This window comes from Paroedura picta, chromosome 4 (assembly GCF_049243985.1).
Source record: "Paroedura picta isolate Pp20150507F chromosome 4, Ppicta_v3.0, whole genome shotgun sequence".
In the NCBI taxonomy this organism is placed as follows: Eukaryota; Metazoa; Chordata; class Lepidosauria; order Squamata; family Gekkonidae; genus Paroedura; species Paroedura picta.
Window position 1 is genome coordinate 79686928 of NC_135372.1, and position 243793 is coordinate 79930720.

The 243793-nt window shown below is 42.6% G+C and overlaps 2 protein-coding genes and 2 long non-coding RNA genes across 6 annotated transcripts; 2 read left to right on the top strand and 2 right to left on the bottom strand.

Annotated features, from left to right (window-relative positions):
• Window positions 1-98800: 98800 nt before the first annotated feature.
• LOC143835634 (uncharacterized) lies at window positions 98801-102062 on the top strand. Its single transcript, XR_013230283.1, has 3 exons — window positions 98801-98923; window positions 101691-101812; window positions 101946-102062. It is a non-coding gene; the product is annotated as an uncharacterized LOC143835634 (long non-coding RNA).
• Window positions 99157-111164, bottom strand: LOC143835633 (uncharacterized). Its single transcript, XR_013230282.1, has 3 exons — window positions 110958-111164; window positions 102781-102852; window positions 99157-101180 (listed from the first exon to the last, which is right to left on the bottom strand). It is a non-coding gene; the product is annotated as an uncharacterized LOC143835633 (long non-coding RNA).
• Window positions 111165-111201: 37 nt separating this feature from the next.
• Window positions 111202-206945, top strand: USP24 (ubiquitin specific peptidase 24). Of its 3 annotated transcripts, none has more exons than XM_077333606.1 (67): window positions 111203-111708; window positions 129226-129391; window positions 134095-134162; window positions 135165-135308; window positions 135968-136090; window positions 137338-137373; window positions 138443-138508; window positions 138903-138968; window positions 140509-140583; window positions 141553-141711; window positions 142588-142702; window positions 143651-143754; window positions 145661-145768; window positions 146346-146441; window positions 146539-146700; window positions 147825-147932; window positions 148347-148496; window positions 148855-148986; window positions 149531-149642; window positions 149867-149943; window positions 151419-151559; window positions 151753-151806; window positions 152121-152236; window positions 153917-153983; window positions 155914-156024; window positions 156311-156409; window positions 156484-156654; window positions 157963-158048; window positions 158174-158267; window positions 160254-160409; window positions 161263-161360; window positions 162951-163046; window positions 163163-163391; window positions 169144-169303; window positions 169490-169645; window positions 169903-169973; window positions 170253-170413; window positions 171361-171422; window positions 172597-172788; window positions 175691-175808; window positions 177201-177345; window positions 177605-177724; window positions 179114-179239; window positions 179433-179531; window positions 179634-179716; window positions 182112-182253; window positions 184204-184323; window positions 184831-185051; window positions 185767-185891; window positions 187112-187253; window positions 189050-189200; window positions 191587-191682; window positions 191922-192025; window positions 192946-193059; window positions 194482-194578; window positions 195555-195671; window positions 196128-196217; window positions 197438-197540; window positions 197768-197889; window positions 198559-198672; window positions 199336-199401; window positions 200596-200662; window positions 201028-201106; window positions 202462-202537; window positions 203192-203278; window positions 204229-204339; window positions 204558-206945. In XM_077333606.1, exons 1-67 carry the CDS (start codon window positions 111379-111381, stop codon window positions 204618-204620), a joined length of 7815 nt encoding a protein of 2604 aa, XP_077189721.1. In that variant the 5' UTR covers window positions 111203-111378; the 3' UTR covers window positions 204621-206945. The 3 variants fall into 3 exon arrangements, with proteins under 3 accessions (XP_077189722.1, XP_077189721.1, XP_077189720.1); XM_077333605.1 differs by having other exon boundaries at window positions 111204-111708; window positions 196125-196217; XM_077333607.1 differs by lacking the exons at window positions 194482-194578; window positions 195555-195671; window positions 196128-196217; ... (8 more) ...; window positions 204229-204339; window positions 204558-206945 and adding an exon at window positions 193510-194430 and having other exon boundaries at window positions 111202-111708.
• An 847-nt stretch (window positions 206946-207792) lies between these two features.
• PCSK9 (proprotein convertase subtilisin/kexin type 9) lies at window positions 207793-237274 on the bottom strand. The gene is made up of 12 exons (XM_077333608.1): window positions 236913-237274; window positions 235284-235475; window positions 231509-231632; window positions 230042-230175; window positions 229226-229367; window positions 228177-228373; window positions 223893-224076; window positions 212224-212394; window positions 211563-211711; window positions 211253-211433; window positions 210200-210381; window positions 207793-209817 (listed from the first exon to the last, which is right to left on the bottom strand). The coding sequence occupies exons 1-12, from the start codon at window positions 237099-237101 to the stop codon at window positions 209617-209619; spliced, it is 2046 nt and encodes a 681-aa protein (XP_077189723.1). The 5' UTR covers window positions 237102-237274; the 3' UTR covers window positions 207793-209616.
• Window positions 237275-243793: the final 6519 nt, after the last annotated feature.

A 243793-nucleotide genomic window follows, 5' to 3' on the forward strand; every position in this document is an offset into this window, starting at 1 on the left:
AGGGACTTGCCTTGTGGAAAGCCACAGTGACCACGGAAGACATGCCATTGTTGGGCCTAGAACGTCCTTTGGAGGAAGCTTCTTCCCCCATGGCTGAGGAAACTCCCTTCGCAATCTGACAGACATTACAGAAGGCACCGATTCTTAATATTCCATTTAGGGATTCCTAGCAGATAAACCCCATAACTAAAAAATATCAGCCCAGACCAATTCTGACTGTTACTTCAGTAACAGTCAGAGAGGAGCATGCAAAAGAAGCCATCCCCAGCCAGAAAGCACATGCCTCATTCCACTTCTGAGGCTCCTTACCCCTGCTAGAGTATTTTTCAAAGAAATTATATTTCTGCAGCAACATCTAGGGCAGTGGTTCTCAACCTGGGTATCGGGACCCCTTTGGGGGTCAAACAACCCTTTCACAGGGGTTGCAGCAGGGCAAGCAGTTTGGCCGGAGGGGGCACTGCCACTCCCACTGTTGCCACTCTTCCTGCAGGTGCCCGGGCTCGGCTGCCAGCTGCTCCAGTGCAGCGCAGTCTCCCACCAGGCGCTACAGGGGGCGGCACAGCTTGCCAGGACAAGAGGCAGGACTGAACTGAGAAACCCCGGAGGGGGGGGGAACAATTTATAAACAATCATGAACAATGGATCTTCACACCATTGGTCACTTTTGGTTTAATTTCTGTGAAAAAACACTTGCATAATTTTATGGGTTTGGGGTCACCACAACATGAGAAAACTGTATTAAAGAGTTGCAACATTAGGAACCACTGATCTAGGGTTACCAACATCCAGATGGGAGTTGAAGATCTCCCAAGATTACACCTGTTCTCCAGCTGACAGATCAGTTCCCCTGGAGAACATGACTGCTTTGGAGGGTGGATTCAGGGACATTATACCCCCACTGAGGTTCTTCCCCTCTCCAAACCTTTCCATTCCCAGGTTCTATCTCCAAGAATTTCACAACCCAGAGTTGGCTACATTAAAGCTATCATATGTTGTTAAGATGAAATTAGTCCCTTAGGTAGCACATCAGTTTCAGAATTGGGTGTCATGGCATTGTGCCTGCATAAGTTAGAAACTGGTGTACATACCTATTGTCAATAGTTGATCTCTCTTTTCCTAACACAGCCCTAGAACATGTTGCCACTGCCTTCTTCTGTTGTATCAGGAGTGAGGCTACCAACCCCCAAGCGTTGCCTGGAGTTCTCCCAGCATTACAGCTGAGCTATAGACTACAGAGGTCATTTCTCCTGCAGGAAATGGAAAAGTCAGCAAGCAGCTTCTATACAAGGCTGCTGAGCTCCTTCCTTTCCCCAAACTCTGCCCTCCCCAGGAACCATCCCCAAATCTCTAGGGATTTCCCAAGCTAGAGTTGGCACCCATTAAGTATACTCTTCAAGCACTAGATCTAGACTAGCAGTTTATTTAACACCAAGGGGGGAGGGGAATCAGGATTTTTGTTATTACTTTCTGAAGAAGCTCTATAATCACTGTGGGCTCCATGCTCTAGAACACCCTTTGTTAAGCTCCAATAGGAAAGTTGGCAAAGTTGGCAGAAGGAAGATGTTTCTCTTGGACAGACAAGAGTTTCCATCCAAAGGGCAAATAGTGAGGGTTTGCCCTGAAGAGACAAAGCACACAATCAGAGTATTTATTTTAACCATGGCACAGTGCAAATCTAATCCTGTGTACCACCAATGGGTAAAATGGCCCCCTCTGTTATCATTAGAAAATGGTAATATGTATCGTTATGTTTGCAGTTAGAACAGTTTGTGAAACATCTTTGTTGCAAGAAAAATTATTCACAGCCATATTTATATTATCTTGAAGAATACAGCAAATTCATATAGCTCCCTTATTAACTATCTTGATGGGATTTTGATGTTGTGTTTTAGCGGTTTGTTCTTGCAAACAACACTGCAAGTCATTTATACAAAGTTTGCAAAGGTTTGCTCTTGGAACGAGCCTGAAGTTATACATCAAGGCATCCTAGCCATAAAACAGTTAATGCAAAGAAAAACACAGACAGCCATGCTCTTCTCAAAGGGATATTTATTTAGTTTTTAAAAACTTCTCCTTCATGCAAAGAAAATGAAAGTTGGAACCAAAAGAGAAACATCTGCCTTCTACAAAGTTATGAGAAAGTAGGTTTCACATTCCTAACCCTTCCTCTTTCCTTTTGGCTCAAAATCAACTACTTTTCAAAAAGGTAACATATACACATCTGGATAACTGGACAACCTTCATGTAAAAAAAATCCTTCACTTTGTAAAACAAAAATCTAAAGCAATCAAATGGGGGAGAAAGAGAAATAACATGTTCACTGCTTAATTGATCGAATTTAATATCCTCCCCTAGAATACTTGTCTGGATCAACACACTCCACAAAATACTTAGTGCCTGGAATTCCCGTTGGCATAGGAAATCGCAGCATTCCAGTCAGAATGCCAAACTTAATGGCCCCAATCCAGCTAAAGTTATTTATGACTAATGTTCCATTCCCTTCATGCATGTAATCAACAGCACGAAATCTCATTCTGAATGGGTTGGTCCCACACTAATGGGAGGCAGGTCCAGGTTCAGCAACAGGTGACCCAGACAGCCATGTGGGTGAGGCTGATCCTTTTGGTCTTTCCTCAGCAATCAGCAAGGAAATAGCCTTGTGCTTTGCAGTTAAACTGCTGGCTGTGAAGAACCTCTAGTCATAGCTAACTTCAGCTGCACTGGTACCTTTGTCTATAAAAACGATACTTAGCCATCTAAGTATGTTTGCTTTCAACAGAAACCCTTAAGCCAACATAGCAGCATCAAACATTTCATTGTGTCTAAAAGAGTGTTTAATCTCTGAAAAATTTGCTTGTTCTTCCTTTCTCTTTGCTTCTCTAACCATTTTATTATACCAAAATTAGGGTTACACTATGCAAGAGGTATATGTGTTTCTTTCTCCCCAAGCCCAACAGTCAATCTTTCAATAAAAAGCAACTTGGGAGGGTGAGAATGAGAGCAGAAAAGGCATTTTATCCACAGAAACCCCATGATGCTGCCTTCCCACACGTGGGGGAAAGTTTTAGGATGCTTATATCTTTCACCCCATATGCATGAAAGCAGCCTGAGCAAATGAAGCACACAAATGGGAAGAAAGGGAAAGGTTCAGCAGCTCCTTCTCCTGCCTCTTGTTGCTCTCTTGATAAACTTCTTTTTAAAAGCCATGGGAATCATAGACCGTTTACGCACTGGAGGTTTCATGCCTGGCTGCAGGCTGGAGTTTTAGTCGTGGCAGGTTGCCCCACCTCTTCCTGCACCCACACGGGGGAGCATTTGGCCTGGTGCACCTCATCCACCCCTGATTTGTGCTCCTGCATGGGAGGTGGGGCAGTGAAGTTCCCAGTGCATAACCAGCCATATTGATATTTCCCAGACTTCAGCCACCATTCCGGTTTTCTTGAGAGTCATGGCAGTCAATGATTGTGCTATCCATGCAATCAGTTCACATTTACATGTTTTCTTTTTTACATCCCCCCCCCCAAGCATAGTTTTGTCTGTTCACATGCACACTGAGGATTGATTTTCTAGGGTTTTTTGGGGGGGAGGGCGGGGTTACCTGCACACTGAAACCCTGAAGCAATCTTAGGGGACAACGCAATCCCTGTTAAAGTAGATTCCCTATCAATTACCCTATAATTTAGGGTCATTCCTGTTGTACAACCTTATTGGTTGTCTCTTTTCCTGCATTTATGTGGTCTCTATCACTCCCCCCTCCATTAAAAAAAATCCTTTACCTGACTTGCATCAGTTCCAGTGATGTACTTAGTGTAGTTGACATCTGGAGTGGAATCCCCCAGTGCATGTGGAATGCCCTTAAGAGCCCATTGTGCCACACAGCTGTGGGAGCAGGGGGCCTGCCGCTCTCCCACCATCGTGGTGTGGGAAAATGCCCCATTTGGCTCCGTGGTGCCGTAATGCTGACCCGGGCGTTTGGTGTCCCTCCATGGACATCGCAGGTTGGGAGAGGAGCCAGGCCTTTGGGCCTCTTCCCTTACACATGGGGCTGGCCTGGCAGGGCCACAGATGGCAGCTGCGGCAACACAGGGAACATGGAAGTATCCACATTCCCTTACCGCAGACCATCTTAGGTCCTGATTCAGGCCAGGGCTGGGAGGCAGCTGGGATGGTGGTAACATCATGCATAATCGGGGATTGGACCCACTGCCCTGTTGCCCCCAGCCAGACCTTTCCACTCCATGCATTATCAGTCTAAGAATTCTTTCCTGAATTCCCACATCACCTTGAATGTAAAGCTAGGATTCTCTGGTCCAAAGTGAGTCACTCTGCATTTACACTGAATATCTCCTGTCCAGTTGTCCATTGAATAAAACCACTTAATTGATAGCTTGGGGCTTTACCAGTAGCCATGGGCTGCAGACTGAACCAATATGCAATTCTGTATAATAAAACAAGCTGACATACTCAATGGGATGTGAGAGAGTCATGTGTTTGCAATGTCTTCCCACAGTTCCAGTGATGTTTCATGGTGTTTCCTAGTTATTCCATCTCTTCCTTCAATGACCTCAGGGCAACATGCATGGCTGTTCCCTCCCCCTGGTTTACTCTTCTACTTCTTCCCAGAAGAAGTCAAGGCAGAGTTTCCAACAATCTGGAGGAAAAAATGTCCTGTCCTTTCAATACAAGCTTAATATGACTACCGGTGAACAGCACTATGACTAATAGAATGTACAGCCTCACCATTCACCTGTGCTGCTCTCTTATTTGCTATGGGTCAAAGCTAGAACATTGCCTCTTTGGAGACATTGGTGATCACAGAGAAGAGCAGGCTTTTTTCTCAAGTAAGGAAATCAGGTTCAAGACTCTTTTTGAAAGAGAGGTGTCATCAGGGAGCAAAGCCATGTAGACAGGCTAGAGGGGAAAGGAGTAAGTAAGAGGGGGGACTGGCCATGGCTCAGTAGGAAAGCATGTACTTTGCACACTGAGTTTCCCAGGTTCAATCCTGAGCATCTTCAGTTAAATGGATCAGATAAAAACACGCGGTGAAAGGCTTCTACCATAGATCCTGGATAGCCACTGCAGGTCAGAGTAGACAATACTGACTGTTGACCTAAAACTTTAAGGTAGTTGCATGTGTGTTCAATATCAGTGGGGGAGGCAAAGCAATTACAACCTGCACTCCTGCCATCTCCAAAGATGCAAGAGAGACTGTGAAAAGAAAGGAGGGCAATTTGGCTTGATTTCCCCCTCCTCAGTAAAGATACTACCTTCTGTACATAGCATGGCTTCTTGTCCTGGCAAGTTCCACAACTCTCATCATTGCACTTTTGAAGCTCACAGAAGGGAAAAGGGGAGAAGGGAAACCCAGGAATAACTATCCTTTAACAGTGCTATGATCCACTAGTGCTGGATAGTATGCAACCCAGTGTATTTCAAGAGCTTTGGTTGTGGTAAATATACCTCATTGTTACCAAAGATATAGGTGCTCTTGAGAGGGGAGGAATCACATGTGGTCTGAAGATTGCAATGGATCTTCTCCCCCCTCGCCTTTATTGTAAACACGCATTCTAATCAATAACATTGCTGGGAATTTGCTAGTTTTATTTCGTTCCCTTTTCATAGGTCTCACTTCATTTCCTCTGAGCCATCTATATCACATTTTCTCTCAACCCCAGATTCACCTCACTGCTTTAGTATTTTAAGATACAGTACACTTCACTTATCATTTCTTGCTGAATCTTGGCACACAGCTTTTTCTCAAAAAGGCCAGAAAACTTTTCCATGTTCATTAACTTCATACTCTTTTTTTGCAAACAACAGAAAACCCCTCGCCCTTCTGATTGCAACAGTCTGTTGGTGCCAATACTCCATTCATCTATTGTCAGCAAGCTGTGCAGATGATTAATATCAAGCAATGCCTTTAAGCAGTCCCTTCTACCCCCTATGCTGTTTTCTCCATGTTGGGCATTAATTTTTCTAATGTACATGAATGTGTACATTATATTCATTATAGTCATTCTAACCTACCAACTCTCTGAAAGATCACAACCCAGGCAGTAATTAAATAATATCCATTTCTGCAATTACATATGAGAATAGAGAAATGAAGAGAGTACCTATATCTATGTAGAGTTAATTACAAACAGATATGTTTGGCTTGTGGTTAGGCAACTGCTAGCTATTTCCAAGGCCTGTTTCTCACACTATGGTTCCACTTCTTGAAGCATTTGCGAAGTCTGCTGATCCATAAAACGTACTCTTGAAAAAGTTTGTCTTGGCAAAGGGTTTAATTTTGTTCAGCATCGTAATGGTGTCCGTTAACACACCATTACATACACCATTAACATATTTGGCAACTGGGATTTCCTTTTAAGGAATAAGAAAAGAACGTGAGCATAAATCATAATTATTGTCTACCTCACACTATCAATCGGGACATAATACGTTTGTTTTAGTCCTTGGCCCACCCTGAAGCTGCCCCATCTCCTGTGTAAATGGAACCCCATGTGTCACTGCAATAGGAAGTCCCTAGTCAAGCTGTACATGTTGCTAATTTATGCGGTCCCAGTCAAGATTGGAGAACAGTGAAGTTCTGTGTGTACAATCCACTGCTAACAATATTTTGACACTTGCAAAGCTAAGAGTTGCCTTTGAAAAGTGATTACAGAGTCCACAGTGTTTAATTACAGGGGTAGTCAAACTGCAGCCCTCCAGATGTCCATGGACTACAATTCCCATGAGCCCCTGCCAGCATTTGCTGGCAGGGGCTCATGAGAATTGTAGTCCATGGACATCTGGAGGGCCACAGTTTGACTACCCCTGGTTTAATACAATAAAAGAAAAATGTGACTTTCAAGCAGATTCACTTTCCACATCATGTATATCCAAAAGATTTCATTTACCATGGTCTTTGTTTTCCTGAGCTGTTTCAGTCCCCATTTCCTCATTTCCAAATGACTCTTTCTTTGCTGTGAAAATCAAAATACTTCACTTATGCATCTCTCATCCATACTTTCCATTTGGTAATTTTATGCTAAACTACAAGCATGGCTAAACATAGTTTTTATGAGTTCTGTTGGTCATTATTTTTCCCTTTGTGGCAGTGTATTCCTTTCTTCCATCAAAAGTCAGGTCCTCTGAGCCCGGGTCTAGTAAGCACCTGGGCAGATCTGAAAGAAAAATTCAGCTAAGTGGTAGATAGAGGAAATGATAAAGTCAGTCTGCTGGTGCAAATGTCTTTATTCTACAAGAAGGCACTCAGACTGAGCATTGACTTGGCTCACTGGTACCACATGATTCCCAGCAGGCTCAATTTATGCTGTATTGCATTTGACACCAAGGAGTTCATGTTGACATGCTCAGGGTTTTCCCATTCATCTTCACCTCAACTCTATGAGATATGCAAAGCTGAAAGTCAAACACTTGCCCAACGCTACCCGGTGCCTTTTATTACTAAGGCCATTCTGCACTATGACCAATGTTGCTAAATGTTTGCAGTATGAAGAAACACTATGGTTCATTCCGCACGACTTAAATATAGCAGAAGTCTTACCTTTGGTAAATGCTACAAATTCAAGGTTCCGCATGACATCACACACAATCTGCAACACTCCGGCAACACTCCCGCAAAAATCACTTCGTTGTAATGCTTTACGAGAAATTGGGAAAAGTGGATTCCCCCTGAAAAAATCGCTACACTTCTGAGCACAAGCTGCAACACATCAGTGAAAGACATGTGTGTTCTCAATGTAGCAGTAGAAAGAAAGTCCCTCCCCTGAACTTCTGGAGAAGCGATCGCCATTTTTTTCCCCTTAGACTGGGGAAAGCAACGAACGAGTGAGGCTTCTCAGAGGCTTCTCTGGCTAAAGTCCCTCCAGAGAAGTGAAGCGAACGTCCGGAGAAGCGAGCGCCCGAGAGTCAGCGCTTATGCCTCAGCAGCAGAAATATCTGTGGTCAGAACAGCTCGAGCTGAGCTCATGTGGAGCGGCGGTGGCGGCAGCGGCGGCAGCAGCAGCAGCAGTGGGGAGGTCCCTGAAGACAGCAGCAGCTCCCGAGGAAGAAGACAGGTGCCCCACCCCCTTCGCAGCCCCCCCCAACTACTGGAGTGTCGATTGCCCTGCAGCAAGTCCAGAAACCTCCCCCCCTCTCTTTTCAGTATGCCAGTAGCCCACAGTTTGCAAGGGGATCTTTCCCAGTCAGTGCGCTTGTTGTCACTCTCGCCATTTTTTTCCCCTTAGACCGGAGAATGCAACGAGCAAGCGAGGCTTCTCCGGCTAAAGTCCCTCCACAGAAGTGATTAACACAGTAAAACAAAGCTCCCTACTGCAAGTGTCTTTAAAGTTCCAAAGCACAACACAGCCCCCTGTTCAGCACTGCCTGTAATTTCGGCCACAAATCGCGCCCGTGGGGGGTGGGGATTTTTTTTTCTACTTGAGGAGTGTGTAACGATTAATCGCCAGCTCCTACACCAGCAAAAAAGGTCTTTCCAAAACGATTGAACACAGATTCGTTGCAACAGGGGTGTTTGGTTTTTTAAAAAAACGTTCTTAAAGGGAAAGGGGTTTTTCAGGAGCATGAACACAACAGCCCATTGGCATTCTGTTTGATTGACGGCCAGGGGCAGGAAGAAGTGCAGAAAAAAATTGCTTCCTTTGTTGCGATTACAGCGAGACTGGAAACCTGTGGGGAATGAATGAAACGCTACTAGGAATTCTATATTCTACTAAAAATAAAGGAATGACGAAATTCCACTTTTTAATATAGCGATTCTGCATTCTGTGAACAATTGGCAACATTGGTCCTGGTGCGGAATGGCCCTATATTTAATAGTGGAACTTTGTCATTCTGCATACCTTCAATTCTAGTGGAATATTGAAGTCCCCGTAGCGGTCTATTCATTCCCCACAGGTTCCCGGTCTCACTGCAATCGCAACAGAGGAGGCAATATTTTTCTGCGCTTCTTCCCACACCTGGGCATCAATCAAACAGAACAGCCAATGAACTGTTGTGTTCATACTCCTGAATAGCCCCTTTCCCTTTAAAACCTGTTTTTTAAAAACCCCAAAACACCAGTAGCAACGAATATTTGTTCATTCATTGTCTCAGAAAGAACTTTTCTCTGGCATAGGAGCTGGCGCTTAATCATTTACATGCTCTTCAAGTAACCCCCCCCTGATGGGCATGATTTGTGGCTGAAATTACGGGCAGTGTCGAACAGGGGGCTGTATTGTGCTTGGAAACTTTAAAGACAATTGCAGAAGGGAGCTTTGTTTGACTGTTAAGCACTTCTGTGGAGGGACTTCAGCCGGAAAAGCCTCGCTTATTTGTTACTTTTGCCGGTTTAAGAGGGGGGGATGGCGATCGTGTCTTCGGAAGCTCCGGAGGTTTGGCAGGAGTTATGCAGTTTGTTTGCGACATCATGCAGAATGTTAAATTAATAGTGTTTACATAAGGTAAGACTTACATAAGGTAAGGCTACATTTAAGTCATGTGGAATGGCCCTAAGTGTTCCCAGGTCAAATCCCACACTTTATCCACTACACCATAATGGTACACCAAGCATAATCATACACCATCTTGTATGGATGCACCATGTGGTCAACAAATGTTTCCTTATGTCATTTATCCTCACAACAGATCAGCAGTACAGAGCTAAGAATGAAACACAATCGCTTTGATCTACTGCACGTGCTGGTTACCCATTCAGTCCAACTTGGGAAAGAGGTGTGAACACACAGACCAGCCTTCTCAAATAGCAGCAAAATTCTAAGCAGAACGGTACCCTTCTAAAATCACTGACTGAGTAACTCCCTTAGGATTTCACTATAAATGCCTGAGGAAGTTATTGCTGAAGAAATTTTGGAGAGCACAGAAGTTGTCTTCCTCTGAAAAAGGCATGCATTTGTTTAGGTGTTTTTTAAAGCAAACTTTTAAATAGGTTTACAATGGGCCACCTACAATGACGTAGCATCTCCAAGGTGTTATCTCCAGCATCGTTATACAGATGAAGCAAAAACAGAAACAAAAGTTATTTACTTTGTAGGATTTTACCGATTACACTGAAGCCATGATCAACTCTCTTGAAAGGGAGTGTCCATGCAAAACCTTCTCAAGCAAGGATTCAAATCCTGCCAGGGGAACAAAGCTCAGGTAATACTGACTGAAGAGCTTCTGCCAGATATAGACATGTAAGTAAGTCTAAGCAGGTTTCTCAGATAGAAGTCTCATATTATTCAATGGAGCTGATTCCTTCTGACTACAATCATAGTGAACTGAACGGGCTCAGTATAAGGCAGCCTCCTGTGTTCATATTAAATGTTCAAGCCATGCCCAAGGGATACCAGTAAGTCAATGGCCAGTCTAAGATTGAACCAGAACTTCCAAGGTACATTTCCATGACCATGCTATGCACCACTGTCCCTCCCCACAAGTGAGCTTAGCTAGGTTTAAAATAACAATATAATGATAAAAACACAGTTAAAGCTAGAACCCCTCCTCCTACAGTCTTAAATACCCTCTGACGGGCTAACCAGACTGGGATGGTCTAAAATGGGGAGGGGGGAGCCAAGGAGAAGGAGGGAGGCCTGTGTAAGTACACTGAAGCTTCAGAATGTAAAAACAAATAAAAGACCAGAGTAATCCAGTCTTTTTATGGTGTCTCTTACAGACTAGAATTTTGCAGAGGATGGCTGAGCACTAATTTTTGACCATTTCAGTACCCACTATTGAAACCAGATTTTAAAACATCATCATCATCATGTTTCTCATTTACATAGTGTTTCATTTTTCATTTCCACAAGCCCATTTCCTCCCAAATGAAAAAAGCCATTCCAACTACTAAATTTGAACCAGCTCTATTCATGTAACTATTAAAATAATAACATTGGTATTTATGAAGCAGGACTTCACTGATCCTGACAACATCCTGGAAAGGCCAGTAGGGCTGTATCTAATATTCCTATTGTTCTGACTGATTTGCTTCTCTTGGACCTCCTAATACTTAAAATACTGGATAATGAGTTTTTATGTTCCACAGAAGCTCTTCTTTGGGTATAAGAAGTTCAAAGTGATAACAAAACAATAACACTTGATGTTATACATCTTAGTGGATGCCAACCAAGAGTGTTCTTCACAACAAGGCAGCAGAAAGCTTTCAGTAGGAACTCTGGCTGCATGACTGCAACAAGTGATAACGTGCACACAGAAAAAGGTAATCAGACACCACAGGCAGAATTTGCATACCCAGAGCCAACCCAAGTTGATTTGGCATCCTTGGCAGGGATGCAACTCACTTGCTTTCAGTTCTAATGCTCCCACAGCTCCTTCCAACTTCCCCATTGTAGCTTGAATGAGCAGTGGAAGAAAACCAAGAGGGGAAAATGGGATCGTACAATGTGCAACATCACTTTCAGATGAAAACAGGAAATTACTTCACTGAGTCATGGTGATGCCTCAGGTTCAGTTTGCAATGATGTACAATACCTCTCCTCCCCCTCCCCCCTCAGTTCCCAGTAAGTCTACCGCTGGTTTCCACATTTGTTTGTTTGTTGGATTTATTACCTCTGCTCTCGATAAACATCCTGTGGCAGGTTAAAATAACAAAAAAATCTCTAATACATAAGCATTTAAAAATCCAATAATCCATATTTAAAACTCCAATAATCCCAGCTATCCTACCATTCTGCCCCACCCCCAGAAACTCAGGGGGAAGAAACTCTCCAGGGGTGTCAGTCAATCCAGCTCTAAATCTCCCATTCAATATAGAATATGGAGTTATAGAGTTATAGAGGGGCACCTTGATTTTCCATGCCCTGGCCTCAACCAAACACCCAGTGGAAGAGCTCTGTTTTACAGGCCTGTGGAACTGCAAAAGCTTCTGCAGGGCCCTTAGTTTTTCTGGGAGCTCATTCCACCAGGTTGGGGCCAGGACTGAAAAAGCCCTGGCCATGGTCAAGGCCAGGTGAAGCTCCCATGGGCCAGGAATCAAGTTAGCACCCGCAGAGCACAAGGTCCTGCGGGGGGGGGGGCATAAGGCAGTAGGCTATAGCAGGGGTAGTCAACCTGTGGTCCTCCAGATGTCCATGGACTACAAGTCCCATGGGAATTGTAGTCCATGAACATCTGGAGGACCACAGGTTGACTACCCCTGGGCTATAAAGACCGGAGATCCCACCGTTGGGGGGAGGGAGGGAGCGGGCCCCGCTGCCGCCACCGCCACCAGCGCGTCCCACCTTGCGGTCCCTTAATTCTGGTCACCTTACAAAAGGCAGTCTCTCTGATATGTGGGTCCCAGACTATGGAAGGTCTTAAAGGTTAATACCCAAAACTTGAACTGGATCCATGCAAATGCAGCTGCCTTAGCACTGGTTGGATATGGGCCCTCTAAGGTGTTCCTCTGAAGGACCCTAGCTGCTGCATTTTGTACCAGCTGCAATTTCCAGGTCAAGGACAAGGGAAGGCCTGTGTAGAGTGAGTTACAGAAATTAATCCTGGAGGTGACTGTCACATGAAACACCATGGCCAGGTATTCTGGGACAGGTAGGGCACTAGTAGCTTTGCCTGGTGAAGGTGGAAAATGCAGGTGCGCTACTCTCATGACCTGTGCCTCCATAGTAAGGGAGGTGCCTTGGATCACTCCCAAGTTCCTGGCACAGGATGCAATATTAAGTTGCGCTCCAGCCAGATCGGGCAAATGTGCTTCCTGATCAGCCCCCTTTCTTTCCAGCGACAGGACCTCCCTCTTGGGAGGGGTGAGTTTTCCTAGGCAAACTGAATTTGGCACGTCCCCCTCACTATTCAATAGAGAAAAGTGACAAACCTAGAATGGATGTTAATTATTATTTATTTGCCATTCAAAATAAACAATGCAAAAATAAATGCTATTGATTTCCATTATTCATAGCATAATTATTGAGCTGTCGTTTCTGTAAATATTTAGAACTTTGCTTTATGTGCTTTTGCTTCCACCAATTGGGCAATATGTTGAATATTTTTGAAACTATCTGCAGTGGATAAAATCTTGATTGTAGGTTTCAGAAGTTGGTGCTGGGGGGCTGCTGATGATCTTCTTGACCTGTGGGGTCCCACAAGTCAGTTGGTGCAGAATGCTACATCCAGGATATTGACTGAAGTGGGTTGCAAGGACTTCATCTAGAATTCCCAACCTCCCATTGGAATTTGCAGTCTTCCCTGCCTGATGACCGGTTAGAGGACTTACCAGCAACAAGGAGCTCTAGACTGGCATCAGTAGTGGCATACCACACACACCAAAAGGAAAAAAGGTGATATTGATATTGAACCAGGGGAAATATTTGGTAGGGAACTTTGTGTGGGTCTTATGGTTACACCTGAAGCACTACCGTACTGAGTGAACATAAACTGCCATAGATATTTTTAAAGAATATTTCCTATTCACAAAAAGGTTTTGTTTAAATAGAAATATCAGAAAGTCAAAAATTTGTACATCTGAGGGGAAATTTGGAAGCAGAAGAAGAAGAGTTGGTTCTTATATGCCACTTTTCCCTACCTGAAGGAAGCTCAAAGCGGCTTACAGTCGCCTTCCCATTCCTCTCCCCACAACAGACACCCTGTGGGGTGGGTGAGGCTGAGAGAGCCCTGCTATCACTGCCCAGTCAAAACAGTTTTATCAGTGCCGTGGCGAGCCCAAGGTCACCCAGCTGGTTGCATGTGGGGGAGCACAGAATCGAACCTGGCATGCCAGATTAAAAGTCCACACTCCTAACCAGTACACCAAACTGTCACAAAGGGCCCACCAGCCCCATCTTGGCTTCAACCTACCTTCAAGGTGGTGTTTCAGTTACAGAAATTTCAGCATGAATCCTGCCATTCCACCAAGCAAGATCTCTTGGAAGGAGAAACCTCCTCCAGAGTCAAATTGCAGTGTAGTATAATTCAAATGTCAGACCAAGACTGGGAAAACCTGAGCTGAATCTGCACTGGGCTTTTAATCCCCAGTGACCCTGAATTTTAAAAAGACATTTGATTTCCATTCCGATATTTAGCGCTTTACATTTTCCCTCTGCAACTTCTATGATTAATCCACAGTGATACTACCTCTCCCCCACGATATCCAGGGGCGGATATAACTCGCTACCTTTGAGAAATCCACTCCAAAAGCCCCAGTATTAAATGTAGATGTCTGCATTTTCTTGGATTAACTTTGTTTCCCGCACCTCCAATGCTGACATAGCAAAGCAGTCTGTCACTGATTGGTCAGGGTGTCCGTTTAAAGACTGGTTGCCATTCCCTTGCAAGACTTATTTTGCCCTCACTTTTAAAGTGACGGCTCCAAGACCACACTTCTATTTGCCTTTTGGATTATCTCCCCCCCCCTTTGTTCTCCTCCCCCTCCCCTACTCACTCAGGAAAAGAAAAATAAACAAGCAGCCTTGTCCTTCACCCCCCCCCCCCGCGCTTGTTTTGGATGTAGAGGAGATGACAGGAAATAAACCTCTCTCCAGCCTTGTGCTCCTTCAGTGCTGGCTGGAGCTTTTTGACCATCACTCCCCTCCCCACTCTTAGCTTTCCCAATCAAATGGGAAGGAGAGAGCAGCCACGCAATTAAGTGTAGAATGTGGTCTGTTTCAATTCTGGGGAAAGGAAGGCAGAAGACCTGGGTTCAGATCAATCTGAATTCAACAGGATCAACAATGGGTGGTGGGGGAGGGTAAGTGCAAAACCAGCCTAGATTAATTTGGACTCTATTAGACTAACTTGCTTTACTGAGTTGTTGCAAGGATAAATATATAAGGAAAATAATGCTTTGTTTGTGGGAAAACACGATCCTTTCCCCAGCTACAGTGCAATATTCTAACTGCTATACCACACTGTCTCTGTCACTCTCAGAGTTATGACTAACTCTGCAAAGGATCATGCTGCAAAGATAAAATCTGGATGTTTTATCATATTTTTAAGGGGGATATGCCCAAGCTGACAGCTATGGCCTAGATTAGAACAGTTTCAATGCTTTCCAACAGTCTGGAGTCGATTTTCCAGACTCATAAATCACAACTAAAAAGTGTTTCATTATTCCGTCCAAGCCAAGTGGAATATCTGAACAATATATCCTCATGGAAATTTCCTTTCCAAGCCCTTATGAAGTCAGGTAACATTTCAGGAATTCTTCTCAATTCATCTTTAAGTAAATTTTTCTACCCAAACTCTGAGCATGAGACAAGTGCAGGCAGCCTTCCCATGGGCAAGGTTCATACATGCATGCATGTTAGCCAGTGTCTTCTCACGTGGTTAGTACTTACAGCAGACAGCCTGAACTAGCTTCACTGAAAAGTGAAGTTATGCAATGTTTTGATCTCTGAGGGCAATTCCGCACAACGGGCAATTTTGCTAAGTCTGAACGCTATTGAAAAGTGCTGGAAGCAAAAGCAGCCTGTCTCGGTAACGCACACAGCCAGTTCAATTGAAAAAACGGCTCTCCCACTAGCGCTGCTCTCATAACACACAAGTTTCTGATCTTGCCAAAATCGAAACAAAGGAGGTGATATTTTTCCACGCTTCCTCCCTCCCCTGGACGTCAATCAAAGAGAGCAGCCTATTAACTGTTGTGTTCATGTTTCCCTTTAAAAACTGTTTTTTAAAAACACGAAACACCAGTAGCAATGCATATTCGTTCATTCGATGTATCAGAAGGACCTTTTTCACTGGCTTAGGAGCTGGTGCTTACTCGTTTACACGCTCTGAAAGTAAAAAAAAAAAATCCCCCCCCCCACCGTGCTATTTCTGGCTGAAATTACGGGCAGTGTCGAACAGGGGGCTGTATTGTGTTCAGAAACTTTACGGACAATTGCTTGTGGAAGGATTTAAGACAAAGAAGCATCGCATATTCTTTGCTTTGGCCGGTTTAACAGGGGGGAAATGGTGATCGTGACACCGGAAGCTCAGATGCGAAACGTTAGGGAGGGACATGCTTGCTACCGCTGTATTGAGAACGCACATGTCTTTTTTGCATGTGTTGCAGGTTGTTCCCAAGAGTCTAGAGGTTTTTTTTAGGGGGGATCCACTTTTGGTTTTTTTCCCAGGGATACATAAAAAGTCTTCTACCCACTATCTAATTCTTATATTTTATATACCTTATATTTTATATTTTAAGCCATATAATTTGGGTCTATTAGTATCAAAGGTCAATAAAGGAATCGGCCTCTCATCTCTGCCTTGCCTCCCTTGTCGTGTGTGTGCCCGCCACCCACACCTCACTCCCCCACGGCAAACATCGAGATTCTGGGGAAATGGCCCAGGATGCAGGACCAATCCTGAATTTTCGGGGCGGTCTCGCAAACCCCGGGATGTCTGGTAACCTTATGATGGGAAAGCTACTGATTAGCAATTGTCTTCTCGGTATTTTATTACTTAATTGTTTTTAAGGTTTGGTTCTTGAGAATTCTTTAAAAATAAAAAACAGACTATAATTTTTTTACATTATAAATAATATTTTAACAAGACAATGTGTCCTCTCACCCTGATAGATGAGGGAAATACATATGTTGCTGCTTCACATGTTATACTAAAAATACAAAAAGAGGCCCAAATCATCTGTATCTTCTCTGCAGATGCTTCCTAATAATTTCAAAACAGTCTCCTGTTAACACAAGCTTGTTCTTCTATAAGCGATAAGCCTGGTTAATTATTTCAGTTTGTGAACTGTGCTCCAAGCAGTTTCTTTGTACTTTTAGCTACCTTCACAGAAATGTATTACTCATTTTTTAATCTATTTAAAATTTAATTTGAGCTGCTAATTGCTAAGCTGAATTTAGAGATATCAGTAATAGTAATAAAGATGCAGTAGTAAGATGTAGTAATAAACACTAGTAAGATGTATATTCCTGAAATAACATTGATTGCCTCCAGTACCTGTCTGTGGTAGAATATTCTGTGAATACAGTATGTACATTGTAGAACCTGGAATTTTCTATGAGGCTAGAATTTGAAATCTTAACACGAGTTCATCACGAATTCAAGATATGTTCGGCCATAAAATTGAGGTAGCTGATGATGGCAGGGTGCAGTAAACAGAGTTTGAGATGCAGATCTTAATCTTAAACTGTGGGCTGTATAGTACAAGAAGTTGAACAATTTTGGACCAACTGAATTTTCCATATTTTCAAAAGCAGCCCAGTGTAGAGGACATCTAAACTGGATGTGATATTGTGGCCAAAAATTGTTTCTGAGGCATGGTCATAGCTGGCAAATAGCTGGAGCTGATAAAAGGTACTACAAACTACAGAGGAGATCTGAGCCTCCAACTGTAGGTCAGGAGACAGACAACCCCCAAGCTTTGAACATACTTCTTCAGAGAGAATGCAACCACCTTCAGGACATGCTACCTCCACAGGCCTCAAGTAGCTTCTCCATTGATCAACAGGACCTCAGTCTTGTCTGGACTGAAGTTAAGTTTGTTGGCTCTGATCCATTCCATTATGTACTCCAATCACCTCTTCAGGTCTTTCACTGACTAACCTGACGTTAGGTGTTAAAGAGAAATAGAGCTGGATGTCGTCGGCATATTGGTGACAACTCTAAATCCTTGGGTGACATCTCCCAGAAGTTTCATGTAGATGTTAAATAGCATGGGATGTAACCCTGTGGAACTACATAAAATAGGTGCCATGGGGCCAAGCAACAGACCCACAGCACCAGCCTCTCCTAAAGGATACTATGGTCAATAGTATTGTATGCTTCAAATGCTTTGCATTCCATCTTACTCTGTGGAATAAGAGAAAGCATAAATTAGTGTGTGTGTTAACAAATATCAAGAATACTTTGTAATATGAATGACATAAAATGGGAATCGTTTTTGTTCGTTTTCTGGATATGAAATATTCTAGCACAAATCATACCATAATTCCTTTTTGTCTGTGAAACCAAGTGTTTCCACTTTAATCCTAAAGCCATTCAGCAATGTTCTCAGTTCCAATATAATTATTCAATTCCAAAAAGCATGAAAAGTTCTAATTCTTTACAGAACTATCTTCCTTCCCTTAGAAAGGATTTAGCCTTTAGTAGCCCAATAGAATAGTAATATCAGACCCTTGTTGTCAGCTGTCCTCATTTCTTTAATTGACTCTCATTTTGATGAACAATACCCTCATTGAACTCAAAAGGGAGCCAGTAGTCAAAATAGCCCATTGGCAAGAAACTAAGAGTTTGCACAGTGCATAGAGCTTAACACAAAACTTCACCCTGACTTATGATCAGTTTCTTGTTTTCTTCAGTTATGTTTATCAAAATGAAAACAGTGACCTAAGATACTCCCGAGACTAACTGCATCATTTCCCTATAATTATATCTTGCAGATGGCAAAATAAATTTTGAATAAAGAGACAAAATAATGCATATGTTAGAGGAACATATTAAAGGCAAAGGCTTTTCTTCAGAGTAATTAAAGCCTCTCTCACACACTAACTTTATCGCACGAATATTCTTGGCAAAGGGCCGATTCTGAGCAAAGGATTTCCTCAGCTCTTGTTTTCTCCTATTTTCCATGAATTTTCCTATTCTGTTTGTTAATATCTTTAAGCATTTATTCACATTTTTAAATATTTCCATCCAGCAGAGTTTCCTGTTTTGATACCTGTCTGGGGCTACAAAACAGGTATTGTGCTATTGGCTATAATATCTGGTTAGCAAGTAGCATTTGGCTCGAGGGATCAATGATGTGTAGGTCTGATTTATGAATCTATACTGCACATCAAGGTAAATGCCCTTTATTGCCTGAGGGCCAACAAAGGTCTTCCTGTGGAGATGTTGCTAAGCCAGCAAACAAACAGTGCAGACCGACGAGGGCTATATTTGGCCAGACAGACCAAGAACAAGTTGGACCCTAGCAATACTGCCAGCACCTCTATGGCATCTATGCCAGCTTGCCTACCCCTGGAGCACATGCATATAGTATTAAGTATAATGGTTCTCTAGTAAAATAATCATTCTGGAATCAGGGAACAGTCTAAAGTGCATTCACACCAGCTTCCCCTCATTACTTCTATCACCCTTAGTGTTAAGAGTCAGCTTGGTGTAGTGATTAAAAGCGGTGGCCTCTAAAATGGAAAACTGGGTTTGATTCCCCACTCCTCTACGTGCAGCCAGCTCTCTCCTCTTCTCTTCTCTTGCCTCAATTCTCCTAAAGGACAAGCTCCGGAGGCCAATGTTATCATTGGTGTTAATTCACACACGTGCACACCCCCCCACACACACACACACATTAAAAGTGCTCATTTTTATCAATGTGATACTGTCCAAGCCACCTATGGGAAGAGATGTAATTTAAGGTTAAAAATATCAATAAAGGTAGCAAACATTCCCTGTACCCTCCCACTTGCATTCAAATGTGCTGGTCATGTTCCTTCTGATGCATATTCACTTGAATATGGTCACAGAACCTTCCCATGCACGTAGACTAGTCCCACAATCAGAAACATTTATTCTCAGAACCTAGAAATAAGGGAAGAGTATGAAGAGACTTTATTAAAGTAGTTTATTATTCAGGAATGCCGCTACAGTTGGTTGTCTTCTTCTATTTTGTACTTTCGAACCCACTTGCCCTTCGTTTGCTCAGTATCAGCAGCTGCAGCAGCAACAGGGAAGCTGTGCAAGGCAGTAGCTGGCTGGAAAGCACTCTCGATACCCCAAAACAAACAGATGAAATGTTGCTATAGTACCAGGTAGGGCTGGCCTGACTTGCATCTTCAAGGGCTCAGTAACAATAGCATTGCCCCTTGCATGGTATAAAGGTAAAGGTATCCCCTGTGCAAGCACCGAGTCATGTCTGACCCTTGGGGTGACGCCCTCCAGCGTTTTCATGGCAGACTCAATACGGGGTGGTTTGCCAGTGCCTTCCCCAGTCATTACCGTTTACCCCCCAGCAGCAAGCTGGGTACTCATTTTACCGACCTCGGAAGGATGGAAGGCTGAGTCAACCTTGAGCCAGCTGCTGGGATTGAACTCCCAGCCTCATGGGCAAAGCTTTCAGACAGCTGCCTTACCACTCTGCGCCACAAGAGGCTCTTATATGGTATAGATAGACAATAAAAAGACAATATAATTGTATTGCATTTGTTTCTTCCTTTGGGAAAAGTCTGAGACAAAGTATAAAGAAGAGTCTCAGGATGTTGGACCATGAATTCCTGTGCAAACTCTTGCAGCAGCTGCAGCCATCATAACAACTGCTCCTGTTCATTCCTTCCTTGGCAAAAATGCATAATGTTGGTGCCCATCCTCAGGCTTTTTCCATTGAAACCCCAATACTTTGGAACATCCTCTGTAAGAGTGTGAAGAGTCACAACTTTGTTAGTTTACACATGAGGCTATAAAACTAATAGTGCAGTCCTAAGCATAGTTCCAGCTTTCTAAATACATTGCCGCCAATGGGATTCAAAAGGTGTACCTCTGCTTAGCAAAGCACTGTAAGCTGTTTTAAAAGGAACCAGGGAGTTCTTAAGGGGAATCAGTTGCTTTCTTCCAGAGTTGAAAGAGTTGCTGTAATAGTGCTGACTCTGTTGTTTGATTTTAGATGTTTTATTGTTGATTTATAGTATTAATGTCCCATTTTTCTCCCATTCAATGGGACTCAGAGCAGCTCATAATTATTTTATTTATCTTGTTACTGAATTTGTACATATTTTGAATAATTAGCACACCATATTGCTGGCATGTCTTGCAACCCCATTCCTAACAAGTTTACTCAAAAATAAGTTTTGTTAATTTCAATAAAACTCTAATTCCTAGTCATTATGTCTGGGATTTATGTTTGTTATTAATTCAGATGGATTCTTATGTTCTTAAAACATCTTGGAAGAGAGACAACTCTGAAGTGTACAGCTGTTCTTTTTCACAAGTCCTTCCCTGCACATTTTATTTCATTGTCCTTTTACAGTGATTATAAAGAGAACTTACTTGACATCCAGATATTTTGCTGGGTAATAAAAAGCAGGAATGAATATGTGAAGAATTAATCCAGTAAAACACACTTTTAAAAAAATAGAGGATCCAAGCAAAGATAACTTTCTAAATAGAGAGAATAATGGTATGATAAAGGTCTCTGCTCACAAACATCATACAACCAAGCCAGAAGAAAAACAGCCACCATGTTGTAAAGATTCTTAGGCAGAAGGTGTTCAAAGATTCTAATGAAAAGTCATTGATGAGAAAATCTATAAATGAGAACTGCCTCATCTCTGACCCTTGCAGAAATGTAGTTTTAACTAGGAGAAAATTAGGAAAATTTCCTTTGATGATCATTTGCATAGGGCTGAACTACAACATTATATTTTTATCGCTTCCTTCTCACGTCTTGGTGAACAGATGTGCATTGTTGGTCTGGGGCTCAAAACTCAGCTTCTAGGCGGGCAGGAGCTCTCCTCCCACCTTTTAATCTGACCTGAAACATCCCCTGCTAGAGGAAACCATAATACTGATGAGCTACATGTAAATTGCTCAGATTGGGTAGATATGGGGTTGCCTGACAACCAGCTATGGGAAGGGGACATGGGACACTGTGGGTGATGTTGTGGCATTACTCCTGGGGAAAACTCAGATGTGATGTCATGTCTCTTTACAAATTTACAGAAACCCTGTGGTAAAACCATAAGGCCTCTGGTAGTTTGTAGAGATGATTGATAACTTCCAGGTTTTCGCCAAAAGTAACAGCACAGTGTCGGGTTGATGGCCACTTTTGAGAAGCAATGGAAAACAGGAGCTAGGGTGGAACAGGTAAGGAATCCCAACCCTCACTCAGGGCTTGGCAACCTTAGGTGAAAAGAACTCCCCAGAACTATTTCAGGCTGAGAAAATGTCATAGAATCATAGAATCATAGAATCGTAGAGTTGGAAGGGGCCATACAGGCCATCTAGTCCAACCCCCTGCTTAACGTAGGATCAGCCCTAAGCATCCTAAAGCATCCAAGAAAAGTGTGTATCTAGCCTTTGCTTGAAGACTACCAGTGAGGGGGAGTTCACCACCTCCTTAGGCAGCCTATTCCACTGCTGAACTACTCTGACTGTGAAAATTTTTTTCCTGATATCTAGCCTATATCGTTGTACTTGAAGTTTAAACCCATTACTGCGTGTCCTCTCCTCTGCAGCCAACAGAAACAGCATCCTGCCCTCCTCCAAGTGACAACCTTTCAAATACTTAAAGAGGGCTATCATGTCCCCTCTCAACCTCCTTTTCTCCAGGCTGAACATTCCCAAGTCCCTCAACCTATCTTCATAGGGCTTGGTCCCTTGGCCCCAGATCATCTTCGTCGCTCTCCTCTGTACCCTTTCTATTTTATCTATGTCCTTCTTGAAGTGAGGCCTCCAGAACTGTACACAGTACTCCAGGTGTGGTCTGACCAGTGCCGTATACAATGGGACTATGACATCTTGTGATTTTGATGTGATGCCCCTGTTGATACAGCCCAAAATGGCATTTGCGTTTTTTACCGCTGCATCACACTGCCTGCTCATGTTTAGTTTACAATCCACAAGTATCCCAAGGTCTCGTTCACACACAGTGTTACCTAGAAGCGTATTCCCCATTCCCCATCCCCCTAGAAGCATTTTTCATTTTTCTGACCCAGATGCAGAACTTTACACTTATCTTTATTAAACTGCATCTTGTTCTCATTTGCCCATTTTTCCATTGTGTTCAGATCTCGTTGAACTCTGTCTCTATCTTCCGGAGTATTTGCCAGTCCTCCCAATTTGGTGTCATCTGCAAACTTGATGAGTAGTCCCTCCACCCCCTCATCTAGATCATTAATAAATATGTTAAAAAGTACCGGGCCGAGCACCAAGCCCTGAGGTACCCCGCTACTCACCTCTCTCCAGTCTGATGAAACACCTTTGACAACAACTCTTTGAGTGCGGTTCTCTAACCAGTTCCCTATCCACTTAACTATCTGAAAATCCAGATTGCAGTCCTTCAACTTATCCATCAGAACATCATGGGGAACCTTGTCAAAAGGTTTACTAAAATCCAAGTAAACGACATCAACCGAATTTCCACGATCCAGCAAACCTGTTACTTGGTCAAAAAAGGAAACCAGGTTGGTCTGGCAGGACCTGTTGGAGACAAATCCATGCTGACTTTCTTGGATCACCAAATTGTCCTCCAGATGTTTGCAGATCGCTCCCTTTAATATCTGCTCCATTATCTTCCCCACAACAGAGGTCAGACTCACTGGTCTGTAGTTTCCCGGGTCATCCTTCCTCCCTTTTTTGAAGATCAGAATAATGTTTGCTCTCTTCCAGTCTTCCGGGACATCTCCAGTCCTTAAAGAGGTCCCGAAGATGATGGACAAGGGCTGTGCAAGTTCTCTGGAAAGTTCTTTGAGCACTCTTGGGTGCATTTCATCCGGCCCAGGGGATTTGAACTCATCCAGTGCAGCTAAATGACTCTCGACAACCTCTCGATCCATGTTAACCTGCCACCCAGACACTATCCTTTGGCTACTGCCATCTCTAGATGTGCCTAAACCCTTTGACCTGTGGGGAAAAACAGATGTAAAATAGGCACTAAAGCCTTTCTGCTTTCTCTGCATCTTCCGTTAGAGTTTGTCCATCCGCACCCAACAGTGGGCCTATTGCCTCCTTTACTTTACGTTTGCTCCTCACATAGCTGAAAAATCTTTTCTTGTTACAATGGGCTTCCCTGGCCAATCTTAGCTCACTCTCAGCTTTGGCCTTTCTGATGAATGATCTACAGTGCCTAGTAACCTGTAGGTACTCTTCTTTAGAGTTCTGTCCTTCCCTCCATTTCCTGAACATTTTCCTTTTCTTTCTTAGTTCCTCTTGAAGTTCTCTGTTCATCCAAATAGGCTTCTTAGAGCTCCTGCAGTGTTTTCGTCTTTCTGGGATAGTCATTGATTGAGCATGCAATAGCTCTTGTTTGAGTAGCGCCCACCCTTCACATGCTTCCTTCCCTTCCAGCATTCTCATCCATGGTATGAGACTCATCATGTTTCTGAGTTTATTAAAGTTTGCCCTACGAAAATCCAACATCCGTGTCTGGCTACAAGCTTCCTTGGCTCCCCATCTCAAAAGGAATTCTATGAGGACATGGTCACTTCCCCCTAGGGTCCCCACCTCCTTCACCTCATCCACCAACTCTTGCCTGTTGTTCAGTATGTCATGAAGGTTTAAGGTTTAAGCACCCTTTCCCTGCATACCACAATTGTAAACTAAATCAGATGCTGTGTACATGGGATTTGAGTTCTAACCACAGAATTTACAGTGCATATCTGATAACTAGAAACGGAGACACTTAAGGAAAACATAATTTGCACATGAATCCTGAAACGAATTGATTGGACTACCTACATTTATACGTTGTTTACATGTTTTATGTAAACCGCCCTAAGCCTCTGGGGAGGGCAGTATATGAATGAATGAATGAATGAATGAATGAATGAATGAATGAATGAATGAATGAATGAATGAATGAATGAATGAATGAATGAATGAATGATACTCAGTTGAAGCTGGGACCTTCACTTAATCAAAGCAACAGATTGCTGATAGGGCTGCTGACTCTGTCTTGGGAAATTCTGGAGACTGGGGAGTTTGGAGAGAAAATAGCTCAGTGAGGGTGTGCCAGAGATTCCACCCTTCAAAGATGATATTTACTCCAAGAGAACTGATCTCTGTAATCAATCCCTGTAGACCTCAATTGTAGTTCTGGAAGAAGTCCAGGCCTCACCTGGAGGCTAGCAGCCCTTGTTGCTGATTTGTTATGAACAGATGTTACTTTTTTGTAAAAAGAAGAATGGGAGAACAGGAGATTGGTATTCATGACTGAAACATGTATATGCACAGGTTTAGGAGGTTTTGGAGTTGCAGTTAGTCCTGATGCAACATTTACCAATTGAATTAGATTACAGTCCTTCACAAAGTTTTCCCAAACAGTTCCCATGGAAATGAAGGGATACAGCTCAAGAGCAACACTATTCAATTTGTCCAAGAGTGCCCAAAATTGTACGATACAGGCTTTGCTTGGCTCCCGTTGTTATCTGTGGTAAATAGATCCTCCTACTGCTTCAAGTGCTTGCAAGACCTGCTGGGCCGGTAATGACAATGGAAGAGAAGAAATGAGTGTGCACACCAGGGCTACTGTTTTTCTTGTCATTCAGACTTTCACCTGGCTAAAAAACTATTGTCCATCTCTGGCTTATAATGAAGTTGCATCCTTGGCATTCTTGTTGGTTTGTACAGTGTCATGGCATTTTATAATAGAAGCAAAAGATGACCGCTCCTTTCTACAAACAATTTACAATCCAAATTTTGACAGCACATAGAAAAAGGAAATGGGAGGGAGGAGGCTTAAAGAATCACGGAGTAGGGCAGCAAGAAATGGCTTGGCCATAGGCATTCCATGCACTTCAAGAGCAATAATGTAAAACTGCTTACCCCCAAATTGATCATTGAATGTTGCCGTATAAGTAATCAATGTATAGTTTGCATCTGAAACCTTCATATTGTTTCTATTTTTCTCTTTTTGTGAAAATGGAGAAGGAAAGGGCAACATTAGAAATCTGCCTTGCTAGTGTTTGTGCAAATGTTTGCATGAGCTAACAGGCTGGAAGGAGATTGCTAACATGCTGTCCTCAAATGACTTTGTGATTATGGATGGAAAATATCCATTTATGGCCAGATTTCCAAGGCTCTGCATTTCACATTATTTCTAGCCTAACTTTTCTCATGTACAAAACATCTTTTAGCTAAATATACAGAGCCTTAAATAAAATGGTTCAGGGTTTCTTCAACTTCTGTAGAACATGAGCACAGCATCCCCCTTAGTTTAATACTTATGTGTCTGGATGTCACAGATAAGTGAAGTCCAAAAGTTGTAATTTTCAGCTGGGGAGGTGTCATTTCCCATGATTAACACTGTGAAGCTTCAAAAATCTGGCAAGGAACAATTTAGCAACTCCCACAGTAAGTTGACAGGGCGCATTTACTAAATTGCAAAGGTACAATGAAGGCTATTTACTCATTTCATTTTCCATATGTTTTCCTTATAACAAATTGTTACCATAGAAAGTATTGCCCAGTACAATCAAGAGAATTTAAATCCTATGACTTGACACTCAGGAACAAGCTGTGAATTGTTGATTGGCATCATTGAGGGGCTTTTTGCACGGCTTCAAAATAGCACAATGGTTGCTAATTGAAAACGCTACTGATTTGGAATAATGCACGACGTCGTAGACAATCTGCAACACTCCTGAAACCGATCAGCAAAAAGCGCTTCGTTGTAGCGCTTTCAGGGGAATCCCAAAAAGTGGATTCACCCTCCGGAAAGCGCTACACTCTTGCAAACAATCTGCAACACTAGCGATAAAGACCTGTGCGTTAACATTGTTGCGGTTTCTTCAAAGTCCCTCCTCCTGAGCCTGTCCTCCAAACTTCCGGCGAAGCGATCGCCATTATTTTTTCTCCGAGCGAGCGGGGATAAACGCACCAGCGAGCCTCTTTCTGTTTAGAGGCTTCCCTGGCTTCAGTCCTTCACCTTTAGTCACTAAGCACAAACCACAGAAAAGCCCGTTTGCTGAAATAAAGTCCCTTTATTTTTTACACATTAATTCAGCCGAAAATCGGGCCCGTGAGCGGGGGGGGGGATTTTTTTTTTTATCACTCGAGGCAGCGTGGCAACGATCATACGATCAAACGACAGCTCACATTAGGCAGCTGGATGGGTCTCTCCATTGTAACGAATCTACACAGATTCGTTGCAATGGGTCTGTTTTTTTTAAAAAAAAACCTTTCTTAAAGGGAAAGGGGCTGTTTGGGAGCATGCTAACAGCTGCCCATTGGCTGCTTGATGGCCAGGGGCGGGACGAGCTTGGCAATAGCGCTTCCTTTCTAGCGATTTCTGCCGAGACCGGAAGCCTGTGGGAAACGCTAAAAAACGCAACTGATTCCACTACAAAGGCAGGTATGCATAACGACGAATTCCACTATTTTAAATGGCGATTTTTCATTCCGCAAACAATTTGCAACAAAGATCCCCGTGCGTAAAGGCCCTAAGTATTCTCCAGAGGTGGTTTGAAGGCATGTGGAGAAGCAACCTAACCTAAGCAGATCTGATTAATGCCTACATGGGAGAGCACAAGAGAGGGCTAACCTGTTGCCTTCATTGAGATACAAGCCATCTTGCTCAGACAATGGCACTGTCTCAGGGCTGAACTTTGCAATAGAAGTCTGGAGCCTGCTACAGCAGTGGGGGCAGTTTGCAGAATGGAGATCTCTCCAACTCCAAAAAACCCCAACCTCCACACAAATGCACTGTAGCCTCTGGCTGCTTGCTTTGACACAACTGCAGCAGAAGACCTGCTCCTCCCTTCCCAGAACCCCTAAGCTAAACTATGAAAGGAGGATGTCAAACCTCCCTTCTTCCCTGCTCCAACACTATAGGATGGTAGATTTTTACCCTTTCCTCTTCTGCTGTAATCGTACCTCAAACCAGCAACACTCCTCCTTTTAGTTTCTGAAGGTAAAATGGTAGCCACAGCTCAAGACTTTTTACCTCATGAAGAAGCCTAGCCCATGGGTTCATGGGAGCTGTAGTGTATTTATTGTATCTGTTTATATATGTTCCATATATATATGGAATAGACTGCTCCTCCCCTAATATCTGTGCAATTTAGTTTGGTCTTATTGAGTGGAGCTCTTGTTCAGTTTCCAGTTTTTTATGTTATCTGAAGTCATTGGTTATTTGAGTTGTCTCTTTTCAAATAAAAAGTTCATGTTTTGAGCCTGTTTCTGCTGAGAGAACCTAAGAATGGGAGACAGAGCAAGTATCCTAGATTGGGAACCCACAGCCAAAGGGGGGCATTACATGGTGTCAGAAGTTGGCCTGCATCTCTTTTGGGTCTCCAGCACTGAACAGGAGGTTTCCAGATTTCATTTCTTGTATAGCAATGGAGCATTTCAAGTCTCCATCAGACTTATATTTTGTATGAAATTAGGGGAGAACTGATAGCAGTCACGAAGGCTGAGGACCATAAAATTGTAGTCTTATTTCATTGCGTAGGAGACAAAGTCAATGAAGCTTACAATAATTTGCAAGGGGTGTTTTCAGACCCAAACAATCTGTCAGAGGTTTTGATTGCTTTGCAAATCTACTGTGAACCCCCAAAAAGATCCTGTGTTTGAGAGATACCAGTTTTGGCAATAACAATATAATGAAGCTACTTGAATTGATGATTTTGTCACTGAGCTAAGAAAAAAGCCTTCTCAGGATTAGGGATAGGCATGAAACAGCTCATGAACTAAAGTTTGTTATGAATTTTGGCCAGATCAAAGAAGAGTTGCTGCTTTTCTCTACCAGCAGTCTCAAAGGGGCATACATTCGCCTTCCCTTTGTTCTCCCCACAACAGACACCCTGTGGAGTAGGTGAGGCTGAGAGAACCCTGATATTACTGCTCGGTCAGAACAGCTCTATCAGTGCTGTGGCGATCCCAAGGTTATGCAGTTGACTGCATGTTGGGGAGTGGGGAATCCAACCTGGCTCACCAGATTAGAAGCCACGACTCTTAACCACTGCACAGCTGGCTTGGTTCGCAAAGCAATGTTCACAAACTGAAGAGCCTCCATGAACTTCCATGAATTCTGATGCATTTTGTGGCAGTTTGTGGCAATTAATGAAGAGTAGAAAGTTGGGGTTTAAATGGCTCTCAGCCATTTAACCTCTTGTTTTTTGTTCTTCATGAAAAACAGCTAAGCAGCAGGGAGCAGAAGGTAGGGGGTTAAATGGCTCTGAGTGACTGAACAGCCTGCTTTTTGCTCACCACCACTTTGGGCAGGAAGCAGAAAATGGAGGGCTAAATGGCTCCATTTAATGCCCTGCTTTCTGCTTACCGCCAATATTTGGAAGAAGACAGCTCTATATTCAGCAACAGCATTAAAAAAAATTGGTTATTGTCCCTCAAGACCAAAATTTTATTATTGTCCCTAATGACCATAACATCTAAAACGTTGATCTGCTTTTTATGTACATTTTACATCAAATTTTAAATTGATATCACTACTGTCAAGCCAGGTATGGAATGTTTGTAATTGATTTAAGGTTCCTTCTATAACAGATCAAAAAACAGAACAACTTTGTAAATGTTATGGGCTTCAGGGAAAATAACCAATTATTTACAATTTTGCATAGAAAAGCAACTGACAAAAATTTCCTCCTCCGATATGAGAGCTACCACCTACAAAATGTGAGAAATAATTTACCTTTAGTCGGTGTCTCTGAATTAGAAGAAAATGTACTAGATTACCATATATACTCGCATATAAGCCAAGTTTTCCAGCACAGTTTTTAGCACTTAAAAGACCTCCTCAGCTTATACGCAGGTAACTGATTAACAGCCTGCCCCCAGCCAGCCAATTGCAGCATTGCATTTACAACCTAAGCTCTTTGTAAGTGAGCTAGTGGCCTCCAATTAACCATTGCCTTCTGCAAAGATCTTAAAAACTAAGCTCTTTGCAAGTGAGCTAATTGCTCCCAGCTAACCATTGCCTTCTGCAAATATCTTGAAAGCTTACTCTGGCAGCTTGTATGACATCAATGGCTTGACTGAGGAATTCTGAGGGGCTTTTTGCACGCCTTCAAAATCGCACAATGGTTGCCAATTGGAAACGCTATTGATTTGCCATAACGCACGACGTCGTAGACAATCTGCCACACACCTGAAACCAATCTGCAAAAAGCGCTTCCTTGTAGCGCTTTCAGGGGAATCCCAAAAAGTGGATTCACCCTCCGGAAAGCGCTACACTCTTGCAACCAATCTGCAACACTAGCGAAAAAGACCTGTGCGTTAACATTGTTGCGGTTTCTTCAAAGTCCCTCCTCCTGAGCCTGTCCTCCAAACTTCTGGCGAAGCGATCGCCATTTTTTTTTCTCCGAGCGAGCGGGGATAAACGCACCAGCGAGCCTCTTTCTGTTTAGAGGCTTCCCTGGCTTCAGTCCTTCACCTTTAGTCACTAAGCACAAACCACAGAAAAGCCCATTTGCTGAAATAAAGTCCCTTTATTTTTTACACATTAATTCAGCCGAAAATCGGGCCCGTGAGAGGGGGGGGGATTTTTTTTTTTCACTCGAGGCAGCGTGGCAACGATCATACGATCAAACGACAGCTCACATTAGGCAGCTGGATGGGTCTCTCAGTTGCAACGAATCTACACAGATTCGTTACAATGGGTCTGTTTTTTTTAAAAAAAAAACCTTTCTTAAAGGGAAAGGGGCTGTTTGGGAGCATGCTAACAGCTGCCCATTGGCTGCTTGACGGCCAGGGGCGGGACGAGCTTGGCAATAGCGCTTCCTTTCTAGCGATTTCTGCCGAGACCGGAAGCTGTGGGAAACGCTACAAAACGCAACTGGATTCCACTACAAAGGCAGGTATGCATAACGACGAATTCCACTATTTTAAATGGCGATTTTTCATTCAGTGACCAATTTGCAACAAAGATCCCGGTGCGTAAAGCCCCTGATATTTCCCCCCCTTCTTTTCCTAATCACTTCTTCCAAACTATTCTTTTGGTTTCTGTGGGAGGGGTGGGTTTTGGGGGTGCTTTGGGATTTACTGTTTCTTCAAGTGTTTTTTCTTTTATCTGAGGGGCAGCATTGTTTGCCTTTTCTTCTTGGAGTTGTGTTTCTTTTAAAAGTTGATTTTTACAGTTCTTTCTTTCAGTTTTCAGTTTTACAGTTCTTTATTTCAGTGTTTTGTTCTGGGGGGCACTGTAGCCCCCAGTTTGCTCGCTGTTGTACTTGTTGTAGCAGGTTGCCAACTTTGGGTACTATTGTTCTGCTCTGGTTTGCTGGCCTGGGGGGCACTGATTTGTTCTCCTGCCAGAGCTGTTCTCACAGAGCAATTCTGTCAGTGCTCTCTCATAGTGTCTGGCATCAAGAGAGGAATGGAAGGCAATTGTAAGCCACTTTCAGACTCTTTTGGTAAGTGAAAAGGGGGGTTCAAAAACCAGCAGCTATTCATCCTCTTGACTTTTCTGTATTTGTTGGGAGGGAGGCTGGATGGGAAAGCCTGTGATGATGGAGCATGGATTAAGCGCTTAGGCCACCCTGTAAATTTACCAGTAGCCTGCTGCATTTCCCACCCTTGGCTTATATGCGAGTCAGTGTTTGCCCAGATTTTGTGGTAAAATTGCCTTGGCTTATATGCTGGTCGGCTTATATGCAAGTATATACGGAACATTATTTTTGAATAATATTCAAAATTGCAGAAATCAATATTGCAGAAAAAAATTGGCAGACAAAGGATACCCACAGCTGGTTCTACAAACATCTCTTACCAAGGCCAAAGATAGAAGTGAGATTATGATGCGTAAGAAAAGAGTGACCTTGGGAGGTTTGTATGCTGTCCGACTTACAATTTGAGAAAAAACTCTTACATGATATTCTGATGTTGCTTATAAAAAAGCAGCTAGCTTTGAAGGTCTCTTAGTACACAGCAACACTTGCCCACACAAATGTATGCAAGCTATTCTACTAGGATCCAGCCCTCCAGTGAGTCATTTTCCCCAGTGTGCATTGCTGTTTTTTGTAAGCATACAAAATCCATTAAATATTTCACTAATCCTGTTGACAATAAACAATATCATCTTAAAGAATTCACAATGTGTAGTAGTGCAATATCATGTGGAAAATGTCTATTGGTAAGACTAGTAGACCTTTTAAGTTAAGACTCTCTGAACACAAGAGCAATAAATCTCACAAAAGAATGGATGCTCCTCTGGTAGAATATTTCTTAGAAATCACCCACAAACTCACAGATTTCTTGTTATAGGTTATATTTAAATCTAAAGGACAGGATGAAAGAAGTCTGTTGAGAAAAAAAGCTGAATGAATTTTGAAGTTAAAAACCCTGCACCCTGATGGGTTAAATGAGAACATCCCCTAGCAGACACTTCTGTAGATAAGGGACAAGACAAATCTGGACAGCTCACTTTGTTCTAGTATATATACGGAAACAGAACTCAAAAGAATCTGAAAGGTCAGTATGATTTTTTTAATGTCCAAATTAGCAAACTATCGAAGGCAGGGTGATGTTACCGCTTTACTTTGCCCTAGTAAGACTTCACTTGGAGTACTGTGTTCAGTTTTGGGCACCACAACTGAAGAAAGATGTAGACAAATTGGAGCATGACCAGAAGAGGGCTACAAAGATGGTGAAGGGTTTGGAGACCAAATCATATGAGGAAAGGTTGAGGGAGCTTGGTCTGTTTAGCTTGGAGAGAAGGTGACTAAGTGGTGATATCGTAACCATCTTCAAGTACTTCAAGGGCAGTCATATAGAAGATGGGGCAAAGTTGTTTTCTGTTGCCCCAGAGGGTCACACCAGAACCAATGGGTTGAAATTAATTCAAAAGCATTTTCAGGTAAATATCTGGAAGAACCTCCTAACAGTTAGAGCAGTTCCTAAATGGAACAAGCTTCCTTAGGATGTGGTGGGTTCTCCTTCTTTGGAAGTTTTTAAGCAAAGGCTAGATAACCATCTGACAGAAATGTTGAATTTATGAACTTAGGCAGATTGTGAGTGGGTGGGCAGCAAGGGACGTGCCAGTGTTTGTCTCTTGTAGCCCTTCCTTGCATACTCAGGGAATTGTTGATCACCATTGTGGGATGGTAGGTGAATTACCTCAAGGTCAGGCTTGATTCTGGAGATTTTTGGTGGGGGGGAATCACTTGGGCATGAAATTGGGGTCACTGTGGGTGGGCAGGTAGTTGTGAGTTCCTGGATTGTTCAGGGGTTGGAGTAGATGACCACAGAGGTCCTTCCCAGCTCTATGATTCTATTATTCTAAATTCTTTATAAATATGTAATATATGTTAATTATGCTTTGCTAAAACAACTTATTATGAATTCCACTCTGTATATGCTCTGCGAAAGTGCCCTGTTTTATCAGTGTTTTGAATTATGTAGCAAATATGTTCTAGTTGATCATTTCATTAAATCTCCCCTAATGAAGTTTCATGCATAATGTGTAGGGGTTATATAACTCTTAGATATTCCATTTTCCTCTACACCTATTTGTTTCTTCATCTTTTTTAACATGAATGCTCACATTGAGCAATGGATTGAACTACTTTCTTCTCTTTTCTTTGCATATCAGCACTTGACCTTATGCAGAAATGCACATGAATTAAAAATGTGGCAGTAGCACATTAAAAAAAACAATGGAAGATTTTGATTGCTAGATCAAAGAACCTTCTTTGATTAAAATATATATATATTTAAAGTTGATTTTCTCTTCCTCCCTTTGCTACCCCTCCCACAAATGAGAGCCAGATTAATTTCAGATCACTTTGAGCAGTTTTTTTTCCTCTTGTTTGATTGATCTGCAAATAGTTTTGAGTTTCCTTGTCATAATGTTAATAGAGTTTGCAGCGCAGAGTCCTAAGGAAGGCAAAGGGGAAGAAGGAAGAGGAAGTAAATACCTTCCTAAAAATACAGAGCATTGATTTCCTCTCTATTGTGCTAAATGAATGTGAAGTGTACAGGGCAGACAATTAAAAAGGAATCATGAGCCGGACTTGCTAAGAGGAACAGGTCCACCTTGCTTCCCTTCCCACCCCAAACCAAAAGAGTTGACATTTTGCATTCTGTTGCAGTGTCTACCTAGCTGGTCTCTTTCCAGGAAACCAGAAGTGAGACTGTGTGCTTCCTTTAATACCTTGGCTGTATAGCTGCTGCCGTGCTGATTCCAGAGAAATGAGATCATAAATGCATACTGGGACTTGGGACTAGTGCTGCTTTGGAGCTACATGGAGCTTTTTGCCAGCCCCATGAAGAATCCTTTGCTACTTGAAAACCAAAATCAAATTGCTGTTCTGGAGCAGCAAAGATTTCAATTGTGTACAGAAGGGGAAGTGTGCAAAAGCAAGATGACATTTCAAGGACATAAGTGTGAAGGATACACTCGAAGTGTGGGTGTGTGTTTTGGGGAGGGTGAAACCTCCTATAACCTTCTAGATGTATTAGAGATAACTATGCAGTAGATCTTTAGATCTGCAGCGAAAGAAGCTGGTTCATAGGCAGTAGAAGCAGGAGTGGTTTAAGGATTCACGGGGCCTGTAGAAGTAGATGTTCTTCTGGAACTCCCTAACTTTCTCCATGATCCAGCATATGTTGGCAATTTGATCTCTAGTTCCTCTGCCTCATCGAAATCCTGCCTGTACTTCTGGAAGTTCTCAGTCCACATATTGCTGGAGCCTAGCTTGTAAAATTTTGAGCATAACTTTGCTAGCATGAGAAATGAGTGCAATGGTGCGGTAGTTTGAACATTCTTTGGCATTGCCCTTCTTTGGGATTGGAATGTAGCTGGTTTCTTTTTTCCAATCCTGTGGCCATTGTTGAGTTTTCCAAATTTGCTGGCATATTGAGTGTAGCACTTTTACTGCAGCGTCTTTTACGATTTTGAATAGTTCAACTGGAATGCTGTCACCACCACTAGCTTTATTGTTGCTCAGACTTCCTAAGGCCCATTTGACTTCACATTCCAGGATGTCTGGCTCCAGGTCAGTAACTACCCCATCGTGGTTATCAGGGATGTTATCAGGGATATCATACCCATTTTTGCATGAAACGTTCTCTTCATATCTCCAATTTTCTTGAAAAGATCTCTGGTCCTCCTCATTCTATTGTTTTGTTCTACAATTGCAGTGGGAGCAGCCAGAGTGGGGGTGGAGGGATACCTCACAGAGGAAAGGAGTGTCATTACACATGTCCTTAAAGAGGGAGAAGGGAGGGAGGGGAGAGACTACATCCCTGATCCATGGGGGGAAGGATCAGGGGCCCCTGATAGTATGGAGCCTGCAGCATGTGCTACATACGCTACATGGATAAACAGGTCCTTAGTAGAAGGGGTATGGAAAGACTGGTTTATTTAAGTTGTTTGTGAATTTTTCAGGCTATTTTCTAGTAATTGTTTGCTTTAAACACAGGTGTTGTTCAGGTGTAGACTACAATGTTCATTTCTGCTAGTATCTTTTATTGCATTGGTTGTTTTGGGAAGCTGTTCTTGTAAAGTTGTTTTCACTTTATAGTTTATTCTGCCCATGGTATCTAGATTTTACTATTTGAAACAAGATCCCAGCTCTTCTATTAGCATTATAAAGGAGGAAATATGTTTTTAAAATCACAGACACCCAAGACACTTGCAAAAAGGAGCTCTTCCGCCAGGCATTTAGTTGAGACCAGACGCAATCAACAGCGACTGAAAGGCCCCTGCTCCCCCCCTGCCCCCCCACAGAATTACACCAACATGCTCTGGACCTGTTTGTATTGTTGCATTGTTGTATTGTCTATATTATTTATACTGTTACATTGTTATATGGATACAACCATGAGTTATTATTGCAAAGTTATTTGCATGTTTATAGATTGTTTTATGTATTGTTGTTTGTTCTTATGTAAACCGCCCTGAGCCCCCGGAGAGGGCGGTATATAAATATAATAAAATAAATAAATAAATAAAAATAAAGGCACTTTAGATTTCTGCAAGGTAACTCTTGAGCACTAAAGAACTGTCAAAACATCAGATTTAAATTAGCTGTGCATGTAGCTTGGTGGTACAGTCAGAGATGCTCTGGTACTAATCACATTCTTATACTGTTGAAACATTGAGTGGAAATGTGCTTAGGAGGAATAGGAGACATTTCAGAGGGGAAAATTCTTCTGTGCTTCCAGGATCTACTGTTATGCCTGATCGTGCTATCTCATGCTATCTCAGAACAGATCTCAGCTGATGTTCTAGACCCAGCCAGAGAAGAGGATCATAGCACACCAAGTGTGCATCCAACACTTCATGACTCCCCAGCTGAAGGTGTATGAAGGAAGAGCAGGCAAGTGGTCAGGTCGCCTGCTAAAGAATGTGATGGGTTCATGATAAAAGTGAACCCCAATGGGGAGTCAAGTCCTAGCAACCTCTGACTCCACATTTTTGTAATATTTGCCTTGTATTGACCCCACCAATGTAAAAAAGGGGATGTGGTATACTTATTGTATGCATGCATGTAATGGAATGGTCTGCTCCTCCTCTAATATCTGTGTGGTGTAATTTGGTCCTGTTGGGCGGAGCTCATGTTTCAGTTTTCAGTCTTGTATGTTAGATGAAGTTGTCAGTTATTGGAGATGTTTCCTTTCAAATATAAAGGGCTGATGTTTTCAGCCAGCTTTTCTCTGCTAAGCGATTATCCTAATCTGGGAGCCCACAAAAAAAGAGCAACATTACAGGAGTGGAAGAATGAGGAAGGAATAAACATATGTATCATGGATAAACAAAAGAGAGAAAGTGTCTTGGGTGTCTGTGATTTTTAAAACATATTTCCTCCTTTAAAATGCTAATAGAAGAGCTGGGATCTTGTTTCAAATAGTAAAACTAAGTAGAAATTCCTTTCCTCATGACCCTGAGACAAAATGAGGCGACATGAACTTTCCAAATGAAACTATGATCTTTAAATGAGGAGTATAAATGAGACTAGCCTTTAGGCTTTGGATTGGACCTAACCTCTACCCTGTATGGGTTGGCAACCAGAGCAGGGAGGGAGAAGCAGCTTTAGCTTGTCTCCTTGGCTGTTTTTGCATCTTCAGACAACCCTACTACTGTCTCTTCTGTAAAATCACATTATTTACATGGCTATATATAAATTTCACAACAACAGCCAATTGTGGCTCTCTGCAGCAGTATGAAAATGAGAAAACAGCAAGGGAGAGTGGTTAAAGCCCCACCTCCCAGTCTGCTGTAGTCACAAAGACCGTTTACGCACTGGAGATTTCATACCAGGTTGCAGGCTGGAGGTTTAGTCATGGCAAGTTGCCCTACCTCTTCCTGCACACACACAGGGGAGCATTTGACCCAGTGCACCTCATCTCCCCCGATTTGTGCCCCTGCACAGGAGCTGGGGCAGTGAAGTTCCCAGTGCATAAACGGTCAAGCAGAAAACATCAAAACTCTCACCACAAAGTCCCTAACAAACATGAAGACTTTGTAAAGTATAGCTGAAGCCTTAGGTAATTTTTTGTCTATTCCAACTGGCAGCAGCTCTCTGGGTACTTCACAGAGCTCCATTGATAGAATAAGATTTTCCTGCCTGCTCCCTTTCACTGCATCCCACAGAACTGTCCAAACTTCTGGTCCTGGGTGGCAGAGAACACCACAAACAGCATGGGGCTGAGGAGAGGCCTGAAGGAGAGATGAACTGAGACACATACACACAGAGAGCCCTTCCTCCAGTGCAACACTACCTTGTTGTCCATCCTGATGTTCTCTGCTCTTAAATCAGAAAATAAATCTCTCTTTCCCCCTTGGCAAAGGTTCTCTAAAGTGGCTTACAATAACCATGTAATTGAAACAATGGGACAAGTCAAGATGTATTTACCCAGATGAACTTTTGTTTTCTACCGGTGTTTCAGATTGGATTTTAGGATAGGAAGAAAAATGCATTTTTCCCCTCCAGAACTGAGTAATTTTTACCCCCAGTGGACTGAAGTATGAAAACATTTCTAAAAATGTGAGGTTTGCATTAAATGTTTTAATCCTATCTATTGATAAAGTTAGCTAAAGCTAAATCTTTCCAGACTGCACAGGTGCATGGGAGTAGGCCTGCAATCTAAGGCTGTGCAGCTTTTGCCAAGGTTCTAAAATGAAGTGTTTAAAGTAACCATGATTAAAGAAATGGCGGTTTAATAGTGAAGCGGCTCACTATGCTTTTCTTTAATAATAGGTTTGAGTTTAGCACCTTAGAAACCAACAAGATTTTGGAGGTATGAGCTTTCAAAGCTCCCTTCCTCAGTTGTAATGGAACCCTGAATTTAGCTGCTCTACTGGCTCCACACACTAAAGGCCATTTTTGAGCATGTGTGTTATTCACTGGGCCCAGTCTATAAGCCAGGATGTGCAGGAAATTCCTGTGGCTGCCATACTGGAAAGTGGTTGGGGGTATATAAGTCTATAAATAGTATATGCTTTTAATTACCATTATCTGTTAGTAAATAATGTGAATCTTGAATTTAAAAACCAGCATACTGATTTCTGGGACCAAATACCAACTGAGGGGCTGTCTTTCCAAACATATGAAATTTACTTATTTGTTTTTCTTATTTATATGCCACCTTTCTCACTGAGACTCGAGGTAAACTACAGAGTAATCTTTCATTGAATACCGACATACATAATTTATGTAAGCAAACTCAGTAAATAATATTTATCATTACACTTGTTCCTTCCTAATTTACTGACTGAACCTCTGTAATCCCTTCCATATTTCACCTGCAGAGACTAATTACTTGAGTTGTACACAGATGGAGTCATTTTTGCCCAGTGCCAGCTGTAAAGATGGATGTAGGTGGGCCATAAGGGTGTTGATTCCCTGGCATCCACAGCCGCTGTTCTGTGTAGCTCTAGCAGTAAAGTTATTGGACTGGTTCCTTTTCAACCACCATAGGCTGCAATTTGGGGGGGGGGGGGGAGTCCTCAGGTGCCACGAAAGTAGAGGAGAAAAATATGGCTTAAAGCACACAGTGAAAAAGATTAAGGACTCTATCTGTCAACACTAATGTCCAGATGTTTTAAAGTGTAAGGGAAAACAGTAAAAGGCCATTAATTACATGCCTCTTTCTTCACTTTGAAATGTTGTTTAAAAATATGTTTTAAGTACCTTACTTTTCCTGCCATTTTCAGAATCCTTTTTCTTTTTTATCCTTTATATACATTTCAGACAAAGCTTGTCAAAACAATCTTAATGGGGGGAAAACATATCTTTTTAAAAAACATAGGTGTTTCTGGTTTAGAATGAAATTCACACTTATTAGATTAAATTGAAAACATCCCATTAACTTCAAAGTTCAGCATGAACTGGATTTTTTAAAGGTTTCTCATGAAAAGGAGTCTACCTAGGATGGACCTCAAAGGCTTCCTACCAGTAAAGAAAACAAAGTTCATTGGTCACCCTTCTGTTAGCAAGCAGAATGCACAACAGTGGTGGAAGCAGAAAGTCAAGGAACAACAAGAGTAGTGGTATCCAGGGCCCTTTCTTCTAAGGTCCTTGAATTTTTGAGTGCTGAGCTTGAAAGAAGAAGCTTGTAGCTTTCCAAGTCCTTCCTGATGAGGACATGTGAGGACATCCCTAAATGCAAAGCCACACTGGACTGGCAGTGTCTTTTAATTAATATTTTATGGCTGACTGGCACTGTCTTGACTTATAGTCCACTATGAAATAGAACACCCTGTGATCTGCTGCCAAAAAGCATCTGGGTGCCTCATGTTCTTTGGCTGAGCTTTGGTCATTTTCATTCTGTGCTCAAGAGTCTGCCTGCAATCAAAGATTGTATGACAGAAAGGAAAATATTTCTTTACACATTTGTTCTATTTATCTTTGTTTACATGGGAAATTAAGGCTGGATCAGGAACAATATAAAATTCAGTGGCAAAAAAAGCTGTATTAAGGACTTCAACCCCAAGAACCCCAACCAATATGCTTCTCATGGAATGGAGTCTTCCCAATTTCTTGCTACTTCAAAGACCAGAATTAATGTCTGCAGATTGGTGTCCCTCTGAAATTCTGTCCAATGTGGGTGTTACCCTCAGTCACCATGGCTAGTAGTCATTAGTAGATTTACCCTCTACAAATCTATCTAATCCCCCTTTAAAGCTCTTTATTCCTGTGGCTATCACAACACCCTCTGGCAGCAAACTCCACATTTTAATCATTTTCAGTATATAATAGGATCTCCATCCTGAATCTACTGTCCATCAGTGTCATTGGATGCCATCAAGTTCTAGTATTTTGGAAGAAGGAGACCATTTGCTCTTCTAAGGTGACCAGATTGTCCCACTTTTGGAGGGACATCTGGGGGTACCTGGCAAATTGTACTTATGTTGAAATTTAAAAATATATATTACAATACTATTTTTGCATTCTATGCGTCCTATAAAACTTTTTGTTGCTCCATATAGACCAAATTTTTAATCAAGAACCCCCCCCCCCCCCGGTCAATGGTGTCCCACTTTACCAATGTTAAAATCTGGTCACCTTATGCATATAAATCTCTGTCATGTCCCTCCTTAGTCCTCTGTTTTCTAAACTGAAAAATCCCAGAGTCTTTATCCTTTCCTCAAAGGGAAAGTTCTCCAACCCCCTAATCATCTTGGTTGCCCTCTTACTTTTCCTAGCTCATATGTATCTGATGAAGTGGGTATGCACACGAAAGCTAATACTGAGAATTAAACTTTGTTGAACTTAAAGATGCCAGTGGACTCAAACTTTGTTCTATTGATTCAGACCCATGTGAACATAAAAATCCTATTGATTGAAATTGAAGAAATCTAAAGCACTGTTTAATCTCATGCTAAAATCATTGGCATTTAAATCTGCTTAAATGTTCCAGGTCACACTCATCAGGAACAACATCAAGTTAAAAAGAAAGAGTCCCAGTCAGTGTTCCATACAATGATATAAAGCAATACAGATTTTGGCTCTTGCACTGTTTATTGAAGATTTACTACTTCCAGATACACAAGTCTGTCTAAATACATTGTTCCACTGGACACCAGTTCATCAAAACCCCACTGATGAAAATGCAGGCACTGGTTTGTATTCTCCCGTTCTATTAGATCAAATTAAAGGCCGTTTTCCAGTCAAAGGAGCCTTTCTCCTTGGGAAGTCTCCTTAGGCCAGAGGAAGGATTCAGACTTCACTCAGCTGTGTGATAGGTTATAAGTCACTGCAATTAGCTGTAGCTCATTGGCTGCAGAGCTAAACAGGGAGCATTGTGCCTCCCTTTCAAGTAATTTAGTAACTTCCAAAGAGATTGCTTCAGGCTAATGAGAAATTTCAGAATCTTGATTAAAATGATGTCCTTTTTATGCATGCTAACATTATCCTAAGAAAAGTTACAAAAAAAAAGAAAACCTAAGAAGAATCTTTGCTTTGACATGAAAACGATATTCAGTGCAGGATTATCCAGCTGTTAATCAAGTTTTCTAAATCAACAATATTTATTTCTTAAATCATTTTCTTCCACAGTAACTTTTATTAAATAATGACAACCAAATGGTAAGGAGATCAGGCTTAAAGCACTAAGCTAATAGGAATAGCATATTTGGACATCATGTCACAGTACAAACTGAATCACTAACCTTTAGATTCTGTAGTCCAGAACTGGTATTATATGATTCATACATATCTTTTTCAGTCATATGAAGAAAGAGTCACTATGGGGGGAGAGTATCATTCATTTCAATCTCTTCATTCACAGCAGGCAGAATTTTCACCTGAGCAGCACAAGGCAAGAATAAATAAGTCACAAACGTTTTCAAAAAGCCAATTTAATGTTAGCTGGTGCTGGAATAATAACTGGAGACGAAAAACTAGAATGTAACTCTTCACCCACTTTCTAGCATCTTCAAATGATATCCTGGCTTTACAATAGGCTCAAGGTGGTTACAACAAATTTCTAAACAATGTTGGTAGTGGAAAAAAGTGCTGTCAAGTCACACAGGTAGATTAAAATAAATCACAGTACTAACACCTTAGCCCATGAGGTACAAAAGCCTCCAAGTCTAGTCTTCAGATTCATATAGGAATGCAGAAATTCAATCCAATGCCCTTTGCAAACAGTCAGTCTGGCAGGCTCTTTGAAAGGCTAGTAGGGGAAGGCCCGTGGCTCACAGCCTCTGGAAAGTCATCCCAAAGAGAAGGATGAGCAATGATTAAAAATGAACAGTGACTGAAAAGCCCCTTTTTACACCTGTAAAGAGGTTCAATTGGAATAATATCACATGTTTGAGTTCCATTTTAACTAGTATTGTATAGAAAGAGAAATAAATGATGATAATTGCCTCAGCCAAAGATAAGATATTTATAATTCACAATCTATCTTAGAATGTTTGCTAGACCTTATAATGGATTGATAATAAAAGACAAAAAAGAACACAGACTAAGTAACCAGCATCACAGCTAATGTGAATTTACAAATGGACATTACTTTTACCTGAGATGTTCAATTCATTATTTTTAATTTTAAAACTCAGTTTTTGGTTTGCAATATACAGTGGATACATTTGTGCCTGGATGACAAAGTTTTGTAGCTTGAGGCAGAGCTCTAACGGACAGCAGTGAATTTACTAACAGTATAAGACATGTTCAGCATCTTCCTTCCTATCTCCAGGGCTGCCTTCAAAAGACTGGAATGGTGCTCCATGAGACACAGGGGGCTGCAACTACTAGGAAAAGTCAGTACCCCTCTTCCCTTGTGGAAAAGCTGAAGCTTTGCCCATTTGCAAATATGTCCTAGGAGCTTGGCCTGATGGTTTTTACAAATACAGGAAATTGGTTGGTTTTGTTCAACATATAACATGGCTCTCTTTCTCTTTCACACACACACAGACTTCTATAGGGACATGGACTATCAGCCTTTCTCAGCTTTTTTACCATTAAGAAATCACTGAAACATTCTTCAGACTTTAACAAACCTGAAAAATGGTGTGATCATGCAGAATATGGTTGGGAAGCATAACTGTGTAGTGTGTACATGCCCACCCGGGGCCCCTTCCCTTTCCATCCCCTTCAGGTCCATCATTGGCCATTTTGAGGTGGGTCAACATATCCAAATGGTCATATCACCCAATAAATATATTTAAAAAATATATTTAAAAATAAGCTCCCACACATTCAGGAAAACCATTCAGGGCCATTAAGAAACCCCAGGGTTTCACCAAACCCTGATTGAGAAAGCCTGGACTAGATGATCCATGCCATAGCTTTCCTTACAGCTTTCATTCCATAAAGCTGAAATTAAACCATGGGAAGCCAAGGCAACATTCTGCTGTCTGGTTGAAAGCCAAATTGGACAAGCTACATAGTAGTGATTGCAGTGCTGGATTACAACCACAGAAAACACATCTGTGCAACCTAGATCTGTCATATAGGTTGGAGAGGAATAATGTCTCAAATAGGGCTCCCTAACTCAATGCTGCATGTAATTTCCAGTTAGAGCTTTTCGGTTGAACCCCAACTTGCAGAACAAATAGTCTGTGCACAGCTGTAGGCTGATGGAAATTGGAGGAGATTTGTAACCAGGCCCAACTTCTTGATAACACCACATTGCTTTCAGCTGGGCAATATCCAGCTTTCACTGCATGATGAAAAATTTCCACTTGAGCTCACTCTAATGTTATCACAAAAGATATGATTAAGTAATCAAACTTTGGTGCACTGAAAATCTTTTAAAATCCTCTCCTGGAAGCAGGGAGGCCTCCACTAAAAACTGGAAATGCAGAAGCAGGGTCAAGGGAGGGGGATTAAGAACACAAGAAGACACCTGCTGGTCCATCTAGTTCAGCATGCATGCAGTGCCCAATCAGTTCCTCTGGGTGGTCAACAACATGTCATAGAGGCTAAGGCCTTTCCCTGATGTTGCCTCCTAGCTCTGGGATTAAGAGACTTAGTACCTCTGATGACCACAATGGGGTAGTTACTGACCTGGAGCCAGATATCCTGGAATGTGAAATCAAATGGGCCTTAGGAAGTCTGAGCAACAATAAAGCTAGTGGTGGTGACAGCATTCCAGTTGAACTATTCAAAATCTTAAAGGACGATGCAGTAAAAGTGCTACACTCAATATGCCAGCAAATTTGGAAAACTCAGCAATGGCCACAGGATTGGAAAAGGTCAGTTTACATTCCAATCCCAAAGAAGGGCAATGCCAAAGAATGTTCAAACTACCGCACCATTGCACTCATTTCTCATGCTAGCAAAGTTATGCTCAAAATCCTACAAGCTAGGCTCCAGCAATATGTGGACCGAGAACTTCCAGAAGTACAGGCAGGATTTCGAAGAGGCAGAGGAACTAGAGATCAAATTGCCAACATACGCTGGATCATGGAAAAAGCTAGGGAGTTCCAGAAGAACATCTACTTCTGCTTCATTATGCTAAAGCCTTTGATTATGTGGAGCACAACAAATTGTGGCAAGTTCTTAAAGAGATGGGAATACCAGAGCATCTTATTTGTCTCTTGAGAAATTTATATGCAGGTCAAGAAGCAACAGTGAGAACTGAACATGGAATCACGGATTGGTTCAAAATTGAGAAAGGAGTTCGGCAAGGCTGTATACTGTCGCCTTGCCTATTTAACTTGTATGCGGAGCACATCATGAGAAAGGCGGGATTAGAGGAGTCACAAATTGGGATCAAGATTGCAGGGAGAAATATCAACAACTTCAGATATGCAGATGATACCACTCTAATGGCAGGAAGTGAAGAGGAACTAAAGAGCCTGTTGATGCGGGTGAAGGAAGAGAGGGCAAAAGTTGGCTTGAAACTCAACATCAAGAAAACAAAGATCATGGCAGCCGGCCCTCTCAATTACTGGCAAATAGATAGAGAAGAAATGGAGATAGTGACAGATTTTATTTTCCTCAGCTCCAAGATCACTGCAGAGGGGGACTGCAGCAAAGAAATTAAAAGACGCTTGCTCCTAGGGAGGAATGCTATGGCAAATCTAGACAGCATCCTAAAAAGCAGAGACATCACCCTGCCAACAAAAGTGCGTTTAGTCAAGGCTATGGTATTCCCAGTTGCAATGTATGGCTGCGCAAGTTGGACCATAAGGAAGGCCGAGCATCAAAGAATTGAGGCTTTTGAACTCTGGTGCTGGAGAAGACTCTTGCGAGTCCCTTGGACTGCAAGGCAAACAAACCGGTCAGTCCTAGAGGAGATCAGCCCTGACTGCTCTTTAGAAGGCCAGATCCTGAAGATGAAACTCAAATACTTTGGCCACCTCATGCGAAGGAAGGATTCCCTGGAGAAGAGCCTAATGCTGGGAGTGATCGAGGGCAAAAAAAAAAGGGGACGACAGAGAATGAGGTGGATGGATGGAGTCACTGAAGCAGTAGGTGCAAACTTAAAAGGACTCCAGGGAATGGTAGAGGACAGGAAGGCCTGGAGGATCATTGTCCATGGGGTCGCGATGGGTCGGACACGACTTCGCACATAACAACAACAACCTCTGAATATGGAGGTTCCCCTCAGTCACCATGGCTAGTAGATATTGGTAGACTTATCCTCCATGAATCTAATTTCTTCTAAAGCTATTTATTCCTGTGGCCATCACTACCTCCTCTGGCAGCAAATTCCACATTTTAATCACCCTCTGTATAAAGTAGTACTTCCTTTTGTCCATCCTGAACATACTAGCCATCAGTTTCATCAGCAGCTCTTGAGTTCTAGTGTTTTGGAAGACTAAGAACATTTTCTCTTTGTCAGCTCTATCTCATGTACAATTTTATGAATCTCTATCATGTGTCCCCCCCCCCTTAACTGTCTCTTTTCTAAATGGAAAAGTTCCACTCTCTCCAACATTTCCTCATAGGGAACGTGCTCCAAACCAGTGGTCCCCAACCCCTGGTCCGGGGACTGGGACCAGTCCGTGGATCAGTTGGTACCGGGCCACGGGTTCTTCCTCGTCCTCCTCCCCAGCTGCTGCCTCGGAGGCTGCCCTGCCACTAGCTCATCTTTGCTGCTCTCTGGTGGTCACCATGGCTGGGGCTCCCCCTCAGCGTGGCACTGCGCAGCTGCTGCTGGCAGCGCCCCCCAATGGGCAGCGGGAAGTCAGGGGCACCAGTGGGAAAGTAAGTGGAGCAGGGGCTCAGGTGGAGGTGGTGTCCCTTGGCAAAAGACTTCCCCCCCCCCTGAGCCTCAGTAAAATTGTCAAGCATTGACCGGTCCCCGGTGATAAAAAGGTTGGGGACCACTGCTCCAAACCACTTATCACCTTGATTCCTCTGTACTTCTTCCACCTCTGCAATGTTCTTTTGGAGATATGGTGGCCAGAATTGTACATAGTATTCCAAATGCGATTGCACCGTAGATTTATACAGGGCACTACAGTATTACTTCCAAATGCGATTGCACCGTAGATTTATACAGGGCACTACAGTATTACCCAATTAATTCTCAATCTCTTTCCTAATCATTCCTAACACAGAGTTTGCCTTTTTTCACCACTGGGATGCCACTTTCATTGAGCTATGCACTACAACCCCATGATCTTCTTCCCCCTCAGTCTCAGCAAGTTCAGACCCCATTGTTTTATTGGTTTAGTATTGAATGCTAATGATTGTAGAAATTTTAAATTTGCTTTTCACTCCCCCAAGATGGCAAGTCCAAGAGGAAGTGGTATATAAATCAAACTATAAATAAAATTAATTAGTCTATACTTTAAGTTGGGATTTTTTTTATCCGAATGGGCATTGTTGAGAAGAAGATTGATGTGTTGCTTTGCTGCGATTCCATTGTCCAGTTAACTTCATCAGGCATTTCAAGCACAAGTTGATCTGTGTCCCCAATTAAAGAATGGAGAAAATAACTCCATGTTATTTTATATAAAGGAGAATAAGCTATTTGCAAGCAGATAACTCATCTATAGCAGACATCTGTGCTAAAAAAAGTATTACTCTAAACAGGTTTGCATGTCATTACAGAAACCAAAATAGCATGCCGTTCAGCCAGGATGCCCCCAAATAATACAGTCATTAATTAAATATTAGCAAATGTTTTAGGTAATTTCTTTTGAATCTAAAGATTTATTAGGAATCAATGACTCAAGGTGGCCTCAACAGAAATGAAAAAACTGATAGGCAAACTAAAACAAGAGGTGAAGGTTCATGGGTGACGTGATACCTTTCAATTTTGTCTCCCTCCCCAAATCGGAAGTCTCACCAACCTCAGCTTATCTCACCCAGTTTCATTCCAATCTTTCTTTTCTGAAAAGATTTTCTTTCAAAGAACCCCCAGGTAAGAGCACTGAGAGAGGGGGAAATGTATCCAGTGGGGAAACTATACATGATCTATCAGAAGTACAAGCAAGACAGCCTAAGGAAATGCTCACCTGTAAAAAGACAATTACAGGTCACTTGTCAATAAACAAAACAATGGGCATTTGCTCTTGCCTGGATGGATATGGTCAGAGTCAATAGCAGATGTTTCCAGAGGGATGAGCTCCTAAAAGCCTAAGGCAAAATGAGTTAGATGTAAGAAAAAGATATCATGCAAGGGACTTCCAAGCCACAGCATTCCTGAGTGACAGGTGCAATAATGGGAGTCTGAAAAAGGATAACAGTCATTGCCTGTGGTATAACAATGTCTTTGAGGCAGTCCTAAGCTTTGCCTACCTTTTAACTTGCATACTGGACCTCTTTCTGACAGAGCCATTTCCTGAAATTAGCCCCAAGGAACAGATAATGAAAATCTTCTGAGGAGAATGAGGTTGTCACCTTTTGGAAAAGCCAGAAAAGGACATTTCTGTGGGGAATCGAAGGAGTATCATTCAGCATGGAACCATTACCTTCCTAGTATAGCTTGTTGAACACTGATAATCACTACACAGTCAAGAACCAAAGTAGGACCTGAACATCTTGATAAAACCGTATATGTGCTCTCTCTCCCTCATATATGCCCACACAGAGAATGTTCTGTTAAATTAGAACCAGCTTAATTGCTTCATTTATTGTACATTTCCTCCTCCTAGACTACGTTTGCCAAGCAACTCAAATGTATGTCATTTTAATTCCAAGCAAAACATGACCAGTTAATGTATTCAGAAGGTGAATGGATAATATGCTTAGGTATTTCTGAGTATCCACAGTGTTCAGATGTTTGTTTCTATAAACTTGAGCAGCCATGGGGTAGAGTAATAATTGAACAGTAGGGACAAAAGTTTCTTAGCCCTAACCTGGTTAAAAATCTGGAAACATAACCAGGATAATTGCTTCTGGAACTTATCTGGAAACTATAAGGTTTCTCAATCTTTGAATCTGCAAACTATTACCTATTTAGTATCATTATCTCACCTTTTGTTTAAGAGGCTGAGGCTGGTGTACAACATTTTTCCTGCATTTTGCCCTCACAACCACTAGATTAAGCTGAGAGAAAACGGCTGATCCAAGATCACCCAGCTCCCTGACAGAGTAGGGATTTGGACACAGGGTTCAAAGTCTGATCTTGCAATCACTACACTTCATTGTCTCCATAGCTCATATTGACTCACCAAACATCCTAGTTCATCCTCAAGAAAGAAGCCTACTCTGATGGCATATCAGCCGGTCTTCTATGTGCTTGTTCACCCCCAGGCCTTGCTACCTATACCACATGCCTTCCTATAAGGCACTCATTCAGCCTAGTTTCAGGTAATATTGCTTGTTCCAGAATATTCCATTGAAAAGAGGTTGTTTGTGTTCCCTGCATTTAATCCAACTGGAACTGTCCTTTGTAAGAAAAATATTAGCAGTGTGGTCAGCTATTGTACTTCATTTTTGAGCAGATGGCATCTTGTCAAGTCTTATCTTTGAATTTCCTGGCTTGTGTCACAATCTTCATGTTATTTAAACATAGTTTTGTATCTAATTTAATTTCCTTGTTTTTGTTTAGCCTCAATAATAAAAAGGAAATCTTTTCAAAGAGGTTAAAGCTAGCCTATTATTGGACTGAAAGAGTGAATTCATGAGTTATCAGGGAGCTAACAAGAGAATAGACATTAAGGCCAAGAGCTATAAAAGAAGGGAGCATGGGAACCAAGACATAAAACCTAGCTGATAAGATTTTTTAAATATAAAGGAAGGCAAGAAGAATTAATGAGAAGCTCAAGGCAACATAACATAAGCCTATAGATAGGAATGGAAGATCAGAAGAAAGTGATGAATTAGTTCAGACGTTCACGGCACAACAAGGTACATATGTCATGTTTGAACTGGATATAGAAAAATTAAGAATTAGCTAGTAAACACAGTTGAATATCCTTACACATCGTAATTGTGGGAAGAGCCTAACAACAGATGGAAACAGCTGGTGACCATTTCAAATTGTCATGATTGTGAGATACAGTTTGGTTCACCCCAAGGTTTCTCTCCTCACCTGGCAAGAGAAGAACATTTACTTGTGTGTGGGGGGGGGGACTGGTTCTGTGAATCAAGGTTCAATTTTTTAGATTTTAAAAATGCATGAATTACTGAAGATGGAGGAATACTCTCCATTTTTCTGACTTCAAGCTTCCAAGTGTATCTGTGTATATTTATATTTATATTTATATTTATATTTATATTTATATTTATATTTATATTTATATTTATATTTATATTTATATTTATATTTATATTTATATTTATATTTATATTTATATTTATATTTATATTTATATTTATATTTATAGACACACACACAGAAGTCATGATTGTGTGGAGCACAGCAAATTGTGTCAAGTTCTTAAAGAGATGGGAATACCAGAGCATCTAATCTGTCTCCTGAGAAACCTCTGTGCAGGTCAAAAAGCAACAGTGAGAACCGGGCATGGAATCACTGATTGGTTCAAAATTGAGAAAGGAGTTCGGCAAGTCTGTATACTGTCACCTTGTCTATTTAACTTCTATGCGGAGCACATCATGAGAAAGGCGGGGTTAGATGAGTCACAAATTGGGATCAAGATGCAGGGAGAAATATCAACAACTTCAGATATGCAGATGATACCACTCTAATGATAGAAAGCGAAGAGGATCTAAAAAGCGTCTTGATGCGGGTGAAGGAGGAAAGTGCAAAAGTTGGCTTGAAACTCAACATCAAGAAAACGAAGATCATGGCATCTGGCCCTCTCAAGTCCTGGCAAATAGATGGGGACGAAATGGAGGTAGTGACAGATTTTATTTTCCTGGGCTCCAAGATTACTGCAGATGGGGACTGTAGCAAAGAAATTAAAAGATGCTTGCTCCTGGGAAGGAAAGATATGGCAAATCTAGACAGCATCCTAAAAAGCAGAGACATCACCCTGCCAACAAAAGTGCGTTTAGTCAAGGCTATGGTATTCCCAGTTGCAATGTATGACTGTGAAAGTTGGACCATAAGGAAGGCCAAGTGTCAAAGAATTGAGGCTTTTGAACTCTGGTGCTGGAGAAGACTCTTGCGAGTCCCTTGGACTGCAAGGTGAACAAACAGGTCAGTCCTAGAGGAGATCAGCCCTGACTGCTTCTTAGAAGGCCAGATCCTGAAGATGAAACTCAAATACTTTGGCCACCTCATGAGAAGGAAGGATTCCCTGGAGAAAAACCTAATACTGGGAGTAATTGTGGGCAAGAGAAGAAGCGGATGACAGGGAATGAAGTGGCTGGATGGAGTCACTAAGGAAGTTGGTGCGAACTTAAATGGACTCCAGGGAATGGCAGAGGAGAGGAAGGCTTGGAGGATCATTGTCCATGGGCCGTGATGGATCAGACATGACTAACAACAACTGGCTGCACCCTGATTGGCCCTGGAGAGGTCGGATCATTTGTCCCCCAAGGCTGTTTCACAATTATATATAGGCACCCAATGGATAAGATTAATGTTATTAAACTTATGGGATTTATTAGATTGATGGAACAGAACTACGATATCAGAAAATCACAGCATTCAACAAACATAATCTCTTTAAATATTTTATCTGGAAAGAAATGTACATGGCTCCTTTAAGCTTTTCCTCATAGGACTTCACTATCTGACCTAATGTTTTGAAAATAAATGTTCCTGTGCAAATAGAGATGGGATAGTAGGGAGGTGATTCTTCTCATTGTTGGAAAGGATCATTGCTGGGATATCACCAAAGCATGCAGGCTCATTCAGATGATCTCATCAGTGCAAACCAGCACAGCAAGTGAGCCAAAATTATTCCTGCCAAGAGTAATTCTCTGCAAAGGAACTTCCTGGCCAGATAAGGTCAAAGAAACCCATTGCATATGTTGTTATTCTAAAGGCTAACTGACAAACTAGATGGATATTGAGTAGCTGCAGGAGTCCAAAACAATGCATAAGGTACTGAGGGGAAAACTCTTTCTCTTTGGCTTTGAATACTTGAAGAGAAGGGTGGGGGTGTCTGGAAATGCAGCAAGGTAACACAGGTTGTACATATTGCAACCCAATGTGCTCTGTGAGGACATGACTTTTCACATCATGGTATATCCCTTATTTCAGAAACAAGGACTAGATGCTTGTAGACCAGTTTATGCTCTTCATGTTTACAAATGTTACCAGTATGTCAGGCTTCAACTCCTACAGGCCAGGGTCTGGGGTGGGCACATCTTCCAGCATCTTTTCTTCAACAAGCACATGGGTTGTGTATCATTTTAGGATGAGGAGGAGGGTTCATCTCCACCCTGATCCCTCCCATTGTATTTAAGTTTGCCGGTTTCCATGTGGGTATGGACAATCTCCTAGAATTTAACTGATCTCCAGATAGCAGAGTTCCCAGGAGGAAATGCGTGGGCTCTATGGCATTAGGTGACACTGCAGCCTCTCTGCTTCACAAACACTGCCCTTTTGGACTTGTCAACCCTACTTGTACAAGTTCTCTGGCTTCAATGGCATGGTGTGGCCCTTCCTCCTCAGCTCTCCCTGGGCTGGCCTAATGAAGGAGTGTCTGGGGGTGGGCTGATCCTGGACTGTCCCAGTACCCTTCCTTCCAGGGCAAGGAAAGTGAAGGAAATCAGGGCCAGCCTCACTGGGCCCTCCCATGACCTGCCCTGCCCTGCCCTCAATGTCTTCAAGCTCTGTTCTGTTAGCTAAAGCTACTGCTGGCCTTCTCCTTCAGCAGGTTCCTAGCTGGTGCCTATTGCCTAAGTTCTACCCCACTTCTGAGGTGCACACCAAGCCTGCTGAGTTCTGAGGCCAATGCTGACACATTTCCAGGTGTGGGTTCAGTCTTGTTTCTTTCTTCACAGCCCTTAGTTGGACTGCTTGACTCAGTGGTACCTGGGCAAGGATGTCTCCCACTTGAATTTCCTCCAAAGCACAGTTGCAGCTGTGCCATTGTATATGCTGTCTGTTAAAGTTTTGTTTTAAGCTTTTAAGCTGTCATCAGCCATCCTCTCCAACCCAACTCTAGTCACTGACCTATGTCCTCACAGTAAGCTAGAAACTTCTCAGTTCTCAGAAGGAAGCCAGGCTTGCACTCCAATGATAGCTGTATTGCAAGCTCAAGGTATCATATGAAGCCCGATTTCTAGCTTGGTTAGGCTTGTGGGAACAGACCTCTGTCACGCACATTTGCTTCAATGGTTCTCTGACCACTGATGCTGTTTTTTGGAGAGGTCCACCTGACAAGATGCTTGCTCAATGTCTCTCTTCCTTTGCCAGCTGTGGCTAGCATTGATTAGAGAATAGTGAATACCTCCTTTCAAAAAAGGCTGATTCTCTCCCCTTTTCCTTTTATTGTGGCATTTTTCACAGACCTTTACAGCTATATATTGTGATTTCACTATGGAAAAATGTAAATAATAATTGAATCTTCAGGACATGAATCATAGAATCATAGAATCATAGAATCATAGAGTTGGAAGGGGCCATACAGGCCATCTAGTCCAACCCCCTGCTCAACGCAGGATTAGCCCTAAGCATCCTAAAGCATGGATAATCATTAGGTAGCCCTGGCAAGACGAAAGCCTATACAGCTTTGAGGCCTTCTGGGTGGTAAAGGTAAAGGTATCCCCTGTGCAAGCACCAAGTCATGTCTGACCCTTGAGGTGACGCCCTCTAGCGTTTTCATGGCAGACTCAATACGGGGTGGTTTGCCAGTGCCTTCCCCAGTCATTACCATTTACCCCCCAGCAGCAAGCTGGGTACTCATTTTACCGACCTCGGAAGGATGGAAGGCTGAGTCAACCTTGAGCCGGCTGCTGGGATTGAACTCCCAGCCTCATGGGCAGAGCTTCAGACTGCATGTCTGCTACCTTACCACTCTGCGCCACAAGAGGCTCTTGGTAGTTCATCCATTCTGGGTGGATGAACTACCAATCTGGCATCAGAACCAATATAAGGACTGCCTTGGCTGGTCTGGTGGGCAATTTTCTCTCAGAGGGAAACAGGAAGACTATGCCCCTGTTGGTTTATCTGGATCTTTCAGCTTCTTTGGCTATCATTGACTATAGTATCTCTCTGGTCTGATTTGGTGAACTGGAGGTTTTGCTTTCTAATAGTTCCATCTCTACCTGTAAGAAAAGTCCCAAAATATGCTAAGGTTTAACAGTTCCATGACAAGAACATTTGAGTACAATTCTTTGTAGAAGTGCTTAGAATTCTTCTCTTAGCATCTCCTACAGAAATTTTTATCATTATCCTGTACAAAAAAGGAATAGCCAAATCTAGGAGCAACACTTTTGTTTTAAATAAAATCTTGGATAATTCAACACAAATTTAAAACTTCTTTAAGATTTGAAAGGATGGCTGCATTCAGCTCCTGTCTATAATTCAATTTCTGTTGAGAGGTTAAACAAAAAGCTGTTATTCCCTATTAAATTTTATAAGGGTTGGTGGTGCTCTTCAAGAAAAGGCTTGTATCAGGCAAATGTGCCCCACTGCTTTGTAAAGGCATACTTTTTCTATTAAGAAGATGTTTTCATTGCTCTTCCATCATGCTGAGCAGAAGGGAATATTACTCTTTCAGCAGCTGGAGTACAAGATCCACTGCCAGTGGGGGACTGGCCATTACCAGATATATATTAAGTAAAGTGGTGAGCAGCAACTCTTTGAAGAAGATGTGTTTACCTCATAATAGCACATACATCATTCCATTCCCAAGCCGGACATGTGCATTGTTTTGTGTGTGTGTGCATGTTTTGTAAAACAGTAGTTCTTCTGTCTTTCTATTTCCAAGCATTAAGCATGTGTATTAACTTGGATGCAGTTATTGAGCTGCAGCTTGATTTGCATGCAGCAGTGATTGTAATTCCCTGTCAAATTGATGCAGCTACTAGTTTCCCTACAGTGCTACATAAGAAAGAGCTAGTTCACGTGACCCTCTTTTCAATTGCAAACTGTACACTCAGTGAATGTCTGTATTTTTCTATCTCTGGATGTACCATGATCTCATGTAGAGGTCACCGTTGACTTGGCTTCCACACAACTGTTGGAACTGAGTTTATTAGAGGCATGATAAAAGTTAATTTTGCTATGAAACAGAGTGCCATCCTAGTGCAATTATATCCAAAATGAGAGGCAATCATTCTCATTTGCAATGAGACGCAATCATCCGATTTCACAGCATTCCTACTTCAAATTACAACCCCTCACCATTCAAGTAATTCTCTTGTGATTTACTTTGTAGGTATCAGTTCTCATATAAGAGTCTTTACTTATTGGATTTATTGTAATAATTTATTTTGGTATTGTAATAATAATTTTTATTTAATGTTCAGGACTTGTCACTGATGAAAGAATCTCACTGAAAACGGATATTACCTGGATTCCGTTTTGACAGAAGTCCTACAGAATAAACAGATAAGGAAAACTACAAAAAAGGACACTTTTCTTTCTTTTATGAATATATTTATTGTATTGCCATTGGATAGGTCTTTTTCTCTCTGTTTGGTATCAGTTCTCAGGCTAAGATACCCAAATGCTGGCTACACCCGGACTACAGGAATTGCTCTAGTATCACATATAGATAACTTCAACGGATGCATATAGAACTGAATAGCCTAAGGCAGAAAGAGGTGCACTGTTCCAAAATTTCATCTGTACAGCAATGAATAAATGTATGGTTGCCTTGTTCAGATCCTGGTGAACAGGACAGATTCAGGATAGATTCACTGTATCTGACGAAGTGTGCTTGCACATGAAAACTTATACCTTGAATAAAATTGTTTTGGTCTTAAAGGTGCCGCTGGACTCAAGTTTTGTTTTGGTGAATAGGATTGTTACTGAACATTTTATGCTGTCAGAATACAAGGTGAACTGCCCTGCCAGTCATTGGTGATTACAGCTGACTTTTCTGATTTACAGTTTCCTGATTTGCAGGTTGTTAAAATATTTGTTGCTTGGGGGAGAGCAGGGGGGGATCTTGCTGGTCTGGAAAATGTTCCTACATAATTATGCTGATGACTGAAAATCAGCCTGAAAAGGCTTTAATTCATAGCAGCTTATACAATAAGAGAGATTTAAGTGGGATTTTTATTTTCAGCCCTTATTTTTAATAAGTTTCATTCATGTTGATATCCTGTGCTGCAGGCCCCAAAGTGTACAGGTTTATGTGGCTAAACCAGTTCTAATCCTGCTCTCAGCATCTGATTCCTTTTCTGGAAACACTTCCTTAAGCAAATAAGTTCTTATATCTAGAGGCTTATGTTATGTTTATTTTCTCAATGTTGTGTTTATGTGGATAATTAAAAGGGATAGTTCCCTGCCCCATGTAACTGGCCTGAGGAAACATGGGGAGTGGGAAAGGTTAGAGATGAAGCTCAAGGGTAGGGCCCAGTTTTCATACAGCAAGTAAAGACCCTGTCTGACTTTATGTATAAGGAGACTTGTGTGTTTAAGTGCACAATTTTTGGGACTCAGGAAGTGACTCAAACACATCATAAACTATTTTGGTACAAGCCTTCTGTTTGCACTGAGGTCTCCAGTTGTAAGGCAGCTACATGTGCTATTCGCCATAGCTGTACATATTCCAAAAATTAGTCTATCAGTAGCAGTTTTTTTTTTAAGAGCCTCTTGTGGCGCAGAGTGGTAAGGCAGCAGAAATGCTCTCTGAAGCTGTCTGCCCATGAGGCTGGGAGTTCGATCCCAGCAGCCGGCTGAAGGTTGGCTCAGCCTTCCATCCTTCCGAGGTCGGTAAAATGAGTACCCAGCTTGCTGGGGGGTAAACGGTAATGACTGGGGAAGGCACTGGCAAACCACCCTGTATTGAGTCTGCCATGAAAACGCTGGAGGGCGTCACCCCAAGGGTCAGACATGACTCGGTGCTTGCACAGGGGATACCTATACCTTTACCTTTAGCAGTTTTTTGCCAATTTGATTATTAAATGGAATTGCCATTTGCACACTTGTAATGAATGTTTTCAGCGGCAAATAATCATTAAGCTCCCACTAAAGATTAGAATCAACTCCTATTTTTAGCCTATTTCTCCATCATCTATCAACCAAATATGTAAGTTATTCAGCATATAAGAGAATCTACTCCTGGTGCTGGAAACCCCTCTGCCCATGGACTGCATGCATTCCTTTTGGAAGCCTTGAGGAATGTTTCTCAACAAGAATTTGTAGGGAGGGGTCATATATACACCCACTTCTCCAAAAGCAGCACTTGGTCTATTCATGAAGAAGCAGTGTGGAGAGCGGCACCTCTGCAATGATTATAACGCTTTCAGTAAGAGCACAATTGGAACAGGGACACATTGCCCCTGATCCTTCAGTTGTTGAAGCAACTGAGTAGGGCCTTTGTAAACACCAAGCTTGCCATTCAGGTGTATACGGTTTAGTCTGGGTTGGGACAGGTAATGAGTAGAAGACTACATTTCACCCTCAATATGGAGATTTTGACTATTGAGTAATGCCTTTTGGCATGTGCAGTGCCATATTCTAACACTTCATGAACAATGTTTTCTGGTATCTGCTTAACCATTCCATCTTCATCTAACTTGATGATATATTGATTTATGCAATTCTCAGATTTCTGTCTGACACGTGGCAATTATCCTGCAGACGTTGCATTAACAGAATTTGTTTGCCAAACTGAACAAGTGAATATTTGATCTGATAGAGGTGGTCTTCTTTGAACATCACATATCACAACTCAGAATATTCTCTTGTACTTATACAAAGTAAATGTGATTTTGATGTGGCAAGCCCTTAAGAGTATGAAAGACTTCCGGTGGTTCTTGGTCTTTACAAATTAATATAACTGGTTTATCACCACCTATGCCTACTGACACATCAACAGCCTATTGACATATGAATACATGAAGTTGCCTTATGTTGAATTAAACCATTGGTCTAACAAAGTCAGGCTTGTCTACTCAGTCTGGTAGCAGATCTTCCAGTCTTCATCAGAGGTCTTTCATATCACCTACTCTCTGGTCTTTTCAGCATAGACTTTTTAAACAGATCACTTAGCTATGGCCACTCTCTCAACAGTTTATGCAGTCTTGGTGAACTTTCCAATGGACCCCTGAAGCCAAGAGGATATTTTAGATGCTGAATGCACACTTTTCCTCAGTCACTCAGTTTGTCACCCAGTTCCATACATGCCATTCATTGTTGAGACAGATGCCTCCAATCTCTTGGCACAATTTTATCCCAGCAGCAGTCTCATGAGAAGCCACAGACCACCTATTTGTATTATTCCTGGAATCTTATACTAAATGAGATCAATTACTCCATCTGGGATAAGGAGCTTTTGGCTATCAAGGCTGCTTTCAATCACTGGTGATATCACCTCAAAGAAGCTCGACACCCTGTCTAGAGCCACACTGATCATTGTAACCTGAAACACCTCCATAGTATGTGAAATCTCAACCTCTGGTCATTTTTCTTTTCAGAAGTCAGTCAGTCAGTAGTTAATTTTGAAGTCAGAGCCATAACAACCTAACAAACAGAAGTCAACTTTCAAGTGACATATATCCCAGCACTCAAAACTGCTGGACCGGTGCCTGCTCACACAAAGTGTAATATGTGCTTTTATCCCCAGCAAAGGAAACTTTGGATAGAGTCCAAAGAATTTGGGCCTAAGAATTTTGTGTGTATCTGTCAGGAACCAAACAGAGAGAAACAGACCTATCCACTGGCAATATAATAAATATATTCATAAAAGAAAGAAAACTGTCCTATTTTTGTAGTTTTCCTTGTTTCTTTATTCTGTAGGACTTCTGTCAAAACAGAATCCAGGTAATATCCGTTTTCAGTGAGATTCTTTCATCAGTGACAAGTCCTTATATATATTAACTAGGGGCAAAGCCCCTTGTATCCAAGAATACAACGGGCACTAGAGCTTGGCAGTGGGAAGAGGAAGGGGAGTAGTTGTCCAGTCTGTAAGGGCATGGGGTTGAATGTGTGTGTTGTGTGGGAGGTTGTGGTGGCATGGTGGCAAATGAGGTCATGGGTGTGGAGATATGGGTGTCAAGAACCTGTGGTGTGGAATGTTCATTGAGTGTAGGAGAAGACTGACCTTTGGGAATTGTGGCATAGTGGTTACAGATGAGCTTTCCAGAGCCATGTCTTCAGATATGTGAAGGGAAAAGCAGACTGGAGACTCTTCTTAGGGGAAGATTACATGGCAACCAATTCCTCCCAGTTATGCGTCATTTCCCTTCTTGTGTGAATTAGGCCACATTCACCGAAATGCCCCTCTGCCCTAATACACATGGGGTAGTCACAGTACACAGGTGTTCACCCTGTTCCTTCTGTCTCCCATGTTTTCACTGTTGGTAAAATGTTATGTGCCCACATGCTTCTTTCATGGTTGCTCCTTAGAAGAACGGATTTTTGTACCCTATTGCATACTACCCAAAGGAGTCTCAAAGCGGTTTACAAACACCTTTTCCATTCGTCTCTCCACAATAGTCAACCTGTGAGGTATGTGGGGTTGTGAGAGAACTGGGAATGGGTCGCAGTGACCCAGCAGGCCTCAGGTGTCTCAAAGCATTTTTAATCGTCTTCCCTTTCTCTCCCCATAGCAGAGTCCCCATGAGGGAGGTAGGGTAGCGAGCCTCACAGGGAAGCTGGCAACCCTAAGAGGAAGACTATCTGTGCACAGCAGTCTTGACCTTAGTAAGGTTTTTTATACTGTTTTTTTTATTTGCCAGGCCAAGGTTATTTGCCAAGCCAATAAGTAATTTCAGTTACTATGTGTCTCTAGACATTTACTTCTTCTCTGTTAACAGTTTCAGGCTGTAAATATTTATTTAGATATTACTGCACTTTCCAGACTCACAGGACTGATGCTGGTCTGCCTGTCTGCGCCCCAGAATACAAACAGTTGCTGGTTAGGGCTGGCCATAACCCATAGCCCAGGAGGGACACTCCTGCAGCACTCCCTACCAACTGCAGGCAAAAATGGCTCATTTGAAGGCTGGTCTCTGAGGCATTGTATGATTTTGAAGTCCCACCTCCAAACCTCCAGGAATATTTCCAACCCAGGGGTAGCCAACTTACAGGTGTGGCCTGGAGAGCTCCTGGAATTACAGCTCACCTGCAGAGTATAAAGATCAGCTCCCCAGGCAGAAAGGGCTACTTTGGACAGGGTTGTGGTAGAGAAGAAACATTTAAGGCTTCCCACACAGGTTGTTGTTGAATTGAAAGACTTGAGGCCTACTGCACAGGGTTGTTGTGCAGAAGAAACAGGAGACAAAAGAGCCAGTTTCCTCTGCAGAATAACGCTGTACAGTGGCCTCAAATCTGCAGAGAGTTGCAAAGAAGAAAGACACATGGCTTGGCTGTGTCTAACCTCTGGGCAGAGCAGTATTTTAAGTGAGAAGGGGCTTTTCTGTGGCCTCCCTGTCAGCCAACTGTTTGGCAGAAGGGGAAAGTCCCCCCCCTCAAAAGGAAGGCCCTCAGGCTCCCCTGTGTTGCTCTTGGAAAGGCCTCCTTCCCTCAGTCAGGGCCAGTCAGAGGTTCCTTCACAGCAGGCCTGGAGGGGGGGAGGGGGAACACTCTGCAGCCTCCTGCCAGCAATTTACAGTTGGACTTGACAGTTAGGGCAGCCTTGGCGCGAAAAGGGCTGGCGCAGCCTGTCCAAGCCTCTGTTCTCATTCCCCTTGGCAGCCCTACTGACCTCCTCTCCCTTTGGTGGTCAGGAGCAGACTGGCAGCCAGACTGGGCTGAGTGAATGGAATTTTGGTCTGTCCTGGTGAGGGGTCAATAGGAAAGTGCTTTGCGCGCCTCCCCATTAGCTGCTTGGCCCTGGATGGACACTCGGAGCTTCGCGGCTCCTGATTAGGCCCTCTGAGTTTTTATCCTGGACAGGGCCCGCCCTAACTCCTCCCCAGGTGGCCTTACTCTTTTATTTAATAGGAGGGGTTAAAGATAGTATAATACTGGCCACAGGCTCACATAGGTATGGGGATACCGGTCTGTATTGACACGTTCCTCGACACAGACTGGTATCCCCATACCTATGTGTGCCTGTGGCTATTAATATATATAAGGACTTGTCACTGATGAAAGAATCTCACTGAAAACGGATATTACCTGGATTCTGTTTTGACAGAAGTCCTACAGAATAAAGAAACAAGGAAAACTACAAAAATAGGACATTTTTCTTTCTTTTATGAATATCTGTACACCGCCCGTGGCGCCGCGGGCGCCACGGACTAAATAAAGCAGTAAGCCCTCCTGGGGCGGGATGTGTCCAGGATGAGGAAGGGTCCGCATTGGACCCTTCCTCATGACAGACAATCAGAGGGACCAATCGGCAGGCGCGAAGCGCCTGCCGATTGGTCCCTCTGATTCCCAGCAACTGCAAGCCGCGTGCAGCGTGGCTCACAGTTGCTCCTGGCCTGACACGGCGAGAGGCGTAAAGCGCCTCTCGCCGTGCCAGGCCGCCGCCCGAGGAAACCCCTGCCAGCTGCTCCCAGCCTGACGCAGCGAGAGGCGCGAAGCGCCTCTCGCCGCGTCAGGCCACCGCCCGAGGGAACCCCCGGCAGTCGCACGGAGCGCGGCTGCCGTGGGCTTCCTGCCCGGCGGCCTGACGCGGCGGGAGGCGCAAAGCGCCTCTCGCCGCGTCACGCCGCCGCCACAGAAATAACCAACCCAGCTGACCAACCCAGCTGACCTGCGGGCACCGGAAGCAGCGGCAACGCCATCGACACCGGTGCCGTGATTGGGGGCACCAGAAGAGCCTCCATTACTCGAGGAAGCGGCACCGCGATCGCCGGCACCGCCCACCCAGCGAACGGCCGTGCCCGGCCCGCGATCGTCGGAGGGACCTTTGCCGCGACGCCGAGGCCTCGCTCTGCCGCGGCAGCAACTCGCCTGCCAGCGCCACTCCCCGCCGAGAAGGAGCCACGACGACGAGCAGTCTTCAAGAACCGTGGAGCTGCTGCTGTGGAGCCGCCGCAGCCCAGCACGGCCCAGCTGTCACAGGGCCTGCAAAACGGAGCTCTTCCTTCAGTTGAGGCTGGGTTAAGATCAATGGGACCCCCTCAGGCTTCTCTATACCATCCGGTGAACCCTTTGGTGGATGACTGTGGGAGGTAAGAGGGATCTTGCCATCTTGGTATGTTGGGGATAGAGTGGGTTTTAAGGAATTGGGATTTTTATGGGGATTGTTTCATGTGAACCACCTTGAGTCCTTGGAGGAAGGCAGCTTATAAGTCTAAGTAACAACAACAACAACAACAACAACAACAACAACAACAACAACAACAACAACAACAATAATAATAATAATAATAATAATGATAATAATAATAATAATTTACCTACCCTTTCTTCATTGTGCTCCTAAAGACAGATTCCAGTCTTGGCCGCATAATTTGCTTTATGATATTTTTTCATGTTCTATAGAATGTCTATATGGATAAGGTGCCACGTACCATGGGCCTAATTCAGCCATGTTTAAAGCATCCAAGTAGAGTGAACAGTTTTCAGAAACTTATTGGTTAACCACTGAATGAGCCTACCCAGTGGCACCCCAAGAACTACAAATCTATTCAAGTAAAGATAGAGGGCAAAAGTAGATATAAGGCAGCTGTAAGCAGCAACTATGGAAAGGAGAGTGGTTGCCAACTGAGAGGGACACTCTGCAAATTGCATCGCAGAATGTCACTGATCATGTGAAATACAGTTTTTTGCCAGAGGTAGCTTGGCTCTCAGAAAAACTTCCATCACCGTAACTAGAAATTTTGGGCCAAAAAAATGTAACCTTACTCAGGGGTGGTCTTAACCATGGGACATCTGTGAAAAATCAGAACAGTACCAATTGGTAACAGTATTAATATGGTACATTAATTGGAATTATATAGTCTATTTCTACCCTCATAGCAACAATCTCACACTTGCTTTATTTCACAATATCTCTACTTCTAATGCCCCCACTCTTGACTTTTTTCCCTACTGGAACACCACCAAAGCAGGATACAGTTTAGACGTGGGTAGACATGGCATTGCAATATCATTTCTAATTTTATTGCTTCTGATTAATATGTATAGACATTGCTTATTATTACTTCCTTCTCTTATGGTTGGTCAAAACTGATTTTTAAAAAGTAACTTTTAAAACATACTGTATTTAATAGGCACAAAATGGAAGAGACACTGAATTAAAGTGGTGCTTGACTGAATACCTCCTTCAGTGTACAATCAAGCAGCAGTCTTACAAATTGCCTGCTGAAGAAAAATTGCTGCAAAATTGAGGCCTAAGTGGTGAAGAAGTGCCTCAGCAAGTCTCATGGTTTGGCTAAACACCTAGAAACCAGATCCCCTGTAATTAAATGAAAAACCTCACGGTGATAGTTTTACTCTGGAGGGTTCCACTGCTTCCTGCTTTCTGATTCTTGTTGGAATTACGTTGGAAACAGATGTTCTTGCAAATCTTGGAACTCAAGCTTGTAACTTTGGCTAAAAGCAGGAAGTCTAAAGGTGCATGGAAATGCAAATATAAATAAATAAAATAGATTTGCACCTGAACTTTTTCTGAATCTCAAAGGTTAGGGACTGGGTTTTAGGCAAATGTTCAAACTGGCACTTCATCCTTAAAATCACTTCACACAATATGCTGAATTTAAGGTTTGAATTTCAGTTTCAGCTCTCAATTCCCTATTGTGAGTTTTCAGCCAAATTCTTTTAACTGTTTTGCTGCTGGGGTGCTTGGTACAAGAGAAATTTGGATTGAATTTCCATCTGTTTAGCATCCTCTCTTTGCTAAACTATCAAAAAGATCTGCACTGAGAGAACAAAGTTTCCACCTCTGCAAGGAGGATTGGGCAAAAGACTGAAAATACTTCAGCATCAGCAACCCTTACACCTGGTCATTTCCAGCAATCACAATGGCATGAGGCTAGCAAACCACAGAAAGTTTAATGGAAGCTTGAAGCACCTAGGGTGAAAGACAGAATTCAAAGATGGATCATTCAAGTCATTTACTGGGCTTCTGGGTTGAAAATACAGCAATATTTCGCACAGGCTGAATAGTATTTTAGGCCTTTCCGTTAGTGTTTTCCAAATAAAGTCTCTGTGCTTAATAATCTCAGAACTACCTTTGTCTTCTATTTGCTAATAGTTAGCTCAGAGAGGTGTAAGTGAAAAATAAACAAAATAGTTAGCATATGACATGCAATGATGAGGAAGAGGAATTCTGTGATTCACACCAAGGTTCTAACAGTACATTCACTTAGCACCATTGTAGTACCCCCTGAGGGCAGGGGGATGTTGTACGTGGTGTCCATGAGGAAGTTTGTGACACCATCCAGTCACTGTTGCTTTAAGCAGTTTTGTTTTTTTGTTTTTTGTTTTGTTTTTTGTTTCTGGTTAGCCTGCCACAACCATACCATGGTTTGAGGTGTATGAAAAAAGGCTTCAGGTTATAAACTGAGACAATGAAGGTAACAGATTGCAAAAATGGCCTAGTGGTCTACTGCAACAGCGAATCTAGGGTGTGGCAACCAGGGAACTTGCCCTGGGAGCCACTTGATGGGGCACCCCTGCTTTTGAACCTCCTCTCAACCACCATAGCTCTCTGTCCATGGCATCTCTCAGTCCACCAAGATGCTGGAGGAAGGCCAGGTCTTGTTCTTGCCAACCAAGAATTTTATTCTCCTCCTGACCATAGAGGATGGCAGGAGAGGAAAGCACAGCAGAGGGATCCTAGGTACTGGGCAGGAGGCACTGTTGCCTCCCAGGCTGGAGGGGTGGTGCCAGGCAAACTTGGCAGAGGGAAGAAGAAGAAGAAGAGTTGGTTCTTATATGCCACTTTTCCCTACCCGAAGGAGGCTCAAAGTGGCTTACAGTCGCCTTCCCATTCCTCTCCCCACAACAGACACCCTGTGGGGTGGGTCAGGCTGAGAGAGCCCTGATATCACTGCCCGGTCAGAACAGTTTTATCAGTGCCGTGGCGAGCCCAAGGTCACCCAATTGGCTGCATGTGGGGGAGTGCAGAATCGAACCTGGCATGCCAGATTAGAAGTCCCCACTCCTAACCACTACTCCAAACTGGCTCTCTACTACACTACACCAAACTGGAAGGGGGCTTCTTGGCAGTTCTAGGGGAAGGGGGCTTCTAGGTGAGGAGTGATAGACATGAAGTCAGGTGGGCCAGTCAGGCAGGAGGCTGACTGCATAAGACTTGCAAGAACCTGATCGGAGGGAGGTGACTGGGCCCAAATGATTAAATTGACCCAATTTATGGCTTGATCAGCCATAAATTCACAGGATAACCTTAGGGAGCGATGCTATTAGTCTTTAGTTTCTGTGTTGTAAAAAATAAATTTTACAGTGATTAAACGTGCAGATATCTGTAATGATGAATAAATAATTAATACACATACATTTCAAATTTGCTTTACAAAGTGCTGTATAGATGATCAATTTGGTTTAGGAATGATCAGGACTTTATATGAAATGAACTCACTAAACAACACTCAATTTAATACTAGTTTGAATATTGCTTCTTTTGAAGCAATTGATAACAGAAGTGTGAAAAGATTCCTATAGTGCAGCTGGAGGTCATTTCTAGAAGTGAACAAAAAAAAAGAAAATTATCTGGGAAAATTAATCTCAAGAAAGTCCTTGGAAATTAATCTCCAGAAACAGCTTTCTTCCTTTTAGAGCAGAAAGAAAGCCCTTAATCTCAAAGTACAGGGTTTCAAATCTCATCTGTCCTGAGTTAATTAAACTGTAGAAGACAAATACTCATTTTTACTTGGATTGTAGCTGCTGAAAGAGTTAAAGTAATGATATCAGATGAGAATATAAGGATTTAATCTCCTTACTGCAGTCTATGCTGTCTCAACAGCAGAGTTTATGGAACTTTTTGAAATGTAATTTCTAAATGTAATCTGCTTCTGAGGACCCACTTTGAAACGCCATGTAGTTTTCAGAACCCCATTGCAAAGTATCTTCATGCCGTTTTCTCTGTCACCAACACAAAATCCAGAAATATCACATTTGATAGCTGTGATCTTTACATTTTATTTTTCATATTTTGTATATAAAAACATTACTAAACAACAAGCTGAACTTCACCACCATTTTGCACAAAGGTGCTCTGTATTCTGTATATTTTCTCCTTTTTTGGGGCAGAGATCCTGAGGAGATGATGATCTGATGATCTTAAGGCAATCCTGTTTAGTCATCTGCTGTGATTTCCTGCAAGCAAAGAGCAGATCACATGTCTATTCTGGTTAACCAGAATCACTGCTATGGCCCCGTGGATGCTGAAGTTTTGCAGCACTAGTACTGAGCTGCAGGCTGTGTCAAGGATTCATTACAGGGGAAATCCAGGGAAGGCCAGCTGTAGCTGAGTCATCAGTCCACATATTTCAACAGATCAGGGATTATGTTCTTACAATAAAATTAATGGGTATTAGATCCAAGCTACACAAAAGAAAATACTTTGCACAATGTATAATTAACTTGCAGAACTCATGGAATGCAGCACCAGTCATTAGCATAGATGCTTTAATAGGGGATTAGAGAAATTCACAGAGCATAAATCCACCAACAGCTATTAGCCATGATGGCTGAATGGAACGTTCATGTTCAGAGACAGTATACCTTATAGAATCATAGAATAATAGAGTTGGAAGGGACCTCCTGGGTTATCTAGTCCAACCTCCTGGACTATGCAGGACACTCCCAACCCTATTGCTTATCCACTGTAATCTGCCAGTCCCTTGAACCTTCACAGAATCAACCTCTCCGTCAGATGGCTATCCAGCCTCTGTTTAAAAATTTCCAAAGATGGAGAACCCACCACCTCCCAAGGAAGCCTGTTCCACTGAGAAACCACTCTGTCAGGAACTTCTTCCAGATGTTTAGACTGAATTTATTTTGAATTAATTTAATCCCATTGGTTCTGGTCCACCTCTCTGGGGCAAGAGAGAACAACTCTGCTCCATCCTCTACATCAGTGGTCCCCAACCTGCGGGCCGCAGCCCGGTGCCGGGCCGCGAAGGCCATGGTGCCGGGCCACGGTTCCCTCTCCCCACCCCCACCCCCCGCAGTAAAAAACTTCCCAGGCCGCAAGCTTGCGGCCTGGGAAGCTTCTTACTGCGGGAGGGGGGGAGAGGGATTTAGGGCCCACGCATCGCGCATTCTTGGCCAGGCCACGCATGCGCACATGCGGCATGCGCAGCTGAAATCGCGCATGCGTGAAAGTGCCGCACATGCACGATTTCTGCTGCGCATGACGCATGTGTGCATGCGCGGGCACGCATGTGCAGTGCACGGGCGGGGCAGTTGCCCTGCCGGTCCCCAGCCTAAAAAAGGTTGGGGACCACTGCTCTACATGGCAGCCTTTTAAATACTTGAAGATGGTTATCAAATCCAACCTTTTGGGCTGAGGCTACGGAGCTTTGGAGGTTAGTTCACTACAGTTACAGAATATACCCCACATCTTTTCTTTCTTGTTTTTATGGCATTTGTCAATCACTAGAACATTTTACATACCACAAATGTCTTTATTTGCTACAGACTAGGTTCAAATGCTTATAATCATACATGAAGATCTTCAAAAGACTTAAGAAACCCTGTTTTCATTTTTTTTAATTAACGTAAATCTTAAATGGTTATTTTTATAAAATAACTCCTATTCTTGCATGTGCTTGGAAACTTATTCACAAAGGACATGTAAGTGTTAATATTTTTAAAATACACAGGAGGTGTTGTTTGGCTTCTGTTTTCAATTATAGCAAGCCAGCTCTTTTAATGAAGTAATGCCCTCCTGTTCTGGGTTTATCTTCTGGCAGATGAGGCAGCAGGTGATCCAGAGAGTCTGAATGCTTGAAAAACATTGCAGACAAGCTGTTTAGAGTTAACACCATCAATCATCTCACACAGCCTTTGGGTAAATTGACAGGCACAGTAGTGCTTTACAGCTAGGGGCGTACCAAGCCCCTGACCTACTATAGAGCCCTATTTATCCCTCAGTCTCTGAGGCCAAATGAGATTTCATTCTCCAGAGGAAATGTATCATACTCTGCTTAAAGCTCTAGGAAATGTTCAATAAAATATTTTCAATGACTTTAGCTTTCGCTTTTATAGTCTAATACCTGAATCACTGAGTTGCAGGACTTGAAAGTGTCTCAAAAGGTCATCTGATCTGTATGTACACAAAAGGAGAGACAATTAAATATAAATATCTTTGGCAGATGCTATCTGATTCTTCTTATGGCCTGTCTACTCTGGAGCTGCCTATGCTTTTATTTCAAGTCTTCAGAACACTACCAAGTGCTAGCATACATTTCTGAATTTCTCCAGGCATTTGTGTCTGCTGGTATATGACAATGAGGAGAGAGATTAGAAGTGTATTCTGCACAGAGCTCCTTTTGAAGACAAGTAGTTGATCTAACATAAAGCGGCCCAATTGCTACCTGACCCAGCTGTTTTGAACATCATATACCTATACTGAGGTAGTTACACTGACTGCCCATTTCTTTTTTCATGTTTTTTTATCTTAATATATAGAAAATGGAATAGAAAAAAAAAGAAAAAGATAGAAATAACATATTACATTTAAAAAAATACTGCCAAGATGAAATATTTTTTCATTTCTTTAGCTTATACATTTGTGTACTATTTTTTATATAGCCTATATAATAATGCCACTGTTCTTGACATTCTTCTATGGGTCTACTGTTGGTGACACTTGTTAACTTGGCCATTGTACATAGTTCTACAGGTTTATCTAACCAGTCCATTATCTCGGTTATCTCTTGTTGTTTCCAGAGCTTTGCCATTACAATTCTTGCCGCAGTAGTTGTGTAGAAGAAGAATTCTTCAGCCTTTTGGCAAATATTTTCTAGCCTCATATTTAGTGAAATATAATCAAGATACATGGGAAGTTTAGAGTTAATTTTTTCCAAGAAATTATGAATTTGTATCCAAAATTTCCTAATTTTCTTACAGTTCCACCACATATGATAAAAAGAGCTAACCTTTTCCTTACTTCTCCAACATTTGTCATCATATTCTTTAGACATTTTACTGATTACCATATAAAATGACTGCCTATTTCTAAATTGAATAGACTCCTAGCTTTGAGACCCTATACAACTGGGTATTCTTTCCCAGTATGAATCCATGTTGCATTGCTGGTCACTCCAGTACAGTATCCTATCTGCAGATTGATAAAGCTGCCATTGCCAGATCTTGAGCTTTTAAAGCAGAACTACAGGACACATGAGGCATAGCCTTGCCTTCTTTGTGAATCTCCTGCCCTTTGGTGAGTCTTGTCATAATCTCAGTTGCAGAGCTATGATTCCTGGTATTCAAGGTCCTGAAGGAAAATCCCTGTTCCTTGTGCGAAGCCCTCCCAACATTCCCATTTACAGTCTCCTAGGTCTAACAACATGGGAACAGAATATCACTATGCTACACATGTGTTCCCTGGCTGAAGGGTATATACTGCTGAAGTTATCCCTGACTAACCTGCAGGGTTAGTGTTTTTGTTCCATCCAGCTGTCAAGCAGAGGCAGGACGGAACAGTAGTGGAGGTCTCTGTTGACTTCATGTTCTATCTCAGATCACCTCTTTTTGTTGTGGCATGAGAACAAGCCCTGAGGAAACATAAGATTCCTCCTCCTTTCTAGCCCCTTCTCTTCTATGCCCACTTTTCCTCCTTCTGCATGGAGAGGACATATATAAGTACTAGCAGGTCATAACCAACCTATGGTGACCCGAGCAAGGAGTTTTCAGGATAAGTGAAAAGCAGCAGTTGTCTTCCTCTGTAGCCTTCCTTGGTGGCCTCCCCTCCAAGTAGTGATCATGCTTGAATTCTGATATCTGACGTGTTTGGGCTATACCATTCGGCCTTCTCTCCTTCATGGAGACCAGCCTGAACCAATGCAATGATTTCAGCACACCAGCAGTCACTTCAGGCTCTGTAGCCACAGTCATATTTAGGAATAATTCTACCTTATCCTCATCTAGAGGGCATAATTCAAAAGTCGCCTGTGAATTTAATTTGAGGGATAAAATATTTTCTAGATTATACAGTTCCAGAGTAGTGCAAATTTAGTACTGGATCTAGGAACAGTTACTTTGTCAGTGTTGTCCTTTGAGCTGCAAAATTAGAAATCTGTGAGTTGCACTTTGCAGTATGCACACCCAATCTGCATTAATCTTCTTCCATTTTATTTGGAGCACACTAATAATCCATTAAAGTTCTCTGAATGTCCATTCTGAAAAGTGTCTCACCCAAAGTTTACTGGGGGGTGTTAATTCTAATTACATGCAGCCATGAGCATGCTGCAACCAGCATATCTGTTCCTTTTTAAAAATGTAGACATAGATGAGAAATTATTCTGGCCTAAGCAGTATCCAGCACCTGGTTGTAAAAGACTTGTTGGGAAGATGCCATGAGAAACCTACAAGAAATCTGTTCCGCCAAGCCTGACGAGGGACCAGAAGCTTGTTCTATGCACTTTGCTCAGTCTTTGCAGGGGGACTTAATTACTTGGAGCTCTTTGCAGCCTACCATTTGGACACTGTGCAGATATATGGCTGCCTGATTCAAACAAAAGCACTATTTGAACCTGACCAAATTGATTTTCTCCAGGCAGCTGTATTTGCAGGGCCATGGAAGAATATAGAAATGGAATTCTAAAGTTTCTTTGTTTAATTTTTTAACCAAATCACTCCTGTGTGTGTAATTCTAAAGGGGGAAATCTATACGGTTTTTTAAAAATGGTTAAAACTGCAGCTGTGCCGTGTGGAAGAAGGTCTCGCTATCCTAGACTTGTTGCTGAGTAGACAAGTCCAGAAAGAATGATCTGAGCCTTCCCACAGCCATACTCACTTCATGGATAACACAAAATTCATTTTAGTCTCTTAGCCTGAGCAAACAATGTGCTCTCAGGAGTAGGGTTCAACCAATTAATGAAAATTAAAGGGAACACAAAATACATATAGAATCATAGAATCATAGATTGGAAGGAGCCATACAGGCCATCTAGTCCAACCCCTGCTCAACACAGGATCAGCCCAAAGCATCCTAAAGCAGATACAGATATCTGTACCACTTCTATAATGTATACAAACAGGATAAGTTCCAGGATGTATGTAAACCATTAGGTGCGATCGTGTCCAAGGAAAAAATCAAGAAGCATTCTCTATGTAATAAACGCTGGTTTATGTCAATGCCTTGAAGTAAATGGGATATAATTACTTCCATGCCAAAGAAAGACAATTCATCCAAAGAGTGATTATATTTAATCCAATTATCTGTCAACAGAGCATCTCTGATGCCATTATGAATTCTGGATAGGTGCTCCGTGATATGGATGTTCACCGATCTTGTCCAAATGCCCACATATAAATAATCACAAGAACATGTGATGCCATAGACCACATTTTAAATAAGAAATTAATAAAACCGTCAATGGAAACTTTGAAATTGTTTGAATGTGTGTACTCAAGAGACTCCTAACAAATGTTTTTATACTGAACAATGGCCACACCTATACGTCAATCCAGACGGCCTGCACTGGATTTTCAACTGGATATTCAGAGAGGGAGAAGGACGACCAGACCCAGGTAGCTTTTAATTTATCTAACAGACCACTGTCTCCCATTGAAAAAAAGTTCTGAGCAGTGGTCTGAATTTTGTTCCAACTTCTAAATACAGTATGTTTAAGACGCAATTTATTTAAGTTAAGAAGATTTGCATTTGTGATACTATATGTAGAGTGGCAAACCTGTTTGAAAAAAATATAAAGAACTTCTATTGTGGAATAAACAGACTTTATTGCATAGCCATTCATCAGTTCTTCTCTCGTGTTCAACCTCCAGGTGAGGCATGGAGATTTCCTGTTATAACCATTGAACTCCAGAGATTAGAAATCATTTCCCCTGGAGAAAATGACTTCTTTGGAGAGTAGAGGCATTGTACCCTGCTGAAGGCCTTATCTGAGGACCGGAGCTGCAAGAATGGAGAAGGCAAGGAACTGAATGCATCAAATCTTAAAACACGCCATCTTTTCTTTTAAGCACATGACTTTGAAATTGCCAGTGGGACTTCGGCATGTATGAATTCTAGAGTCCAATACTGAGAAAGTGGATATAGTATTCATTCAAAATGGAATCCTTTGCAAATGAGACACTTCATGGAGAATGCATACCACACCCCCTGCTGGCATGACTTCTCATAGCAAAAGAAGCTGTACAGGATCTGCTATCAGTCAAGCATATGGTTTTAGGAGTGGTCTACTCACAAAAGAACTGAATTAGCCCCATATTTTCTCTTTGTTATCCAGAGAAAATGTGCTACTCTGAGCTCCAATGCCATAAATTAACTTCAGAATGGAGAATGACTTTGTGGTTAATTACATATCTTCTAATTTAGGCAGCATAATTTAATAGAAAGTACCATGTGTTCCTTTGGAAATATGTTTCTACTAAAACAAATGATTTCTCTTTTAATGTAGCCTGGAGGCTCTGAGGGAAACAAAACAGAAAGGAAAAGTTGTGCTGTATTTACCAAGAGCATCAGAGTATTGATATTAACCCTTAACTAGGGTTAGTATATACTACTAATTTACCATATGTCAGTGCCGAGCTGAAAATTATTTAGGTAGCAGATCTTCAGATTTGTTATTGAAAACATCTGGGAATCATCATAATTGCTACTAGAAGTTGTCTCTGTACTGCTTTGCATTTTGATGGGTGATTGTTCATGCTAAAATCTATTTTTTTGTTTCAAAAAAAGTGTTAGGGAAGAAATCCAAGTTGACTTCTATATGCTAGCTAGCAAGCTGTTATGTTAGAACAAAACTGAATTGCCCTTATTTGCTGCTTTGCTTCTTTGCTTTCATTGATCACTGAAGTGCCATAGAGGTGTTGAACTCATTTGTTCCGAGGGCCTGTTCTGAAATAAATGTCACTTTTCCAGTGTACCGTAAAATGTAATGCTAGGTACCAGAGATATAAACTTTATAAAGGACACAGGCAAACCCAATAAACATTTTTATTTGTTACTAAAACTACAAACATTCTTATATTAACACTCTTACAGTATTTCCTTTATTTAACAGTCTTTGATAACTGACACCTCTTGCTCTGAATAAGTGCATCAAAATCTGAGGTCAACATCTGTGCTGTAGCACTCTTGGGGATGCTGTTTAGGTGTGTATCTGTAAGCTGCAAATATACTTCTGATGTATTGATGTTTATTACAAAAAACAGCTATTCACAGACATATGTTGGCCAATACATAGAATTTTAGAAACAAAAACCTTGTTGGGTGTAATTCTGACCCCAAACTGGTAACATTTGCTAAAGCCAACTTTAAAAACCTTATATTTCTGTATAGCATCACACCTCACTTACCTGTGATTTGTGACATTCTTTCTTTGGTTGGAAGTGAGCAGTTTAATGTCCCATTTTGTACTGACATTATACATTACTAGCTTCAAAGCCCATTCCTAAGAACGGGCCTTGAAAGGGCCCCCTCCCCTTGCCCCTGGCCAGGACAGAGCTCCTTAGCAGGCAGTCAGCAGGCCAGGAGGCCCTCGTCAGCAGTCCCAGCCTAGCAGGCCACAAGGCCCTCGTTAGCAAGCCCTCCACCACGACCCTTTGCCCAGGGCCCTCTCCCCTTACCTGCTGCTTGCGTCAGGCACTGAGGCGTCTGAGAGCAAAGAGGCTAGAGTCCAGGGACGGAGGGCGGGAGCTGCAGGGGCAGAACCAATCAGGGCAAAGCTGGCTGCACCCTGATTAGCCCTATTCTAACTTGGACAGCAGGACATGTCCCGCCCCCCAGGCTGTTTCATAAATATATAGAGGAGCAACAATGGAATAAGGATGTATTAGAGAAACTTAGAGAAACTTTTCCCTCCCCCTCCTCTTCCCTGGGACAAGTAATCCCAGGGGCTCTTTTTCCTCTTTGAAAATACACTTCTCCACTAGGATTCATCAGCAATTTTTTCTCTCTGAAACCCTGGGAACATTTTTGTGTGTAAAGCAGAGTTTCTTCCCCACTTAGAAAAGTCCACCTCTGTATGTACAAATATAATCTCTCCAAAGCACACTTTCTCAGTCCACCACAAAATTCAAGATCCCTCCAAAGCAGCCTTTCTCAACTTTTTTTTACCATTGAGAACCCATGAAACATTCTTCAAACCCCAGAAGGGATGCCATTGTGTAGAATATGGTTGGGAAGCATAACTGTGTACACATCTACCCAGGGCCCCTCCCGGCCCATCACTGGCCATTTGGGGAGGCAGTTTGACATGACCAGGTATGGTCATATCACCCATTAAATGTGTAACACATTTTAAAACTACATTAAAATTAATTAACTTCTACCCATTTGGGAAACCCCTCCAGGGCCATCAAGAAACCCCAGGGTTTCATGAACCCTGATTGAGAAAGCCTGCTCCATGGCTTCACCTACTGCCCAATGACCTAAATCAGTCCTTCTCTCCCATCACTTCTGTGTGATTCATCCACACCAATTCACACTCCTTCAGATTTTAAGTCTGCTCCTGCTTTGCTCTTGCTCCTTTTTGCACTTCAGTCTCAGAGACCTGACCTGACTTGCCACAAAGACTCACATACACCCCATGGTACTGAGGTTCAAGCATGGGACTAACATGCCCCACTCTGGCATGGAAGTTGCTGACTTTGGGTTAGTCACTCTCTCAGCCTAATGTAGCCTACACAGTTCTGAGAACAAAAATGTAGATTGGGAGAAAATGCTTGTAATTTGCTTCGGGTCCCCGTAAATGTTTTAAGGTGGATCAAGACTCCTGTTTTATCTTAACCTCCAATTACACCCTTGGTTTTGCATGATATTCCCCAGACAAAGCAAAGTACTTTCCCTCACTCCAACAGCTATATTTCTCTTCTTCTCCCATGGCTTTCCAATCACAGTTCCCACCACATACCCCATTGCACAAATTTCAACCCTTCCAAGCTCCTTCTGCCAGTCCCTTATACCAGGGGTAGTCAACCTGTGGTCCTCCAGATGTTGGCAGGGGCTCATGGTAATTGTAGTCCATGAACATCTGGAGGACCACAGGTTGACTACCCCTGCCTTATACCCCACCCTCCAGGTACATTCTGGCATTCCCACTCCTACACATCTCCTAATATCCGTTTCTATCAGGAACTCACCACCACCATTACCATATGATGACTTTCTCCCTCCCTTCTTCCTTTCCTCCTCCCACAGGCATGTTTATCTGGCATCACGATGGCGAAAGAGCGAGACAGGCAGGCAGAGAAAAAAGGTGACAGCGACAGTGGCAAAGGAGGCAGCTTCTGCTGTTAATGTGAAGGGGAAGGCCCAGCATACCTGCACACTGATGGAGAGGAGGTGACCCCCATCTCTGACAGGAGGACGTGGCTACATATGTGCAGCCTGACCCAACTGAGAGAAGGAGGAAGGGGAGACCTGAGGCAGGTCTTTTTGCTGCTTTTGTCCCCACTGCTGCCACCCTCCTCTTCCTTGCTCCCAGGCCAGATAACAGACCTGGAGGGACCAGTTTTGGCCCTTGGCCTATATGTTTGACACCCCTTTTCTACATAATGACATTGCTGCCTGACTCATAATAAAGAGAAGTAACTCCTCAACTATGATAATCACCCTACCTCAAAGCTCACCAGAACCAGCTTGGAGGGAAAACAAGATCTATACCCTCTCCTAGATCACTAGACATACACAACGGAGTGGCTTCGCTCATTAACCAATTCCTTACCATCAAACTGCCAGCATGACAGTTCTAGGGAGATCATTCCCTACACCTAGGAAATCCAGTGATAAAATGCTTTGCAGTACTTAGCCTGGAATGTTATTTTCAACATGATCAATAGTTTATTTTTCTTTCAGTTAATGAGACAGATGATGAGCTAATTCAATGGGGAGTCTGTCCCATAACAGTGTTTGGATGGGGCCTAAATAACACACGCTAATCATGGCAAGCAATATTTCAGCACTCTGTAACTGCATCTGCATATTTTAGCTGTGGCAAGCAACTTTGCTGTGAAGCTTTATGAGATCTTACTGACATACATGATGTTTCCAAAGTTGCCTTTAGCCTTCTAATAAGCCCTGCAGAACAATACTGTGCAGTTGTGAAATGCAGATTTTTGTTAATGACTTCACTCATTTCTGCTCCCTCTCACTCACACAGGAGTTTCCATTCTCCAGTTATGACAATAACCTGACCAGTAATAATGAGATGTACTGCAGATGGAGGTCATCAGAGAGAGATGGCCATCACTCCTCAAACACCTGCATTGGAACACAATCTGGCATTTATTAGCATAAATTCTTCCTGCTGACAAAGTCAGAGAGGCAGGGACAGGAAAGCAAACCCTTACACAGCTGGAGTATAAACTTGCAATGCTGCTGAGATTTATTTTTCTCTTGCAGATGACTTGGCTGTTATTGATCACGATTACCTCCAAATAAAAACCAGAATGTCCTAGCATAACATGATCGTAAAGTGTTGTTCTGCCTCTATTTTCTGAAACTCTACATTATCAGGGAAAGGACTCAAGAGAAGCAAAATTATCTTTACTGTTAACTCAGTAACTATAACTTTTATTATTTGTTTGATAGACAAATACTACCAGGTTCAGGGTGGTGACTCCATATTACATGCACCCAACAGAAAAATTAATGAAAGTGTGACTTAATTGTGTAAATGAAGACTAATCATGGAGACATACAAACAATACCACTGATAGTCCTTGTCATAGGGGAATGTCAAACAACACAGGTGATAGGATCTTCGGCAATTAAAAACAATGATTAGTACTCCCATGGGCCATTTACGCACTGGAGGTTTCATGCTGGGCTGCAGGCTAGAGTTTTAGTCACGGCAAGTTGTCCCACCTCTTCCTGCACCCACACAAGGGAGCATTTGGCCTGGTGTACCTCATCCACCCCCAATTTGTGCTCTTGCATGGGAGCTGGGGCAGTGAAGTTCCCAGTGCGTAAACGGTCATGGTGCTGCTTTGAAGATCCGGCAAGAGTCACCAGAGGAGCTGATGTTTAACCATTTCCTCTTGTGTGATTTTCTCCAGGGTAAATTGTCCCCCATAATGGCAATTGACTCCACCACAGGAGAGGCAGTCTGTGATGCTCTAGCCATCTCTGTCCCATATCCAAATGTACACACTTAACAAGAGCTAATTGCATATTGGAGAAAGGCCAATTAAATAGGCAGAGAGGATTAGACATCCCTTCTTCTAGAGGTCCTTTCCCAATCTTCCAATCAGTTGCATGGGCTGTTAGTTAGTTTTAAAAAGCCTAATGTATCTAAAGCTAAAGGACATCTCAATGAAGGCAATCTATCATGTCTTGTCTAGACTGATCCTCATGACACTACTGGGGGGAAATGCCTTTACTACAGAAAATCCAGCATGACAACCCTCTGTTATTTGGGGAAGAAGCACAGGGAAATAAGAGAGAAATAGATATATTACAAATGTGTTGGCTACTGGATCATACAAGATAAATTTCAGAAGGAAATCAGCTTCTGTTTCATAAATTACAGCAAAACGTTTGACTGACTGAATCATGAAAATCCATAAGATTTGCTACCAGAATTAAATGATTTTACTACAGCCACCAACAGTTTAGCCACATGCAAAGTTACTTGTTAATCCTCATCTCTTAGTAACAAAAGAAGACTTGTTTTATTAATTATTTTTTGTATTTATATACCTTCCTGCATAAGCAAAAGGAAAATCAGTTCAGTTCTCAAATATGAAAACTTAGGGCAATCCAAAAGAATATAAACAATAGTCTATTTGGTTAGTACCACATCCATAGAATTTATTAAAGTATGGAATACCATTAAATCTTCCTAACCATACTATTGCCTTGCAGGGGGATAAAGGGTAAAGTAAAGGTATCCCCTGTGCAAGCCCAGGTCATGTCTGACCCTTGGGGTGACGCCCTCTAGCGTTTTCATGGCAGACTCAATACGGGGTGATTTGCCAGTGCCTTCCCCAGCCATTACCATTTACCCCCCAGCAAGCTGGGTACTCATTTTACCAACCTCAGAAGGATGGAAGGCTGAGTCAACCTTGAGCCGGCTGCTGGGTTTGAACTCCCAGCCTCATGGGCAGAGCTTTCAGACTGCATGTCTGCTGCCTTACCACTCTGCACCACAAGAGGCTCTGCAGGGAGATACTGACCGCCTAATGAGGATACTGACAACCATAATTTGGCGTAAAATATTTAGCCTTTATTCAATATTGAGCGTGGCAAGCATGGGAAGAGAAATTTGCCCTCTTGTGGTCAGCCGACCATAAGGCAGCCCATCGCAGCCTGCCCCTCAACGGGTTGCATTGTCTATCCAGCCCAAAATCCTGGACAAAATGGCAGGCTAAAAAAGGGGGGAGGCAACATGGAGTGACCCCTCTGGGTGTCAGCCTCTGTTGGGTTCTCCTGTCCCCCAGAAATGCAAGCCTTCAACCAGGTTCTGTATCCATACAGTCCCTTAAGGGCCCCCCCAAATCTAGGGGAGGCCAGGGCGCAAGCTTGGCCGCCCCAAAATTGATCCTTCCCATGCTACACTTCCACCAGCTGTGACAATTAAACAATAATACAATCCAACCTCTAACAAATAGTCCAACAATTCATATGCAGGGAGGGAGGGTGGATTTTGCATCTTCGGGCGCCTTGTTGGCATTCCTCCCCCGCAGCGGCAATGGCTCCCTTTAGATGAGTCTTGGGGGCTTTATAGTGGCAAGACATTCAAACACACAAGCTTAAATGCTCTAAACTTCGGAAAAGATTGTTCAAACAGGTAGTTTGGAATTTTTATCAGAAAAAATACTAAATGAAAATGATTAATATACTCTGCGTGCTAACAATATTCTTTAATCAAGACCCCTCAAAAGAATTGGAAATTGACTGCCTCAGTTCACAACTACTCATAGTTTAACTAAACATTGAATCTTGATAATCCCATATAAAAAATAAAGAAAGGCAATATCATGGCTGTGCCCAGATGTCTTTATGAGACTCCCCAAGTTTCTGATCTCCTTGGCATTTAGGCTATTAAAACAACCAAGTCCAAAAATAAGAAGGGGACCAATGGGCTCTTGGCTGGAGAAGAGTACAGGGTCCTCATACTAGCACAACACTTTTCCATTTATCCCCACACTATTTCATCTTTTACTCCCCCTGCAGTGCCCATATTCCACCCCTTTTACCTGTCTTATTTTCTCTTTCTCAGCTATTTTCTAAACTACTTTTTGACTGCCTCATATCAGCTATATTAATTATTTAATTATTTCATTTATACCTCAGCTTTTTCCACAATAGGGACCAAAGCTGCTTACATTCTCTTCCCTTTTTTATCCATATAACAATCATGTAGGGTAGGTTAGGCAGAAAGTATGTGACTGGTCCAAAATCACCCATTGAGCTTCCATAGAAAGATGGAATTCAAACTAGGATCTCCCAGACCCTCTGGCATTCATAGGAACAATAGCAAGCAGCCAGGCTTAGTTAAGTCATGCAAGTCAGGTGGTATCAAATCACCTAGGGTTGGCAACCTCTGTATGGGACTAAGATATCACAGAATTACATATGTATTCTAGATGACACAGATGTGTTTTCTTGGAGAAAATGGCTTGTTTGGAGGGTGGATAGATTCTATGACACTATATCCATCTGAGGTCTCTCCCCTTCCAAAACCCTGCCCTCTTCAGACCCAACCATAACATCTCCAGGAATTTCTCAAACTGGAACTGGCAATCGTAGCCCAGGACTGGCCCCTATAAGTCCTCCCTTAATGGCCAAAACAGGCCTGGAAATGATCCTGTGTGTGTTTGTGTGTGTGTGTGTGTGCTCCCGCCTTTTAACTCACAGAAACCCAGCCTGGAATACAGTAGTTGCCTAGCAACAAACACTGAGGTAACCTATTACTTAATGCTACAGACAAACTTTTTATCATTTCTGGGTTTTGTAAACCCCCCCCCACACACACACACACACACGGGGTGCTTTTCAGGTTTGTAGAAAGTTCTCTTACCCACTCACTGCTGCAGTTACTGGATTTAAACAACCTCGGTCTTGGTTGACTTCACTATTAGATTAATTAATATGATGTAAAGTTCCTTTTACTTTATTTAGTTATAAACTGTTATGGCAGATTAATATGACGTTCTTCTGTTTATTAATTCTCATTATGCCAGTAGGAAATGCCAGTTCCTTCTCTATTCCAAAGGACACAACAGCATTTCAGTGGAGCTTCCATAGAGAGGCATGCTTCGGGTCAAGTTGATCAAAAGTAATTGTAATTTATGCAAACAGGAGGGGAAAGTGCCTTTCACTTACTGTGTTATATACCACAGAGGTCTGTATATTTTATCCAACTACTCATCATTCCTCTCTTTCATATTAAACAAAGATCTGGCATCATCTTTGCCACAGAATGGCTTGCTATCCTTCTTCTCCCTTGTTGTGAATGTTCACCAGCCATAAAACAGAAACTGCTTGGCTGAACATTATGGCTTCCATTTTGGCTGTCTTCTCATGATACATTTTGGAGTGGGTGGGAAAAAGAAAGATAGGAAACCAAGGAGAGGTGCATATATAAATATTATCTGCTTAACAATGTGTATGGTCCAGAAGCCAAGAGATTCTGTTTAGCAAGTTAGTCACAAAGCCACCTCTCATGTTGGAAGACTAGGACAGGGGGGACAGTAGGGAATTAAAACATGTATTTTAAATTAAATCATAATTCTGGGTTGTTTAAATTTATTCATTTCTTATTTTAATGAGAAACATTTTTTATACAGCCCTCCTGGTCTGAGTTAGCTGGATCAAAGAAATTTCTTAAATCCTGTTCAGTGTTTAAGTCTTTCATGAACCATCTTCTTTCCTTCTCAGTGCATGATCAGGAGACCAGATATCTTGAATGGAAAGATCTGTACATCCTTCCCTGGGATGTAGACTGGGGGAAGAATTGTTCTTTTTTTCTTAAGGAAGCTTCTTTCTTACTTTGACTAGGAACTCCTAGAAAGAGTATCTGTGTATTCTCTGGAAAAAGGTACTACTGTGATACTCAGCTCACACTTCAGCTTTCTCCCAGGATAATACGAAGGGCACAATACAGTATCCCTGCTATGAGGCAAATCTCCCCTGGTTTCTTCCAAAAATTAATGTGCATAGTAAGGGACTCATTCCATCTCATTGGGCTTTTCAGCTACTGACCTCCACATATACAGATGAAGAGGATTTTCCACTCATATTCTTTCAGAAGTGGCAGTCAGTCATATGACTCTCAAAATGCAATTGACCTTGTTTTGCTGAAGACAGTGCAAAAACAAATACTCTGATAGGTGGTAGGGCCATCTTCAGAAATCCATCTGTGTGCTAAGAATAATAGAGCCTTTGCAAAATGCCTTTGGGAAGAAATAATATGAAGCCCATTAACTCCATTCCACTTCTTACCTGAGGCAACTGATGAACTCTGACTTCCAGAGGTTGGAAATCTCCCTTTGACATAACCATTGAACAATGTCCAGCCAACAACCATAGTTTCCACTCCAAAGCTGAAACATGACTGTGATTAATGTGCAGCTTTGAGCTTCATGTAGTCTTGAACTGTGTGCATTGCTCGGGGCATGAAAGGTTTCCTTTTTTAATATGCAGTACAAATGGAGGTTTCAATTGGAGGGGGCTGAGAAAGGGATGCAGACTCAAAAGTATTTCCATATGTATTTGGAGAATGCTGAGCCTCCAGAAGAAGGATACCTTGGGAGTATTACTATGTTCCATTAAACTTGGTGGAGAAGTGTTAATGGCAACCCTCTGGATTTAGTTTCTGAAGAATTTTGGATTACTACCCAGCCACTAAGAGCACTGAAAGTCCTGCACACTGAGAGTTATCACCATTCATTCAAACAAGAAGCACAATAAATTTTTTTAGGCATGTTGTTTGATTCTTAAAGACAAATGACTTTATCTTTATGATAATTTATTTATTCTGGAGTTATGGTACTGAATTGCAATGTTTGTTTTAATTTTAATTTCTGGTGTAGTTGACTGTAGGCTAGAATCTGGGAAGACTAGGTTCACAACCCAGCTCTAACATGGAAGCCTCCTGGTTAAACTAGCGCTAGTCATACCTTCTCAGACTAATCCTACCTCACAGGGTTGTTGTGAGGATAACATGGAGAAGAGAATATTGTATTCCGCTTTTGGTCCCAAGTGTAGCGAAAGGCAGAGTATAAATAAAGTAAAATTAAAAATTAAAAGAAATTAAAAGAAATTTCACCCAAGGCAGTACGATTACTAGTAGGTTACCAGCTATGGGTTGGGAAATATCTTGAGATTTTGGAGATCCAGCCTGGGGAGGGCAGAATTTGAGGAGGGGAGGGACCTCAGCAGTATATAATGCCACAGAGTCCACCTTCCAAAGAAGCCATTTTCTCCAAGGGAGCTAAATTTAGTGGTCTGGAGATCAACTTGAATAGCAGGACATAGTCAGGTGCCCCCTGGATGTTGGCAACTGTACAAAAATGTGACATTACATGATAGATAAATTTGTAGAAGAATGTATATGCATTCATGTGAATATATGTGCTAATACTTCTGTACCTCTTCACACTAGGCTGGCCATGTTAAAGGGATGAGAAGATCCTTGTGACTTTACAAACTATGTAGAAGAGGATAATTAATCAGGTGCAGCATTTCCCATCCATCTGTCTAACTGTCTGTCTTTCTGTCATCTATCTCATGCCGCTTCTGTTTTTTTTAATAGTCTGCCTTTCTCACTGAGACTCATGGTGTGAGTCATCTAGTAATGCAATACGACTAGCATTACAGAAATTCTGGATACAAAGTATAAAGTATTAGATGTAAAATATTAGACTGGGTACATATTGGTTGCCACCAATATGGTGATGACACCTAGCTCTTCCTTCTGATGGACAGCTGCTCTGACTCTCCCCTTGAAACATTAGCCAGCTGCCTGGAAACAGTGATGGGGTGGCTCAAGCAGAGTCGTCTGAAGCTCAACCCTTCAAAGATAGAGGTCCTGTGGCTGGGCAGAAAGAGCCCGTGAGGAAGCACGCCTAACCCCTAACCCCCCCCCCCCTGGATGGAGTGCCGCTATCAGTGGCCCACTCTGCCAGGAACCTAGGGGTGATTCTTGATGCCTCCCTCTCAATGGAGGCTCAGATAGCAATGGTAGCATGGCTGGCATTTTACCACCTTTGCCAAGCCAAACTTAGTCACAGTGATCCATGCAACAGTCACCCCTAGACTGGACTTCTGCAACTCGCTCTATTCAGCCCTGCTCTTGACTTTGATCTGGAAACTGCAACTAATCCAGAATGCAGCTGCCAGGGTCCTCACAGCAACACCTTGGAGGTCCCACATTCAGCCCATCCTCCTGCAGCTGCACTGGCTTCCGGCTGAATTCTGGATCAGACTTAAGGTTTTGGTTATCACCATTAAGGCCATATAAGGTGTGGACCCAGTGTACCTGAGGGATCGCCTCTCTGCTTACACTTCCCAAAAAGCCTTATGCTCCAGTACTTCCAACTTTCTGGTGATTCCTGGCCCTAGGGAATCATGCTTGACTTTAACCAGGGCCAGAAGTTTTTCCATCCTGGCCCCCACCTGGTGGAATGAACTCCCAGGAGAGATCAGGGCCCTGATGGAACTTGAACAATTCTGCAGGTCCTGCAAAAGGGAGCTCCTCCACTAGGCATTTGGTTGAGGTCAACCTGAACCACCACTTCCCATGGGCCTACCCCTTGAGCCTCCCTCCTATGGCACTCAATACAATTCCGCCCAACCCACTGGGCTGTCAGTATAGGTTAATTTAATGTTTTCCATATTTTTCTACCATTCTATGTTGCTTGTTATTATCACTTAATTATTGTTAATCTAAGTTATATGTATTGTTTCTCTTTTATGCGAACCACCCTGAGCTTTCGGGGAGGGCAGTAAATAAATAAATAAATAAATGAATGAATGAATGAATGAATGAATGAATGAATGAATGAATGAATGAATGAATAAATAAATGGTGTTGCATAAGTATAAAGCAATGCAGACATACCTAACAGCTGACTAGCAATCCCACTTAATGGCTAGGTATAAATAGCTATAAGCCATTAAGTCTTTTGGTTTCACACATATGCTTGAAGGGGGGAAGCAAAATCAAAGGATTAAATGGCTATCAGCCATTTAAACCTAATTGGTGAGCCCATTCAGTGGTTAAGTTTAAATGGCTGTGAGCTTTTAATCCTTTGGTTTTACTCCCTCCGCCAAGGGAGAAAGCAATGACTGCCTGCTGTTTAACCATTCAGTTTGCTTCAGGCTGCTTGGGGGGGGGGGGGAGGGGGAGCAAAGCTGATGACCGGTGGACCCACTCAGTGGGTTAAATAACTGGCAGTCATTTAACCCTCCTTGTGTTACTCCCACCCTTTTTCCCAGTCACAGTGAGCTGTCATAGGAAGAAAGGAAATCCTTTCCCAGATGATCCCCTCCTTTAGCCCAGCCTCAGTGAGCCATGGCCAAGAGAAAGGGGGAACCAAACTCACTGGACCAGTTCAGTTTGGGTGGGTCCTTTTGGCTCATTTCAGTTTGTGGTTCAGTTCATGGATTGCCCCAAACCCCGAAGTGAGCCACGATTTTTAGGTTTATGGCCATCCCTGTGGTACAGTTCACAATCTTGTTTCCTTTATAAAGTTCCTTCCTGAACCATGCTGTTATATCACCCTTTTTCCTTTATAACAATGCCCTTCTGAACAATTCTGTTCTATGTAATTTGCAGAATAAATGTGCAGCTTGGAAATGGAGACTAAGCATCACATGACAAACAGCACTTGCTTAACAGAAGTTTTCCCTCTTCCCTTCCTGATGTAGCCTGATCCCACAGTTCAAGTGAACTCTCAAAGCAGGACAAGGTGCCCATGGGAGACCCACAGATGAAGGGAGGAATCAGCAGAAAGAGAATTCCAGTGGAAGTGAGCCATAAAATCCAGCCCATTGGCTCTATGCATGTTACTATCAATGACTAGAGCCCACTGCCACATCCGGATCTTCTATCCAAATATTTATTGCACTTAGGAGAAGGGATTAGAAAGAAATGGCAAAGGTGCATGTTCTCGTGGTCACAGCTGATTGAAGAACAGCAGTAAAGTTTGTCTTTCTTAGCAGTATGAACATTTTTGCATGTATCTCATCTCACAAGAATAAAAACTTTGGCTATTTCAGCACAATGTACCAGTAACTGGTTTACCTAAAAGCATCCCATTCACTGGTCTCTGGGCTAATTTCATTCTGGAACCTTCTCAGTGGTTGGATAGATGCAATTTGGATTTAATAAAAACACAGTTTTCCATAATTTCAGCCTATTGAGAGTTATATACTGATGTGCATCTGGAATTTTACTTATAAGTATCAGGGCTATTTTTAAAAAGGAGGTATGAACTGAAGAAATGGTACCTGCCTCAGGAAGCTGAGTGGGCAGCCTTGCAAAACAGGGAAATGGAATCTTGGCATCCTGCCTCACTTTTGAATCCTCATATCCTTTGAATTAGCCTCTTCTGACTTACAAAGCACATAAAATGCGCATATCCCAGTGGCTTACCGTAATTGTCTATAGTTGACAAACTTCAGAAAAGGGACAAGAAAAAAACAGTGGAAATCAATAGCTGACATAAATGGAATTCGTCATAACATTATGTGGCTGGAATAAGCAGATGCAAGCTTCCTAAACCTAGGGTGCAGAGACCTAAATGTTTTGTTCATACTGTCACAATTAATTTGGCCAAAAAAGCAGAAAGACAATACAAAAGATGCCAGCAAGAAATATCCTTGGGGCCATTCCGCACCGGGATCCATGTTGCAAATTGGTTGCAGAACGAAAAATCGCTATTGTAAATAGTGGAATTCGTCATTATACATACCTGCCTTTGTAGTGGAATCCAGTTGCGTTTCTATCGTTTCCCACAGGTTTCCGGACTCGGCAAAAATCGCTAGCCAGGAAGCGATATTGCCGAGCTCTGTCCCACCCCTGGCCGTCAAGCAGCCAATGGGCAGCCGTTATCATGCTCCTAAACAGCTCCTTTCCCTTTAAGGAAGGTTTAAAAAAAACACACACACACACGTTGCAATGGAGAGACCCATCCAGCTAGCAGGTGGTGTTTGAGCTGCCGTTTCATCGTTGCCACGCTCCCCCCAAGTGAAAAAAAAAATAACCCCCCCCCGGCACGGGCGCGATTTTCGGCCGAAAACAGTGTGAAAAATAAAGGGAAAATAAACCAGCAAACGGGCCTCTGTGTTGCTTGTGCTTGGTGACTTTAAACAGAGGGACTGCAGTTGGGGAAGTCTCGCAGGGTAAATGAAGGCTTGCTGGTGCTTTGATCTCCGCTCGCTCGGAGAAAAAAAATGGCGATCGCTTCGCCGGAAGATCAGAGGAGAGAGCCAGGGGAAGGGACTTTTCAGAAACCACAACAATGATAACGCACAGAACTTTCCCGCTAGTGTTGCAGATTGGTTGCAGGAGTGTAGTGCTTTCCAGAGGGTGAATCCACTTTTTGGGATTTCCCTGAAAGCGCTACAACGAAGCGCTTTTTGCGGATCGGTTTCAGGAGTGTTGCAGATTGTCAACGACGTGCATAATGTCAAAACTGTAGCGATTTCAATTTGTAACCATTGTGCTATTTTGGACGAGTGCGGAATGGCCCTTGGTTAAGGCAACAGCAGCCCCACACCACAACAGCAGTCCTCCCACTCCACATCTGTAATGACAGGGACTAGCATTACCCTTTCCTTCCCAATGGGTACCCTTAAAAATGCAAACATATTTGGAAGCTTCTGATGATGGCCTGGAATTCTCTCCCTCATGGCTCAAGAAATGCTGCTTTGGGATCTATTTATGATAATTAAGTACTTATCCAATTCTTCCTTTCATCATGAGTAAAGAACCTGCTGTTATTCCCTTGTTGTGACAGTAGATTCCAGCACCCAGATAAAGTTAATTTTGTTCAGCTTAAAATGTTTTGCTGATTTTGCTGGCTTCTAGCTCCCTTGTTTCTGAGTTGCGAAGTTGTACTGAATTCTATATCGAACTGAATACTAAGATTCCACACTTCCCTGGTTCATAGAGCTAGAAAGACTGTTTTTGTCAGTGCATTGTGAGTTTCACTTCTAACACTCCCTATGTGAGATTATAAAAAAAAAACCAGGAGGTTACACCCATCAGTAATCAAGAGAGTCCAGAAGGGAGAGTATAATATGATAAGTCTAAACTAACAATAATAGGTTATTTTAGACTTATGCTACACCACACTAAACACTGAATCAACCTTTTTTCCTAAATACTCTGAAACAGAACACACAGAGTTAGAGGTGTGGCATTTTGTACAAAATCAAACAACTGACATCTTTATTCTATAATGAGATGTCTGACATTTCATATGTTTCTTCCACACTTAAATAAATTAAAGAGGCAAGCACATATGTGCTGAAAATTCTGATGCCTACAGGAGCATGTGACAGTTGGATATATAAAAATGCATCAGCACACCACAACTGGCATGTTAATTAGTTCTAAACATCTCAACAAGTCCAGAAGAGCTTTTTTATAATGCCAACTTTGTCCTGTTTGCAGTGACCTCCTCTTCCATTTTTAATTTCACATGGAAGACCTCCTCTAGTTTCTTAATTAAGCCTAAGGGAAACAGGGAGACTTACAAGCCCTACAGTAGGGCCCCCTGTACTAATTGACATGTATGTCGGCCTACTCATGTGGCTACATTTTCACAGCCTGACCCAGGTCAATAATCTTTTTTTATTCACCTAAGCTCTTGAAGCAATTTTGCATACACTGATTTGGACCTAAAAATTCAAATTATCAAAACTGTCACGAATGATTTGCAGGGTCTAGAGATACCTATGGCCTGATCAGCTTGGGTGTCAGAAACAATTATGTGTCCCAAAGTGAATCCAGTAAGCAACTACCCTGCTAATGGCCTACCTCTTTAAGAATGTTGATTGCTTCTGACAATGTTTTTCATACTGTTTGCTAGGAACCTACAATCCAGGCCTTTGTGGCTTGGTGCCTCTCAAAAATAAAATCTGCACATAGACAAAAGCATAACAGGGCAATGAATTCTTCAGCTCTGTGACTTTTTGATTCCTGCTTCTTAAAGTAAATAAAGCTTTCGAGCCTCTCCAGTCTTTAGTTTCTTTGTGCAAGACAGTCTTTATTTTAGCTAACAGAGAGACCAACAAAGTTCATATATACAGTATATTGTTCACACTTAACTCATATTGGCATGTATTTTGTCATATAAGTGCCTTTTGCAGATTTGGGAATTTCTTCAGCCATAAGGTAAAATAACCCAGCTGCATCTCACAATTTATTGAATTATAATTAAGAAGTATCAAATGGCATGTTGCAGGATCAAACATTGTGTGAAATCTGTCAACAGCAGAGTATGTTGTTGTATATTGTATGTTGTTCAGCTTCTTTAAACACATGGTTAAAGGCACTCTGTTATGATCTGAACACCGCCCGCGGCGGCGCGGGCGCCGCAGGTGCCGCGGACTAAATAAAAGAGTAAGTGCTTTAGGGGTGGTATGTGTCCGGGATGAGGAAGGGTCCGGATTGGACCCTTCCTCCAGACAGACCATCGGAGGGTCCCTCCGATTTCTGCCCCGGAGCAACTGTGAGCCGCGCACAGCGCGGCTAGCAGTTGCTCCTTTGCCGGCAGCCTGACGTGACCGCGCCCCAACGAGTCCCCGCCAGCCGCCCTGTGCCCGGCTGCCGGGGGCTCCCTTGCCTAGCGCCCGCTATATTCAGAATACAGCGGGCTTGAATACTAGTTAATAATAATATGAGTGTATTAATTAACTATTTACTCATTCTGATCAAAACACCTCCTAGACTGGGAGAGGGGTTACTGGAAGCCTGTTAGGAATTCACCCTTTCTGAGGTAAATGTGCTTGAGGTTCCCATGCAGAGAAGAAAATTTCATTCATTCATTTAATTTATGTACCACCCCTCACTGTGATGTCATAGTGCGGTGTACATGGAACAGTAGAACAAGTACATTTAAAACATTTGGCTGGCAGGAGGCCAGATTGGCAGAAAGGAAGACCCAACGACATGAGCTTTGGCTTAAATTTGGCCACAGCTTTTATTGAATAACAAACACCTCCCACCGGAGGGTTGGCGCAGCATGGGAAGGTCCGAACCTAAGCAGCCCGCTGGCTGCTCCACAGCCCACCAAGTGAAGGAGCACATCAAGATCCCCGCTGGGAATACATGGTCCTCGGCTTGGGTTGCTAAAATGGGGAGACAACCTCAGAAATAGTCAAAGGGCGCAAACCTCCTTGCTTCAATCTTGAAGTTGTCTTGTCATTGGCGAGCAGCACTGCCCACCCCGCCGGGTGTCGAATTGCTCGCAACCACCCCTTTAAGGGGGTCCCCCGGTTGTGGGGAGTCCGATCGCACACCGGCTCCCCACGCAATCGGCTCCTTTCCATGCGAATACCCCGCCACTGAACGCAGGTCCCTGCATTCCCGCCAACCCTCAAAATCTTGTAGCCATTCCAGGAGTGCCCACTTAATGTCATCAAGCCACAAGTCATGACCCCATGAAGATAAATGCACTCCGTCAGGCCTATAAAGGGCAGCCAATTGGCTGTCAACATCGGGGTGCCAAACAACCCGCCCCCTTAACTGGTATATAACCTTCACAACTGCTCTGTTAACTTTAGCTTTTGCCCTGTTGATAACCGCGGGTCTTTTTAAGCTTCTCCAGGATCTGCGGGATAGTAACTCAGACCATATCAAAACTGTGCCGGGCAAACGTTGATGCAGCACCGTCAGGTCTTCGGTCATGACGTTGATTAACTGTCGCCCCGGCAGACCTGGAATGTCATTTCCGCCCAGTTGTATGATCGCCGCTACCAGAACTCCCCATCGAAGGACTGCTTGAGAGGCAAATTCCAGCAGAGAATGCCATTTCAGACCCCGACGACCATACCAAACAAGCCGAAGATGATTCTCCAGGCCAAGCTGAGGACCCCATCCGGAGCTGGCAGCATATCTTCCGGCCCAATGAACGATGCTGTGTCCCAGCAGGAAAACAAATGGTAACGTAGAGGGGAGTCCTGAAACGAGTAAAAGATTAGTCGAGCATGTCTGGCCGAATGTACTTTTTATACACCGAGGAACGCCACCTTCCCAAGGCCATGATCTTTTTAGGTGAGGCCCCATCTTGAAAAGCCTGAGTTGCCACCCCGATTCTAAATGAGTGTGTGCCAAAGTGTTCAGGTGTCCTGCACACTCGCCGCAAGCACACTCTCAAAACAGCCAGGAACTGGTATCTTGAAAAGTAAGTCCCGGTCTCATGCAAAAACAAAGGGCCAACTCTGGAAGGGCGAACTTGTAAATATCTGTACAACCACCGGACCAGGCAGACCTCATGCGTGGGGCCCTTAGGTAAGTATATGGACGCTCCCCTCCCCGCCTGATCAGCTTTGGATTTTCTTAACCACACTGACACCCCTGAACGAGTGAGGGCCACGTCGGCCAGTGTTAACGCGGCGCCATAAGGACCTCGTCGTGAAGGAGTCACCAGCTCCCCACAACGAAAGGCCCCCCAAAAGGCCATAGTGAAGGCCGGGCCGGACAAGGCCACTTCATAAGAGTTAAAACATACTTGGTCTAACTGGAGAACTAATTGCTTTAACAAAGCCTGCGTAATGGGATGTCGGACGTCCCGAACTGCCGGGTTGGCCTTTTGCCAACCCTTGATGGCCTTGCGAGCTAGGAATGATGAGCTAGGGTCCCATGTTCCTAGCAATTTGCTGTAAAAGGTAAGTCCTGCTAATTGTACTTTCATTGTCTCAGGAGACGTGCCGCACTCCCACAGATAAACCAAATAGCGCAACAAAAGGCGTTCGTTCATGGACCAATGCCCAGGATGGCCCCTCGATGAGGCGAAGGACATATAGCTCCGGGCTGCTCCCTCACACGCGCGCTGTGTGGAGAGTGCCAAGGAACCTAGTGCACCCTGCAGGGTCACGCGATGCCAAGCGCCCACAGGTCCTCCGGGAAGACATCTGGGTCAGGGTTCGCACCAGGAGCCAAACATCAAAACCTCTCATCCTGAAAACGAGAGAGGGCGTCGGCCACCTCGTTCTTTACCCCTGCCACGTGCTTTGCCCGAAATGTAATGTTAAACTTGAGGCAAACTAGGACCAAACGACAAACCAGACGCATAACCCTCATTGGCCGTGACAAGAGCTTGTTCACTATGAGCACCACTGCCTGGTTATCACACCAGAAAGTAACTCTCTTATTAGCGAACAGCCCTCACCACAGCGTCACTGCAACCAAAATAGGGAAGGTTTCCAGGAATGTTAAATCCCTGCGGACTTCCTCCCCCCACGATAAAGGCCAGCATTGCGCGCACCATCGAGAACCATACAAAATCCCAAAGCCCATGCTGCCCGATGAGTCAGAATGAACCTGCAGTTCAGCTCCCAAAAACAAAGGAGATTGCCAAATGGCTACTCCATTGAAGTTGGCCAAAAATTCTTGCCAAACTGCCAAGTCCTCCTTAATATAGTGGGTCACCCGTATACGGTGATGGGGTTGAGATATTCCCGCAGTGGCGCATGCCAACCGTGCACAGAACGCTCGACCTGGTGTGACAACCTTGCAAGTGAAATTAAGGTGGCCCACCAGGCACTGCATTTCTTTCAGAGTACATTTTCGTTTTCTAGACATGTCTGTTAACAAACCTTTCAAGGCCACCAGTTTGGCTTCTGGTAACCTAGATGTACCTGCCCTGGAATCCATCTCGATCCCCTAATAGGACAGACACCAGGTAGGACCTTCTGTCTTTTCAGTGGCCAGTGAAACCCCCAATTCCTTCGACAACTCCTGGAACGTGGCCAAGCGGTGCCCACACAGAGGTTAGTCATGGGGGCCGACAAACAGGAAGTCATCTAAAAAATGGGTCGCTTCCTGACATTGCCCTTTCCTGCAAACTGCCCACTGCAAGAACGTGCTAAATGCCTCAAAAGCTGCACATGCAATAGAGCAGCCCATGGGCATCGCTTTGTCCACGTACCATGAACCGTCGAAGTATAAACCCAGCAGATTAAAATCAGCCGGGTGGACCGGGAGGAGCCGAAATGCAGATTGAATATCGCATTTGGCCATTAACTGCATGGTTGAAAGGTGCATATCGCACTGTGCATAGCTCCGGGTTGATACCATCGTTGACTGATGCTCCCCAGGGATAAGACAGGTGGTGTATAAATTGGAATTCGCCAGGAGCCTTCTTAGGGAGACCTGATGACCGTCTCCCAGATCCTTTCTGCTGGGTTTTATCATGAGGGCGATGGGCACTGAAACCCACATACACCATCCAGGTATCTGGGTGTTTCAGATCCCATCTGGCATCCTTGTTTTGAGACGTGAGTTCATGGAAAACCCGGTCATAGTCCATGGCGGCTTCGTCCCCCGCCAAGTTCCTAGCTTCTAATATATGGGATTGGTACCGCCCCAAGTGCCAGGCCCGCTCAGGATAGGAACCCACAATAAGTGTCATGTACTCTGTGTACCCCCTCATCCAGTTGTCGAAATTACGCTCGACAAGAGGGAAATCTTTCCTCCTCTTTCAATCCCTGCGGCTCCCTGTGTCACCCCCTTGTTCCTGGCCTTTTATTAGGGAGAACAGATCTACATAATAGCCCTCGAGAGCCCTCTCCCGAATCTTTTCCTGAAGGTGTACGCCTGGTGGGGCATCCACCGCCGTAAACTTGACGGGGGGGGCATGCCTCCACTGGGATGCCTGCTTCATTTAAAAGCCTGTTGGAGTTCACCCTCCGTTGATGCATCCATGTGGGGATCCCGGGCACATAAGCCCCTTCGAGCCAGTACCAACTCTCCCGGCGTGTAGAAGGGCCCTCATCCAAAGAAGTGGACTCACTCGACGAAAGGCTGGATCGTGCTGACCTTTTACGTTTTTCAGCACCTGACCCGAAATGCTTCTTGTGTTGCGGCCTGATCTTTTCCTGGTCTTGTGTTGCCTCCTCCGACCCACTGCTACCACTGACACTGGACACTTCAGTGGAGCTAGAACTCAGACCATGCCGGTTGGATTTGTCTCGTGCAAAGTGCACAATTGCTCGGGCGTAACCCCGCCAGTAGTAGGCGGAATTCCCTGACCGGCCAGAATGAGTCCTGGCCTGATGCCTGCCATCTGAATCCTGACTGGAGGCGCTGCCAGTCATGGATCTGCTGTGAACTGAGCTGGCAGAAGATGAAGGGCTGGCAGGCACTGCCCTGTCCTGCCGTCTGTCGGAAGTGGACTTGCCAGAAAGCCTGTGGGCTGCTCGTTGCCCACTGACTCTTACTTTCCGCCCCGCCTCTCTTCTGGTGCCCTAGGGGAACCGCTATCAGGAGATAGCCTTGCTGCAGAAGGTGTGGGAGCACTTGGTCGAGCAACTCCACGGCTTTTAACTCTGCCCCTGGCTGTGCTCTTGCCCCTGTGAGCCTTCCTTGGGCTCTCTGATCTGACTAAACCCGAACTGCTGCGTCCTTCCCCCTTTTTCCCTGATCTTTTACCTCTAATGGGGGGTGGTGATGGACTGCTCCGATCCCAGGACCTGCCAGGCGCCTTCTCCCGTGGCCCTCTTTTTGGGCTGCGCTGTGCTGCGCGGCCCCGTTGGGTCCCGCTGCCCCGTCTTTTTGGTGGGGATTGCCGCCGACCAGGCCTCACGCGCTCGCGCTGCACTGGCCCTCCGGCGACTGGCTCCCTCCCCAACCTGGGCCACCTCCTGACCTGCTGTTCCGGCTCGCCCTTGAGCTGCTCCTTGCCTGCCCGCCTTCTTCGGCCGAGAGCGACCTCCACCAGCCATCCTGTCGCCCTTTTTTGTTTTTTGAAGGGGGGGGTCCCGGTCGACAGGGGAGCCTGGGAGCACTAGCGGCAGCACGCCCTTAAAAGCCTCTTTGCCTTCCCCGGGCTAAAACCCCGGAACTCTGCCGTTCTTTTAAAGGCCGGCGTGAGAAAAAATCCCCTCACACAGGCCCTTAAACTCAACCGCGAGCAAGGAAACTGACCTTTCACTTGCTCAGCGGCCCAGCAGAGGCGGGAACGCCCCAGGCAGCGTCTCAAACAGACGCTCCTGCCCCCGCCCCCGAGTGTGCCGAGCGCGCAGGCTCTGGCCGCGCGCCCAACCGCTCCAGGAGCCAGCCACGCCGCCACATCTTCCCTGCCCGCCCTCCGCCGGCCAAACAGCGGCTCGGGTGAGTCCTTGCCGCAACTTATAACAATATGAGCAGAAAGGGATAAAGATCATGTACTGTCAAATGGAAATCTAATAGCATTCTGGTGATTTGTCAGACAAGGCTAAATAAGAATCAGTTTAAAAAACTAAGAGTCATAGATTTCAGCCCAGATTTTTCATGCTCCTGAATCCTCACTCTGAATGTAATATCCGGAGAAAGGCTCAAAGATCTCATCATGGTGAAATCTACAGAGCTCTCTAGAGTCCATTCTGAGCTTCAAATATTACATTAGCAACAAGGATTTTAAAGTGTGTGTGATTTGTACTTCTAAAATCTACACTTCTTTGTAGCTCTGATACCCAAAGACTCACTTGCAAGGCAGGTTTTTTAACACTCTTGGTTTCAAATTTGTGAGGAATTCATAAAGTTTGATAGAAAGTTCTAAAGCAGTTTGTCTTTGCAAAGCAGCTTTTTCTTGTTTTTAACATAGACTCTAGATGAGCCTCCATGTATTACTAAAGTATTTCCTTTCCTAAATTCAGTATGTGCTTGTAGACATAGTTATAATAGCCTGGCAGAATGGAGTTGATGTGTACTTATAAGCAGAGATGCACTGAATATCCTCCCATTCTGATTTCTGGATGAATGTAGCGTAGGCAACATCGGGGGGAAGGGGGATTAAATTCAAATAATTCTCTCTTTCATTGTCATTATCCACCTCCTCTTGCTGATGTTGCATCACTGCCTTTTTTCTTCTCTTTGCTACATCATCTGTTCCCTTTGTTAGCTACAAGGACAACTCCACTAATCTGGAATCACCTGGTCAATGAGATGATGCCATTGTATAGGGGAACCTATCAGATTTATCTACTTGACATTGGGCTAGCTGAGCTACAGCTCAGAAGTGACACAGACACCAACTAACTAGGGATGGAATGGGAAGCTGTCCTGCTTTTGAATATTTATGTGAATGTCCAAAGGTGGTGAGCAAGATAGGCATATTCACCCTCACCCTTAAATTCACCTAATGAGGTAGCATCCTCATATAATCCAGCCCAGTCAAGTATTACAGAAGCAATGAAGCCAATAGAAAGAGAAAACAATGCTTTCTGGATCATACCAAAGTGAACCTGACCATTAGGGATCTCATAATGAATGGAATAAAGTCATGACACACAGAGCCAATCAGATCTGGCTGTGTACTGATGTCACAGAGACAGATGAAGCCAATTCAGAAAGCATTGCCCTCTTTTTGAATAAAACCACTTTCTTCCCTTTTTGAGGCAATCAACCAACCACAAAATGCTAAAGAGACTTTTCAGCTGTGCCAAAATGTTTGCAGGAAACACATTGCCCTTTGGGCTCTGTCCTAATGATAAAGCTGCATTGAGCATTTGCAGTGCTTCCTCTTTTGAATAATTCATAGTTTGTTTCAGGCTTGCTTAGGAGGTGCATGTTAATCATCTAACATGAAGTTTATCCTGTTGACTCAACAGAAAACGAAGACGACGTGTTTCTTTGTGGGTGTTCTTATGGTTATACATTTAGCCAGCCTTTATGATTTCATTATTCCAACAAAAATTCAAAATGAATATTAAATATTTTTTAAGTATTCAGATGACTCCACTGGATATCAGACATTTTGCAATCCTGATACTGATTGCCTGGTGGTTTCTGAATTCAGCTTAAGGTACACATTCTTACTTAGAAAGCTATTTACGGGCCAGCGTTCTCCCAGTATGAAGCTGCTTCTCTAACTAATGTTCTTGCCAGCTTCTTAGGAGCCAGCTCACACTTTTTCAGCAATAGCACCTCCCTTCCCCATGCTGTGAAATGGTCTTCCTAGGGACACACCATACTTTTGGGGTATTTGCAAGCTCTGCAGGGCTGATTTACTCAAAAAGGATGACTAGATGATGTGTTGATGAGAGTTTGGAGCAGTTAATCCTACTGTAGCATAACTGCTGATTAGAATAAGTAATGCTATTTTTTAATGTTCTAAGTTGCTTGATTTTTAAATATCACTGTAAATTACTTTGAGTATGTCAAAGGATAAAGGTGGAAATATTCTAAATCAATAAATAAGTAAGCAAGCTGTGAGTGTAAGGTTTGATATACGTTCTATCATGCATCAAAATCTGGGATTGTAAGTGAGAAATTGCCATCAGATTTCACCTGAAAGAGAATACTTCCATAGACTAACAATCACTTCACATTGCTTTACAATAGTGGTTCTAACAGGATGGAATAACATCATCTCCTGGCTTCAAGCCAACAATATCTTCCTGACCTGTAGATGTACAGCAAGAAGCACTTGAGAAGCAACCCATTTATATATACATTCACCAGACCTTCTTCCTTACCTCACAAAGTACAATAAATAACAGAAATGCTACCAGGCACTTCTTAAATCAGGTTTCAGAAGCTGTACAGCTAAATCCACAAAGTCCCCTGGGGCACACCAACATTCCACCTTATCCCGTGCACTGATAGGGCTTTGCCATGTGGACTCTAAAACAAAAGACCAAGATGATCATACTGAGTCTGAAGGTAGGCTTTGTGTGTTGAATTTGTGCTTATCTGCTGCTACATCAATGGAAAACAGGCTTTGTAGACTGGTTCGCTATAGCTCCATTGATAGCACAATACTTTCTTTAGTTTGGCAAGCCATTTTCCTGTTCTTTTAAATGGTCAGAGCTTGTCAGCAGCTTTCATATTGCCTAAAGACATCTTGCAGTAAAAAAAATACAATGATATGTTTAATCTGTGGGAAATGTCGCCTAATGGCATTTAATAGACTTGATAGAATTTCCAAAGACCATGAAAAATAAAATACAGCCTCACAAAATTTTAAGAAATAACAAGACCAACTTTCTTTTCTATTTTAAATCGTGTTGATGGTTTACAGAGTATAATGGATTCCCCACACCCACCCATACAAACACACGCCAGATCTTTAATGTTCTCTGCCATCAAAAGGCATCTCCCCCCCCCCCCCCGCCACTTATGAATATTGAACTGAAGGAAATTAAAAAAAAACACAGAAGCATAGTTTAAATGAAGCTGGGTTTATTTTCTTGAACTATCAAGCAAATTTTTATTGAGATATGTGTTATAAAGGGCTTAGCTATAAGGCAGATAAATCCTTGTGAGAATATAATATAACTAGGACATGAGAGACTGCTGCCTCCTATGATTGTCTAATGTAGGAAGCCACCCATTTCATCACTGGCTTCTTAGCTGAGCCAGAAATGTCCTTCCCACATAGTTTATTTTGAAAAATAAGTTTGAAGGTGAGTCCCGGTCTACAATCTATATTGTCATGCTCCAAAACAGAAGTTAAACATCCTTAGACTTTTTTTTTACTGTCAGAAGATAAGATATGAATCTTAGACTGACTAATCTGTACTCCTGGGTTTTGGCGCAACAAATGTCTAGTGTTTCAACCTTTAATCATTCAATAAAGACAACTTGTAGTTTCCCATCAACTCTTTAATTTGCATCAAAAGACATGCCAAAGAAGTTACGGTGAGCCATGAAGTGCATACACATTCCTACTTGGCCATATATTCTACTGTGCATTTGGCAGTTGATGTCTGATATAAGCTGTCTTTGGTAGGATAACTACCCCAGTGGGAAAAGGCAACTGATTACCTTTCTCACATAAATTATAGTTGTGGAAATTGCCCTATATGGGATCAATGAAATAATATAATGAATCACCTGGATCACTCGCTCTGGGATAAACTTGAGGTTTCATTGCAACCACAAAGCTTCACAAATCATGAAGCTACTTACTTTGGGGGGCATTCAAAAAATCTAAAATGGATCCTTCAAACACTGCCTATGCCAGGGTATGAGCAGCTTTCTGTTTCTGCTGTTCTCACATGGATATACATACACAATCAACATTAAGAACTCATTATCTTTTGAAATAATACCATCTACATAATCAAGAAATGTTTGAATCTGCATAGTGTGCATGACTCAACGTTATATATGAAGAATATCCTACAAGGGGCATCAGAGGAGATGTGTAGTTAGTATGTTTAGATCAGGAACTTCCTTGTATTTTTGATCTCCTCCCGTGACCTGATTGGCTCATTTGGAGATTTCCTGCTCCTATGAACACTTTTCCTCCCTGAAGAACAGATGTCAGTTAGACTGTGAGAACTCTTTCTCTCCTCTCTCTCTTTACAAAGTTGTCTCAATTTTCAATAAAGTTGTTTATTCTTAAGCATCTGGTGCTCTTTTCCTTTGCATATTTAAACTCTGCCAACAAGAAATTTCAAGGGTTTTCAGTAAGAGCCTACTATTTGGGGTCTGGGATTCTTTATGGAACTGTGACATTCACCCACCGAAGAAAACACCCTCCTGTAGTTTCCATAATCATACTAAAATGAAAGGTGAGTCAACAGGCTTATTTATTCATATTATATTATATTATATTTATGTTATATACTGCCAATCCCACAAGTGGTTCGTGGCAGGTAACAATAAAACCTCATAAAACCTTTGGTGGCAAAAACTACCCCAACCCCGCTTTCAGGCTATATCACAGATCTTAAATGCCCTGGCCTCAACCACAGACCTGGCCAAAGTGCTCTGTTTCATTTATGTATGGATTTATACAATTGGGAGTCATATGCCAGGTATTTTAAAGCCTACTATTTGAGGAAACACATGAGCCTTCACTCAACCGTTACCTAGACACCTAGGGAAGTGAAAGGGAGGTAATGCGGGTTGCCAGACTCCAGGTGGGGTCTAGAGTTCCACTAGATAAAATAGCTGCTTTGGATGGTGGACTAAACGGTGCTATAGACCACGAAGTTCCCTTTCCTCCCTAAACTCTACCCTCCCCAGGCTTCATGATCAAATCTCCAAGAATTTCCCAACCCAGAACTGAAAACCCTAGTGGAAACATTGGAAGGGTTTCAACAAGAAAATGTTGAAAACAGGATGTGTCTTTTTCAGTTATGGGAACCAGAGCTGGATTGCTACTGGACTGACTTTGCAGCGGATTGTAAACGTGATGGGCATACTAGTGGTTTCAATTGTGGTTTGGTCAAGCTATGAATGGGTGTTTAGCTGTTAATCAAACTTTGTATGAGATTTTGAGGGTAGGAAGTTCTTTTGGATGCTGATCTGCCTGTCATATATTGGCATCCATTATGGTTTTGAGCATTCATGCAAATGTCTTGGCATGTTGTAGATATTGTGGACCAGCTCTGCTGTTTGGGCACATCGCGGGGGGGGGGGGGGTAATTGAGGGAAGAAACTATGGATTAATTTCATAGCTGTAAAAACATCTAGCCAAACACGTAAGAGCATGTTTTGTTTTAGTAGGCAAATGCCGCTAGGAGAATCAGAGTGACCCAGTTGCCTTGACAATAATTTCATAAGCATTATAGGCATTGCTCAAGAATCTGGTTTATGCATTGGGAATATTGCCTGATGATTTTAGAGTGGTAAGACAAAGTAGCTCTGAACTGATATTCTCAGCATTCAAAGTGCTACATAATTCTTGTCGGCATACTCAGTCCCACTCACAATCAGCTCATTGATCAGACGACATGTTTTCATTTCAGAACACTGAAGGGGAGCGGCCTCTGAAGACACCACCAGGGATCCCTGTTTCAGTTCCACCAGAGAAGGTCCAGGGGTTACATCCATGCATGGCACTCCCATCAGGCTTCAGGATTTTCTTTTCAAAGGTCAGTTATAGAAGTGGGCAACACATCCACAGTCATAGTATGAAGGCTTCTGGCCTCCGAAGGGGAGGCATCTTAGGGTTAAAGAAATTACTAAAAGGTATAGATCACGTTTTGACTATCCTTTGCATTTTGTAAGAGCTAAGCATTCATGCGGCAATACAGACCCACAAACAGGTTAATAACACTAAAAGAGGTCCATCCGTCCGTCCGTCCCCCCCCCATGTCTTGTGGAGTCCTAGCTGGAACTGGTGCCGCAAAGCCCTGCCATTCCAAGTTGCGTATAGTCCCACCCAGATGAAACTAGTCATGAATACTGGCGTACAGCCCAGGATGCGGCAGCGTATACAAACGACAATTTTTTGTGGATCAAGGTTTGGATCACGCTAGCAAGGGCAGTCCAAAAGGTAGCTAGTTGGCCTGCATCCAGCCATTTCAGTCCCAAGGAGCTGAGACCCATGTCAAGATTTCACCAATAAGCAGGCTGAGCACGAAGTCCACTTTCATCTTATCAGTTCCACATTCCCTGGGCTCTTGCAGGAGCTTCCACCACACGGTAGAGTTTGGCACATCAAAAGCAGCGCCTGTTTTTTTTTTTCTTCTTTGAAATGAAGGAAATGCTTTTTGAGACAAAGTTTTATTCTCTTAATGTGTACAGCATCAGCATATGATGAACACTGACTGAAATTTGAGAAGTGCTGAACACTTTTTTCTCACTTGGAATGAGTGAAATGCATTTAATGACAACTTTGGTTATTTTTATTAAATGTATAGCATGAAAGACTTAGGACTTTTTCATTTTTCCATTCAAAAACATTTGCTGCAGTTTTAGATAGCGATGGAAAAATTCCTGTTAACTAGATTTTTCTCCTTGGGAATAAGTAAAATGTGCTAAAACAGCCTACTTGGGACTTTATGTAAACAGTGCTACAAGACAAGCTTTACTCAATGCCCAGCAATTCTTTTCAAGGTGGTTGCTCTTTAGGTTACCTCAGTACTTTGCTGATGCCAGTTTCCCAAACAGCCACGGATGAACCACTGTTTTCTACTGTTTCTACATAAGACATCAGAGACTTTGACAAATGTTTGAGTCCTGATTGAACTATTCCAATCTGGAATAAGAAGCCTGGATGTCTGTGTGAGAGAGTCACAGTATTCCTGACTGTATTTTGTTGTTCTCACACATAGACTCCCTAATCATCAACCCAACTCCTTATCAAGCTACTCTGTGACACATTGTGGTCCTGCTCTTGAGGGAGGAGATGATGCTGTTAACTTCTGAGTTGTTGCTACAGAAAACATGACGTGATGTCAGCCTTGTAGTTAGACTCTATACTGAGACTTCAGGATCCACAAATGGGATTTCCATATAATATAATGCCACAAAACACATAAATAAAATCCTTAAAGATATTTAGGTTATATACAAACTATAATAAAAAAGAAAGTAGTTGCTAAAGTCAGTAGTTGTAAAGGCTTCCCCCCCCAAAGTGAACAGCTATATCAACTCTCACATTTTGGCAATATTAAAGAAATAATCCATTTGGGATTACTGCACACCAAACATTAATTTCCCAATGTGACTAAAATTAAGACCTAGCAGTGTTTGCTGTTGATTTCAAATGCAAACCTGCTTCTTGCAAGTGCTGAAATGCAATATGCGTATCTTTGACTGCAAAACAGCAATATACTACACAAAATCAAGCTTAACGGGGACTGAATGCAAGAAGGAAAAGTGTAACTTGTCTGTTTGAAGCAAAAGGCCATTTTAATAGCCATTTGAATTTGAATTTTTTAAAGTTATCCAATATTGCCATCTGGTGGAACAAGGCAGCAATTAATAAGGCTCCACATTAGTTCCACAAAGAATAAGTAAAATACATCACCTAGCATCTTATGAATGAACTCTTTCAGGGAAGTGAGTGGTCATAGCTATTGCATCTTAATTAATGATTTGTTAATCACTTCTCTATATCAAAATGAAGGCAGTAAATTTCTTTGGGTCAAGAAATGAGAATCACAGTCATGCATCAGAATGTTAACACTCTGTACCATTAGTTTAAACATCAAAGCATTAATTAACGGGGCCAACAAAACATCCGGAAAGGTTTGTAATTATACAGTTTTCAACATCTGTGATCCCTCTTGAGAAAGACTCAAGCCAAATGTGATTTTCAAAAAGTTTACCCATGTTTTGGACAGTTCTGCATTGGAGCTCTATCTGAAGTGTCTGTCTGTACCACTCCACGTGGTTCTGAGCCTGCAAGCAAAAGGGGTCATGAATGTTTGTCCACCAGCAGCAATGGTTGAAAAGAAGCAGTCACCCAAGCACATTATTGTACTCCCTTGCATGTGGGGGTGACACTTGCATGATGTCACACTAGTATTAGTTATATGCTCCCATATCTTGGGGGTAGCACTTCCCATTTGCACATCCTGAAGTGACCCAAGGGAGCCACTATGTAGGCTTCCAAATACAGCTATGCCAGTTACCTTATTTTTGCAGTCAAGTAAGTACTGGCCCTTTCAGAATGCAAACATGGTGCAAGGGGATGCCTGATGTTCCATCTCCCCTTGTTATGTGGTTTCAATCTGGGAGGTGCAAAATGCCACCATGTCTGATCCATGTGATTGCAAGAATCGGTTGTTAGTGGAATACATGTAAGAGATCTGAAAGAGCCATGTTAGCAACAGGCAGTAGCAATGATTGATCTCAACCTTAACTACTTGTTTAAGGAGCCTCCTTTCTATGCAATATACCTTCCTCTAGGATTCCCATCACCAAAGTCCCCTGTAGGTATGACATGATGTCAGAGGGATGAAGCCCCATGCTCCACACCCTATCATCTCTGGGACAAATCTCTCGGACTGGGCAACCATGATTTATCTAAGGTCAGAAATCCCAAAATAATTTGTTTATCTTTTAATATTACTACCAGACTTCTAATTTCAGCTAAATTTGTTTCATTTATGTACTCTATAACTTGAATTATTTTAGTACTTAAATTTTTATACCACTTTACAGTAAAAAAAAAAAATCTCCAGGATTGAAAATGGTTGTGTGTCAACACAATCCAGCAATATGTCAAGATCCTGAAGAGGGCAGTAATATCACAGTGATGCATCTTCTTCATCCCCCTACTCTCATTAGATGTAAGCTGTAAGAAGAAATAAATTACTTTTTATTGTAGCAGTATCTCGAGTTGAAATTTAATTTATGCTGCTTTGTTCCCAAATTAGGCATGGGAATTAAGTAAAACTGTTAACTGTAATTAGCAGTGATTTGTGAAAAAAGCTATTAAGATGCTATCTCAGCACCCTGGAAGCAGGTCATTATGACTATTTCCCTTTTACAGGTAGCAGAAGGCTAAAATTGGGGATGATTTAATGTTTTTAAATAAGATTCTCAAAATTTATATTTACCTTCTTTTCTGTTAAGTCACAAAATCTGATTCGCAATTGAAAATGAGCACTTCAAGTAGTTTCCCATCTGCAAAATGGCTGCACTCAAGATGGTGGCTAGCCAGGTAGCCATTACTGATGCATGCTCACAATTACAGGCTTGCTTGGAATTTGTATGCCTGTGATTCATCATGGATTAGTTGTGCATTATATAAAATCAACTACAACTATGTTAGAGCACATCTGCTGCTTTTGTGCCTGCAAACTCAGCAGCATTAGTCTTGAAATGTACTGGGATCAGAAGAAAGCTACCTTCATTACCATGAACAATTTATTTAAGTATTTATACACTTTTCTCCTCAGTGGGAACCCCAATAATGTTGCCTGATCTTAAATGAGTATACAGCATGAAGCCCAGTGCTTCTAGGATCCACTTTTAAGTCCAAACTCTTGCTTACCCTAGTTCAAAGCGGGCATTCACATTTAGAAGCTGCCAAAACACCTTCAGGTGCAGGAAACAGCAAACTGCCCTGTGAAGTATAAAGCAACCCTTGCTAGATTATGCACAATATGGCAGATTCCATATTCCCCATATTAATAGCAACATTATGAGTACTGTTTCACTGTGCTTTTCTAAGACCCATTATGCACGGGGGTTTTAGCGCACATTCGGGGTGGAATGGCGGTGACTAAAATCACCGATAACGCACGGAGCCGGCTGCAACCGGCCGCAGCTTCGGTGCATGCCGCCGAAAAAGCCGCGTCCGTGAAACGCGGAAGAAAGCGCAGCTTCCGGGTGACCGGGGCGCAACCAGAAGCGGCGCCCGGATCGCCGCGTGCATAATCGGTTACTCTGGGTTTTGCCGCCGTTGCGCCCCGCCCCGTACATAACCAGTATGCGTCGCGTTTTCCCCCTCCGCGTTTTCCATGTGACCCGAAATCGCCGTTTCGGCGGCCGTGCATAATGGGCCTAATAGAAAAATTACCTTTTACATCACTTTATTCCAATTGTAACTTTAAATGCTGAAATATTGAAAATTACAAAGGATTGGCTGCGTTTGCTTTAGCAAAACAAGACAGAAGTCCAACAGCACTTTAAAAACTAAGAACATTTGTTTCCCTATGAGTTTCCATGAGTCACAGCTCCACTGTAACTCAAGAAAGCTCACAGGGAAACACATGTTAGTATCACTAGACTTCTGAAACAAAAACTGAAGAATAATAAAACATTATTCCTTTTTATTACTTTCTCCCTTCCCTCTTTATATTCAGAGCCAGACAAGATTCAAATATAAAGTAGTGTAAGTCTACCAAGAGGACTAACTGCAAAAGAGCAGTCAATAGAAAAGGAAAGAGACTGAAAAGAAACTTAAGATAAAGGTAAAGGTATCCCCTGTGCAAGCACAGAGTCATGTCTGACCCTTGGGGTGACGCCCTCTAGCATTTTCTTGGCAGACTCAATACAGGGTGGTTTGCTATTCCCTTCCCCAGTCATTACCGTTTACCCCCAGCAAGCTGGGTACTCATTTTACTGACCTCGGAAGGATGGAAGGCTGAGTCAACCTTGAGCCGGCTGCTGGGATTGAACTCCCAGCCTCATGGGCAGAGCTTCAAGCAGCATGTTTGCTGCCTTACCACTCTGCGCCACAAGAGGTTCTATACATTATATTTTACATACATTATATTTTATAATGTATACATTATGTTTTAGGGTCTATACATTATATGTATAGAGAACTTCCAGAAGTTCAGGCAGGATTTCAAAGAGGCAGAGGAACTTGAGATCAAATTGCCAACATACGCTGGATCATGGAGAAAGCTAGGGAGTTCCAGAAAAACATCGACTTCTGCTTCATTGACTATGCTAAAGCCTTTGATTGTGTGGAGCACAACAAATTGTGGCAAGTTCTTAAAGAGACGGGAATACCAGAGCATCTTATCTATCTCTTGAGAAACCTATATGCAGGTAAAGAAGCAACAGTGAGAACTGGGCATGGAATCACAGATTGGTTTAAAATTGAGAAAGGAGTTCGGCAAAGCTGTATACTGTCGCCTTGCCTATTTAGCTTGTATGCGGAGCACATCATGAGACAGGGAGGATTAGAGGAGTCACAAATTGGGATCAAGATTGCCAGGAGAAATATTAATAACTTCAGATATGCAGATGATACCACTTTAATGGCGGAAAGCGAAGAGGAACTTAAAGAGCCTTTTGATACAGGTGAAGGAGGAGAGTGCAAAAGGTGGCTTCAAACTCAACATCAAGAAAACAAAGATCATGGCATCCGGCCCTCTCAATTCCTGGCAAATAGATAGGGAAGAAATGGAGGTCATGACAGATTTTATTTTCCTGGGCTCCAAGATCACTGCAGTTGGGGATTGCAGCAAAGAAATTAAAAGACGCTTGCTGCTGGGGAGGAAAGCTATGGCAAATCTAGACAGCATCCTAAAAAGCAGAGACATCATCCTGCCAACAAAAGTGCGTCTAATCAAGGCTATGGTCTTCCTAGTTGCAATGTATGACTGTGAAAGTTGGACCATAAGGAAGGCCAAGCGTCAAGGAACTGAGGCTTTTGAACTCTGGTGCTGGAGAAGACTCTTGCGAGTCCCTTGGACTGCAAGGCGAACAAACCGGTCAGTCCTAGAGGAGATCAGCCCTGACTGCTCCTTAGAAGGCCAGATCTTGAAGATGAAGCTCAAATTCTTTGGCCATCTCATGAGAAGGAAGGACTCCCTGGAGAAGAGCCTAATGGTGGGAGCAATTGAGGGCAAAAGAAGAAGGGGACGACAGAGAATTTTTTTGAAAATGGCCATACTAGCGTGACAGATGCAGAGTGCTCCGAACATCCAGCTGCAGCCATGACCACGAGGGTCCCAGAAGACGGTCAGCATCAACTTTCCTGCCAATGGTTGCATCTTGGATTTCTTTCTTACATGAGATGATGGATGCATCCATTGCATACTCTGCTCCTTGCTTTCGAGCTCTTCAGTGGTGAACCCACATTTCATCACCACAGATACACAGAATCATAGAATCAAAGAATAATAGAATTGGAAGGGACCTCCTGGGTCATCTAGTCCGACCCCCTACACTATGCAGGACACTCACTTCCCTATCGCTCATCCACTGTAACCTGCCACCCCCTTGAGCTTTCACAGAATCAGCCTCTCCGTCAGATGGCTATCCGGCCTCTGTTAAAAAATTTCCAAAGATGGAGAACCCACCACCTCCCGAGGAAGCCTGATCTACTGAGAAACCACTCTGTCAGGAACTTCTTCCTGATCTCTACTAAGACTCGTAGATCCTTTTCACATGCTACTGCCAAGACAAGCCTTCCCCATCTTATATTGATGTATTTGGTTTTTCCTACCTAAATGCAGAACTTTACATTTGTCCCGATTGAACTTCATTTTATTCAGTTTAGCCCACTTCTCGAGCCTATCAAGATCATCTTGATAGAGAGCCAGTTTGGTGTAGTGGTTAGGAGTGCAGACTTCTAATCTGGCATGCTGGGTTCGATTCTGCGCTCCCCCACATGCAGCCAATTGGGTGACCTTGGGCTCGCCACGGCACTGATAAAGCTGTTCTGACCGGGCAGTGATATCAGCGCTCTCTCAGCCTCACCCACCCCACAGGGTGTCTGTTGTGGGGAGAAGAATGGGAAGGCAACTGTAAGCCGCTTTGAGCCTCCTTCGGGTAGGGAAAAGCGGCATATAAGAACCAACTCTTCTTCTTCTTCTTCTTTTTCTTCATCCGTATTCTGTTGCTGTCTTCAGTTGTGTTTGCTACCCTTCCCAGTTTAGTATCGTCTGCAAATTTAATAAGTATCCCCTCTAATCCCTCATCCAAATCATTTATAAATATGTTGAACAACACAGGCCCCAGGACAGATCCTTGGGGTACTCCACTTGTCACTCTTTTCCAAGAAGATGCTTAACCATTAACAAGTACCCTATGGGTACGATCTCTCAACCAGTTATTGATCCACCTGACAGAATTAGGATCCATACCGCGTTTTAACAACTTGTCAACAAGAATATCATGTGGAACCTTATCAAAAGCTTTACTGAAATCCAGATAAACTATGTCCACAGCATTCCCCTGATCCAGCAAGGTAGTCACTTTCTCGAAGAAAGAGATAAGGTTGGTCTGACATGACTTGTTCTTGCGAAACCCATGCTCTCAGTTCTCAGCTGCTCACAGCTCTCAGTTCCAGCTGCTCAAGAACCGAGTGTTTATTTGTTCCAAAATGATGCCAGCTACAGATGTCAAGCTGATTATTCGTCTGTTTTTGCAAATCAGTTCCAGAGTTCTTTCTTCATTCCGTGTGGTCGTGGCTGTAACTGGACAGCCAAAGCACTCTGCATCTGTCATACTAATATGGCCATTTTTGAACATTTCAATCCACTCATAGATGACCGTATAAGAGAGAACTTTATCCCCATACTGAGCACACATTCAGAGAATAATTTGTGCTCCTGGCATACCTTCTGCCCACAAAAAGTGTATGACAAAACGCTGTTCCTCTTTGGTGCAATTTATAAGTTTCATAGCCATCTTCCCCACAGCGTGACAACACCTACACTAAACTGCAAGGTCAGCAAGCTTGCCAGACAGACCAGTCACGTGACACTTTCAGACGCAACCAATTACGTCTGCCCTCACCGTTTCCAACAAAAATATAACAGTGCGGAAACTTTTTGAAGACCATTATTTTATAATGCTGTTTATGTTGAAATGTTGTAATGTTTTGATGTTTGCCACTTTGCAGAACCTAGCTGGGTGGAAAAGACAGCCTACAATTTTTCAAATAAACGTTAAAAACCACTGTTCCTCTCCCTAACTTCACTGGATGCATGCAGTCACACTGTGTTCCATTTGCCTGCAGACAAACTACGGTATGTATTTACCACACATACAAACTCTATAGGGTAGTCATGTCACTGTTGCAGCAAAAATTTAAAAAGGAGTTTTGAAATACTAGCTAATGAACAGATTTACTACAGTATAAACTTTCATCTACTAGAACCACATGGAAGTTGAAATCCATAAAATCTTGCATGACAATAATTGTTTTTGTCTTTAAGATGCCACAAAGGAAACTGACTACTCTGAACAGCTTGAAATAGAGATGCCAATGAGGGCAAGAGTTCTTGCAGTCTTTCTCTACCTCAGTCCAACCCAGACAGTGTCACCCTAAGCAGAGTTATACCCTCTCAGTCAGTGGTTCTCAACCTTCCTCATGCCAGTTCCTCATTGTGGTGACCCCCAATCATAAAATTATGCAAGTGTTATTTCACAGATATTAAACCAAAACTGACCAATGGCGTGAAAAACCATTGCTGATTGTACATAAATGGGTTTTTTCCAGGGTTTCTGAGTTCTGCCTCTTATCCTGCCGAGCTGCACCATCATCTGGAGTGCCTGGTGGGAGACTGCTGCACTGGAGGCACTGCTGGAGCGGCTCACAGCTGAGCACAGGAGCCTGCAGGAGGAGCAACAACAGTGGCAGCGCCCTCCCCCAAGCTGCTCACCTTCCTGCAACCCCTGTTAAAGGGTCGTTCGACCCCCAAAGGGGTCCCAACCCCCGGGCTGAAAACCACTGCTCTAAGTCATTTGATGTCAATATGCTTAGAACAATGGAAGAAGAAAAAGAGTTGGTTCTTATATGCCACTTTTCTCTACCCGAAGGAGTCTCAAAGTGACTTATAATCACCTTCCCTTTCCTCTCCCCACAACAGACACCCTGTGAGGTAGGTGAGGCTGAGAGAGCCCTGATATTACTGCTCCGTCAGAACAGCTTTATCAGTGCTGTGGCAAGCCCAAGGTCACCCAGCTGGCTGCATGTGAGGGAGGAGCGGGGAATCAAACGCTGCTTGCCAGATTAGAAGTCCACCCTCCTAACCACTACACCAAGCTTGCTCTGTTTAGGTTGGCAGCACTGAGAGTCCATAAGTAGGGCATGAATGCAGTAGCCCTCTCAGTAGTTTTTCCAGCCTCTTATTTGGAAGTATGCCACCTCTGAAGTTGGAGGCTCTATTCAGCTAACATGTTTATGATGAGCATGAACTGTATAGTGACACAAAGCAACACAACACTTACCTTGGGAGCCAGCTTGGTGTAGTGGTTAGGAGTACAGAATTCTAATCTCAGTGCTGCCAACCTAAACAGAGCAAGCTTGGTGTAGTGGTTAGGAGGGTGGACTTCTAATCTGGCAAGCAGCGTTTAATTCCCCGCTCCTCCCTCACATGCATCCAGCTGGGTGACCTTGGGCTCACCACAGCACTGTTAAAGCTGTTCTGACCTAGCAATAATATCAGGGCTCTCTCAGCCTCACAGGGTGTCTGTTGTGGGGAGAGGAAAGGGAAGGGAATTGTAAGCCTCTTTAAGAGTCCTTTGGGTAAATAAAAGCAGCATATAAGAACCAACTGTTCTTTTTCTACCTACTTATACACACCCTTGACATTAGAGGCATACAAACAGCCCAAGAGCTTTTCTTTAAGTACCTTGTGGCAGCATTCCAGAAAACAGCACAAAGCAAGCCTGAAGGCCAATAATGCTCTTTCCTCTAAATACACGGCAGGCAGCAGAGAAGCAAAGATAGACTAGAGAACCATGAGAGTAGCTAAGAAACTCTTACAGGTGTAGTTGTGCTTTCCATCAAGATTCCATTGGCAATTATATCCAAGTAAGCAATAAGTAATGTGCAGTATTGTAGCCTTTCAACTGAACCCCATTCATGGTTACCCGGCAGAAGGAGACCTGTCTCAGTAAAATAACTTCTCCACTTCTCCAGGCGTCATGGTTCAGGGGCAGAGCATCTGCTTGGCATGCAAAAAGTCCCAGGTTGATACCCCAGCATCTTCAGTTAAAAGGACCAGGCAATAGTGGATGTAAAAGATCTCTACTTGAAACTCTGGAGAGCCACTGCCAGTCTGAGTAGGTCTTGATCTGATTCAGTAGTCTGATTCATGTGATCAAGTACTGTGCATCCAGAAGGTCCTCAGGTTTGATTTCTGCCATCGCCAGTTAAAGAAATCAGATAGTAGGTGATGTGAAAGATTTGTGATCCTCAAAAGTTGCTATAAGATGTTCTTGAAGCCTCATCAAGTCTTCCTCCAGACTTGCTCTAATCGTCTCAGATCCCGTTTCTTCTCACGGAGCTCCCTGGTGTACCAAGGGTCTCGCTTGAGACAAGGGTGAAGAGGATGTTGGGGAGCGATCTTGTCAATGGCGGCCAGCATTCTGTCGTGCCAGTTGCTGACCAGACCATTTAGAGAAGTGCCAGGAAGCACTGGGTCCTGCAGAGCATTCAGGAATCCAATCAGATCCATAAATCTCCGCGGGCAACCTGAAATCTACTCGCCGCCCAACTGAGGAGGGGGTGGCAGCTTTAGCCGGGCCTTCAGGGCATAGTGGTCTGACTATGTCACGGCTTAAGCCGAGACCAGATCCACATTCAACCCTGCACCGAAACTGAGATGCAGGGTGGGGCCTGAAAAGTTCTCTTGGACTTGTCAATGGATAAATACGTCAGTGCCCCTTCTTTCAATTTTTTCTTGCTTGTAAACTGGTTACTTACTTATTCTGCCATCAGTCACACTAATCCACACTACCTCCAAACTGGTAACCGCCAAACTGGATTACTGTAACATGCTTTACATGCAATAATCTTTGAAGATGTGGAAGCTTCAGTTGTTACAAAATGCTGTAGTGAGACTCCCCTCTGGAGTCAGCTGCTCAAAACTTAACTCCAGGGCTAGGTCAACTGTACTGGTTGCCTATTTTCTTCCAGGCCCTATTCAATGTGCTGGTACTTCATATTCATCAAACTGTATCTCCTACTATACTCTGATGTAGCGGCTGCATTTTTCAAACAATTGTGGTGCCTTCTGGTGCCCTTTTCTAAGACTGTCAATATGACACCACTGAGGTCATGGGTTTTATATCTACTGAGGTCCAGTCTTGTGGAATGGCTTACTAGAGTGCATGCACAGGGTGCAGCGGATCATTGCATTCTGGAAGGTGTGTAAGCTTGTCATTTTTCAGAGGGCATTTGAAGATGGATAAGCGATTAGGTCAAGCTGTGTCTGTTTTTAGTATGTACACTTTTATCTTGTAGGTGGATTTTTGTGTTCTTTTTGTGGCCTTGCAAGTTCATTGTATTGCTTTGTTAGCAGCCTTGAGTCCAAAGAGAGTAGAAAGTACATATTTTAAACAAATGTTGTTAGGTGCAAAGTCGTGTCCGACCCATCGCAACCCCATGGACAATCCTCCAGGTCTTCTTCCATTTAAGTTCACACTGACTGCTTCAGGGACTCCATCCAGCCACCTCATTCTCTGTCGTCCCCTTCTTCTTTTGCCCTCAATCGCTCCCAGCATTAGGCTCTTCTCCAGGGAGTCCTTCCTTGTTTAAACAAATCATTACCATTAAATAGCCGTCTATTCGCAACTTGCTACTCTCCAGTATCCGTTATTATTTTACTTATGGCATTTACTACTTGAACATTTTTCTCCTATAAAAGTGAAGTAAATGATCATTGGATCATAGAAAAAATCCAAAAACACTCGCACAAATACTTCTGGGGAATGGACCAGCTCAATAATATAGTTTTGATCCCCCCCCCCCCGTACCATTTCGTTACATCTGTGTGCCTTTTTCTCTCCAAGTTCATCACGCAGTTCTTTTTAACACGTGGGGCAGATACGCCTGCCTAGGCCGTCGGAAGAATTCCATCGCCTGCCGCCTTCACGGTTACCGTGACAACCACCCCCCCTCCCGCCCGCTTTTCCTGGGTTCCATTCATGTTCAGGCAACGGCCTCGCCGCCCCTCCCCTGGCACGTGACCCCGGCGGCGCTTCCCGCACTAGTATCTGGGCTTCCTCGAGCGCCGCTTCCGGGTGGGTGTGGGGCTCGGCCGTGTGTTGTCCTGCCCCGAGGCGGCGAAGGGAGGCAGAAGAAGGAGGCTCCCGGCAACATGGCGGCGCGCAGAGCTGGTGGCGGAAAGGGCCCTGCGAGCGGGAGCAGCGTCTGAGCCCGGCAGAGCGGGACGCCATGGAGAGCGAGGAGGAGCAGCACATGACGACGCTGCTGTGCATGGGCTTCTCGGACGCCGACGCCATCCGCAGGGCCCTCCGCCTGGCCAAGAACGACATCAACGAGGCCGTGGCTTTGCTCACCAACGAGCGGCCCGGCCTGCACTACGAGCCCATGGACAGCGGGGGAAGCGGCGGCGGCCAGGGAGGCGGCGGGCCCGGAGGGCACCAGCCGAGCGGCAGCACCCGCGGCGGAGGGGATGGCGACGGCACCGGGGGCGGCGGCGGCGGCGGCGGCAGCAGTGGCTTCGACCCGCCCCCTGCTTATCATGAGGTGGTGGAGAACGAGGTAACGGCCGCGGGAGGGAGGGGAGGGAGCCCGGGCGGGCGCGCGGGCGCGTGTTGTTGTGCCTCTTCAGCGAGCAGCGGCCCGGGATCCCGCCCACGGAAAGAGCCCTCCAGCCTGTCAGGGAGAGGGACGTGTTGTTCTCGCCCAAACACGCGCCTCATGGCCGAAAGAAGTCCCTCGTAATCGCCCCGAGCGCCCGCCTTCCGTCTAAAAGAAAACTCCCTTCAGCGCAGCAAGGCTGGGAGCCTTCCGACGCCCGCAGGCCGCGCTCCCTGTCCCTGGAGTCTCCCCCATCTGAATAAGAGCTACTGCACGTTGGGTAGCCTTGTCATTTCCTCTGGACTGGAGTGCCTCGACATGCGGGCGGGGGCATGAATCTTATGTCAGATGACTGCTCACTATATCGGAGTTGACGGATAATCCCATATGTGTGTCCCGGTTTGACACAGCAAGCAGAATGCAGCTTCAAGCCTAGAAAGGACTTGATGTTGCCTTCTCTGTTTGTGATGGGAGGTTATAATCCAGCTGTTCTTTCTGCCACCCAGGTGCATACCTAAATCAATTTTTACTGCAGAATACAGATACTAAACTGGCTTTTGTATAGCATGAGCATTTATAACTATAGGCGGTCATTCACTAACTATTTTAGGTGTGAATTAGTTTAGCAAAATTTGAGAGGTGGACAGTGGCTGTTATATCAGTTTTGATTACATCTGAGTTTTATGTTATTATTTCATCATGTATTTGCTGCATTTCATGAACCCTTGGTCTGCAGTTTACTTTTTATTTATTTCATTTTTTTAATTTTATTCAATTTCTAGGCTACAACTCCTGGCCTGACAGCTCATGGCAGGTTACAACCTAAAAGTACAATACTGTAATAAAAATACTTAAAAAAAACCCCACCCACACCCCCATGCCAGTTATCTCCCCCCCCCCCCCCCAGACCTCCCTGACTGTCATATATCCTGGGGATGTTAATTGTTGGACATATCAGAGACCAGCTTCAAAGCCCATTCATAAGAACGGGCTTTGAAAGGGCCCTGCCCGGCAGCTTTCCAGGTCGCCAGGAAGTGCAGAGGGCAAAGGTGGGGGAGAGGGAGCACTTCTCAGAGGCATGGCAAGCACACCTGGGGCCTCTGAGAGGTGTCCTTTCCAGGCCTTTGGGAAGCACTCCCCCAGCCCCGCGGGGCCCTTTTCCAGGCCTTTGGGAAACGGCCCTGGAGAGGCGGGACAGTTCATCCTCCAAGGCTGTTTCACAATTATTAAGAGGCACCAAATGGATAAGATATGATCTCATATATAAAATCTTTTTTTGCAAATTATCTATTTTACAAAGTAAAAAGTTAACGTAAAGGTATCCGCTATGCAAAGCACCGGGTCATGTCTGACCCTTGGGGTGATGCCCTCTAGCGTTTTCATGGCAGACTCAACACGGGGTGGTTTGCCAGTGCCTTCCCCAGTCATTTCCGTTTACCCCCCCCCCCAGCAAGCTGGGTACTCATTTTACTGACCTTGGAAGGGTGGAAGGCTGAGTCAACCTTGAGCCAGCTGCTGGGATCGAACACCCAGCCTCATGGGCAGAGCTTTCAGACTGCATTTCTGCTGCCTTACCACTCTGTGCCACAAGAGGCTCATATTTTACAAAGTATATATAGAAAAACAATTGAGAACAGTGACAAAGATGTGGCAGATGCAGGCCTATCCAGACGAAAATCCCGACACCTGACAATAAGATCTGCACAAATCCTGCAATCACAAAATTTCAATTTTAGGAATGAATGGTTGCAAATATGGATTATATCAGTTCTACCAATATCCATAACCTGATAAACACCAATGAGAGGCCCGCAGAAATTTGACTTGCTATATTAAGTGTAGAAAATACCTAATAGACTACAAACAGGATTTAGTAGTTGTTCAGACCTGTTGTTTAAATGGGGCAAAATAACAGATTCTAAATGTGATTGTGGTGCAACCTGCAAAACTCTTTTTCATCTGTCACAGGAATGTAAGCATTGGGCGTTCCAAGGAGATGTGATGGAGCTCTTTGTACTCTCCCCTGTTGAAATTGAATAGATTTAAAACTTAGGTATTAGTATTTAGGGGGATTGCCCAATCTGTCTGCATAATCATTGTATCTGTATGCTTCCTGTGTTTAACTCTGCCATATCCTAAATAAATAAATAATACTGGGTTCTACTCCAAGTTGCAATAAAATCTTGTTTGTCTTTATGATGTACTAGTGTCCTGATTATTTATGTTTCAACAACAAACACATCTAGAATGCTGGAATTAATTTTAGTAGTATTCCTCATAACTTGAATATTCCTCTTAGATTTCAAGAAGAGCATAAGGACTGATGAACTAGGTTCAGTGTTTGGATTATTATTAGTATTACTTTACTAAATTTCTAAACCACCCTCCTGAGACCAGCTCAAAATGGTGTATATACATAGATTATAATATCTACCTATTATAATACATCTATTATAATACATATATGGATTAGTATCATTGTTTTAACTGATTTTCATGGGCTTTGAGTGGAGAAAGGCTGCATAAGATTGCTCCTGCTGTTGTGTAGGAGAGACCATTACAGTTAGGCTGTTGTTACATTTTTGCCTTTCCAGTGTTTAAGGTTCTAGTTAGGGTAAGTTCAGAAAGTTACAGTCATGAACATTAAGCCATTCTTAGTGCTTGGATGCAAGTTAGTAAAAAGTTTGAAAATACTTTTGATAGGAGAGAGAAATTATACCTAAACAAAATAGCTGAAGATGTTCTGTTTTTTCTTAAACAGTAAAGAAGTGGGTGATTAGGTCATCTTTTCTTTTGAGAAGCCCATAGGAAGTTGAAGTTAGGGCTTTGTATGGTGGTGGTGGTTTTAATGCATGTATGTTTACTGTGTTGCTCCACGGAATGTGTGAGTGTTCACAAGTAGTCTGTTACTGTTCTTGAAGTATTCTGTGCTTCTGTAATGTCGGTAAAATGAGTACCCAGCTTGCTGGGGGTAAAACGGTAATGACTGGGGAAGGGAATGGCAAACCACCCCGTATTGAGTGTGCCATGAAAACGCTGGAGGGCGTCACCCCAAGGGTCAGACATGACTCGGTGCTTGCACAGGGGGATGCCCTTATCTATATTTATCTGCTATCATATATAAGTGTGTGTGTGTGTGTGTGTAGAGAAACAAGGAAGGTGGAGTTGACGCCACCAAAAAGTGAGAGAGTTTGCTGTTATGGTTAGTTTAGTTGCCTGAAGCAGGGAAAGTTTTTTCCTTTAAGAAGTTATAGTACAGGCTCATGACAAGTTTCCAAATGATCCATATCTGATCTTCATTCTCAATAGTGCATTGCTTAAATTAAACACAAAATTCATTGATGCTGAAAATTATAGATTAAGATCTTAGTGCGTAACATATATTTTATTACAAGTTGCAATTTGTGCTAATATTGCTATATACTTGAAGTGCATCTTGTAAGCAGTGAATAAGAGCCAAGCTACTGGTGGGGCAAAGGGATTTGGAGAAAGGTCACCCAGCAAGATCCTTTGGGGGCATCTTTGACCTTAGGCCCTGTTTCTTCCTTTAAGTTTTCTCCACTGCTACCACCCCCTTTTGTAGAAGCTGCTCCCACCAAGAAGCTTATGCTTGTTTCAAAGCTGGGGCAGCAACAAAGCTGCAAACATCACTGTAACATTTTAACAATGAATTTGTTGTGTAATCAGTTGAAATCTAAACTATACCCTTGATGCTATTTGCATGTAGTCTTTAGAGTACTGTTTAGTATATAGTGCTTTGAGGATCCTTATGTTTCTTTCCAGTAATATTGTAAGTTAGATGATACAGTGATATTCCCCACAAGACCAGTCTGAGGGACCACTTGTCTCCTTATGCTCCCCACAGAGTTCTTTGCTCTGCGGATGCTAATTTGCTTGTGATCCCTAGCCCCAGAGAAGCACGCCTGGCTTGGCTTGGGCCAGGGTGTTTTCTGTCCTGGCCCTGACCTGGTGGAATGAGCTTCTGGAAGAGCTGAGGGCCCTGATGGAGCTGTCTCAGTTCTGCAGGGCCTTCAAAACAGAGCTCTTCTGCCAGGTCTTTGGTTGAGGTCGGGACCAGGAATAACTGGGGCCTTCCTTCAGCCAACACTATACCATCTTGCAAACCTTCACCTTGTGGTGATTGACTGCAGATAGGGGAGAAATGGAGAGTATGCAGCATCTTCTGTTTTTATGTTAAGGGGTTTATGATTGGTTTTATTATTGGGGGGTATCTGTTTTGTGTAACCCAACATGAGTACACAGAGAGTGACAGGATATAAATCAAAATAATAAATACCATCTCCCTTTCACGGGAATTTAGAACTAATATTTGTTGTATCAGATTCAAGTGGGTAGCCATGTTGGTCTGAAACAGCAGAGCAAATTTAGAGTCCAGTGGCACCTTTAAGACCAACGAAGTTCTATTCAAGGTATGAGCTTTCGTGTGCACACACAGTTCCTCAGATATAATGTCAGTTGTATCTGAGGAAGTGTGCATGCACGCAAAAGCGTACTCTGAATAAAACTTTTTTTTTATAATGATTTTTTTTATTTTCATAAAGATAGAAATATAATCATCTTTTGAGAATATACGACCCCACATTGACTCCACAGTGATATAAACTTTTGCCCAAAACTCTGCCATGAGTCTAAGAGCCATCCACATTTCCACTACATTTAAAAAAAAAAAAGGCCTGTTTAGATATACAAAAGAAAAGTTATTATTAGTCAACTTACTTGAGAGATCGTAGACCTCACATTAACTGCTTGATACAATCTAAGAGCTATCCTAGCAGATATTTCTAGGTTTGAGTTAGATGCTTAACATTAAACATTTCTTATAGCACAGTATGAGTTTTGGCCCTGTATCAATACCCTGATGAAGGGAGAGGAAAGTAGGGCTTTGCCTTAAAGATGTACAAAGAAAAAAAATTACAAAAGGATTTCATAATTTCTCCTTATCCTTAATACAGATACATCTACAAACCATTTATACTTGACCCATTCTAAGAGCCATCCTGACAGGTATAAGTTGAGAGCTTTGCATTTTCTACAGATCAATATGGGCTTTGGCCCTATAACAATACACCAATAAAAAATAATAATAAGGGGGGAAAGCCCCATTTTATATTTCCAACGCTAACGATTATATTACCTATATGCCTACTAAGAAAAAGAAACAAGAGAGAAAAAAGGCACTGCTTCCCCTTTTTCATAAAAATAGCAATGTAGAATACAGTATATGTTGTTAATACAGAGAATAATAAGATTTCCAGGTTTAGATTAAATGCTTAACATTAAACATAAAACAATATAAGCTTTCAGTCTTCTATAGCTTCTCCTTATCCTTGGTTCTGATACATCTACAAAATAATTTATGCTTGACCCATTCTAAGAACCATCCTAACAGATATATTTTCAGATTGAAGTTGAAAGCTTAACATTAAACATTTTCTACAAGTCAGTGTAGGCTTTAGTCCTAGGACAATACACTAATAGAAGAAAGAAAAAATAAGGGGGGAGAACCCCATTTTACATTTTCAGCACTAATGATTATATTACCTATATGCCTACAAAAGAAAAGAGACAAAAAAAACAAGAGAGAAAGAGACACTGCTTCCCCTTTTTCATAAAAATGGAAATATAGAATACAGTATAACATTAAACATAAAACAATATGAGCTTTCGGTCTTCTTAAGGGGGTCTCATCTCGAGGCTTGCTACATCTTGTCGTTCCCGTAAAATTATATTCTGTCCCATTGGCCTTTGGCGTAGAAAGTGCAGTTGTACTCTTTCCCGCAGAGTATGCATCGATAAATCTTGAGGCCGTTGCACCTCCTGGACTCCAGTATCAATACAATTTTTTCCCCAGAGAGATCCTTTAAATCGGTTACTTTCACTGCAGATCCATATTTCTTTTGATTGATTTTTGTACACTGTTGCTTTGAGATGGCTGTATGTCTTTTTAAAAAGGGTGTCCTTATCTTGGCTGCAGAACTCCGGCATCCCATTTTCCGTCTCCAGAATTTCAGATTTCTCTTCTACTGTTGGTTTTCCACCTTGTTTAGAGCTGTCATCAGCCACTGTTATTGATCCATTATTCCTGTTAAATATGTCTTCCTTGGCATCTTGGATCTCCTTGAAGATATGAATTTCAGATTTCTCTTCTGCTGTTGGTTTTCCACCTTGTTTAAAGCTGTCATCAGTCACTGTTATTAATCCATCATTCCTATTGAAGACTTCTTCCTTGCCATCTTGGATCTCCTTGGAGATATTTTTGATCAATCCATCTAAGAATACTTTGTAATCTTGGGTTTGTATCTCTATTAGATGAGCCAATCTTTTTAACATAGACATGATTTTGACTTTAAAAAAAACCGGCCTCAAACAATTTTACAAGTGGCCAGTAGAGGTCCTCTGTTTTATCCTCTAATGTTCCGGCACAGGCATGTGGCGTATTGAAGTCAGTTAAGGCAGAGATTCTCGTACTGGCACAGAGTTCTCGTGAGATTTTCCCATTCACAGCTCTTATCTTCTTATCTTCGAAAACCAAAACAATTACAATAAGAGCTTTTGCCAATTAGTTCGAGTTGATTTGAGTCCTTCTTCTGCTTAGTTAGGAGAATTAGCCTGCCTCTTAACGAGGTGGCTTCAGGCAGAGCAGAGTAAGAGGAGGGGGGAAACAAAGGGCTTTGATGCGGGAAGAAAGACGAAGAAAAAAAAACGAGAGATACTTGCAGTAAATGATGCAGTAAATGATGTTTTGGAACTCAGCCGATGTCCTCCCCTCAGTTCAAAGCGTTCATTTGTGGTAAATCATCATGTAGGGTTGAAGCAGATACTTTAAGATTAAAGAAAGAAAGGAAAGTCCGAGGTAGAAAATGGCAGTCGTCCTCTGGACCTGGAACGCTGACAGCCTATAATCCAGGGAGATATACTCCCTAAAGGATTGGAGACGGCCCCAAGAACTTCCTGGGTAGAAAGGTGAGGTGGGATTTGCGTACCCCTCCTCTTTTCTGCCAATTGCTTGCACAATTGACCCCTGTCAGGCTTCAGAGATAGCAGAGCAGATGCCCTGCCACCCTCTCAGGACGACATCTTTAGCCACACCTCTACTCTGAATAAAACTTTGTTGGTCTTAAAGGTACCACTGGACTCTAAATTTGATTTTTTAGTTTCAGGTAAGTTCCACCCAAGACTCAAGACTTCATGCTGAAAATATGGGATAGACAGTCTGGCAGAGTGCTGTCAATTCTGGTAGTAATTCTGCTTGGTATTGGGCAAGGGTCCCCAAACTGAGGCCCACAAGCTGCATGTGTCCTCCAACCTCGCTTTGTGCAGCCCTCTAAGCTGCTTGTCTGCTGCTATCACCCTCAGGGCATTTTCCCTCAGGCCCATACTGTTCTTCCCACCTCAAGAGGCACCATCTACCACTATTCATCCTGTCCCTTTAACTTTTTTCAGATGGAACTATTTGATTTGCAACCCAGTGATCATCTCAGAGACATTTACAAAGAAAATAGTCTGTTAGATTTCTATTCTCTACCTGATATATTTATCAACCTAAAGAAATTTGCTGCAGGCATGTTCACAGTCTTTGGCATCGCATACATCTGTGAACAAACCTTTTCCAAGATGAAAATTGTGACTTCGAAGTGTTGGTCAGATGAACAGTTACATGACATTTTAAGAGTGTCTGTCATAAACCATGACTTGGATATAAATGCCTTGGCAAACAGAAAAATGCCACAAAAATCACACTGACTAGGTAAGCATGTGCAGCTAAATAAAAAGATTCCAAATAAAATATTGTTCCAAAAGGGATTGCATTTCTTCATTAACCTTTGAATGTTTACTTTTGATCTAAATAAGTTGGCTAATAATTTTGTTACATTGGTTTAAGATGTGGCCCTCTTTAAGCACTGGGCACGCTAATGTGGCCCCCATGTGCCAAAAGGTTGGGGACCCCAGGTATAGGGCATTTCCAGATTCCTTCAACTGAACTGTATTTGGCAGCAGAAGTATATTTGTCTCGAAAGGTCATGGCCTAGAAATCAGTGGTCAGGTCCTCTCGAAGAGGGAGTTTTAGAATAAAAAGTAATATTCCCTCATCTCAAATAATCATGTCAATAAAATATAAAATACTTAAAAATAAAATAAAGATCCGGTAGCATATCTTTAGAAAGCAACAAAGATCTTACTCAATAACAATTAAAAACTAAGGTAGAAATGGAATTTTGTTACTTCAACACTTGCTATTACTTCTGTAGATTTGACTCCCTTTTCTTTTCACTTATATCTTTTCTGTCAAGTATTAGTTGTTTTTTAAAGTAATATGTTATGGTGTCTTTTGTATATTTAGATATGCACCAATATTTGGTGCCATGTAGCTACAACTTACCCCTTTGAATTCATTCTTCTTTCTTTCTTTAGTAGCTTTTTACAGCACCCTTCCATATGGCTCTGGGCAGTTTACATAAAACATTGTAGAACAGTTACATAGAACATATAGCAATATAACTGATAACAATCATGATATAACATGCCAACTAAAACGGTATTTTAACAGAACAATAACATTGACAATCCCTGGGTAGGTCCGATTTTTCAGTTGGGGGGTGGGGTGGGGTGATCTGTAAATGTTTTGAGTCAGTTGGCCTCAAGCAAATGCCTGGTGGAGAAGCTCTCTTTTGCTGGCCCTGCGGAATTGTGGAAGTTCAGGCAGGCCCTGATCTATTCAGGGAGCTCATTCCACCAGGTGGGGACCAGGACTGAGAAGGCTCTGGGCCTTGTTGAAGTCCGACGTGTTTCTCTGGTGCCAGGGATCCACAGCCAGTTGGAGGTGGTGGAGCGTAAGGCTCTTTGGGGGGTATAGGCAGGGAGGCGGTCTCAGATACACTGGGCTCAGACTACGTATGGCCTTCAAAATGGTTACCAAAACCTTAAGCTTAATCCAGAATTTAACTGGGAGTTGTTGGACTAACAGCCGGATATGGGATCTCCATGATGTCTCAGTGAGAATCCTGGCCACGGTGTTCTGCACCAGCTGTGATTTCTGGATCAAGGATAAGGGTAGGCCTATGTAGAGCAAGTTGCAGAAGTCCAGTCTGGAGGTGACCCTCACGTGGATCAGTGTGGCTAGGTGCTCTGGTTCCATGTAGAGCGCTAGTAGTTTGGCTTGGCAGAGGTGGTAAAATGCCAGCCACGCTATTTTTGTGACCTGGGCTTCCATTGTAAGGGAAACTTCCAGGATCACACCCAGGATTCTGGCACAGTGAGCCACTAAGACCGTTATGCACTGGAGGTTTCATGCTGGACTGCAGGCTGGAGTTTTAGACGTGGCAGGTTGCCCCACCTCTTCCTGCACCCACATGGCGGAGCATTTGGCCCGGTGCACCTCATCTACCCCCAATTTGTGTTCTTGCATGGAAGCTGAGGCAGTGAAGTTCCCAATGCGTAAACGGTCTAAGAGCTGCACACTGTCCAGGGTGGGCAGTCACGCTTCCATCCCATGGTCCCTTTCAATCCCAGGTTCCTGATGGACTGAGTTGCTAAGAGCTGCACACCGTCCAGGGTGGGTAGGCGCACTTCCTCCCATGGTCCCTTCCTAATAAATTACCATTTCAACAGCATCCTGCAACTGACCTTATAAATTAATATCCTAAATTTTATCAGTAGACCTGTTTTTCCTTGTAGGCAAAATGATGGAATGAGGCTGATTTTCATATTTTCTTTGGCACAGACTCCAGTTAACGTGTTTGCGTACTATGTACTTCACACACAGTTCAGCTGCTGCAGTAAAAAAAGAAAAATGTTAAAAAAGGAAACATTGAAGATTTAAAAGTAGTTCAGACATAGTATGACAATTTCAGAAATGCTCTTGCCAAGGAATACTTTAAAGTGCTTCTTACCAAAAGCATATATCCTGTTTTGTGTGAATTCATAAATGTGCAATTGCTCCAAGAAACAATGCTTAGGTAGATTTTATCCTTTACCACCATGCTTTTAAATTCATGATTAATCCTTGTACAGGAATTAATTATTAATATGTAGTGCTTTTAGAGCACTAAGAACTTTTAACATTCCTTACCTTATTCATCTTTAAAACATTCCTATGACACAGACAGCAGTTATCCCTTCTGGAAACAGAACAGCTTTAGATATTTTGATCAAAACCTCCAAATATCAGTAGCTCAGTAAATAGTTGTTATCTGCATTAAACTTAAGTAAACCTAATGCAACAGATTTGTTGCTTTTGACCTTACTGTCTTCTTTTCTATCAGGTCTAATCATTAATCTTCAGTTGCAATTTAATTTTTGACTAGATGTTACAAAACCAGCAAATACTGTCTGTGTTCGCTGCCACATCATTAGTGCTAACTTCAAATATAAAAATGATTATTTAGAATGCTTGCCTCAGTCCCCTCCTTAAGTCACCTTGGCTGGCTGGAGAAAGCATCCACCAAAGGACTTGCAGCTCAGCCTAGTCCCTGTCTGAGGAAGGAGCCTCAGCTGTGCCCCATTGAGACTGGCAGCATGCTGCCAACTGAGTCAATCTCCTGACAGCTCCTCACCATCCAGTGAGTCTTCCAGGCCAGTGGTCCCCAACCTTTCTGAGGCTGCAGATCGGCAGGGCATCGGGCCACGCATGCGCGATGCGCGGCCCGGCCCTGATTCCCTCTCCCCGCCCTCCCGCAGTAAGAAGCTTCCCGGGCCGCAAGCTTGCGGCCTGGGAAGTTTTTTACTGCGGGGGGGCGGGGAGAGGGAGCTGCGGCCCGGCGCCATGGTCTTCGCGGCCCGCAGGTTGGGGACCACTGTTCCAGGCTGAATAGGTCTTCTCCCTTGATATTCAAGAGGACGCCTCAGTGGATGTTCGGCACCACTTTAACTGGGAGGCAGAACTAATTTTCAACTTCCTGTCCTGTGTGGTGGGGGGCACCCTGCTCCAGTCGTCTTCCTGCCTATCCTGGGAATAGCAGGTCTGACTCGTCTTCCCAATTATTAATGCGTAGTTGGTTAATTCTTATTGTTAGAGTTAAATTGCTTAATAGTTCTAATTAGATTATAGTTGAGAAGTTAGAATTGTTAGAATTGATTCTTAAGTTTAAAGGTTAAAAGATTAAAATCTTTTATTGCATGCCTTTAAGGAGCCCCTTAATGGAGCTGCTGCTCCTAAAAGTTTAAAAGCTTAAAAGTTTTTTCCTGTTTGAAGCTTAGTATGCACCCTTCAGGCGCCTGCTTAGCAGAGCTGCCGTTTTTTGCATTGATAACGTTTGGATCGCAGCGATCCTACGGCTGCCAAACATGTTCATTCTAAGGGCTTCTCCTTGGACAACAATCCTCCGGCCCCCATGATGCCATCCACTTCTGCGGGCGTGGCCAGCAGCAATCCGTTTCGGGCTGCCATTGCCGCCGGGGCCGCAAGTGAGAACGAGCGCTTGGAGGTGCTGCCCACCAAAAAGCCACGTGGTTCAGACCTGGCTATTGCACAAGCTCATAATCAGCCATCTTTTCCAACTGTTCCTGTCAGCGGCCATTTTGAGGAACAGTCTACTTCATTGAAGCAGATAAGTAAACCTCCCCCACCCTCCCCAGATCATGCACCAGGGAGTTCTCTAGGTTCCCTTCCTCCAGACTTTTTAATATGTTAAAAGCTGCCATGAGAGAGCAGATAGAGGAGTATGAGAGAAATTCCAGAAGCCCTTCCAGGCACCATAGGGAGGGTAGCCAGAATTGGCCCACTAAGGCTGCTTAGGAGAGAGTGAGGGTTAATCCAAATAGATATAAATCTTCCTCAGATGAGGATTCCATCCTACAAATCCCCCTGATAAATACTCCCATCGCAGCTCTTCAATCTGGTGGCCTCGTCTCTGAGGATGGAGAGGGTTTCCTTCAAGATGCTATGGACAAAAAGGCAAAAACTGCCCTATGCTGCACTCATGAGGCAGTGGTCATGGCCATCGAGGCCTCATCAGCCGCATCAATCATAAACAGGGCAGGAATTGCCTGGTTTAGAAAGCTGCTGGAGTTAATTCCTGAAAAGGATAAGAGAGTGGTTGATGATGTATCCAGTCCTGGCCCAACCCCCTGTGCCTCAGCCACAGGACCTCCTTCTTGGTGGGGTTGAGTTTCAAGTAGCTCTGCTCTAACCATCGAGCAACAGCTTCCAAACATCTGGCAAATGGTTCCAGGGGAGGGGGAAGTCCGGCTGGCCATCCATGAGGAGATAGAGCTGGGTGTCATCAGCATATTGATGACAGCCCAGCCTGAAGCTCTGTACCAACTGGGCCAGAGGGCACATAAAGATGTTGAAAAGCATGGGGGAGAGAACCGTCCCCTGTGGGACTCCACAAGGGAGTCTATAGGAGCATGACAACTCATCCCCCACTGCCACCCTCTGGGTCCAGTTATGGAGAAAGGAGCATATCCAGCCTAAAGCTGTGCCCCCTACCAGCAAGGCGGTGGGCCAGCAGTTCATGGTTGGCCATATCAAAAGCAGTCAACAGATTTAACAGAACTAGCAAGGCCGGATCCACCCCGATCCAGCTGGCGATGGAGGTCATCCATCAAGGCGACCAGAACTGTCTCTACCCCGTGGCCAGGACGGAAGCCCGATTGGTATAGGTCAAGCATTATAATTTCCTCCAAGAAATACTATTCAAAACAAACACCCTAATTAAAATGTTCAACATGTGCAGCAAAATCTTTACAGTCTAGCATTATTAGCGGTGTAAATTATAGAGTTTAAGAGCTGCTTTAAGATCATTAATGTGTGCTGAATTCTACAAAATAAAGCACTAATCTTGATTATATTCTATTGGTCTTTAATCAAGTTCTCTTTACAAAATATGACTATTGAAGAGGTATATGTGACATGTAAAGTTTCTATGAAAATTGTATGAAGTACTTGCCATTGGAAACTTTAAAACAATACAAAAAATATATGAATGGTGTGCCATTAGGAGCCTCATTTTATGATGTTAGTATTCTAATTGCTTTCTAGCTCCTGGCATTTGTTTTTATTGATATAAAAGAGGCCCTTCTGGAATCTACCCATTTGTCTTTTTCTCAGGCTTTTGTCTTGCATAGCAGATAACTTTTTTCACTGATTAAAACTGTCGGTTACACTGAAAAACAATGTTAATAATGCTTCCAGCCTTAAGTAGTTTGTTTATATTGACTTCCAGTTGTAAAAGATTTTCAAATCCAGTGTGAAATAGTTTGCTGCTTACTGAAGTAACCATCAAAGGAAGACTAACATTTGATGTGATAGAATTGTTTGTCATAGATGGAGGTGGGAGGCAGTTTACACACGGAACAAATGTCTCAGCTGGGCAGGAAGCATTTTTCAGATAACATTCAGCAGAAGAATTTTCTGGTCATCTTCCCAGTCAGAACTTCTATTCAATAACAGTTGTTTAATAAGGAAGTGAAATACTTAGGGAAACTAGGGTTAAACAGAAATCGCCACTATTAGAAGTTAATTCCAGCAAATCATTTGGAATGCTTTTAAATTACAGTCTTTTGTAAGATAGACACGAGAGGGTCTTATCTTTTGTAGCTTTTATTTGTACTTTCATTCATACACACAAATCCTGAGTTTTTGGTTCAATTTAGACTTGTAGATTTGTTTGCTTTCCTTTACTCAGTATCCAAAGCCTGCCAGACAAATTTTCAAATTTAAAAATGTCAGAAGGTAGAAATACTCCAGGTGATATAATAAGTTGTAGTTTAAAGTACATCAGCATGTAAATCTGTAACGGTATACAAATCTGCTATTTCATAAACTTGAGGATATGAAGACATTAGTTCTGTGGATGAACAGTAAAGGGGAGTTTTATGGACAGCAGGAAACATTGCAAAAAGTCTTGAAAAAAAGACTTTTATTTGGCATGTGGCACCGTTCTCACCATGGAAAACCCACTATAGTATTTTTATTTATGCATTGTCCTCCCCCCTTGTAGCAGTGAGTGCAACTTTTCCGCTGGTGTCTGTGCAATATTTGAAACTAGCTCTACTACAACTAATGATGGTGCCAAAGATGCCTGTTTTCACATGCATAAACGTTAGCATGTTTTTGGTCTCCTTTCCTGTGTCACCGCACACAAAGGGGTAAACAGGCAGCCCCATGTCCCTCGTCCACCAAGGGACCCTTTGCTCAGTGCAGACCCTCCCATCTGTGCTATTACAACAATAAACCAGCAGAAATTAACCTTTCCTCCTCAGAGGTATGCTGTGCCTTGTGGAGGAAAGGTTATAGTAGTTGGCATTCAAAAGGCTGTGTGTCCCCATGGAAATTTCTTCTTGAGGTCTCCATGTCCATGAACTACAATTCCCATAAGACTCTGCCAGCAGCATATGCCAGAGAGGCAGTCAGATGACATTGCAGCTGACCCTAGTCTGCCAACGATCATCTAGTACAATGTAGGAACTGTCCCCCCCCCACTTAAGAATTTGCCATTGTAAGTCTTTTAAATGCATAATCGTATGCAGAAAAAAACAACAACACAGTATCAGAAACACAACCATTTTTAAAATGATGATTTAAAAGGGTCAGTGTGCTGACTTTGGTGAAAACCTGTATGTGCATAATAGCCCCAGGTATTTTAATGCAGTGCTCCCCAACTTTTTTATCACCGGGGATCAGTCAATGCTTGATAATTTTACTGAGGCCTGGGGGGGTAGTCTTAAGGGACGGCTGTTCAGACCTTAATGGCTGCTTTTAGCAAATAGCCTGGTACCAACTGATCCATGGACTGGTACTGGTCTACGGATAGGGGATTAGGGATTGCTGTTAATGTACTCAGTCTTGTGACTGTATTTTTACAGATATTATTTCCTCATAGAAATAAACAATAATAATTTATTTTATTTATCACTAAACATTATAAAGTTGAGGTTGCGTGCAACCAAATCACTCTTTACCTGATTTGTCCTTGGGGTGTTTTGCCTACTCTGCCAGTGAGGGCCAGTAAGCTCAAAATGCACTTTGTCAGTGAGGGCTTCAACTCCAACAATAAATACATTTCATTCACTCTCATAGATTAAATTCAGTATGCACAGTGTTTTTGCTATTACTCTAGTGAAATGGGAAATCTGTATAATTTAATGTTCTCTCTGCCACTTCCTTATGGATGTTTTCCTAGATAATTATTTCCTGCTTCTGCATTTTTAATGTGCTGTCACAAAAAATATTTCAGTTGTTTTTAATACGTGATGGTTCTTGTTAGATCAGGAAATGAAGGCAATAATTGAAATGGTAAACTAGTACTCAAAAATGCAGCCCATGACTGCTAAGTCACAGATTTTGACTCTTGTCCAAGTATACACACTAATAGAAAACAGCCTCTTTGGTGACCAGTTGTGAGTCATGGTTTCAGACTTTTTCTAGTAGATATGTTCCTGTGGGGGTTTTATTGTTAAACATATGTGGCTGGCAACAGTTTGCATCCTGTTGGCACTTTCTGAAAAGGCTAAATCTTAAGCTAGGACAGTGGCCAATCTTTGCCCACACATCTTGTATATGGTGGAGGACTTCAGAGACTCCTTTGGTTATGAGCAGTACAATACCTTTAGATCCAGGGTTTTCAGGCTTGATGTTAATTAATCTCTAAAGCAAGGATACATTGTTAACTCTTCCCCCAACCTCTAATACATGACTTTGATTGCAGGGTTCACTTTTGACTGGAGCAGAAGTAACTAGATTAAACAAAAGCATGGGGAATAGGACTTCATATTGATTTTTGGCTTTTTCCAACATGGCAAATGGCTCTGTGGGAAACAAAATTCTGGTGATTGATTGCTTCACCACTACCTTAAATAAAAGTAGGAGGAGTATACAAGATTATGAGGAGTGATTGGATATTATTTTGTTTTCTCCCACAACTGCTTGTTATAACTCTTTGCCTATGGTTTTAAATTCCTTTACTCATAATTTGACAGCCGGTAGTTTAGCTAGATATATAACAATCATTTTCCAGGTATATTAGGCTCTGTTGCCACAGTTGCCAGTACCTGATTGCAGCAGTCATTAGTGTCCTGTTCAGTGTAAAATTTCATTCAAATTATGTAGGATTTCTGGTGGGATCACAGAAGGTAAGACTTTGATGGGGAATTCTCCATCACTTCTTCCTGTCATTTTTTGGGTTTGGGTCTGAGGGTATGATTAGTGCAAAGACAGTATTATGAAAACAAGTATTTTCATTCTAGGATTTTACCTACTGCTGCAGTAAGTACTTCTATTAGGTATATTAACAGCTCACGGATAAATATGTGCAATATAAAATAAAATCAGAGTCCAATGGTACCTTTAAGACCAACAAAGATTTATTCAAGGCGTGAGCTTTCGAATAAATCTTTGTTGATCTTAAAGGTGCCACTGGACTCTGATTTTGTTTTGTTGTGCCAACACGGCTACCACTTGAATCTATGTGCAATATAGTTAAGCTGGATGCTTTCTGTATATGTATATGATACCCTTATGCCCATCTGTGATCATAGTGGAAATACTCAGTTAGCAAGCAAACAGATGCAACATGTTACAACATATTGATTGTGGACAAATATATGTCACATTTAAACAATAACTACAATCTTGAAGTCATGCTGTATATTTTATGATACACAGAAATATCATTATCTAATGCTGTAGATTGTCTCATATACAAACCCTCATTTTACATATATTCTGGATAAAATGCTATCTTTAAAAACGTTTTGTTCATTTCAAAATAAAATATTTAATAGTATTTTTTTCAATGCTCTCCAAAATTTCCAGTTTTCCCCTTGGGAAAATTGAAAAAAGGTTTTAGGGATGGACAGAAAAACCTTTCTTTCTACATTAGTCTGGGGTTTTTTTTCTCTTTCTGGGCCTTCACATTTGTCTGTCCCACTGCTCCTTCTGACAGGAGAGTTATAGTTACTGCTTGTTTGACTGGGGGAGAGACAGTGGGCATCTAGCTCCCCTTGACTTTCTACAAAACTATTTTACAGACCTGTGCTTGGGAGGGAGCATTAATCGGCATTGTGATGTGTTCTGGTCTATCCATTGTAAGATTTATATGGTACATTCTAGTTAGCTAGTAGTTGTCTAACCCAGCACCATTTGTCTGTTACATTATCTGATTCAGCAACATAGAAAGCAAAATGGGAGAGAATGTGTCAGTGTTAGCTATTTTTCTAGCATCCCCACATTTTTAGGGGATTGATTTTATGTGACCTGCCTCGAGCTTCCGGGGGGAGGCGGGATATAAATTAAACGATAATAATAAATAATAATAATAATTTTCTCTCAGATTGGAAATTTGAAGAAAGCAGAAAAATGGCAGGTATAGGTTCTGATTTGAGTACTTGAATACTTGTTGCATATTAGCTACCTTGCTTGTAAAATCTTTGCTTTTCAAATACGAACATGCTTCTGATAACAGTCACTGGAATGCCAAAGATAGCCTCTTCATATGTTGCTTCTTTTTTTAACAGAAAAATGATGAAAATGGGAACTGTTCTGGAGAAGGTATTGAATTTCCTACAACAAATCTTTATGAACTGGAGAGCAGAGTACTAACAGATCACTGGTCCATCCCATATAAGCGGGAAGAGTCTCTTGGCAAATGTCTAATTGCATCCACCTATCTAGCAAGACTGGGTAAGCTTACTCTGTTAAAATAAAACAGAAGCATACTTTATTGCCTTATAAGGTAAAATTATGTTAACTTTCATATAGTGAGAGAAAAAAGAATTGCCTCTGATTATTTAAAGTCTAATTTAATATTTACTTTGCTATGTATTTTAACCCCTCTGTAAGCTACCCTGAGCCTCCGGGAAAGGGCAGGGTATAAATGAATATATAAGTAAATATAGAGGTTGCCTTTTCTTGTTTCCATCATAAATGGCTTATAAATGCTTTTAACCACATTTTAATTTTCTTCTAAGAATCCACTTGACTGTCATGTTTTCAGCAGTGTGCCATATATTTTTCTATATTTTTCCGTTTTCTTTTAGTTGTCTATAAAAATTTCATTTGGAATTATTGTTCTGTTTAGAATGTGTGAAAAGTGACACAAATTTAGCCCTTGTGAAAAAAAAATGGTTATTAATAAACACTTGAGCTGCTAGCCTAAGAAAGTAGCATGATGGACAAATTAATCTTTTTTTCAGTTTAATAAGCCTGTTGTCAAGAAGCTCTCAGAAATGAAACCATGTCGTTTATTGCAGCAGAAACCAAAGAGTCTCTAATTTAGGAAAAGGCTAGTAGTCATCTTTCTTGATATGCACGTTTGTGGGATAAGTACACTAGATGGCAGAAGTCTTGTTTCTAACATTTCATGGACACTTTGCAACCTTACAAGTGTATGGATGAATATTCTAGGAGCTCAGCTGTGATATCTCCTTGGAAATTGTATGTGGATACTTGTTTTTATTTTTGTGGAGCTGAGGAAGAGAGGAAATGGGGAAGAGAGGGAATGGAGATTGTACTTGACTGAGATGGGCAAGAAAAGTTGAGTTAGGTGGGAGAAACTAAAGTGGAAGCTAATATGGCAAGGAGCAGCCTGTTCTCCAGATCTTTATAATTGTGTTAAAGAATATGTGGGTTATGCTTTTACATAGAGAAAAGTTATGAGGTTCATATGTGCATGGAAACCAAGTCATTTGCACTAGAGTCTTTCCATGGGTCCTCCCCATGGGCCCTCTCCATGATGACAGGTTGCAAGAATTTGGGAGCAAGGGAAAGGCATTCCTCATGTTCTCAATATGTTTTCTTTATTGTAGTATATGTATACTAGCCAGAAATCCCGTTGCAGAAGGGAATGCAATGGGCGCTAGAGAGGGGTGGGAACTGGCATTGTACCTAGAGTGGCTGGACACTTCTGGAGGGTAGGTGCCTTGAGGCGTGGGCTCGGCTCCCACAGCGGCAGCTGGCTCAGCAGCACAGGAGGTCAAGCGCTCAGAGCCCTGGCCTCCCGTCGTACAGCCGGGCCAAGCAAAGGACCAGCCAGGACTCTGCAAGTCCACTCGGCTTGGCGCCCCAGCTGTGTCTAGGCACAAGGCTTGTAGAGCGTCGCACAGCTGCCTTGTGGCGGCAGGCCCTCTAGGGACCGGCCCAATCGGCATGCCTAGCCAGACATACTCCGCCGAGGAGGGCTTTTCAGAACTATAAGAGCCACTAATGATATAGCCCAGATGAAAAAAAATTGAAAACTACTGCCTTATAAGAGCCATTTAGTTGCTGAAGTGAGTTGCAAAGTATGGTGTCCAACCAGTTTGTGTGACAGCTTGGCAAATCTCAGGTACCAGGTCACCATGCTGCCTAGAAATCCTTATCCATGGTTCCTCTATATATTTGTGAAACAGCCTGGGGGGTGGAACGTTTCTGGCTGTCCAAGTTGGAATAGGGCCCTGCCCCTGCAGCTCCCGCCCTCTGTCCCTGGACTAGCCTCTTTGCTCTCAGACGCACATCAGTGCCTGGAGCCAGCAGCAGGTAAGGGGAGAGGGCCCTGGGCTCAACTATGAAGAATTAGCTTTTCTGATAACAATAATTAGAAAATATTGTCATTAAAATGCAAAATCTTGAAGGCTAGAAATCTGGCTCTTATATTTATGGGCTGGCTCCTACAACCAAAGAAAATTTGTCAAGGCCTGGCTTGTGTTTATTAAACACTGTCTAACAAAAATTCTTCCGCTAAGGACTAAATTCCAGCATTTTTCTTCATGCATCATACACACTAATGGCAGTGAGAAACCTTATAGACAAATACACATGTTATGTGTCCTTTTCTGTATATACTTGTATCCCTCCTTTAGTATATACTTTGTGCAAAAATTGAACTAAAAGATATGCTCTGGGCTTTCCTTGAAGACTACTACTTTTTCCTTACAGTTAAAAGTTGGTGTTACAGGGATATGTATCTTTGTAACAATACCAAGACCACATTATAGGTAATCATATTCCCCTATACCTGTGCTGTTTGTTTAAAAGCACATTCCTTTGTGCAGTGATCCTATCAAAGGAAATGATAATACAGGAGTTTTACAATCAGATTGTTGTACCATAATCACTGCTCAGCATGAACTAATGCTGATGAATAGTCTTCTAATGCCCTCAAAACAGGCATTGAAGGGCAGGACTGTTTAAGTTTTTAATGTGTCCATCTTATCTTCCTATGATCCGTTAGTAAAGAAATAGGACACTAATTCTTAGGCTGCAGTCTACTTGTATATTACTTTATTAATCATTTCATCTTGGTGCCTTGGATGAATTTGTATCACCAATAACTCATGCCCTCTTAAATGTGGAAGAGACTGCAGAAGTTCACTAGTACTGTGTTAGTTACCAGGCAGCAGCTGTTCCTGAACTAGAAATATTTCTGTTAATGAGCTTGTTAACATGAGACTCTTAATAGCTGTCACCATATTGTTTCTAAAATATATATAACTAGGACAGGGTTCCCCAGCATTTTGGAGCCTGTGGGTGTCTCTGAAATACAAGTTTCCACAGCCATAGAATGGTTGCCAATGAAGGCAAAGCCAACCACAAACAGCCACCACAGGAGGCAGAACGATACACACAGAGGATGCCCAAGTGAAGAGGAAAGATGCATGAAAGAGAACAAAACCAGCATTGTAGGTGAATCTACCTCCAAAACAATGTTTTAATTTGCACAGGCAATCAGAGGTCATGCTGGGCAGGATCCCCATCCACTTTCTAAGAATATTTGCCAGGTACCATGAAACTTTGGATGGATGCCTTGTTGGGGATCCGAATCTAGGATCTTTGGGCATTATCTAACATTTAAAGATGAGTTGAGGTCTCCAGTTTATGTATATTTTATTGTCTAACTTTACATTGTTGAATGAAGACAGAGAAAAGAAATTGGTATTCTATGATGTTCTGAATTATTACATTTCACTTTTACTTGAATCACAGTTACATCAGGCTCTGTTTATACCTTAGCTTACCTGCAGGCAATTTGACCGCTAGTCTCTGTAGGTTTGTTATCTGATGCCACATTAGTGAGTCTCAGAGTCCTGCTACACCCAAGAGTTTTGTAAGCAGTAATCTTTCTCTACTTACCGTTTCTTATCCTGGTGTCTTATTGTTGTACCATCTGGTACGTCTTGCTGAGACTTGGTTCCAAAGAGAGGTTTAGACTTAAGCATGGAGCTCAAGCTAGTCCTGTGGAAATTTTCTATTTTTTATTTGTACAGCAGATTCCTTGTACTATATGTCAAACGTTCTTTTGAAGTACCTCAGTTCATGCTAGTTAAGATCTGGGAACTATTGTTATGATTCTTTAGATTCTTTAGATTGGGGGTCATCAACCCCCGGGCTGCGGCCCATTGCCGGGCTGTGAGAGCCTCAGCAGCGGGCCACAGCTCCCTCTCCCCACCCCATCCTGCAGCAAGAAGCTCGCCAGGCCACGAGCTAATCGGCCGCTGAAGGACATGCACATTTGTACCACCTCCATGCGAAACTGCTGTGCGTGCACAATTGCGCTGCCACCATGCACAAACTTGCATGTGCAGCGGGTCCGCACATGAGCTCCTGCTCGAAACTGCCACACATGCATGTTTGCGCCACTGCCATGCGCAAATGCGTATGCGGGCGGGTCCGCACATGCACGGGGCCCCGGGTTACTCTCTCCCCCCACCCCTTGGCAACGGGCCGCAACCTTTAAAATGTTGTGGACCGCTGCTTTAGATTATGGCCTTAATCTGCAACTACTTGTAGCCTTATATATTTCACTTTGCCTTGCATGGAAGGAGTATGGAAGATGTGTTGTTTCAGTATTAAACTCAAAGCATTAAAAATATGCAGGCACAAGGGGAGGTAATTTTCAGTGATCTCCCTGTGGCAGATGTCTAATTTCCTCCCATTCCCCATGAGCAGCTTTTGTGGCAGGAGAGAAATCTAGGCAGGATCCAAGCTGCTTCTTGTTTATTTCATGCATTTGTTAAAATGCTTAAACCACCTTTCTTAAAGACATGCACATGATTCTTTATTACAAATATAGGGTCTGATCCAACCAGCTTTTCCACTGGTGACCACCTTTTGACCATCAAAAAGGCTGTGCTGCTGATCATTGGATCTGCCATGTAGGATGTGTCTGTAGTAAAGAGGGAATTTAGGTGAGTTTGAGTGAAAAAGTTGGTTGGATCCAACCCATTGCTTATTTGGATTTCTTTGATCTTAAAGGTCCCAACATCTTTGGGAAACCATGAAAGCATCTTGCTAAATGGGACTTCTGTGGGTAGCCATCCCATCATTTGAAACATGCTGAAATTTTATCCCATTGCTTGTAAAATTTAGCAGCATACTAAGTTTTTCCTTTCTCCCCCTTTCAAAATCAGGACTTTCTGATTCTGATGAAAACTGCAGGAGATTTATGGATCGATGTATGCCAGAAGCCTTTAAAAAGGTGGGTAAAAGAAAAAGCACAATATAAACTGGTCTGAGATATTGTCCAGCTCATAAAATGATAATGTCTCTATCTGACAGATGTCTCAGATATCATAATGGGTAAAGAAAACAGTTTAAATAGAGAAAAATTATGATTAACTCATCTATGGCTCATGAGCCTCTTGTTGCGCAGAGTGGTAAGCTGCAGAAATGCTGTCTGAAGCTGTCTGTCCATGAGGTTGGGAGTTCAATCCCAGCAGCTGGCTCAAGGTTGACTCAGCCTCCCATCCTTCCGAGGTCGGTAAAATGAGCACCCAGCTTGCTGGGGGGTAAATGGTAGTGACTGGGGAAGGCACTAGCAAGGCCACCCTGTGAGTCTGCCATGAAAACGCTGGAGGGTGTCACCCCAAGGGTCAGACATGACCTGATGCTTGCACAGGGGATACCTTTACCTTTATGGCTCATATAATAAGAAAGAACAGTATTTATTTTTAGTATTTTAACCTTCATTTAGCTTTTAACAGGGTTAAACAGCTGTTGATTTCCATTGTTGCAGTTGATAAATTATCCTATTCTGTTTTTCTTTGCTCTTCAGGATTTTACAGTAAGAGCTGCATTTGGTTCTTCTTTTGCATGGTTCATATTGTAGGCATTTTGTTATGCCTTCTTGAAAGCAGTGATCATTTATTGGAATAGGAGAAAGACAAAAATAATTAAGGCACTGACTAGATAGTAGGACAAATTTTCAGATGATGGAATAGTGAAATCCAGTGTGCAGATGTTCTTTTCTGGAACACTGTCTCCCATCTCCCTTGGAAATTATTAAAGATTTGGTTTCTCTGAACATTCTATGGCTAAAAAACAAACACCTTTTTAAAAGAGGAGGAAATGCTAGAAGTTACCTGGCTGCTCTTAATATGTTTTAGGCTTGAATGTTAAAGTTGCTTAATACAAGTTCTAAAAATAGTTCAGTGCCTGAAGCCTTATCTTTTCTCTGTATATCCTTGTCATTTTTACACAGCTATTGACATCAAGTGCTGTTCATAAATGGGGTACTGAAATTCATGAAGGAATCTACAACATGTTGATGCTACTGGTAGATCTGGCTGCTGAGAGAATAAAGCAAGACCCTATTCCTGTTGGCCTCCTAGCTGTACTTACTATGGTATAGTAATTGCTTAACTTATATCCCTGTGGTAGTTTTGGGCAAGAAAGTGGTTGAAGATAATGAGTCATCTTAGATATGTGTATTAATTATCGTTTGGCACGATAAATGACTTGACAAACAGTAGTCACAACCATTATTATTATAAGTCTTTAAACTATTTTGTCATGAATGTTATTCAATATATTCAAGTTTTGAAATACTAAAAAATACATTCCATTATGAGTGGAATTCATTGCCAATGAATGAAGTGATGATCATGAGCATAAATGAATTTTTAAAATTCATGGATTAAAAAAAATATTGGAGATAGGGCCATCAGCAGCTACTAGCCATGGTAACTAAAGAAAACCTGCATATTTAGAGGCTGTAAGGCTATGAATACCAGTGCTATGAGGCAGCATTGGAATGCTCTGGCCTTGTTATTGCCCTTCCAGGGTAACCAGTTAGCTGCCATGTGCCATGTGAAACAGGATCCTAGAATACAATACCACTGGCCTGGTATTTCTTGCCCAAAACTCTTCTTATATTTAGTTCATTATTAAATTCCATTAATTTTTCTTTTTTTACCTTGCTGGGAAAACAATAAACTATCAGTTATCCAGAATTGTGTGTTCCCAAAATGTGAATTCTGTTTTTTTTTTCCTTATTTGCTCCAGGCCCTTAATCCTGACAATGAGTATCATTTCAAAAATCGAATGAAAGTGTGCCAAAGAAACTGGGCAGAAGTATTTGGTGAAGGAAATATGTATGCGGTCTCTCCGATTTCTACTTTCCAGAAGGTTTATACAATCTTTTATTGTGAATTATGTTGCTTTTAAGTGAATTAAGTAAATTATGTTGCTTTTAAGTGACTGTATAATATGTATATCTCACCTGGATTTGGTGTAATGATTTCAGTTTCAGTTTGATTCAGACAAGAGAGTTTAATTATGATTTTGCATGTTATCCAGATTGACAAGAACTGGTTTGCATTCAGCACGCAAACCATAATTAAAAGGCATAGTTTGTACCAACTTTGATTGTGTGAGAAGTCTGTAAGATAAAATCATAGTGATGATAAATATTCCCCCTCCAAAGCTGCAGTGTCATGGAAACAGGAATGTACTTATGAAGCTGAGAGGAAGTCAACAAGCAGTTCTAAGATATAGTTTGCCTGTTGTATATTTGAAAGTCAGATGTTGGTCTCTGTGCTATGATTAGCACTAATCATGACTTTGCATTATATCTGAATTGAACCTTTAGGTATCTAATGGCTTTTGGTGTCACTCTCCTCCTCTATTGTTTCTTGACAGGCAAGCCCTCTCATCACATACAGCACCACTCTACCTGCTCTCTGACTTTTTCTGTTATTTTGTAACAACTCATCCATCCACTACTGCATTCCAGTCATAGGAATCATTCCACCAAGTCTCTGAAATGCCAACTCAATCATATTTGTGCCCCCATTCATTTCAGCTGCATCCCAAGATCTTCATAGTCAGCCTTAATAAGTGCAGTTGTGTTCATGATCATGTCATTCGTTCCCATGTGGACCATCACAAATGGGTAGTGATCCATAGGTATGATCATTTTCAGCAGCCAATCCAAAATACCTTTAATCTTTGCCCCTGGCGAACAACACATTTCTCAGGTTAGGGGGTCAGGCATTCCCTGTCCCTCAGCAGAGTCACTGATGACCAACACTTTCCTTTTCTCTTTCTCTCTCTCGCTCTCTTTCTGATTTTGTTTTGGTTCCTCCTCTGCTCTTGTTGCTGCCTCTGTCTCCTCTGCAAGATGGGTTTTAATTGTAACTGCTCCTGAGTCAGCAATCTTAACCTCTTACGTAGCCATAACATGCTTTAATTGATAGTAAGTCTGTGGTGTTAATGAGAACATCTGATAACTCTGCAGACACTCAGCTTTTTATTTGAGGAGACTGTGCATGAAGCAACATAGATTCCTTAATGACATTTGTCTGGTTAAATTATCAGTATTGCACATTATCTTATGAAAAGTTTATTAATTTGTTAACCTCTCAATTGTCTAGGAACCACATGGTTGGCTAGTGGACTTAGTGAACAGGGTAAGTATGTGTAAAACTATTTTACTCGTATTGAGCTGTTACTATACATGGCACTTCACATAGTTTGAAAAATAGACCTGCCTCTGGCTTCAAAAAGCTTCCAAGGTTAAGTTGCTAAAGCCGGAGGGGGGGGATGTTACCCAAGGATATTACCAAAGGACTACCCAAGGATTGTCTGTGCTTATCCCCCATGTATACTATGCTATTAAATGTCCTTCAAGAAAACTCTGAATTTTTTTTTGGCAGAAATTTTGACTACTTAACCCTTATACCCAACTGTCACCAAATCCTAACTTAATATGTTAAGTTAGGATTTGGTGACAGTTGGGTATAAGGGTTAAGTAGTCAAAATTTCTGCCAAAAAAATTCAGAGTTTTCTTGAAGGACATTTAATAGCATAGTATACATGGGGGATAAGCACAGACAATCCTTGGGTAGTCAAGGAGATTGGAATAGGTCATATATAGGAATGTAAAAGAGAATAAGGGCCCAAACTCAAGGGGTAAGGCTGCAGCAAGGCTGAAAACTGGCCTATGACTCCTAAAACAGGTTTTAAATACTTTAAAGAAATAAAATTAGGAGTTGGTGTTGTATACATAAAGCAATAGGAGGCTAGTGAAATCTGCTGCATGGTCTAAGCAACATTGTACATGAAGGATTTTTCTGGCTAGAGTTAAGTCATCCTCATCTCTATTCTTATGGTTGTATAGAATCCTGTGTGGAGGTTCCAAAATCTATGTGCACACACCTTTCTGCTTCTTGTGTATCAGTTAGCTCTCCTTTTTTGTAATGTTCTGATTAAATTACTAGGCTCAGCATGCCTTTGTGCTGGATTTTCCATTGATGGACTGCGGCTGCAATCCTAAACACACTTACTAAGGAGTAATTCTTAGTGGGATTTACTTCTGAGAATGCATGTTTAGGACTGCACTGTATATGACCCAAATATGTATGTATTCATCCTGCCTTTTTCAGAGGTATCAGGCTATATACATTTAGGAAATAATGTTTTGCTTGTTGTAAAGTATTTAAATACCTTTTCCTATTCTCATTCTGCTTGCTTGTTCAGTTTGCAGAGTTGGGTGGATTTTTGGCAATTCAGTCTAAGCTGCATTCAGAAGATATTGAACTTGGGGTAAGTTAATTTTTTTGTTAACTTTCTCTGTGTTAGTACCCTCTTGCAAGGACTTCTTGTAGTCCAGCACGTCTATAGTTGGTGTTGAAATTGTATTCCTGTTCTGACTCACAGGTGCTGGATAAAATAGTATGTTTTCTAAATGTAGTATTGCTTTAAATTGTAAATGTAACTCTCAATTGACAGTGTAAAAAAGCTCCTTCACTAACTTCACTTTGTGAGTTACACCTGCTGTCTGGCCATGACCTTGAGACCAATTTTAGAAGATGCCATTTTTCTAATTCTGTATGTTTCTTGCATGTCACAGGACAGATTGACCAATTTTCTTGAGGCAGCTGCCTAATGTGTACCTTGTGTGCTCTTTAAATGCCTCCTCTTTCTTTTTCTGCTGCAGGCAGTTTCTTCACTGGTTCAGCCATTGGGGGTTTGTGCAGAGTATCTCAATTCCTCAGTAGTACAGGTAATGAACAATTCTGTCTCTTAGATTCCTTAAGAACATATAAATGCTGTCACAGTTTTGAATCTTGTTTTAACAAGGCTTATTTTAAACTGTGTATTGTTTTGTATGAGTGTTGTTCACATTAAAGATTATGCTAACAAGAAGAGCGCCAGTTGGTTTGTGTGGATATAATTTCAAGTAAAGCTGCATAATATTATGACCTAATTTTTATAATTACAAATATTATGTCATGTGTTAGTTCCTTATTTCAGATGTGCTCATCACAAGATGGTGTACATCTGTTTAAAATTATATGTAGCTTGCCTTTGGTAATGGAACATTAGGCTGTGATCCAGACATCCCTGTGCACAAGTGGATAACATTTCTGCTAGTGAAAAGAGGGAATTATTGGCTTTTGCTTTCGAATTATGTTGATTATGCAAGGTCCCCTGACGTTAAATAACAGTTTGGGGGTGGGGGAGTAGTGTATGTAGTTCAATCGGTTAGGAAAATTTATGTCTGACTCTTTGGATCTGCCACAAGTTTCTGGTGGTTTGTTCCTTTTTTGTGAAAAAGAGAAGCAGTCCATAGTTTTAAACGTCTTACTAGAGGCAAAGCCCATTGTATGCCTAAATACAATGGGCGCTAGCCTTTCCCCGCAGGGAGCCCCTGGCAGCCGCGCAGAGCGCTGCTGGCCCCAGCTCACTCACCGGGCGTCGAGCTGCTGCTGCTCCAGGTCGGTGATGAGTCGTTTGAGGGCGTCGTACTGGTTGGCCTTCTCCCCGCGGGCAGCTCCTGGGCCGGGCAGCTCCTGGGCCTCGGGCGGCGGCGGCGGCGGTGACTTCTGGGCGCGATTCCTGCCCTGGCGAAGGGAGCAAGGCTGGCGGGCGGCTCCCGGGCCACGGGCGGCGGCGGCAGCTTCTGGGTGCGATTCCCGCCCTGGTGAAGGGAGCGAGGCTGCCGGGGGGCTGCCGGGGGGCTCCCGGGGCTCGGGCGGCGGCGGCTTCTGGGGGCGATTCCTCCCCTGCCGAAGGGAGCAAGGCTGCCAGGCGGCTCCCAGGCCTCGGGTGGCGGCGCGGCTGGCATCAAGGCCACTGGGGCAGGGGAAAGCGGCAGCGGGTGGGCGGCAGCCGAGTGTGTCGGCGGGCGAGAAGAAGCCGGTTAGGACGGCGGCAAGGTGGGCTGCTGGGGGCCGTAGGCGGGCCGCTGGCGACAGGAGGACGCGCTGGTCCTGCTGGAGACGCGTCCAGCTCGGCGGCAAGTGGGGAAATGGTGGTTCTGAGCGGCCAGTCCAGGGTGGGCCAAGTGGCCAATAGGGAGGCGCGCTATGCGCGCCTCCCAATTGGCCACTTGGCCCTTGAGTGACACTCGGAGGAGCCCCATCAGGAGCTGCTCCGCGGCTCCTGATTGGACCCCTCCGAGTTTTTATCCCGGACGGGTCCCGCCCTAAATCATCCCCACCACCTCTTACGATTTTATTTAGTCCGCGGCGCCGCGGGCGTTTAAAGATGAATTCTGTTTTATCTATAGCATATTGAATTAATGTTTTCTCACTTCACAGCCAATGCTGGATCCAGTAATACATAACATGATTAAATATGTACAGAATGTAGAAGAAAAGGACCTGAAAGACAAGGTAAAACTTGATTGAATAAATGCAACCAAGAATTTAAGTATGCTTTTGTGATTTCATCTTCTGTATCATTTTACCACACCCTACTCTCTGAAATAATTTATAGTGTAGTACTTGTTCTCATAGTAGGTTAGTGCTTAATATTAGAAGATTTTTCTGTTAATGTGATCAATGCAGTGTCTGTAGTTCATTGTTTCAATTTATTTTTTATCCATTCTTTATTTGCCTTCTTCCTTCACAAGATAAAAATATTTATTGCTTAAGCCATCCCAAGAATTGATTGCTAGACTTCTAATGTCTTGTATTTGTCACTATACCTGTCCACATACGTTGGCATTGGGTGAAGCTAGACAGTGATGTCGGAACCCCCTACTAAGTTTGGAACCCATACTATTTGTGTAGCAACCTGATTTTGGAATCGCAGGAGGAAAGGTTTTTATCTCTTTTCCTTCCTTCTCTCTCTCTCTCCCTCCCTCCCTCTTTGGAGTGGGGAATCCGTGATAGTCCTGCAAAAGCTGCCAATTAGCGTAAATGTATGAAAGCTCTGTTGGCTCTACCTTTGCCTCAGTGGAGTCAGTGGCAGCTTTGCAGGGCCAGTTTAGGTTGGATAAACAAAAGAACCACCACTGTCACAATGCAAATTGGGCCCCTGTGTGACTGTTGTTTACAGAGAAAAAAAAGAAGGGAGCTCCCAGCATCTTGTCCACCATTGCTTGTCCTCTGCAGTGGGTATACAATATTGCATGTTCCTTTAAGCCGTCATAAATAAATACTTAAGTAAATCATTGTCAATGCTGTTCATACTTACTGTGAAAGACATGTAACTTTTTCCAGAACAATGTGTAGTCATATCATCTGTACATTTTGTGGGGGCATCTTAAAGATGATATTATATGGTGGCTTCCCTGTCATCAGAATGCATATTTAACGTGAAACATTTTTCCAAGCATTCCTAATTGATATATTTTACAGAGGCTTGTCAGTATCCCTGAACTCTTATCTGCCATCAAGCTCCTTTGTATGCGTTTCCAACCTGACTTAGTAACAGTAGTTGATGATCTGCGGTTAGACATTTTATTGCGTATGTTGAAATCACCACACTTCAGTGCAAAAATGAATTCACTCAAAGAAGTAAGTTAATTAAGCCAGATATTTAAAATAAACTGGTTTTTAATTGATATGCAGTAGATGACTGGGTTCTCCATCGGGGCTGGTTCCAGGTTTTAAGGGAACATGGGCAGAGAGTGCTCTGGGCCCCTTCCTCTCCCTTCTCCCCTGCTCACATTTCCCTTCTTGCCCCAGCCATGTCCATGCAAGTGCCCCTGTCTCCCACCTGCCTGTACATCCTTCCCTTGCCCACTCACAGTTCATCTCACTGCCTACAGTGATAGCCACCTGTGTGACCTTTCCTCAGTAGCACTGGGTGGGGCGTGCTACAAGTTCTTCACCTGCTATGCTCTGGGCAATACTACCAGGAAAGAGTGTAGGGGTAGTGCAAGCTATACTAATGTATCAGTAGAGCTGCTGGAGGAACAGCGAGATGGGATAATTTTGCCCAATTCTCACTGGCATTTTGTCCCTAAGTTTTCCCCTGCATCCAGCACCTCTTCTTTGGAGTGTCACAAGAAGATCGCAGTTAATAGGATTCAATCTGACATTAGTGAGTTTTTAAAGATGATCCCTACTGTAATCTAATGGTTTAAAAGATTCCACCAAGGGCTGGACTGTGATACACTTTCCATTATACATTTGCTGCTATAGAAAATTGTTTTTCCATGCAATGGAAAACTGGACATGTTTAATGTTGGCTGCACTGTTTCTGTTTGTTTTTTATTTTGCTTGGAGGGGGGAGTTGCTTACACTCTTGCAGGTTCTGCTGGTAGTAACTCTTTCAGACTTTGCTTAAGTTTCAATGTGTGTATTGAATTCTTCACTTTGTATAATTGATTATTTCTCTTTTTATGTTGCTAGCTGTTATATAAGCACAGTGTTTGCCTTTGTTGTTAGGTAACAAAGCTTATTGAAGACAGTACTGTATCCAAATCAGTGAAGAATGCAATAGATACAGATAGATTATTGAACTGGCTAGTAGAAAACTCTGTCTTGTCAATTGCATTGGAAGGTAAGCATATGGATAAATAGTTCCATTTTGTACTTTCTCTGAATGTTTGAAGTAGGTACTCTTAACAGAAGTTTTCATTGAGTTCCTTTGATGTCATAGAACTATTCCATTTCTATTCTGTTAATCTTTGCGTCGTGAGCATTGTTTGACAGCCTACCATAAATCTATGAGTGGACTGTGGCAGATTATTTGGAAACTTTTTGCATCTACTGATTTCATTGGGATTCAGCTCATTGCCTGCCATTCTAAATCCGGAATTTTTTGGGAAGAACACGAATTTTGTACAATTAAACATCTTTAAGGCATTTATTTATTTACTTGATTTGTATCCTGCCTTTCTCCACAACGGGCATCCAAAGTGGCTTACACCATTCTCCCCTCCTCCATCTTACTTTCAGAAGAACCCTGTGAGGTAGGTTAGGCTGAGTGTGTGTGACTGGACCACAGTCTGTTTTTGGCAGAGTGGAAATTTGAACTTTTATCTCCCAGATCTTTCTCTGACATTTTACTCACTAGACCATACTAGCTCCAATTTTGTTTTGTATATTTTAAACTGTGGTATTTTTAATTGTTATTTGAAAGCTTCTGTGAGAAAACGTAGAATACAAATATTTTAATAAACAAAATTGATTGCATATTGGAGAACCTTCTATGCAGCTATTGACAAGCTTGCAAGTGAATTTTCTCATACTGATTGTTTGCTGGTTATTACATTCTGCACCTGGAAGAAAATAAGGCCACACCAGTCGGTAGGGAAAAAAGAGCAAGATGCAAGGGAGAGCAGTTGGAAACTGAAAGGTCAAATAAACTGTGGTGAAATTAAGAATGACAGCTTGAAAAAAAGAAATGGTTTTTATTTTGCTGGATCTGCATTTAAAAAAAATGTTTGGGTGCTACTGCCAGATCAGGACATGACTCTAGGCTTACTATGTTTTCTGTTTCTTCTAGGCAATATAGATCAGGCACAATATTGTGATCGTATAAAGGGAATAATTGAGCTGTTGGGCAGCAAGCTGTCATTAGATGAACTGTCTAAAATTTGGAGAATTCAGGTGAAAATGTGCAATATTTTGTTTCTCACTTTAATTTTTTATGATAGCATTGTTTGGGAAAGCATAATTTTCTGATGCATTTATAAAAATTCAGTCTTTCCCGGCTGGAGAAAAGGAAGAGCACAATTTCCATGAGTCAGTGTAGTCATAAAAGTACAGGTGGGAGAAGCTTCAAGAGTTGGGGGAAAGGGCACAGTTCCTACTTCTCTGCCTGACAGGCTGCAGTATTATGACTTCAGTCCACTGGGTTAATATGCGGAGTGGGGGTCCTTGTCCCTGTCTGCTGCAGCAGCACTGCCACCTCTGCCTGCTTGGCTTAACCTAGCAAATGGGTCTTTTCCATCCTTAAAAAAAAGTCCACAGGGGTAAGTAAAGCCACTTTAGCTTTCAGTGACCATAGGAAGGATATTGATTTTCAAAAAACATTAGATAAAGCCTACAGAGTGTATTCTATTCTCTTCACTTTAGCTCCAGTCATCCCATATCAATATGCAAGTTATCAATATTAATTGTTCCAAGATAGTATTGTGCGTTTTACACTGGCTAAATGTAATGTTCCTGCATTTGCTTTGATGACACAAAAATATAAAACATTCCACCTAACTGTAGGTTTGGTCCCTGCTGTGACAACTCAGTTGATCATGGTTCATAGGTTATTTCATGGTAGACTTATTAGAATTTGTGTTGGTTGATTTAAAAATAAAGTCTCTAAGCAGAAGACTCCATTTTATTGGTGAGGCTCAACCAAAATACTACTGTACATGGCTACATTTTTGCTCTCTGCACTGAAAATACAGGCCAAGCTTATGATTTGAGTATAATTTACTGAGATTCTAGCCATAGTTCCAAGCAAATGTTAAAACTGGCTCCTTGATCCCAAGGTTGAAATCCAGTGTTCTTTTCTAGACCCTCTTCAATATTGAAACAGGTGACTTTGGTGATCCAAGATGTCGTTAGATTAATGTACACAGGATGTTTCAAAGCAGGAATATTTTTTTAAAGAAATGCCTTAATCTCTTTAGAACTTTGTATGGTAATGTCAGATCTTATTGGAAACAAATGATGTGCATACTACTTTTACACAAACAGGGTCACTTCACAATTCTCTCTTAATGGGAAACACCAAGAAAATGGTTGATTAGTTGGCAAGACATATCTTATAAATTGTGTCTTTGTATTCACGTGATGCTAAAATTTTGGATTCATATTCAATTCCTGATCTAATGAGCTGATTGAAGTCATGCCAGTGACTTACCTTGAACTAGAACAAGTCAATTCAGCATTCTTGAAAGATGGTAAATGAGACAGCTAAACTCTGATGTTGCCTGAGATTTTTCTGCAGAGTATTGTAAGGCTCTGAGAATAACTACTTCTTTCTCCACTTGAGCAATTCACGTTTCAAGATTTATCCAGTGGTAGTCCAATTGTAATACATATTCAAGCTTCTGTATTTATATTTGTTCCCCCTAGCTCCAAGTTATATAAAAGTTGAAAATGAAAGAATTTCTGAATGAGAATATTAAAAAGTAGAACAGTAGAGCTGATTAGTGATATTTTAACAATCCACTTTGTCAGGATATGGTTTTCTTACATTTTACCTGTTTCTGCTCTGGTATAAGAAGGCCTGTACCTCTACGGGGGATATTTGGAGGGTGTGTGTGTTTGTGTGTGTGTGTTGAAAAGTAACTCCTAGTGTTTTAAGTAGTGCTTACTCCCATGTAGAAAAGCCCCTGCTGAGTTGTATCCTATGACTCTCTTCCACTGACATGCCTTTCCCACTGGAGGAAAGCTCTGCCAGTAAGTGGAATAGATTCAACCCTTTGTGTTTAATGTAAATCTATATCTCTATGTTCTTTGTGTCGAGAAACATAGTTCTCAAGTCTTCTTTCTATTTCTCTTTCAAAAGTCAGGACAATCATCAACTGTAATAGAGAACATCCATACAATTATTGCAGCAGCTGCTGTGAAATTCAGTTCAGACCAACTCAATCATCTCTTTGTCCTTATTCAGAAGGTGAGGCTTGCACTGGACTAAATCTGTAACTACAATTTTTAAAAACTGAAAAGCATTTTTGAAACCCAGTCCATTTTCAAGTTTAGGATCAAGTACCAGAAACCAAACCCACCTTAGTTTAGTGGTGATTCTATCAAATTGGAAGTGTATTTTGATAAAAGATTGTTGGCAATTGTACTTGACTATCAATTTATATATTAAGGTTTTAATTCATATTTGTTGCCAAGGCTCTGAATAGCTAAGAGTTTCAATTCACATTAGACTATGCATTTTTCCAGCCACTTGTTTGAACTGTACTTTTAAGTATGTCAGGATTTCATGTCATAAACTTAAGTAAGGTCCTAGAATTGTCTTTACTTCAGGATTTCAGAATTAGATATGAATGTTACTGATGGATTGAAATCTTACTATACATTTGGGAAATGGTGGGATAAAAAATCTTTAAATAAATTATTTCTAATGTCTTTGTACAAATCTGCACTCTGCTTTCAGTGATGCTAATTTAAAATTGCTATAACAGGCAAACTAAAGTATTTTAATGATTGTTTTATCATTTTTCTGGTGTTTTTCTCTGTAGAGTTGGGAATCTGAGAGTGACAGAGTGAGACAGAAGCTTTTGAGCTTAATAGGACGCATTGGCCGGGAAGCACGTGTAGAGGCGACCACTGGAAAGGCATGAGTAATATATTCAATTGTCAAGAGGACATAGATGCTAGTTTCTTCAGTGTATGATGGTAATTGAGTCTTTATGTATGTATATGTCTTTGTAGGTTCTTGAAGTTCTATGGGACTTGGCTCATCTTCCAACATTACCTAGCAGTTTGATTCAACAGGCCTTGGAGGAACATTTGACGATCCTTAGTGATGCATATGCAGTGAAAGAGGCAATTAAAAGAAGCTACATCATCAAGTGCATAGAAGATATTAAAAGGGTTGGTTTATCTTTAGAATATGTATTTTTTCCTCAAATAATAAATGTTTACAACGCAATAATAATTATTTGATCATGGATCCCTCAGACTGTTTTGTGATGTTTAAATGCAGCTTGGGATAGGATATTATATATGTGTGGAAGAGATTTTGGTCATGGGCCATGACGTGTGGGAGAGTTTTTTCTGTTTTCTAACAGAAGTAGAGTCCCATTTAGCTGTTCTCCCAGTAGGATGAAAAATTCATTATAGATACCTGTCGTTGTCTCTTCCCCCCCCCCCCCCCAATACATGTGGTTAATTATAAAAACGGTAGGAATTTCTTTCAAGACAATATAGGCAAGAAATTAATCCAAATGGCACTAATTCAGATAGAGTTCATATGTACACACTGTTTTTTCAATAGTAGCCCAGGAGAAGGGCAACTTCCAACACAGGGTGGAAATGAGTTAAATCCTTTTCCTCTCAGCTCTGAGTAAAATTATGTTGTTGTTAGGTGCGAAATCGTGTCCGATCCATCACGACCCCATGGACAATGATCCTCCAGGCCTTCCTGTCCTCTACCATTCCCCAGAATCCATTTAAGTTCCCACCGACTGTTTCAGTGACTCCATCCAGCCACCTCATTCTCTGTCGTCCCCTTCTTCTTTTGCCCTCAATCACTCCCAGCATTAGGCTCTTCTCCAGGGAGTCCTTCCTTCTCATGAGGTGGCCAAAGTATTTGAGAGTTAAATTATACCATATGACAACTCCAAATGAATAGAACAAATACTGCCTTTAATCCGCCTTTAAAAAAATTAGAAATGGCACAGAATTTTTCATGCCCATTTCCATTGCATTCCTCTGGTTTAGTTCATCTTCCCAGCAGAAAGGGGGGGGAAATAAATTGAAAAGGGAAAAGAAAATGAAGTGAGAAGACCCAATTCGTATGGGTGGTGTACAGAGAACTATCACCAGTAATCACAGTGTAATACTGATAATTGAGACCATCATTTTTACCTCCCCCCCCCCTTGAAACTGATTATTCTTTTGGCTGAAATCTACTGATAAGAATGCTGTCTCCTAAGTTTTCTTCTTATTTCTTTAATGAAGATATATGTTTGACTAGTTTTTACTTGTCTTAATAGTCATCCCAGCATAATAATCCTCAATTTGTATGGGTTGTACCAGCTTTACGTCAGCTCCATGAAATCACACGTTCCTTTATTAAGCAAACCTACCAAAAACAAGATAAGGTAAGAACATTGTTGTGGCACACTTGTAAGGCCTGTAGAGGGGTATGTGGGAGTCAAAGTAGAAGCGGGGGATGCCGCATGGGTTATATGTTAGTGAGAATGATGGTCTTCAAATGAAATGAGAAAATCTATTTTTAATGTCAACTTTCTGTCATTTTTAAATTATTTGCCTTTAAGTTTAGTAACTATATTAACTGAAGTGGAAGTATCAAATTTTTATTTAAAGGACTTGGAACTTTGTGATAGAAGTCTAGTGAGACTATTGCGAATGGGAGAATGAAGACAGCAGAAGAGAACAATATTAGGCCCTCATTGGCTATATGTACAGGAGATAAAGAAGGGATACTGTTAGGCAGACATTGAACTCCTAAATTGCATTTCTCCATTTGATACATCTTTTCCATTTTTGCCAAGAGCATTATTCAAGATCTGAAGAAAAATTTCGAGATAGTGAAATTGGTGACAGGAAGTTTAATAGCATGTCACCGATTGGCTGCATCAGTGGCAGGTCCTGGGGGCCTGACTGGAGTAATATTAGTAGATGGACGATATACATATCGGGAGGTAAGTAGTGTGCTATTAAAATCAGGACAGGCAAACTCTGCATAATGACTTGAATTTCATAGAGGCTTTTCTGCCAATCATGCTTCCTTTTAGCAAATTTCTGATGCCCCACTTGTGCTGCTCCTAGGAGTCACCTGTTCCCTAGAAGCAACATTTCAGATGCCATTTTGGACTGCAGTGGCAGGGGGAGGGCAAGGAAGTTGTGCTCTGGCCATGAAAGTACCTCCCAGCCACAGAAATCACCAATGGTGTTAACTCAGATGGTGTTAACCCAAGTCACAGATAGAAACTTATTTTATAAATTTTAAAGCTCTTCTTGAGAAACTATTAAACACAATTTCTTCCATTCTCTTTTCAGTACTTAGAAGCACACTTGAAATTTTTAGCATTTTTCCTTCAAGAGGCCACCCTCTACTTGGGATGGAATCGTGCTCGGGAAATCTGGGAATGTCTTGTGACTGGCCAGGATGTTTGTGAATTAGATCGAGAGGTGAGATCCTTGCAAATACAGTGGGGAATAAATTTCCCATGTACGTTTTGAGTGAAGTACTGTTGTCTTTATACTAATGTAGAACCTATGTACTTTTAATAATGCAACTTAAAATGTATTCTGAATTAACACAATAATACGGCTTCCTGGGTCTGGATTCACTCAGCGTTACATCAGCCATGGTTAAGCATCTTAAGTTAATTCTGTGTAGAAGTTTTCAAAGGCTGAAATCTGGACTTATTAGTAAAAAAAAAAATATTGTGCGAGTAAAGTTGTTTCAAATTAGAGCCACTTATGTTCAACAGTTGCTGCTGTGAACATTGTGGTATAAATAATTCCCTCAACTCTGATGGTTGCTCTGATATATTTATAATGGTGAGAACAAAATGAGGGATGAGAACCATGTACATGATTCTGAACTTTTGGGGGCACGGTGGGGTAAAAATATGTTGAACAAATCTAGAAGACACCAGTTATTTTAGTATAGTGAAAAGCTTTATGTAAAACTACAGAATGTGAACCAAGTCCCATACTTCATTCACAGATGTGTTTTGAATGGTTTACAAAAGGGCAGCATGATCTTGAGAGTGATGTGCAGCAGCAGCTTTTTAAAGAGAAAATTCTTAAACTGGAATCCTATGAAATCACTATGAATGGTATGTAAGCATTTTTGTTCCCCCACAGTTTGCAAAGAAAAACTATATATTTGTCAAATATTTTGAAATAGAACTGTCACATTTTCCTAATACAACCTACTTCAGAGGCTGATGAGTTCCCATTTTCCATTGACCTGAAAGCATTTGTTTTGTAAACCATATTTTGATGTTTTATGTTAAATTAAAATAGCAGATTTCCTTTAAAATTGTAATTTTTAAAACAGGTTTTGGTTTGTTTAAGACCTTTTTTGAAAACGTGAACCTCTGTGATCACCGACTGAAACGACAAGGAACCCAACTGGTAAGCAGTTTTCCTTTGCTCCAGCTTGCAGTTCATAGCTCAGCTGACAAGTGCATTTGATAAACTAATTTGGGCTACAGTAGTAATGGTGGAGGTGGATGCTGGATCTCCTAGTGGCCAAACTGTGGCCCTCCAAATGTCCATGGATTACAGTTACCATGAGCCGTGCGCTGACAAGGGCTCATGGTAATTTTAGTCCATGGTCATCTGGAGATAGGGTTTGGCCACCTCTGGTCTAAGTAAATGAAATTCTTCGAAGACTATATGGGTGTGGAAGTTTGCACCAATTTTTGTCCATACCATTCCAACCATTAAATTTGCATGTATTCACTTCTTCAACTTAGTGCTTGTATTTTTTTGTATAAAAGTAAAATTATCTTAAGCTTTATTATTCTAAAACTATTTTAAAATAATAATAAAAAATAATTCACCATGAGCCATTGAGATATGGTGGATAATAAAATATTTGGGGAGAGTAACTTAGGCAAATCATATCATTCACTGGATAACTCTAGATTGTTGTCAAAGAGTCTTAAGGAAAAAATGTGCATTCAAACAAGGGTGAGATCTAAATGAAATTTTTAAAAGGAATTTCGCAGCTGCTAATTAAAGTGATCTGTTAATATGACTTACAGCCACCGTTATGTTTTTGGATTTGCTATACAAAACAGTTTTTAAGATGGGGGTTTTGGGTGTTTTTTAAACTATTATAATTTAAATGATTGAAGAATTTACCAGAAATCCTGCTTCTTATCAGCAAAATACACGGTGACAAGTGGGGAATCTTTTTGCCCATTTGGTTTTATCAGTTAGTTTGGTCTTAGGAAAGAATAGCTAGGCAAAACTTGACCACAGCTTCAGAGAGCCAGTTTGGTGTAGTGGTTAGGAGTACGGACTTCTGTTCTGCACTCCTCCACATGCAGCCAGCTGGGTGACCTTGGGCTTGTCACAGCACTGATAAAGCTGTTCTGACCGAGCAGTAATATCAGGGCTCTCTCAGCCTCACCCACCTCACAGGGTGTCTGTTGTGGGGAGAAGAAAGGGAAGGCGACTATAAGCTGCTTTGAGCCTCCTTCAGGTAGAGAAAAGCGGCATATAAGAACCAACTCTTCTTCTTCCTCCTTTTGGAAAGTGATGTCTTTTTTCTGAAGGCTTTTAGTGGAATTTAAAATCATTGCTGGGGCAAATATTTTGCAGTTCTGTTCTTACATATGTTTTCTGTGGTAATCTTTGTTTTTTGTTTTGTTTTGTTTTTTGCAACTTGATGCCTAGTTAATTTGCCTTAGGTCTGAAGAGAAATGTGGAATGTAAATATTTTAAATAAAAATACTTGAAGGAAGGGGGTGACCCAACAGTAAAGCTGCCTACTAGTAATTGTCAGGGAAAGGAAATAGCTAGCTTCAAAACAAACATTGTTAATGATGTATTTTATCATTTGATTCATTCGTAATGCTTCCCCCCTTCTTTTTATGCAGCATGTAGAAAAGCTGGAATTAATTGGAATGGATTTTATTTGGAAAATTGCAATGGAGTCCCCTGATGAAGAAATAGCTAATGAAGCAATTCAACTGATAATAAACTACAGTTACATTAATCTAAATCCTAGATTTAAAAAGGTAAGAGCCCTGAATAGATGCAGGCAAAATGACGGCGATACCAATGCCAAAAAAAAAGATGAAGTAGGAAAATGTTAACAATCAGTTTATTGTCTTTCCTTCACCCCACTCATGCTTAAATGTATTAGTTTGTATGATTAGAGATGTTAATTGAGAAAGGTTTTATAATACTATCTACTGTTATTCTTTTCAGGATTCTGTATCGCTCCACAAGAAATTTATTGCTGATTGTTACACAAGATTAGAAGTAAGAGGCAGACATATTTCTTTAAAATTTTCTTTGTATTTTTTGTATTTTTCAAATAGAATTGTGAGTGAACTTGCAAAGCTTTCACCTTGTGTTATGTAAAAGCCACCTTCTTGAATGAAATATATTCATGTGATGACCATCTATAAAAGCTAGCTAGATATTAAACTATGCCTGTTTCTTGTAACTGGGGACTATGTTTATGAAACCAACATCTCAAGTCTAGATACAGCCATACAGCTTGTTGTGTATTCGGACTGCAGAATAACTTGTCTATCTATATAAAAATAGCATATCCTTTTTATTTATTCTAGGCAGCCAGTTCAGCTCTTGGTGGCCCAACCCTGACCCATGCTGTTACCAGAGCTACCAAAATGTTAACAGCAACTGCCATGCCTACTGTGGCAACATCTGTTCAGTCTCCCTACAGGTAAGCTTATGTTTAAGCTAGAGTGCACTGCACTACCATGTGAGTAGCAGAAATGTTTAGCAAGCTATAGCTATTGCCCTGACATACAGATGAGTATACAAACTCATGGAATTTCTAGATTGCCTTAAATGGACTATGCCACCATTCTCTCTTTCTTTCAGTTTATTAAGGGTTTAATAGCCCATAAGCCATATCCCTTCACCACTGGGTACATTGCACCCTGATTGGCCCTGCCCCTACAGCTCCCGCCCTCCCTCACCAAGCCCTCACCACTTGCCTCACAGACGTGCCTGGCTGTTAGAGCCAGGCACATCTGTGATTCCACCGCTCCACTTGCAAGGCCCCAGGTGAGAGGCCGTGGGGGTGGAGAGGGAGAGGGGGAGCTTCCCAAAGGCCTGGAAAGCACATCCAGGGCCTCGCAGAGGCCCTGGGTGTGCTTTCCAGGCCACCGGGAAGCCATCCAGCCGCGGGGTGGGGTGGGGAAGGCTTCCCAAAGCCCTGGCAAGAACACCCAGGGCCTCGCAGAGGTACCAGGTGTGCTTGCCAGGCCCCCAGGAAGCGCTCCCTCTCCCCCACCCCTCACCCTCAGTGCTTCCCAGCGGCCTGCAAAGCAGCTGGGACACTGACAGGGAGGACCCTTCTTATGAATGGGCTTTGAAGCTAGTTAGCTTTATAAAAATAGTGAACACTTTAAAATGTACTATAATTAAATGTATTACTTATTCGTTGTTACGTGAAGAAAATAATCCTGAAAACTATATATACATCTCTACAGTATATGTGTTTGTTCTTTTCAGTGCTCCCCAGAAATTTCCAGTTTTCCATTGGTTTCCCCTGAAAAGAATCTTTTTTGGATTGAAACATTTTACTTCTTTCTGTTTTTAACTGTCCTGCTAGTGATACCATCTGCCCTCTTTATTGTTTGTAGTTGTACCAGATAGGCCCATTATGCACGGCCGCCGAAACAGCGATTTCGGGTCACATGGAAAACGCGGAGGGGGAAGACGCGACGCATACTGGTTATACACGGGGCGGGGCGCGACGGCGGCAAAACCCAGAGTAACCGATTATGCACGCGCCGATCCGGGCGCCGCTTCTGGTTGCGCCCCGCTCACCCGGAAGCTGCGCTTTCTTCCGCGTTTCACTGACGCGGCTTTTTCGGCGGCATGCACCGAAGCTGCAGCCGGTTGCAGCCGGCTCCGTGCGTTATCCGTGATTTTAGTCGCCGCCATTCCACCCCGAATGTGCGCTAAAACCCCCGTGCATAATGGGTCCTAGAGAGTCCATCTTACAATGACACTTATAAACTTCCTTTACACAGTGTTAGGCAAGATTTCACCTTGTTTTTATCTGTTTTAACTGTCCTTCTTCCATTCTTGTAGCCAAACTGGTAGCCTTTTTACATGGTCTGTTTGCTTTGTTATGGCTTTAATTATATTTATTGTTTATAATGATCGAGTGGTCCTTAACTAAACCATCTAACAGACAGTAAAAATGTTACAGAGTATAAATTTAAAAATGCCTTGGTTATCTTAAATTTAGAAAGTCTGGGTTGGTTATCCCAATGGTAGAATGTTCAGTCCATTTACCTTCAGAATCATGTGGGCAACTGGTCTCTAACAAATGGAGTAGAATTTCTTCAACTCTTTGCCACTCATATTTTTTGTCTGCAATCTACAGGTCAACAAAACTGATAATAATTGAGAGACTGCTGCTGTTGGCAGAACGCTATGTCATCACTATAGAGGTAAAAAGAAGTTACATTGGTACCACTGGTACCATGCACTTAGATAAATCTAGTTGTGTGATCAGGGATGGCTTTGATTCATCATCAATCTTTTGTGCAGTTCATACATTGGGGACTGCCAATTAAGTTGTAACTCCTCCTACAGAGCATGTGCCACAGCACCCTCACCCTCAGTTCCTTTTTTACCACCGTAGGAGTAGAACATTTTCCTAGTTCATGCCTCGTCTTCATTATTCAGTGTTGTGACTCAGAAAGCCTTGTTCAAAAAGTGCTCCAAGTGTGGTACGAAGATACCTCAGACTGACGAACACAAACTCTGTTCTGTCTGGGGGAAGAGAATTCCATTCCCACTCGTAACATCTGCTAAAAATTTACTTCGAAAGATAGAGGGGAACTGAAATACCTGCAAGACATTTTTGCAGTGTGGGGAACACCGGAGGTAGACTTATTTGCTACTCAGAACAATGCCAGAACCTGGAGTTATTGCTCTCACTTTGACAGAGGAGAAGTCTTGCTTGGGGAATGCCTTTCAGATTTGTTGGGAGGGGACTCTTTTTATGCATTCCCTCCTCTCCCCCTTATGGGCAGAATGTTGGAAAAGGCCAGGAGGGAGGGAACAGAGTTGATCCTGATAGCACCGTTCTGGCCTATCAGGTTTGGTTTTCAAGCCTTCTGCAGATGTCCCAGGGCAGGTGGTGGAACCTTCCCCTGGAGCCAGATCTCCTGACATTAGTAGGAGTATTTCACCCCGACCCACAGAGACTCAAATTAACAGCATGGAGGTGTGGGACACAGATCTGAGTTTTTCTAGTGAACTGAAGGAAGCCTTATTGAATTCTAGAAAGTCTAGTACAAGAAAGTCATATGAATGTGAGTGGCGAAGGTTAAGTGCCAGAGTCCTGTAACTGCCTCCTTGCAAATATTTGAATACCTTCTGTCATCAAAGAAGGAAGGTTTAAGTTCTCCTCATTAAGGGTTCATTTGGCTGCCATATCAGCATTCCATGTTGAAGTGAATGACAAGTCTTTATTCACCCATCATCTCATTAAGAGGTTACTGAAGGGGTTGTGTAACATGTGCCCACCTGCAAAGCCTATTGTACCGCAAGCATCGCCGTCCTTGTTACTGGCTCAGTTAATGAGTAAACCACTTGAGCCATTGGTGACTTGTCCCTTGGATTTTCTGACCATGAAAGTTAGTTTCCTAGTGGCTATTACTTCCACTAGGAGAGTCAGTGGGTTAGCAGCACTGAGAATAGATCCACCCTACCTAAAGGCCTTTCTGGAGAGGGTTGTGTTACGAATTAGCTTCTCATTTATTCCCAGGATATCGTCACAATATCACATGTCCCAAGAAATCATATTGCCAGTATTCTTTCCAGGGGTGAGCTCTGATGCAGAAAGGCGCCTGCTTTGGTTAGTTGTAAGAAGGGCACTTCTCTTTTATGTGCAGAGAACTGAGGGTGATGACGCTGGGTGCGTACTTTGCAGGAAGAGTGACAAATTAATTGGCATGCAGCGCCTTCTAGAGGCTTTACTGGGGAAGAATTTCTCTGAGGCAGGCCTGCTCATGCACAGTCCCCATGTGTTCCTGCACAGAAGATACTTGATGAACAACAGTTACAGGTAGCAACACTTTTCTGGATGGCTGGGTTGAAGTTTCATTCTGTCATACATATTGTATCTCTTCAAATAAATCAGCTCCCTGAGTTTAAAAGACAAATGGTAGTAACCTGCCATACAAAGCCAAAATAAAAATAGATATATTTTTAAAAACACTCTCCTGTTAAAAATGCTGTAGAAATTAAGATTTGTAGTCTCTGCCCCAACATAATTGTTAGCATATTTAAAGCCATTTTAAGTTTTAATTCTTCCTATAATTTGTTAATTAACACAATCCAATTATCCTTTTTACTACATTCTTTCCATAGGACCTTTACTCTGTTCCTCGAACTATTCTACCTCATGGTGCCTCCTTTCATGGACATCTTTTAACACTTAATATTACATATGAATCTACCAAAGATACCTTTACAGTAGAGGTATGCTTGTACAGTTTTGCTGTGTTTTTATTAATTTGTTTATTTTATTTATTTATTTGTTCGATTTATTTCCCGCCTCTCATGGCGGGTTATAATTAAAATCCACATACTCCTAGGAATGTGAAATCTCAGTAGAAAAGATAGTTAGATGTGGAGCACAGCGTATTCCAGAACTGGGATATGCTCTTGGATGAGATTTGGGTGGTAATTCAAAGAACAGTTGACCTGTTGAGCTGATAGTAAGACCACAGGTCCTGAATGAACCAGGCTTAACTTTATTTTACAGGCTCATAGCAATGAAACCATAGGGAGTGTCCGGTGGAAGATAGCAAAGTTGTTGAATTCTCCTGTGGACAACATTCAGATATTTGCAAATGACAGTTTGGTAAGTTAGTAAAAATGCCTCGTATTCCAAATGTGTGTGTTTTGCTAAGACTAAGAAAAACATTTATATTTCAGTTAACAGTGAATAAAGATCAAAAGCTACTGCACCAGTTGGGCTTTTCTGATGAGCAAGCCCTTACTGTAAAGACATCAGGAAGTGGTACCCCATCAGGGAGCTCTGCAGATTCGTCCACGAGCTCAAGCAACAGTAGTAGTGTCTTCAGTTCATCCTATGCAATGGAACAGGTGTAGTATGAGAGAGCTGAAATGCATTTTTTTCACATTTTGAATTCATGTTTATAGTACTGTCAGCTAGAATTGGCTTCTATTTGTTCTGTATTATTTATTTCCAGCTGGTCTAAGTCATTGCAGGAAAATGATTGTTATAGGTCTTCCAAGCAGGGCACTACATGGTTGTTTTCTAGAGTTTTCATGGTTCTTTATATACATATTAAAAATGCTTTGAATTTATAACTAGTAAAATACATGTATTTTGCTTAGTCACTTGCTGCCAGAAAGCTTGAGTCAAATTCTTTCACATGAGCATAACTGCAATAATAATTGCTCCATTTGTGAATTTGAGATTTTTAAAAAGCTCAGTTTAGGAGAAAGAAGCCTGCAGATGAACTGGAAAGATGGATAGTGAAGTAGTTCTGTGGGCAGTAGTCTGATATATTCCACCTAATTTTTGTACTCCTGAGCTAAGATCTTTGGCAAAGTGTGTAGGAAGGGCAAACACACAACCTTTTGTTTTCGTTTGCTTAGACTAGGATTCATGTAGTCAATATCAATATCAATTTTATTTACGGTCATAGACCAGCCAGTAGAAAATATAAGATTACACATATAAAATGAATCATAAATGGATAAAAACTAAGAAATAAGAACAATTATATATGGATCCAGTGTAAAAGTATTAGGGAATAGGGTTGGCCCAGCTCTGCCTTATTTTTATAGCTACCCAAGCAAATTTAGCAATACGTTTTGTTAGGTCTTTATTTGTGTCTGACAGTAGTGGCTTAAGTCACTGTTTCCTCAGACCTCTGGGGCAAGCAATGAGGTCACCTGCTCACCATGAGGTGACGATAGAGTCCACACTCAAATAGGACATGTTCAGCTGTCTCTATTTGACCTTCGCCACATGTAGTCTTTTGATAAATGTACTTTAATCATTTTATATGGTCAACTGTAAAAAGACATTTTTTAAATGAGCCCATCTTTTCAAATTAGATTTGGGACTGCTGATATGCAGCTCCCGCTTAATCATGCCCGCTGACATAGCTGAGCATTCCAAAATATAAGCATTTGTGGATTCTGTCATGTGCTATGAAGTGTATAAAATGTATTTGACAGTGTGAAACTCTTTAACTACTTTGTCAGAATTTGACAGAGCTGTGTATGCACAAGGAAAATGATAAACAAGAGTTCTAGAAACAGATGATATTCTGAGTCCAGATTTTATATTTAGGTTGCTTGCTTAAAAATAGAAAATAGTATAAATCACTTAAGAGGTTTCAAGGGGGGAAACTAATTGTGTGTGCTCTTAATCCTCAGGAAAAATCCCTCCCTGGGGTGGTAATGGCTCTGGTGTGTAATGTATTTGACATGCTTTATCAGCTCGCTAACCTAGAGGAGCAAAGGTAAGCAATGTGTTAACACTGCAGAGTCAAACTAGTTTTACATTTGACTAGGTATTTATGAAAGTACAGATTACATTCCAGTGATAACTAATGTGTTCTGTCTCCTTTTGCATCTCACTCTCTAGGATAACTCTGAGAGTAAGGCGGCTTCTTTTGTTGATTCCAACTGATCCAGCTATTCAAGAAGCTCTTGATCAGTTAGATTCTTTAGGACGAAAGGTATTTCTTATGCTGCTATTTCAGGTGGCCCATATAAAATCAGGGTTGTCTAGATATACTGATATTTTGCAGTTAAATTGAAACCTAAGGTTTCAATTAATGTCCTACCTAAATGACCTGGATGGTTGGAATTACAGCTAACTAAAATAATTTGATAACCAAAATTTGAAAAAGAAAACTACTAAAACTCTAAATATATTGCAGTCAAATGTGAACAATCACTAGCTAACAAATGCATTTTTAATATTGTGAGCCGTGTTGTATGTTAATATTGGAAAATATAAAGTGCTTTGCTCAACACAGAAATTCTTTCCTTATAGGGACCCACACAGCATGACTAATGTGCTTATCTTCACCACAACTAGGGCAGGAAAATAGTGCAGTGTTAGCACAACCAAATATTTTGTTCATGTAGTTTTAAAAGATGCTACAGAATCTGTCACCCCTTGCTATCATGTTATTGTTTACAGTCATCATGTAAAAGCAGAGAGATAGAGCTGTACATATAATATATTGACAAACTGGTATCGGACTTTCTTAGTGACCTCAGCTGAAACTACAATTCTGGGCTTTTTAATCAGACTGCATGTATTTATTTATTATTCCACCCTATCTCTTGGGACACAGGGAAGATTACAGTAGAAGTAATAAAAATAATACAAAAATTTAGGTTTAAAATAAATATGTTAAGTTGTAACTCTTAAAACAGGAGTTGAACTAGTTGCCCACTCTTCTGTCGGGAAAGAGAGGATCATAAGATGGCCATCTGAGTTCATCAGTGGATTCTGACAGGGAAGCTAACTGATCAGATTTTTTTAGGCCTTTAAGCATTCCAGCAGGCCAAAGCCAGGGCCAAAAGGGCATTGCTGTGTTCAAGGCTAATCTGATCTGTTTAGGGCCAGGGATCCTATGCAGATTCTGGGGAATATAGTGGGAAAGGTTATAGAAGGTGACTTTCATTCACTGCATCCACAGAACTAGTACATGGAAACAAAGCCCCATTTCCCTCTATAATATGAACAATGCTGATTCTAGTCATTCCTACTGTAGCCGTATGAGCATAGATAGCTTTGTGGTTTTGTGGAGTGTAGTCATTTTTGGTTGAGATCAAAGAAACACCAACAGCTAGAGCCCCCAGAAGCCCCCCCCCCTCCACTACCAACTGCACCCAATCAGGTCGACTCCTGATCTGGCTACACACCCTGTAAAGGTTGCATTTACAGTTGTACAGTTAATGGTTGTATGTTATGCAGTTACACAGTCATAAGGTTTAATATTGCAATGTTGAGAATGTTACGAGTTTATAACTGTTAAATACTTCTTGCAATTGTCACAGCAAATTGGGAGCTGTAAACTTCCATGAGCCACAAGGGCGGGCAATTATGAACATGTAATAAAATAAATAAAATGTGAGTTAGAAATACTGATTATTTTTAATCTCGGACAATGTACTCTTAAAGTACATAACTTTTTAGTTTAAAAATGGGTAGCATATATTTTATGCTTTCTTTGGTGATCATTATTGGATATTTTGAGCAGCTTGGTATACTATTCAGTGGTATACCACTGTTGCTGCATGTTTTGTTTTTCACTCTAAGTAGACAGTTACTTAAAAAACTGCCTGATCCACTTCCAAGCTGCATAAAATCTATCTGGATTAGAATCATACAGTTGAAATGGTCATCTAGTCCAACCCCCTGCTCAATGTAGGATCAGCTTAGAACATCCATGAAAGGATAGGGAGTTTATTCAGTCAGTCTAAACTTAATTTGGGGGGATGGGGGAATGAGATACAGGTTTAGGTTATATTTAATCAAAATTCTGCTGAACTGCTTTAGGGTTCAGAAAAAGATTAATGGCATTTTATAGGTACTAATAAACTGTTTTACTGGTCAGTTGCATGATTTGGAAAACTGAGGATTCCTGGAAATGCTTGCAGCCTTAAAATGCTTGCCATTCATGGTTCTTTCTAAATTCTCTTTTCAGAAAACTTTACTGCCTGAAACAAATTCCCAGTCTTCAAAATCCCCATCACTCTCTACAAAGCATCAACACCAGCCTAGTGCTAGTTCTATACTTGAAAGCCTCTTTAGGTCTTTTGCTCCAGGAATGTCTACTTTTAGAGTGCTCTATAATCTTGAGGTAAGAGTAGGTCTGTGTGGATGGTACACTTGTTTTTAAGTAAAAGAAAATGTATGCATGGTTCTTACTATGATTGGCAGTAGTAGTAGCCCAGTTTTTGCTGAGTATCTGGCATGTAGATGTCTAGATTCAGTAACATAGGCAGGGAAAAGTGAGTCCAATAAGAGGGATTCTGTTTCAAAGCCCACCTGACTTCCATGTGGCTGCCATGTGCGTACTCCTGTTTTAATTTCTTCCTTGGTTACATATTTCCCTCCTGCAGAAACATTTGTTTTTCAACTACTCAGTTCCCACCATCTTACCATCTTGTAATCCCTTATACTAATCTTTTTTTCTCTATTAAGATTTCTTATAACTACTTCCATAAAACGGAAGAGATTTCTACTGACTTTTAAAATACACTTTGCAGGAACTTCATGATTCTTTAAGGTGCCACTCTTAGAGGATAGTATGAATTGTTATGCACCTGACAGAGAACTATGGTGTGCCCTTCAAAGAGGGGGGGCATTGCTGATTACCTAATGCCGCAACCCTTTAATACAGTTCCTAATGTTGTGGTGACCCCCAATCATAAAATTATGCATGTTTTCTTTCACAGAAATCAAACCAAAACTGACCAATGGCATGAAGATTCATTGTTCATGATTGTATATAAATTGGCGGGTGCCTTCAGGAGGAGCGGCAACAGTGGCAGTGTCCCCCGTCAACCCCCCCCCAACCAAGCTGCTCACCCTGCCACAACCTCTGAAAGGGTCGTTCAACCCCCAAAGGGTTCCTGACCCCCAGGTTGAGAACCACTGGCCTAACTTAAAAGAACATGCAACTTCTCTTACATTTGTTTTGTTCTTTTCAGGTCCTAAGTTCCAAACTAATGCCTACAGCAGATGATGAAATGGCAAGAAATTGTGCCAAATCTTTTTGTGAAAATTTTCTCAGAGCAGGTGGATTGAGGTTAGTCCTTTGAAAATTTATCAACTGAACAATCCCTTGGCATTTTCTAGTAATGTATGATTAAGCATTCGCATCTCAAAGAAAATTAAATTCTGTGAGTTAGACTTATAGAAAAATATTTGAAGAGCTATTGTAGATATTATGGTGACAGCAAAAATCCATTTCAATCATCATACTAGATAATATTCCCTCTTTAAGTTTGCTGACACATACCCATATAACATAAATTTTTACAAGAAGGATTTTTGGGGTGTGTCTCATATAAGGAGCATACCCAAAATCTGACAAGATTTTTTCAGGAAAAGGCATGTTTGAAACAAGTCAGATAACACCTCCATTTGCTTTCTAAGATCTTTGACTCAGTTCAAAAATAGAATTCCATGACAGAATGTTTGGAATATGAAAACACTATCCAGGTCACATCAGGTGGTCCATTTAAGAACCATAACTATATAGGTTTCCTAATTCAGAGACAGCTAGGAGTTAATTATCAAAAAATTAGCCAACTACCCAGACATATACTTTGTTATTTCAGATTAGTAGAAAGCCCGCTGCAGGCTGAAATGCAGCAGGTGCTAGCAGGACAGTGGTTGTGGGGGGGAGGCAGCGATGTCAAGGGGCGGAGAGGGCTGGTGTTCCCCCCTCCCAAGGCAGAGGGTGGAGCACGGGTTGGCTTCAGGGCTGGCGGGCCCTGGGCCGGCTTGCACCGCCTGCCCCATTACCTGTAGCAAAATGGCTCCCCCACCATTACATCCCTTGCAACGTGGCCAGAGGCTCTTTGCAGGGTTTTCCGTCTCTGTCGTGTGATGTGCGCAGATGCTGCCGCAACCTTATGTGCTGCTTTGGGGCCAGCCGCTCTCCACCACTGCCGCCCCCTCCCCGGCAGCTCTGCAGCCGCCTCCTAATCTGCCCCTAGGCATCGCCACCTCCTCCCAGCCGTTACTGTCGCCGCCACCTTTGGAGCAGCAGAGAGCCACACATGCATCAGCCCTGGCAACCAGGCTCGTCTGGCCAGGCTGCTGGAAAAGTGAACGGCAACCTAGGGAGGGCAGTCACTGTAGGGGCCGGCTCAATTGTAATTGGGCCGGATTTGAGTCCAGACAGTCTCCGCAGGCCGGACACGCTCCACCCACTAGGTCGATTTACAAATATATAGAGGCACCATGGAAAGGATGTATTCTTCTAGACCAGGAGTAGTCAACCTGTGGTCCTCCAGATGTTTATAGACTACAATTCCCATGAGCCCCTGCCAGCAAACGTTGACTACCCCTGTTCTAGACCACACAGGATGGAATGTAGTATAAAAATGTAAGAATAAATACTTATGTATCATTGTCCTCAAGATCTATACTGGGAATAGCCAGGTTGTGCTATGAGGCTGAGTGTATCATCCTATTGATAAAAGTAACTGTGTATGAGTCTTGAATCTTTTGAACTGTGGCTTTCAAGTATCAGTTTTCATTTTTGCTTGCATGAAAAGTCTTGAGTTAACAGACACTAGCCTGCTAGATTTACCTCAAAGAGTCATCATGGGCAAGGGGAAAGACTATCTTGAAAATATCCTAGGTAAAATGAGTGCATATTTTCCAGCTTGGTGGTGAATGTTATGCAGAGAGACTCCATCCCCTCAGAAGTAGACTATGAAACCAGACAGGGAGTTTATTCCATCTGTCTCCAGCTGGCAAGGTAAGTGACAGACAAAGGTAGACATGTGGTAGTAATAAACTTATACTTTTCTCTTTGTATTTATATATGCAATTAATTTCATTGTTCAAAACAGCATTTCATGCTTTTATGTTCAGGTTTTTGCTTGTTGGGCAAACAATGCCTACCTTACTTGATGAAGATCTGTCTAAATGTGGGGTAGAAGCACTGTCTTCACGCCCATTCCGAAACATAAGCCGACAGTCTACCAGACAGATGTCAATTTGTGGAACCCCAGAGAAGTCCTCCTACCGGCAGCTGTCTGTTTCAGACAGGTCTTCTATCAGAGTGGAGGAGATCATTCCTGCTGCACGGGTTGCCATACAAGTAAGTACTGCAATGTGATAGCAAGGAGAGAGTTCTTGTATTTCTTATAAAAGTGTGGGTGTGAGACTAAGTGTGGCCCTTGATGTGACCATAGGGGCACTCTTTAAGAATCCCTCTGAACATAGAATTAGATGATTAGGGAACTTCAACTGGTTGAGAATAAAAATGCAAGCTGGAAAGCAGTTTCTTCAATACTTCAGTTCCAGGTTTAGTGGATATAATTCCAAGTGCTGATTCATTGGTAAACAATGGGGAGATGAAGTTATCTGAAGAACCACCTGATCCTATGTGAGCATACCCAACTGTTTTGCTGACGCCTACTCAAAGTTCTCCCTCCTGCTGAGGCAAGGTTCTAGCTACTGATGGTTTCTCACCTATGAAGGAGGAGGAGGAGATGATGATGATGATGATGACTGTTTAGTCAGAGCAGCTTTTATCAGTGCTGTGGCAAACCCAAGAACACCCAGCTGGCTGTATGTGGGGGAGTGGAGAATCAAACCCAGCTCGCCAGATTATAAGTCAGCGCTCCTAACCACTACACCCAGCTGGCTCTGTGGAACTTCTGTCCCACAACCACTCATTTCACTGACCAACTTTGCCAGGAAAGTATGCCTATGAATCTCCTGGACCTCACAAACATGGTGTCCTCAGGAGGCTGGCTGGTTTGGGAGTAGGGGCTGCTGAGGTTTGACAGTTCTTCTGTTATTCTTCAGAAGGTGCTGCTGAAAGACTGCTACTAGGTCACATGTAATTGTGCTGTTGGGTTGTGCAGGGTTCTCTTGGGGCACATTCAGCTCAACATCTACATGAACCTGCTGGGAGCAAGAGTCTATGTAATTAAGTGCCAGCAATATTCGGATGACACCCAGGTCTGTTTCTCTAAATAGCTGAGTTAGGTGGCTCTGTGGAAGTCCTGAACAGATGACTAGTTAAGGTAATGGGATGGATGAGAGCTAGTAAAATGAAGCTTCGTTCAGAAGAGTCTGAGGTGCTTTGGTCTGCAAAAATTCTCTTGGATTGAGAAGTCAGCCTATGTTGGAAGGGAAGGGGCAGGATTGCAGTTCTCCAAGAAGGAATAGGTTTGCAATTTTGGGAGTGCTGCTAGATTCTAGCCTGAGGTTAGAGACTTAGGTTCCCTCTGGCATGCTACATCTGTTATGGCCCTTCCTTGAAAAGCAATATCTGGCCCTGATGAAGTGTTATAATGCATTGTACGTGGGATTGCCTTAGGAAATGGTCAGAAAACAACTGGTTTAGAATCTGGCAAGGCTGAGTTTCTGTGGTATTGTGTATCTGAGTAAACCTTTATGCAATAAGCATGCTGCTTCACGCTCATTCATTAGTTTCTTCTAATGTGTCTTTAGTATCTTGTATTTTGATTCTTTTAATAATTTATTACTGTTTCTTTTACAGCATGTTTCAGATCCGCTAACAAAGCTGCATGTGAAATGCATAAAAGCTTTTTTAGTATACACATGATTTCCATTTTCCCACTTCCACCATCAATATATGACCTTGCTTTCTTTAGTCTTGGTGACTGGTGCAGCCCACTTATTTTCCCGTTTTCAAAACCTGGCCGCCAGACTTTGTCAGGTATTGGACAGAGGAATCTGCCCTAATAGTTTTGGGTTTTCTGGGCATAATTTTCATATATTTAAGGTACAATGTGAAATGGAACTAAGGTATTTGAAGGATCACATCCTCCCACATGGTTTAGCCTGCAAGTGAAGATTTTCTTCTTGATCCCTGCTTGCAGAGGTGACACTGGTAGCTAACAAAGAGAGGGCATTTTCAGTGGTGACACCCCACATTTGGAAGCCCCTTCCCCTTGACTGGTATCTACTGTCTTATGGCCTCTTTCTAGTCTCAGGACCGTTATATGAATACTTGATGTCCCTGGAAGAGTTTCCTGAACGGTTGAAAGTTAATTAATTTTTAATATCCTTTTAAATTTGTTAAATGTGTATTGGGTGAGATGGCCATATATAGTCACGTTTACCTGCTCTCCCTCTCAAAATGGCCAGTTATGGGCCTGGAGGGGGTGGAAAAGGGAGGGGCACCAGATAGGCATGTACATAGCTATGCTTCTTATCCATATTATGCACCATTGCACCATTTCTGCGGTTTCTTAAAGCCTGACGAATGTTTCAGGGGTTTTTCAACAGTAAAAAAGTTGTGAAAGACTGCTGTAGATCAGTGGTCCCCAACCTGCGGGCCGCGGCCCGGTGCCAGGCCGAGAAGGTCATGGCGCCGGGCCGCGGCTCCCTCTCCCTGCCCCCCCCCCCCGCAGTAAAAAACTTCCCAGGCCGCAAGCTGGGAAGCTTGCGGCCTGGGAAGCTTCTTACTGCGGGAGGGCGGGGAGAGGGAATCAGGGCCGGCTGCGCCCGTGTGGGCGCGGCCCGATGCGTGGGCGCGGCCCGTTGTGTGGGCGCGGCCCGCGGGTGCGGCCCGCATGGGCCGCGGGCCGCGCCCCAATGCTCTGCCGGTCCCCAACCTCAGAAAGGTTGGGGACCACTGCTGTAGATAATGTACAGGAAATAAGGATTAATATAATATAACCTCATGTGAGAGATGAAGGGTAATTTAGGAAAGCCTCAGATTACTTCAGAGAAAAAAGAGAGCATTTTGGGGTGATGGATGACCTTGGGGAAAAAAGATGAATTAGGGAACCCAAAACTGCCATGTGGTTAAAAATATCTAAGAGCTAAAATGGATGGTTTGAAATGTTCAGCTCAGACATCCTACATACTTAAGTACCTTCAAGTCACAACCAATGTATGTTGACACCAGTATGGGGCTATCAAGGCAGCTGAGAAACAGAGCTTTGCCATTGCCTTCTTAGGCAGTGTCCCTTGGCATTCTTCCATCCAACTATCAACTTCACTTAGCTTCCAAGATCTGGCGAGAGTGGACTGTACCATGCTGCCTCCCCTCCCCAAGATATCCTAAGCACTTCATATTGTGATACTGAGATTTATGATTGCTATTGGATTGACAGGAAAAGTTTAGCCAAGCTACAAGGGCATCATTGTGTACTCAGAGACACTCCCAAACTGGTGACAAAGGTTAAAACTGTCAGCCTGGCTTGGCAGCATAGACTTGCGGGGAGGAGGGAAATTAAGCTTGTACCAAGACTGGAGCCCTGAGTCAGTTCCCTGAACAGGGCAGTATATAAATCACCAAATAAATAAATTAAATAAATCATAGTTTCTCCTGGAAGAATAACAAGGCCTAGCCAAGCTAGAGAGACAGGTTGATAGGATTGGGAGGTCTGTTCTCCCACACATACTCATCCACTTCTAGGTCATCAGGGCACCGGGGTACTAAAGTGTATCAAAAAGAAAGGGGCTGTAATTAGTGGCAGCCTCTGAAAGAGGACCCTTAAGCATTGGGGAGGGGGTTAGGGAGAAAATGCATTTCCCTAAAGGGATATACACAAATACACATGGATTAGTGTTTTTGGTCACTCACCGGAGAGAGTCAAGGGGGGCCTGAGAAGGGTACATGCATGACAGGTACCACTTTAGGTTGCTGAATATGGTTTAATATTGTATGAAAAAAATAGGCCAAGGCCAATGGTGCAAAATAGGTAAAATTACTTTATTACTCAGTTTTTAAACCTCCAAAAAATTCCCAACTTCTCCACCCAAATAGTCTTCCAGTGATTTATCAAAAATGAACACATTTCCCAGAAGAAAACTTTTTGCACCATGAGCCTTTCTTGACCTTTTTTCTTCATACCTAGTGACTTGTGTGGCTGTTTGCTTTCTTGTTTGCTTTGGCTTACTTTACTGTTATTTGATTTTGAGCTACCTCAAGCAAGTATGCTAGGCTTTCTTAACGGCGTATACCAGGCTTTCTCAACCCTGCGGGTTTGCGATAGGCCTGCAAGGGCTTTGCCAATTGGGAGGGAGATAAGTAATATATATATATATACTAGATTAAAAGTAATATTTTATATATACTAGATTAAAAGCCCATTTTATATGAAAATAAAATGGGTGCTAGAAGGGCTCAGCCTTCCTCTGGGGGACTCCTACAGGGTTCTGTGTGGGCGGGGAGGCAGGCAGCAGACAGGGATGGAGCGGTCTGGTGGCGCAGCAGGGCTGGGGCCGGCTAGTGGGGTGTTACTCACGGGGGACAAGCTCCTCGGATCTCCTCGTTGGGCGGCCATGTAGTCTCGTGTGGGCGGCAAGTACGGCGTGCCGCGCTGTCGTCGGAGCGGCGGGGTGGGGGACGGGCTGTGGCCGGGTCAGCGTAGAGGGCGGCTGGCGATGTTTGGGGGAACTTACCGCGGAGTGGCTCGGCGGCGGCCTCGTTGTCGCGACGGCCATCTTGCCGCGTGGTGGCTGGCTGGTGACGCAGCGAAGTTGCCGGAGAGGGCAGGAAGAATGGAAGCTTCCCGGCGAGGCGCGGCGCGTCTGGGGAGGGTAGGAGTTTTCTCGGCGGTGGTTTCGCGGGGGCGGCGGGCCCGCTGTCTCAGCGGCCATTTTGGGGCCATTTGTCGACGCGTGGGTAGGGAGCTGGCCGCGGAGCGGATGGGCAATGGCCTGTTTGTCGCTGGCGGCCTCATGGAGAGCCGGGCCTGGCCGCGTCGGCGGCGGCGCCAAAGGGCCTCGGGAGATGTGGCAGCAGGGAAGCGGTGGCAGGAGCTCGGGGGCTTGACGCAGCAGCGCTGTGGAACGGGTCGGAGAGGCGGTGAAGCGACGAAGAGGCAAGTGGGAAGTGTGGGAAGGTCGCGGGCGCTGTCGGGCGGCGAGGGACTCTGGGGTGGGGTGGGAAGGGCGGGGATGGGCGCATCGGTGTGCAAGGGCAGGCGCCGGGCGGAGGGGAAGGATTTTCCCCCGACTCGAGCAGCGTAGGGTGAGCGTCTTCCCTGGCGGCCATCCGGCGAGGACGGCGGCTCGGGAGGACTGCAGAGTTGGAGGCACGGCGTTTGGGAGACGGGCCAAGTGTCCAATAGGGAGGGGCGCTTTGCGCACCTCCCAATTGGACACTTGGCCCTGGAGTGCCAAGTGCGGCTTTGCGGCTCCTGATTCGCTCCTCTGAGTTTTTATCTCAGACAGAGCCCGCCCTAACTCCTCCCCACCAGCCCTTACTGCTTTATTTAGTTCACGGCTCCCCACGCCGCGGGACGTTTAAAGATATGTATGTATAAAAAGGTAAATGTATCCCCTGTGCAAGCACCGGGTCATGTCAGACCCTTGGGGTGACACCCTCTAGCATTTTCATGGCAGACTCAATACGGGGTGGTTTGCCAGGGCCTTCCCCAGTCATTGCCGTTTACCCCCCAGCAAGCTGGGTACTCATTTTACCGACCTCGGAAGGATGGAAGGCTGAGTCAACCTTAAGCCGGCTGCTGGGATAGAACTCCCAGCCTCATGGGCAGAGCTTTCAGACTGCATGACTGCTGCCTTACCACTCTGCACCAGAAGAGGCTCATGTATGTATATGTATACTAAAAATCAAGCCCATTTTATACAGAAATAAAATGGGCACTAGGCGCCCCTCCGCTGGGGAAGCCTTCACAGGGCGAAGGCTTCCCGGGGGCTGGCACGCCGTGGCAACTCAGCCGCGACCTGGGGAGTTCTCCCAGCCCTGGGAACAGGACCTCCTTGCAAATCTTAAGTTGATAAAGGGGATAAAAATATTACAAGTATACCACCCTTCTGCTTCCATTCATGCTCATTGGATTTGGTGGAAGCTGCAAGTTAAATGTTTTTAATTAACAAGAAATTTCCTTTCCTTTCAGACCATGGAAGCAAATGACTTTACTTCCACAGTGGCTTGTTTCATGCGTCTCTCGTGGGCTGCTGCTGCAGGACGGCTTGACCTAGTGGGAAGCAGCCAGCCAATAAAAGAAAGTAACACACTCTTCCCTGCTGGAATTCGTAACCGGCTTAGTAGCTCAGGTACTCCACATCCTTGAGTGAATCAAAAGAACCGGTTTGCTCACTGGCCTCTTAAATAATGTGGTATTCAAAGTCTTTTTTAAATGCCTGTTGCTAGCCAGTCCTCACTTGAGAGATCTATGTTAATCTAACCCTTGAGAAGCTTTGAAAAAATCCATTCACTTACTGGTTACACTTACTTTATAGGAAGCAATTGCAGTTCAGGAAGTGAAGGAGAGCCAACTGCTCTGCATGCTGGGATCTGTGTGAGGCAACGTTCTGTATCCACCAAAGATGCCCTGATCGCTGGTGAGGCCTTGTCTCTCTTAGTCACATGCCTGCAGCTTCGCAGCCAGCAGCTGGGTAGGTATGGGGCAGACTGGTTAATTGGTATGCTCTAGAGAAGTCTTCCCTTAATATTATTATCACTTTCTGTTTCAGTGCAAATGCCCAGTTCTTTGATGTGCTGTCCACCTGTCCCTGCTTTCAGAATAGATATTTATATGTATTTTCTGTAATGCTGTTATATTAGTATTTTAAGACAAAATGTCTTAAACACAAGCCACGTTAATTTCTGCTGTATTGTTTAACAAATTAACAACCTAGGATATTTTTTTCAGGATCTTTCTACAATCTTCCCTGTGTTGCTGACTTTATCATAGACATCTTGCTTGGCTCTCCAAGTGCTGAAGTGAGTAGTTTGCAACTATAATTAAAAGAGTTTTCTTGCAGAGTTTTCTTGTTTATATGCTGTGTTCCATGTTTTATGTCTTTTAATGGGATTTTAATGGGGTTTTAAAGACACTGTAACCCGCCATGAGCCGTAAGGGAGTGGCGGGAAATAAATTGAATAATAATAGTAATAATAAAAGTAATAATAATAGTAATAATAATAATATTTCACATCCTTAATATGTCCTGTTAATTACACAAGAAAAAACACATTTTGGGTGCTCCTGCTCTGTTCCAGATTCGTCGTGTTGCCTGTGACCAGTTGTATACTCTCAGTCAGACAGATACCTCCAGTCACCCAGATGTCCAGAAACCAAACCAGTTTCTCTTGAGTGTCATCCTTACTGCTCAGTTGCCCCTTTGGTCACCTACCAGTATCATGAGAGGAATTAACCAGAGGCAAGTTGGAGGCATGTTTTTTCCATAGAGCATGTAAGAATTAAAAAATAATAATAAATGCATACTTCAGATAAGATCAGGAAATGAAGAAAATATGACAATCAGGATTGGGTTATGTTTAGGCCCCTTGTGGGTGTTTTCATAGGATTCAATGAGATTGATAACATTTATAGCAAGTTTTGGGATGTTGATGTGTCCAGGGAAAATAATAAGATGAGACAAACAGCTGAAGGTCTAGCATAGCCAAATATTAGATGCAGATATTTTGCTCTAGTCATTTGCTTTTGGATTTAGTTGTAGAAAATACACAAATAGAATAATTTGTTCAGACTAAATTCTTCATTATTTAAAGCAGCGGTTCTCAACCACCATAATACCACTACCCCAACGGTGGCAGTGGTGGGGGCAGTGCGCGCGCAGGCGGTTAACCATCTGGAGGTGGCGTGGAGGCGGCCAGTGCCATAGCTCCACCCCTGCTGCCATTGCCGTCGCCACCACCAACCTGTCCAAGTGACCCCACTTGGGATCAGGACCCCAAGGCTGAGAACCACTAATTTAAAACTTGCAGCCCAATCTATAAACTTCAGCATTTTTTCTCTTACATAAGAATTTCAGTATATGTAGTAATAAATGTGGAATGATTGGCAATTCTTGGTTGAGAAGTTCAGTATTTAATATAAGCAGTGAATCCTAAACATGCTTTTATTGAAGCATTTTAAGCTGCTCTGCATATTATTAATGGCTTAGCACCATTGTTCTTATGAGCAGCATGGTATTGCAGGGTTGAAATAAAAATGCTAATGTTCCTGACAGTTAGTTCACAGCAAAAAAAGTGCATGTGTTTAAATAGCTGGATCAAAATTATGAAAATAACTTTCTGCAAAATAATTCTAATGATTTTTTAGGAAATCCTCTTCTCAATATTAACGACCTAATTCTGTTTTTAGACTTTTGTCTCAGTGTACAGAGTACTTTGATCTTAGATGCCAGTTATTGGATGACCTCACATGTAAGTAAAATATGTAAGAAAATAATCTACATGCAGAAATAGAACTTAAAGTAAATCACCCCTGCAGAGAAGGATGAGGAAGTTGTTGTCGTCCAAAAGGGAAAAAAATCATTTTGCTTGAAGTTAAGTTCATCTTGCTTCTGCTGTTTTTTCTTCCCCCTTTCAATGTTAAACTGTGTATTTATAACTGCTGTTTAGTTGATTTTTACTAGTGGTGGAAGTGGGTGGGGAGATAGGGGTTTGGCCTCTGTGCCAGCTTGTTGTAGTGGCAAAGAGCAGTGGCTTCTAATCTGGCAAGCTGGGTTTGATTCTCTGCTACTCTGCATACAGCCCACTGGATGACCTTGGGGTAGTCACACTCCTGATAGTGCTGGTCTCAAAGAGCAGTTCTGTTCTGTCCCCTCCTAACTCACAGGAAGTCTGTTGTGGGGAAAGAAGGGGAAGACAATTGTAAGCCACTTTGAGACTCCACATTGTAGTGAAAAGCCAGGGTATTTAAAACAAATTCTTTTTCTTCTACTACTTGTAGGCTTTCAAAGGGAATCTGATTGGTCACTGGATAAAACAGGATGCTGGGCTAGATAGACTATGGATGTGATTTAGCACAGTTATGCTCTTATATTCTTACAACATATAATTTGTTCCTTGCCTTGACTGATTACTTGATGAGAAAACGGATGAGTGACATTTCCTATATTTGTCAGGTTAAAAGCGTGCAGGAGCCGCTTGTAACACTGCTCTTGGGGATGGAAATTATACCACAGAGCTGCCTTGTCTAGTTCATGCTGCTTTATAAAACTGTAGTAGTCTAACAAGGCAGCTCCAAGGTATTTTTACAGCATGTGAAAATGTGCAGGAGACTGAGCTATCATGGGACTATTTGAAAAGATGTCTTGAATGCTTCATTTCATGGTAGCATCCCTAATCTAAGTTGCCATGTTCGATAGTATTGGCATTAATAATTTCAGGTGTTGTTCTGCGTTATATCTTTGTAATGATAATGAAGCTCTCACTAATGTCATTTTCAAAGTGTAGAGCTAAGTTTATGTTAGATATTTGTTCTTAGATGAAACAGGATTAACCTCATTTTAATTATGATAAACTGATTCCTTTGCGCTGTTCTATCAATAGTATCTGTGGGCTGAATTTCTCTCCCCTTGTTTTCATTCCTTAGCTTCAGAAATGGAACAGCTAAAGATTAGCCCAGCCGCCATGTTGGAGGATGAGATCACATGGCTGGATAACTTTGAACCTGTCCGTGCAGCGGAGCATGAAACCAGTGAAGCTGACAATGTTTTATTGGCTGGCCACTTGAGGCTCATTAAGACTCTTCTCTCACTGTGTGGGGCTGAGAAAGAAATGCTTGGTAAATATATATTTCTGTTATGGGCTTCTACAACACATTAGCTTTATGCTCATTTCTTCCTTCATCACTGCTTGGGGTTGCTTGGGTTTGGGACAAGCAGTAGGTCAGTTTAGCCTTTCATTTGGTAGCGGAACAGCAAAAACCATAATTTATTTATTTACACTATTTATGGTCCACCTTTACTGAGACTCAAGGCAAATCACACGAAGTCAGTACAGTCAACAGGATGAGATATCCAGTAAACAGTGCAATAGGATTCAGATTGTGGACATGTAGAACCAAGCAGAAATCTGAAAAGAGAATTTAAGCCAAGCATAATATTAACATCATGCATTAATCAGTGCAAAAATTACATTACAGGATCCTATTTAGTATAGTAGTAATATAGACCACCCTCCCTCTGTGTAGCTAAATATATTTCTGAACCACTGTTTACAATCTAACTGTATTACCACTGTAGAAAAGCTCTCTTGAATATTTCAGCTTTGTGTAGCTCCTAGAAAACCAGGAGAGTGAAGAAAGCATAGCCTTTCCTTTGCTTTTGGTAAAGGATTTCTGTTGTCATGTTTGACGGTATAGGCAGCCACTCCATGGTACATCTTCAAGGTTACCAATGTATTATTTTGGATCATTTGTTGTCTTTTGCACACTAGCTGCGTATTTCTACCATCTAATCATCCCACAACAGCGTAGAGCATTTACGTTAGCTAGAACTAATGCTCTATCTTCTGCTGTGCTCTATGGGAGATTTCAACAGGTCCCACATTCAGCTAGGTTGTGCCCCTGTTGTGAACAGTGCTGTATGTATAGAATCAATTACACATGTTTTTTTCCATTGTCAGTTTTATTTCTCGATCTGAGCTAAATTTCTTAACTCACTGCTGTGTAAAAAAGAACTGCACTCGGATTAATTTAAGATTCAGTTTCTTTTGACATCCCAGAACCCTGATATAATTGAATCAATTGCGAAGTTTTTATATCTTGCCATGAAAGATCATGGATGTATCTTGTCTTACTCTAAAGCATTATTTCTGCCTTTGTTTACTCTGTATAGCAGTGGATCCTTTTGCACTTTCTCTTTTTATATTGTACTTTTATATGCTATTAAAGGCTTGTTTGTTGCTGTTATCTTTTGCTCACTATTTCCCAGGCATTTGTTATGAATGACGTTAGCTGTAAAACTTATAAATGTATTCACTTTTTATTCTGGAGGACCCAGCCCATCGGGACTTCTGCATTGTTGGTAGACTTTAGTGTCTTACTAGGGATGGGTAAAAAAGAGAGTATTTTTTGTGTGTATTGAAGAAGAAGAAGAAGAATTGGTTCTTATATGCCGCTTTTCCCTACCCGAAGGAGGCTCAAAGCGGCTTACAGTCGCCTTCCCATTCCTCTCCCCACAACAGACACCCTGTGGGGTGGGTGAGGCTGAGAGAGCGCTGATATCACTGCTCGGTCAGAACAGTTTTATCAGTGCCGTGGTGAGCCCAAGGTCACCCAGCTGGCTGCATGTGGGGGAGCGCAGAATCGAACCTGGCATGCCAGATTAGAAGTCCACACTCCTAACCACTACACCAAACTGGCTCTCCAAATATCATCCAAATATCAATATTTCTTGATACCAATAGCAATTTGGTATCTGAGGTCCTTTGAATGCCTTGAACTGCCACAGCTCCAAGTGAACTGATTGACTTCAAGGCATTTAAACGGATCTTGGTCCCTTTAAATGCCTTGGACTCAGATTTCACTGCAAGCCATGACTTTGTGGCTTGGAGTGAATTCTGACTCCAAGACATTTAAAAGGACTTGGTCCAAGGCATTTAAAGGTGCTTTTAAATGTCTTAACTCCATCTATCTGGTGGTCAGGAGTTTTCAGACTCAGCCATTTCAGTAGCCAGGAGAATGGCAAAAAACCCTCTCAAAATCCATCTGAATTAATATCCAGAAAATAGCATATTGGTATTTCAGGTATTAATTTAGTCGGATTGTATGTTTTTTGTTTGTTTGGGATTGGGGGGGGGTTGGGCGGGGGGTTGCTATTTATCATTTCAGTACTGATATTTTTTCCCACTTTGGTTTAGCCAACTGCACACCCTCTACTTCCTACCAATGAAAGATGGCTTATTGGTAGCAGTCTTATGTAACTTAAAGAAGTTGATAGCAAAAGAGAAGTTACAGCCTTCTTCCCAGAAGGTTTGGGTAAAAAGCACTACTGAGTTAAGAAGCTTGAAGGTCCAGGAACTGCACCTTATCCAGAAGTAGATAAAAAATCAGCGATTGTTTCAGGCTGAAGTCTTAATTTTGTCATAGCAGTGTATTTCTTTTGAAGCAGCCATGGGGCATTGACACTTTGCCTTTTACTACAGCTGTAGGAACCTGTCCATTTGTGTTTTCTAACATGTTTCAGGTTTTTGTTCATAAGAAGGGGAAGATCTGTCAAACTATGAAGTCTCTTCAAATACATTGACTGATATATTGTGATTTTGTGTATTACTTTTGATGAAGAACATCTTTGAACCAGACTGCTCACCTGCAGATAATAACATGACTCATGCACCCTGGGATAGTCTGTGGTTTAAAGGCTGTCTGTAAAATCATGCCATGAGTATAATTGCATTGAATAGTTTTAGCCTACATTTTGATTTACTGTTTCTAAAGCCAATAACAGCCTGTTTTTAAATAAACCAACCTAAAATATACCTAAATTAACACTTTCAAATGAACGCTGTTGACTGTGTTCTGTTTTCATTCTCTGTAATCCTTTCCTGTTCTTTTCTTAGCTGCACTGATGGGTTCCTGAGATTTTAATTGGAACTGTATATAAGTAGTTCATATGCCATGGCACTGAACACAGTGATCACTCCCAAGAATGCTCACAACCATTTTCCGTATGTTGTGTTCACAGGCTCTTCTTTAATCAAACCGTTATTAGATGACTTCCTCTTCCGAGCCTCTCGAATTATTCTGAACAGCCATTCTCAAGCTGGCAGTGCTGCTGTTACTCAGCAAGACTTTCACCCCAAGTAAAGAGTGTATTGGTTTATTGTGGGGGTAAACAAGATCTACAGACTTGTGGGGAGGAAGCTTTATTTAAAGCTTGTGCTTAGAGCTTTTACTGTCAGCTTATTGACAATAATAAAAACCATTTGAGGTCTCATTTTAAGTTTAAATATATCACCAACATTTCATCATCTGAAGGGAGGAACACATCAATGTTATTGCTGTTTCCTGAGACAACTGGAAATTAAGTAGCAGAAAACTCATATGGTCCCTAAGGAGTCTACTAGGGAACATATTGAAAGTGTGGTTAATTTATAATTCTGTATTGCTCCCATAGGCCCTGTGTTAAACTTTTACAAGGAGGTGTTGCTTTCACATTTGAAGTCATTTAGCTTTTTAGATGGTATTAAGCGACCAATCATGAATTCCTTCCTAGAGTTTATAAGGCATATCTCATGTTTATTATCCATGTGGAAGCAATCCAAGCATCTCATCACAGTATACCTAGAGCAAGCCTTTGTTGCTCTACGGATTACAAAGAATATGAGTAATTTCTGCTCAGCTCCAGTCACACAATGGACATAAGTGTAATTTGTTTAGGGTTTCACTCAGCACAATACCAGGAGGTCCCCTTCTGTTGCTCAGATGTACACTGATTTCCTGAACTTTGAGGATTTAAATCAAAAATCTAAACCCATTTTTTCCATTAATCCCTTTGTTCAAAATTGCCATTTACTAAAAATGTTGATGTAGTGATAAATATGTAGATCCCGTGTAGACTGCCAGATGAAACAATGGTTTTAAAATTGATCTGCACAGATAGATGTTAAATTTGATCTTAGTTATGTTCAGGAACTTCTGGAAGTGGGTCATTTATTGCAGTGGTCCCCAACCTGCGGCCTGTGGCCCAGTGCCGGGCCGCGAAGGCCTTGACGCCGGGCCGCGGCTTCTTCCCTCCCCTGGCCAAAGTGAGAAGCTCGCCAGGCCGCGAGTAAATCGGCCGTCGAAGCGGCCGATTAGCTTGCGGCCTGGCAAGCTTCTTGTTTCAGGCAGGGGAGGGAAGAGAAGCTTGCCGAGCCGCAAGCTAATCGCCCGCTTTGGTGGCCGATTTGCTGGCGGCCCAGAGAGGCCAGGAGGTGAAGCCGCGGCCGCCGGCATGGCGGCGGCGCAAACGCGCATGCGTGGACTGCCGCGCACACGTGTTTGCGCCCCTGCCGGGCGCAAACGCACATGCGCAGCAGTCCGCATACGCGCGTTTGCGCTGGGGCTGCCGCGCATGCGCGGGCCCCCAGGCCGCCCTCTCCCCACTCTCCAGAGCAGCGGTCCGTGGCAGCTGAAAGGTTGCGGACCGCTGATTTATTGGAATAATAACAACTATAGCATTTTTATGGGTGCTTTTTATTATCCCTTTCTAGATGCAGCACGGTGAATAGTCGATTAGCAGCATATGAAGTGCTTGTAATGTTGGCTGATAGCTCACCTTCCAATCTTCAGCTTATTACAAAAGAACTACTTTCTATGCACCACCAGCTTGATCCAGCTCTTTCCAAAGAGTTTGATGTAAGTATGCAATTCCTTTGATGCAAGTAGAATTATTCACTGGAATCATGTTTGTATAATAAATAAATGACAGATAGGTTAATCATACTGACTTGCAATAATGGCATATAGCAATATGGAGTGACTATTTTAAGTCTAAACCAGAAATCTTCAGTTTGGGATAGAATTTTATATTTGCTTATGCTTGTATTCAATCTTCTGTGCTGCAAATTAAGCCAGTTTCTTTCCCCTTGTGCTCATATCCTCCCCTACCCTCCAGTATCTCCCACCTGTAGATGGTCGATCTGTTTCAGGATTTGTGGGACTGAAGAATGGTGGAGCCACATGTTACATGAATGCAGTTTTCCAACAGCTCTACATGCAGCCAGGACTACCTGAGGTACTGCATATTCTTGCTTCTCATAAGATGCCTCTACATAGCAGGATTGTGAGTACAATCACCTAGTACAGTGAAAAAACAGATCACAACTCGTAGCACAGCACCTTTGTGAAGGGGTGCACCTGCTACTTTGAGTCTTATACATGGAAAGAATCCATATGTCTCAACAACCTCCACATCAGCTCTTCCTCAGCAGAGAAGATATTTGTGACATAGAAGACGACAGGGAATGAAAATGTGAAAGATCACGCCCTGATCATATTGGGCTACTCAATTTGCAAACGGGTCCCTTCCTCTCCACCTTAGATGATTCTGTGCCTCTCTCCCTTTTCTTGTCAAAGGTGCTCAGTTCTTTTCATCTGAGCTAACTCATAGTTCTACCAGTGTTCTTCAAACATTGTTACTTGGAGGTGAAAAGAGTCCTGCAAACACAAGGCCCTGACCTTCTATCTCAACAGAACAGCGGACTTTTATAGGAATCCCTCTCTTTTTATGTAACAGGGAAAGGGGGCACAATCCCTCTTTCATGAGGAGAGGGACAGCCTATAAATCAAAATATAAATAAAATTATAAATGAGTAGATGTCTTCATTCATTTTGCTTTACTGCTAGCTGGCAAAACAGCCAGTAGACCATCCTACAAGCCACTGTTCCAGGGTTTTGGCAAGACCTACGTTTTTTTTTGCTAAAGCCATTCTTCAGTGTCTGCAAAAACAAGTTGTTTACCTATAACTGACGTTTTTTGAGTTGTCATCACATGACCTACCTGCATTCCCCACAAGAGGTGTTTTCCTATTTCTTTCCTGCATTTGGTGGGAGGATAACAAAGCAAGAAGTCAGCTCCACCTTCTCTAAACATGTGTGTTGCCAGTGGGTGATGTCAGAGTTAAATAAAAAAGCTCCTTAAGTTTACCACCAGAATTTCCTCTAGTTTGAATCTGTGTACACTTAGTGTGACTGCACTGGTGATTTCAAATAATATCAGTTGAAGAAGAAGAGTTGTTCTTATATGCCAATTTTCTCTCTACCCAAAGGGGTCTCAAAGTGGCTTACAATCGCTTTCCCTTTCCTCTCCCCACAACAGACACCCTGTGAGGTAGATTAGGTTAGGCTGAGAGAGCCCTGATATCACTGCTCGGTCAGAACAGTGTTATCAGTACTATGGTGAGCCCAAGGTTACCCAGCAGGCTGCATGTGGGGGAGCACAGAATCAAACTCGGCTCACCAGATTAGAAGTCCGAACCACTACGCCAAGCTGGCTCTTGGTGTAAATAGCCTGTTCATACTATACTATCCTGGCAGCTAAAAAAGTACAAATGATATATGTTTCATTGGGAATTAAAACTGCTTAATACATTTTTATTAAACTGTGTAACAACTTTTTCTAAAGGCTTTGCTTTCGATTGATGATGATATGGACAATCCAGATGACAGCGTATTCTATCAGGTTCAGTCTCTCTTTGGTCATCTGATGGAAAGCAAGCTACAGTATTATGTACCTGAAAACTTCTGGAAGGTAATTTTTTTCCCTTTCATTGATTCATTCAATTGGTGCCTTTCTCCTCTTTAACATGTAGATTTTAGCCAAGCCATGTCAGAAAACTATTTGAGAGAGAAAAAAAGGAATATTGCTACATTTCTATCACTGCTGAATTGAAATTACCTCAAGGTTCTAAAACAACTGTACAAAATGTGCTTATATTTTGTAGATCTTCAAGATGTGGAACAAAGAGCTTTATGTACGTGAACAGCAAGATGCTTATGAGTTCTTCACCAGTCTTATAGATCAGATGGATGAATACCTGAAGGTAGTATTTGTGTTTGCTACCATGGAGTGTGCTAATTCTCTTTGATTGTTAGCATCATATGCATTTTATAAATTTCTTGCTGGCACTTTCACTATCTTACAGAAAATAGGGCGAGACCAGATATTTAAGAACACTTTCCAGGGCATCTACTCTGATCAAAAGATCTGTAAGGACTGCCCTCATAGGTGAGTAAATTGGGTGTCCTGTCAGCTGTCTACTTTCAAATAGAGAACATTATATCAAACATCAGCTGTCAGTGGAAAGAGTACAGTCACTTAGTTCCTTCCTGACCTGAGAAACATCCCTGATTGCTGGTTTGCACTGGTTGCCAGTTTGCTTCCGGATCTAGGTATTGTTTTTGACCTTTAAGGCCATACATGGCTTGGTTCCTACCTACCTGCGGGACTGCTTACTTGCTTATGCCCCCCCCCCGACAGGGCACTTCGGTCTGCAGGTATGACTCTGCTGGTTGTCCTGGTACCCCAGGAGGTACACCTGGCCTCAAGCAGGGCCAGGGCTTTTTCAGTCCTGGCCCCTACCTGGTGGAATTAGATCCCAGAAGAGCTGCAGGCCCTGATGGAGCTTTCTCTGAAAGACAGAGCTTTTCCACCAGGTGTGTGGTTGAGGCTGGGTGGAGAGGCCGAGGTTATAAGATCGGGCCCCCGTCCCCCTCCAGGGTCCCTGGGCTTGGTGGTAGATCGTGTCCAGGACCATTGGTCCAGCGACTCCCCTGTGTTATATCATATGCAACAGTGACAGCTTGACTGTGGGTACCGAGGCATTGGAGGCGTGGGGGAGGAGATTTGTATTTTAACCACCATCGATTTCTGATTTGGGGCAATTATTGTAACCTGGCTTGATGTTTTCAGGGTGTTTTATCAATGTATTATGATATAGTTTATTGATTGTAAACCTCCACGAGCCAACTTTGCTGGGAGTAGAAGGAGAGAGAGAAAGAGTCTGCCTCTCTCACATCATATGCCATTTCAGCCACTCTCCATGTCCAGATAGGCTCTGCAAAGAATTCCATCTTGCAGGCAGGTGAAAAGAGCTTCCACCCCGACAACAGAACATTTTGGTGATGGCCCCACTTGTTGCAAAGACTTCTAGATAATTTCAGAAGGACCCACACAGAGTTAAATATCCAGAGGCTTTGAAAAGTAGAACTATTTAAATAAGCCTTTTAATGAAAGTGGTTATTGAAGGTGGCAGAACGTGGTGTGTGTGTGTGTGAGTATTAAGTGCTGTCAAGGCAATTCCGACTTACGGCAGTCCTATGAATAATGACCTCCAGGACATCCTACCATTAACAACCTTGCAGACTGAGGCCGTGGCTCTTTTGATTGAGTCAATGCATCTCATGTTGAGTCTTTTTCTTTTCCTGCTGCCTTCAGCTTTTTCTAGCATTGCTATCTTCTCCAGCTGTCTTCTCAAAGCACAATAGCCTCTGTCTTTCTGGCTTCAAGGGTGGTTTCAGGCTTGATTTGATCTAAAACCCACCTATTTGTCTTTATGGCAATCAATAGTATCCATAAAACTCTCCTGCAACGCCACATTTCAAAGGAATCTACTTTCCTTGTCCAACTCTTACACTCCTACATAGCAGTGAGGAGTTCTGTATTATGCATTATCTTGGTCACCAACGATGCATCTTTATACTTCAGGATCTTTTCTAGCCCTTACCAGTCTCAGTCTCCTGATTTCTTGGGTGCAGTCTCCCTTTTGGTTACTGACAGAGGAAAGGAATAGAAAATCTTTTAACTATTTCAGTTTCTTCATTGTCAACCTTGAAGTTGTGTAATTCCTCAGAAATCATTACTTTTGTCTTTTTGATGTTCAGCTATAATTTCTTCTTTAACCTTCATCAGTAGTCACCTCAAGTCTTCACTAATTTCTCCTAGTAGTTTAATGGTAATTGTGATATATATTGTATTTTATTCTTTCTGTCAGTAAGTTTATTCTGCAGTTTTCTTGGTTTTAATATCTGTAGCCCATCTTGTGTCCCATCAGGAGAGTGGCATGAAAGAAGTAATATAAATGATTAAGGTAGCCTCCTTGTAACTGTTTTAATGTCTACTCTCTGAATAGCCAGAATTTCCCTCTGCCATGTCAGTTGTAGAGTAATGCACCAGACAAGGAATTCTAGGACAATTCAGTGTCAGTTAAAGCAGAAAGCTTTGTTAGTTTGCTGACACTAGAAACATTCATCCTAACATTCTGGCTGTGTTTTCCCTCTGTCCTGTGTGAATGCCATGCCCCTGGTAAGCAGTGACTACAAGTTTCACTTCAAGGCTATTGACTATGGCTGATGCTGACCAGAGCTTCAAACTGGTCAAGAGCTAACCATGGTTAGTGTGGACATAATTTTGCAAAATGGGTAGTGCTGCCAAGGAAAGTGGGAATTCACAGGAGAAGAGGAGTTGAGCTCATAACCCACCTTGGTAGGAGGTGAGCAGCAGTGTGTTCACAGCAGACAACTGCAAAAGATGCTGCTTATGAGGGGCTTCTATTAAACAAAATGACCAAAAAATGTTTAGTTTTGCATGCCAGATTTTATTTTTATCTTCCTCCTCAATGCAGGTATGAACGAGAGGAAGCTTTTGTTGCTCTTAACCTTGGAGTGACTTCATGCCAAAGCTTGGAAATTTCCCTGGATCAGTTTGTTAGAGGAGAAGTTCTGGAAGGAAGTAATGCTTACTATTGTGAGAAATGTAAAGAAAAGGTATTGCTTTTTCCCTAGTTAAACATTAAAGCATCTTTTTTTTTTTAGTATGGCAAGGCTTTGGCCTGAAGATTGAATCCAACCTGGGGAGGTATTTCTCACATTTTTGTGCTCCCCTTTCATCATTTGCAGTTAATTCTCCCAATGATTCTGTTATAGTTCCTTTCACATACAAATGATTGCATTATCATAATGGTGAGGCTGGTAGGTGTTCAATAGAAGTACTTTGAGGATGATTCTGTGGGAAATTCAATATGGACAATATCATAATGGAATTAAAATTAAAATGGCTTTTTTAGAGAGCCAGCTTGGTTAGGATTGCGGACTTCCGATCTGGCGAGCCGGGTTTGATTCCACGCTCCTCCACGTGCAGCCAGCTGGGTGACCTTGGGCTCTCCATGGCGCTGATAAAACTGTTCTGACCGAGTAGTAATATTAGGGCTCTCTCAGTCCCACCCACCTCACAGGGAGTCTGTTGTGGGGAGAGGAAAGGGAAGGCGACTGTAAGCTGCTTTGAGCCTCCTTTGGGTAGAGAAAAGCAGCATATAAGAACTGACTCTTCTTCTTCCATAAGAAACACTTGTCAGCTTGACCCGGGAGTCAGTTAGTACCTTGCTTCAGAATTCACAACATAACATCAGCAGGTTACAGGATCCCTGATAGCTCTTGCTTTGAAGCATCTGTTAACATTTTCTTCTATGCAGATCGTTCAAGAACCACTTGAAATAAAATTCTTTTGGAATATTCTCACTGCCTAATGGACTGTTATTCTTGTAGTAGTCTTACTGCAAAAAAAAACTTTACAAAATTTGTAGTATCAATATCAGATTTTCAGTATTGCGTGTATTGCAAAGAAACAATGTAGCTATCATGAACAGTGACAACAGGAAGTTTAAATGAAATAGTTTAGCTTTGGAATATTGTTAATTTGGGAAAGGACAGAAAAAGCATACTTGTAAGGCTTATTTGACCAGAATTCTTGCATTAATAAATACTTGTGTAATGACTTGCATGCGTTCTTCGGTGATATTTTTTTTTTTATTATTGATTTTTTATTCAATCTTTGATTATTGACAATAGTTGTTCATGTTATAATTACATTTCTCATTTTCTCCCTCCCTCACTCCACCCCCACCCTCCACCCTACCTGCCGTTTCCTTATAACTCTTTCAACCATGTACACAGCTTCTTGATCCCGCTCAAGGCTTTATTCTTACTCTCCCTGTTCCCAGTCGACCTCAACCAATGGAAATACTTTGTCCAATTACTATTTATCCTTTCCTTTTTCTCTTCCCATAAGGCCTCCCCTCTTAAACAGATCACAATTTCAGAGCTAACATCCTCATAGAGATACTGAAACCAGCTTTCCCATGTCCACTTTGATTTATCTTTCCATCCCCTAGCAACAGCGGCTTGTATTGCAAGTACCATGGCTTTATATAATTTGAGATCCTTTTTTTCCTTTAAATCATATCCCAAAATACCTGCAAACAACATATTTGCTTCTTTCACTATTGTAATTCCTAGAATATTTTCCATTTCCTGAATTATATTTCTCCAATATCCAGAAACTTCGGTACACTCCCACCACATATGTATATAATATCCCTTATCCTTTGAAGCATTTATGCAAACATAAATCTATTCTTTTGAAAGGGCTGCGCGCTCTGGCGCAGTGTGGCCACTTCGACGATCACCAAAGCCTAAGGGGGGGCTGGCGGCAGGGCGGCGGCCAGCATCCGCACACAGATGCAAAACTGTGGGCAGGCTCCAGGTGGCGTGCCGCCACCAGTGCCGTCCCTCCTCTCTGCGCCAAGGCGCTGGCTGCCTCAGGCTTCGGTGATTGCCGAAGCAGCCAAACTGCGCCAGAGCATGCAACCCTAATAGGAAGTGTCATAGTAGCTGCTAAAATGACTGTATAGCTGGAGGTGACTCTTCTCTATTTTTAAGAGAACTACAGTGAAACGGACGTGCATTAAAGCTCTTCCCAGTGTGTTGGTGATCCACCTGATGAGATTTGGATTTGACTGGGAAAGTGGACGTTCCATTAAATATGATGAACAGATAAAAGTAAGCATAAATGTTCTTTATGTCCCTATGGGCTGCTTTTCTCGTCTCTTTTTTATTTCCTCTATACCAAGTAGGCATGTTACCAGTGGAATAATGTTCTTTTATATATACTATTTTATATATACTTGAGGATCAATTGATAGTTCCTTGCTAGACATCCAGAATACCTTAAATTGTTTAAGTTAAAAGTCTACAGAAATAATTTTAAAGTTCCATGTTAGGTTCTGGAAAAACTTTCAAACTTGCTTGTTTCCTACTGTCTGTTCCATTTAATATTTTATTTTAAACTTAAGTGCTAGATTATTGCAGGCATGTAATAACATGCAGTATAGAACGTATACGTATTTATTTATTTTATTAAATTTATATACCGTCATCTCCTGCGGCTCAGTGTGGTTTACCTTGCAATTTATGGAGCAGTCATCATTTTGAACATATAATAATTGAGAACACAAATACCTCTGATAGCAGATTTTAAAGGTTAATCTGAAGGTTTTTTTTAAACAGTTCCCCTGGATGCTGAACATGGAACCCTATACAGTTGCAGGAATGGCTCGCCAAGATTCTTCTTCAGAAGTTGGTGACAGTGGGCGAAATGTAGATCAGGGGGGTGCAGGATCTCCCCGGAAGAAAGTTGCCCCTACGGAAAACTATGAACTGGTTGGCGTGGTTGTGCACAGCGGGCAGGCACACGCTGGTCACTACTATTCCTTCATCAAAGACAGAAGGTAATGAGACTGCACAGGGATTACCAGTACAGAAGAAACTCAGTTCTTTCCAAGTTGTCTTTTACAAGGCTGGAATCTGTAGCCTTTCAGGCTACAGTGTGTAATAAATGTGGCCGTTTAGACTAGCTGTTCTCTGCACATGTTTTAAGGACAGGGGAGAGCTTACTGTTGCTTTGCTTTTGTCTGCAGTGCTAGGCTAGTTATTCTCTGATGAGTTGCTTGAGTGCATTAAGGCATGAGTCACTTTTCTGGTCATTTTATTTTTTGCGACAAGCAATGATAATCATTCTAATGAATTAAAAGGCTGCTTTCGGAAACCTTACTGAATCAGTGCTGTCTGGTTTATCAATATTCTTATTTTACAGTTGGGACTATCAGCTAGTAATGAGTGCCTAAGACTTTCCGCTGAGTTATGGTGCTAAGCTAATACAATAATTCTACAATAAGCACTGCCTTATTCATGCCTCTTTTTGTACAACAGATTTAGAACATGTCTCTGGATTAATTCAGCACTGTGAGGGCTTGAGTCAACCATCTTGTTTTGCTCTTCTGATTAATTTGAATTCACGAGCTTGCTCCATATTAAAATTTAATATGCCTTCTCAATATAAATGATCTCTTTGCTAGCTATGTTAACAGAGTATTAGGAATCTTGTGGGAGACCCATAAGCCTTCAAACTTAGTAGCTAACATTGCCTGTATTTTTGTTACCCAGGGGATGCGGGAAAGGAAAATGGTACAAATTTAATGATACTGTTGTTGAAGAATTTGAGTTGAATGATGAAACACTGGAGTATGAATGCTTTGGTGGAGAGTATAGACCAAAAGTTTATGATCAGTGTAAGTATTAATTTGGAATTTTTCACTTTCAGTTGCATTTAAAACTTCCAAGTCTCAGGGTTTGGTTAACCATAAAACATATATAAATAGCTTCAGTGTTCTTTTAATACCTGGGACCATGTAGAACTTTGAAAATATGATGGGGGGAGGAGAAAATACTCTTTGATTTCTTAATATACTTAACAAGTGTGGTTTCAATTTTCTGAAACTGCATAAATACAAGAACTTTATCCAATAATTTGTTACCTCTCTTTAGAAAATGTCAGGCACATTAAGGATATACTTGTATTCTTTAACAGTTCAGTCATGGTGTGAAGCCAAGTGATGGTTGGCCTTGCTTCTCTCTCTTTTGTGCAACTTGGAGAAGGCCTGCACTCTGTGTCTTTGTACACTTCCTTCACCATTGCCTGCACATATTCAGGCACCAGTGCTGGAAAACTTACATTTGTTAAAAACTGATTCTACAGAATGAAATACATTATGTGCTTGTAAAAAATGTAGAATGCCCACAGTCTTTCTTATAATGTTCATCTTATACTGGCCAAATGTGTTCTTACCAACATGTCTGGTGAAAGAATTGCTACTCATGCACACTTTTGCTGCATAAGCTTGTCTTTCTTAAGAACAAACAGACTATATGAAGGTGTCAAGAAGAATGCTCTCCATATAGGCATATGTAACTCCCATATATACTAAATCAGGCAATTCAGGGTCGGCATTGTCTACTCAGATTGGCAGCAGCTCTCCAGAGTCTCACATCACCTGCTCCAGATTCCTTTAATTGGAGGTTCCATGGATTAATCTTCCTAGGAACTTGTGCATGGATCGCAGATGCCCTATAATTGAGCCACAGCCCCACCCCATGAATTTGGGAAACAAGATGTTGTTACTACGCCCTTCATATATGTGATATCCTTCTTTGAATGCTTGTAGACACTTGATTGCCACTATTGTTTGTGCCTCTTTGAGATTAGAATATATTTACTGTAATGGAAGACCTATTTACTGGGTAATCTTGGATCAGTAACTTTGTTACAGCCTCAGCTATCTCCCAGAGCGGTTGCGAGGTTAAGATGGAAAAGGAAGGAACCATGTATAAAGCCCTGAGCTCCTTGGAGCAAGGGTGTAATGAAAGATGCTGAATAAATACAAATAAATCAGAAATTGCGGATGGACTTATATTCCTTCTTCAGAAATCAAATAATTCATTTTCTTTACAGCAAACCCATATCCTGATGTTCGGCGTCGATACTGGAATGCATACATGCTCTTTTATCAGAGAGTCTCTGATCAGAACTCTCCTGTCCTGCCAAAGAAAAGCCGAGTCAGTGTTGTGCGTCAGGAAGCAGAGGATCTCTCCTTGTATGTTTTCCCTCCTCCAACTTTACCCATTTGATTAAGAGACAAATAAATTCTTTACTAGTGTGCTGTATCTTTTAAAAAAATGTAACTTTCAAACGGGTTACTAGTTCCGTGGGGAAATCTAAAAAATTTCCTACTGTTTGTAGAACTTTGGCTTTGAATGGTTTCTGAGAAGGTATTTTTGGGGTCAGGGAAAGTTATAAAGTTTAGGAGACAAGTATATACACAAAAGGGCTGCAGTACTAAATTGTTTTGAAGGCTTAATCTTGTAATATCTGCAACATATCTCTATTTTAATACTAGCCTGAATAAACCTGAATTACCCATGTCATCCTAATGGAAGAAGAAGAAGACTTGGTTCTTATATGCCGCTTTTCTCTACCCGAAGGAGTCTCAAAGCGGCTTACATTCACTTCCCCTTTCCTTTTCCCACAACAGGTAGGTAGGTGAGGCTGAGAGAGCCCTGATACTTCTTGATCAGAACAGCTTTATCAGAGCTGTGGCGAGACCAGCATCACCCAGCTGGTTGCATATGGAGAAGGAGCAGGGAATCAAACCCAGCTCACCAGATTAGAAATCCGCACTCCTAACCGCTACACCAAGCTGGCTAGCATAGTTGTTGTCAGAGTGGTTTTCTCTTTGTCTTGCTGCTGCTTTTTCATGATCACTTTATTAAAGTGATTTTTAGTGTATAGTTAGACAAAAGAGAATAGAGAGGTTGCTACAAAAACATCTGTTTTAGGAGATGTAGCCATAGTAATAACTAAACAGTTAATTGATGGGACCTCTAAGATGTATTCCTTCATCTCATGGAACAACCAGTTATTATAATAATAATTTTTTAAAGTGTAGTTTCCCTTTACCAGGCCCTGGTGTTGACGTGTGTCAGATCTGGTGTCAACATGAAAGCAGTGGAAAGTGTCATCAAGTCACAGCAGACTGATGGTGCCCCATAGGGTTTTAGAAGAAAGAGATAAACAAAGACAGTGTGCCCAGGCCTGTATCTGTGTAGCACCCCTGGAATCCCTTGGTGGTCTCCCATCCAAGTACTCAGCCAGGGCCAACCCTGCTTTGCTGATGAGATCAGGCTAGACTGGGCAATCTGGGTCAAGGCACTGATATACTGGTCTGGCTGTGTATAAAAGAAGCGTAATAAATGCAGCTTGGTGCATTTAGCAGCTTTGTGCTTGGAGCCCGCTTGGTGCAGTGGTTAAGAGCGGCGGCTTCTAACTTGGAGAACTGGATTTGATTTCCTGTTCCTCACATGGAACGACCTGGGTGACCTAGTCACAGTCCTGTTAGAGCTGTTCTCACAGAGCAGTTCTCTCTCAACCTCACCTTCCTCACAGGGTATCTGTTGTGGGGAGAGGAAGGGAAGGCAATTGTAAGCCACTTTAAAACTCCTTTGGGCAGTGAAAAGCAAGTTATAAAGACCAACTCTTTCTTCCAAATGTATCCTTATAGGAAAGGAGATATACTGATATTTCATTTAAATATATACGATGCAATCCAAAGCAGAATTACACCATTCTAAGGCCATTGAAGTCACTGGAATTAAAATGATGTAACTGGATAGCATGGATAGTACATTACTATGGTTCTAATCAATAGTTATGAACAATGAAGTGTATATTTTGCTCAGGCCATTCATATACATATAGAATTAATAAAAGTACTATCAAAAGTATTACTAAATGAAGTTAACAGCTGAGTGTTGTTGAACAGTTGCGAATTATGTAGCCAGACACCCTACAGATTGCATTTCAACCTTTTTACCTTGCATGCCTTTTTCTCAGATCTGCACCATCGTCTCCAGAAGTTTCACCACAATCATCACCCCGACCCCATAGGCCCAGTAGTGATCGTCTGTCCATATTGACCAAGCTAGTTAAAAAAGGAGAAAAAAAGGGGTTATTTGTAGAGAAAATGCCGGTTCGGATATATCAGGTAAAAATACTAATGATAGCTGGATATACTGTAGAAGTTTCCAGTTTTTAGAGACTCAGAAAATTAAATATAGGTTGAACGTTGATGGAACATTTAAGTACCTCAAGCAATACCTCTCTGTAAGTATTTTGACATGGGCTTTGCTTTTTAAACAGTCATGTGTGTCCAGATGATGGCTTTCATATGTTACTTTCTGAGGAAAGAATGAAAGCATTTAACAATCAATAAGAATGTATTCTGAGAGCAGAAGACCCAGCCCCACAAAACAAGGGATCAACAGCACTGGTTACTTTTTTCTCTTTATAAAGAGAAAACTGTGAGGATCAAAATCTGTTTTGTAAGAAGAAATGAATATAGATACAATGAGAGTTCTGACATTGGAACGTTGCATTATAAAGTTTTCCCTGTTCGTGGAAAGCAGAGTCCAGGTCACAATAATCACACTAGTTCTGTGGACAGGACCATGCAAATTAATTCATTGTTATATATCAGGCAGTGGGAAGAGGAATTTCACAATTCCCATTTTGTCTGCTCTGCCGCTAGTTTATTTGTCTTTGCCCTCTCTAGAATATTCTAGAATATTCTATTATCCTGGTAGCTTTTTCTGTCTCCTAACTTTTGCACCTTCTGTCACCCCAGCTTGGGGGGGGAGGGTCCCCCTCTAGCAATTTGGCCCACTCTACAACCTGAGAATGTGTCTTACAGGAGAGATATCACTTAAGGCACATAGCCCAGTGCCGGTCACAAGATGCAAAACAGGCAGCTAGCATCATGCTTCAAGGGATGTTGCAAGCTCTCAAAACAGCCTTCTAAGGACCCAACAATGAATTCACAAGTGGTGGTGCTAGTAACAAGGAGAACTATCCAAATCAGAACAGCTTTTCTTAATTCCAACCTTTTTTACAAGTTTTATAAAATAATTGCTACAGTAATGTATATTAAGTGTTTTGAAAGTACTATTGAAAGCCCTAAATTAATACTTTGTTGATATTAATATTAATATCAAAATGTGTAATACTCCCTTAACCAGTACTTGGTATTTATTACACTATACACATTTGTTAGCAGTTATCGACTTAACATTTAAAGACAATTTTTACTGTTTAAAATCTTCAATGTGTTTTGCAGCCCTTAAGAGAATATAAGTTCATTTAAATCTTTTAATAATAGTTCTTCTCCCCCACTTCACCCAGTGAAATACAATGAACAAAGGAAAAAATATGCATAAAAATGTCCTTTTGGGATCAGAACAGAGTTCCATCTGGTCCCCAGCAATAGCACACTAAATGCCACTGAAAAACTCAAGCAAATAGCTGCATGAAGATGGGCCTCTCTTGATGTTTGTGCTCACCATCCCTTGTAATTAAGGATGCACAAAAAACATCGTCTCCCCCCCCCCCCCCAGTTTGAGCCCATTGGGTTTGGTGGGGAAATTGATTTTCCCAAAGAATCCCAGATCTCAATTCTTGTAAGGTTTTTGGATAAAGGATTTTTTAGAAATCCTGAATTTGCCAGGGAGAGGGGGTCTAACAGACCCAAGGATGAATAAAGGGGAAAAAATATGACCTGACTGTGGAGCTCACGTGGCTTCTCCTGCAGTGGGGTTTAAACTGTGCTTCAGGAGAAGCTGGCCCTATGAACTCAACTCCCACCAACCCTGACCTGCCACTTGTTAAACTGAGCTGCCTAGACAATGTAGAACTCTCAGCTCCTGTCCTCCAGCAAATAAGTGTAGATGAATATCCCTAAATAAAAATACTTATAATATTGTGGCAATGATTTTCCATGTTGGCAGCTTTCTGTGAAGAATGTCCACTGTAAACCTAGTGGCAGTCAATTTTAATGCATGACTCAGCTGGTCTGACATTTCCTCTGCCTTTTTGTGTACTTTTCCTGCAGTTGTACCATATCCTTGAGATAGCTAAACCACAAAGCGTACAGTATTTTTCTCACATTTATACCAGGCTCTCTTCCTGATAATTCCTCATTTTTAGCTGCAGGAGGTGATTTTTGCTGACTCTCCACTTGCTGTGGCAGCCCTTCAACTTCGCCCTCATGCTTCTTCTAGGGTCCTCTCTCCTCCAAGGGCAGCATTCCTGGGAGCATATCACATAGTAGAGAGAGGAGGTGGGGAAGTCACATTTCTGTGCACACAATTTAAACAGGATCCAACCCAATGAGCAGCTTATTTCAGTGAATTTTATGACCCTAAAAGACAGCCAATTTAGAGTCCATCTGTACTTCGCTAAATCAGACATGTTGGGTCTTATTTCCTCCTTAGAACATGTTGCTTTTCTAAGAATAACCATTTCTTTGAACAGCATAAGGGTTTTAGAACTTGCCCTTTGGCTTTCATTGAGAAAACCAATTTCATGTATCTTTACAGATGGTGAGGGATGAAAACTTGAAATTTATGAAGAACAGAGATGTCTACAGCACTGACTATTTTAGTTTTGTCCTGTCACTGGCTTCATTAAATGCTGTGAGTAATGAATTCAATCTTTTCTTCTACTGATCTCTCTGGAGTTCATGGGGGGAAAGGAAGTCCACCAGACATTTGCCTAAGCACACTGTGTGGCAGCCCCAGGGAATCCTCCTCATCTTCCTTTAGCATTGTGATGGTTGTCTTGGTACCATTTGGGTTCCCGTCTACCTGCTAGTTGTGTTTAAGAAATATGTGTGAAATAATTTTTGTGATTGTGTATTTTCTCTCACTTTCAGACAAAATTAAAACACCCCCATTACCCATCTATGGCAAGAATGAGTTTACAATTAGCAGTCCAGTTCCTTTTCCAGACATATCTGCGAACTAAGAAAAAACTCAGGTAATGCTTAATTTAAAGTACTTTCTGAGAGAGAATGCTACTATGGCAGCTGTGGGGTAAGAGAGAGAGGGGAAGGCTCTGAGGCAACTGCCTTCAGGATTGAAGAATATCCCATCCCCCACCCAGGCCTTTCCTATAGATTCTTTATACCCCAATCGCCTACAATTAAATAAAAAGGGGACACAGGCTTTAAAATAAAGATTCATAGTATGTAAGCTATATAATCCCTGAAGGTTTCTTATCTGCAAGACTAAGACTGTACTGATACGTTAGGTAAACAGAAACCTCTACTTCTCGGATTTTTGACTTGACATACAAAACACAGCTGGATATTAACACCAAAGTTTATTTAACAGAGAATCATCAAGTACACATAATGTGTGGATAACTTAGATATATTAAGTAAAGCTGGTCCTCAAAATAAAGTAAATAACCCCAAATGGGAGTTTTGAGTCCTCTTTCTCTGGACAGGGTACCTCAGCAGGTTCAAGGCTGCGTTTCTTGTTTCACACAGCATCTTACCACAGAACCTACCTATACCACTTAGGAGTGATGGGCCCTTAATAGGACGCCTATTTGAACTGCTCAAAAAAGCGTTCTTCCCCAGGCTGACCCCAAAAACACACACCTAACTAAAAAGCCAAATAAAATCCTGGCTAAACTGATACTGCTTTCCAGAGCCACAAAATCCCTATCCAAAAGTGAAACAGTTTCTTCACTGCTCTTAAGCTGAGGCTGGCTCACACATATACACCCATCCCATCCCATCCAGCGAAGTTCCATGGGCTCCAGTTGGCAGTCACTTGGATTTGCATGAGGCCTAAATCGCAAGGATTGGTTCAGAGCCCTGGAGGAGAGATGGGACTTTTAGGGATGACTGCCACAGTTACCTTGACAATGTTGCTGTGTTTGTTTTTAAGGGTTGACACAGAAGAATGGATTGCAACCATGGACGCTTTGGTCTCTAAAAGTTCTGAAGCTTGTCAGTGGTTGGTCGAATATTTTGTTGGGGCAGAAGGGCGAGAGCTGATAAAGTAAGTATCAATATCACCTCACAAATTTCTAGATCATGGATGCCTAATGTTAAGTAGCCCAAAAAATCAATAATATTCCTCCTTCAGCTTTGCATTCAGTATTTTGTTATTTAGGCACTGTATTTTCCATATAGATATCAGTTACTTTGGCTTACGGCAATGTAATTTATGCCATACTTTCACATGTTCTATTTAATAATGATTTAATGTGGAATTTTTTTTTGTAGAAGCAAAAAAGAAATAGTTTAAATGTTCTTTGTAGCATTAGGCTTCAGTTTCTTTGCTTTTAATCAAGCTACCATTTGCAAATTAAAGAAACTGCTTAATATATGTAATATGTGCCCCTATGGAAAACTTGTACCGTGCCTTTTTTAATTAGCAAGATTGCTTCCATGATAATATTAGGAAATTTAATCTTAATTAGTATCATTTTCATATTTCTGGTTATAGCCACTGATGTGTAAACCTCATGTGTGGAAGGTGATCAGAGATGCAGATGTTTCTCATCTCCCCCTTTGCCCCAGCAGCATCCTGAGACCTCCAAAATGCTGATGACAGAGGTTGTTGAAACCTCACAAACAAAGTATCACGGGGGCTGCAGTGAGGTGGGAGAATCACATGAAATTCCATTTCCTCTTCTGCCAGGAGAACCAGTGGGGTGAAGATGGGTGCCTGACCAATTCTCATTTCATCCTCATCCTTTACATCTGTCTTTCAGAGGTCTCAAGGAACGTCTGGGGGAAGGAAGAGTCAGGAAATACCTGCCTGCGTCCATGTGTGTCTTCTGGTTGCTTTTATAGAACCAGATTATAGTTCTGTATTGAAGCATCCAGTGTCATTTTAATTCATGTTTAGAAAAGATTAACTTCATGTTTAGGTGTCAAAATACCACCTTTGAAGTGTATTGCAATTAATAGCAGAAATATAAGAAGGCAATGTTCTATATACCAAAAACCTATTTATTTACTGGGACCCTAAAATATAATGTATGGCATAAATAGTAACTCTGGTCAGATCCACTACTTGAGACTGTATGTGCACGTGCACGCCTGCGCCAAATGAGCCCCAGCTCAGGGAATTATTTCCAAGATGGAAAGCCTATCTGCATTGCTTCAGGCAGTCAATTATTGCTTCCTCTTAATCTCAGTATTTTGTTATGGCGTTTAATTCTGCTGAATTTGAAGAATTCCTCTCAGTGACCTATAGCTATCATTTACATTCTATAAGGCAACTCCACTTTGGCTATTCAAAGTTAGCTTATGAAGTTCTATACTTCCAAAGAAAAGTAAATTTCTATTAGAGAAAATGTGTATTTTCTTTTTAAAAAGCATAACCATTTCAATAATTCAACTAAGAGAGTTCTACTTTGATGGTCTTTGTCCTTTTCAGTTGTACTCAATGTCTGTGGATATATTTTTCCAGGACTTTTCTGCTGGAATGCAGTGTAAGAGAGGTCCGTGTTGCCGTAGCTACCATTCTTGAAAAAACCTTAGACAGTGCCTTGTTTTATCAAGATAAGGTCAGTAAAATGTAACTTGCTGTATGATTAACAATTGGATTGTGAAATTGAGCATTGTACTTGGAAAATATAGCATGCTGCTCCTTCGTTAATTGAATCTTTTCCTCATTTGCTTTTTCTTACTTTTTCTTGTGCTGTCATCACTAGTATTTTTAATATTTACTGTCACAACTTATGTTAAATGCTTTGTGTATTGTGAGTGTGGAATCCACTGTCGTTACAAACTCTGTTTTAACTTTTGAAAAGGAAGTTTCTAGTCCTTATGACTTTAGTAATGTGCTTGAAAATGTGCATACAGTGCCTGTTAAAATCTCAGAGCAGCCTTTCTCAACTTTTCTACCATTGAGAAATCTCTGAAACATTCTTCAGGCTTCGAGAAATCCCAGAATTAGTATGATTGTGCAGAATATACTTATTTGAATCTGTGCAGAATGTGGTTGGGAAGCATAGCTGTGTATACACCCATTCAGGGCCCCTACCCTTCCCACTTCCTCCAGAGCCATCATTGCCCCCCCCCCTGTGGCGGGGGGAGAGAGGTCATCATGATCATATATGGTCATATTACCCAATAAATGTGGGTTAGAGTCTTGAATTTTCTATCTAGCTCCTTGTCTGCATGCGCACATCAGTCAGTTTTGCTGTGTGCAAATTTTGCTATGCTTCTTAAGTTTATCTGTTAAGTATTTTACTTATTGAACTTTTGCCAGTCCTCCTATAGTGAGGTTGCATCTTCTGAAACCTGTGTGAATGAATCACGTCTGAGTTTTGAAATGTTCTTTTAAAATTGTCCAGTGAACTGCTAAGGAGGCAATTCAAAGTGGCCAGCCAAAGCAAAACTGTCCTGCTAGTGTTGTAAGCAGGCTTTGCTGTCATTTTTATAAGCTGTCTACTGTCTTCCAAGGTAGTACTACCTTAACCTTACTACATGCCTTATTTGCATTGCCTGAAAAGTCTCATTATCTCTTCTCTTTTGCAGTTTAAAAGTCTGCATCAGTTAGTGGAAGTGCTGCTTGGTCTGTTGGACAAAGATGTCCCTGAAAATTGTAAAAACTGTGCCCAGTACTTCTTTTTGTTCAACAACTTTGTGCAAAAGGTAATCCAAGTAATCACTCCACTACTACTTCTGTTTCACAATAGTTCCAAGTTAAAATAAGCTGCCATGGAAAATACTGCCATTAAGTGCTGATAGAGAAGTATAAAATTTTAGAAAGTACTTTACAAATATTTTATATTGTTTTGCATATCGCTCAGAACTGTGTTGTGCATGTGGCATAAGTAAACCACCAGGGTACTCATTAAAAATACTCATTCCTCTTTCTTATATAAATGTGTCACAAAGGCCTAAAAAGAGGGTCAGGCTACAGTCTGGTGTTTAAGGAATCATACAAAGCCTTTCACTACAACTGAATTTAATCAAACCTACTTAAGGCAAAATACTGGGAAAATATTGAAAGACTTAATCTGAAATATACCATTTATTTAACTGCAGAACAATGTTTAGAGAGGTTGTAAAAAAAATGACCTTTTTCTGCCTGTCTTTTCACAGCAGGGCTTAAGAGCTTGTGATCTCCTCCTCAGACATTCTGCCTTGAAACATATGATCAACTTTCTTCTTGGCCCCAACCGGCAAAATAACCAGGTAACAAGATATTCTGAACATTCTGCTAGCCTGAGCACACTATCATCTATATTCTAGCTTGTATGTTCTGTAGTAATACTCTTCTTTTGAGGTTTAAAGGAAACTTGTGACTACCCCTTGCTCCATTTACCATTGCTACTGCCAGCCTTTCAACTTCAGAGCCCAGAGGAATGTCAGTGGGTGGTCCTCCCTTTCCAACAGAAGCCAGAGAGAATAGACCAACTCTGCTCCCCTGCTTCCCTTCCATCTGTTTCCCAACACTAATCAGCTAATAGCCCTTCAGGCTGAGCGGGATCATAGTAGTGTGTGCGGCATAATGTAATGGCAACTATCTCTCAGCACAGCCAATTAAACACAAGGCAGTTCTGAGCTCACTACATGATGAGCTTCTCCTTCTTGGAAAACACATTTGGAATGCTTTTCTTGCATGAGTACAATAGAGTCAGAGTCACTGCTTGCAGTCTAATATAATGTGTGTTACAAAATGGCCCTGGTACTAATGTGCCCTAAAATCTAGCACGTCTAACTCAGACTCCCTTTGAATTTCAGAGGGTTCATATCTCTCAAAGGCTAGAAGAGATCATTCATGTGGACTTCTTATAGCACAGCATAGTTTTGTATTTGGATTTTCATGAGTACATAGGGTTTTTTATTCATTTGTTTGTTTGTTTTACATTTATATACCACCCTCCCCTAGGGCTCAAGGCAGTTTACATAAAACTTGGTGGAACAGTACAGAGAAATCAGTGGCTATAAATAACTATAATAGTAAACAGTAATAACAATAGAACACAAATATGGTAGAACAATGGAACAGTAGTGAACATAAGATCATTGCAGCATACTGAGGCCTCATGGTTGGATGGTACAGATGATGATTTACACTAGAAAGAGTCTGGGGGGGGGGGGAGGAATGGTTCTGGTTGACATCAACCAAATGCCTGGCAGAGGAACTCCCTTTTGCAGGCCCTGCAGAATTGCCATTTGCTCAGGAGCAAGCATATAACTTCACCCCCACCCCGGTCCTAAAGCACAGTTCCTGAATTGTACTGTTGTGCCTATCTGGTCTGGTGTTCAGCTGTCTGGTTGGGTTTAGGAGATTAGGCCAAGAACATTTATTCCATCATGGGTTTTCATGAGATGTAAAGCAGCTCTTTATTGTGTGTTTTTTAAAAGATTTTTTACATTGCTTTGACTTTTTGAAATCCCTGCCAATACAGAACCGCAGATGGAGTTCACCACAAGCACGTGAGTTTGGATTTCTCCATAATACTGTGGCACTGCTTGTTTTGCACTCTGATGTCTCTTCACACAGGAAATTGGGTAAGTATTTGCCTTGGCCATCCAAGCTTGATGAATTGCCTCAGTAATAAAGTTTAATTGGTTTGTCAAGCAGTTAAGCTGCAGTTCTTTATCCACTAACTCTTGTAGTTCTGGTTTTCAATACTATGAAGTAAACGGATCTAAAGTTGCTGCTGACATAAATGCCTTCTGGACTAATATTCATGTGGTGGGTCTCTCTCTCTCTCTCTCTCTCTCTCCCTCTCAAGCTCCTGGTCTGTTCACATTGCGTTCACCTCTTGGCATTACCACCTCAGGGCCACTGTTGGCTCTCCATGAAGAGGTAGAAGCTTTGCTATTCCTCCCTGAGGGGAAACCTTACTTAATGGAGGTAAGCTGTTTAAAATCTACAATTCGTCTACAAATAGTTATTTGTTTATTTTGTTGTTGTTGTTAATTTGATTTATTTCTCGCCACTTCCGACATGCAGCTCATGGTGGGTCACACGTCAGACCCCATATACAATAAAAACTCCAATAAATCCCCATTTGCATGGCGTTAGAAATTTCATTTTAAAAAAACCCTCCCCCACAACGACCCAACTGCCAGCAAGGGGACTATATCCACTGATCACACCAATGTTGTCCCAGTGTGGTGATGATTCTTCCTTAACATAATGGCACTGTGAAACAAACAAACAACTATCCTACTTAGTGATCTTACAATATTATGTGTTTCAAAACAAACCGAAGCCAAATGAAGAGGTACCAAATATGTTGTGAACTGACTATCCTGTAGAGCAGGGGTAGTCAACCTGTGGTCCTCCAGAGTCCATGGACTACAATTCCCATGAGCTCCTGCCAGCATTTGCCATTTGCAAATGCTGGCAGGAGCTCGTGGGAATTGTAGTCCATGGACATCTGGAGGACCATAGGTTGACTACCCCTGCTGTAGAGTCAGCAAGGTTGGGAGAGGAAATCTTCTCTTCGGGAAAAAACCCTATCCATTCCCTTTTAGAAATCACAGCTGCCTAGTTTTCTGACTGTTCTTTCATCATTAGGTGATGCATGCTTTGAGAGAACTGACTGGATCGCTGATGGTTCTCCTTGAGATGGTGGTGTATTGCTGCTTTTGTAATGAGCATTTTTCCTTTACCATGCTACACTTAATTAAGGTAAGGAGAAGCCAATCAGAATGAACTTCTAAAGCAATCTGTTTCAGTATATCTACACAGTGCTTACTGGATCGTGCAAAATATTTATTTAAAAGGTTTATATATGAACTACCTGGTCATGAATGCCACCTGACTCTAAATGCTCTCTGTTCAGAAGAAGTGGTTCACAGTTGAGTTTACACTGTGTAAAGTATGAAAAGGAATATCATCACAGTTAGGTATGGCCTTAACAGGCATGTGGGGTGGGGGGGGGGCTGGTATATCACACATTTGTTTTCATATACTGACTGAGTGTCTTGAATTATTGTCACCATTATCATTATCTTTCATAATTCCTGACAAGAAAATTGTGCAATTCAAAAAGGTTGTGGTGGGGATAAGAAAGCAGGACAGCTGCATTGTTTGTCTTCAGACCTGCTTTCCTTATTTACATACATCATTCTTTCTGCCACTCCTGCAGCTGATTAGTCAGGGCCAACAATTTTCTGGAAGAATGCACACTAGGATTATAAAACAACTTGCTTAGAAGTGCTTTTCTGATTGCAGGGATTCCTGACAAGGTAGCCTATAGCCTGCTAAAATAATGCCGAGAATTTTTTAATATCCTAATACTCGTGTACATGCTCTTCCATCTGCCTGAGTCTATTTGTCTTTGGCTTACAGAATCAGTTGGAGACTGCCCCACCTCATGAGCTGAAAAACACTTTCCAGCTTCTTCATGAGATATTGGTAAGTGAAGAAACTCTGGATTGCATCCTGTTACCATTCTGCTGACAGAAGGGGATGGACGAGGACTGATTTTTTTCTGGGGCCTCCTTCTCTGCCACAACAAAAAGGAGAAAACATCAAGAATCCCCCCCAAAAAAATAAATAAATAAATAAAAGGGTCAAAATAAGGAAAATGTGCTCAAGACTCTGTAGGGTAAAATGTATTGTAAAATTGAATATTAATATTTATTAAGTGGCTCCTATAGGACCTGCTTTAGAAACATAAGAGGCCTCAAGGAATTTTATCTGGCTTTCTGGTCCATAGAATCAATTAAGGTCCTTAGTGTCTTACATAGTTAACAGATTATATCACTGTATGTAAAGGAGCCAACTGTACATTTAAGATGTTCCTGTATTTTACATATGCTGCTTTATTTATGCTTGCTCATTGATAAAGGCAGTGATGCTGAAACATTTCTGGTCAATGGCGGCATTAATATGAATGTACACTTGGATTTTAATGAGGCTATCTTTTAAGCCTTGGGTTTTTAATTTTAATAAATATTAATATTCAGTTTTACAACAAATTTTACCCTACAGAGCCTTGAGCACATTTTCTTTATTTTGACTGGGGGGGGGGGGCTCCTCTGCTACACTCTTTTCTTTGGTTTGGCAGACTCCCTCAGATGAGGACTGTTTGACCTTGAGGGAGAGTCTGATTTTGCCTTTCTTATCCCTGTCCTGGAAAGTAGTGTAGTCCTGACACATGGGGTATTTCCTAAACAGATCCAGTTTTCCAAGCAGTACTGGAGTGCTTCTTGAATATGTTTTTTATTTGTCTTTTTGGTAGAACAATGTGTGTCATTCATACTTTTAATTCAAATTGACTTCAATAGGAGGGGACTAAAGGTAAGCCTTGATTTTTCTATAAACATCCATGTAATTATCAAGTTACAGTTTGATTCAGCCATCATCTGCTGTTTGGCGAATATAGTTAGCTTAGGGATAAACTATATTTCATTTTGTTCGCACAGGCAAACACATGTGGATAATGGGCATGATTCCAACAATAATACTGGATTAACCTAACAGTTATGATTACATTCAGAGTTATTTGTCTTTCTTTACTATCAGTTAATAATGTGGCACCAAAACAATAAGTGCCAGGCACCAAGTATCACTGTAATCTCCCCAACTTTCTTTTCCTTTCTGCAGATGATTGAAGATTCATTCCAAATAGAGCGGGTCAAGTTTGCATTTGAAACAGAAAATGGATTGCTAGGCAAGTAGCATTAGGAGCCCCGTTTCAAAGTTGTGCAGCTAGTTTGGTCTCAAGCAAACTTTGTTTTTATATTGTATTTACAGTTTTATACGCTTGGAAATTGAAGAGCTTTTTATCTGTTTGTGTACGGCATCTCTAATAGGTTTACCAGAAGCTTAAAGTACTGCAGGGTCTATATTAATGATGCTGTGTTACTAGTCCCACCATTTGTTACATTTTTATGTAAAAAATAGAGGTAAGCTTTTCAAGTTGAGCCAGGGTTAGGGTGATTTTCAAGTTGCAGCCATGGTATCTAATTATCCTGCTATGTAAATTACTGCACTTCTGAAGTCCTGTTTCTTAAGGCACTTTCTTTCCTCTTACAGCTCTGATGCATCATAGTAACCATGTGGACAGCAGCCGCTGTTATCAGTGTGTCAAATTCTTAGTCACTCTTGCTCAGAAGTAAGTATAACAGCCAACAGAAGTGAAAATTCAGTGAACTCTGTTTTTTGACAGTGGCTACATGCTTCTAAGCGTTTCTTTCAAAGACAGCCTTGATTTTGTCAAAATAGAATCCATGGAACAAGCACTGTGCTTATTTGTACTTATTAAAGCATTTTTATCTTACCACTTTAGTAATTCAAGGCAACATTCACATCACACCATTTAAAGCAGACGACAATATTAATAACAACAACTATTATAGGTCTCATAAAAGCCACAGTTTAAAACTGCTCTAAAAAGGATGTCGGCTTCAGCCCCACTCCATCTTATTTGGCCAGAGCCCTGCCTGACCAACCAACATCGCTTTCAGAGTGTCAGGTTGAATTTCATTGATAAATTGGCCTATAAAACTTAATACCTTTTTTCAAGTGTCATAAAGAGCTCATTCTGCATGCTTCTTATTGGACTTCAGCCAAACCACATTGACTGCTCTTCCTGAGCTTGATTTAAGTGAACATGCAGTAACATGTATCCAGAATACTGTCGTAAGTGAGCTTAAGGAACAGCCAGCATTCAATTGCATTTTTGTAGGTAATTTATTTCATGCGGTAAAATCAGTTGAATTTGGTGAAATTTCAGGGCTAAGCCTGTGTCATTTGGGAACACCTGAAGGTACAGATTATTAATCTAGGTAAATAGAACAACCAGTTTGTTACAGGTTGATCTTGTGGCAATCACCATTTGTTTTTCTATGATGAGGAAGATGGTTGAGAAGCCATAGTAGCTACTGAGTAGTGCAGAGGAGAAAGTTGCAATGCTAGGGAAATTATATGATAGAATCATAGAGTTAGAAGGTACCTCCAGGGTCATCTAGTCCAACCCCACAACATGAGTTGTGGGTTTATAAAAATTATTATATTAGCCAATCACCCACAAATACCTTTGTTTAGTCCCTTTTTACACATTTGCAGCGTAAACAAATAGAACTAGGGGGCTCAGAGGTACCATGTTATGCCCACTGACAGAGATCAGAGACAATAATGTAGCAGAGCTACATTGTGCCAGATTTGAAAACTAGTATTCTGTATGTATTCATTCACTGTAAATTGTTATGGCAAACAGGTGTCTTAGCCTCTTGCCTAGCAGCTTGTGGCCAGTAAGTTATTTTTGCATGATCAAGGAGGATTGGGGGTGGGGGTTAAAATGGTTATATTATATGCAGCATTAATACATCTGAAATATTTAACTTTCTCCATACTGTTTAGTTCTGTATACTGGATTGGATTGATAGTAGTTCTTAGCATGTGAAAAGGGTGTACAGTTCTTGAATAACAGATAGCTTTAACACATGATACTTTTTTTAATTCTCAAAGGTGCTCTGCTGCTAAAGATTATTTCAAAGAAAATTCACATCATTGGAGTTGGGCTGTACAGTGGCTTCAAATAAAGGTAATTTAACTGCTGCCAAGAGACCTCATCTGCTATTACAAAATTGATAGATTAATTCACATGACTGTGTGTATTGCAAGCTAATATAAATTATAACTTTTGTATATAAAGTGCCCATGATTAAGTGCTACATGAAAAACATTGTCTGCAGGTTTGAAAGCTAGTAATAACAGACAAGTAAGAGGCTGGACTCTGATTTCAATAGCTGGCTGGTGTCCTGCTCACACTGAAGCACTGTTCTTGGGTCGGTGGGTGGGTGGGTGGGTGGGGGGTGCTCTGCATAATTTAGTCATCCTGAGTAATAATATTATGCAGATTTCTTTAGGCTCCCCAGGCAGAGTGCTGCTGATTGTCTGGGTAGAAACACTGACACTTCTTGGCTGAATCTAGGTAAAGGTGTGTTCTCATTAGTTGGTCATCTTGGGCTTCCAGCATTCCAAGCTCTTAAGCAGCTGTCCCACAAACACCATCATACCTTCCTCAGTGGCTAACTAAAAAGACATCTTTCGTCTCATAAAATAGAGGTATTTTGTGGTTTCATGACCCTTGATAATGATACAGACTTCATTAAAGCTGGATTCTTCCCCTCAGCCTATAGGCCTAATATTTAACCCAAATGACTCTACACTTTTATATATTTTTACATTTCTCTAGATGTCTGAACACTACTGGGCTCCACAGAGTAATGTATCCAATGAAACCTCAACCGCCAAAACCTTTCAGCGCACTATTTCTGCACAGGTGCGGGGCTATATTTGGCAATGTTCGAAGTGGGGGGGGAGGCTTCTATGATTCTCCTGCTCTGATGGGTGGCACCATGAAATGGTTATTGTTGTTGAGAAACTTAGGTAAAAGGTAAAGGTATCCCCTGTGCAAGCACTGAGTCATGTCTGACCCTTGGGGTGACGCCCTCCAGCGTTTTCATTGCAGACTCAATACGGGGTGGTTTGCCAGTGCCTTCCCCAGTCATTACCGTTTACCCCCCAGCAAGCTGGGTACTCATTTTACCAACCTTGGAAGGATGGAAGGCTGAGTCAACCTTGAGACGGTTGCTGGGATCGAACTCCCAGCCTCATGGGCAGAGCTTTCAGACTGCATGACTGCTGCCTTACTACTCTGCACCACAAGAAACTTAGTCCATTTATATTTACTTCCAGCCTGCACTATGCAGCAGTTGAGGGCTATATTTTTCTGTTTATTTTCCAACTGCAATGCAATTTCAGTATGTAGATATCTCTAACTAGGAGTCTTAATTTACCTTAAATATAATTTGTCCATTGTTTGCCTTGTGAAACTGGACCAAACTGTTTTGTAACCTATTTTTCTATTTTATTTTATTTTTAATCCCTTTTAGTGCAATATCAATTTTCAGTCAGGTTTAACACTTTCCCAAGGTGCAACAACTGCATTGCCTGTAAAAACTTGCTTCATGGACTTGGGGCTATTTGTAGGAAACCTGTCCACCCTGGTCCTGCATTTCTTAGGCATCTACTGGAGCTTCACATGATCAGCCTCAACCCCCCCCCCCCATAGTGTTTATAGGTGCTGTACTCCAGTGTTAGAAGCATTACGCAGGTGTTTTCTGCAGTTCCTGTGTGAGGGAGGGAACATTCATAAAGATGGTGGTGTTGGAGAGGGCTGAGGTCATGCAAAAATAGTAGCATGTCTCTGAAGTCTGTGTTGTTCCTTAGGACACATTGGCATATGCCACTGCCTTGTTGAACGAAAAAGATCAGTCAGGAAGCAGTAATGGATCGGAGAGCAGCCCTGCCAATGAGAATGGGGGGAGACATCTGCAACAGGTGAACATAATACCTTTTTTTTGTACCTACTCTGAAAAACTGGTTTACAGTTAGACTTTTGTAGTATGCAGATCTTGTTGGAATTAACTCTCATGAAATTTAGAGAAATTGTGCCAAGTAACAGACTTGGTCCCAGCAGGCTTCCCTGTTCTGGAATGCTGCTGTTGCTTTTCCCGTTACTGAACTGAGCAGTGCATTTGTGTGTTGTTTTTTTAAAGGGCTCGGTGTCTCCCATGACGATTGGTGAGCCTAAAAGTGACCTTGATGATGTCGACCCTTAGCGAGTAACTGCAAAATGATGAACAGAAGTTTTGTGAGAGTGTTGAGTATCTGGCGCCTTTCTGAACCTCCTAGAATCTCACCACTTACATCTTGAGAGAAATCTGAAGTGAAGGCTTTCTAAGAATCAGTGGCCATGCTTCTTTCTAAAGAGTTAAAAGTATTCTTCAGCTGAGAAGCTTAAGCCCGCAAGAGGCTCCTGACATCCTTGCCAGTTCTTCTGAGATTCTAGTCCAGGCAGGGGTACAGAAAGATCTATCAAAGATTTTTACCAGTTTAAGAAGAAAACAATCCAGTGGTTGAAATTTTTATTCTGTGAACCTTTAAATGAGTGAATGTATAACTATTGCTTTTCTGTGATGCTGCAAAAAAAACTTTTGGTTTTTATACAGAAGAAAAAAAATGAAGACTGCCTTTAGGTATGGAAGGCAAATTTTTAATCTTTCTGAAAATATTGAATAGGAATATTCAAAATTATGTAAAAATGTGTGATTTTCTTTTGGCATTGTAAAATATTAGTTAAAAATCAGTTTACACAAGAACCTTTGTATTTAATATGTCTCCCATGTAATTTGTATAGCGCTTTACTGAAAGGGCGCCTTAAATGCCCTTTTGTGTAAGGATGGTTATTCCTTATGGAATGGTTTTGGTACAAGGAAGTCTGGAATTGGTGACCTTTTTTTGATGTCATAAGTAAATGGGTAAGAGCAATAAAAGAGCTTTGTTTATTCCAAGAATACATGTATGCATTGTGGCATCAATAGATCTTTGAAAAACTGTTGCTGAGTAAGTTTGAAAAAGCACTTTAAGACAGAATTTTATTGCTATTTGCCTCCTATAAATCATCATTCTAATACTTGGAGACATATTGAAAAATGGTAGTCTTAATGATGTGATCTGCAATCATTTGCTTATGCTTTTGAAACTGAGAGAGTTGGAATTGGCTGTATATGATTCCTTGAACGACATGGGTACATGTGAATTTTTAGAAAACATTTTAACACAGGAAAAAGATAGTTGGTTTTGTTTTTGATGAGCCAGGCATGCTGCAGGTTTACTTGCTCCTTAATAACTGGAAACCAACTGAACTATGTGAGTACACCCTTTTTGTTTTCCCATGGGGAGTGCAGTTTTAAGTGATCTTTCTCCATCAACTCTGCATATTAACTTATGTTGTGCCAATTTAGAGTTTCATTATCACAGGTTTCTTTACTGCTTTTGGCGTTTTGTTAATGGATTTTGCCTTAATTTAAACAAAATGCACCATACGCATGAGTTGAGTGGAAAATTTAGAGTGCCTGGGTTATTGCCATTGCAGAAAAATTTGCCAAGTCCAAGGCACAACCAGCCAAAAAGTGCCTTTTTTTCTTTTCACTTTTATGTCCTATTGCAAAACCTGATTGGACAGACAGCATTTTTCCCTGTTGTACACTAATAATGAATATAAGGTCATCTCACTGTTGAAGGAAACAGCCGTACATCTTTCAGTTGCAATTCTTTGCCACGTATGTGCATCAAAGGAGCATTGTTAGTACTGCGTGTGCAAAAAGTACTGACAGCTTTTGGGTTTCTTCTGTCAGAACAGTGTCATCACTGAAATGTGATAGAATTTAAACATTTTATAAAAACCCACCCAAAAAGTTTCTAGAAAATTTTAGTGATATTTTAAAATTTTGAATAAATATTAATGCTCTTTCCCATCCTTAGTGCTTCAACTAATCTGAATAAGTATACAGAGCTCATATTATAGGGAAGTGTCACTCTTATTTATGTAAAGCAAGTTAACTCCATTTCCATTATTTCCTATGGAAAAGCTGGTTTTCTTACCACAGGTTGCAGCTGTATTTGCATTGCATGTGATTTTTGCATTGCTTGCAAAATCACAAGGTGGTCTGTTTTGCCATCATATCCTCAAACCATTGTGGGCTGTTTCCTACTCTTCTTCCTGCTTGTACAAAGTTGATTATTATCATTTTCGAATAAGATACTTTGTTGGTTATTTGATTTCCAGCTGCTGTCACTTGAACCTGCTGAAAAATATTATTTTTTAAAAAAATAATGCAACAAATCTAGTTTGCTGTGTAAATTGTGACATGTTTCTATGTTGTGATCACTTTTACTGCCAATCTTTTTTGAATGAAAAATGGATTTTATATATATTAACAGAATATTCTGTAGGGGCAGGGGCAACTACAGTACATACTGTAGGTACTCATTGTATGGATTTGTCCAGCTAATTCCTTAAGGCACTTGGTACTGGAAAAGAAAAGGCAGTTTTCATGGGAAAATCCTAGTCAGTGGAATAAAGTTTATTCCTTTCACCAAAACTCAGTCTGATCATTGGATTGTGCAAAGAGGTAAGTTTTTCTTTTGTTTTGCATTTGTTATACCTACTAAATTGCCTTTTATTTAAGCAGAATTTCAGAGGGGAAATGTTGGAATCTGTCACCCTGAAGCTCTAGAGAGTGGCTAGGAAAAATATCTGAGAATTTCTACTCTTAGTTGTAATTAGCTTGTTTCTTATTCAAGCTTTAGCTAGTTGAGGGGAAGGACATCTTCAGAAGACTGACACAGCTGGGCTGGAGCTCCTAACAACCATCTCCTCCCCATAAAGCGAGGCGTTTCCTGACCCATGGAAGGGAAATTGGAACATTAGGCAATTTTCCCAGTAATCCCCATAAATCAAATGCTGCTTTCATTGGTTATGGAGCAAAGCCCATTCCTCCTCCATGATCTGCTTGGACCTTGTGCTTAGTTAAGAGCCAGTAAGGTATGGTCTGTTGAACTAAGAGCAGGAAGACTCCCCATTCAACTGTTTACTTAATTCACAGAAGTTATAGGAAAGGGAAGAGGGAAGAGCTGTGCAAGCTGCCTGAGGAATCGTGGGCAAGATATGGCAATTTAATAGTCCACACACTTTGTATCCTGCTCATTCTGTAACTGGGTAGTTCCTCAACATTATTAATTATGGATGGTTTTGACATGCGTAACTTAGAAATGAGAGAAATGCGTAACTTAGAAATGAGAGAATCATAAACATGTGTAAATTCCAACGTTGAGAAACATTGGACTTTCCACTGGATATGGAAATGTTTGGGTACCAAATATTTGATTAAGTATAATGCTCCTTACAGTTGTTGCCTTGAATGATTACTACCATTAAGCAGTCCTGTATAAGATTATAGAAAACTTTATTTTTTCAAAAAGATATTATAAAATGTACTATATAAAAAGAATAAATAGTTTGTAGATACAAAGGGTAAAATCCAGCACATTAGGAAAGCTTTTCTCTACATTAAGCAGCTATGAATTATGGCAGGAAGGTTTATATTTGCAACTCCAAACACAGAAAATAGTAGAATATTACATGCTGTTGGTCATTTGTGATACTCTCCTTATCCTGGAGTGGGGGGAAACCATTTAGAATATTTTAACATAGTAATTAAGCATACCCCTACGGATTTGATTACATAAGCGACTGGCAAACACACGAGGCAGAGGAAGAGGGCAAACTTGTACATGATACTAATCTAACTTTTAAAGCATCTTAAAACAAAATTTAATTGGTTTATTGGTAAACCAAGCTCTTTGATCTGAATTGCTGACAGTGTGTTACTTGTTTTGACTTCACTGTATCTGAAGTGCAGCCAAAGGTCAATCACTAGTACTTCATTACTTGAGTCTCTGAAGGCTTTTAAAAGCTTTGGGTGCTTTCCGTGGGATTCTTGGAGCCCCATAATAGAATCCTTTTCACGGGCTTTAAATAGTTCCTTCTGTCCAATGGAAACTCCTTTCCTAGTCTTTAATTTCACTGATATCTGTAGTGGCTGCCCCACTCAGCATAGCATGTAAAAACTATCTGGGTTCATTCAGATATGCACCACTGAGCTGCAGTGGGTGTGCAGCCTAAATGGTGGTTCTATATAGTGTGGGTGCCAGTGGAATTTGGTCTCCACAATTGCAAGAATCTAAGAGGTAACTTCCTCCTTGTCCCATATAGATGTAGCTTCCCTATTTTAAGATTGCATCCTCAAACCAACTTAGCCATTGGTTGTTCTGTCCCTGTTCCATGCAGAGGGCTTAAGTTTGCAATGAACGCAGTTTAATAACTATTCCTGGGAATAGCTTTGTAAGGCACTTTGAAATTAGCAAAACTGCATTTGGAGCACCCAAGTCAAGTTCCCTTGTAGGTGTAGAATACTAATATTCACAACATGGATTACAGGCTAGGTTGAGTCTGAGAGGTGCAGTGCCTTTTAATGTACTGCTTAACAAATAAACTAACCATAACATGGAAAGAACTCTAAAAATACACTGATTTTTAAACTATGATCAGAACTTTCAAAAAACTTGGAATCTAGTGTTGAGTGTTACTGATCTTGCCTTTAAGTCCTGACAAATGGCTTCTTCTAATACATCTTGTCCCTATTAATTCCCTGTTCCCAGTGAAATACTATTGGAAGCAAAAAATTAAATATACATGCTTGTTTCCATTATTTTGCACACATAACCCACACAGTCCATCCAGGCCATCTTAAGTTAACCTGCCTACTTGGGTGGTTCATATTGGAATTGAGGGGTATGTGAACGTTACCAGTGATACCCTTCTGGTTCGGATATTATGAATAGATGTTTAAGAGTAACAGCTGCCACAAAGTCATACATTTTGAAAATCTAGGAGCCACTAACAGTAACACTGAGAAAGCTTATGGACCAAAGTGATTTTTTGTGTTGATATGAACTGGTTGACCTGTCTCCTTGTAGTAGATTTGGCAATCAGGATGGTATTTATTGGGGGGGGGGAATATCTAACTGTTATATTAATTTAGCTTTCAAATATCTGACACCATAGTCAATTTCTATCTGCCCTGGGTGTCCCACCAGTAAGGAATTACTTCTTCAGGTATAACTGGGCGTGGTGGAAAACTCACGAGATTGGTGTTAGGGGGGAGTTTTCTGTGGTTTCATGTCATAACTTTGCAACAGGTTCCATAAGTGTCATTTATAATTGGAACTCTGGTCCTCATTATCCAAGAGTCGTCTCCTACAGCAGATGCCAACAGCCACTGCTTCTTTGCCATGTGAGCTACTCATTATTATGCAGGTGTTGTCTGTGGAATACACACCAAAGGTATTGAGACCATGGGAATATGCATTGCACCCTGTTAGAGTCCAGCCATCATCGCAAGTCACCGTCACCTGAAAAGAAAGGGTATTTACTTGTTAACAAGGAAAACTTCCCAATAAGGGAAAGACACTGATCCAAGTGTATTGTATTTGGTGATCTCTTGTTCCCTCAAATACCCATTTCATTGGCTGCCCACTATACCCAGTTGTTACCACAACCATGGGTACCTGAGGCCATCTGTGAGGGCTGTTACCCATTTTTGTTCTAATACTAGTTCAGCATCAGCAAAAAGCTAATTTCAGAAGCTGGCCTTGGTGACCTGCACTAGGGCCAAAAGTGATTTAAAATTTGAGAAACCCAACCAGCTGAGAGTGTTAAGTCCTTCCCCTGCCACGTGCCAAGTTTCCATAACTGTATAGGAACCTTTAACCTAAAGGACCGATCCCCACATACCTTAGTTGTGAAATTTGCAGGAGAGTATTCTTGTACCTTGCACTCAAGGCTAGGTGCATGGCAGCATGAGGCGTGCACAGTTGCATCGGCCGGACCTATGCATTGGTCTTCGTTGCTCTCTGTCCTTAACACAGGTCTGATATTTTCACTGAAACCTCGATCCAAAGAATAGGAGCTGCAACCTGCCAATTGAGATTGAATTATGCCACATCCATAATGACAATTAAACCCATCTGCATCTAAAATTGTGTACGTCTGGAATATGCACCTCTATGGACTACAAGTATTATTTTTAAAGTCTTGCATAATTCTTACTATCTAACTTGGAGGAATCTAGATACTGTACAAATCTTAAAGGAAATTTTCTCATTTTTTAGAAAATTTGTAAACCTTCAAAGAAGTTTACAATCAAAACATAGGCTCTCTCCCCAAAACAATCCAAATTCTAAAATAATAGGAGTGACAATTAAAAGGCAGAAGCACTAGCAAAATCAATAAAAGCCACAATTATTTGCAAAGATGAAGTTGGCACCAGAAGAGTATATTGTAGTGGCTCCCTAGCCAATCTGGGAAAGGCTGCCGTTAAAAATACCTGGGCTGCAGCCATATATTGTTGGATGTTGTATTACCATTGTGTTTCAATTCAGGAAAATAAAATTCTAAATTACTGCTATAGCACAAAATCTGCATCTACACATGTAGATGGAGCCTTGCTGTTTCTGTACATGCATTACACACTGCCAACAACATGGTGAAGTGCAGATGGAGATATATTTCGCAAGATTCCCATCATGCTACAGCCATGTAGCCAGTCCGTGGCAATTATTGGCTGGGCACTACATACAAACACTGGCAAGCAATTTATATACGCAGCATGTAATTATGCACTCAGTCCTGATCCAGAAATGGATTCATTCATGGGAGCTCTCACACGTACATTTCCCTTGCTGGAACACAACTGTAGTATCCAATTTTAGAAAAGAATCTGTAAAAGATGTTTCAGAAGTGCTAATGGCACGTTCAGTTTCTGCCGCCTGAGCAGTCATCACTTACCTGTCAAAACATGGCTGTCCTTTGAGCAGCTGACACTTCTCACTGCTGAATCCTCTGCCATCTGTGCATAGGTGTTAATTTGGCAGGCAGCTTTGGGCCAAATGCAGCACCGGGCTATAGCATAAATGCCTTGGCCACCTAACCTATTATGAGCCACACACTCCTTTCTGCCCCCGTAATCCTGTTTTTTGGAAGGAAAGCACAGCTGTGATATAAGGAATGGCTGAAAAAAAGTTGATGTTCTGCCATTTATATGTGAGCTTGCCTTAAAAACCACCAAACAATGTAACATGTCACCACAGGACATCACCTGGATGTGCTCGCCTTGTCGCTTGCCATTCTTGGATACACTGGAGCAGCTGAACATTTCCTCATTGCTGTTGCAGCGGGCAATAGCTATTGCTGCGTGAGTGGAACCAGATAAGGATGACCACACAGAGCGGCAATACAGCTGCTCATCTGCAAGAGAGTAGCCAATGGTAGTTACTTAATCTAGCAGTATTCTGCGCTCTTTAGGACTAAGGTTTTCACTCCTGGACCTCCTGGAATACCTCTCATGCCTTCAAAAGCTCCATTCTAGAAAGGAACCAAGCGGTGAGAACCCACAGCAAATTGATTTACACGTGTGCTGTCATATCCGTGGTACCATTCTTCAGTCTTTCCTGGGGAGGCATACCTTTTGCCGGACTAGTGGTGGTGGCTGTGGAAAGTGCTGTCAAGTCACAGCCAATTTGTGGCAACCCTGCAGCTTTTTCAAGGCCAGGAGCATTCAGAAGTGATTTCCCATTGTCGGCTTCAGCATAGCAGTGCTGGACTTCCTCCGGGATCTCCCATCCAAGTACCAACCCGGGCTGACCCTGTTTAATTTTCCAAGTGAGATCAGCCTACCCTGGGCCATCTGGGTGAGGGCTTACCTAACTGGAGGCCTGCCAAACAATAAATCATTTTCTTCTGGAGAATTGTGTAATTACCTGCGACACGTCTGGAGGGGATGCCAGCCACTCTGTTGGGGGTGATCAGCCTCTGGTCTTCAGGAAACCAGGCCTCACTGATAAGGTTTTTGATAGAGAAATGGATCAGCCTCTGTCTCAGCTCAGAGACCGACAGAGCAGGATGGGTGTTCAGGATCATGGCTGCAATACCTATGAGAACACAAGTACATATTCTGTATTATCTGGAAGGGGCTTCTCATATACAGAACTACATTGAGGTTATTATCTAGGTTTTATATTTTCTGCTATCGAAATTCTATTAGATGGTGACAGTTTGGGGCACAGTCCAACTGTATGCTAATATAACACCCACAATTGTGGCCTCACAGCCCTTCAGGCTGATCATCTGATGAGGACCTCATTGGGTCTTGCATGCAGCTCCTTATTCCCCATCACAAAAGGTTGATCAGCAGCATTCCTTTAAAGCCCAGGAGCTCCTATCCCCATCTCCAGGATCAGGCTGGGGGAGGGGAGGTGTCATGTGTAGAGAACCCAGTTCTCCAGCTGCTGACAGGTACACAGATGCCTGCAAGTTTAAAATTTAAATTACATGATACCATAACAATTTTTACAGAAGCAATCTTACTATAATTCAGATTAATGTATTTCCCTGTAATGTTATTGCATTAAACCAAAGAATTCCAGAACTCAGTATTAATTAGAAAATGGGCACCAAATTGCTGGTCTTTCGGTTGATCCTTGATCTGTGGTTTTGGAAACCAAACTCAAATTCTCAAAAACTTGTACTGTCTCTCCACTCTCTTATCTACTTGATTCATGAGGGTCAATATTAAATTATTTTATAAACAGATCTGTTAGTAGGCAAACTGGCTGATTTTCAGTTATGCAGTTTCTTCATCAGACATCCATGTTCTGAGGGAAACAGTACACAGTACAGCAGAATGTAGATTAGTTCACATAAATAGCTTTAGCTTTAATGGGATATTTACAATTCTATCCTAACCAAGTTACATCCTTCTAAGGCAAGTGAAGTCAATGGCCTTAGAAGAATAGGATTTGCTTGGCATTAAACAGGAGTGTATATACTGATAGGTCTTCTACCGGAATCAATTGAACTGAAATAATTTAACTTGGTTGCAAGATGGGAAGCAAATGTATTGTCCATTTGATAAAAGATTTGGTTCATTGACTAGGCAAGCATTTTGAAAAGATTGAAAGATTTTCTTTATACATCAAAATATAATAATTCTAAATACAAATCTGGATTGATATGAAGGAATTATTACAATTTTTAACTATATCCTCCTCTGGGCTCTAGCCGATCCATTTCATATCACAGTAACCTCGATGCTAGATAATTGTGGCACACGCTAGATAGGGCTTTCCCTGAAGATGACTCTGTCCTTGAAGCCATTTTATGCCCAGTACTCCCCTGCTGAAATGTTTACACTAATTGTTTGTTGGTTTCAATATTTACATTAAGATGCTGGTTCCTACCTTTCAATCCCTTTATGACTGGGGCCCACACACCTGAAGGACTGTCTCTTCTGATACGAATTATGTGGCAACTTCAGTCATTCCAGCAGATTTGTCTCAACCATTCCCTCATGTAGGCAGCCGAGGTCTCACTCTGCTCAGGCTTTATCTGCAATAGCCCTCTCGGAAGGAATGGCTTCCTGAATGTGTTAGGAAGGCACCCACCTTCCATGGACTTGGGGGAATTCTGCAAAATGGAACTATTAAGAGGGCTGTTGAGGGCAGGCAAGTGGCGAGTGTACAGAATGGCTTCCATGCCTGGCTTTTATCTAAGCATTTTGTCACATCTCTTAATATTGTTAGAAATGTGTTCTTGTTCTAATTTTGGTGTTTTGTTATGATCTGTGGTTTTAATTTCTTTCCAAATTGCTCTGGGTCCCACTTCAAAGGAAATGTAAACTAGAGGTAGGTAATAAAAATTGTACTGTCAAGTTGCAAACAACTCATGGTGACCTCAAGATCATGGGATTTTCAAGGCAAGAGATGAGTGGAAGTAATTTGTCATTGCCCTCCTCTGCACAGCAGCCTTAATCTCCCATCCAAATACTAACCATGGCTGACCCTGCTTAACTTCCAAGAGCTGACCAGAGTGGCCTACTCAGGGGTATTCAGACTACTAGAGGTTGGAAATAATAACAGTACACGTACAATTAATTTTAACATAAATAGTTTTAGAATGTTTTAAATTAAAACATATTAACAACATTATTTAATTATACTGTTAAACCACCTTAAAAACCTTATAGAGGGGATTCAATTCTGTAGGGCAAATCAGTGTTTTGCTGGTTGGCAGTGGTTCTCAACCTTGGGGCACCGACCCCAAGTGGGGTGGCCTGGCCCCTTCCGAGGGGTCACCAGGTTGGTGGCTGCAGCAGCAAGGGATGGTGGGGGCGGCAGCTGGCAGTAGCAGAGCCATAGCACTGGCTGCCTCCACGCTGCCTCGATTGTTCTGCGCCTGTGCACCCAGCCCCGCACACCGCCACCACAGTTGGGGTTGACAACCGCTGGCCTAGTGGAAAAGCTCTGTCTTCCAGGCCCTCCAGAATTCTTTTAAAGTCCTGGAGGGCCCTGATCTCATCCAGGAGAGTACCACCAGGCTGGAGGCAGGACTAAAAAAGCCCTAAGCCTGTTCAAGGCCAGTTTTACTTCTTTTGGGCTGGGGGCTGCTGATCACTGGATCTTAGTGCTCTTTGGTAGGTATAGTGAAAAAGGCAGTGCCGTAAGAACAGGGATCCAAGACCATTTAGGGCTTTAAAGGTTAGTACCAAAGCAAGCAGCAAAATTCCCCTTACATCCTTTCTAAAACTTTATCTTTTGTCGATACAACTTTTAAAAATTTCTGTTAACAATAAAAATAAAAATTGTTCAGTCATCTGGGACTACTTACCTCTAGGATATCCTGTCGACTGATTTGATGTGTTATTTCTGTATAATTAATGCCTGAGCCCCTTCTAGCTGTACATTTTTTTTCTTTACATATTCATATTTTACAGAGCCCTTCAGGATATATATAACCATTTAACAAGGAAATGTGTTGGCAGTTCCCCCTTAACTGCATTCAGCCTTGAGGTTCGGCAGCCTACTAGGCATGTCACTAACATGCGCTCTGTTATTTCAAATTGCTTAATGAAGGCATAAGGATATATTTTCAAGAGGCTGCTGTCTGTGGCTGAAAAAAAGAAAATGTTCTACCGGTGTGAAGAGAGGGCGCAAAAGGGATATTATATGGCATAAAGGTTCACTTCACAATAGCTTTGCCAAGGCTCCCCAAGGTCAATGCTCTTCACCAAACAATATGGTGGCATCTGGGACCTCAGGGCAACTTCAGTTCTCATAGCTTTTATCATAATATTTTTATCTCATGTTTTGGGTTAGAGAGAGATTTTCTTCTATATTTTAACTTCACTGGTAAATGATAAATATAAAAAGTTTTATTTCTGTGACAAGGTACCTCGTTCTTGAGTATTTTGGAGATAGTGGTAAGCTATAAAGTCCCATAGAATCATAGAATCATAAAGTTGGAAGGGACCTCCTGGGTCATCTAGTCCCCTACACTATGAAGGACACTCACAACCCTATCGCTCCTCAACCTGCCATCTCCTTGAATCTTCACAAAAGATCTATATACATAGTGATTTATTTTTCTGACAACACGCTGAAGGTTCCAAAGACTCCTACTGGTAGAATCTCCCCTCCCCAGGGCCAACTGCTGCTCTTGCTCAGGATTCCGCACTCCCCTCCTCCCTCCAGGCCTGCTGTGAAGGGAGCCTATAACAGCCCCTGACTGAGGGGAGGGAGGTGTTTCCAAAAGCAACATAGGGAACTCTGTGGGTGTGTGTGTGGGCATTTCTTTTGAGGAGGGAAAGCTTTCCCCTTCTGTCTAATGGCTGGCTGACACTGCTGTGGCCAGCCTCACTGCTGGAGGGAAGAGGCAGCCAAGCCATGTATGTCTCATTTCTCCAGCTCTCTGAATGTTTGAGGCCTACTGCACAAGGTCGTTATGCAAATGAAACTGGATGCTGTTGCTGTCAGGATTGTAGAATCTCTGTCATAAATTAGCCTGAGTTCCTCCATGTCAGTTATATTACTAGATGGGGCCCGGCGCCTGCTAGTCCCGGCCTTGTAGTTTGTAAGCAATAAAATAGAATAGTGATGTTATGTTAACCTTATCTTGTTATGGGCAGAAAGGGCTGTTTGTTACCTCTTTCAAGGATGGGAGTTTGGAATCCTGTTTTGGTTTCACATATGTCTTTTCTCACTCACCTCCCCCCCTTGGGAACTGTCAAGTTTTGGGCGGGAGAAATGTATTGATAAGCTGAGGCAAATCTGGCTTCTAGTCAGATTTGACTTTTCAGTCCATTGCGTGTAGTGCTAATCAATAAAACTATTTTTCTTTTGAATAAGTTTTGTTGTGAGTTTCCTGTGCGCTTGACATCAAGTCAAATCTCACAACTCCTTTCACCTGCAAAATGCAGGGCGAGGGACATACTTTTTCTGATCAGGGAGAGGGCCTGGATTGGGACCTCTCCCAGGCCGAAGGCGCTGGTGCGGGGCCGCACAGCTCGGCCATGATGCGGGCTGTCTCGGGGGCAACCCCGGGACCCGAGGAATTTTTGGAACGTCACATCACCCAGCGCAGGCGGTTGTCAAAATACGACCGCCCTACTGGGGATGAACGTTGGCCGGAGCACCTGGGACTGCCTAGCTACGCGCTGGAGCCTGTGGGTGAGACGCAGGACTTGCAGTACAAGCTGGACAGGGTGACTAACTGGCTGCAGGACCTCTCGGGTCGGCTGGATCCGGAGGAGAGACGCCGAACACAACGCCTGCTAAGGGACGTGCTCGGTGGGGGTGCACACGATACCAGTGCACGGAGAGAGAGCGGTGGGTTTGCACTGCAGGAGCACGGCATGGCGGCCGCGCAAGCAACGGCAGAGGCGGCTGAGGCGCTGGCCAGAGCCCGGGCTCAGCTAGAGATCGAAGCCGAGGCGGAAGCACGCGCAAGGGCGCAGAGGGAGAGAGAAGACGAAGGCGAGGAACGAGAGGACGAAGGTGGCGCTGGCGGCGACGGTGCTGGTGGAGACGGCGCGGACGGAGGCGAGGACGCAGCAGCGGCGGCGGCGGCACGGGCAGCGGCGGATGTCGCGGGAGCCGAGGCGGCGGCAGCGGCGGCGGCGCGTGAAGCAGCGCGAGCGGCCGCGCGAGCAGCAGCAGCGGCGCAGGCAGCGGAACGAGCGAGAGTGGCGGCTGGGAGAGGGAGAGGCATTGGCCGGGGTGCAAGACCCCCGGCCCCGGCCCCAGCACCGGCGGACTGGGGCCCAGGGCGCCTACCTGCCCACCTCCGTGGAGTGGAAATGCGGAACACCTATAAGTTCAAGGCAAAGTTTTCTGGGGACCCCTCCGATTTCCCCACGTTCCTGGTGCACCTCCAAGCCTACATGATGGACATGGGGTTCACTTTCCAAGACGACGCCGAACGGGTGCGTTTCGTGGGGCAAGCCCTGGAAGGCAAAGCTGCCAAATGGTTCGTGGATTTGTACCGTTACCATCCCCAAGCCACCCGCGACTACAACCATTTTATGAGGGCCCTGCGCCAGATGTACGTGGAACCGTTTGAACGGGAGACTGCGGAGAAGAAACTCCGGGCTCATCGGCAGGGAAAGTTGTCTGTGGTGGAGTACGCCAGGGAATTTAAAGAGCTGGCTTCCTCTGTACCAGACTGGACGGAGCCCCAACGTGTGCTGGCGTTTGTAGGGGGCCTCAATCCCACTCTGGCTGACAAGTGCCTCCTCCTGGAAGACCCACTCACTGTCGAAGGGTGGGTCCAGCTGGCTGGAGAAATGGAAAACCGCTTGGAACGGGCCTCAATGGTGCAAGCCCTGGCCGGAAAAACCATGGCGAAGACTTCCACCCCGGTGAAGACCAAGCCCCGAACCAAATTGGAACCGGCGGAGCGCACTCGGCGCATGGAGAAAGGGCTGTGCTTGGGATGTGGCCAAGCCGGGCATTTCCTCGCACACTGCCCAACGAAAGTGGCATCAACCCCGAAAGCTGCGAGCAGCGCCCCATCGAAAGCCACGCCTGCCAAGAAAACCACCACCAAGAAAAGCACCAAATCTCTCCTGGTTCCAGTGGCTGCCGTGCCAGCGGTGGACGACTCGGAGGAGGGAAGCGGGCTGGAGGACGAGGATCAAGCTGAGGAGCAGTCGGGAAACGAGGACGGTCTGCTGTAAAGGCGCCCCGCCAGCAGGCCGCCAACAGGGGCAAACGCGTGGTGAGTGATTCCCCCTTGCTACTCCTACCGGCCAACCTTTCTAACCCCAAGTCGGGGAAAACGGTGGGAATCCGATGTATTGTGGACTCGGGGTGCACCCAATCCCTAGTGAGCCCGGCACTGGCCGAGACTTTGGGGGTGGGGAAAGTGGCACTGAAAGAACCCTTGCCAATCACCCAGTTAGATGGGAAATGCGCTCCCGGTGGGGAAGCCACGGCAAAGACTCGCCCCATGGACTTGGACATAAAAAAACATTGGGAGCAAATCCAACCTTTGGTGGCCCCTCACTCTGCCTTCCCATGCGTGTTGGGGTTGGATTGGCTGAGGGAACATGATCCCCTTGTGAAGTGGAAGGAAGGGACTGTGGAATTTACCTCCGCCGCTTGCGAGCAGCACACGCGGCAGCAGGGTCCTCCGAGATCCGGGGTGGTGGCTGCTTTGGGGGTGGGGGTGGACGCGCTCCCTCCTGAATACCGGGACTTTGGTGATGTGTTCGCGGAGGTGGAGTGCAACCAGCTCCCCCCCCACCGCAAAACTGACTGTGCCATCGAATTAAAGAAGGGGGAGCCTCTCCCCAAAGCCAAACTGTATTCCATGAGCCCGCGAGAGATGGCAGAGCTTAGAGAATTTTTGGATAAGAACCTAGCGAGGGGTTTTATCAGACCAGCCACATCTTCCTTGGCAGCCCCGGTCCTTTTCGTAAAAAAGAAGGACGGTTCGCTGAGGTTGTGCACCGACTACCGCGGGTTGAACGCGGTCTCCACCTGCAACGCCTACCCGCTTCCCCTGATAAAAGACTTGCTGGGCCACTTGGGGAAGGCGCGCGTTTTTTCGAAACTGGACTTAAGGGAAGCCTACTATCGAGTTCGGATCAAGAAAGGGCATGAATATTTAACAGCTTTTAATACGCCCCTGGGGCAGTTTGAATACACCGTAATGCCGTTCGGCCTCGCCGGCGCTCCGGGCGTGTTCATGAATATGATAAATGAAATTATGCATGATTTATTGTACCAAGGGGTGTTGGTTTACATTGATGATATTCTTGTGTATTCAGAGAATGTTGAGAGTCATACTAAGCTGGTCCGCGAAGTGCTCCGCCGCTTGCGGAAGCACCAGTTGTTCGCTAAATTGTCAAAATGTGAGTTCCACCGCGAGGCAGTGGAGTTCTTGGGTTTCCGGGTCTCCCAGGCTGGGATCGAAATGGACCCTGGCAAAGTGCGTGATTTGCTGGCATGGGAGCCTCCCCGCACCAGGAGGCAATTACAAAGTTTCTTAGGGTTCGCTAATTTTTACAGGACCTTCATCCCCAACTTTGCCAAGGTTGTGCTGCCCCTCACTGACTTGTTAAAAACCAAAGGGGGGAAGACGGCAAGCCGACCTGGGGCGCCTCTCTCCTGGACTCCCTCCTGTCAGGAGGCGTTTGACAAACTAAAGCTGTTATTCACGTCTGAACCGGTGTTGGCCCATGCCGACCCCTCTAAGCAATTTACAGTACAAGTAGATTCTTCGGACGTAGCAATGGGGGCCGTGATCCTCCAAGAGGGGGGAGACGGGAAATTGCACCCCCTGGCCTATTTATCAAAGAAATTTTCAGCGGCAGAAAGAAATTGGGCAATTTGGGAAAAAGAGGCGGCTGCAGTGAAATTGGCCCTTTCCACGTGGCGGCATTGGCTGGAGGGGTCCACAATCCCGTTTGTAGTCTGGACAGATCATAAAAACCTTCAGGCACTCAAACAGCCCCGCTCGCTTTCAGCCAAACAAATGAGATGGGCGGAGTTTTTCGCTCGTTTCAACTTCTCCCTAAAGCATCTTCCTGGCAAACTGAATTTTTTGGCTGATGCACTATCGCGCCTGCCTCAGTACAACAGCAAACGAGACCCATTGGTAGATACCGTCTTTACTCCCGCCCAACTGGGGATGGCCGCTGTGACGCGCAGCCACACAAAGACTGTTACGCCCATCCCAGGGGGCTGGGTCCAAAAGGACTTGTCAACTGACCCAGAGTTTTGTTCCCTCCGCCCTGATTTGTCTGAGAAGGGGGGGCTCTTTTTCAAAGGCGAAAGACTCTTTGTGCCTGCCGCGGCCCGGGGGAAGGTTTTGAAACTTTGCCACGATGCTAAAACCGCTGGACATTTTGGTTTTGTGAAAACTCTGCACCTGGTCAGGAGACAGTACTGGTGGCCATCTTTGCGCAAAGATGTGGAGAAATATGTGCAGGGGTGCCCCATTTGTATTGCTTCAAAGTCAATTGGGGGCAAGAGGAAGGGACTTTTGCAGCCGCAGCCCACCCCCTCACGTCCATGGACTGATGTAACTATGGACTTTATTACAGACCTGCCCCCCAGCCAAGGGAACACCGTCATATGGGTTGTAGTGGATGCTTTTTCCAAACAGGCTCATTTCATCCCCTGTACGGGCGTGCCCTCAGCACCAAAGCTGGCCTCTCTTTTTATTAAACACGTGGTGCGTCTGCACGGGATCCCGACACGTGTCCTGACGGATCGGGGCCCCCAGTTCGTTTCTAAGTTTTGGAGGGAGCTTCTTAAACTATTGGGTGTGGAGCAAGCCCTCACCTCGGGCTATCACCCGGAGTCAAATGGCCAGACCGAGAGGGTAAACCAAATCCTGGAGCAGTATTTGCGCTGTTTTATCAACCACCAGCAGGATGATTGGGTTTCTTTATTGCCACTTGCTGAATTCGCCTATAACAATGGGGTCCACTCCTCAACTGGGGTATCGCCCTTCAAGGTGGTGTATGGAACTGATTTAGTGTCAGCCCCCACTTGGGGACTTAGCTCCGCAGAGGTCCCTGACATAAATAAATGGGCAGCCTCCATCAGTACGGGCTGGCCAGAAATCGTTGCTAGCCTCAAGGAAGCCAAAGATGCCTATAAGGCTCAAGCTGACAAGAAGAGGGTACCTGCCCCTGATTGGAAAGTGGGTGATTTAGCCTACCTGTCTACCAAGAACTTAAGGTGCCAGCAGAAATCCAGGAAACTTGGTCCAAAGTTTGTGGGGCCATTTAAAGTGGTGAAATTGATAAATGCTGTGACTGTGGAGCTAGCTCTACCAAAAACTTACAGGAATGTGCATCCGGTTTTTCATTCCAGCCTGCTGCGAAGAGCTCCAGCCCCGGACGAGTGGCACCCTCCTCCATCTATGCCTGTTCCAATTTACATCGATAAGGACACCCACTATGAAGTCAACCAAATCTTAGACTCTCGCTTGCATAAGGGTCGCCTTCAATATTTGGTCGATTGGAAGGATTTCCCCTCTGGGGATAAAGAGTGGGTTGAGGCTGGGAATGTGAAGGCACCCCGCCTTCTCCGGGCTTTCCATCGAGCATTTCCTGATTGTCCTCGCCCGGTTGATGCCGGCTAGGTGGAGGAGTGAAGTTTGTTTTAATGCGGAGGGATGTCAGGATTGTAGAATCTCTGTCATAAATTAGCCTGAGTTCCTCCATGTCAGTTATATTACTAGATGGGGCCCGGCGCCTGCTAGTCCCGGCCTTGTAGTTTGTAAGCAATAAAATAGAATAGTGATGTTATGTTAACCTTATCTTGTTATGGGCAGAAAGGGCTGTTTGTTACCTCTTTCAAGGATGGGAGTTTGGAATCCTGTTTTGGTTTCACATATGTCTTTTCTCACTCACCTCCCCCCCTTGGGAACTGTCAAGTTTTGGGCGGGAGAAATGTATTGATAAGCTGAGGCAAATCTGGCTTCTAGTCAGATTTGACTTTTCAGTCCATTGCGTGTAGTGCTAATCAATAAAACTATTTTTCTTTTGAATAAGTTTTGTTGTGAGTTTCCTGTGCGCTTGACAGTTGCAGAGGTTCTCTTACCTCATTTCATCTGCACAACAACTCTGAGTAGGCCTCAAATGTTTCATCTCCACAACAAGCTGCGTGGGAGGCCTTAAATGTTTCTTCTGCACAACAACCCTCCAAAGCAGCCATTTTCGTCTGGGAAACTGTTCTTTATAATCTTGAGATGAGCTGTAATTCCAGGAGTTCTCCAGACCCCACCTGGAGGTTGGCTACCCCTGGGTTGGAAATATTCCTGGAGGTTTGGAGGAGAGCCTTAAAATGGTACGATGCCTCAGAGTCCTGCCCGCATAGCTGATCATTATAATCTAGAGATGAGCAGCGATAGTAGAGATGATGGTAGAGGGGTGAGGCTGAGGTTGGGGTGGAGTAGTGCAGGCATGTCCCGCTTTGGTCAGCCCTTACTAGCAATTGTTTGTATTTGGGGGTGCAAACAGACAGACAGAGTCTGGAAAATGCAGGAAGATCTAAATAAAGAATATTTACAGCCTGAAGCTATAAATGGTGAACAAGTAAATGGCTGGAGAGACAAAGGAATCAAAGTGTCTTTTTTCAAGCTTGGCCTGGTAAATAAAAATCAGTATTTGCCAGGAAGGTCCTACAAAGTCAAAGGCATAAGTGGCCCAGAATTTCAAGTGAAGTTAGCTTTACATGAAAGTAGACAGTGAGACTTTGGGGGGAACTAGGCAATCCACTTTTATTAGGCAATGACTTGGCCTTGCAGACAACAACAGGGACTACAGTTGCCAGCAGTAGGCCTCAGGCTTCAGAATGGCAGACGTCACCAGCCAAGCAACAGACTGTGCTAACCAAGGAGTTCTGTGGCCACATACAGTCCTTTTGAAGGGATGCATATGACAGGAGAGAGTTTTCCCTTCAGCCTAACTGCCTGGAGATGAGCTGTACTTTTAGGGGATCCTTAGACCCTACCTGGAGGCTGGCATCCCTAAACCTCAGTGGGGTACATATTCTAGAATTCCATACTACCTAGGTGTGCATAAACCTGACTTGGGTCAAGACTGCTGTGCACAGAAAGAACTCCTCTGAGGGTAGCCATCTTCCAACTGAGTCACTAAACCCACACCAAACCATGAGCTAGCACCCATTGCATTACAGAATGCATCGGGCTTTACTACTAGTTCACCTCGTATCTGGTGGTGGATGAAGGATCCCTCTCCACCTAATCGAAAGTTTCCACCCAGCCAGACCTGCTGAACAGCTCCTTACATGGAGCAGCTGCCAAGAGAAGGAGGCTTCCTGTAGCTTCCACATAATAGCCATCTTCTGTGAAGCAGTTATAAGTGATGTGTGAAAATGAAGAAGTGCAGGCAAATCTGAAATGGAGCAAGTTCTTGAATGACTGGGTCTTTGTGAGACAGTTTAACTGACTGTTGAGACAATATCTGGCTTTTGTAAATCTGAGGCGCTACTTCTGTTAAGAAGGGAAGAGAATAGTACTTACCGATGATTCAAAGGCATATACAATGAGGTACATGCAACTAGAAAATTAATTAATCAGCTGAACTTTTTATCATTGCCTTATGAAATGTTACCCGCTACATGTGCAGCTGCTTGGGATGTTCCACTCTGGGATGTGAAGCAGGTACTGCAGTCACTGGAGGCACCAATTATATCATCCCCTGGTCCAAACAGATCTACACAACGCCCAAAATTTGTCCCCAAGGTTCCCATGGAAGCAGGCTGATCCTGGGCATTGGTGGCTCCAACAGTGATAACCTATAATGACACAACAGACATGACAGTCTGCGCCACAATAATTACTGCCTCTCATTTTACGTTGAACAACACAAGCAAAGGATGGGGAACTTGATGGAAAAACCAATGCATGAAGTGTGAAACAAGCACATAGTCCATAGCTTTGTCTCTTACTCCAAATTTAGATTTCCTAAGATTTTTTTTGATAACCCAGATGATTAATCTTTATCTTCACTTGTTTTTGCAGATTTAATGAGGGCTACTTTTATTTACTCTCTTCACAAAACACTTACACAAAAGATTTATCTTCCTCCCCATTTTACACATTTCAAACCTAATCAAAGAAAGGATGACATGGCTTTGAAAATATGAAGTATTTTATAATCTGAAGATTATAAGATACTTTGTATAAAGTATTTGATAATCAAAGGCAGTGAAATTCTTGTGGATACTGATCAATGTCTATTAATCAGCCTTCAATCCATACAGCTAAAATTTAAAACAGCTATAATGGTCCATTCTACTGTTTAATTCCATGACATGCCAACATTATTATTATTATTTCAATTTATTTCCCGCCACTCCCAAACTGGCTCATGGTGGGCTACAATTGTCCACAATAAAAACCCACAATAAAAACCCCATTAAAACCGATCAGGACATTAGAAGACATACAACAAAACAACAATCCCAAAAGACACGGCAGTGTAACTCAACCTCCTATCCCTCCTATCCAATGGAGGAAGTGGGAAGAGGGCACAGATGACACATAGCCAGCAGCTGCTGAACACCTCTTAGCACTGGGGTGCCCAATCAAAACTTCTGCACCACGCCAGCCTCAACCATAGACCTGGCGGAAAAGCTCCGTTTTGCAGGCCCTACAGAATGCCAAAAGTTCCCACAGGGCCCTCTGCTCTTCTGGGAACTCATTCCACCAGGTGAAGGCCAGGACCGAAAAGACCCTGGCCATGGTCAAGGCCAGGTGCACATCTCTGGGGGCGAGAATGTAGCAAGTTGGTACCCACAGAGCATAAGGCTCTGCGGGGGGCATAGAGTGATAGGCGGTCCCTCAGGTATGCGGGTCCCAGACCGCATAGGACCTTAAAGGTCAAGACCAAAACCTTGAACCAGATCCGGGCAGCAACTGGCATCCAAAGCAGCTGCCTCAGCACAGGCTGGATGTGGGCCCTCCAAGATATTCCTGTGAGGACCCTAGCAGCTGCATTTTGAACCAGCTGCAATTTCCAGATTAAGCCCAAGGGCAGGCCCACATAGAGCGAGTTACAGAAGTCTATTCTGGAGGTGACTGTTGCATGGATTACCATGGCCAGGTGTTCAGAGGACAGGTAGGGTGGTAGTAGCCATGCCTGGCAAAGGTGGAAAAATGCCTGACCAGCTGTTACCCTAGAGGTAGCCCATAAAGGAACGGTGCCTCACACAGTTACACCTTCATGCACAGAAGCCCATGGCTGGAATCTGAGCAGGTGGCACACACAGAAACCAGCCTGACAGAGACTGACTATGGAGTCAGTAGGGCCTCTCAACAAACCTAGGAAGCCAGGCCAGGTCTACGTTATCTAAATCACCCCCCCCCCCAGCCAAAGACCATTAGACTATCTACAGGAAAGGAATATCCCTTCCAGGTACTAACTGCAACTTCTTTTGTCTCTCTTGCCCAGTGTAATTTCTGCCTAGCAGCACCTCTTATCCCCAAATGTCTTCCCCCAGTCCATCCTGATAAAACAAAGACAGGGCCATTAGCCACACATTACACCTAGCCAAGGTATTGTTCAACTTGATGAGATTACTCCACACCTCCCACTCTAGTGACCTCACAGTTCAAACCCACCAATCAGGTACTCATAATATCAGAGACCAATCAACAATCACGGACCTCCTAGTGGGCAGTATCTGGGGCTGGCCCGGGAATTTCAAACACTATATCAAGCCTTGCGCACACCCTGTGTGTGTGTGTGTGTGTGTGTTGTGCTATCCACACCCGGCATCCTGTCCACCCCTGATGTCGTCAACCCTGTGTCTGGGCTGCTTGGATCCAAGAAAGGTGCAGTATCTTGAACTTGTCCCCCTGTAGAACTTAGTGTAACTTGTCCCCCTGTAAAACTTAGTGTATGTATGGTTTTGCTTATGTGTGTGTTTTGAATGTATCCCAATATTTTCCCCAAATAAATCCCCTGAGTGTAAGCTTTTGTCTTCTTCATTTAAGAAGGGTTTCTTCCAGGGAAAGGAATACGTAAAAATTGGTAGTAAAGATCTTGCGTTACCCAGCCTCTTGCTATATTAATGATTCCCCAGCAATTTGGGTAACACAGCTAGCCTCTTAACCTATGCCTCCAAAGTTAGTGAGGCATTAATGGTCACCCCAAAATCCTAGCCTGGCGTGCAATCATAAGTTGCATCCCTGCCAGGGTGGTAAGTGGACTTCCTGATCTCCCTTCCTACTTCCCAGCCACAGGACCTCTGTCTTGGAGGGGTTGAGTTTCAGATGGCTCTGCTCAAGCCATTCCACCACGGCTTCCAATCATCTGGCAAATGGTTCCAGGGGTGAGTCTGGGTGGCTGTCCATGAGGAGATAAAGCTGGGTGTCATCACCATATTGATGGCAACCCAGGCCAAAACTCCACCCCAACGGGGACACATGGCGCATAAAGATGTTGAACAATGTGTGGGGGAGAGAACTGCGCCCTGTGGGACCCCACAAGGAAGTCAGTAAGGGTGCAACAGCTCATCCCGCACAGCAACTTTCTAGGCCGGGTTATGGAGAAAGGAGCATAACCAGCTAGGAGCTGTGCCCTGTATCCCTGCCCTAGAGAGGAGGTGGATCAGCAGTTCATGGTTGACCACGTCAAACATGGCCAACAGGTATAACAGAACAAGCAAGGCCAACAAGCCTCGATCCAGCTGGTGATGGAGATCATCCATCATTCCCTCCAAAATTGGGCTGATTCATATATGCTTACAAGACAGCAAGGGGAACAACCAGAGTTATGACCTCACTGGTGTCAAGGCTAGGATTATGAGCAGCAGACTGAATGAGTTGGAAAACACAATCCCAGCACCAGTAAGTACACAATAGTGAGGAAAAGCCAAGGGTCATGGAGAAATCCTCTTTATCACTGCATGATCTTTTTTTTAATTATTATTATTGAATTTATTTCCCGCCACTCCCTTGCGGCTCGTGGCAGGTTACAACAGTATAAAACCCCATAAGATACATTAAAACCAATTAACATGTCAATAGTTAATGACTACCTGGCAAGAGCGGCTAATCAACTACCCATTCCCCCCCTAGCAAGTGGAGAGGGGATACTGATGGTACTCGTGTCTAATCCCAATCCTCAGGTCCCGGGGGGGCGTAGATGTTAAGCCTGGTCTCAACCGTAAACCTGGCGGAAGAGCTCCGTCTTGCAGGCCCTGCGGAACGATGGAAGGTCCCTCAGGGCCCGCAGCTCTCCCGGGAGCTCATTCCACCAGGCAGGGGCCAGGACCGAGAAGGCCCTGGCCCTGGTCGAGGCCAGGCATGCTTCCCTAGGGCCGGGGACGACCAATAGATTTTCTCCCGCAGAATGTAAAGCTCTACGGGGGGCATAGGGCGATAAGCGGTCCCTCAGGTATGTGGGTCCCAACTCGCGTAAAGCCTTGAAGGTTAAAACCAAAACCTTGAACCGGATCCGGGCAGCAATTGGCAACCAGTGCAGCTGCCTCAGCACTGGCTGGATATGGGCCCTCCAAGGTGTGCCAGTGAGGACCCTGGCAGCTGCGTTCTGCACTAGCTGAAGTTTCCGGATCAAGGACAAGGGAAGGCCCACGTAGAGCGAGTTACAGAAATCTATTCTGGAGGTGACCGATAGCAATCTTGCCTTGCTATCTTGCCATTTCCCCCAGAATGTAGGTAAATAAAGGCTGAAAGCATGCACACTAGCATTCTGTGCAATGTACCTTCCCAAATGGTAGCAGAAAATGATAGTTCTATAGAGATTCACAACCCAACAAGAGGAGCTTCATAACCCACCTGATGGTTCCAACTGGTAGGTTCAAGACCAGGGCCTAAAGAACCGCAATCTGAGACCCATGGACTAAGGAACATTTACCACTTTACCTACCTCCGGTTCTGATGCTGGTGAGTATAGGCAAGCATCCTCTTTGTAGTTGCCTGCTGCAGCAATTATCACCACCCCCATCTGCACCATCAAGCGACAAGCTGCATTCAAGATGTGGCTGTAGCTGCCAGCCAAAGGGAGTAACATAATCAGAGGACTGTAGGGCTGGGCAGCCAGGGTCTTCTTAACAAATTCCAGACCTGTTGTGCAAAGGCAAACCAACAACTGAGCAAGCTTAGTATACGACACAGAATAAACAGAAACTGTTTGAAAGAGAGCCAAGCAGGATATCTCCCCAATGCAACAGTATATGCCAGGGCCATGACAATGACAACTGAGATCAGATGCAACACCAACAGATGCAGCAACAAAACAGAACTAGGTGTAGGGGAAACATGAGGCAAGAAGAGGCATTTCCCTGGCAAGGCTTTCTAAAGACACTGCAGTCACCTGAAGACGGCTACAAACTCCCAAATTTTGCAATGCCAACCGGTGCATGAGATTCTGACAAGCAGTTTACATGACTTGATCCTTTGGCCATGCATAAAATGCTGTTGTAGATACATACATAGGAAAACATCATCATTCCAATCATCTATAGTAGAGGAGAGAAATCTACAGACTACTGTCCAGAACGGCAATGCCAGTCCACCAAAACTAGACTCCCTTCTATAAACTGCCGGTGAAACCAAGACAGATACTTGTGTGCCCAAAAACCCATCCCTGTTTCTCTTGTGACATCATTGCTTTTCCATGACCTATGTAGTTCTGAGAGTTTGTAAACCCTTCCTGTATTACAACAAGATAAAGGAGCGCCTTGCAGGACATTTCCATGCCATGAACATTTAATGGCAGAAGCTGCCTTCAGGAATCTGCCAAAGGTTCTCTTTTTCCTAAACGGCTCCCCAAAAAAGTCAGATGAATTTAAGACAACTGGAACCTCACTCGTTGCAGCTAAAAGGTCTCCTTTAGCTGGTTTCTCCAACAGTATCAAGGTTCTTGCTGCTGGCTTCAGAATTAAGTTCCGCCATGGAGCGGCCGTTGCTACTCACCTCTTAGAGTGCCACTCACAGTGCCCTTCCCCCGGCAGTTCAATACCCGGAGGCTACGAACCCTGGCTCCTTTGGCCACACCAGCATCTCTCCCACTGATAACTCCAGCCAAGTGAGTCCCATGGCTGTCACACTTACTGGCCTGTCAGGGAGCAAAAATGATATGTCTCACTGTTTTCCACACACACACAAAATCATAAACTCCGCCTCCCACATAATCTCTGATAATCTATTAATGTGAGTGTATGCACAAAGGAGTGATTGGCTCCATTAATGTACATGGTTTTGCAAAATATAAGTTAAACAAACCAAAAGGGAGATAAATCAGATGTGTACTTTGTACACTGGAAAATACTATTGAATGGATTAAATTATTTCACAGAACAAGAATAGATACTCTCGTTATAAAGAATATACACAACTGGCTTCTTTATCTGGATTGACACCTAAATTGTATTTCTGAATGTAGGCTCCGCAGACCACCCTTTCTATTGGTAAAGATTCCATTTTCTTCATTTAAACTTTGTAAAAACTGACTAAACATGCTCATTCTCTTGCACACGGCCAAACCCACAATATTAGGTAGGACTCAAAGGGCCCTGTAGAAGTCACCAGACTCAGAAAACTCTGTGGCTTTCAGCACGCTTTATACAGACCCAGTGGTGGGACATGGCATAAACTGATACTTCTTCAACCAACCTGACTGAAGCACTTGGCCCACAATTATTTGCATATAATTTCTCCCACAATTCCAACAATACAGAAAGAGGACACAATATTTGTGAACACTGAAACAGAACCTGCAGCTCCACGTACCTGCCAATGAAAACGAGTACCATCCTCCTCTGGGACATTCTCAAAGTCAGTCACAAACAGCCTGCCCTCTATTTCCCGGTGGTTGCTCTGAACACCGGTGTCTAGCAGATAAATCTCAACCAGGTCACCTTTGTCTGCAAAGAGACATTTGATCAGCAATGCCAAGAGACAGTGCACATGTTGGCTGCTTGCAATGCTTGCTAATAGGAGAGGGTGCTTATCTTGTATGAGCAACTTACAAAGGGAGCTGGTCCAGTTTTATAGGCAAACTGTCCAGCAAATAGCAGGCTATGAACACAAAGGATTATTGAATTCAACATGAGCTTCCCTTCTTTCCTACTGACAGGCCAGAAATGGGGGACAAGTTACACAGTTTTCCTGTTTTCTGTGTGTTTTGAATTTGTAAGCTGTGTTGGGCTATGTGAAAGGCAGAGTATCTTATATTCTAATAGCAATGTTGGGAAATGGACAATACAGATCTTTCTGCAAACTTGGAAGGGCCTCTAGACTTGTACGAGAATGTAAAATCTAAAAAAGAAAATACACTGTGCAGCTTTAAACATCCCAAAATGATGAAATGAACACCTGTAGATTTAAAAAATGGATTCCCTCAATGGTTGTTGCTAGGCTCCATAGTATGCCAAGCTTGGTTCTGTCAGTAAGCGGCGAGGGGAGAGGGCTGGGCCCTTTCCAGGCAGGGGCTTGGACTAGATGGCTTGTATGACCCCTTCCAACTCTATGGTTTTATTCTATGATTTTGACCTTTAAGGAAGGGATCCTTGGGGCCAGGCCTGACAAGGGTTGCCACCTCACAGGGTTGTTGTGTAGATAAAAAGGAGGAGAGAATAAGTTAAGCCACTTTGGTTCCCACTGTGGAGAAAAACTATAGTTATCCTAGGTGAAGGCTGCAGGGAGGGGGCGGAAATGAAAAGATGAAGACAGAAGGGCAGATAAAGGTAGCTTGGCTGCTGGGTGTGAAGGAGACACGGTTGCCAATTCCAGGCTAGGAAATTCCTGGAGATTTGAGTGGTGGAACCTGGGGAGGGACATCAAACAGGTATAACACCATAGACTCCAACCTCCAAAGCAGGCACTTCTTCCTCAGGAGCTCCCATTGCCAACCTCTGGGTGAGGGCTGGAGATCACCAAGAGTCACAACTGTTCTCCAAGGGGCTGAGAGCACTTCTGTGGGGGGGGGGGGATTAGCAGCAAATCAGCCCCAAATGCTGCTTCTCAGTATCACAGAAGAAGAAAAAACCCTTAAAATCAAAACACACTGAGATGCCTCTTGGTGCAGGCTTTCCTATCTACTGCTTTTCAGTTCTGACATTTAGCTGTGGTTCTTCACAGGAAAGAAAGGTGAATCACCTGCCCTCTGCATTTCCATCCAATTTTGTTCCTGTCTCAAAATATCTTTCACACTGCAGGTGTACAAATGCGTGACTGCTGAAAGGAAAGTGTGCTTACTGGGAGGATTGTACTCATTTGATTGGTACTGCACTGGGATAATTCGGCCAAGATTCCAGGGAACACTCTGGGCAAACACGTAGGAATCCTCTTCTATGTAATGTACATGTGGAAGCCTCAAAGCCTGCACAAAGGAAACAAGAGAGGGCAAGATTGCTGTCTGCAAGATGCTTGGTGTTCAGCCATGTGACCCAGCTATTGCTTTTAGCAAGTGAATAATATTAGCGACATATAAGGAGCAGTTTTATTTTCAGGGTCACTTGAGATCCTGTGCCAAGAAAACATATTTACATATATACACATTTGCTTTAGGATGCTTTGGGCTGATCCTGCGTTGAGCAGGGGGTTGGACTAGATGGCCTGTATGGCCCCTTCCAACTCTATGATTCTGTGATTCTATGATTCTATATGGGCGTGACTGCAAGTACCTATGACACCTAATCATGCCATGCATATTTTAAGACAGATACCATGACTGAGCAAGTACAATGTAAATCCTCATGAATAATGTGAGGAATGAAGCACCTCCATGGCAGGGCATGAGTTCATCTAGCCCAGTACAGTCTACTCTTGAGGCAACTGGCACCTTAGCCCTGCAATCAGAAATCTTTTCACCTAGACTCTGGACCCAGATTCTGATTTCATAAACGTATGGATGCAACACATGGCTCTGCCTAGGAAAAATCTTTTTGTGTGTGTTGTTACCTTCTCCTAGAAACATACATTTGACCATGTTCTACTTTAGCTACAACTTAGCATGAGGAAATGTAGCACAAATAGTAAGGGAATTTCACAAGTAGTACGCCCAGTGCTGATACAAACTCCTTCCAAGAAAAGTGTTCATGTCCAGTGTTAGCATTTCTGTTTAATTTTCTGGCAGAGGTACACAAAATATGTCTAACTGCAGCAGCAGCTGACATTCCTGTGTATAACATGGGATGTTTCTAAAACATCTTTCTGCAGAATTCCAAGATTAAGGTCTGTGTTTCTATAACCCAGTGGTAGCTTGTGGCCTGGCTAACCTTTGCCTCCCGTTTGTTCACTTCATTCTGTCATCATGAGTCTATTTCAGAAACTTCCTTGAACAAACTAGAAGGCAGGCCTCCATGATAAAAGCCAGGTGTCATTTTGATGGTTTGCTGACTGATGTACCTGCTCAAATGAGCTTTTAAATATAAAATATGTGTATATCCAGTGTGAATTTATATAGGCAGCATCTTCTAGTATTCAGTGGGACTTGTTTCAAAATAAGATTGCATGGGATTGGGCTCCAGGGCTGGAGTCTTAGCATGCACTCTCTGGGTAGGGGCTAAGACCGTTGAAATAAAGCATGTGGTTCTTCCGGAATTGTTAGTAATGATCTTTTCGAAGTCTATCTCACAATTAGCTTTCACTGTTGGGGAGATGGATTATTTTCCAGTCGGTTACCCTAGCCTGTACTATTGGGACAAGAAGCTTCTGTATTTTTCAGTCAAAATCCCAGCAACATGCAGAGTTGCCTATGAGTATATATATGTGTGTCTCCCCCCTGAGATGATCTCAGGAAAAATTACTTTCCTGAGTCCATCTTCTGTGTAGCAAACTATGAACATTTTCTTTAACACAAGTTGAGATCTGCTGTGTATTTATGACCAGAATAACCATCACCATCTGTTTCATATTCACAATCACTCTTGCAGAATAAAATGCAGATTCTTACCCATAAGCATGCATTATGTGCCCTGGGGGAGAGGGAGCCACACTCACCACTTTTAAATCACCCTGGTTACAACAGCACTGTTAAATTAAGCCAAGGGTGTTTACTCAGTTATAAAAACGTGTAGAGCAAAAAGGAGCTTTATGACTAGGATGGCCAGCTCTGGCTTAGGAGATTCTGGGAGAGTTGGGGGTGAAGCCCAGGAGGGGACCTCGGTGGGGTATAATGCTGAGTCCCCCTTCCAAAACAGACGTTTTCTCCAGGGATCTGACCTCTGCCGTTTGGAGATCAGTTGTCATGCCAGGAACTCTCAGAGCTAGTTTATCCATGCAGCACATACAGCACATGTAGCACCAGGGGCCCCACAAGGTGCCTTCTCCCCCATGGATCAGTGCCATAGTCTCTCTCCTCCCCCCTCTTCCCTCTTTAAGAGCACTCGGAGAGACTCCACTTTTGGGGACCCTTCCGCCCCCAGTCTGGCTGCTCCTGCCACAATTGTACTCTGCGAGGGCCCACCAAATCCTTAAACCACTCCTGGGAAATCTACAAGTCCCACCTGGATGCTTGCAAAGCTGCTTATGACACCTTTAAACAAATACATTTATCTGGTATTAAGTTTTCATGTGCTAGAGCCCACAGGTGCATTTAATGATATAGAGCCTGTTCTACAGAAGCTCATGCATCAAAAAAATGTTTCTATTGTAACAGACTAGGCTATTTAACTAGAATCTAGAAAAAGGTGTCAAAAGTGACGACTAGATTAGAACTATCAATTATCAGTGATTTCAAAAATACTATCAGTGAAGATCTGCTAAAATAGTTGATACTTCCCTGGGTTGATGCCCTTTCCCAATTATTCAAGAACAAAAAAAGCAAAGGCCATCCCAAACACCTTGTGCTCACATCCTACAGGAACAAATAGGAAGTCTTTATTGATGTGGAACACATCTTCTGGCACACCTCCTGGGATGGAAATGGGTACAGACATGACGTCCATAGTCCCACCCCAGGGAGCGTGCCTGAGGAAGGGAGGGAGGCGGCCGGTGAGGCGGAGGCCAGGGCACCAGGGCACTGAGGGAGGGAGGCGACCAGTGGAGGTGGAGGCTGAGGTGCTGGCCAGGAAGGAGGGAGGCAGCCAGTGGAAGTGAAGGCTGCGGAGTCAGCTGTGAGGGATGGAGGGATCCAGTGGAGGCAGAGGCCTCTGGGGCCTGGGTTAGAGGCCACACACCTGGCCGAAGCCGCCCACTGCCCCACAGGCCACTAGGGGCCAGGATGGAAGCTGCATGCCTGGTCGACATCATGGCATCCCCCACAGGCCTCTGGGGGCCAGGGCAAAGGCTACAGGACTCCCGAGGGCTGGGCTGCTGCCCCCCAGGGGGCCATGACAGATGTGCAGGCACTGTCCTCCAATCTGGAAGAGGCTAGGGCCCTCTTTGGAGAACAGGTAAGGAGGGAGGGGGGAGGACGCTTTGTGTGCATGTTTGTGTTTTTGTATGTGTGTGTATCTGGTAGGGGAGGGACCAGGGAGTAGTTCAAGGAAGTGACTGGGGAGGAGAAAGTGGGGAGGGAAGGGGTCTCTGTGTGTGTGTTTGAGAGAGAGAGGGGGGAGGAGGATGGATCAAAGAGTTCAAGAGCAGGTATGTGTTCCACATACCTGTGAGAGCCCGAGTGTCACTCCTTTTATTGCTTATAGTACTTGCATTTTCTTCAAAGAACTCAGAGCAGCATTGTAGACAGCGATCCTATGTAGTTGCCTGTGCCCTTCCAATCCCCAAAGTAAGCTTTGCAGCTGAGCCATGAGATTTCCTGCAATCACACCTTGTATTCTATAAAGTATTATATACATTGATGATACTATAAAAACAAGACACTCTAAGCCATTGCACGACATTATGGTCTTAAACACAAAATGTCCCAGTAAATGAACATAAAGAAGTTGTGCTTTGTTTGTATTCGTTATTTTCATTTTATTGTATTTTATGCTGTATGTTTTGTTAATCTTTTCAGGAGCTGAGTGGAAGCCTAGACCTCTGGACAAAAAAATTAATAGATACCATATCAGGAGAAAGAGTGACTTACCATATGCAACAGATCTCTGCTCATCTTCACAACAAAGCCTTTAAATAACTCCTCAAAGACATGCAGGATTTTGATTTGGTAGCCACGCTTGGCTGCTCTGACTTGCAGATGCTGGGCAGTTCGTGATGTTTGGAGTTTAAGGCCTTCCTCTTTAAGCACCACAATATAATGGCCAGGCAAGCGCCATGCATCCTGTGTTTAAACATGATGAAACATGCAGGGAAACAGGGAGGAGCAATGAAACTCTGCTGATTTACAAAAGTGTCTGTGCCACCAGCAGGATACGCTGTCCTTGATGACATTCCACTATCCTTAACATATCTGCAAGGCAAGACCATTCTCCAACCCATACACAGAAGGCTGTATTAGCTGTTTCCGTGTGTGTAGTGAGCTGGAGATCCTATGATTATCTGGCAGCCAGGAGTTCCAGCTCTTTAGCGTTATCCAAACACCCCAAAGAGGCGAGCTAGAATTGCTATGTAAAGTATGGAAGACAGCCAACAGAGTACGAACAGGCTTTGGCAGTTGTGCAAACCTGTTGTTTAAATGGGGCAAAATACAGGGACCTGAATGTGATTGTGGTGCAGCCTGCCAAACTATTTTCCACCAGTCATAGAAATGTGAGCATCAAGCTTTCTAGTGAGATGTGATAGAGTTCTTTGAACTATCCCCAGCTGCAATTGAATTGATTGAAATTTTAGATATTAGTATTTATGGGGATTGCCCAATGTTGTATCAATTTGAGTACATATTTTATATTAGGATAGGAGTACTTGCATTTTACACCTTTGTGTATGAGCCTCTTGTGGCGCAGAGTGGTAAGGCAGCAGAAATGCTGTCTGAAGCTATCTGCCCATGAGGCTGCCCAGCAGCCGGCTCAAGGTTGACTCAGCCTTCCATCCTTCCGAGGTCGGTACAAGGAGTACCCAGCTTGCTGGGGGGTAAACGGTCATGACTGGGGAAGGCAAGCCCTCTATGAATACATCCAGGACTAAAAACCGGCTAAAGATTAAACGGAAGGAAAACTCAGGATGACTCTAAAGGGGAAATCTCTGGCGACCCAAACCCTCTCTGCCCGGGCATGGCCGATGTCACGAGTTATTCCCATGCTCTTAAGTTCTCCAGCGGCATTTGGGTCCACCAAGGCAGTGCTTCGTGTTCCGGAACGTGGCTGAGACCCCCCCCCCCTTCCCTAGAGGGAACTCTGGCTTCCCGACGGCCCCCGCGGCGAACTGGGCGCCAGTGAGGCTGCCCCGCGACCAGAGAAGGGACCCTGGCGAAAGCAGCAGCAGCAGCAGCAGCAGCAGCGCCCTCGGGCAGCAGCGCCCTCCCAGCCCCGCTCCGCACTCGAGCTCGGCCGGCAAGGGGGGCCTGGCAAGCCCTCCCGGAGGAGAAGGCGCCTCGAGGGCCAGGCTGCGGCGGGCAGACCGACCACAGGTGGCCCCGGATGCCTCCGCCTCTCCCGCCTGCCCCGCGGCTGCTCCTCCCGCCCCGGGTGCTTGGAGCCGACGGGCTTCCTCCCTCGCCGCCGCACGAGTTCGGCCACAGTGCCCGTCTGGCCGCCTCCCGCCGAGCCGCGGAGCGAGAAGCCTCGCCAGTCCCGCCGCCCGCCCGGCCACCCGCCCGCACCTGGCCGCTCCGGTAGAAAGCTCCCGCGACGCCGCCCGCGTCCTCCTCCTGCGAGGGCCGGCTCGGGGGCTCGGTGTCGCCGTCGCCGCCGTGGCGGGGGCGGGGGCGCGGGCTGGCGGTGGCCGGAGCCAAGACGACGATCGCGGCCAGGAGCAGCAGCAGCGGAGCGCGGGATCCGCGGCCGCCCATCGTGGCCCGCAGCTGCCCCGGGAGGCGGAGAGGCGAAGCGAGGCGCTGCTGGCGCGGGTGTTCGGTGCCGATCCGGATGGCGAGCGCCGCTTCCCGCGTGTGCCAGGCTGCCACGGAGCGGAGGCTCAGCGTCGGGCAATGGCATCGCCTCCCCTCCCCCCCCCCGGCACTGCCTGCACACTCACACACGCATACGCACTCTGGGCGCCCCCCTCCCTCCCCCTGACATCTTCAGGGTTTCCCCGATAGCTGGCCCGTGGATGGGTCAGATCACGCCACTGTTATCTCATCGCATCATCCTATCTTGTTAAACATTAATTGGAGTTTTGTCTCATCTGTTGAGACGAAGTTTCTGCCCCTTTTTGCTTCCCGGGGGTCATAGTACAAGGGCAGGACCTGAACCTGCCTCCCTTAGGGCAGGGCCCTGGGCACTGATTTAGGCGCCTGAGCGTTGTAGTGGATCTCCTGTGGGGCTGGCGGCCAAGAGGTACTCCTTACCCGGGGCTAGCTCGGAGCCAAAAAAGACAAGCACTCCCTCAACAACACACCATGGATAAAGGTAAAGGTAAAGGTATCCCCTGTGCAAGCACCGAGTCATGTCTGACCCTTGGGGTGACGCCCTCCAGCGTTTTCATGGCAGACTCAATACGGGGTGGTTTGCCAGTGCCTTCCCCAGTCATTTCTGTTTACCCCCCCCCCCCCAGCAAGCTGGGAACTCATTTTACTGACCTTGGAAGGGTGGAAGGCTGAGTCAACCTTGAGCCAGCTGCTGGGATCGAACACCCAGCCTCATGGGCAGAGCTTTCAGACTGCATTTCTGCTGCCTTACCACTCTGTGCCACAAGAGGCTCATATTTTACAAAGTATATATAGAAAAACAATTGAGAACAGTGACAAAGATGTGGCAGATGCAGGCCTATCCAGACGAAAATCCCGACACCTGACAATAAGATCTGCACAAATCCTGCAATCACAAAATTTCAATTTTAGGAATGAATGGTTGCAAATATGGATTATATCAGTTCTACCAATATCCATAACCTGATAAACACCAATGAGAGGCCCGCAGAAATTTGACTTGCTATATTAAGTGTAGAAAATACCTAATAGACTACAAACAGGATTTAGTAGTTGTTCAGACCTGTTGTTTAAATGGGGCAAAATAACAGATTCTAAATGTGATTGTGGTGCAACCTGCAAAACTCTTTTTCATCTGTCACAGGAATGTAAGCATTGGGCGTTCCAAGGAGATGTGATGGAGCTCTTTGTACTCTCCCCTGTTGAAATTGAATAGATTTAAAACTTAGGTATTAGTATTTAGGGGGATTGCCCAATCTGTCTGCATAATCATTGTATCTGTATGTTTCCTGTGTTTAACTCTGCCATATCCTAAATAAATAAATAATTCTGGGTTCTACTCCAAGTTGCAATAACACCCTATACACCATGGATAAGGGTGCCCAAATAAGCCCTAAAGCCCCAGTCCAGCATCTTTAAAACTATTCCTGAACCTATCATAATATGCTTAGTGGCTGATGCAAGGAAGGCTAACAGCAGCATATTATTCCTTCTGACTTCAGTGTGACTGCTCCCGGGTAGAGCCAGCCTCTTGTAGAAGAAGAGTTGTTTTTATGCCCCATTATTCACTATCCAAAGGAGTCTCAAAACAGCTTGCAATCGCCTTCCCTTCCTCTCCCCTGTTAGGTAGGTGGGGCTGAGAGAGCCCTGAGAGAGACTGCTCTGTGAGAACAGCACTATCAGGGCTATTATGAACCCAAGGTCACCCAGCTGGCTGCATGTGAAGGAGCGGGAAATCAAACCTGGCTTGCCAGGTTACAAGCTGCCAATCTTAACCATTACACCAAGTAGTTAAGAGCGGCAGCCTCTAATCTGGAGAACTGGGTTCTATTCCCCGCTCCTTCACATGTAGCCAGCTGGGTGACCTTGGGCCAGTCACAGTTCTCTTGGAGCTCTCTCAGCCCCACCTACCTCACAGGGAGAGGAAGGGAAAGTGCTTTGAGACCCTTTTGGATAGTGAAAAGTGAGATTTAAAAAGTAGCTCTTCTAATTTGTTTCAGAAAAGAAATACTTGAGGACTGCGCGTGTGTTGAAGTTTCAAAAAGCAAATGCTAAGTACCCCTCTTATACTTCAAAATGATGCTCACAGAATATTTTATCCATCCCAATACAGCCCACTCCATGCAGTTTTCTGCCTCAGAAATTTGATTTTCTTGCCAAGACATCACTGTGGGCAGAATTGTTTGAGTCTCTCTCCAGTTGGTTCACTCACACGTTTCCATAGTTGTTTGCGTTTGTCCTCCTCTTCCTGGTTGTTTTTTTTCCTGTTTCATGCCCAAGTCAATGTGGCAAATGACCAGCTAAGGAAATCTGGACCACCAACCTGGCACTTGTGTGGAATATGCTGGCAGACGTTAGGGTGACAGGAGTTTGGTAGAGGAGACACACTTTGACGTTCTGACTGAGGTCCAGGACTGTTTTTCTGTCCTATCTGAACCAAGAAGCATATCCTTGAATGTCTGTTTGCCTGAGTATGATAGTGAGGAATGAAGCTTAAACCAGGCTAAATAGAAGAGTTCATTGGAGAGGGTCTCTAAAGGCAGAAAAGTGAAGAACTGTGAGTCCTAGGTGTAAACTGCACGGAGCTTTTATTCCAACCCCAGATCGATTCAGTCCCAGCCCTCTACACAGAATGCGATTTCCGTTTGGATTGGGGTGATTTAAAATTTCCTTCTGCAGCAAGAAGGATTGATCCGGAGTGACCCTACCTTTATTGTGCGATATCTTAGAGTGCTTTTAATCCTGAATATCTTATAAAATCGCATTGTTTTGAATCGGGGCTCTCCTCTGTGATTAGCCACAGGTGGTCATGTGACTAATTTGCCTTAAAGGAGAAGCCCCTAATTTCTCTCAACTTCTGTCGGTCCTGGATTTTTTCTCCCTTCTCTGCGTTTTTCAATCTTCTCCCCCTCCCCTCCAAGAAAAGAAAGATGCTTCCTGCTTGGCTCCTCTCCCCCCCCCCTTCAAGAAAAGAAAGAAAGAGGCTTAGCTCCCCCCCCCCCTTCTGAGCCACCCTAACCACGTGCAGAAGACTTTCCTGTTTCAATGGGGGGGGGAGAGGAAGATCCGAGTTCAAAGCGATCTGAATTCAACAGGATTGACAATGGAATAAACAAAGTAAGTGCAGACTCTGCCCTAGATAAGAGGACTGCATTGCTCCTGTCAGAAGAGGTTCACATCTTGGGAGTGCTTCTTGACCCAGATTTCCACATAGGTTCCTTTCCAATATTTTTCAGCAAGGACACTGTGGTCACATTTAGTTGGTAAACCAGCTGTGTTGTTCTGTATATCCTGTAGCCTCCACACAAGACCACGGCAACCTGCTGATTGTGAAAAAACCAGAGAAGCCAATTCAAAGACTTTAATTGGTCCAAAATGCTTGCAAAGTTAGAATATGTGAAGCGGTGAAACAGCTAGCTAGACAGTTAGCTCTCTCTCTTTCTCTTTCTATACATAGTTGTTTCTCTTCATAATCAAAATTATTTTATTCTTTAAGCAGCCTGATGCTCTGTCTCACAGCATATTCAGACTTTGCTAGCACAGAATGTAATAACCAAACTGGTGAGGAGCACTAATGCAGGAGCTCCACCGGTTGCTGTTTTTTTCCAGACTCCTCTTAAGGTATTGGTTCCGTCCTTTAAAGCTCCATCCAGCCTGGTCCTAGTGATGACTCTCTTCTGCAGGTGTCACCTCCGTCAGCAATTAGATTGTCTTTCACAACTGATGGAGCATTCATTATCTTGTTTATTTTTTAAAAAAAATATTTATTTATTTAGAAAAACAATGGGGTACAGAAATGAAAAGGGAAAGAGAAAAATCGGTTATGCAACATTTGTCAAAGACAACCATGTAGTTCATAATGTATAGGACAGAGAATATGTTGTCTTTCACCACTTCACAATAATTTTAAGGTATTATCTATAAAATAATATAATTGTTATTTCTGTTGGGGTACAATTGTATTCATCATTTAAGTTTTAAATTTCAGTTTTCATAACTAATCTCTTAATTATAACACTGGTTTCATCATTACTATATATTCAACATAATATATTTTCACCTTGCCTACAGAGTCATTAGAAACTCTAATAGATTAGTAGCATATCACAGTGTAAAAGAAAGTTTATAACATATCTCATATAGAGAACCAATTTATATTCAGGATATTACATTTGGAACAGATTTTGATTCTGCTCTATTTCATTTGTATATATTTTCTCATTTTAAGTTTGTCTCCTGCCAGCATATTATGCATAATACAATCTCCATCTTTCCTCAAATTTCATAATATGCCTGTTTCACAAATAGGTTGTCAATTTTGCCATTACTGCATATTCAGCAAGTTTATTTTCCCATTCTTCTAAATGTGGACAGGCATCCAGTCTCATTTTACTGTGTAACTAGTTCTAGCCACTGTCATCATGTATTTGAATATCTCTTTGAAAAATTTTGGTAATTTGTTAATAGCATGCTGTTGGCTTCCATTGGGAATCTAATCTTTAACGTATTCTACATTTTTAATGTATTTCTTTCCAATATTTTTTTGATTTTTTGAAAGTCCACTATATATGAAATAAAGTTCCATCTGTTCTTTAAGATTTTGCATCCACTTAATCATACATGTTTTCACTTGTTCATCTTCCATTTCTAGCTGGAATAAAATCTTACATATCTATCATAGTAAATGCTTTTTTTGTTTTATTATCAGCTGCTCAAATTCAGTCACATGTCTTAAAACTCCACATTCAATACTCATGATCCTCTTTAATCTTGAGAGTAATGGATAATATATCAGACATTCAATGTTTATACTTTCATCTTTAATATCTTGCCTAGATTTGATTTTCCCAAGGGTTTATCATGCCGTTTATCATTTTTATTTCTCATATTCTTATCATAATGAGCTTCTATTGGTGACATAAGCAAAGAGCTTGAGGGGATCAATAAATTCTGGTGTATAAATCATATTTTCAAAAATCCATTTTTGATTACATGACTTTTTCCTAACGTTATGATCTTTTGAGTCAATTTCTTAATCCATAAGTAAATTTGTAGGCCCTTATCAAGATCTATGGATTCTAATTTTACCATTCTTTGTATTGTGGTTTTAATCCAGTCCACAATCCACCTGCTGCTTGGTAATATAATTTTATATTTGGGATGGTCAAACTTCCTTTGCTTTTCTTTTTTTGTAATAATGTGAAGCTTATTCTTGGGGCTTTTTTGCCATTTGATATAAATGCATTTAACTGTCTTTGCCACGCTTTCTTTCTTCTATGTACATGGGTAACATTTGGAACAAAAAGTGTAGTTTTCACAGCATATTTTTAATTGTAGAGATTTGTCCCAGCCATGAGATTTTAAGTTTTTTCCATCTTAATAAATCTGCTTGAATCAATTTCCAAATTTGATTAGAGTTATTTTTTAAAGGTTATTTTTGCCCAGTCACATTTATTCCCAAATATTGAATAGGGTTAGTGGTTGTTGAGTACTTTATGCTCTTCATAATCTCTTCTTGTTATATAAAATTTCATTATTAGTTTTGATTTTTCCTATTAATTTTATAGCCTGATAGGGATCCAGATTCTGCAGTATATTCAATTATATATTATAATGATATCGGGTTATTCAAGACCGTTAGAACCCTATCATTTGCATAACTTTTCATTTTGAGCTCTATATCATCCATTTTTCTGTTCTGTTTTCTTGCCTAATTTTTATAGCTAAAAATCTCTGTTGCTAAAATAGATAATTAAGGGGACATAAAGGACCCTTCCTGCCTGCATGTTCGATCTTGGCATCTCCAGTTAAAAAAGCCTAAGCTAAGATGCCTGGGAAAGAGCCCAGCTTGAATCTCTGAATGAGTGCCAATCAGAGCAAATAAGTCTGGTCCATACGGACAGGCATCTCATGCCGTTCCATATATTCACACAATGGTGCTCAAACATGGAGGTTGTACAAATAGAATGGAGAGACTAATATATTCCCAGAAAAAAAGTAATTTATTTCTGGGCAATTAGACATTTCTTCTAATGCACTATTTTAAAGAAAGGTAGATGCTTCTTCAGTAGCTTCTGTGGCTGTGATATATTTGGTTTACTTAGAAGGTTTCCAGCTTCAAACTCTTATGAAAGGGGTTGCAGCTTGTATAAGAGATCCTTGACTAATTACTTTTTTTTTTGTAATAATTTTATTATTTATTATTATATAAAGCATTTACAGAAAAGTAAAAGAGAAAAAAAAGCAACCAGCTGATATGGTTTGCCATCCTCTTTTAACATACATATTCAGTTCCCATCACATATTAATCCTAGTCTAGAAGTTTTTATCATCTTTCTTAGAAAAATGATTGTTAATACATATGAGAGTATAATCTGTTATAAGAATATATTCTATTATTATCTTAAGTGATATAAAGTCGGTCCCCTTCATATATTGGCCCTGACCTAAGAGTTACTACTGTTGTCTTGTTGATACATATGAAATATAGTTTTCCGTCCTCTTTTAGCATACATATTAGTATACATATTCAGTTCCCATCATTTATTGATCCTGATCTAGAAGTAATTACCATCTTTCTTAGCAGAGTAATTGTTGATACATATGAGAGTATA

Coding starts and splice junctions, on each gene's coding strand:
- USP24 (XM_077333605.1), top strand. CDS start 111,379: ATGGAGAGCGAGGAGGAGCAGCACATGACGACGCTGCTGTGCATGGGC. Junction 138,509..138,902: donor CAGAAGATATTGAACTTGGG/GTAAGTTAATTT, acceptor TTTCTGCTGCAG/GCAGTTTCTTCACTGGTTCA. Junction 156,410..156,483: donor TATTTGCAAATGACAGTTTG/GTAAGTTAGTAA, acceptor TTTATATTTCAG/TTAACAGTGAATAAAGATCA.
- PCSK9 (XM_077333608.1), bottom strand. CDS start 237,101: ATGGGCGGCCGCGGATCCCGCGCTCCGCTGCTGCTGCTCCTGGCCGCG. Junction 235,476..236,912: donor CTTTCTACCGGAGCGGCCAG/GTGCGGGCGGGT, acceptor GTTTAAACACAG/GATGCATGGCGCTTGCCTGG. Junction 211,712..212,223: donor CCCCTCCAGACGTGTCGCAG/GTAATTACACAA, acceptor ACTCTCTTGCAG/ATGAGCAGCTGTATTGCCGC.